We start from the raw sequence: 277,788 nt of genomic DNA on the forward strand, positions 1-277,788 counted from the left end.
GAGGAGCTCAGTGGTTAGATAAAGAAAGCGCTGGGCTGCAGTGTGGAAGGCAGCGGGTTTGAGGAGCTCAGTGGTTAGATAAAGAAAGCGCTGGGCTGCAGTGTGGAAGGCAGCGGGTTTGAGGAGTTCAGTGGTTAGATAAAGAAAGCGCTGGGCTGCAGTGTGGAAGGCAGGGGGTTTGAGGAGCTCAGTGGTTAGATAAAGAAAGCGCTGGGCTGCAGTGTGGAAGGCAGCGGGTTTGAGGAGCTCAGTGGTTAGAGTGCTGGGCTGCAGTGTGGAAGGCAGCGGGTTTGAGGAGCTCAGTGGTTAGATAAAGAAAGCACTGGGCTGCAGTGTGGAAGGCAGCGGGTTTGAGGAGCTCAGTGGTTAGATAAAGAAAGCGCTGGGCTGCAGTGTGGAAGGCAGTGGGTTTGAGGAGCTCAGTGGTTACAGTGCTGGGCTGCAGTGTGGAAGGCAGCGGGTTTGAGGAACTATTGATAACAATGCATGCCCCATGCTACTAAACCCTGGAAATGAGAGCCCAGCCTGCAAAGTCCCTGCCTGAAGCCCTCGGGGCATTACACTGTTATAAACAGATGCTGTTACCCAACTGGAGCATGTATAATACAGCAAATCAGAAACAGCATGACTTCTAGAGGATATGGGTAGGCTGTATTCTTTCATGGTAAAACAGAAATGGCTTTTGCATAACTGTAAACCTCACCCCAACCCCCGTAACCCTAACCTGAAGCCTTATCTGATACAATTGTGTCCCTACATATATCACGCACATGGATTTACTAAGTAACTGCTACGGGAATCGCACAGTAATTAGAGACACTTCATGGCAAGTGTTACCAGGGCCTGTACAATCACGCAGTGTGGTTTACACGACACGCTACAAGATGTTTAACTACAACACAGACATGTGGTGTGAAGTGCTTTGAGAGATTATATTGCGATCCATTACCGCCCATATAAACAGCTGTGTGTGACACAGGCTAACTCCCATTTGGTATGCAATAACAATCGACTGTATATATAATACAGCCCTCTGAAATGTCTTTATAATATACAGCACTAGACCCTGATATCGATGCGATCCAGCCCTCTGAAATGTCTTTATAATATACAGCACTAGACCCTGATATTGATGCGATCCAGCCCTCTGAAATGTCTTTATAATATACAGCACTAGACCCTGATATTGATGCGATCCAGCCCTCTGAAATGTCTTTATAATATACAGCACTAGACCCTGATATCGATGCGATCCAGCCCTCTGAAATGTCTTTATAATATACAGCACTAGACCCTGATATTGATGTGATCCAGCCCTCTGAAATGTCTTTATAATATATAGTGCTAGACCCTGATATTGATGCGATCCAGCCCTCTGAAATGTCTTTATAATATACAGCACTAGACCCTGATATCGATGCGATCCAGCCCTCTGAAATGTCTTTATAATATACAGCACTAGACCCTGATATTGATGTGATCCAGCCCTCTGAAATGTCTTTATAATATATAGCACTAGACCCTGATATTGATGCGATCCAGCCCTCTGAAATGTCTTTATAATATACAGCACTAGACCCTGATATTGATGTGATCCAGCCCTCTGAAATGTCTTTATAATATACAGCACTAGACCCTGATATTGATGTGATCCAGCCCTCTGAAATGTCTTTATAATATACAGCGCTAGACCCTGATACTGAATAGCATTATAATGACAAAAATGAACAAAAAAGCAATTTAAAAAAAATCTTAATTTTTTATTTATTTTTATTAAAAAGTAAATCATTTTTCTCTGAATAAAAACATTTGATTGTCATATATATATATATATTTTTACTGGAGCAGAAACTACCAAGCATTAAAAAACACACCCAACATACATTTGAAATATGAGCTCCAATGGCTGTCTAATGATAAATACACACACGCATGGGGTATCTATAGACTGGTTATTAACATATTGTTAACAAATAGTTAATTGTATATTAATTAAATACTTATTTATGACTCTCAAAAAAAGCATTATCTATTTTTTAATCAATACTTTACAAAAATGACATTCTGCATCAAAAAAAAAGAAGTATTAAAAACATGACTCTACATAGTACAAAACACATATATAAATCAACTGTCAACATGCCCTAACATAAAAATAACCTAATGCCTGAATTACATTTTGAATTAAAATGAGTACAGTAATATTCAACTGATATAAAAGTAACGTCAGAAAGTTTCCCACAGTGCAGTTTTCCCATGCCTTTACCATAGTTTACTATGGTTTGTTTTTTAATATGCTTTACCAGACCTCTCTGTGCTTTATAATGCTTCCCTATGCTTTACCACACCTCTCTGTGCTTTACAATGCTTCCCTATGCTTTACCAGACCTCTCTGTGCTTTACAAAGCTTCCCAATGCTTTACTATACCTCTCTGTGCTTTACAATGCTTCCCTATGCTTTACCAGACCTCGCTGTGCTTTACAATGCTTCCCTATGCTTTACCACACCTCTCTATGCTTTACAATGCTTCCCTATGCTTTACCACACCTCTCTGTGCTTTACAATGCTTCCTTATGCTTTACCACACCTCTCTGTGCTTTCCAATGCGTCCCTATGCTTTACCAGACCTCTCTGTGCTTTACAATGCTTCCCTATGCTTTACCAGACCTCTCTGTGCTTTACAATGCTTCCCTATGCTTTACCAGACCTCTCTGTACATTACAATGTTTCCCTATGCTTTACCAGACCTCTCTGTGCTTTACAATGCTTCCCTATGCTTTACCAGACCTCTCTGTGCTTTACAATGCTTCCCTATGCTTTACCAGACCTCTCTGTGCTTTACAATGCTTCCCTATGCTTTACCATACCTCTCTGTGCTTTACAATGCTTCCCTATGCTTTACCAGACCTCGCTGTGCTTTACAATGCTTCCCTATGCTTTACCACACCTCTCTGTGCTTTACATTGCTTCCCTATGCTCTACCATGCTTTCACTGTGCTTTACTACATTTTGCTATGCTTTTACTATGGGAAACTTGTAGAAGGGTACATTTAATGATCTTTTAATGAATGAATATTGGCAATGCCTGGCTCAGTGTGTTTGAAAAGCTGGGCCAATATTGCAGTGTGTTACAGTACCAAATAGTTCCAGAAATATAAATCCTAAATTATTATTCATGGGCGTTCATTTTCTTTGATTGCAATGATAGTAAGTTCTGAAATGGGTCAATTCATTTTTTTTATTCTAATTCCAAGTCCAATTCCAGGTCCTTTGAAGGAATTGAAATTGATATTTTAGAGAAGTCATAATTGCGATTGTTTCATTTGAAGCCAGTTTTAATGGACTTACATACAGCAACCTCAATTTCAGTCTTCTGTTGCCACTGTGAGAAGCTCATTTTAACAGAATACTGCAAATCGCCATTTTGATCAACAGTGTGTCGGAATTAATTAAAGGGGAATTGGAATTGAAACACAGGAATTGGCCACAGCCCTGGTTACTAGATTTACAATATGTGTCAGCAATATGTAACTAGGCACCCCACCCTTCCTCTAAATGTGTTGAAATCCTATCTTTAATATTAGGCTGGAATCTCCCTTCATTAGCTGACTAAAGCTCTGGCCATAGCTGCACGGTCAGTTGAGGTTAGTTCAAGTCCAGAAGATCCGGGAAGTCCAGTTGCTCAGTCACCCACCAAAACAGCAGAATTCCCAACGGGATGACCAGGAAAATCCGTAGGAACGTCAGCAAGGGGCTGGAACCCTGGAAGAACAGAAAACAGAATTAACTGAACCTAACAATATAATTCCCTGCACTGCGTAGGTCTCAGATCCATGTTACAGCAAACATTTCGTTTTGAAGATATCTGCTCCTACATTAGGTTAAACAGATCTCTGTTTCCAGACCGAGTCTCGCTTCCCCACCCCTTCAAGGGTCTATCAGTAACCAACCAGCTGCTTTCCCTAACGACTGACCTGCTTTACAGCCAGAAATATGCTTTGACACTGCTCAGGTGAGATGATGACGCAGGAAGAGATTTCATTGGACTGAGAACTGTACCTATTTAATCAATTGGCTAAGAGGGCGAACAACGAAACTCTGTGTAGCTGCTCACCTCAGCAAAGCATTTTCTGTTAATTCAATGAGAGGTATAGCTTGTATATTTCACAGAATACAGGGATTGCGTCTGACAAACACATTGATCAATCAATCAATCAATATTTATTTTATATAGCGCTTTTCATAGTGGACCACCATCACAAAGCGCTTTACAAGATGCAGTAACAACAAGAAAATCCATTATAATTCTTTAAGTACAGAAAATCAGGTGATAACCCATTCTAGTTTAGTGGTTAGAGCTGAGGGACTGGAAGGGAGGGAAGCAGTGTGGTCTAGTCTAGTGGTTAGAGCTGAGGGACTGGGAGGGAGGGAAGCAGTGTGGCCTAGTCTAGTGGTTAGAGCTGAGGGACTGGGAGGGAGGGAAGCAGTGTGGCCTAGTCTAGTGGTTAGAGCTGAGGGACTGGGAGAGAGGGAAGCAGTGTGGTCTAGTCTAGTGGTTAGAGCTGAGGGACTGGGAGGGAGGGAAGCAGTGTGGTCTAGTCTAGTGGTTATAACTGAGGGACTGGGAGGGAGGGAAGCAGTGTGGTCTAGTCTAGTGGTTAGAGCTGAGGGACTGGGAGGGAGGGGAGCAGTGTGGTCTAGTCTAGTGGTTAGAACTGAGGGACTGGGAGGGAAGCAGTGTGGCCTAGTCTAGTGGTTAGAGCTGAGGGACTGGGAGGGAGGGAAGCAGTGTGGCCTAGTCTAGTGGTAATAGCTGAGGGACTGGGAGGGAGGGAAGCAGTGTGGTCTAGTCTAGTGGTTAGATCTGAGGGACTGGGAGGGAGGGAAGCAGTGTGGTCTAGTCTAGTGGTTAGAACTGAGGGACTGGAAGGGAGGGAAGCAGTGTGGCCTAGTCTAGTGGTTAGAGCTGAGGGACTGGGAGGGAGGGAGGCAGTGTGGCCTAGTCTAATGGTTAAAGCTGAGGGTCTATTTGGTAGGAAAACTGTGATAACAGGACACTTAATTGTTCCTAACGGAAGATCCTGATCATGTTGGTGTTGCAGTCAGGAAACGAACAGTATGATTCATCAGGGGAGTGGTTCCTTTGTTCACATAGTGTGTTTTGTAACAGCAGCGCGAGCACAGCGCTGTTCTCGAACTCTCCTAGGAGCTGCTGGGCAGAAAGCCAGTGGTCAACAACTGCTAAAAAGTGCAGAGTGTGTCCAGAACAGGCAAGACCAGCAACACAAACAAACAAACAAACCGAGCCACTGAGATTACAGCTATGGCCAAAAGTTGTGTATCACCGAGTATTTTTGGATTGAGATATAATTAAATATATATATATGAACATAATTGAGATTGTTTGTTTAACATCAAAACTACAAAATGGTATTTTCTTTTACATTTTGACCACTTTTTTAAACTTTTAAATTGCATTCCCTGCCTGAAGATGGCTTCCCATGTACCCACATGGACCTCTCAGAACTACATTTCCCATCCTCCTCCTGCTCACATATGTAACTGAGATGGATTTACCAGTGAGCAGGAGCATGATGGGAAATGTAGTTCTGAGAGGTCCATGCGGGTACATGGGAAGCCATCTTGAGTCAGGGAATGCAATTTAAAAAAGTGGTCAAAATGTAAAAAAAATAAATAAAATAAAACAATACACACACCTCACGTAAACAGTTGTAGCAACACATGGGAACACGTAACACATAAATTAAAAAGGTCCTTATGTACCCTTTAAGTATATGGGAAAACTACAAAGCGGTGCTATGTAATTCAATATCTTAACGTAACATTATTCAGCAGGTTTCATTCGACTTTATGAAGCACAATTAGTTCATTCTATAGGGTGATGCAAAACTTTTGGCCAGAGCTGTATCACTCTACTCATTTTACACCAGTTTTCACAAAACTGTTACCACACACTCTTAGCCTCCTACAGATGCTTTGGGTTGCATTTGACTATAATGTGATGAACCCTGGATTTTACTGCATTGTGAATGTGGTTCTGTATTTCGTCAGGTTGGGCGTTTCCTAAAAACAGCTGCCCTCTCTCTCACTCACTCACTCTTTCTCAGCAGCTTCAACCCTATTTAGGAAGTTTCTTGTGGCTTTTTTTAAAGACAATGTTAACCTTAGTTTGACACTCCCCTGTAATGTGAAACGTCTCTGCTTTTGGCCTGCTCCCAATAAACAACCTCCCCTTTGAGAGACGGGCCTGTGTTCTGAAACAACCTCCCAGCGAGGGTCTGAAACAGTGACGTCGACACAAACCAGATCCCATTGTAGAAACCTCATAGTAGCATTCCTGGCATAGAGATCCGCTTACAAGCAACCGAGGTACTGGGAGGGAGGGAAGCAGTGTGGCTCTAGTCTAGTGGTTAGAGCTGAGGGACTGGGAGGGAGGGAAGCAGTGTGGCTCTAGTCTAGTGGTTAGAGCTGAGGGACTGGGAGGGAGGGAAGCAGTGTGGCCTAGTCTAGTGGTTAGAGCTGAGGGACTGGGAGGGAGGGAAGCAGTGTGGCTCTAGTCTAGTGGTTAGAGCTGAGGTACTGGGAGGGAGGGAAGCAGTGTGGTCTAGTCTAGTGGTTAGAGCTGAGGGACTGGGAGGGAGGGAAGCAGTGTGGTCTAGTCTAGTGGTTAGAGCTGAGATACTGGGAGGGAGGGAAGCAGTGTGGTCTAGTCTAGTGGTTAGAGCTGTGGGACTGGGAGGGAGGGAAGCAGTGTGGTTTAGTCTAGTGGTTAGTGCTGTGGGACTGGGAGGGAGGGAAGCAGTGTGGCCTAGTCTAGTGGTTAGAGCTGAGGGACTGGGAGGGAGGGAGGCAGTGTGGCCTAGTCTAGTGGTTAGAGCTGAGGGACTGGGAGGGAGGGAAGCAGTGTGGCTCTAGTCTAGTGGTTAGAGCTGAGGTACTGGGAGGGAGGGAAGCAGTGTGGTCTAGTCTAGTGGTTAGAGCTGAGGGACTGGGAGGGAGGGAGGCAGTGTGGCCTAGTCTAGTGGTTAGAGCTGAGGGACTGGGAGGGAGGGATGCAGTGTGGCCTAGTCTAGTGGTTAGAGCTGAGGGACTGGGAGAGTGGGAAGCAGTGGCCTAGTCTAGTGATAAACACATTGAACACATTTACAAAAATAAAACAGCCTTAAATCAATACATTTTGTCTGGACCCCAAAAAAAACCCACACATTACATTAGCTCTTGTATACAAACCAATGCTGCACTGGCTGTATTGAAGAGCATGGATTGTGAGCCCCTTGGTAGCTCATCTAGTTCAGAGAAGTGTTGCACCACACCCTGTTACTCTATAAAAGACAGCATCGCTGAGGCTGACAGCACTCTGAACCTCACCCAAAAAAGGCGACTGAGAGTTCTATTTTGAGGTTTTGCGGTTTCAGAAAATGAAGGTAAACATGCTGCATTCACAGCTAATATCAGTTATTATTAGCTGTGCCTCTTCATTTGACTGGGCCTGTATTATGAGCTTGTAAATTTGACCACACTCTTACAGCAAACGTGTGTTTTCCATTTTAAAACATCATATATTGGGACTACATTTCACAAGGAACTATGTTATCTCCTGGGTCATTTCACCTCAGCAGTGTTTTCTGGGTCCTGTTACTGGCTGAAAGCATGTCAATCAATAGGGGAAGCAGCTGATTGGTTAGGGACAGGAAAGAAGTCATTGAAGGGGTGGGGACGATTTCACCCTTCAGGTGAGCAAGCAGGTGCAACACGAAGTGAAAGCAGGGCTTGCAAACAGAGATTTCTTTAATCGAGTGTAGTACCAGAAATGTAAAATGGAAGATCTTCTGAAGCTTGGCAATTAACAGGTGTCATGATGTTTCAGTGAAGAACATAACAACACAATAAAAGTTACAAACTAGAGAAGGCCAGTCTGCCCATCTGAGCTCGTCCGGTTCTTATTAGCTGATTGATCTCAGAACTTTGTCAAGTCGGGTCTTAACGGATCTCAGTGATTCTGCCTCAACAACATGACTAGGTAACCCATTCCATCCCCTCACCACTCTGTGTGAAGAAGAGTCTCCTTCAACAACATGACTAGGTAACCCATTCCATCCCCTCACCACTCTCTGTGTGAAGAAGAGTCTCCTTCAACAACATGACTAGGTAACCCATTCCATCCCCTCACCACTCTCTGTGTGAAGAAGTGTCTCCTTCAACAACATGACTAGGTAACCCATTCTATCCCCTCACCACTCTCTGTGTGAAGAAGTGTCTCCTTCAACAACATGACTAGGTAACCCATTCTATCCCCTCACCACTCTCTGTGTGAAGAAGTGTCTCCTTCAACAACATGACTAGGTAACCCATTCTATCCCCTCACCACTCTCTGTGTGAAGAAGTGTCTCCTTCAACAACATGACTATGTAACCCATTCCATCCCCTCACCACTCTCTGTGTGAAGAAGTGTCTCCTTCAACAACATGACTAGGTAACCCATTCCATCCCCTCACCACTCTCTGTGTGAAGAAGTGTCTCATTCCCTCTGTCCTGAGTCTGTCTCCACTTAATTTCCAGCTGTGTGCCCTGTATTGGTTAGGGTTTACTTTGTCGACTCTTTGTAAGATATTAAAGATTTCAATAAAATAAATTTCTGATGGCAAGCCATGCATGTGTCTTGTACTTTCTAGGTCACCTGGATAGTGAAATTGTCCCCACCCCTTCATTGGCTTCTTTCCTGTGAGTAACCAATCAGCTGCTTCCACTTATTGACTGACATGCTTTCAGCCAGTAACATGACCCAGAAGACAAATGAAAACTGAAGTAAAGCAGTGACTGCCTGTCTCCACTTCCCCGTCTTGATCCCAGCTCAAATAAAAGGCAAGTGATTTATTACAGTATATCGGACTATAAAATTCTCAAGGTGTGTTAAAAAACAAACAGGGGAGGTGCATTTAACTTTCCAGTGGCAAGGAAACCCACTGTTTGTTTGTATAATAATGAACTTGTGATGTCATTTTGCTCTTAGCAGACGATGTAATAATACCCTCCCTCGTTGCAGTACTTAATCCGTCATACATCATGTTAGTCATGCATTAACAATCACACACGCCCTGTTGCTATTGCATCGAGATAACAATTCCCTAAATCTACTGTGACGCAACCATACATTATAAAAAATACGAGAAAATTGACAAACGAAAGATGGACTCTGCGCTCGTCCGGTTCCTAGTAGCTAATTGATCTCAGAGCTTTGTCAAGTCAGGTCTTAAAGGATCTCAGTGATTCTGTCTCAACAACATGACTAGGTAACCTGTTCCATCCCCTCACCACTCTCTGTGTGAAGAAGTGTCTCCTTCAACAACATGACTAGGTAACCCATTCCATCCCCTCACCACTCTCTGTGTGAAGAAGTGTCTCCTTCAACAACATGACTAGGTAACCCATTCCATCCCCTCACCACTCTCTGTGTGAAGAGGTGTCTCCTTCAACAACATGACTAGGTAACCCATTCCATCCCCTCACCACTCTCTGTGTGAAGAAGTGTCTCCTACCCTCTGTCCAAGTCTATCACCACTTAATTGCTCATAAAATAATCTTTTGCCAGAATCATTTTAAAAAAGAAATTGCCTAAACAGCCTAAACACACATTGTTCCACATTCAGTTTTAAGCCAGCATGACTTCAAAATTGACCCCTTAATAATACACTTTGGGACGGACACATCGGTGAATGCAGCCTGCAGCTTTCAAATGTTTTGTGAAGGATTGTTGTTTATCTGCATTGGCCATGTCATTCCTGAGGGGCTCCAGCGCTGTTTGAATCAGCCCTGAGTTTTGTCTAAGTCTTGAAATGCTGGAGGTCATGCCATTATTATCAGCTGTACACTGACTGCAAAGAAACAAACACAGTGACACACTCCATTCACCCACTCAGTTTGTGTGAATGAGCCTGCCTTGAACACGCTGAATTGAATTACTTTACATATTTATTTTAATTGTGGCGCCAGAGACAATTGCAAAGTATTTTTACTTGCAAGATTAAATTAATTTTCGCTAACAATAAAATCCATACATCTTACCTGTTCTCCTCACTGTTATACAGGTCTCAGATGTGCAGTTTGCTGTCTCGTAAACATTTTCATTTTAGAAGATCTGCTGTTACACCAGGTTAAACAAATCTTTAACTACAATAACTACACTAAGTTCCTAACCAATCAGCTGCTGCGCCCATTGATTGACATGCTTTCAGCCAGTAACACAACAGTAATATGGCCCAGAAGACCCAGATATCTGTTTTAAAGTGAAAATACATAAAAATGGAGTTGACATGGCTAACCTGAAGCAATACTTCAAGCGCAGCACAGAAACCAGGACCAGAGGACACCCAGTTGGAAATGAAGTGGAGATAGACTTAGGACAGAGGGAAGGAGACTCTTCTTCACACAGAGTGGGGAGGGGATGGAATGGGTTACCTAGTCATGTTGTTGAAGGAGACACTTCTTCACACAGAGAGTGGTGAGGGGATGGAATGGGTTACCTAGTCATGTTGCTGAAGGAGACACTTCTTCACACAGAGAGTGGTGAGGGGATGGAATGGGTTACCTAGTCATGTTGTTGCAGGAGACACTTCTTCACACAGAGAGTGGTGAGGGGATGGAATGGGTTACCTAGTCATGTTGTTGCAGGAGACACTTCTTCACACAGAGAGTGGTGAGGGGATGGAATGGGTTACCTAGTCATGTTGCTGAAGGAGACACTTCTTCACACAGAGAGTGGTGAGGGGATGGAATGGGTTACCTAGTGATGTTGTTGCAGGAGACACTTCTTCACACAGAGAGTGGTGAGGGGATGGAATGGGTTACCTAGTCATGTTGTTGCAGGAGACACTTCTTCACACAGAGAGTGGTGAGGGGATGGAATGGGTTACCTAGTGATGTTGTTGAAGGAGACACTTCTTCACACAGAGAGTGGTGAGGGGATGGAATGGGTTACCTAGTCATGTTGTTGCAGGAGACACTTCTTCACACAGAGAGTGGTGAGGGGATGGAATGGGTTACCTAGTGATGTTGTTGAAGGAGACACTTCTTCACACAGAGAGTGGTGAGGGGATGGAATGGGTTACCTAGTCATGTTGCTGAAGGAGACACTTCTTCACACAGAGAGTGGTGAGGGGATGGAATGGGTTACCTAGTCATGTTGTTGAAGGAGACACAGAGAGAGGAGGCTGTGCGGTCCAGTGGTTAAAGAAAAGGGCTTGTAACCAGGAGGTCCTCGGTTCAAATTCCACCTCAGCCACTGACTCATTGCATGACCCTGAGCAAGTCACTTCACCTCCTTGTGCTCCATCTTTCGGGTGAGACGTAGTTGTAAGTGACTCTGCAGCTGATGCATAGTTCACACACCCTAGTCTCTGTAAGCCACCTTGGATAAAGGCGTCTGCTAAATAAACTAATAATAATAATAATAATGTTGTTGAAGGAGACACTTCTTCACACAGAGAGTGGGGAGGGGATGGAATGGGTTACCTAGTGATGTTGTTGAAGGAGACTCTTCTTCACACAGAGAGTGGGGAGGGGATGGAATGGGTTACCTAGTGATGTTGTTGAAGGAGACTCTTCTTCACACAGAGAGTGGGGAGGGGATGGAATAGGTTACCTAGTCATGTTGCTGAAGGAGACACTTCTTCACACAGAGAGTGGTGAGGGGATGGAATGGGTTACCTAGTCATGTTGTTGAAGGAGACACAGAGAGAGGAGGCTGTGCGGTCCAGTGGTTAAAGAAAAGGGCTTGTAACCAGGAGGTCCTCGGTTCAAATTCCACCTCAGCCACTGACTCATTGCATGACCCTGAGCAAGTCACTTCACCTCCTTGTGCTCCATCTTTCGGGTGAGACGTAGTTGTAAGTGACTCTGCAGCTGATGCATAGTTCACACACCCTAGTCTCTGTAAGCCACCTTGGATAAAGGCGTCTGCTAAATAAACTAATAATAATAATAATAATGTTGTTGAAGGAGACACTTCTTCACACAGAGAGTGGGGAGGGGATGGAATGGGTTACCTAGTCAATGTTGTTGAAGGAGACACTTCTTCACACAGAGAGTGGTGAGGGGATGGAATGGGTTACCTAGCCATGTTGTTGATGCTGAATCACTGGGATCCTTTAAGACCAGACTTGACAAAGGTTTGAGATTAAACAGCTACTAGGAACCGGATAGGCCAAACAGCCTCCTCTCGTTCATATCTTTTCTTATGTTCTTAAATTGTAGTTTGAGCATTCCGCCTACGTCTCTCTGAAACTGCTTAGCTGCACTACGCCTGTTGATTTTGCAAGGGTCATGTTTGGAGTGTTACTATACATGGTGTTCTAGAAGCTGAGCTGTAATCCTCTTTATATTTTATGCTCGCAGTCCCTCAGGATATTTGTTTCAGAAAACAGCTGTTCCAGTTGAATAGCTTATTCCTGGCACACCACACAAATACCATCCAATGCTATCTCGGATACAAGCTAAAAATCCATTTAGATTTATCAGTGTCATGAAAAAGCAGATCACCACAACCCACATTTATACACAACGGACATGCTTAATTTAACCAGAAACAGACTCATAAATATTTACAGTATGTGGAATAACCTCCTGCAAGATATATATCTATGCAAAATAATGTTGGGTCTATTTTACCCCTGTTTTTTCTCCCTAATTTATAATTACATTCCCCACAACAGCTCAGGAGAACTGAAGGTCAGCGGGCGTCCTCCGATCCCCAAGCCAATCACCTCTTTATACCCAGGAGCTCCACAGCGGATGTGAGCTACTGCCCCCTGGAGGACAAGCCTGGCAGCCCTGCAGCCTTATGCCCGTCCAGAAGGGGCCGCTGTAGTGCGGTGAGGAGAAGCAATCTCTGCCGGTTTTGCCTCCCTAACCTGGTGCTCGAGCCAATGATCCCTGAGGAATCACCAGCTGGCAACATTGCACACCCAGTAGTCTGCACTCCCCTGACTGTATCACACTGCACGCCACACGGCCGTGCCTTTACCAGGGGAGACATATGAAAGAGAGGGGACCATTCTGCTTAAAGGATCACAGTGATTCAGCCTCATCAACATGGCTTGGTAACCCATTCCATCCCCTCCCCACTCTCTGTGTGAAGAAGTGTCTCCTTCAGCAACATGACTAGGTAACCCATTCCATCCCCTCACCACTCTCTGTGTGAAGAAGAGTCTCCTTCAGCAACATGACTAGGTAACCCATTCCATCTCCTCACCACTCTCTGTGTGAAGAAGTGTCTCCTTCAACAACATGACTAGGTAACCCATTCCATCCCCTCACCACTCTCTTTGTGAAGAAGTGTCTCCTTCAACAACATGACTAGGTAACCCATTCCATCCCCTCACCACTCTCTGTGTGAAGAAGAGTCTCCTTCAGCAACATGACTAGGTAACCCATTCCATCCCCTCACCACTCTCTTTGTGAAGAAGTGTCTCCTTCAACAACATGACTAGGTAACCCATTCCATCCCCTCACCAGTCTGTGTGAAGAAGTGTCTCCTTTCCTCTGTCCTAAGTCTCTCCACTTCATTTCCAACTGTGTCCATTGGTCCTGAGTCTTCTTTGTTCCAGGGTGAATAGATTCAGTTGTTTCAGCCTCTCTTCGTAGCTCATTCCTTTAAGCCCTGCTGGGATCAGTCTGGTTGCTCTTTGCTGGACTCTCTCCAGGGCCACACTGTCTCTTTTGTGCTGTGTTGACCAGAGCTGGACATGGTACTCTAAGTGCTGCCTCACCCGTGCATTATACAACCTCATCATAACCGCAATTGATTTGTACACTTTTGGCTATATACCCTAGCAGTCTGTTTGCCTTTGTGATTGCTTCCCCATACTGTCTGGTTGCTGACAGGGAGAATAATTTGTATTCAAGCTTAATTGAACTAGAACCTTGCTTTATTCAAGTAAACATATTAAATAAAATACACAAGAGAAATCCATATGCTCACTCTATGTTAATATATTTGTAGTTCAGTATAAAGCCCTCCTTTATTAATATCACTAGCTAGCAGCTTGTTACCTGTTTGGCTGTATTGGTTAGGGTCAATTTTTAAAAACTACAATCAAGTTCCCCCTTAATTCTGCTTTGCTTTTAGCTAAATGAATTAAATCTTTGCCAGAAGTTCTACAAATCACATAGCTGCAAGCTGGATCACTAGTGACTCACAAAGCTTCTAGTCTGTACTATTTGCTATTTGAATAATTTCTCTCCAGTTCATATCCTTGTGTGATGTAGGGCTGGGGAGTCACAGTGTTAACGTGCGGGCTTGCTTTAAAAGGTAAAGCCGAACAAATCATTCTTAAAAATGAATCATGGCTCTGGAATCTGGAACACAGTCTCTCTCTCTCTCTCTCTCTCTCTCTCTCTCTCTCTCTCTCTCTCTCTCTCTCTCTCTCTCTCTCTCTCTCTCTCTCTCTCTCTCTCTCATGTATGCCCTTATATATGTGATCAACATAATTTGTTACAAAGAAGCATGTAAAAATGTACCATATGAAATGCATAGCAAAGTGTAATAAAGCACAGTGAAAGCATGGTAAAGCATATTAAAACAAAATGCATAATATAACCACTGGAAAAGCACAGAAATATATATGCCTTATACATGTGATCATTTGTTGCAAAGGAACATGGAATGAATCCATGAACATGAATTAACAGGGGGCTGAATTCAAAACTAATGACTTCAGAACTCCGAGGAAATGCAGGAGAGATTCAAGGTGCTATTGCTGTGGGATTCAGACAGCAATCATTAGGAATTCGAGGCAATTATTTTAAAGTGTTTCCGAAACTAACCCTGCACCTAATCCTGGATTCCAGGAATCCAATAAGTATTTAAATTATTCAAAAAGATGAAATAAATGGACTTTTAGAAGACCTACAGTCTCCTGTGTGATTTATTCAATAACCAATTAAGGGATCCCAGTGTTTCAGCATCAGCAGCATGACTAGGTAACCCATTCCATCCCCTCCCCACTCTCTGTGTGAAGAAGAGTCTCCTTCAACAACATGACTAGGTAACCCATTCCATCCCCTCCCCACTCTCTGTGTGAAGAAGAGTCTCCTTCAACAACATGACTAGGTAACCCATTCCATCCCCTCCCCACCATCTGTGTGAAGAAGTGTCTCCTTCAGCAACATGACTAGGTAACCCATTCCATCCCCTCACCACTCTCTGTGTGAAGAAGAGTCTCCTTCAACAACATGACTAGGTAACCCATTCCATCCCCTCCCCACCATCTGTGTGAAGAAGTGTCTCCTTCCCTCTGTCCTGAGTCTTTTAATTTCCAACTTTCGTTCTGGTCTCTGTGCTGTGCTTAGGGTTAAAACAAATGTTAAGATCTTAAAGACTTCAATCAAGTCCAATCCTTAAGAGAATAAATACATTCTTCCAAACTCCCCTTCTTTGTCCCTCCTCTCTCCTAAGCTTGACGTAATATAAATCCAAACAAGATGTTTGTCTGCAAGAGTATGTGAAATATGAGTAACCTGCTACCTGGAGGTTCAGTCTATCGGCAACAGGATATGAAGTGACCTGTAGATCACGGGTTCGAGTCCAGCCTCAGGTCATTGTTAGTTATCTCTTCTCCCATGGGGAGGTTAACTATTTCCTTTAACACATGAACTGTGACACTTTATAAACGCCACATCGAGGGCTTAGAACCAGAGGGGCATACGTGACATTTTCATAATTTTACAAGAGAGCAAAAATATACGATTTTGATTATTTGTGTTCAATTGTCATTTATCGGTACAGGCACAGCATCAATATAATTTTGAAGAAAATTAAAACGTGTGAAATATTTTTTAATTTGAAACTTCAGAAAGTAAGCACCAGAAATTTTGCTTGAAAGTTAGATTTTCCATAATAACACACTGAAATGAATACCCATTGCAGATACACATGTGGTTTTCTTCACTAGTTCGATCCCAGACTTGTTTTTCTTCAATTTAATAACAATTAATAAATCAATATGTATCTTTAAAATATACAGTCATATTTCATAGATTACACTTAAAAAATACTACTGTAAAATATCATTTACAAGATTTTCTACAATTGACATGGTCTGGTTCTTATTCTATAGTGAATTAATTGCTTGAATCCTCAATTTAACTGAGTAAAATATCCACAAAAGTTAGATGCTGTTTTACACAAAACTCTATTTTACAGCTTTCTCACCCATTTTGACTCATCTGCTGTCACTCATCACAAACAACTTTATTATTATTATTTATTTCTTAGCTGACGCCCTTATCCAGGGCGACTTACAATTGTTACAAGATATCACATTATTTTGTACATACAATTTACATTATTTTTTACACATTATTTTTACATACAATTACCCATTTATACAGTTGGGTTTTTACTGGCGCAATCTAGGTAAAGTACCTTGCTCAAGGGTACAGCAGCAGTGTCCCCCACCAGGGATTGAACCCACGACCCTCCGGTCAAGAGTCCAGAGCCCTAACCACTACTCCACACTGCTGCCCTATGACTAGGTGACCCATTCCATCCCTTCACCACTCCTTCCTGTCTTAAAGCATTGGCTAAGGTATGTCATCCCCTTTTGAAGTTTTTAAAGACTACAAGCAAGTCCCTCATAATTGTTCTTTGTCCTAGGGGCTAAATAAATCTAGTTTCTTCAATCATATTACACAGTATTCTAAGTCTCACCTATACATTACACAACCTTATCATAACCTCCTTGAATGTGTACATTTTAGCTTATGTACCCAAGCATTATGTTTGTAGATATGGCTGCCTCCACATTGGAGAACACTCATTTAGCTTCATGGCTCCGACTTTTTCGAACTCTCTCGCAGCTTTGGTGCGTGATGCTCCCACCGTCGCTCGCTTTAAATCAGCTCTCAAGACCCACCAGTTCTCTCTTGCTTTCCATGCTCTTTAACCCTGATATCTGCTATTAGCTGCTGCTGCTACTATTTCATGTATTATGCATTTCTCTGTATTTAAAGTATTATGGATTTTCTTCTTGTTACTGCATCTTGCAAAGCACTTTGTGATGGTGGTCCACTATGAGAGGCGCTATATAAAATAAATATTGATTGATTGATTGATCCATGTCGCCTGTGGGGTTTAATGCAAGTTTCAGACAGACAATAGGTTCATAGCATTGAAATTGTACTGCACAGAAAAAGCAGGTTTCCCGCACTCCCCCCACAGCACACACAGACACCCTCATTTCAGATCCAACACTACCATTTAAGGCAAGCCAGCTCTTCCCCTGGAAACCAATTACAATTCTTTAAACAAATCCCAAACTTCTCTATCTGGCTGTCAGGTAGCCCCGTCTTTGAAACACCGAGGAGTTTAAAAGGTCAAGTAAACAGAAAGCCACGGGTCCTGTCTTGTCTGAAATGGGATTTCTCTTCAGGCATTATATTCGGACAGTCCAGCCCAGCTGGGGTCTTTAAACAGCTTCAAATACTACTAGAGATTTCTTAGATAGAGCAAGAAAAAAAGAAGCATTTTTTTTACCAAGAATACAGCTATTTACTCTCCCTGAAAGGAAAAAAAAACGTCCAGAACTCTTAAAGAAAAATGGACGTAAAGAACTTTCATAGAGTCGGATGCAAATGTATTTAGTGATTAGTGATTGTCTAATTTAATTGACTGCTTTAATAGACCACACATGCGATTCATTTAAAACAGTAAGAGAAAAGGAACACAGAGCCACAAATGGTAAAATGCAGGAGACTTTTTAGAAGTTGTTTACCTAATTAAAGCACAAAATGGTCTAATCTTTTCACACATGAGTGCCTGTTGTTTCTACATCACTGATTACTGACTGAAAATTGAAATTCTGACACCCAGAGGTTTTCAAGCAGGAAGGTATATAAAGGACATAAATGACAAACCTAATGCATTTGCACATTACTGTAAATTCAATGACAGACGTTTCCACTTTCTCAATGACTTCTTCCTTTAGGTATTTCTAAAGAAAACAAGATCAACTGCGATTCTAAAATGAATAAGAAACACATTTAGACTACGCACACACCTCTAAATTGAATTTAGTTTTCAGTAACTTTCTTGGGTGTGTTGTTTTGCTACCTGACCTAACAATGAGGCCAAGCTGTGTTGAAGCACGCCATTGAAAGTGCTGAAGAGACAAACTGGTTTGAACAATGGCTGCTGTTTCCCCAGCGCTTTTCAATCAATCCCACAATCCAACGTGACCTTTTAGCGCCGCGCTATGACCTTTGCTGCCTCGCTACTACTTCCTGGGTCAAGATTCCACTGCATGGAGAGCTTAGCAAGCTGTTTGCTTTCTGAAGATGTCAGGGGGGGGGTTCATTCCTAGACTATAAATGGTTAATGGATTCCAGGCTGCGTGATTTAGAGACTGTCTTGAAGGCTGAGCAGCCCGACTCACTCATTCCTGACCTGCTGGCATTCCATACACCAAATAAGGGCAAAACAGACAAATCTCAGGCCCCTGAGTCAGACAGGCTGCCAGGGACTAACTATTGTGTAATACTCTAGAGTGAGGCAAGCTCAGCAAATCAACGAACCATGAACACAGCACCCCCAGCAACTAAACAGCCGCAGGACAAGAATGTCAGCACAGCTGTGGCCAAATGTTTTTGCGTCACCTCGCATTTTACGACTGAGACATTTAGGATTTTGATCTGTTTATTTAACACTGTGTAATCAAAGAAACTAAATATCGCAAAAGTCTACCGGAAGTAGTACAGTATTTCATGTTCGTTTTCGAAATGTCACATTTTTCAAGGTAGTTAAGCATATGGAGAGCTACAAATTCAATATGTCAACGTAACATTATTCAGCAGGTTTCATTCGACTTTATGAAGCAAAATTTGTTCATTCTATAGGGGGCTGCAAAACAGACCCCAAGCCTTATTGATGTAATTTGATACATTCTAAAGGAATATTTCTTCACTGGGGGAGATTAAATCCTACATTTTTGCTACAATCTGTTGCATCCTATTTATAATCAAGAGCATGCAATCAAGCCAGTGAAATTTCTGGCTATGAAGCTCAACACACAGAAAATTGAGTTTTATGGAATTATTTAGTTTAGCTGCAATTCTGTGCTACAGTCATTTGAAATGTCTTTGTATCAGACAGATCGTCCTCTTGGGGTACTAATAAAACTGACCTTGCTGCTGCTCCTTCGCTGGTCCTTCAGATCCAGAGAGAAGACGTTTAGGGCCTCTCGTGTCACGTGTATTTGCTGGAGAAGTAGGGAGCATCTCTCTGGCAAATCATCCTTTTCAATCTCATCCTGAAAGTCAAAGGGTTAATTTCACAAACACACTATGTTTGGGTCCTTGTTTTTCTCATTATTATTATTTGTTTATTTAGCAGACGCCTTTATCCAAGGTGACTTACAGAGACTAGGGTGTGTGAACTATGCATCAGCTGTACACAATAGATACTGATCCATCTTACCCTGTCCTAGCAAGGTCGACAGAATGTGCGAGAGGGAGGTACATAAGAACAGAAGATTCACGAAGGAGAGGAGGCCATTCAGCCCATCAGAGCTCACCCGGTTCCTTGTATTATTATTATTATTATTTTTTTTTTTAGCAGACGCCTTTATCCAAGGCGACTTACAGAGACTAGGGTGTGTGAACTATGCATCAGCTGCAGAGTCACTTACAATTACGTCTCACCCGAAAGACGGAGCACAAGGAGGTTAAGTGACTTGCTCAGAGTCACACAATGAGTCAGTGGTTGAGGTGGGATTTGAACCGGGGACCTCCTGGTTACAAGCCCTTTTCTTTAACCACTGGACCACAAAGCACATCCATTTGGGATTTGGACCCTTCATTTTTTTTATCAGTTTATAATTTATTTCATTTCCCACGCTTTTGCTCTTTTTGCGGCTGGAAGTGTGTTAATTATTCCCCAATCGAAGTCTTTGATACTCATTTTAGGATTGAGACATCATTTTAAAAATAACATACATATATGAACAGAATTTAGATCTTTTATTTAACATCATGTAATCGAAAAAAAACTACAACATGATATCGCCGACCGGAAGCCATGTTAGTCGTACAACACTGTATTTCATGTTTTGAAATGTCAAATATTTTCGTTAAGAATATTTCAAACTACAAAGCGGTGTGTAATTCAATATGTTAACGTGACATTATTCTGCAGGTTTCATTCGACTTTATGAAGCAAAATTCTGTCGAGGAAGATCCGAGCGTACTGACTGACTGGCGGAACGTAATGACGGATTCAGATGTACGTCACAGCTCGGATGTCCCAGGGCAAATGGGTCTCTAACCGTCCCAATCAATTAATCTTACCTCGGACTCTTCCAGCTCCAGATTCTTCTCAGAATACATTTTTTCAGTCCGGAAATATTCCTGCTGTGTTTCGCTCGGATCTGGAACGCTGCTTTCAGAATCTGAGTCGCTGCTGATGGAAAAAAATCATTATTTAAAATGTTTCTTCTGTTATTGTACACAGCCCTGCAAGTGTGGTACATGAGAGGGAAATTACGTTAAAATGAGCTAATTTCATTCTTGTTATTTGTGTATCATAAAAGCTACCTCCCGGGTGCTGTGTGAGATACAAGATGATTTTACCTACTCGAGGTTGGCCAATGACTTCTCAACTGTGGAGGGGATATCAGCTTGTCTCTTACAGCAGCGATACACTATTATATACAATTCAATAAATCACTATTTAAAAAACCGATTCACCTTTACCGTAAAGTGTGCATTTTTCATATAGGAAAATGGGTTAGCGTTAAGGTTTGACCTACGAAATTATATGTATTAGGTGAGATTCACTGGAATTGTTTTGAAGCAGTGTAAAATTACCATCTATTGATCAGCAATAATAACTATAACCTCGAAGCCTTTGGCTTATCGCCTCTCTAAGAGAACCCCAATATCGCCCCCTACAGCTGAGAGAGAGAGTGACAGGCACTGGCGTCGTATATAGCCCATTGTCTGTAGTCTATGAGAGCCACAGTGCCCCCTAGTGTTGAGAGACAGAACCCCTACATCATGTTTTAGGTGTGTTACTGCATTGCATCTGGCCTGACTCAAACACAGCTGCTGTGAAACACAAAAGAGAAAAGTTGGTTTTGTTGGCAGGGAAAGAGCTCCGTTTTGGGTCTCAGTGTTTGTTTAGCCTCAACCAACTCTTAAAAAGAGCCTTTGGAATTTTTTTTTTTTCATAACTGTTTTGTCTTTAACCTGTGCAACCAGCTTTGAGAAAAAAATTAATAAATGCAGCATGTTTGACACTTGAGTCTTTCTTTCTTTTGATCTTTTGCTCTTTGTCTTTATATCTTTCTCTGTCTTTCTGTTCTTTCTTTCACAGTTTACCCAATAATAATAATAATAATAACAATAATAATAATAATCTTTATTTTTATATAGTTCCTTTCATAGTGGACCACCATCACAAACCGCTTTACAGAGGCAGTCTGTGAACTGTGCATTACATGCAGAGTCACTTCCAATAGGACATTGATTTAACATCTCATCTGCAGGATTATACTGTGATTCTTGAAATGTATTTTTGTTTACGACTGTAAGTCGTCCTGGATAAGGGCGTCTGCTAAGAAATAAATAATAATAAATAATAATGGAGCACAAGGAGGTTAAGTGACTTGCTCAGGGTCACACACAGCGAGTCAGTCAGTGGCAGAGGTGGGATATGAACCGGCAATCTTCTGGTTATAAGCCCTGGACTTTAACCACTGGACCACACTGCTTCAGATTTAAATAAACACTAGTCCTAACCCTAATCCTAATTAAGTGTAGGTTTAGGGTTATAATTTATTTCTGAGCAGACACCCTTATCCAGGGCAACTTACAATTGTTACAAGATATCACATTATTTTCACATACAATTACATTATTTTTTTTCCATACAATTACCCATTTATACAGTTGGATTTTAAAGTACCTTGCTCAAGGGTACAGCAGCAGTGTCCCCCACCTGGGATTGAACCCACGACCCTCCGGTCAAGAGTCCAGAGCCCTAACCACTACCCCATACTGGGCAATGACTCAAAGAGAATGTTTCCTGTGTTCAAAAGAATGCAGTGTAGTTTTACATTGGCCTGTGTCTACACAAGACAAAGAGTGTGGTTGCTACACCTATGCCCTTGAATGGGTGCAAGTGCTATGCAATAGGAGTCTTATTTCCTTCCTTGCAGAGAACACATACATGTATATGTGGGGTTATATGAAGTCACCTACCTGTGTGTCTCAGGCTGTATAATGACAGCATCCAAGCAAAAATGGACAGAATGCTTTTTATCATTGTAAGGACCTAGAAAAAAACAAGTGACAACATTGTTTAATATTGCAGAACAAACTTTATAACACAATAGATACTGATCCATCTTACCCTGTCCTAGCAAGGTCGACAGAATGTGCAAGAGGGAGGTACATAAGAACAGAAGATTCACGAAGGAGAGGAGGCCATTCAGCCCATCAGAGCTCACCCGGTTCCTTGTAGCTGATTGAGCTCAGAACTTTGCTATGCTTAAAGGATCATAGTGCAGTGGTGAATTTAGAAATACCAATACAAACGTTTCCACTAGAAGTCTTTCTCGGTGTCTTCAGAAACACTAAAAGAAACTTCATCAATTCAACGGCAAACGTTTCCACGAAAAGTCTTCAAAAAAAACATTTTCTTCTGATTAAGGTTGGGTGATAATAACATTATCAAATTGAAATTATGAACTAAAAATCACGATTATCATTAATCATGTTTTAACGTCCATTAATTACAACTTTCGCCCTGATCAGTAGTTCCGACCCTCTCACACACAGTTTTTCTTTGTCTGCTTTTTGCTTGTTGGCTTAATAAAATAAAGCCAGACCACTGTTCCCTCCCTCGAAAGAGACTGAATTCACGTTTAGTGGTACTCTTATGACAGTTTACCACAGTAGATCTGCACAGTAATTTAGCAGTTTTGCCATACCCTACCCACCTGTTGTACTATGCATTTAGCATAGTTTACCATGGTTTGCCATGTTCTCAATACCACTTTCATACCTCTCTAGGCTTTACAAGGCTTTCACTATGCTTTTTTTACACTATGCAATGCTTTTACTATGGGAAACTTTTCAAAGGGTTAGTTTACTCTCTGGGCTTTACAATGCTTCCCCATGCTTTACCAAGCTTTCACTATGTTTTGCTATGTTTTACTGTGGGAAACGTTTCTCGATGGTCTCTATGGTCCGGAAATCTACACATCTTGGCAGCAGTGAAGCGGATCCTTTTTAGCTAAACTATTTCAAATATTTGTAAACCAAGGTGTGCATGCAACAAGCACACTGATCTTATTTATAATCATGTTGCTGACTTTGGTATTTGTGTCACAGGAGCCAACTGCGATGATCTAACTAATGCAAGTTTGTACAGAGCAGTCAGGATCCAAGTGCAAATGAGTTTGAATGGACATGCCCAAAGACTTCCTCAATTCTAGTGCAAGAAACATGAGAAAACAAGAACGTTTACCAACGAGAGAAGGCTCATCAGGTTCCTAGCAGCTGATTGATCTCGGAACTGTCAAGTCGGGTCTTAAAGGATCCCAGTGATTCTGCCTCAACAACATGGCTAGGTAACCCATTCCATCCCCTCACCACTCTCTGTGTGAAGAAGTGTCTCCTTCAACAACATGACTAGGTAACCCATTCCATCCCCTCACCACTCTCTGTGTGAAGAAGTGTCTCCTTCAGCAACATGACTAGGTAACCCATTCCATCCCCTCACCGCTCTCTGTGTGAAGAAGAGTCTCCTTCAGTAACATGACTAGGTAACCCATTCCATCCCCTCACCACTCTCTGTGTGAAGAGTCTCCTTCAACAATATGACTAGGTAACCCATTCCATCCCCTCACCACTCTCTGTGTGAAGAAGAGTCTCCTTCAACAACATGACTAGGTAACCCATTCCATCCCCTCACTGCTCTCTGTGTGAAGAAGTGTCTCCTTCAACAACATGACTAGGTAACCCATTCCATCCCCTCACCACTCTCTGTGTGAAGAAGTGTCTCCTTCAGCAACATGACTAGGTAACCCATTCCATCCCCTCACCACTCTCTGTGTGAAGAGTCTCCTTCAACAATATGACTAGGTAACCCATTCCATCCCCTCACCACTCTCTGTGTGAAGAAGTGTCTCCTTCAACAACATGACTAGGTAACCCATTCCATCCCCTCACCACTCTCTGTGTGAAGAAGAGTCTCCTTCAACAACATGACTAGGTAACCCATTCCATCCCCTCCCCACTCTCTGTGTGAAGAAGAGTCTCCTTCAACAACATGACTAGGTAACCCATTCCATCCCCTCCCCACTCTCTGTGTGAAGAAGAGTCTCCTTCAACAACATGACTAGGTAACCCATTCCATCCCCTCCCCACTCTCTGTGTGAAGAAGAGTCTCCTTCAACAACATGACTAGGTAACCCATTCCATCCCCTCACCACTCTCTGTGTGAAGAAGAGTCTCCTTTCCTCTGTCCTAAGTACACTTAATTTCCAACTGTGTGTCCTCTGGTCCTGGTTTCTGTTCTTAAAGTATTGGTTAGGGTTAATCAAATCTTTTTAAGATTGTAAAGATTTTAATCAAGTCCCTCCTAATTCTTCTTTGTTACAGGCTAAATACTTTCTACATAACCAATTCCTTTAAACCCTGGGATTAGTCTGGTTGCTCTTTGCTGGACTCTCTCCAGGGCTATACTGTCTCTTTGGTGCCGTGGTGACCAGAATTCAGCACAGTATTCTAAGTGCGGTCTTCTTAGTGCATTATGCATCCTTCTATAGAGCTATTAGGTTTGTGTACACTTAATGTCAGTTGGGACGTTGTGTTAATGGCTTGTGGGTTTGCATTTACGTTTGTCTGTGGACAGGATGGGGGAGGGCTGGCTGAAGAAGGCTGTCTTTGTTGGGTAAGAGATTCTGGGATGTAGGAAGGAAACAGGCTGTCCCTGGATCTCCCAGCTCTGGAGTATCACAAAGAACAGACAACACCATGTGTTGCATACCCCTCACTATCACTGAGACACAGACAATGAGGGGGCTATTGAATCGAAACAGTGTTACATTTAAAATGCATATCGCTGACAAAAATAATTCCAGTAAATATTATCTAGAATGTATTACCAGCACTTTGTTGATCTCACATTTTCTTATACGAAAGAGGCACACAGTACAGTAAATGTGTATTTGTTTATTAATTATATTATTTTCACAGCATTTGTAAACAATAAAACTGGCAAACATCTATTGCACATTTACAGAGGGAAATTTGCACGGTATTTTGCATTCTTATCCACGGTAATACTAAGCATAGTTTACTCTGGTTTGCTGAGATTTTGATATGGTTACCAGACCTCTCTGTGCTTTACAATGCTTCCCTATGCTTTACCATACCTCTCTGTGCTTTACAATGCTTCCCTATGCTTTACCACACCTCTCTGTGCTTTACAATGCTTCCCTATGCTTTACCATCCCTCTCTGTGCTTTACAATGCTTCCCTATGCTTTACCAGACCTCTCTGTGCTTTACAATGCTTCCCTATGCTTTACCAGACCTCTCTGTGCTTAACAATGCTTCCCTATGCTTTACCAGACCTCTCTGTGCTTTACAATGCTTCCCTATGCTTTACCAGACCTCTCTGTGCTTAACAATGCTTCCCTATGCTTTACCAGACCTCTCTATGCTTTACAATGCTTCCCTATGCTTTACCAGACCTCTCTGTGCTTTACAATGCTTCCCTATGCTTTACCACACCTCTCTGTGCTTTACAATGCTTCCCTATGCTTTACCATGCTTTCACTGTGAAACTTTGCTAAGCTTTTACTATGGGAAACGTATATAAGGGTTTGCAATGGTTTGTTTTTTAATATACTTTCATGCTGTATTCAGCAAAGTTATTAAGGAGTCATAGAACATCCGCTAAAAATAGACCTGAGATAAATTAAATTATCTATTCTAAACATTGTCTGTAGTCTGTTTGTACTGGACAAGGACAACTGCAGAATTCTGTTCCAGTTTATAAGAGACAGTTTAGAAGAACAAAATAATATTTACGAAGGAGAGGAGGCCATTCGGCCCATCTATGCTTGCTCATTTCCTGACTCTTAATATGACATTACAGATAACAATTACATAAATCTGCTGTGTGCAACCATTTGTTATAAAAATGTGAGAAATTTCAGCCTATCTATGCTAGTCCGTTTCCTAGCAGCTAATTGATCTCAGAACTTTGTCAAGTGGGGCCTTAAAGGATCCCAGTGATTCAGCATCAACAACATGACTAGGTAACTCATTCCATCCCCTCATCGCTCTCTGTGTGAAGAAGAGTCTCCTTCAACAACATGACTAGGTAACCCATTCCATCCCCTCACCACTCTCTGTGTGAAGAAGAGTCTCCTTCAACAACATGACTAGGTAACCCATTCCATCCCCTCACCACTCTCTGTGTGAAGAAGAGTCTCCTTCAACAACATGACTAGGTAACCCATTCCATCCCCTCACCGCTCTCTGTGTGAAGAAGTGTCTCCTTCAGCAACATGACTAGGTAACCCATTCCATCCCCTCACCACTCTCTGTGTGAAGAAGAGTCTCCTTCAACAACATGACTAGGTAACCCATTCCACCCCCTCACCACTCTCTGTGTGAAGAAGTGTCTCCTTCCCTCTGTTACCTAAGCCTATCTCCACTTCATTCAAGTCTGGAGATGGTCAATCCATATCTGTAATGTTGCTTTTTTCTAGAAATTCCTTTGCAGACTTTGCTGAATGCTTAGGGTCATTATCCTGCTGGAATACAAGCTTCCATCCAATAAGCCATCCAGCACTGGGTAACAAATACTGCAACATTTATTGATATTTTGCAGCATTCATTGATCCTTCTACAATACAAAGGTCACCAGTGCCTGAGGAAGAAAAACAAGCCAATACCACCACACAGTCTCCACCATGTTTAACACTGGTTAAGCATGGTTAACTTTTCTATAAATTCTTCTCCTCTCTTCCTCCAAACATATTGTTGATTTCTGGAGGAAAAAAGTTATATTTTGGATTTGTCTCACCATAGAATTTGGTTGAAGAAATCATCAGGCTTGTTCAAGTATGCAATGGAAAACCAATCTTTTTCTTTTGTGTATTGTTTTTAGCAAACATTTGCATCTTGGTTTTCTCCCATGGACATCTTGTTAAGGTATCGTTGAATTGTTCTCTTGTGAATTTCTTGACCATCTTCTCTCAATTCTTGTGTCAAATCTTTTGCAGTAATCTGAGGATTTTGCCAGGCTGCTCGAATGATTCTTCCAGATTTTGCAGACATCTTTCTTGGTCTTCCACATCTGGAGCTAGTTGCAGTAGTTCCTGTTCTCCATAATAGCCCACACAGTGCCTTTCAGAGTCTTTCTGCTATTTTTCTGGTAGTTTCTCCTTTTTCATTTAGGTGTATCACTGCCATCTTGAGATCGTTGCTGTAGTCTTTAGCTGTAACCATTTTTGTTGCTTTTTTTAATCACAAATTTCCAATTTATTTTTCAGCACTTGATGATTATGTATTTATTTATTATATAATTATAATCAGGTGTTGGTTTTCAAACATAACTGTCAATAATTAGCAACAAAACCCATACGAAATATGTTGATTGCCCAAATACATAAATCACTTTCTTTTTGGTTGTCCACATTTTTGATTAACTGCCCAAATACTTTATATATATATATATATGCATATAACTCTTGAGCTGTGTAAGAAAAAAGGGGTCCCATATTAAATGAAATTTGTTGTATGGGCAGGGGAGTCCACAGTTCACTGCACACCAGCGACCCCTGTGGCCGATAAGGCACCTGCGGTTCACCAGTGGAGCCATTCAGATCTGTGTTGTCCTCTGGCACTATCTCTGGTGGCCTCACTGTGGATCCGCACTGCAAAAAATGACGGATTGGCAGGGAAACGTTTCGGAGGATGCGTGTTTCAGCCTCTGTTTCCTGTCGCCGGGGGGTTGCAGGGTTGGGCATTCCAAAAACCAGGAGAAAACCAGAGTAAAAAGACCATTGGTGACAACTAAAATTTGCTATGAGCCTCCCCACAGATGCTTGATCTGATTACAGTTCTTGTCCAACAAGGCCTTCTCCTCACATCTTAGCACTGTTTACATTTTTATGCAGCTTTTCTGGTTCACTTCCAGCGTGACTGTTGGCATTTCCTTCTGATCTGCAAACACTACGTCGCTATGGCAACCACGATAATTAGACACACACACACACACACACATTGCTTCTGAAAATCTGCTGGCAACATCCTCAGGTTATAAACCCCAAAACTGGAATCGGATGGTAGTGTACATTATTTTTATTGTTATCTCCGGAACAATTGGGTAACACTTTACATTAAGTGTCTCTCAGTAGTATATAGGCTGTAGTTTAATGACTAGCATCTCCAAATTGCAGATCAAAAAAAAAAGTGAGATAGCATTAACACACACAGCCACTGTGAAGACGGGGGTGTTTCATTAGAGTTACATGGATGACATCAGAATGATCTAATCCAGGCAAAACTTTACTGACAAGTGAAAACACGCTTTTCTTTCTAACCTAGCGAACTTCAAAGAGAGAGTTACTGTGGTCACAAAGAACAGCACAGATTGGGGTCTCCTTTGCTACAGACCCAAATTCACAGGCCTTCCTTGACAAGAGTTTCAGAATCACTGACTCATATTTCATAATCAGAATTCCATGTAGATGAATGAAACTTCCATGCATGGAACAAATGTGTATTTTGATTGCTCTGAATATGCTTTACCATACCCCTCTGTGCTTTACAATGCTTCCCTATGCTTTACCAGACCTCTCTGTGCTTTACAATGCTTCCCTATGCTTTACCATACCCCTCTGTGCTTTACAATGCTTCCCTATGCTTTACCAGACCTCTCTGTGCTTTACAATGCTTCCCTATGCTTTACCGTACCTCTCTGTGCTTTACAATGCTTCCCTATGCTTTACCATACCTCTCTGTGCTTTACAATGCTTCCCTATGCTTTACCAGACCTCTCTGTGCTTTACAATGCTTCCCTATGCTTTACCAGACCTCTCTGTGCTTTACAATGCTTCCCTATGCTTTACCAGACCTCTCTGTGCTTTACAGTACTTCCCTATGCTTTACCAGACCTCTCTGTGCTTTACAATGCTTCCCTATGCTTTACCACACCTCTCTGTGCTTTGCCATGCCTGCCCATGCTTTACCTTGCCTTCACTATGCTTTGGTATGAATTGTAAAGCACAGAGAGGGACGGCACAGCCTATTTCAACCATGGTAGACTATGGGAAATGCATTGCACTGTATAACCACAATAAAAGCCTGGGAAATTACTGTGCAAATGTACCTTATAATGAGGAGGGTGGAACTGTAAAGGTAGAACATTCTTACAACAAGCCCAAACACTATATATAAATATAATGAACAAACAGTTACACTCTGCTCTGCCAGGGAAGGTAGAGAAATGATAAACAAAGCTGGTTTCAGGTTTGCAAAGCATTTGCCTACAAAGCATGATGTATCACTGTTTTGCATGAATCCCTAAGCACTGAGTATTAAAACAAGCACACACATATTTGAACTAGTACGTGTGCTTAAACCCATGTGCAGTGTTATGCAAAATATCTTTCCTCATTTCATTGCAAGGGAAGAGTGTCATTTGAAAAGAAGATTTATTCATTCAGATTTCCAAATACTGAACAATTTAAACACCAACCCCCAATTGACAATGACATGTGCTTCGTTGTCCGACAACTTTATGTTATTAGTACAGTATCCTATAAAATGAGATCCCCTCTATTAACAGATGGACCTCATTCACACAGGCTGCTGCTGCCAACTGAACAGGACTGATGGAAACTGATCAATGCACATTTTATTAGGGGGTCTAAAACAGCTCTTAGGAGGACAGAATGGATTGCAGATTTTTTATTTTTTTTTAAAAGGAATTCATGCCAAAGCAAACCTGTTGGATTGCTTTGGCATGGGCTGAGAACTGCTTTTGGAATACTGTTTTGTAAATTGCCAAATACCGTATTATGGTGTTTTGTTTTGTAATCATTTCCACTGGTTTTCTTTCTATAGTGCAGGACAATACGGTTTTAGACACACTGATGTAGTTGACACTATGTAATACAGTATAACAACTCCCTCTGAGATACTATATCTATACATACCCGATGGACCCCAGCAACCAATTCAATCCGATATGATGAATCGAACCGCATCTTACTTATATTGTGACCAGTGACCATATTGCAATGTACAGCAAATAGATCATTTTATGCACCTTAAATGTAGTCTTCAAGAAATTTAAAAAGGTGCTTATTACTAATTCCTTAGATTGTTTATTTATTAAGACGTCAGTTTCATACCCTGTTAATGCAGCTGTATCCCAGATCACAAGTTCAGTGCTTACCTTTCTGGCTCCACATCTCTGCGTTGTCCTGCCTTGTCAACATTTCATCATACAACTGGTAAGACTCCAAAATTCCTGATCCTTCTAGATCTTCCTTCTTCTGACCCATGTTGTCCTCAGCCTGTGTGACCCTCTGAACATCTACTTGTAGCTTCAAAGGTCCCACCAACCCTTGAGGGATCACTGTGGAATTATGTGGATCTTCTGGGAAGTTCTCCAGAACTCCACCTGTGGATTCTGTCTGAAATGAATCCTCATCGTCCGAGTTCTCTGTGTTCTTCTGTGGTAGCTCAAGCTCCTTCTTGTCTCCTCCCTGTTCCTTATCTGTTGTCAACTCCAGGCTCTCAAATTCAGGACTTTCGGTTTCTTCATCGCTGCAGCCAGTGACTTGGATCTCCACCTTTGGACAGCACCTTGGGAGGACCTCTCTATACTCATCTTCAGAGTCTGGTCTCTTCTCTTCCTTAGCTAGACATTCAATGTACTTCTCCGGTATCTCTTGAGGCTCCTTGTAAAAAAGATCTTTTGATCCTTCCCTCAATGAAAACTCCACTCCTTTGAACAGCAGTTCATCAGCTATGAGGTTCAGCTCTTTGACCGCTGGGTCATCCAGACACAACTCTTCATTTCTGTACAGCTCTAGGTCAAGACAGCCTGGAGGTGGACTTTCATCCCCATCTTCCTGGATCTTACTCTCTGACTCCCTTATAGAAAGCTCCATTCCTGTTCTATCCCACTTTGACAAAGCCTCGGCATTAAAGGTTTCTTCTTCTTCTTGTCCGTGCTGCATTTCTTCTTGATCTGCTTCTACTTCTTGGTATGGCTCTTCAAGGACTTCCTCAGGTATCACCATCAGATCCTCATCTTTTAGGTGGGCTTCCATAATTTGTTGCCAGTCTACATACTCTTTAGCATCTAAGTCAGTCTCATGCTCTTCTTCTTCTTCTTCTTCTTCTTCTTCTTCTTCTTCTTCTTCTTCTTCTTCTTCTTCTTCTTCTTCTTCTGCTTCTTCTTCTGCTTCTTCTTCTGCTTCTTCTTCTTCATTTACTTGATATATCTCCTCTAGGTCTTTCAAAGAGCCTGGTTCAAGCTCTTCAGGTATGACCTGCAGGCAGTCATCTTCCAGGTGATAATTCACTAAGTCCTCTGTTCCTGTCCCTTCCCAGTTGGCAAAAAGCTGTTGTGTCACTTCTTGGTGAGTTTCTTCCAGGTCTTCCTCAGATCTGACTTGCAAGTGTTCTCCCTCTTCTAAGCGCACATCCAAAACGTCACCAACTAGATGTTCGTCTTCAACACCCAAGTCCTTATCGGTATCGACACCATCACTTTCACCTTGGACAACATTCAACACTTCCCCCATTTCTTTACTGTCCAGCAAATTAACATCCCAACCTCCTTCCATCTTCAAAAACTGGTCCCCAGAGTTTTGTTCCCACTGTTCCATCTCTTCTGGACTCCTTTCCTCATCTAGGCACACGCCTTGGTCTTCATCTGAGCTCTCCTCCAGTCTATCTGCTCCTAAATCTCCTTCAAAATGACCTTGATCTTCCTTGTCATTTCCACTGACTTCTAAGTCTTCCTCCTCTGATAAACTAGCTGGATTTTCTGCACCCTCTACTGCTCCTAAATCTCCCTCAGATTGTTCCTTGTAATCTTCTCCTAGTCCCCCTTCTTCTGAAAAATCAACTGGAGCGTCGCTATTCTTTTCCAGATGGTCCTTATCATAATCTTCTTCCAGGAGACCTGGACTGTCATTGTTCCACTGCTGATTGTTATTGACTAGGTCATCATCTCCACAACTCTCTCCTCCACTTTTTCCTTCAACCTCTGTGATTTCTGAATCCCTAAACGCCTCAGTCTCCAGGCGATTATTGTTGGCCGAATCGTCCATCTCCTCTTCCGTTTGACCCTCAGGCTCTGTAGGATCTGAATCGTTTCCGGTCTCCTTCACTTGCTCCGTAAACAATGGAAGTTTTAGGAAATCGTATTCCTCATCCAAGCTTGTTTCGTCATCCACATCGTCTGTGGCTGAAAATGCATCTGAAACAAAGCGAGATAAAAATGATTTTTTTTTACTTTTGTGCACAGGGTACTTGGTAGTGTTAAATCAGTCTGATAAACGTATTTGATTCAGAAACACTTTACATGAAGCGTCTCATATTACTGTGTGCCTATGCTTTACTGTGCTTTCACTGTGCTTTATAACACATTGCTAAGGGAAACTTTTTTTTTTCTTTGAAACAACTCCCAGAACCCAAGCGCGTTGGCGCGAGTACCAGGCACTGCTTTTCCGGTGACTGATGTGTTTTCAAATACGACTTTAAGAAGATGACCAAGCGTGCAGGGTTTAGATTTATTCATGGATGAATGTTAAAGTTATAATTTTGAGGATATGTGTGGATTGTAAGATTGCATGTCTGTTATTTAAAAAATGTAAAGAGAAAAAAGACTTTAATTAACTTTTAAATGAAGCCCTGATGGCAACAGAGGTATTTTAATTCCAGTCTCCAGTCCTAAAGCCTGTGTAGAGATCGGTATTTAATAAAACCAGATAGGTCTTTGATGCAGTATCCTATCACAACGTTTCATTGTCTCATCGCTCGACAGATGGTAAACAGTAACCACTGTGGGAGGAAACTGACAGGAAACTCACAAGCTGCAGGCTGTGTTTTCTTTAGCAACCATATCATCAGTCACCTCCTGGTTAGGTAGCGATCGCCACACCCTAGAGAGGTTTTCATGCATAAAGGATATCACTGACAGATCCTGAGTTGTTCTCATACATTTCTACACTACAGTATGTTGTTTAGTTCTTGGGTGATCTGCCTGCTTGTTACTGGTTTTGTGCTTTCGCCTTTTCAGTTTCGAGTGAAGGCCCTTTTCAGGTTCGTTGCAACAAAGCCACTGCAAGGATTTCATATTTAGAAAGACAGCGGTATAACCACAAGCGTGTCAAGACTGGAAACACAGGAAAGCACCGTGTTACATCAAAGATGCCTGCTACAGACGTACACAAGATCATCTCTTTCAATAATCCCAGATCAAGATGAATGGGATTAAACACTATATGATTTTTTTTTCTGGCCCTTTTGATATCTATTATTTCTATCATTCTGTTGTGGTTTCCACAGAGATTACTGTTTACCAGGTTTACTAATTGGTAAGAAATGATATCTGTATGTTTTTAGACCACCCTACTTCAGAAGGTAACTCTTTAAAATAATGACTGCAAATTCCTAATGAATCCCTGGTGAAACCTGCAGGAACAACACCTGAATATTTGATCCACTTCTGAAGTCACTTTTGAGTTCAGCCCCTGTTAATTCAGGTGTATTTAATTACCTGTATTCATTTCCTGTTCCCTTGCAGCGAATGATGTTGATCACATGTATAAGGCATGCATAACTCGCCCAACAGGGGATTGTGAGACATGCTCATTCATGCACAAATGCATGCCTTATACATGTGATCAATGCTGTGCTCAGGGCAAACAATGGTCCAACCCAAATTTGCATGCAGGAACTTAGTGGCCAGACAGTGTATATTGACAATACTGTAAGCGCAGCTCAGAAACCAGGAGCAGAGGACACAGTTGGAAAATGAAGTGGAGATTGTGACACAGGGAAAGAAATGCTTCTTCACACAGAGTGGTGAGGGGATGGAATGGGTTACCTAGTCATGTTGTTGAAGGAGACACTTCTTCATACAGAGAGTGGTGAGGGGATGGAATGGGTTACCTAGTCATGTTGTTGAAGGAGACACTTCTTCACACAGAGAGTGGTGAGGGGATGGAATGGGTTACCTAGTTATGTTGCTGAAGGAGACACTTCTTCACACAGAGAGTGGTGAGGGGATGGAATGGGTTACCTAGTCATGTTGTTGAAGGAGACACTTCTTCACACAGAGAGTGGTGAGGGGATGGAATGGGTTACCTAGTTATGTTGCTGAAGGAGACACTTCTTCACACAGAGAGTGATGAGGGGATGGAATGGGTTACCTAGTCATGTTGCTGAAGGAGACTCTTCTTCACACAGAGAGTGGGGAGGGGATGGAATGGGTTACCTAGTCATGTTGTTGAAGGAGACACTTCTTCACACAGAGAGTGGTGAGGGGATGGAATGGGTTACCTAGTCATGTTGTTGAAGGAGACACTTCTTCACACAGAGAGTGATGAGGGGATGGAATGGGTTACCTAGTCATGTTGCTGAAGGAGACTTCTTCATACAGAGAGTGGTGGGGGGATGGAATGGGTTACCTAGTCATGTTGCTGAAGGAGACTCTTCTTCACACTTCTTATACGAGTTGTAAGTAACACACTTCTGATACACAGAGTATAACATCTTGTCTGTGTTAGCGATAGTAAGCATAATGATTGTCAGAATTATGAGCTCATATATGTAATAAACCTTGTTATTTATATTGTTTGTTATGTATATAACAGGTTTACAAGGTTTTTAACGCTGTCTGAAATAACTACTTTACAAGTGACGGCCTTGATTGGTTTTATAGGTTTATAAATCCTTCCAGTCAGTAAACCTATTAAACTCTTATCTCATTGTTTTTACCATCGGCAGTCTACAACTGAACAGCTCCCTCCCTCCCTCACCCCCCTAAGAGAAAGGGTGCTCCCTCCAGTCCAGGGCAGGCTTGAGGCATTGGAGACTGAACTGCTCCCCCTCCCTCCCTCATCCCCCTAAGAGAAAGGGTGCTCACTCCAGTCCAGGGCAGGCTTGAGGCATGAAGATAAATGACCTTCCTTCTACTCCAGTGCAGCCAGTATATCACATTTTATGAGTACCATAACTAAATGACACATAGCAAACCCGCAGATAATAAGAAAGAATGATAATTACCAGTGGTAAATGCTTCTTTCAGAAAGTCTTCGAAATTTTTATCCATTCTTAAACCTATTGGATTAAAGAAATAATGAATTATTAGTGTATCACTAAAATGCTGTGAACTTTTATGACGACCATTTCAAATCAAAGCCTTACCCAAGCTTCTTTATCTAAATTACACATGACACTCCTCCGATGAGAATGTAAGTATTTCATCCATAACTTTAAAGGTCAGTCTTGGAGAGTAACATATTTACATGTAATCCACTACTGTAATTGGATTACTTTTTTTAGTAACTTGTGACTGTAATCAGATTACATTTTTCAGTAGCTAGTAACAAAATAAATAACATCTGAAATGGTTAAAATGGCCAAGAAAGAAAAAGGCTTAAATAAAAAGGCTAAACAAAGAACATTTAAAATCTCCACTGGCATTATATTATTTATTTTTGACAATCAGTAGTAAGGCCACCCCTTCTTAAGATGGTCTTAATATCAAGTTTTCACTGCAATTGAATACAAGTAGATACAGCACCTGTTTTGAGAGCTGTTCAAGATGGAGTTCCGAAAAGCACAACAAATCTGCAACAGGAAATCCAGATCAGGAGCGCTTGAAGAGAAGCAGGTAAAAAGACAAGCCTCTTTCAAACCAGTGGCGAAGTTGGTCGGAATGTCGTTTTCGGCAGAAAACGTCTCTAAAAAAAAACAGTTCTTGTTATTTTCTTGAATCTCCGAAACCCTCCAAACAATTACAGTGGCCCCTTTGCACCACCTGTTGCTAAGGCAGTGTTCTGTGGTTTATGCTAGTTTCCCCTCTCTCGTCTATACCGCGGTGGTCATGTGACCTGGGACGCCTGTGCTAAAATACTGATTGTGCTGTTTTGGAAGAAAGCAACTCTCTTAGTGAAATTTCCCATAGTAAAAGCATAGTAAAAAGGAAAGCGGTTTGAAAAAGCGAAGACACACAGATGAGCAGACAACCTCTCCATTCTTCCTTGCACTGCTACTAAAATAACCCAACCCTCAACTAACTTCTGAGGAACTGGTTCTAGTATTAACAGGTTGACATGGCCAAAGACTGGGTGCTCTACTGCTCTGGTCAAAAACTTAGCATTACTCTTTAGAATTAACAGATTTTGCTTCATAAATGACTAATCTGATAATGTAACGTTAACATATTGAATTACACACCGCTTTGGAGTTTTCTATATACTTAACAAAAAACTGCCAAAAATGGCATAATATATATATGATGTCTCAATCCTAAAATTCTAAGTGATTTGAACTTTTGACCAGAGCTGTAAGTTATTAAACTAATTGATTTCTGCAGAGCTGTAAGATGATAAGCTATTTCATTTCTGGTTGATTGTTTGTCTCTGATTGATGTAATTCTGTAACTTTGTGGCCTGCATAACTGAATCACTTCTTTATTCATCCAGCAGTTCAGTATTCAGTAAACTGCTTTGCTTTACCAGAGTTTTTATATATTGTTATTGCTTCATCTTTGTCATTCAGTTGAATTTTTTAAGTATTGAGTTTCCCAGTTAATTTGAGTCACTATACTTCTTTGGTCACTATATAAACATAATTTAGATCTTTTATTTAACATCAGGTAATCAAAGAAACTACAAAATGATATCGCAAAAGCCTACCGGAAGCCATAATAGTAGTCCAGCATTTCATGTTAGATTTCGAAATGTCACATGTTTCAATTGTCAGTTTTTCGTTAAGTATCTGGAAAACTACAAAGCACTGTGTGATTCAATATGTTAACAAGGGAACATTATTCAGCAGCTTTCATTGGACTCTATGAAGCTGAGGGAGTTCATTCTATATAGAGGGTGTGTGATTCAATATGTTAACAAGGGAACATTATTCAGCAGCTTTCATTGGACTCTATGAAGCTGAGGGAGTTCATTCTATATAGAGGGTGTGTAATTCAATATGTTAACAAGGGAACATTATTCAGCAGCTTTCATTGGACTCTATGAAGCTGAATGAGTTTATTCTATATAGAGGGGGTGGAATTCAATATGTTAACAAGGGAACATTATTCAGCAGCTTTCATTGGACTCTATGAAGCTGAGAGAGTTCATTCTATATAGAGGGTGTGTGATTCAATATGTTAACAAGGGAACATTATTCAGCAGCTTTCATTGGACTCTATGAAGCTGAGGGAGTTCATTCTATATAGAGGGTGTGTGATTCAATATGTTAACAAGGGAACATTATTCAGCAGCTTTCATTGGACTCTATGAAGCTGAGGGAGTTCATTCTATATAGAGGGGGTGGAATTCAATATGTTAACAAGGGAACATTATTCAGCAGCTTTCATTGGACTCTATGAAGCTGAGGGAGTTCATTCTATAGGGGGATGCAAAACTTTTGGCCAGTGCTGTACTGAAGAAGTTGTTTAAAGATGATGATCAGATTAAAAAATAAATGTGCACTAGATGGCGCTGGCTCTTTCCTCTACTTAGCAGATCTAGCCTGCATTACACATGTCTATGGCAGATGGCTAGAACTACAAATAACATAGTATTTGAGTAATTGAAATAAGTGTGATGCAAACATCATGCAGTAGTAACACAGCACCAAGGAAACGAAGACGTTATTTCAAGTGCCTTACTATTCTAAGTCAAAATCAACTGCTGTAAATATTTAGATCCTTCTAATACTTTGCTTTGTAAAACCAACCATGGGCTAAAAATATCCTTATTTAAACTCCTATTCCAGAAACCCAGATCTGGAAGGAATGCAAACTGGGCAGGAGCAGTGCTGTTAAACTGAGAACTGCCATCTGTTACCATACAGACCATACTGAAACTATCAGCTCAATACTTACCCTTATAAAAAATAAATATGAAGGTCGGGACACTATTACATTATTACATGAGTGATAATATTGATTATGAATTGAACTGAGAAATGATTATCTCCACTTCCCAGCGATGTCCTCTGCTCCTGGTTTCTGTCCTGTCTTTTTAAGATTTTAAAGACGTCAATCGAGTCACCCTTAATTGTTTGTTCCAGGCTGAATAGATTCAGTTGTTTCAGCCTCTCTTTGTAGCTCATTCCTTTAAGCCCTGCTGGGATTAGTCTGGTTGCTCTTTGCTGGACTCTCTCTTGCCTTTGTGATTGCTTCCCTATACTGTCTGGTTGCTGACAGGGAGAATAATTTGTATTCAAGCTTAATTGAGCTTTGGATAGACTAAAACCTTGCTTTATTCAAGTAAACATATTAAATAAAATACACAAGACAAATCCATATGCTCACTTTATGTTAATATAGTTATTATTATTTATTATTTAGCAGACGCCCTTATCCAGGGCGACTTACAATTGTTACAAGATATCACATTATTTTTACATACAATTACCCATTTATACAGTTGGGTTTTTACTGGAGCAATCTAGGTAAAGTACCTTGCTCAAGAGTACAGCAGCAGTGTCCCCCACAGGTATTGAACCCACAACCCTGTGGTCAAGAGTCCAGAGCCCTAACCACTAGTCCACACTGCTGCCCTACAATATATTTGTAGTTCAGTATAAAGCCCTCCCTTATTAATATCACTAGCTAGTAGCTAACAATTCCATTAATCTAACCTGTTTTTGTTCTTCTCTTAGCTAAATTGGTCTCGATAGTTTAAATAGACACATGCTATAGCACACATATAGTCTCGTTTTTAAACATATCTGGTACTACTGACGGATAAAGGAAGTTCTTAGTTTCTATGCCTTATTCTCTGGTTATCTGTTTGCACTTCCTGGGTGACCTCAGCAGTGTCTTCTGGGTCACATTATTGGCTAAAAGCATGTCAGTCAAAAGGGGAAGCAGCTGATTGGTTAAAGAAGTTTCTGAAGGGGCAGGGACAATGTTACCCTCCAGGTGTCCAAGCAAGTGCAACACTAACTGAAAGCAGGGCTTGCAAACAGAGATTTCTTTAACCAAGTGTAGGAGCTGATATCATGTGTTTCTTTCAAAACTCCACCTTCAAAACTTGCATTACGAATCGACGTAGACCACCTGTAAGAGTTACTTAGCTAGCTAGGATCGCTTTAAGGGATGTAAACTAACTGGATAGCCATCAAGGCCCGGTGTGGGTTGAAACAGTGGGTGCGTTAAGTAACTGAACGGCTCAGAGCGAGATTTTTTCCACTCTCATTCAGATCACCGATGAAACACCCAGAGCACGCACAAACTACAACAGAAGTGGCAGTGTCATTGCAGCTGCCAGGAAAGGAAATCCTGCTGCAGTTTTATCGTTTGAAAACCCACAATTACCAGCAAGATAGCTGCAGTATCTCTTGGGGCCAGCAGGCTCTATGGTCAGTAGATTCCCATCGGAAAGTCTATTGTTATTAATAGAATCTGTCATTCTAATACAAGCAGCTGCCTTTCAAGTAAAGCAACTGGAGGAAACATTTCTCAACTTTTACTCAGGAGCGTTCACCAAGAGAAAGAGGATTTCTCTTCTGAGTATCCAGATCATGCTCACCATTGCAATACTGCTGGGGTTTTTTTGTTCCCACAATACCCCACTCATTTCAGCTGTTCCTGGCAAACATTCTAGAATAAAAAGTAATTCCCTAGTTGATCGACCCATGATGTGTGAATAAAAGGATCGAAACAGCAAAAGTAAAGCCATGTGTTTCTTGTAAACACTACAGGGGGTGTTTTGGAACACTTTAAAAGTTAAAACAAAGGACTTGGCTGCTGCAGAACCTGGTGGGAGGTTTAATTACAGTCGAGAATGCTGGCCTTTGTCCCCTAAATCATAGCTTCCCAACCCTGGTCCAGGGGACCCCCAATGTCTTCTGGTTTTAATTCCAGCTGAGCACTGAATTACTTAACTAGACCCTTAATTGAATTGAAAATTTGCTTAATTAGACCTTTTTAATTGTTTTGAGCTCTTAAACACTTGCAGAGATCAAGTTGCTAAAAAATGTTATAGCTAACTTGAACTGTGCAACTGTTTAAGAGTTGAAAACAAGTAAAAAGGTCGAATTAAGACATCCACTCTCGAGTTCCTGGGTGTTTGCTCCAGATATAAAGTCCAGTTGCACAATATAGCATTCAGAAGAGTGCAAACTGAATTTACAGCTTGCCATTAGACGTGTGCTATTTTTTATGAAACACTCCCATCTGGTGGCCGTTGAAATGAATTGCAGGGAATCTGATTAAAATCACTTCTGCTTTTTATCATACAAGTAAATTGGAGTATTAAAATGTTTCAAATATAAAGCCGGTAGCGCAATAAAGCTCAAAGAAAACTAGAAACACAAATTGTAGTTTTCTTATGCGTTTAATTGTACAATATGTTGTATACTTAGAGTCCATTTTCCTCCAGGACAGGGTTTTTCAGGTCTAAAAAATTGCCAATGTCAAGTTCCTTATAAAATTGTATAGTTAACTTGAAATCTCCAACTATTTAAAAGCTGAAAACAATTATAAAGGTCTAAATGAGATAATGAATAGTTCAATTACGTAATTGAGAACTCAGTTGGAATGAAAACCAGATACTGGCGTTTTCAGGACCAGGATTGGAAACCCCTCTAGTGGAAAACACAGAAAACCAGGTATTTGTTAAAACATATCCACCTAGGGATGGAAATTAGGCTCATATTCCATAGCAGTTTGACCCATTCCAGGTTTTAATACATGCTTGTTTAGCCTCAGTGTATAGGGAACAAGCTCAGGAGTGTGGTATTAATCTGATAGTAAGACCAGGAATAGATCACACTGCTATGCAATGGAAGTCTTATTGCCATCTCTGTATTGTAACTGCAATTTCATATGGCTATATAATTCTAGTATAGTACTAGACTGTACTACAATTATATTTGAATTGCAGTTAGACTGTACTGGATTGGCCCCAGTGTATTAACCTCCTATGTTAGCGCAATGCTTTGTTAATATTAAGAGCTTTGAAAATACACGTCAGGAGTTTCGATTTGTCTGAGTTAACAAATCAGCACAGCTTTTAGTCTAAACCAGTCTCCAACCCTGGTCCTGGAGAGCTACTGGGGCTGCTGGTTTTCGCTTCAACCAGTCTCTCAGTTACTTAATTGAAACAATTATTGGTTAGTCAAGATTAACAGGTGTTTCAGATCTTTAGTCACTGGTGATGTAAAGACACTGATAAAACGTGCTGGATAAGGGCTCTTGAAGCATCACTGGACTAAATACCTTATTTACGGTCCTCTAGGTCTTAGGTATTTAGTCCAGTGATTCTAGAGTATAGGAGGGCAGAAAACTGATACGTTGTGTTCGTTGCAATTGAGAAAACCGTTAACGCTAACTGAAAGCTACCTGGAGTCGCTCAATTCGTGCAATTGAAACGGTCTGCAGTCTTTATCATCACTGCTGTCAGTTCGTTGCAATTCCTTCCATATTACAGAACTAAGGACCAAATAGTTAAGTTCAGGCTGACTCAATCGCTCTGATTGAGTCATTAGACTACAATTCCCAGATATCACCGGGACCGGATGAAGTCGTTAATTACCATCTTTTGGGGTTTTTTTTTTTAAAAAACGCAATATTTTCAATTATCGCCGGTAAAAATAAATGTTTAATTATAAACGTGTTCTGAAAAGCGACCAAGAATTTAAAAAACCGCGTACGAATCTAAACAGACGTATTCGCGCTGTCGTAGTAAGTGACGCAGCGACGTCGCTCCTCGCTCTCTTTCCTCCATTAGGTGAGTCGGGTTGGCAGCGCTTGGCTGGTCGCTCCCCAGAAAATAGCCGAATAGAGCGAATAAAAACTCATTTTAAGTTTCGGGAAAGTGGCATTTCGCCTTATTAAAGTGTCCTGTTTGTGTTTCGTTGCAGGTTGTAGCCATGGGCCGACGACCTGCTCGTTGGTGAGTGAAAATGTCCAGCGTTAGGCGGGTTTGAAGGGAAAAGCCGCCTTGAAAATGGCTGAACAAACCGCCATTTGCATGCATGCGGTGCGGCCTTTTTGAAACAGGAGTGCAGTTTTAGGGCAGCGGTTCCTTTTATTAAGGATTATTCTGTTTGAAGCACTTCACTTTTAACTAAAAAAGGTGTTGGGTTTGAGAAATAAATCTTCGTGAAAAGACGGGAGACTTTCTCTGGCAACTCGTGTCCTTTTCGTATATACCGCAATACCTGTATTCAAATTTATCAATATCTTTTACAAAGTCAGAAATTTCAACGTATATGTTTAGGTTGACGTTTAAATGTTGTGTGTACACACGTTAGAATGGAAAAATCGAAAGGTTAACAAAGTATTTATATATATATATATATATATATATATATATATATATATATATATATATATATATATATATATATGTGGGGTAGTATTAATAAACTCCTTCAAAAATTAATTTCCCTGTGTATTGACATACATTTTGTACATGTGAGAGAATTAATGCAATCTTATAATAACTTGGATAACCGGGTCCGATTGCACGCTGTAGCGTTGAATACGAAAGTTAGTTCCCGAATTTAAGCCATAGACTTGTAAAATAAATGGGTTTAGTAGCTGTACGTAAGAGGAAATCTGTACTAAATAAAATTAATTTGAAACACGTTTGTTTTATCCGCTGTTATTTAAAGGTGTAAAGTCTACTGCTTCCGGCTGTTCACGCACACAGTGTACACGTTGTTAAATTTATTCTTACTTCTCGTGTGTTAATGTAGTTGGCTTGAACCACATTAATTTATTTCAAAAACGGGACACAAGCTGTGTTTTGTGATCTGATACATTCCGTTTAGACTTTTGCGGTTAACAAAAGAATAATAGGTTATCATAATAGTTAAGACAATTAAAATAAGTTTTGTATGCCACTTAAAAGTGCTCCAAAATTTACAAAGTAGCCTGTCCTCAAATGAGGCTAACGACGGCTGATGTTCCATCTACCATTCGGTATAGAATTGTGTTCTTGTGGGGAAGTCTCTGAAATAATATTGACCCGTTTTTATCCTTGGTCGAGCTGGTGTTTACCCGTGTCAAAGCTCTGGGAGACAATGGGAGATCTCGCATTATCAAACGACACAAAACCTGATTTTAGGTTGGTTTATGCCGTTTCCCAAGTATGACTTGGTTTAAAACATGAGGTAATGTTGTTGAAGCTGACACCCTGGGATCCTTCAAGAAGCTGCTTGATGAGATTCTGGGATCAATAAGCTACTAACAACCAAACGAGCAAGATGGGTCGAATGGAGCCTCCTCTCGTTTGTAAACTTTATTATGTTCTTATGACTTTTTTTGTTTTCAGTTACAGATACTGTAAAAACAAGCCCTACCCGAAGTCTCGGTTCTGTAGGGGTGTACCTGGTAAGTTAGTTTTCTACCTTTGCAAACTTAATATAATTAGACAAATCTCTTTTTTTGCTAATTTCATATACAGCAGGCTTCACAGACCCTGATTTTTTTTAGTACGGATTTGGGATTACTTTTCTTAAAATAACATTAAAATTGTATCACTGTTTAAGAAGTTTGTCCCTGGACAAGCTTGATTCTAAAGCTGAGGTAACATGAAGGTGCTTTGTGGTTTGGAACTTGGTTTCAGGAGACTCGGTTTCAGGTCACTGCGCAGCACACCAGGGGAGACTTGAGGGGGGTTGATACAGCAACCTCAAAACGAGGTCTCCTGGAACCAGGTTTCAAGCCGCTGTTCCTGAAAAAGTGTCTTGGGGTTCCCTCAGCTGAAAGGGTCCGTGGCTATAGTCCAACCGATTACATAACTGCTTCAAGGTGACCTCCTTTCTGCCTCAAATGTTACATTCAACTTTGCAGCCAATTAAGCCGACCAGTCTCTGTGTCAGTCGAGTGCTGGTGTGCAATGGCTGCAGACAGTAACCTCTCTGGTTGTGTATGTTCCCAGCTGTACCGTGCTGGGCGCTCTAAGGGACCATTGAGACATTTGTTCAAAGCACCGAATAGATTCTATTTAATTTTCATCAAATTAATGACTGGCCATTTTTGCTGGAGACCTGAGAATCAAAGTGTGTGTCTTCAATTAGATTCTTGAAAGGAGTTGATGTAGTTAACCCTGATCAATTAAGCATAGCACAGAAACAAGGACCAGAGGAGACAGTTGGAGATGAAATAGGACAGAGGGTTACTACTTCACAAAGTGGGGAGGGTATGAAATTGGTTACCTAGTCATGTTCATCTTGACAAAGTTTTTAGTTCAGTCAGCGACTTGGAAGTAGGTGAGCACTGATTGGCTGAACGACCTCTCGTTGGTAAATTCTGTAATTAACCTTTTTTGATGATGGGAACATTTTAATAAAAAAAAGGACTCCTAGACTGCTGCGCCCTCACACTGCAGCTAAACTCTTTGCTTTTATTGATCAGTCACTAAATAGATGAAAATGTAAATTGAAATACTCATTTCCACGAAACATTCCATATATAATGCAGGGCAGTAAGTTGCAATAAAAAAAATGCTTTTCCAGTAACCCTGTGATTGCATGAAATGGCAGAAAAAAGAGTTTTGGACACATTCATTGAAATATTTCCATTGCTTTTTCTGTCACCGTGCATGAAAGGGTTAAATCCGATGCAGTTATTTTCAAGGTTGATTAACAGTAGGATAAAGATTTTTTCTTATTTTGAAGCTGCTTATCCTACAACGTGCTGAACGCTTTAAAATACAAAATGACATGATCTGTGAAATCCCCACAGACTCTTACGTCAAACAAGTGAAATGAACAGCAGATGAACTGACCCTGGGTTCCCCCTACCTGTGTTTCAGACCCCAAGATCCGGATCTTCGACCTGGGCAGGAAGAAGGCCAAGGTGGATGAGTTCCCCTTGTGCGGCCACATGGTCTCTGATGAGTGCGAGCAGCTCTCCTCTGAAGGTGAGACACTCTGTTTTAGTTTTTTTTTTTTTCTACTTTGATAAATCAAGTGGTCCAGTGGTTAAAGAAAAGGGCTTGTAACCAGGAGGTCCCCGGTTCAAATCCCACCTCAGCCACTGACTCATTGTGTGACCCTGAGCAAGTCACTTCACCTCCTTGTGCTCCGTCTTTCGGGTGAGACGTAGTTGTAAGTGACTCTGCAGCTGATGCATAGTTCACACACTCTAGTCTCTGTAAGTCGCCTTGGGTTAAGTTGTCTGCTAAATAAATAATATATTGGGGGTCCAAGGGCCAGGTTCGTTATGAAGCCTGTTATAGCGAGGGTGTACTATATTGTTACACCTTCGTACAAGCTCTCAAAGACTTGTCGTGTTCAATTTTACTTTTGTATATTTCTAATGTAACTCTTTTACATGCAGTATTTAGTTAGTGGTTTGAAACTGCCAATTTTGTATCTTGTACAAATGCAAAATCCACACTGTTCAGTTTAAACGTTTAGTCAAAATACTGAAATTTCCCATTTGCAGTTTTAAACATTGAAATCTATAGCCTTCAATCTAACCCTGTGTTCCTGCTAGTAGAATTCTAGAACTGATTTTTTTTTTTTTTTTTTTTTTTTTTTTTAAGCATCATGAAATGGTTCAGGGTTGCATCTTCTATGATGTTTTGCAGCCAATTAAGCCGACCAGTCTCTGTGTCAGTCGAGTGCTGGTGTGCAATGGCTGCAGACAGTAACCTCTCTGGTTGTGTATGTTCCCAGCTGTACTGTGCTGGGCGCTCTAAGGGACCATTGAGACATTTTCTTCACATTAAATAGCTGTCTTTAATAGATCACATTTTAAGGGTATGGTTGGCACAAAGATATGGACTTGGAGGTTTGAAAATAACACTTCCTGGTTTTACTATTAAGACGCACCTGAGCTTGCTATCTATACCTGCTAGCTAATCAAGATTCGTAGAGCCTGGAGTGGGTGAAACCGCTATGCAATAGGAGTCTTGCTGCCATCCCTGGACTTGCGTGTTGACGTACCCCTATTCTAGAGTTTCAGTACGAGGTGTGTGTTGCAGAGTTAGTAACTGCCGCTAATATCTCTTATTTCTTAGCCCTGGAAGCGGCTCGTATCTGTGCCAATAAGTACATGGTGAAGACCTGCGGCAAAGATGGATTCCACATCAGAGTCAGGCTGCATCCTTTCCACGTCATTCGCATCAACAAAATGTTGTCCTGTGCCGGAGCCGATAGGTGAGGCTGGAGCTTTTTCACAGTTATCGCAGATTTCACGATTTCCTACTGCCATGTAGTGTGTGCAGTTCCCAATGAAAATTCCAATTTCTGAAGTGTAAATTTCCTTAACCCTTTGCGGTCCATTGTCGGACTGGGTCCGACATTGCAATTATTCCTCACAGGTCCTTTGTCGGACTGGGTCCGACATCATTATAGCAACGCAATAAACGGGTGTTTAGTCGTTTTTTCTCCGGAAAAAGCCGAGAAAACCATTCAATTGCCGAGTGGTAGCGACAGGAGCCGAGACAAGTCGGGGGGGGGAAAAAAAAAAAAAAAAAAAAAGGCGTATTTCATGAATAGTCATACATGGTATCAGGTATCAGATAACGGGGCGTTCATAGTAAACAAGCTGGCTAAGTGCGTCAGCGCACTGAGACTATCATGGACATTTGCAGAGCTTTTTTCAGATGTTATAGTAATAAAATAATGACTTGGATCGCATTATTGAGGAGTTTGGTGATAAAACGAGTGATCCGGAGATGATCGATCGGTATGTACGACTATTATTATTATTATTATTATTATTATTTATTTCTTACACAGCTGAACGCTATAGCAAACAAAAGGCTGGGGCGGGGCTGGAGATGCCTAGTGTGTGCTTTGTTGATATGCAGGGCCATTTAAACGCGTTTGACTGTGAAAAAAAATACTTTTAAACAGCGCGTATAAAATTAACTGCGCGTGTGAAAATTAATTAGACCTGGCGTGCCTGACGCGCAGTTAATAAATGGACCGCAAAGGGTTAAAAAGAAAAAAAAAGTTTGCACTTCAAATGAAGCAAACGTTTAGATCAGAAATGTTTCCGCTTAAGATCGCTGTGGTCAGTACAAGGGGACGTATCGCGTGTCCTTATTTACTTTGTTTGCTAATTCGCTGATGGTTAAAGTAGAATGTCTTTAAAAAGATGAACAAAGCAATAATTCTGCAATTTCACTTTTTTTAAGTATTTAGGAACATTTCTATAATTTTATAGATAATTTTGAATGGCAGCTTCTTTTGTTTTAATGTTTAATCGTGATTTTATTTTTAGATCATGAAGTGCCATGACATTTTAAATAAATGCTGCCCTCCTGATGGGACATTCTGCAGCCAATTAAGCCGACCAGTCTCTGTGTCCAGTCGAGTGCTGGTGTGCAATGGCTGCAGACAGTAACCTCTCTGGTTGTGTATGTTCCCAGCTGTACTGTGCTGGGCGCTCTAAGGGACCATTGAGACATTTGTTCACAATATAATTTAATAACTTTTTGTTAGGATCTTCCAAAAAAAGTGGACTTCCCTTTGTTTGATCGACTTTTAAAACTGCTTCATACTAGCCTTTATATACAGAAGCTTGCATTTGGCTGAATCTGAAACTATACAATTATTAACTGTTCGGCTACTGTGCAATTCTCTGAGAACCTTCTGTAGGTGTTGTGTATAAAGTTATAATTATTGATAACGCTGTAACGTACACTATCTTCACACCTTGGTCTCAAACTTATTTTGAGAGGGGGAATACCCCCTAGTGTTAACTTTTTGAAACTTTTTAAAGGCATTCTGCTCTCCTGCAGATAAATTCCTTGCAGTACACCCCCCCTGCTTCTGTTTTGGGGGTGAAGGAATGAATTCAGACAAGCATGGGAGGGGGTGGCAGAAATGACAAAGTCCCCTGAACCGCATTGTACAAGCAGCCCATCCGGACCATCATCTGATGGTGATCCGTATCGTATTAGGGTTTCGTTCCACCCCGACTCGGTTTACTGTGTCTACATCGTCGTGCACGTCTTGAACAGTCCTGCTGCCCCTGAGAGGAGTGCACTGATTGCTGAGAGTCTCCCCTTGCAGGCTCCAGACGGGAATGCGAGGTGCGTTCGGGAAGCCCCTGGGCACCGTGGCCAGAGTCCGCATCGGTCAGGTGATCATGTCCGTCCGCACCAAGGCTCAGAACAAGGAGCACATCATCGAGGCTCTCCGGCGTGCCAAGTTCAAGTTCCCTGGGCGCCAGAAGGTGAGTTCGCTCAGCCCAGTACAAACACACGCACGCCACTGGAAACGCTGGTAAGCCGCCTTTTTGTACGTGGTGTAGCAGTTCACTGTGCGTCGATTGAATAAGTGATGTGTCGCAGTACAGGTATGTATACAGCAGGGGTCTCGGACCCAGGTTCTGGAGAGCCCCGATCCTGCAGGTTTTATCACTGGCTAATTTTAGTCTGGAACAAATGTTAATCTTGGCTTCAGCCAATCGGCTGACCTGAAAACAAGACCCTGTAGCTCTCCAGGACCAGGGCCGGAGACCTCTGCTATAAAGTGTCACAGTACAATGAAACATGCTGTCATTTTTAAATTGATACCAGGCCAAAAGCACAATATGGCTTGTTTGTAGTTCACTGAATGGTTCTTGAGTGAGGAATAAGTGTTTTGTAGTTTTAATGTGAATACATATTGGTTTAATTGTCATAAGTTTTAATAAATTATTTTGTAGGGCATTATACAAATAGCCCATCAGAAACACCATGTGTGTCCTGCATCGCCATAAGTATTGTTACACCCCTGCTATTGTTACACCCCTGCTTTTGTAAATTCCTATTTACGCCTTCATACATTATCTAAAGACACTTTGTAAAGTTGTCTTCATATTTTACTTTATTTCAAATGTTACTTTTTTATGCACTATTCATTCAGTGGTTTAAAACTGCTAATTTTGTATCTCGTACAAAAACAATGCAAAATCCACAAACTGTGTTTTTTCAGTTAAACGTTTAGTAAAATACTGAAATATTTTCCAATGCAGTTTTAAACTTTAAGTCTTTAGTTTTATATCTAGCCCTTCATGCAAGGTGTTCCACGCACAGTGCTGCTGGTAGATGTAATAGTTCAGGATTACATTTCTATGATGTTTTGCAGCCAATTAAGCCGACCAGTCTCTGTGTCAGTCGAGTGCTGGTGTGCAATGGCTGCAGACAGTAACCTCTCTGGTTGTGTATGTTCCCAGCTATACTGTGCTGGGCGCTCTAAGGGACCATTGAGACATTTTGTAGCATTAGTAAGTGGCCTCAAGTTGCCTTTTTTTTTATTACTATAAGATGTATCGTGTAAAAGCATCACAATTCATCAATACACAATGAAGCGTTGCACCCCAAGTGCCTGCGTTTCTTATTTCAAAAGTTACTTCATGCTGTAGTGAGGTTACAAGAAAGCTCTTTAACCTGTTTTTAAAGGTGCACGAAAGAAACAAGGTTAAAAATGTACGGACAGGTTGGATGTGCTCATCCAAATGACCAGTTTCCTCCTCGTGGCACAGGTTGCTCTCAAACTTTAAGAAGAAACCGTTTTGAACAACCGCTCAATTTCCTTGTGTGCCTTCAGCGGTTTAAGCGACCTGCCTCTCTCTCCTTCTCCTCCTCTCAGATCCACATCTCCAAGAAGTACGGCTTCACCAAATTCAACGTGGATGAGTTCGACGAGATGATGAAAGAGAAGCGGCTGATCTCCGATGGCTGTGGGGTGAAATACATCCCTAACCATGGACCCCTGTCCAGATGGCGCGCTCTCCACGCTGCATAAACACAGCAGCACACGCGAGACAGTTCGGTCCCGCAAACAGACCAATAAAAATACATACAACATGCACGCTTGCTTTTTTTTTTTGTTTTTTTTTGCGGTGTCCAGAACAAGTTCCAGATCTTCAGGATCAATCAACATGGGTTGGTTTTTATCCCATTCAGTACCAAATTAATTTACCTTTTGAAAAAAAGCTGTATGTGTTTTGATACATTCTTCTAAATCGGTTTCTTAAAAGAAAATTAAATGCATAGTTTTTGCTACAAACTATTGCGTCCTTGTTTTGAGGACAGTCAAGTTGTCTGTAATCAGACTGAATGAAGCTCAACTCATAATGGAGCTTTAACATCGTGGGGAGGAAAACGCCAAGAACTAACATTTTTAGGCTACAGTTTTGTTTATATTGAGGTGTCATAAAAAGCATCTGAAGGGCTCTATTTGCAGAACTAAGTTTAGACTTCACGTTTGTGTGGCTAACAAAATGTAAGTTAGTGTAACTATATAAAGAAAATTAAAATAACAAGTAGATGCCAGATAAAAATGCTCAAAAAAAAACAAACTGTGAAGTCGCCAGACCTCAGATTGTTGCAAGGTGTGCACTTCCATTTGCTAGAAGTCTCACATGTAGTTTTGAAAAACCTTGGATGTTGTTAACTTGTATATTTTAAAACATGACCTCTGGTTCTGTACTTGGTTGCTGAAATCTGAGTTTGTAAACCATGCTGTTGTCCCCTAGCTCTTTAATAGCTTCTATCCTGTCATTAACAAACCAGCTTCCTGTAAAAACAAGATTCCAAAAACCGTTCTTGCTGTGCTTTCATAGTCAGAGTAATAAACAAGAAAGCATGCACACAAACCCAAACTGGCTTGGAAGGTCAGCAACACAAACAGTTTAATCTTTAACAGTACAGTTAGATGAATCCCTTGTTTTATTGACTGTGGTTCAGCTGGACAGTTCAGTGACGGCATGTAAAAATCGAAACTGAATTTCCAAATGCAACATCTTGTCTGCAACTTCAGTCCTGGTACCTGCTGAATGTACTGTTTTAAACCCCCTAATAAATTGTGCATTGATCAGTTTCCATCAGTCCTGTTCAGTTGGTAGATGCAGCCTGTGTGAACGGGGTCCATCTGTTAATAGAGGGGATCCTACAGGATCGGATATGACAGGTTCTGCTTTACTTTTTTGTTGAAACTAACGTGTGGGACACAGCTATCAGACGCAGGCAGTTTCTCTAGTGTGGTAAGGCGGTTTCCCAGCTGTGGTGTGCCTTGCTCATGATTAGGTCTCGTGGGTTCATTACAGCTCACTGTGAAGAGGCTGTCTGGGGCTCGGTTTCAAATCCACCTCAACCGGGAAGTGGTCGCTCACCTCCAGAGCCTGAAACAGCAGAGAAATGCATACAAATTGTTCTCTATATTGTGTATGGTTAAGAAGACTTGCTGTTCCTTGCAGCTGATTTCTCTCAAAAAGTGACCCAGAACAGGGTTACGAACGAGAGGAGGCAGGTTGGCCCCTCTAAGCTCGTCCGGTTCCCAGTAGCCGACTGATCTCAGAACTTTCCATATCCTCAAAGTATGGATGTGGGAGAAATGTGAAGTGCATGTGACCACTTCCTCCCCATCATCGCATTGCATTTTACTCTTACTTCTTCCTCTGTGAGTCTGAATCTCTTCTTGAAGTTGAACGGTCTGGCAGAGTTGGGCACGATCCCTTCCAAAAACTCCTTTCCGTGAACCACAATCCTACAAATAAAAAAAACATCAAAACTAATGAAAAAAAGGACGGGTTCTTTATGCCTTTTTAAAATGTTTTAATGCTTTAAAAAATAATAATAAATAATAATACATTTCCCTTAATCTTTTTTGGTGTTTGCCATCTTGAGTGGTTCTGTGTTCTGCGGCTCCCATACAGTTTTGCTCTGAAGCTGAATGGCGTTGAGCTTGTCACAAAAGGGCAAGCCCATTCAAGCAAAAACACTACAACTAATTTCTAAATCATGGCAGTGCATGATTTAAGTCCTGCCCTACTGTCAAAGGTAAAACGTGGATTAATTCAGGTTCTTCGACTCGGTTTTAATGCCCACCTACCTACCAGGTAGAGCATGCCAGTGTGAAAGGGGCTATGGATTAATTCAGTTGTCATGGCCTTATCTCGCACCTACCTGTCGTAAGCACAGTGCGTTTTCTCGCTCACAGTCGTGTCCTCCCCATCACCAATCAGCCAGCTGAAATCTGGATTTTTACGCAGACGGATCGCGTCCCAGTCTTTTGCTGTGACGTAACCGCAGGCAGCGTTGAAGTCACCCAGAAACATGATATTCTGAACAGACGCCAAACAAGAACGCGTTAGAAACTTGACTGTTAGGATAACGACAGAGTTTCAATGCTCGTCCGGTTCTTACGGGCTGATTAATCTCAATTATCTTGGGGGGGGGGGGGGGGTCTTAAAGGATCCCCCAAGACCTTTTTTTTTAGTTTTAGGGTAGAGAAGTTCATTTCTGCAAAAAAGGTGACACAAAAAAGTGGCAAAATTCCCAACTTATAGACCTCATCCTGTAACTTGCTTGTTGAGGGCCACTTCAGATGTATACGAAAGTGTCTGACCTGTGTTCTCCAGCGCCCCCTTACTCCCTGGAAGACCCGGTACAGCTCGTCGATCTCGCGGACAGCCGCCTTTGGACAAGTGTGCTGGGCCACTAAGACAAAATCCTTCACTGCTGCAGTGAGACGAAGAGACAAGGAGCGCCGTCAGAAATGTAGAGGAGGTTATGAGGAGGTTCTACAGCTCTGGCCAAAAGTTTTGCATCACCTAGAAATTTAGGATTGAGACATAATTAAAAAATAACATATATATATATATATATGAACATAATTTAGATATTTAACATGTAATCAAATAAACTACAAAATGATATAATAGTACAGTATTTCAAGTTAGATTTCAAAATGTCACTCAATCCACTCTCTGTCCAATCCCAGCCCATCAATAACAACTGTGGTGAGTGAGGACCGGACACACACACACACACACACACACACACTCACTCCTCTAATCCACTCTCTGTCCAATCCCAGCCCATCAGCAACCTGGCTGTCGCTGCATCACAGACTGCTACCCCTATTATTATTATTATTATTATTATTTATTTCTTAGCAGACGCCCTTATCCAGGGTGACTTACAATTGATACAAGATATCACATTATTTTAACATACAATTACCCATTTATACAGTTGGGTTTTTACTGGAGCAATCTAGGTAAAGTACCTTGCTCAAGGGTACCGCAGCAGTGTCCCTCACCTGGGATTGAACCCACGACCCTCCGGTCAAGAGTCCAGAGCCCTAACCACTACTCCACACTGCTGCCTTAAGTATGTGGAAAACTACAAAGCGGTGTGCAATTCTATATGTTAACGTAACATTATTCAGCAGGTTTCATTCGACTTTGTGAAACAAAATGAGTTCATTGTAGAGGGTGATGCAAAGCTTTTGGCCACAGCTGTACAACACGCTGACGAGACCGCACTTGTCCAATTCTAGTCCCTGCACAGCCCTGTACAGGGCTTCTGCCCCTAATCCAATGTAAACCCTGACCTGTGTGTGGGGAGTGGAAACGCACAGCAAAGGGTTCTCTGGAAAAGGCCTCCGAGTCGCCTTGCTGAGAATCCGGATACTGGAATTGGTCTCGAACCCTCAGCACGTCATCCCTGCAGAGCGAAAGAGGCTCGTTATTTACTCTTTAAATCTGTCCATACCTCTGGAATCTCAGGAATAATGTCAGTAGCCTGTGTGACAGTCAAAGAGTGTATCAAAGGAGATGAGGATGAGGCTGTATAACACACTGTGAGACCACAGTTAGAAAAACTGTGTCCAATGCTGGTCCCAGCACTTACACAAAGGACACTGTGGCCAAAAACTCATCGCTGTCAGTAACTCGATTGGTAGAATACATTACCTGAACACAAAGACATACTGCTCCTTGTAGCTGGTTTTGCCCAGTCTTTTACTCTCCACCCATGAGTAGTTGTGTGATTTATCAAACCTGTTTAAAAATCACAGTATTATTTCAACAGCATTACGAAATAGCGTCTGAGATCCGGATCAAGTTGGTATTAAATTCAAATCAGGGTCTAGCGGGCTAGCAAAATACCTCCAGTGCATTTTCTCTATCGCTAGCACTTTGTAGATCTCACACTTTTTCTTATGTGTAAGATGCACACATTATGATAATTTGGCTTGTAATAGTGGTTTTTAATCGAGTGATGATTAATTGGTTAGTCTGGTTAGACAGTACTCTCATCTCCCGCACACCTGTCTGATTCAGTCACTAGTCCTCTTGATGCAATGAAATTCTGCAAACCATTTCTTTAAGGAGGCTAAAAATTCTGACGAAAATGACAGCACAGACAGCACATGGGGACACAAACACAAACGAAGCCCGACACACACAGACACGGAAATATAGCGAAGCATTTTGACACGATGGAGAAAAAAGGGAGTTCATGTAAAACGAATTCCTGTTCCGTGTATTTTAAGCAGTTTACTTGCTAAGTTCCTTCATGAGCATCGGGACAGCTTCACCCTTGGAGTCACGCACCTCTTGGATGAGACACACGTCACAGCGCGAGATGATCTGGGTGAGAACACAGTCAGAATTATTATGTCTTTATTTAGCAGACGCCTTTATCCAAGGCGACTTACAGAGAGACTAGGGTGTGTGAACTATGCATCAGCTGCAGAGTCACTTACAACAGAAAGACGGAGCACAAGGAGGTGAAGTGACTTGCTCAGGGTCTCACAATGAGTCAGTGGCTGAGCTGGGATTTGAACCGGGGACCTCCTTGTTAAAAGCCCTTTTCTTTAACCACACAGAATGCAATCAAATCAAGCACAGGGACTGGACTTTTAACAACAGCTTTTTCTCTGGCAAAAAGATGATCAATGCAAAGCACAGGGTACATTTGCATGATTAGCTTTTTCCACGGTTATACTATCGATTTACCACAGTTTACCATGGTTTGCAATATATTTTTTTTAAAATTTTAATTATGTCTCAATCCTAAAATTCAAGGTGCTGTAAAACCTTTGGCCTTTGAAAAAGCTAATTGTGCAAATTTACGGTAGTAAACTTTATCAGGGTATATGGTAGTTCCATTAAAGGAGAAACAGCTTCCACAATAACTAGTTCATTTTGGACCGCCACTTGAAGGCAAAATTCACATCTTATAGACCCCTGTGCTTTAGTTTTAAAAGGTGCTAAGCTGTTGTTGAGAGTGATCAGTCCCTGTCTGTCATTAGAGGCAAGACAAGCCACAAGCCGGTAAGGTGTTAGCATTATTTAATGGAACGCAATGCTAAGCACTTTGTTAAAACCGTTTCTAAGTTTTCCCTGTCCATTTTCAAAGACATACCTTCACTAACGTGGTCATAACTTGCTTGTTCCCAGCCTTGGTCTCTCCAAAACTTTGAATGTTGAAAGCGCAGATTTTAAAAGAGAGCCCAACGTTGCAGAGACACACGAACGAAAGCAACGCTGCAGGTTTCATTGTGCGATTTTGCTACAACCTGCAAATACAAATGTGGTTATTACTGAACCCCTTCGGGATGAATCACTTCGCTAGAGACCTTTTTTGTATGATCGGTGTACAAAACTAATAGAGTCTAAAGTATGACCCATTCCATCCCCTCACCGCTCTCTGTGTGAAGAAGAGTCTCCTTCAACAACATGACTAGGTAACCCATTCCATCCCCTCACCACTCTCTGTGTGAAGAAGAGTCTCCTTCAACAACATGACTAGGTAACCCATTCCATCCCCTCACCACTCTGTGTGAAGAAGAGTCTCCTTCAACAACATGACTAGGTAACCCATTCCATCCCCTCACCACTCTCTGTGTGAAGAAGAGTCTCCTTCAACAACATGACTAGGTAACCCATTCCATCCCCTCACCGCTCTCTGTGTGAAGAAGAGTCTCCTTCAACAACATGACTAGGTAACCCATTCCATCCCCTCACCACTCTGTGTGAAGAGTCTCCTTCAACAACATGACTAGGTAACCCATTCCATCCCCTCACCGCTCTCTGTGTGAAGAGTCTCCTTCAACAACATGACTAGGTAACCCATTCCATCCCCTCACCACTCTCTGTGTGAAGAAGTGTCTCCTTCAACAACATGACTAGGTAACCCATTCCATCCCCTCACCACTCTCTGTGTGAAGAGTCTCCTTCAACAACATGACTAGGTAACCCATTCCATCCCCTCACCACTCTCTGTGTGAAGAAGTGTCTCCTTCAACAACATGACTAGGTAACCCATTCCATCCCCTCACCACTCTCTGTGTGAAGAAGTGTCTCCTTCAACAACATGACTAGATAACCCATTCCATCCCCTCACCACTCTCTGTGTGAAGAAGAGTCTCCTTCAACAACATGACTAGGTAACCCATTCCATCCCCCCCACCACTCTCTGTGTGAAGAAGAGTCTCCTTCAACAACATGACTAGGTAACCCATTCCATCCCCTCACCACTCTCTGTGTGAAAAAGAGTCTCCTTCAACAACATGACTAGGTAACCCATTCCATCCCCCCCACCACTCTCTGTGTGAAGAAGAGTCTCCTTCAACAACATGACTAGGTAACCCATTCCATCCCCCCCACCACTCTCTGTGTGAAGAAGAGTCTCCTTCAACAACATGACTAGGTAACCCATTCCATCCCCCCCACCACTCTCTGTGTGAAAAAGAGTCTCCTTCAACAACATGACTAGGTAACCCATTCCATCCCCTCACCACTCTCTGTGTGAAAAAGAGTCTCCTTCAACAACATGACTAGGTAACCCATTCCATCCCCCCCACCACTCTCTGTGTGAAGAAGAGTCTCCTTCAACAACATGACTAGATAACCCATTCCATCCCCTCACCACTCTCTGTGTGAAGAAGAGTCTCCTTCAACAACATGACTAGGTAACCCATTCCATCCCCTCACCGCTCTCTGTGTGAAGAAGTGTCTCCTTCAACAACATGACTAGGTAACCCATTCCATCCCCTCACCGCTCTCTGTGTGAAGAAGTGTCTCCTTCAACAACATGACTAGGTAACCCATTCCATCCCCTCACCGCTCTCTGTGTGAAGAGTCTCCTTCAACAACATGACTAGGTAACCCATTCCATCCCCTCACCACTCTCTGTGTGAAGAAGAGTCTCCTTCAACAACATGACTAGGTAACCCATTCCATCCCCTCACCGCTCTCTGTGTGAAGAAGTGTCTCCTTCAACAACATGACTAGGTAACCCATTCCATCCCCTCACCACTCTGTGTGAAGAGTCTCCTTCAACAACATGACTAGGTAACCCATTCCATCCCCTCACCGCTCTCTGTGTGAAGAGTCTCCTTCAACAACATGACTAGGTAACCCATTCCATCCCCTCACCACTCTCTGTGTGAAGAAGTGTCTCCTTCAACAACATGACTAGGTAACCCATTCCATCCCCTCACCACTCTCTGTGTGAAGAGTCTCCTTCAACAACATGACTAGGTAACCCATTCCATCCCCTCACCACTCTCTGTGTGAAGAAGTGTCTCCTTCAACAACATGACTAGGTAACCCATTCCATCCCCTCACCACTCTCTGTGTGAAGAAGTGTCTCCTTCAACAACATGACTAGGTAACCCATTCCATCCCCTCACCACTCTCTGTGTGAAGAAGTGTCTCCTTCAACAACATGACTAGATAACCCATTCCATCCCCTCACCACTCTCTGTGTGAAGAAGAGTCTCCTTCAACAACATGACTAGGTAACCCATTCCATCCCCCCCACCACTCTCTGTGTGAAGAAGAGTCTCCTTCAACAACATGACTAGGTAACCCATTCCATCCCCTCACCACTCTCTGTGTGAAAAAGAGTCTCCTTCAACAACATGACTAGGTAACCCATTCCATCCCCCCCACCACTCTCTGTGTGAAGAAGAGTCTCCTTCAACAACATGACTAGGTAACCCATTCCATCCCCCCCACCACTCTCTGTGTGAAGAAGAGTCTCCTTCAACAACATGACTAGGTAACCCATTCCATCCCCCCCACCACTCTCTGTGTGAAAAAGAGTCTCCTTCAACAACATGACTAGGTAACCCATTCCATCCCCTCACCACTCTCTGTGTGAAAAAGAGTCTCCTTCAACAACATGACTAGGTAACCCATTCCATCCCCCCCACCACTCTCTGTGTGAAGAAGAGTCTCCTTCAACAACATGACTAGATAACCCATTCCATCCCCTCACCACTCTCTGTGTGAAGAAGAGTCTCCTTCAACAACATGACTAGGTAACCCATTCCATCCCCTCACCGCTCTCTGTGTGAAGAAGTGTCTCCTTCAACAACATGACTAGGTAACCCATTCCATCCCCTCACCGCTCTCTGTGTGAAGAAGTGTCTCCTTCAACAACATGACTAGGTAACCCATTCCATCCCCTCACCGCTCTCTGTGTGAAGAGTCTCCTTCAACAACATGACTAGGTAACCCATTCCATCCCCTCACCACTCTCTGTGTGAAGAAGAGTCTCCTTCAACAACATGACTAGGTAACCCATTCCATCCCCTCACCACTCTCTGTGTGAAGAAGTGTCTCCTTCAACAACATGACTAGGTAACCCATTCCATCCCCTCACCACTCTCTGTGTGAAGAAGTGTCTCCTTCAACAACATGACTAGGTAACCCATTCCATCCCCTCACCACTCTCTGTGTGAAGAAGTGTCTCCTTCAACAACATGACTGGGTAACCCATTCCATCCCCTCACCGCTCTCTGTGTGAAGAAGTGTCTCCTTCAACAACATGACTAGGTAACCCATTCCATCCCCTCACCACTCTCTGTGTGAAGAAGTGTCTCCTTCAACAACATGACTAGGTAACCCATTCCATCCCCTCACCACTCTGTGTGTGAAGAAGAGTCTCCTTCAACAACATGACTGGGTAACCCATTCCATCCCCTCACCGCTCTCTGTGTGAAGAAGAGTCTCCTTCAACAACATGACTAGGTAACCCATTCCATCCCCTCACCGCTCTCTGTGTGAAGAAGAGTCTCCTTCAACAACATGACTAGGTAACCCATTCCATCCCCTCACCACTCTCTGTGTGAAGAAGAGTCTCCTTCAGCAACATGACTAGGTAACCCATTCCATCCCCTCCCCACTCTCTGTGTGAAGAAGAGTCTCCTTCAACAACATGACTAGGTAACCCATTCCATCCCCTCACCACTCTCTGTGTGAAGAAGAGTCTCCTTCAACAACATGACTAGGTAACCCATTCCATCCCCTCACCGCTCTCTGTGTGAAGAAGAGTCTCCTTCAGCAACATGACTAGGTAACCCATTCCATCCCCTCCCCACTCTCTGTGTGAAGAAGAGTCTCCTTCAACAACATGACTAGGTAACCCATTCCATCCCCTCACCGCTCTCTGTGTGAAGAGTCTCCTTCAACAACATGACTAGGTAACCCATTCCATCCCCTCACCACTCTCTGTGTGAAGAAGTGTCTCCTTCAGCAACATGACTAGGTAACCCATTCCATCCCCTCACCACTCTCTGTGTGAAGAAGAGTCTCCTTCAACAACATGACTAGGTAACCCATTCCATCCCCTCACCGCTCTCTGTGTGAAGAAGAGTCTCCTTCAACAACATGACTAGGTAACCCATTCCATCCCCTCACCACTCTCTGTGTGAAGAAGAGTCTCCTTCAGCAACATGACTAGGTAACCCATTCCATCCCCTCCCCACTTTCTGTGTGAAGAAGAGTCTCCTTCAACAACATGACTAGGTAACCCATTCCATCCCCTCACCACTCTCTGTGTGAAGAAGAGTCTCCTTCAACAACATGACTAGGTAACCCATTCCATCCCCTCACCACTCTCTGTGTGAAGAAGAGTCTCCTTCAGCAACATGACTAGGTAACCCATTCCATCCCCTCCCCACTCTCTGTGTGAAGAAGAGTCTCCTTCAACAACATGACTAGGTAACCCATTCCATCCCCTCACCGCTCTCTGTGTGAAGAGTCTCCTTCAACAACATGACTAGGTAACCCATTCCATCCCCTCACCACTCTCTGTGTGAAGAAGTGTCTCCTTCAGCAACATGACTAGGTAACCCATTCCATCCCCTCACCCCTCTCTGTGTGAAGAAGTGTCTCCTTCAACAACATGACTAGGTAACCCATTCCATCCCCTCACCACTCTCTGTGTGAAGAGTCTCCTTCAACAACATGACTAGGTAACCCATTCCATCCCCTCACCACTCTCTGTGTGAAGAGTCTCCTTCAACAACATGACTAGGTAACCCATTCCATCCCCTCACCACTCTCTGTGTTAAGAAGAGTCTCCTTCAACAACATGACTAGGTAACCCATTCCATCCCCTCCCCACTCTCTGTGTGAAGAGTCTCCTTCAACAACATGACTAGGTAACCCATTCCATCCCCTCACCACCCTCTGTGTGAAGAAGTGTCTCCTTCAACAACATGACTAGGTAACCCATTCCATCCCCTCACCACTCGCTGTGTGAAGAAGAGTCTCCTTCAACAACATGACTAGGTAACCCATTCCATCCCCTCACCACTCTCTGTGTGAAGAAGTGTCTCCTTCAACAACATGACCAGGTAACCCATTCCATCCCCTCACCACTCTCTGTGTGAAGAAGAGTCTCCTTCAACAACATGACTAGGTAACCCATTCCATCCCCTCACTGCTCTCTGTGTGAAGAGTCTCCTTCAACAACATGACTAGGTAACCCATTCCATCCCCTCACCACTCTCTGTGTGAAGAAGAGTCTCCTTCAGCAACATGACTAGGTAACCCATTCCATCCCCTCACCACTCTCTGTGTGAAGAAGTGTCTCCTTCAACAACATGACTAGGTAACCCATTCCATCCCTTCACCACTCTCTGTGTGAAGAAGTGTCTCCTTCAACAACATGACTAGGTAACCCATTCCATCCCTTCACCACTCTCTGTGTGAAGAAGTGTCTCCTTCAACAACATGACTAGGTAACCCATTCCATCCCCTCACCCACTCTGTGTGAAGAAGTGTCTCCTTCAACAACATGACTAGGTAACCCATTCCATCCCCTCACCACTCTCTGTGTGAAGAGTCTCCTTCAACAACATGACTAGGTAACCCATTCCATCCCCTCACCACTCTCTGTGTGAAGAAGTGTCTCCTTCAACAACATGACTAGGTAACCCATTCCATCCCCTCACCCCTCTCTGTGTGAAGAAGTGTCTCCTTCAACAACATGACTAGGTAACCCATTCCATCCCCTCACCACTCTCTGTGTGAAGAGTCTCCTTCAACAACATGACTAGGTAACCCATTCCATCCCCTCACCACTCTCTGTGTGAAGAGTCTCCTTCAACAACATGACTAGGTAACCCATTCCATCCCCTCACCACTCTCTGTGTTAAGAAGAGTCTCCTTCAACAACATGACTAGGTAACCCATTCCATCCCCTCCCCACTCTCTGTGTGAAGAGTCTCCTTCAACAACATGACTAGGTAACCCATTCCATCCCCTCACCACCCTCTGTGTGAAGAAGTGTCTCCTTCAACAACATGACTAGGTAACCCATTCCATCCCCTCACCACTCGCTGTGTGAAGAACAGTCTCCTTCAACAACATGACTAGGTAACCCATTCCATCCCCTCACCACTCTCTGTGTGAAGAAGTGTCTCCTTCAACAACATGACCAGGTAACCCATTCCATCCCCTCACCACTCTCTGTGTGAAGAAGAGTCTCCTTCAACAACATGACTAGGTAACCCATTCCATCCCCTCACTGCTCTCTGTGTGAAGAGTCTCCTTCAACAACATGACTAGGTAACCCATTCCATCCCCTCACCACTCTCTGTGTGAAGAAGAGTCTCCTTCAGCAACATGACTAGGTAACCCATTCCATCCCCTCACCACTCTCTGTGTGAAGAAGTGTCTCCTTCAACAACATGACTAGGTAACCCATTCCATCCCTTCACCACTCTCTGTGTGAAGAAGTGTCTCCTTCAACAACATGACTAGGTAACCCATTCCATCCCTTCACCACTCTCTGTGTGAAGAAGTGTCTCCTTCAACAACATGACTAGGTAACCCATTCCATCCCCTCACCCACTCTGTGTGAAGAAGTGTCTCCTTCAACAACATGACTAGGTAACCCATTCCATCCCCTCACCACTCTCTGTGTGAAGAGTCTCCTTCAACAACATGACTAGGTAACCCATTCCATCCCCTCACCACTCTCTGTGTGAAGAGTCTCCTTCAACAACATGACTAGGTAACCCATTCCATCCCCTCACCACTCTCTGTGTGAAGAAGAGTCTCCTTCAACAACATGACTAGGTAACCCATTCCATCCCCTCCCCACTCTCTGTGTGAAGAGTCTCCTTCAACAACATGACTAGGTAACCCATTCCATCCCCTCACCACCCTCTGTGTGAAGAAGTGTCTCCTTCAACAACATGACTAGGTAACCCATTCCATCCCCTCACCACCCTCTGTGTGAAGAAGTGTCTCCTTCATCAACATGACTAGGTAACCCATTCCACTCCCTCACCACTCTGTGTGAAGAAGAGTCTCCTTCCCTCTGTCCTCTCTTAATATCCAACTGTGTCCTTTGGTCCTGGTTTTGAAGTCTGGTGAGATAAACTCAAATCACACTCAAAACTAATTTGGTTGTGAATAGTTATTCTACAACTAAATCTGAAGATCTTCGAATTTTGCATTCTGTTCACCACCCTTCTTATTCCAATGATTCAAATACTGGGTTTATTTTGTGATGTCTGTGTTTGCTTTTTACCTGGGTTTAGGATCTGCTCTAGATGTCTGGCACAGATATATGTAACACAGGCTAGATCAGCCATTTAGACAGGAAGCTTTCAAGTCTCAGAAAACACACCCAACATACCTATGAAATATGAGCTCCGATGGCTGTCTAATGCTAGATACACACATGCATGTGTGTATCTGTTAATTAGCATGGAAGTAAACTTCAGCAAATGGCCTCGTTCTTAAATGTTCTTATATTGAATATTTCGGTCAGTATTAGATGATGCACACAGGTAACTGATTTTTTAAAACAGATTTTTTAAAATTTGTATTTGTAATGCTCTACAGCTGTGACCAAAAGTTTGGCATCACCTAGCATTTTAGGATTGACACATAATTTAAAAAAAGCTATATGTAACATAATTTAGATCTTTTATTTAACATCATGTAATAAAGATGATATCTCAAAAGTCTACCGGAAGCCATAATAGCAGTACAGTAGTATTTCAAGTTAGATTTCGAAATTCATTCATTCATATTTTCTCTCTCTCTCTCTCTCTCTCTAAAAAACTAAAAAGCCCCCCAAAATAGCTCTTACTTGCAATGTTGAGGGGTGCCAATTCGCTCCGCACTCAGGAGCTTAACGCAGAAATCCTACCAGATCTTAAACCAGGAGTTGTGTCGATGTTTTGTTTAGACAGGAGTACTCTTTTTAAAAAAAAATTCTGCTGGGTCAGCCCATCGTCAGCACTGCGCGGTCTCTAGAATGCATTGTACCCAGTTTCACAATAGCGGCCGAGTCCATTCAGGTCCATTGATCATCATGTATTGTGTGATGGTCAGTGGACCTGTATCGATTCTGCAGAGTAATTTCATTGTTTGCTTATGCTGTACTACTATTGTTTTTATTTAGTCATTTAGCAGATGCTTTTATCCAAAGCGACTTCGGGGTGACAACAGGATCTTGGTTTTACATTTCATTATTATTATTATTATTATTATTATTATTATTATTAGCGACATTCTTACAAAATATCACATTACAGATAAGAGCAGTTATAAAATACAGTACAAATCAGTAGAAAGATCAGATTCAAATGAGAGAAAATAAATCCAGGAAAAAATTAGCTGAGCGAATTTGACTAACAGCAGTAAACTTACAGTAAATTTTTTCCTTATAAGAGTAAATCCCAGAAGAGCACGTAGTAAGTCTGATAAATGCATAAGAACGATAAAAAAAAACAGTGAATACAGATACCTGAGGTGCGAGCATCATTTTGTAGTTTCATAAAATGATGTTAAATAAAAAATATCACAATTCTGTTCGTGTAGTTTTTGTAATTCTGTCTCAATCCTAAAATTCGAGGTGATGCTAACGTTTTGACCACAGCTGTAGATTCTGTATGTCTTGGGGAGGCAGCTAGCACTGAAAACAGGGTTCAAGGATTTCTGCAGGGTTTACAGCCCAAAGTCACTTAAAAAATAGCCCAATTATTTGCTTAACTGAAAGCAAGCTTATTACTAAAACGTAGGCCTATGCGTAAAAGAAAACACACTCTCTTAAAAAAATCGTGCTTGACGCGCGTGAATTTAAACATGTTTCATGAACGCGGCCCTGACTGTGTCGGGCAGAACATACAAATGCCGTTCGGCAAAACAGAAAGGAAAAGACAACAGACACCAGCAGCACGCTTCAGTACAGACACCAAGGTTTATTACAGAATGACTTTACAGCAGAAATGTCTTAAATAGAGTAAATGCACGTGATTTCTTTAGTCCTATCTATCTATTTACCCCTCTCTCTCTCTCTATATATATATAACTGTATAATGGTTTACTCTGGTTCCCAGCACAGGCCATGCCAGTGTAAGACACTTGATTAAAACTTTCGCTCTTTATCTAGACACCATGTTGAGTAGATGCTGTAGTTCTGCACAGGGTTTTATATTAGTGTTATACAGAGCGGCCCCACCAGCAGTGCCCCCGTGTACAGCGAGGCTGTGCCAGTGTAAGATGCTAGATTACTTTATATAGACATGTTAGGTGGCTGCTGTCCTTCTACCAGTTTGTTGGTAGAGTTTTATATACTTTATCTCCAGTGTTCTCCTGCCCCTCACTTCTGCTCTCTGCTCCCCGCTCCACCCCCTCACTTCTGCCCCCTGCTCCCCGCTCCCCCCCCTCACTTCTGCTCCCTCCTCCACACGATCACCATGCCCTTGGCATCGCTGGATGCCAGCAGGCTCTCGTCGCAGTTGAAGCTCACGTCCAGTACTGGCGCACTGTGACCCTGCAGCTTGTTCACAATGGCTTTGGTGTTCCTCTCCACGTCCAGGAAGTACACACACATGTCCTCACTGCCCGTCACTGCGAGGAAGAGGGAGAGAGTGTGAGAGGGGAGAGAGGGAGAGAGGAAGAGTGTGAGGGAGAGAGTGTGAGAGGGGAGAGAGGGAGAGTGTGAGGGAGAGAGGGAGAGTGTGAGAGGGGAGAGAGGGAGAGAGGAAGAGTGTGAGGGAGAGAGTGTGAGAGGGGAGAGAGGGAGAGTGTGAGAGGGAGAATGCAGTGTCCAGTATGTGTTTCTGTGTATGCGTGTTTGTTTTCCTCTCATTGTGTGTGTCTTAGTGTGTGTGTGTGTGTGTGTTTCTCTCTCAGTATGCGTATGCGTGTGTGTTTTTCTCTCAGTGTGTGTGAATGTATGTGTTTGTGTGTTTCTCAGTGTGTGTTTGTGTGTTTCTCAGTGTGTGTGTGTGTGTTTCTCTCTCAGTATGTGTATGCATGTGTGTTTCTCTCTCAGTGTGTCAGCGCTGCCCTGTCTCTGGTCTCTCTTACCCACGCAGGCTCCCTGTCTGAAGGACATGAGGGGGCAGAAGATGCTGTGCAGGGGCTGGGAGCCGTGCTGGATCGGGTAACTCTGCTTCAACTGCAGGGTGCCCTCGTTATCAACCACCCTGCAACAACACAACACAAAATAACACAGCTGCACCACCACCACCCCTGAAACAACACAACACAAAATAACACGGCTGCACTACCACCCTGAAACTTCAGGACATTCACTGAACGCAGCGGAGTCTCTCCCCCTCTCTCCTCACCGGTACAGCAGCAGCTTGTTCACGCAGGCGTTGACGAGCAGGGAGGGGTCTCTGGCCTCTCTGCTGATCCAGGACCGGGCGGAGATGCTCGTCACAGGGCTGCCCTCGCTCACCACCAAGCGCTTGGCTTTCGTCAGCTTCCCTGAGAGAGGAGCGAGACACAGACAGCATGAAACAGAGAGACAGAAACACACACCACAAAGCAGACTCCCTCAGGAATGAGCAGATGCAGAATTCAGAAAAAAGAGACACTCACACAGACAGACAGACAGATAGACAGATAGACAGACAGACAGACAGGACACACACACACACACACACAGACAGACAGACAGACACACACAGACAGACAGGACACACACACACACACAGACAGGACACACACAGACAGACAGACACACACACACAGACACACAGACAGACAGACACACACAGACAGACAGGACACACACACACACACACACACACACAGACAGACAGACAGGACACACAGACACACACACAGGACACACACACACACAGACACACACAGACAGACACACACACACAGACAGGACACACACACACACACACACACACACACAGACAGAGACAGGACAGACACACACACACACACAGACAGACACACACACACAGACAGACAGGACACACACACACACAGACAGACACAGACAGACAGACAGACACACACACACACACACACACAGACAGACAGGACACACACACACACACACACACACACACACACACACACACACAGACAGACTCACCGGTCGCCATGTCGAAGAGGAAGGAGTAGATGCTGCCCCGGTCATCTCCGGCCCACAGGATCTTCCCTGGGGAGTCGAAGGAGAGCGACAGCACGCGGCCCGTCAGTTTGCTGGAGCCGCCCTTCACCTTCTTACCAGTGGAGATGTTCACCACGTGGAGGTTGTGCTTACCGTTACCAACCTGAGGAGAGAGGAGGGGTCACAAGCCTGGATACAGCATGACTGGGGGGTGGGACCCTCCGAATCCATCCCCCGGGTGCAGTGGCACCTGAAACATTATCAGTTTACTCCCAGTGGATTCCAAATCCTTGTTTAGCATTTTCTTAAAAAAAAAGAGGGGGCAGTGATGATGTCACTTCTACTTATAAGAGGTCAGAGAATGGATTTCAAAGCCTAGGGGTAAAAAAAAAAAAGGGCAGGAGTGTGGAGTAGTGGTTAGGGCTCTGGACTCTTGACCGGAGGGTCGTGGGTTCAATCCCAGGTGGGGAACACTGCTGCTGTACCCTTGACCAAGGTACTTTACCTAGATTGCTCCAGTAAAAACCCAACTGTATAAATGGGGAATTGTATGTAAAACTAATGTGATATCTTGTAACAATTGTAAGTCGCCCTGGATGAGGGCGTCTGCTAAGAAATAAATAATAATAATAATAATAATAATAATAGGGTTAGCAGTCTGTGACGCAGCGACAGCCAGGTTGCTGATGGGCTGGGATTGGACAGAGAGTGGATTAGAGGAGGGTGTGTGTGTGTGTGTGTGTGTGTGTGTGTGTGTGTGTGTGTGTGTGTGTCCGGTCCTCACTCACCACAGTCAGGTTGTTACTGATGGACTGGGATTGGACAGAGAGTGGATTAGTGGAGGGTGTGTGTGTGTGTGTGTGTGTGTGTGTGTGTGTGTGTCCAATCCTCACTCACCACAGTCAGGTTGTTATTGATGGGCTGGGATTGGACAGAGAGTGGATTAGAGGAGGGTGTGTGTGTGTGTGTGTGTGTGTGTGTGTGTCCGGTCCTCACTCACCACAGTCAGGTTGTTATTGATGGGCTGGAAGGTGCAGCACAGCAGCTCCGATCCGTCAGGATCCTCCACCTCCCGGATGCACCTCCCGTCGCCAGTGTTCCAGATCCGCAGGGTCCCGTCCAGCGAGGTGGACACTATGACGTCGTTGCTAAGCGACCAGGCGAAGTCGGTGACCGGGCCGGAGTGACCCGACAGGACGAGGCGCACAGACGGGGGCGAGGAGGAGAGGGAGAGCACAGAGAGGGTGCCGTCCAGAGAGCAGCACGCCAACAGCAGCCGGTCATCGTTGGCAAAGTGGAGCCGAGGAACTAGCGAGAGGGAGAGAGAGAGAGAGGGGGGGGTAAGAATAGAGGAGAGAGAAAAGAGAGACAGGGGTGAGGGATGAGAGAGAGGAGAGAGGAGCGAGGGGGATGAGAGGGGAGAGACAGAGAGAGAAAAGAGACAGGGATGAGAGAGAGGAGAGAGAGGAGTGAGGGGGATGAGAGGGGAGAGACAGGAGAGAGAAAAGAAAGACAGGGGTGAGGGATGAGAGAAGAGAGAGAGGAGCGAGGGGGATGAGTGGGGAGAGACAGAGGGGGTAGAGAGGGGAGGCAGTGGTGAGAGATGGTACAGAGGCTGCAGTAGAAGCTGCAGGTCGCTCTACCTGCTGACTCCACGTGCTGATCGAAGACGTGGTACATGCCCGCGAAGGCGTAGTTCTCACTCAGAGTCGTGTCTCCGGCCATCGCGCGGCTCGCCTCGGCCACCGATGTGGGAACCAAACTTCCCGGGGGTCTGCAAAGAGCGTGACACGCAGTCAGCCCCCACAGCACAAACACCCAGACCCTCGCAACACACAGGACGTCTCTTCTCTTAGCCCGTGTCTCTCAGTGTGTCAGCATCTGCTCCTCCCTTCTCCCCTCTCCCCTCTCCCCTCTCCCCTCTCCCCTCTCCCCTCTCCCCTCTCCCCCTGTACCTGCTCTCCTCGTATGCCACTCTGTTGATCTGGGCCTGCAGCTGGTAGGACCCCCGGCTGACGGAGCGCCTGTGACCCCGAGCCCCCTGAGAGCGGGGGTCATCCTCAAAATCCTGAGGGGCACGGAGAGCATGAGAATACAGAGACTCTCACACACACAGCACTATAACACAGGAGACACACAGCACTATAACACAGAGACGCAGACTCTCACACACACAGCACTATAACACAGGACACACACACACACACACACACACAGAGTCACCCTCCCTCACCTCCATGCGGTCCAGCGTGTTCCGGGAGCTGCGCACGCTGCTGGAATAGGCTGCTCTGAAGCTGCTCTGCTCGGACAGAGGCCCGTACCTCAGCGCTAGCAGCTGGCTCCTCACTCTCAGGTAGTGTTTGCGCAGTAGTGGCTCGTAGCCCACCTTGGCATTCTCCCTCAGGAGCTGACTGCGGCGCCGGATATACTGAGTCCGGAACTGAGGAGCGCTGGGGGTGCGATAAGCGTTGTACCTGCGGGGGTGGGGGGTGGGGATGACAACAGATTATAGGGGCAGCAGTGTGGAGTAGTGGTTAGGGCTCTGGACTCTTGACCGGAGGGTTGTGGGTTCAATTCCAGGTGGGGGACACTGCTGCTGTACCCTTGAGCAAGGAACTTTACCTAGATTGCTCCAGTAAAAAAACCCAACCGTATAAATGGGGAATTGTATGTAAAAATAATGTGATATCTTGTAACAATTGTAAGTCGCCCTGGATAAGGGCGTCGGCTAAGAAATAAATAATAATAATAATAATAATAATAATAATAATAATAATAATAATAATAATAATAATAATAGCTCCTCTTTAGGCCTCACATTGATCAAGCCTGCAAGGCGGTAATGTTATTTTTACAGGGGCTCATAACGCCAGTCTCTCACCTCGCATCCACTGCCAACACTTGCTGCCAAACTGCGGCCATCACAGACCCACTCAGGACGTCAGGCTGCCAGCCTAAAACACAGCAAAGACGACATTCACAGTTACAGTGGGCACTTTCATGCCAAACGGATACCATGTTCGGTTTACCCCATTAAGTGCCACGCGTCCTCATTTGAGGACAGGCTGCTTTGCAATTATGACGCCTCAATATAAAATAACCCTAAAAACGAGACAAGCTCCCTGAATCCTCTCCCGACGACAGATCATCTCCGGACCTGAGCTTTCTCCCAGAACAGTAGGTACCCAAAATCTGATCTCTGTTTCTAAGTAGGTGCTACATTGTTGTGTCTAATGATAAGCTGAAGCTATGTGTGTGTAACCTTCGAATACCAGAATCAGTAAGTGGAAACTTACTAACATAGCGGTGTGTATTTACAGACGTCAAATGAGTTTGCACCTCTTCTGTAGTGAATATTTCATTTCTGGATGTCAATTGTTGGGACAAATCCCGTCTCACACACCCTTGCGCTTTTCATTTATCTTAAAAAATTTTAATTCTTCTCTCATGTGAAGTGCGTGATGATGCATGAATGACAAATAAATTCTTAAATGAACCAAACAATTGATGAATGAATGAATGAACATAACTGTTTCTAAAAGCGTCTCTCTTCAGGCTCGGTCTTGGGGTTTGGCACCTCAAAGAAAGTTTTTGACCTGGTAAAAAAAAAATAATAATAAAATAAAATAATAATAAACAAAAATATATAAACAATAAACATAAAACTAGATATTAGTGTCTTGTTTTCAGAAAGAAAGGAGTAGAAGGATAATGCAGATAACCTGATCCCAGCTGCTTTCAATAATGCTGAGGAATGTCATAACCAAGTTTCATCACAATCCAATAAGGGTTTCTCAAGATCTGTATAAAATGTTTGAGTGTCGCACACGGTCGTACCTTAAGACTGACTGGCTGTCTCACACAATCACACAGGAAGTGGATCACATGATCCCACCGTACCTCATCGTAATACAGCCCTCATTCATCGGAACACCCCAATCACATGATCACACCGCAGCCCTCATTCATCGGAACACCCCAATCACATGATCACACCGCAGCCCTCATTCATCGGAACACCCCAATCACATGATCACACCACAGCCCTCATTCATCGGAACACCCCAATCACATGATCACACCGCAGCCCTCATTCATCGGAACACCCCAATCACATGATCCCACCGCAGCCCTCATTCATCTCAACACCCCAATCACATGATCCCACCGCAGCCCTCATTCATCGGAACACCCCAATCACATGATCCCACCGCAGCCCTCATTCATCTCAACACCCCAATCACATGATCACACCGCAGCCCTCATTCATCTCAACACCCCAATCACATGATCCCACCGCAGCCCTCATTCATCTGAACACCCCAATCACATGATCACACCGCAGCCCTCATTCATCTCAACACCCCAATCACATGATCACACCGCAGCCCTCATTCATCGGAACACCCCAATCACATGATCACACCGCAGCCCTCATCCATCTCAACACCCCAATCACATGATCACACCACAGCCCTCATTCATCGGAACACCCCAATCACATGATCCCACCGCAGCCCTCATTCATCTGAACACCCCAATCACATGATCACACCGCAGCCCTCATTCATCTCAACACCCCAATCACATGATCACGCTGTACCTTCTCGTAACACAGCCGATGGAAACTTCATAAGACCCCCATCAAACGACTGCTATTAATAACAACAATAAACGTAACTAAGCGAAAACGTCGGTTTTGCATAACATTATGTCTTTTTTTGTCTGATACCAACACACTCTTTGTTGGCTGTAAAATATTTCGTTGCAATTTAGTTTAAATCAGAACAATATAATTTTAAATGATGTCCTTTATTTTCCAAAGACTGTTTTTTTTACGGGCGTTGACGTGAAACACCTGTGTGTTTGATCTTTCGTTGATTTATTCATTATTAGGGGAGACCCTGTCTTGAGGAACATCTCTATGTGACTGGGTTCAGAAAACATTGATGAGGATTATTTCAATCAATGTGTAGGAGCTCCCCAGGTGCAGATCTTGAAAGAAAAAAAATAAACCATAATTATTTAATAGATTGTTTAAAAACATTATTATTTTTATTTAGCAGACGCCTTTATCCAAGGCGTCTTACAGAGACTAGGGTGTGTGAACTATGCATCAGCTGCAGAGTCACTTACAACTACGTCTCACCCGAAAGACGGAGCACAAGGAGGTTAAGTGACTTGCTCAGGGTCACACAATGAGTCAGTGGCTGAGGTGGGATTTGAACCGGGGACCTCCTGGTTACAAGACCTTTTCTTTAACCACTGGACCACACAGCTGCCTTATTACAGACATTTTGCAGACGAACAAACAAGATAATGAAACAACTGAATTCAAAGTGAAAAAAAAATGCACAGCATTTAGACCACTGTCTGTCTGTCTGTCTGTCTATAGCACCTCGCAGCTGATTGGATGAACGTCACACACTGTGCGGCTCTATTGAGCAACAGCTACGCCAATCACAAAAAGACGAAAGCCGATTGGTTCACTGCAAATAAAGGTCTTGCAGTCTTTTAGAACGTCAAGGGCGGGTCTACAAACAGCTGATTGGACAAAACGCAGAAAACTCCCGCCCTCCGTCAGGCAGACCGAGCATTGATTGGGTGATTTTTTTTTTTTCCGCCAATAACACTTCCTCCTGGCAACAGCGGCTGCCGCAGTCACAGGAAACAAATGTCCCTAAATACGTAAACAAACTGCGTTTGAAATGGGAATTAAATAAAATAAAATAAAATAAAATAAGTCTTTTTGACAGCCCCTCACCAAGATTAATAACTTACGCTGTGTCAATTACAACACGAAGGCGTCATTTATTTTTAGTCGAGTATAAATAATTAAAATTATACACAACGCCACCTGCCCTAGGAGAAAAAAAGACGGTGATACAGCAACCCACCTAAACAACATAACTGTTAATATATATATTTAAAAACGTACATTGTTTGTTTTTTTACGAATCCTGGCAATTGCAATTTGCTACAGCAGCGTTTTACTGTATGCCGACATAAAATCCTGCCACTAAAATAAATACAAAATAAACCGAAACGATAATACTAGTATACAGCAGCAAACAGCTATAACAACTACCTAGATTCAGCCTCGATTGTCGTACAGTATGTATTTCAAACACAAAATAATGACAGTATCTTTCTGGACTCACTCAATGCGTATAAAAAAAAAAGCACGCAGTCAGAAATCTCCTTACCATGTCTCCTGCACCGTCTCTCTGCCCCGCTGCTTGTGTTTAATAAACCGTGGATTTGGAAATAATATTCTTATTGCATTAAGAGTTACACAAATAACGACACGGACGTCGATGTTATATCTGTGTAGAGATTACCCTGCCTCCAGCTTCTCAGTCAAAAACCAGTACTTCCAGATCTGAGACTACCGTATATCCACAAAAAACAAGCGCACTCACATACCAGAGAAAACGCAGACCACGGTGCTGTAACATCAATCTATTAGTAGTCGTGTCCGATTATAATACACGACCTAATACTAGCCCTTGAGCCAGGTACGTCCATATTTTTAGTATAACCCCAACTCGCTACATAAACCTTGTGCGTCTACCTGAGTGTTTTTACGGTAAGGTGACCCTTTTTTTGCCGTTCGCCATCTTGTAGGCGTATTCCAAAGCATAGGAGAGTTACCGGCCACTCTGGTTCTGTGAGGTTTTTAATTAACTGTCAGGTTACCTATGCAATTAATTTTCAGTCTTTTGTGGTCTACTAAATACGTCAAATGCCGTTTTTTTGTTTTTTTTTAAACAACACATATTTACACAGAAAAGCATAGTCAGAATATATAAACATTATTATTATTTATTTCTTAGCAGACGCCCTTATCCAGGGCGACTTACAATTGTTACAAGATATCACATTATACATTATTTCACATTATACAGATATCACATTATTTTTACATACAATTCCCCGTTTATACAGTTGGGTTTTTACTGGAGCAATCTAGGTAAAGTACCTTGCTCAAGGGAACAGCAGCAGTGTCCCCCACCTGGGATTGAACCCACGACCCTCCGGTCAAGAGTCCAGAGCCCTAACCACTACTCCACACTGCTGCCCTAAACATGAAATAAGTGAAAGACCATCATACGTCCTTGTAAACACGTTTTATTTTACCAACCAGAAATAAACATCTTAGAAATGTGGGGATTATTGAGACAATACTGTACACCAGATACTGTGCGACTGTACAGCTGTGGCCAAAAGTGTTGCATCATCTAGAATTTTAGCATTTAAAAAAAAAAAAAAACTATATGAACATAATTTAGATCTTTTATTAACATCATGTAATCAAAGAAACTGACATTGCAAAAGCCTACCGGAAGCCATAATAGCAGTACAGTATTTCATGTCCGATTTCGAACATTTTTCAAACGTCAGTGTGTCTTTAAGTATATGGAGAACTACAAAGCGACAAATTATTCAGCAGGTTTCATTCGCCTTTAATGAAGCAAAATGAGTTCTTTCTATCGGGTAATGCAAAGCTTTTGGCCAGAAATACTGCATGCAATCAAATGGCCTGAACAGTAACGTTTTGACAACTCTCCCCCCCCCTCCCCCCTCCCCCCTCACCCCTCAGTGCCCTTCTCCTTCCTCCTGGTGTGCGTACGCTGGTGTCGATACAGATTCTCCACGCGTTTGAACCTGGCCCCACACTCCTGGCATCCGTAGGGGCTCTCCTCAGAGTGAACGCGCTGGTGTTTGATCAGGCTCCCAGACAGCTTGAATACCTGCCCGCAGACCTGGCACCGAAACGGGGCCGAGTCTTCATGCCGAGCCCTCTGGTGGTTCCTCAGGGTCCCCAGCTGGCTGAAGCTGCTCCCGCACTGAAGGCAGCGGTAAGGCAGCTCCCCGCTGTGGACTCTCCAGTGGGCTTTGAGGTTCTCCAGCCAGCTGAACTGCCGTCCGCACTCCGAGCAGGGGTACCTCGCCTCCCCGGTGTGGGTCCTGCGGTGCTTGGCTAGGTTCCCTGAGTTGCAGAAGGTTCTGTCGCAGTCGGGGCAGCGGAAGGGTTTCTCCCCCGTGTGGGTCCTCCGATGGGACAGCAGGTGGTCCTTGCGCCCGAACGCCCTCCCGCAGTCTGGGCAGGGGAACGGGAGCGTCCCCTGGTGGATGCGGAGGTGCTGTTTCAGGTTGTCAGGCCAGGCGAAGCTCTTGTCACATTCGGGGCAGTGGTACGGCATCTCGGGGCTATGCACGCGCTGGTGTTTCTTTAGGGCCGCGGGGCGGGCAAAGGTTTTTCCACAGTGGATGCAGCTGTACAAGGCTTGGGGTTTGACTGCTCGAGCCAATGCGGTTGAGTTGCTGTCGAAGGTTACGTTTGGGTCAGCTGCGGTGGAACTTGTGGCGTCAGCATCACAGCTGCTAGTCCCAGTGTTTGGTACGATTACTGCCACCCTGTTTTTTAGCGGAGGTTCTTCATGCCCCAGGGGCGTAGTTGAGGTGTGCTCCTGCAGGTGGCGTTGTTGTGGGTCTGGGTTGTGCCGTCGCCTGTCTTTCTTGTTGCAGTCTGAATCATTTCCTGGAGCTTTTTTGAGGGAAATAATTTTTTTTTTTTTTTTAATGAGATTTTTCACTTATAAGTTTGTAGCTAGAGATGTGCCCCTCTTCACTTCTCTGTCTGTCTTACACATCAACACACATGAAATACTGAAAACAGTGTGGATCAGTGAAGGGCTCTTGTACAGTAAAATATAGTGAACTAACTATAAACTGAATCAAATTAAATCATCAAATTTAATTAGGGGGACAATTAAAAAAATATGAACATCTGAAGTTATCCTAAAAACTCACCTTTCTCTTTGCTTCTTGAGTGGCAGGCCTCCAGGGATAAGGGCGTGGCTTTAAAGCAGGGGGTGGGGCTTTGTTGCAGCGGGAGGGGCTTCATCTCAGGAAACCTTAGAGACTGGATTAGAACTCAAAGCAGGTTGAATATCAGGTTCTACTGCTTTCTGATTGGAAGACCAAACACACTCCCACACTCTCAAAGGCAAGCAGACCCGTCTTCCTAAAAACGCTGGCAATATCACTTCCGGACACTTTTTCAAGCTCCAAGGTCGACGAAAAGACTTCTCGAGTGATCTTTCCACCCCGACTATAAAGAAAAAAACCCTCAAGTGCGTTTTCCACCAAGGTCTCAAAGGATCCCAGAAGTCGAAGCTCTGGAAGACCCCCAAGGGCACTCAGATGTGAACCCCAGCCTCTCTGGCAGTCAGGGCCAGCGTGTAGCTGAGATGGGGGTTACTGCCGTCAGAGAATACAGCCACCTGTATGGGGGGTCTTGAAGAGGCTGGTGAACCAGGATCGCCTGGCCTTCAGAGGAGACACAGAGGAAGAAGAATGGTAAACGCTCAAAAGCACAACCCCTTATAAACAACTAACTTAAAAATGATTGTCCGAATCACTGCTGAGGCCACTGCTGTATGATATATACAACTATGGAGATTAAAACTTAGGTAGGACTGTCCGAATCATTGCTGGTGCCACTGCTGCATAATATATCAAACTGCTCAGGATTTTCAGGTTCTCAATGACTTGACATGAAATCTCAGAGTGTTTTGGAGAGTGTTTTGGGAAAGCGAGGTCCCCACCTCCTGTAGAAGCTACAACCAATCCTTCCCTGGCTTGCCGTCTTTGAACGCGGCGATGACGTCCGATTGGCTGTAAGTCTTGCTTATCCCGGACCGTCGTGACCGCCGGGGGAACGTTTAGCAATGCCGCTGTGCTACCCGGGATAACGTGAGAACGCACAGAAAACGTACTGCAGAACGACCATTCAGCAATTCAACAGAATGATTCAAAATGTAAAGGTGCAAAGGAAGCTGATGCATAAAAGATGTGTGAAATAAAGAACACTAATTCTACTGTAGCAGGCTTTCTTTCTTTTGAATTGGTCGTTTTATGAGGTAGCGGGTTTATTTCTACTGTAATGAGGTATGAATTATACTTTGGTTTTCCAGCTGCGTTACAGAACTGTGGCTTGTGTGTCATCCCCATAAGAAGTCAGAGAGGCTACCAACACGTGGGCTGACCGGCCGACCTGACCTGCTCTTACACAGCGTAATCCTGCACCCCTCAATGCAAGTCTTTATAATACATAGATAAATAAGACTGATTAAACAGTGAAGCCAGTCTGGATGCAACATCGCTTCCATCTGCTACAAGAGCAGACTGCAGCCAGTTCGAAATGCTAAAACCAGTTCTTTCAGAGGCTGTGTGGTCCAGTGGTTAAAGAAAAGGGCTTGTAACCAGGAGGTCCCCGGTTCAAATCCCACCTCAGCCACTGACTCATTGTGTGACCCTGAGCAAGTCACTTCACCTCCTTGTGCTCCGTCTTTCGGGTGAGACGTAGTTGTAAGTGACTCTGCAGCTGATGCATAGTTCACACACCCTAGTCTCTGTGAGTCGCCTTGGATAAAGGTGTTTGCTAAATAAATAAATAAATAATAATAATAAATAATAATAATAAAGTTCAAAATGGGATATAAAAATCTGGGATATAAGTAAGACTCCTATTGTACAGCAATTGCACACCCATTCCAGGTTTTACTACCAGCTTGATTAGTCACAGTGTGTACAGGCAACAAGCTCAGGTGTGTCTTATTAAACTCATAGTAAAACCAGGAATGGATCAAACTGCTATGCAATGGGAGTCTTATTTCCATCGCTGGATTTTGTCATATTTCACACTGGTCAAATTATTATGCATATTACTATTATTTTTCTATGTATTTATTTCAATTTCGCCAATTAAAAATAAGCAGCGACAGCAGTATTTTGGGGAGGAGAATTTGAACTGATCGTAATAACAAAACCAAAGGATTATTATTATTATTTTCTGTCGAAACGAGCCGTTTTCATTAGAAGTGTAAAATACTTTCGTATTTTGAAGGCTTTCTCACACAAACAAGCACACAACGACGATTTTGTCTGACGCGTATTATATTACTTACCTTACCTCAATGACGTGCAGCTATAATTCATCTGCAGAAATAATTTCAGACAGTTTTTTGTGTGTGTGTGTGAATATTACAATATTTTAGCTGCGATGTTGTCCGTTTAAAAAAAATATATATATATATATATATATATATATATATATATATATATATATATTATACACGATAAAAAAAATTTTTAAATTTTTTTTTTAAAAAACGGACTCGTACCACTGCACTGGAAGGGGAAAAAATAACTTACTCCTTCCATAGTCGTGTTGTCTAGGCAACTAGCGCCATTTTGGCTCTTTCATAGAGTTAAACCCGTATACTAAACAGTGGTAATTAGAGCCGAAATGGCGGACATGGAATACAGTTTCTTCAACGTCGCATTCCGCTATCGCCACGCCCTCGTCAGTCTCTGACAAATGATAGTCCACTTCACCAACAGCAGATTGAGGATCCGGCCAATCAGATTTACCAGCTGGATCAAAGCAGCCAATCACGCGTGAGAATTATTCCCCACGCCCCCTAACACGTACTCGTTGCATGTATATGTTATTCTCATTAGCGATGCCTTTGTTGTTATGTTAAATTATCAACAACAATGTGTAACGTATATTTTCTATAAATATGTGTTGTTAGTTTTCGAAAGTGAAAACTGTTTACGATACCCGTGTCATCAATAATCTCTAAAACAGGACCCAATGTTTGGAAATAAATGATATATTTCTATTATTTTTTTTTTTTTTGAATAATACTATTGTTCAATCAAATCGGGATTTACAAAAATAATGCAAGAAAGTACGGCTCTCGTAAATATCTAAAACACAAAATCGTCTTTATTTCAGTATACAGCATTCGGGTAACATTTTGAGAGACATAAATAGGCATTTCATTAATTTGCACTTAAACCCTTTTCTGAAGTCAACAGACACGCCGTCTATTATCAGGCTGCCATGGGAGCTGATATTTCATAGGCATGTTGAGCATGTATTTGGAGACTTGGTAGTTTTTCCCGCCCTATTAAAATCTGGTACGTAACGTTACCCATATTATTGTACAAGCTATCCACACTACTTGGTTGCCCTTTCACAATACCGTTTTCAAATTGTGATGATCTTGCGAATAGGGTATTAATAGCTTTGCATACCAGTCTCTGATACCAATAACTTATGGTAAATAACGTTAACAGCAGGTGTCATCACAATTTAATAAACAGCTTTACAGATCTATAGAGAACACTGCTGGGACAAAGAGAAACTCAGCCAGCAAAAAACAAGGCTAAGCTCCACACACACACACACACACACACACACACACACACACACACACACACTCACACACACGTTTAGGTAAGATATACAAGACAGCGCTGTGTCCGCTGCCGTCTCAGAGATTAGGTCACTAATTGCTGCTTCATTTCTAGCTAGCGGCCACATTGTTGTCGGATGATCATTATATTCAAACCATTCAATACAGCAACTAACTTAACTGGCAGACTTCTAATGGTGATATTACTATTACGAACCAAAGTCTTGTTAGTAGTGACCCATTGTATTCTATCCAGGTCTGTTCAATGCTGTGCTAGCAAGCAGGGGATGAAAAGTAGCCATCTAGACCACAGTCACTTCATTTGTGCTGCTATAGTTAATCTGTGCTTTAACTAAAACCGTCTCCAACTCCACTCCAGGGGACCCTGTCGAATTTCTGGGGCTCCTACCCTCTTGTGCCACTTCACGGGGGCTCCTGGGAGCCCTTGAACCCAGTTGGGGGTAGGGGGGGAAGTCGAATTTGTCCAGGGGAGCGTGCTCAATGCGACAGAGGCTGTCCTCGCTGTCGCTGTGGTAACCAGGGTTAGAGGTCCCTGCCCAGGGCTCCTCTGAGATCTCCAGGCCCCTCGCCCTTGGCTCCGCCTCCTCCTCTGTTTGGACGCCCTCGTCCTTCTGCAGACCCATTGGCTGCTCCCCTCTTTCTTGGTGGGGCTCGACCTTACGAAAGCACTGTCGAGCGAAGAGGCCGATGCAAAACATCTCCACGGTTACTGAGTAGTGATAGATCACTGTGCAGAGAACAGAAAACAGGGTTACAATATGAACACAGTAATACCAACAGAAAATACTATTAACAGCCATTCTGTAGAATTCAGCATAGTTTCTGGGTTCTGACCAAATCCCTATTAAAATGAATGGGGTGATCCCTTCTACAGTCCGGAACCTGTCTATACCGTATAGTTGCAGCCTGTGTGAATGGGGGACTATCGGTTAATAGAGGGGATCCTACAGGATATCACAGGTTCTTCTGTACAGATGTGGCCAAAAGTGTCGCATCATCCTATATAATTAACTAATGTTGCTTCAAATGCCGAATGAACCCTGATCAATAATGTTATGTTAACATATGCAATTACCTACCGCTTTGTAGTTTTCCATATAATGAGAAAAGTTTCCTAATCTAACATGGAATACTGTACTTATAGCTCAGACTTCTGCGACATCATTTAGTAGTTTCTTTGATTCCATGACGTATATATTTGAAATGCTATGGGCAGCAGTGTGGAGTAGTGGTTAGGGCTCTGTACTTTTGACCGGAGGGTTGTGGGTTCAATCCCAGGTGGGGGACTCTGCTGCTGTACCCTTGAGCAAGGTACTTTACCTAGATTGCTCCAGTAAAAACCCAACTGTATAAATGGGGAATTGAATGTAAAAATAATGTGATATCTTGTAACAATTGTAAGTCGCCCTGGATAAGGGCGTCTGCTAAGAAATAAATAATAATAATAATAATAATAATAATAATAATAATAATAATAATAATAATAATAATAATCCTAAAAATCTAAGTGATGCCAAACTGTAGCTGTGACGTAATGGCTTTGCCGCTGTACCTACTTTGTGAACGCATGAGTCTGGAGAATGGAGGCGTACAGGGAATCACTTGAAAAGCCCCCATCGTCTCCAGTATTCCGCTTTGCAGCCCGCACAAGAACAAGATCATGACGATGCAGATAAACTTCCCTCGCAGACCGAAGCCACTGAGCGCACGGCGGGTAGCCTTGTAAAACAGCAGGTACCCGTAGAAGGAGAGGAAGGTCGATACCCCGATTAGAGCATTCACGTAGATGTTAGGGTTCTTGTAGCTAACCTGAGGAGAGAGAGAGAGAGTAAAAAAGTGTAAATACTAAAAGAAACCTCATAAATTCAATGACAATTCAAAAGGATAAAGGTACAGACACCCCATATAGATGTTGCTATATATTATTTTCTCAATTGGATAAACTTGTAGCGTCCACGGGGGGGACAGCAGCGGGGCTGGTAGGTGACGTAATCACTCATGAAGACACAAGCGCGATATACGCTCCTTGCAAAGGAGACGGCTCTTTTTCGCACAGCGGTATCGGCGCTATGCTATAGCGCGCCGCGAGAGGTCCCGAGTTCTCGCCCGCCCTCCGCCCGTGTGTGGATTTGCCTCGCCCTGCGTGATGCGCCTGCCTGCGTTAACCGAGATCGCTTACAAACTGTTTTAAAAAAAATGCATTTGAGACACACAGATGGAGAAATGTACGGACAGGCATGCAACCGCAAAATCTAATAGGATATGTCAATAAGTCTATTTTACTTTCGCTAAAATACATATTTTTATTATATATAAAGGGACCAATTTTATACTAGTTTCATATAGTCTCTTATCAATATATTTATATATGTTACCTATAGACTAGTCATTATATAAATATATTATAATATATTTTAAAATCGCCGTATGGGCTAATACAAAGTTTCAACGGGTACTCGAATTAACTCACGTCTCCATAGTCGTACTGCTCATCCGTCCACAGAACCAGGTTGACAAAGAACAGGATCGTTCGGACCACGGAGAGCTGAAAAACAGCGGCCGTCATCCACCGAACACTGGTCCTGCCGAGACAGAGAAGAGCCATTCTAAAAACCACCAGCAGGGGCCGCCACTGAGAGTATTTCAGGAGTTCCCAAATATATACAAAGACTAGCCTCAAATATATATAGATAGATAGATAGATAGATAGATAGATAGATAGATAATTCAGACGTTCTAAAATATGCCTTTATATTTTGAAATATATTGCAATGTGTTCCACAATGCATTCCATGAAGGAATATATATGTTTCTGAAGGTTCCAAACGTCCGCATAAGACGTAAGGTGTGTTTTGCATCTACAAAATAAACCACATGCGCTGTGACTTATTGTATTTTAACTTTCGTCTGTATTTGATTCCGTTTAGAAAAAGTATGAATATAGGCATATGTACTGGAATATATTACAGCCGCTCTGATGACCGTTTGGATTTACCGGTTTATGCTGATGAGGGGCAGGCAGCAACAGCAGCAGCAGGGAAAGGGGTTCGGAGAAACCTGCTCCCCTTTTAACTTCTGCAGCATCCGCGCTTTGCCGCCTAAGAAATCTGTGACGAGCCCCAGGAACTTCCACAGTGTGATGGAGTGGTAACTACAGAGAGAGAGAGAGAGAGAGAGAGAGAGAGAGAGAGAGAGAGAGAGAGAGAGAGAGAGAGAGAGAGAGAGAGAGAGAGAGAGAGAGTAATCGATTATCACAACGCTGTTTGATCATTTGCTTTACATGCATTATTTATTGCACAGGTACTGACCAATTGTTACAGCAGACCCTGCTATATCCGAACCTGTTAGATCCGATACTCGCTATTAACCGATGGACCCTATTCACACAGGCTGCTGCTGCCAACTGAACGCTACTGATGGAAACTGATCAATGCACATTTTATCAGTGGATAAAAAGGACGGTGCTTTTGGGAGTTCAGTTTAACTTTTTGCATGCTGTCTCTCTGGGTAACTACCCAATTTAACCATGCTCAATAAGACAAGAAAGCAAAGGATTTATATAATTACAGTAGCGTTAAAAAGCTGAAACAAGATTTTCTTTCGAGCGTGGGCGTTGGCTTGGAGACAAGCGTTTTTTGATCGAGCTAAGTTTGATTGACAGGGAAAGTCCTTTTTCACGGTGACTTTCTGACGTCACAAAAGGGCAATGCGACTTTTTTTTTCAGTATAAATCTGTACTTCCCGTGTAGTATATTGTAATAATAAGGTCAGATCACTCACAGAGAGGCGATGAAGTTGCAAAGGGAGGTGGACCGCGGAACAAACATGCCAATGAGAGAACTCAGACCAAATACCTGAAACACAGATAAGAGTTAATAGAGATTTCAGGGCAAAAACCTGCCTGCTCGACGTGTTCTGAGTGGAACAGTAAGTATGTGAATACTGAATAGAGGACTGGAAATGGAGGGTGGTGTAGGGAATAAGGGTCATTGGGTAGGGTATAGGGCAGGGGTGCACAATTCCGGTCCTGGAGATCCGGTGTCCCTCCTGGCTTTTGTTCCAACCTTGCCCTAAATTACTTAATTGGACCAATTATTACCAATTATTGGTCTAATTAAGTAATTTAGAACACAGTTGGAACAAAAGCCAGGAGGGACACCAGCCCTCCAGGACCGGAATTGTGCACCCCTGGTATAGGGGGTATCGAGTGAGGAGAGAAGGGAGAAATGTGTCAAAACGTATACTGAATTTTAATCTTGAAAAGTAGCCAAAATATATACAGAGCATCAAAGTAAACGTATCACTTATATTTGGATAAAATTCACTAGATCAAAAAATGACAAACTCTGTTTCAGAGCAGGTACAGTGACTTTTTATCGTGCTGATTAACCATTGACATCACGAGGATGCTGCGGAATGATCTGTGGATCTCGGGCAGGTGTTGTGACTCTTGGTCTCCCAGTTGGTGGCGCTGTCATTGACAGAGTGTGTCTGGTTATACCGTCTCGCCAGGTTTGAAATCGCTGGCTGTGAGCACCCAAGACGGCGAGCCACAGCACGCTGCCCTAGTCCAGCCTCCAACATGCCGATCGCACGAAGGCGCTGCTCTCTTGACAGACTTGGCATATTGGTGTTTTTTCTTTATTGTTTTTATTCAAGCTTGCAATTCAACAGCTGGAATCGCTCCGTATCCAGCGTCCAATCAGCTGTCTCACTGATTAGGTGATTAAGTGCATATGCTTCAGTCACAAGTCACTCAAGCGTGTCGTGGTCAAGGATGAATGATCGAGGGATGAAAAAGAAAATCATTTCGTCGAAAAGGGCAAATGGACAAAGCAGGGCACTGGAGTCTGAGGACGGGGGGGGGGCTGGGATAGGGTGTAAGGGATAGACTGTACGGAGTAGGGCGTAGGTTGGGTTAGGGTGTAGTGAGAAGGGTGCAGGGTAGTTTGTAGAGTGTATGGAGTAAGGAATAGGGTGTAGGGAATAGGGTGCAGGGAACACTGACCGGGTAGATGCCCAGGATCCACAGATACAGTATGCGCCGCTTGGAGGAGTGGATGTTCCTGAAAAAGAAACCCATCTCCTCGAGGAACACAGCAAGCAGGATTAGAATTAGAGCCACAGGAACCAGGAATAGCCACAGCTGCTGCTTGATCTCTACAATACAACCGCAACTCAACAGAACGCAATACAACTCAACACACTACAACTCAACTCAATACAACATAACAGTCGTTATCTTTTGAAATGGATTTAACACTATTACATACATGCATATACACAGGCAAAGTTGCATCGCGCGGTTTTGACATCAGATACTATCTTATATAATACAAATGGAATGCCATAGAGTTCTGAATATATTATCGTACGGCCCCTCCCACTTTGGAACCCCAACATTCCAATTCCATTCTAGGGTGTCCACTTACCTTGAAAGAACTCTGAAGACAGAGGGATCTCAGCTCCATGAAGGGAACAGTTGTTTTTCCTCGCCATCTCAGGTTTGCGAACTTAACCCTGCGTGCGCTGGATCCTCCTATAGTCACCCCCCCCTTCCACACAGAGAAAAAGAACAATGACTTTACTGATCTCCTGTACTTGCTGTCACCATTTCCCGGAAGGGATTTGATATATGAAAACCCACTTCTTTCTTTTAATAAATACATAAACAGTGTTGCATACCTGTGTCTTAATGAGTGATTTGTCTCAGAGAGAGATAGAGAGAGAGAGAGAGGGAGATTCAGAGAGTGACTGAAATTCTTTCCCTAAAACAATGGCCGTTCCTCTATTCTGTCTGTAGGACGTTACCTCCTCCAGCTCTTCTATAAATGATTCACTTTGTCTCCAGGTAAGATACATTTAACAAGGGCTAAGTCCAGTCTGTCAGCTTTGCTCTTAAAGGGACAGATTTTATTACTGCGGGATCACAAAGCCACTTTGTGGCTTGGAACTTGGTTTCAGGAGACTCGGTTTCAAGCCACTGTTCCTGAAAAAATGGCTTTGTGTTTCCTTGGCTTTAGTGACCTGAAATCTAGTCTCCTGAAACCAAGTTTCAAGCCACGATGTGGCTTCGTGTTCCCTCAGCTTAAAGGTTATAAGAGAGGGAGACTACTTGAATTATTAGTTAAAATATCTCTTCTGTCTCGAACAAATATGTGAAAGAAGACATTTAATTTGAGTTTATAAAACCCTAAATGGTGTGGTAATCCTAACCCGAACCCTAACCCTAACGCCAATCCAAGACACTACTTCAGATTCAGCAAAGAGAGTAGAACACATCAATTAAGTAGGTTTAGAACAGAAGATAGGAAGCACTTTTTTTTACACAGTTATAAATGCATGGGGTAGCCTACCAGGGGAATTTTCTAAAACACTGCATTTAAAAAACAATTCGATTCTGTCCCATTAAATTAGACCACACTAATTATGTGACAGGAATGGACAGATCTCGATAGGTCAAACATTCTCTTGTCATTCCCAAACGTATCTGACCTCGGACTGCTGATCCAATTATGATGAAACTTCAAAATGGTATATTTTCTTAGCACATTTTATTAAGACAACATGCTTATTATGTGGATAGGAGCACCCTCAGATGCATAAATATACAGCTAGACATATATGCAGCTTTCAGAATTTTGAATACTTACTCAAAACTTTATGACTATATTGACCATGTCACTGTATACTTTGTATTTAAATGTTAGTTTAAAATGTAAAATTAATAAATACGAATAAGAATAAATAAATAAAACATGTACCGGTGCATGGTCAGAAAGTGGTACCTCGTCAGAAAGTGGTACCTCATCAGAATGTGGTACGCGTACCCATTTAACACCAGAAAATGGTACGCTGCCAATCCTGTGATGGCTACTGCCCAAATCACTACGAACAAGACAAACAGTACCACAACCACAAAATCGTACATGTTTACAATTTTAGATAACCCAATTTGTTCTTAATCAAAGTCACATACATTTGCTGAATTGTAAAAATAAATATATCTTAAAAAGAACTTTAACAGCCAAACTTAGTACATGGTACCCTGTTCAGATGGGCGTTTCCTTGTTTTCTGAGCTCAAATCATATGTGAGTGCCCGGACAAGCGCAGGACACGGTGTACCACTTTTTAATGCGTACCACAAAATAACACCTCAATGGTAGTTTTTCAAATATTATAGATTTTTTAGTGGTTGGGTTACATTTCTAACAGAACATGTCCCTTCATGACAAAGGACTGTTAAAAACAACAAGCTGTGATCTTTTATTATTATTTAAAAAAAAAAAAAGTTCATAGTAGTAGTGTGCACCGTTGCATTTGCTTCAGTGAGGGCGGACAAAGGCTGGATTAGCCGGGGCTCAGTGTCTGTTGAGCGAGTTGTCTGTTGGACTCGCTGACTTAGCTCTTTGCTCACAATCGCGGTATTGTCCGCTGCTCGCTTCCAGAACGGGGCCCGTTTCCCAGCGCATTCATTAACCCCAGGCATAAATTCGGGGTGCTGCCTGCTGTCGGTTCTGCAGTTCCTAAAAAAAAAAAAGAGAGACGCAAGGACTTTGGAACACTGCCAGACAAGATGCCAGGAGCGAAAGGTACGAGGGAAGAGGGAGGGAGGGAGAGAGGAGGGAGGAGGGAGGGAGGGAGAGAGGAGGGAGGAGGGAGGGAGGGAGAGAGGAGGGAGGAGTGTGGGAGGGAGAGAGGGGAACGAGAGAGAGAAGCTATGGGTACTTTTGAGGATCAAAATCATCATCATCATCATCATCATCATATTATTATTATTATTATTATTATTATTATTATTATTATTATTATTATTATTATTATTATTAGTAGTAGTAGTAGTAGTAGTAGTAGTATTGTACTGCCCATTGTTTAGAACATAGCAGATTGGCGTTGCATTTTCAAATTACATAACTGCGGCTTGCGTTCGGATTTTTTTCAAAGAAAAATTCATTTGGAACTGAATGTAATAAGAGGAGTGCAGAATGATAAAACAAAGAGTGTTCTCTTTTTCTTAGGTAACAAATTGGATAAGAAACCCTCCACCAAGGTAAGCCTACAGCATCCTGGGGTTATACAGAATATCAGGGTCAATTTAAGTTCAAAACCTGATCTCCTGCCTCCCAGTCCCTCAGCTCCACCCGCAAAGCTACACCATTCAGACAGTTACCAAAGTTTCTATACTTTTTGTATTTACTGCTTGACCACTTTATTAGGACCTGTACCTAATATCAGGTTGGATCACCATTTGCCCTGATCAGAGCCTGGATACACTACCTTTCCAGACCTCTCTGTGCTTTACAATGCTTCCCTATGCTTTACCAGACCTCTCTGTGCTTTACAATGCTTCCCTATGCTTTACCATACCTCTCTGTGCTTTACAATGCTTCCCTATGCTTTACCAGACCTCTCTGTGCTTTGCAATGCTTCCCTATGCTTTACCAGACCTCTCTGTGCTTTACAATGCTTCACTATGCTTTACCATTTCTCTCTGTGCTTTACAATGCTTCCCTATGCTTTACCAGACCTCTCTGTGCTTTGCAATGCTTCCCTATGCTTTACCAGACCTCTCTGTGCTTTACAATGCTTCCCTATGCTTTACCAGACCTCTCTGTGCTTTACAATGCTTCCCTATGCTTTACCAGACCTCTCTGTGCTTTACAATGCTTTCCTATGCTTTACCAGATCTCTCTGTGCTTTACAATGCTTCCCTATGCTTTACCAGACCTCTCAGTGCTTTACAATGCTTCCTTATGCTTTACCATGCTTTCACTGTGCTCTATCACACTTTGCTATGCTTTTACTATAGGAAACTCTCATGAGGGTAAGCTGAGCATTCTCCCTAGGGGACGTTCTTTGCTGCTGCATGTTTTCTGATGCTGCTGTGTCCTGGGCTCACACCATTTTCTTTTTTACAGCAGCAACAGCAGCCAAGTCCCAAGGAACAGCCAAAAAAGGAAGATCAAAAAGCAGATGACAGTAAGAAGCAAGGAGGTAAATACCAGGATGGCACAGACAGCAGGAAAAACGGTAAACAAGAAAAGAATCCACTGGAAACATTATCACTGCAGCCCCTTTAAAGGGACGTTAACCAGTCTGATTTTTCAGATCACAGTAATATACAGGGTGATTAGGAAGAAAGTTTACATCATCAGTGATATTAATTATTTCTTAGTAGATACCCTTATCCAGGGCGACTTACAATTGTTACAAGATATCACATTATTTTTTACATACAATTACCCATTTATACAGTTGGGTTTTTACTGGAGCAATCTAGGTAAAGTACCTTGCTCAAGGGTACAGCAGCGGTGTCCCCCACCTGGGATTGAACCCACGACCCTCCGATCAAGAGTCCAGAGCTCTAACCACTACTCCACACTGCTGGGTGTGTTGATGTGGAAAAAAGTTTGCCACCACCCTTTAGAACTCAGTAATCCACCTTTTTTTCACTCATTCTCTGCTGTACGCTGTTATTCACTTAAACTGAGGGAACATGCAGCGGTTTTGTGGCTTGGAACTTGGTATCAGGAGATTTGGTTCCACTGCATGGCACACTTTGGGGTTTGATACAGCAAATTTGCCTCAAACTAGGTTTCAAGCCACTGCTCCTGAAAAAGTTTTTACAGAGCACAGTTCCTGAAAGTCATTAGTGTTTGTTCCCCCTCTTAGCAGGACAACAGAAGGGAGAGAAGCAGTAATTTCTAAGTCTTCCTCAAGATGGGGATGGAGACTTTGCTGGGGTCTTATGGACAGAAACACCCTGCCTGTCAAAGACCTACACCCGCCTGAACCTGTCAAGGATCGTTTTCTTTTTTCTCCACTGTCACACCTGTCAATAAACTTGTTTTCACAATTTAAAACAATATATATGCTGTGTTTGTCTTTGAGGAAAACTTTAAATTTTAACAAGTGCAAAGTGTTACACCCAGGTCACAAAAACGTGGGGTCCAAAGAAAGAAAGACCATTGACTGAACGCTGTCTGCAACCATACGGTGCGGGGAAGTAATCAAAAAGGGCAAAGATAATGGCGAAGTGATTTATATAGCGTGTGGACATAGCAACGATCAGATGAGCTACCTTCTCGTTTGTGAAGTTTCACAGATTTGTAAAATAACGATGACGTCAATCACGAGTTGCGCACGCAGCGTGAGTCTGCGTTTTGCCGCAATGGTGCCGCGTCTGTTTTAAAAATCATATTTGGTATAAAAAGTCATTTGTTTACGACAAACCCTGTCAGAAACTTAAAATGTTTGTTTAAACCACAAATATCTTATACTAGGTAAGCATAATACGCTTTTTTTTCTTTCCAGAAAGCTTATCTCGTCTTAAACATAGTCTTTTTTTATTTTTTATTTTTGTTTTTTATGGTTTCACTGTATAGTTACATATTAATGTAAACGTTTTAGCAATATCGGTCTTTTGGGTTTGCTAGATTAAATGCTTTAGTTTCGTGACTCGCTTTTTCCAAACTAACTTGTAAAAGTGTGGCTCTTTGTCGAATACGCGATATCGTCGTTTTTAATCCCCTGGGCTTTCGATTTATTTGCGTTTGTTTTTCTTTTCGAATACACACCAGTCCAAGATGAGTCGGTGAACGATCAAAAACACCTTGCTCTGAAATCAGTGTTCATATCGGTAAGGGACTGTGAGTCTATAATAATCGCGTCTGTGAAGCCAGAATATATACCAGGATGTTTACCCCCATGATTAATGTATTAAATTTAAATTCTAGCATATGATGCATATATAAATTAATCCGGGGTCGTTTCTGTTCTTGCTAATAATACATTACATTTATGGCTTATTAAAATCAGTTGACACCGGTGTTATTTGTTAAAAAATAAAACTGAAAAACTAAATTTTAGTAAATTCTCAAAGCTTCACTTCAACATTTTGAACCATTCAAAAGCAGTGGCTGTCTGTAAATGAGTTTATTTCCGCTGTAGCGTTTTCCACGCACAGCTCAGTTTAAATTGCTGTTATGTACCTGTTTCGGGTTTCAAAATCTGATACTACAACACAAACATATTCATGTCGTATCACTGTTATTTCTTTAACAGGTGAATAGTAAAAGGATCAATAAATAATGCTACTGGTCTGTAGTTCTCAGTCTTGACGTCAGTTTCGAAAGAGATATTCTTGTAACCAGGTATGCAGAAGAGATTTTTATTGAGTTAATAACGCAGCTCCCATTCCTGGTTAGAATCCAGCTTCTCCAGTCCGTACCAGCTTCTTAAATCAGCTCCAGTCTCACCCAGAACTTAAGGTCAGCATTCATTTATTTATTATTATTATTATTATTATTATTATTATTATTATTATTATTATTTGTTTATTTAGCAGACGCCTTTATCCAAGGCGACTTACAGAGACTAGGGTGTGTGAACTATGCATCAGCTGCAGAGTCACTTACAACTACGTCTCACCCGAAAGACGGAGCACAAGGAGGTGAAGTGACTTGCTCAGGGTCACACAATGAGTCAGTGGCTGAGGTGGGATTTTAACTGGGGACCTCCTGGTTACAAGCCCTTTTCTTTAACCACTGGACCACACAGCCTCCCTTATATTACTTATATACAGTTGTTTTTGTGGGGCACTTTATTATATTACACTGTTGAACCCCTAAAAAGTGCCCCTCTATAATTAAGCTGTGCTCCATGTGCTTTCCTCTAGAATCACCACTGCACGCGCCATGCTGTGTAAACACGATCGATGGCTTCTAATGATAGCTTTTCCAGACAGTATGTTGAACGTTTAAAGCTGAATTTGCAAATACCTTCTTTTTATTAACAGATGCATGTGAATTCTGTTTAAATAATATAATCCATAATTATATAGAAAGGCAATTGTGAAGCAGTGTAGCTCAGAGACCGTCTTGGAAAAGCTTCACTCAGATTCCGCAGTTAATGATGGCCTGTCTGTAGGTCACACTTGGGTTATTGTATGTATCTGAAAAACCTCTAACCAATTGTCATGAATTTGGTCTTAAAAGTATTTAAGATATTGCGTGTATCAGGTTGTGAGAATAGAGGGAGGCGTCTGTGTGTACATAAGAATAGTTTGGGAATGAAAAAAGTTCTTCCTACTTCTTGTTCTAAACTTTACCCAGCTTCCATTTCTGCCCCCTTGCTCTCTCTGTTGAATTTGAAGTTTTGTCTTCGGTTTAGACCATTTTTTTCATACTGACAGCTCTAATCTTGAATCGTGGCAATGGGGGTGGGGGTCATCAGATCAAACAGCAACATACTTCACACAAAACGTCATACGACAAGATTTTAATATAAAAAAAAACAGGTTCATGATAAAAACAAAAGTCATTATAAATATGCCTGAAAGATGTCACCAACACTAAACCGGCAGTCAGGATTGTCCAGTCAAAGCTCAAACTGAGCAGACTTGAACCCAGAACCGCACAGAATGATTACTAATACCACGACATGGTAAATTAGGTACTTACAAGTTGCTTCCTATCTACGCTGCAAAAGCAATCCATGTACAGATGCAGTGATGCAAAATTATGTGTTTCATGAGTGACCTTTAGTACTGAAGGGAAATTACATTTCTTCTGAAAAATGAATACTATATATTAGAAACCCAAATGAAAAACTAGAGAGAGAGAGAGAGAGAGAGAGAGAGAGAGAGACTGATTTCCAGCCTTGTCCTTCCCTATTTGATAGTATTGCTGAGTGTTCGGTGTGGTCCCTTCAGGATGGCGTTCTGGTCTCAGCGGATGAGCCGATAGAACACCCAGCAGCCGAAGGTCACCCAGTGACTGGCCCAGCTGAGCTCTGACCACTTGTGGATGGTGTAGGAAGCCACGTAGCTCTGCGGCGAGAAAAGAAAACATCGTCGAGAGAAAGCACAGCAACTCCGTCAAGAAAGAACAGAGAAGCTTCGCGCGCGCGTTATCTACAGCGGAGAGAGGAGGTTAGGATCCTGCTCCGAGTGCAAATCAAAAAGCCCTGTTTCTGTAAACAATTGGAACAGTGTCCAACTAAAGTGGAGCTGCTCTCTGCTCCCTGAATCTTTTGAGAACTGCTGGAGAACAGGGCCCCCTAGTGTTCAAACACAGGAAATGGACACACAAAGGCATATGCATGGGAACACTGAGGTATTGGGAGTTCCATGAAGAAAGAAAGAAAGCAAGCAAGCGCTGGGCTGCAGTGTGGAAGGCAGCGGGTTTGAGGAGCTCAGTGGTTAGATAAAGAAAGCACTGGGCTGCAGTGTGGAAGGCAGCGGGTTTGAGGAGCTCAGTGGTTAGATAAAGAAAGCGCTGGGCTGCAGTGTGGAAGGCAGCGTGTTTGAGGAGCTCAGTGGTTAGATAAAGAAAGCGCTGGGCTGCAGTGTGGAAGGCAGCGGGTTTGAGGAGCTCAGTGGTTAGATAAAGAAAGCGCTGGGCTGCAGTGTGGAAGGCAGTGGGTTTGAAGAGCTCAGTGGTTAGAGAAAGAAAGAAAGTGCTGGGCTGCAGACACAAATATATACAGCTATGGCCAAACGTTTTGCATCACCCTATAGAATTAACTGCAAAACATTTGGCCACAGCTGTACAGACAGACAGACAGACAGACAGTGTGTGGAGTTTCTCTCCTTACCTCCTCTGCCTCAGCGTAATCAACCTCAGCATCGAACAGCGAACCCAGATAGGCCAAGTGAAAGAGAGCCAGTACACTGAAACTGAGGTTACACCCCCACACCCACAGCCTCTGCACGGGAGAGAGCAGAGAGAGGGAGTCAGCAGGCACCGGGGCCCGGGGATGAGGCCTGTACAGATATTTAGATTTTCCCCCAAGTCATCCCCTTTAGATTTGTTAGATTTCAAAACTTCACATTTCTCAGGTTTTACGTTAAGTATACAGAAAACTACAAAGCGGTATGTAATTCAATATGTTAACGTAACATTATTCAGCAGGTTTCATTCGACTTTATGAAGCAAAATTAGTTCATTCTATAGGTAGATGCAAATACACCACAGGTAAGATTCATAGAATTATTTTGTTAGCTCGAAGCTCTTCAATATTGAATGTCATTTGCAACACTGAAAACTCTACAGCGGTACAGGAGACTTTAAAGATTTGATTTTGTGAAGCCGGCATCTCTTACATTCTTATTTCGGTGATTGCAGTTTGTTTGGCATCTTCTCGAGAGAATACAGGCACTGAAAATAACCGACAACCTTTTTCTTAAAACTGCAGAAAAAAGAAAAAAGACAAAATGTAAGCCTTGCAAAGCATAAATGAAAATAGTCACACATATTCTGTGCATCTGTGCAAAAGCATGCTGCTATCTGAGCAAAAGTCAAGGAAGGGATGTTTTATTGCCAGAGAAAGTGGCAGTAAACTGAGCGAACTTACCTGGGGCAAGCAACAGTGGTCTGGGCAAAATATTGCTGACACACAGAGATAAGCCAGCAACTGGTTTTGCGCGTGTGGGTGTGCAAAATACTTTATAAATCAGCAGGGACTTGAAAGCGCATTCGTGAAGTAGACCCGAGTCCTCGTCCGACGACTGACAGAAGATTAGGGAACTGATCATCGTTTGATGATCTGTTTATAACTTGGCTGCTACGTTATCATGTCTAATGATAACATTCAAGGTAACTTTTGAGTATTGGAATCAATAAAGGAGACTTACCAACGTTTCACAATTTGTATCATATTAGTTTCCTTACATAGAGAACTGTTTCGGCTAGTGCCTTCATCAGTGTTATTGACACTAGAAGAGACCGAGTCAAGCAGACTAGCGTTTGGGCTCTAGTGCCTTCATCAGTGTTATTGAAACTAGAAGAGACTGAGTCAAGCAGACCAGCGTTTGGGCTCTAGTGTCTTCATCAACCTTATTGAGACTAGAAGAGACCGAGTCAAGCAGACCAGCGTTTGGGCTCCAGTGCCTTCATCAGTGTAATTGAAACTAGAAGAGACCGAGTCAAGCAGACCAGCGTTTGGGCTCCAGTGCCTTCATCAGTGTTATTGAAACTAGAAGAGACTGAGTCAAGCAGACCAGCGTTTGGGCTCTAGTGTCTTCATCAACCTTATTGAGACTAGAAGAGACCGAGTCAAGCAGACCAACGTTTGGGCTCTAGTGCCTTCATCAACCTTATTGAGACTAGAAGAGACTGAGTCAAGCAGACCAGCGTTTGGGCTCTAGTGCCTTCATCAGTGTTATTGAGACTAGAAGAGACCGAGTCAAGCAGACCAGCGTCTGGGCTCCAGTGCCTTCATCAGTGTTATTGAATCTAAACTGAGTTAGGTTTTAGTAGGTAGTTCAAGTTCAGATGTTTTTGTTACAATTCTTACCATGTTCCACGTAGGTTATAAATCCGAGAGACAGCAACACAGCCCCCAGGTGAAAACTCAGCCCCTGAAAGGAGAGAGTCAATGCCTTTTACACACTGCAGGAATGGTTAGCTCATTTTCAAAGTACACTACAGTTCCAAGTTTGACATGAATTTTCATATCCAGTACATCCAACACACCTCGGTGCGAGTGAGAAAAGCCACCTGAATCCTCTCCTGATGACAGACCATCGCCGTGCGGGAGCGATCGCCCAGAACATTATCCGATTTCTGCTCATGACTAGGTGCTACACGGTTGTTGCAAATGATAATGTTTAAGCTAGATGTGTGTAACTTTTAAATACTGGAATCAATAAATGGAAACTTACTAACATAGCAATTGGTATTCTGCGCACACGTTTGCAGACATCAAATTCGTTTCTGCACAATGTGATGAAAAAGCAAACAAAACAAGAATTGGAAAGCAAATCTCATGAACGACAGGAAGGTAGGAAAGCGTGTGTGTGTTGTACTCACGTGCAGCAAGGCGCTGGCCGTGTAAGTGACCAGGATAGCAGGGAAGGTGCCCAGACGCAGCGCACTCTTAAACACGTCTGTAACACGCAACAGAACAACATGCATGTAAACGTTTCACTGTGGCCAACATAATTCCATAAATCTATCAGGGTTGCCCTTCTGTTACCTATGTAGGTCTGAGGGGTGCTCCTCTTAAAACATTCTCCCTTTTAAAACATATCTAATACAACTTTGGGTTAAAGAAAGTTCTCAGTTTCGATGCCTTAGTCTCGGGTCATTACACTTGCACTTCCTGGGTCGTTTCACCTCAACTAATCGACTAAACGCATGTAAGGGAAGTAGCTGTTGCTGGTGGGTTAATGACAGGAAAGAAGGTGTTGAAGGGGTGGGGACGATTTCACCCTGAAACAGATTTCTTTAACCTAATGTGTGAGTGTCTGTGTGTGTCTGGTTACGTACAGGTGTTGAGCCAGCGAGACATGGGCAGGTTCCAGCAGGTCACTACTTCCACCATGGAGCGAGGCAACTCCACTCCCAGCGGCTTCGAGACAGACATATCCCTGGAGAGAGAGAGAGAGAGAGAGAGAGAGAGAGAGAGAAAAAGAGAGAGAGGGGGGGATTTAGAAACAGAAAGACACAGAGACAGACAGGCAGGAGAGAGTGAGGGAGTGAAAGAGTGAGGAACAGAGACAGACAGAAAAGAGAGAGATGGATTTTGAAACAGAGAGAGAAACACAGACAGCCAGGAGATCGTGAGAGAGAAATGGAGGGGGAGAGGGATTTTGAAACAGATCGGGAAACAGAGACAGACAGGTAGGAGAGAGAGAGAGTGGGAGTGAAAGAGTGAGGAACACGGAGTGAGGAACAGACAGACAGAAAAGAGAGGAACACAGAAGAGAGTGGGAGTGAAAGGGAGTGACGAACAAACAGGAACAGAGAGGCAGGGAAGAGAGAGAGAGTGAGGAACACAGACCGACAGAGAAGAGAGAGTGTGGGAGTGAAAGGAAGTGAGGAACACAGAGAAAAGAGAGAGAGAGAGGAACATGCACACACACACAGAGACAGGAACACACGCTGACAGACAGACACAGCCTGGATGCGTACCACTTGATGTTGTCTTTCTCCTCGGTGAAGCCAGCTCCGCACAGCGTGGTCGTGGTCTCGCTCAGGTAGCCCACAAAGTAGTTACTGAAGTGGAAAGAGACTGCATTCTCGTAGGCCTGCAGCCACCTGCCACGACACACAAGGAAACCACTGAATCCCAACACATCCCTGCCTGGAGTCATTCAAGGAAAAGGGTGCTGTTGGGTTTGTAACAGGTACTGCTTTAGCTCTTGTGGCAGAAGGGTGTCGAGCGAGACTTTTCTAAGCAACACTTTGATCCCGAGATTCATAAAAACGCCAAAGCGGCCGCAGGGACCTCTCCACATCACAACAAATGAGAAGAGAACGATTCCGCCGAACGAGAGGAGGCCACTCAGCCCACTTCAACTCACCTGCCGAAAGCACCTCTGAACAGCAGCGAACAGAAAGGACAGGAAAAGAAGGGAAAGGAGACAATCAGTTCTTTGGGCCCAACCAGAAATACTTCCTATTCACATTTAAAATGCACGCAGTTTTTATATATATCTATATATATATATAAAATTTATTTGAAAAAATAAAAAAATTGCTGTGTACAAAAGGAGCAAAATTAAAAAGGAAAAAAAAGGTCACGTAGGTTCACAAAAATTGTAATAATTGGTAAAAAGAAATATATGTTCTGTCAGGACGTTTCAGACTTTCAAAAGAACAGTTCCGGAGGATGATGTCATGATGACTTCAGAATAGAATGTTCATTCCATGAGGTTCCAAAGTGTCTAATTTATATATATATATATATATATATATATATATATATATATATGAGATCAAATCCAGTCAAATGAACTCATGTTACGAGTAATACAAAAATAATCTTAGTGGTTCTTCATGCAATTGATCAAAAACTGTGTGTTGGTTTTGATATAAATCAGTTTCTAAGCGCTGAAAACAAAAAGCTAATTTTTCGATCGTGCCTTTCTACATACTGTCGTCATAAAAAGGTTGCTCGCTATAATGCTACGTATTCATCTGCTAATGACTGATCAAATCCAACTGTCAACATCAGTCAGGACCAGGGATGCAAATAAGACTCCCAGTCCTGGTTTTACTATGAGCTTGATTAGCCACAGTGTGACTTACTAAACTCGTAGTAAAACCAGGAACGGACCAAACTGCTAGTCTACAGGAGTCTTATTTCCATCCCTGGCAGAACTCGATTTAGCTTGGTAAAAATCTGCTGAGGGGAAAATATTATACTGTCATTAACAAACACTGTTAAAAACGACCAGTGATTGACAGGCCAAAGTTACCTGGCTTTTTGCTTCTGGTTGCTGAAAGAAAGAAAGAAAGAAAGAAAGAAAGAAAGAAAGAAAGAAAGAAAGAAAGAGATTTAAAAGCATTGCTCGGCACTCCCTTAAAAAGGGGACCAGTGATAATGCTGCTGGTTCCCAGTTTACACCCCTTACTCTCAGGAAGTCTAATGTTTCACTTCCTAGGTCAGCAGTGTCTTCAGCGTCACTGGCTGAAAGCATGTCAATCAACAGGGAAAGCAGCAGCTGGTTGGTTCGGGATGGAAATGAAGGCCTTGAATGGGGCGGGGCCAATTTCGCTGACCAAGGAAGTGGAACACTGTCTGAAACATGGCTTGCAAACAGGCAGTTCCTGAACCCAATATGGCAGAACCTCAGAGCTACGAACACTTTGGTGAATGCCCGGAACTCTGAGAAAGTTTTAATAAATGTGCGCGCCTGCTATCCACACCCTCGGTCTGGAGAATAATGCAAGGGTACAGCACAGCAATGCAATACTCACATTGTTGTGGTTCTAAAGTCTTTAAAACGGTGAGGTTCACAAGTTTGTTTCGTTTATCATCGATGCATCGGCTGTTCTGAGAAACGATCCATCAATTACTTTAAAAAGAGTCACCAAAACTACCAGCGATAATACATTTAGAGCTACTAAATTAATTTATTGAAATCTATTACATCAATTAAATTACAACATATTATGTATGACTCCTCTATAAAATGTCTTATTTTGTCTTGCTTGGTGCCAATTGGTGGTAAAAGCACTAAAAAAATCCATTGAAAAATTAAACACGTTTGGTTGATTTTTGGCAACAGTAAGAATTTAAATTTCCGGTCAGTAATCAGCGATATAGAAACAACAGGCACTTGTGTGTGAAAACGTCAGACCTGTGCTTTAATCAGGCCTCTTAAACAGCTTCTAAAAAGTCTCCTGCGTTTGATAATTTGTGGCTCTGTGTTCCTTTTCTCTTACTATTTTAAATGAATTGCATGTACGGTCTATTAAAAACCAAATGAAATTAGACGCTCACTAATTTGTATACTGTCCAAGATTTTCAGTTCCAGTGGTTTGATTTCATACTCTTGCTCTTATTGTATTACTTGTATTGTAACGCTTGAAATGTATTTGCTTACGATTGTAAGTCGCCCTGGATAAGGGTGTCTGCTAAGAAATAAATAATAATAATAATAATAATAATAATACACGCAACAAATCAAAACTACAGAAGCAACGGGGTGTTCTAATGAATTTGCACGCGATTGTATGCTTGAGGTACGATTTACAGAAGTGTTTTGTTAATCTTCAATCTTAGCGAAATCAGTTCACCAGACAGACAGACAGACAGACAGACAGATGGACAGACGGACAGACACTCACTTGCGTAGCCGCTGGTTTCCATAAAGTGGGATGAAGTATGGGAAGAGGTAAGGGGCAATACAATTTGAGACGACCAGGCAGATCTGAGACTTGAACCAACTTGCAGAAACTTTGAGAAGCCATGGAAAACTCTGCAATCAGATAGACACACAGACAACTTCAGAACCCATCAACACCACACAGCATGGATAGGAATAAAACTATCCTGGTTTTTCTATGAGTTTAATAATAACAGTAATATTTTTATATAGCGCCTTTCATATTGGACCACCATCACAAAGCGCTTTACAGAGGTAGGCTGTGAACTGTGCATTATATGCAGAGTCACTTACAATAGGACATTGATTTAACATCTCATCCACAGGATGGAGCACAAGGAGGTGACTTGCTCAGGGTCACACAGTGGCAGAGGTGGGATTTGAACCAGTGACCTTCTGGTTACAAGCCCTGGAGTTTAACCACTGGACCACACAGCCTCCAGTTAAAAGCGTGTTACCTATACACACTGTTACAATGTAATTCCAGTACAGTCTAGTCAAGCGATATGAAATTGCAGTTACAATACCGAGATGACAATAAGACTCCCATTGCATAGCAGTTTGATCCATTCCTGTTTTTACTATGAGTTTAATCACACCCCTGAACTTGTTATCTATTCACACTGCTGCTAATCAAGCTCTTAGTAAAACCTGGAATGTAATTCCAGTACAAAGAAACTGAAGCTACACTCCCTGCTGTGTATTTTACCAGGGGAGACGCTCTGGGTCGAAACGAATCCATCCTCACCATTGTTCTGCTTTCGATGGCTTGCACATAGCTGGTGTAGCTAATCCAGGGTCCGAAGATGACCGTTCCCACAAAGTAGACGTACCCCATAAACTCCAGAGGGGATGGGATGGAAGCGACCGTGCCTCTGTCAAGATCGAAGGCCAGCGAGATCGCCTTCATAGCCACCACCATCTGTGAGCCTGACAGAGAGAGAGACACGCGCGCACACGCTCACCTCACAAACACAGCACAGCTAGATCTTCTTCAACCATCGTGATAAACCTTGCAAAGGACCTTCTTCAGCACCAGTTACTGTGCTGGGGAGCAGACCTGGGTTCAGTTACAATTACAGTAGCATTGTTTGCTGCAGTTACAATTCTATTTAGTTCAATTACTCACTGTGAATGATTACTCTTGGAAAGGGATTGAATTGATCAATGATATGGTTTAATCACAATGACAATTACGCAGGTGTGTCACAGTTTAACAACAATTGCAGTGGATTTGATCCCCCAGTCTGGTTGGAATAGGGCTGTGCAGGTAGACAGATTTTGTGGGTAACGTTGTTAGGCAGGAATTCAAATGCTATAAAACCTGACGCGCCATCGCGATGCCCACGTCACTCACCTCTCATCTTGTGCCAGGTCGCCGTGTCCATCATGTGCAGCTCACTGGAAAGCACACAAAACAATCACTGCGGTGGAATGTGATAGAAATGACAATTCTCATAGATAGATGTCATCCCCGCGCTGGAGAAATGCGTCAAGGGTTTTCTGCTACAGTAGGAGACAGACACACGCAACGTCTTTAGAGTGATGTCACAGTGTGTCTGTCTCTGTGGAGAGGATGACATCGTACAGTGAAGAACTCCCTCCTGTCATCATTTCCCCTACTTCCCTCCCCCTCCCCCTCCCTTACCCCATGAGGAGGTATATGAGGATGGTGACAGACAGGAAGCAGCCCCTACTCCCAGAATGCCTGCACAGGAAGAGGACGAGGTAACAGAGCAGGCTGAGGAGAACCACCCAGATCATCTGCTGCTCAAAGAAGAGGAAGAGAGCGTAGAAACCAGCCAGGACTGTGACGACGTGCTTCAGGGAGGAGGGGAGCCCTGGGGAGGAGAGAGAGAGAGAGAGAGGGGTTAGAATCCAGCCAGGACTGTGACGACGTGCTTCAGGGAGGAGGGGAGCCCTGGGGAGGAGAGAGAGAGAGAGAGAGAGAGGGGTTAGAATCCAGCCAGGACTGTGACGACATGCTTCAGGGAGGAGAGAGAGAGAGAGAGAGAGAGAGAGAGAGAGAGAGAGAGAGAGAGAGACAGACAGACAGACTGACTGACTGTGTGTATTTGATCTCTGCATCACCCAGCGTGTGTGAGTTTGTCAGGATGTCTCTCTCAGTATGTGATCGCTGTGCGTTGCTGGCCTAGTCTGCACTCACTCAGTCTATGTGCAGAGTCTGCACACACACAGAGCAGCACAGAGCAGTGTGTCTCAGTGTGTGTGTGCAGCACGGCACCGCATCTCATCTTATCTCACTGTGAACTCACCCAGTCTCCACAACACTCTGCAGCCACCGCAGAGCAGCAGCAGCTGCCACACCTGCTCCAGACCTTGCTGAGCCGTGGGGATAACACAACCATCCCACAGCTCTCTGAAGAACTCCTGCCTGCTGAACCCAGACATCGCCCTGAGAGGGAGAGGGAGAGACGGAGTCAATACACACACACATACACACACACACACACACACACCTCCCCAAGAACTAGAAGAGAATGCCACTCAACACTGCAGAGCTGTCTAGAGGTCTATAAGAAAGAGATCTCAACACTGCAGAGCTGTATAGAAGTCTATAGGAAAGAGCTCTCAACACTACAGAGCTGTATAGAGCTCTATAGGAAAGAGATCTCAACACTGCAGAGAAGTCTATAGGAAAGAGAACTCAACACTGCAGAGCTGTATAGAGCTCTATAGGAAAGAGCTCTCAACACTGCAGAGCTGTATAGAGGTCTATAGGAAAGAGAACTCCCCTCTCAACACTGCAGAGCTGTATAGAGGTCTATAGGAAAGAGATCTCAACACTGCAGAGCTGTATAGAGGTCTATAGGAAAGAGAACTCCCCTCTCAACACTGCAGAGCTGTATAGAGGTATATAGGAAAGAGAACTCCCCTCTCAACACTGCAGAGCTGTCTAGGTATATAGGAAAGAGAACTCCCCTCTCAACACTGCAGAGCTGTCTAGAGGTCTATTATTATTTATTTCTTAGCAGACGCCCTTATCCAGGGCGACTTACAATCGTAAGCAAAAACATTTCAAGCGTTACAAGGATTAGAAACTAACAACTGTGGTACTAGTCCTTAGGACTGGGGTATTTTTTTTTTTTTTAACACAAGTCTGTGAACGGGAGAGCGTATCTATACACTACTGAGACAAAAACACCAACTAGTCCTCATCAGTTTTAATTTAAGTTTGTAGTCGTGGGTATGTAGGAACGACATGTCTATTGCTGGAACGAAAGAGCATCTCCTGAATACAGTCAGGTTCTCGAAGAACAAAAAAAAAAAATCTGTATTTTTATATATATTTAAATCTCAAATACCATTGATTGTCCTTAAAATAATCGCCTGAACACCGAGCTCTCCTTGTATTTTCTTCACTAAATACACTCACCATTAAAAATCGAATTCACCTCGTCACTTTTACCATTTCTTATTTTATTTTTTGCTAGATAATTATTTACCAGAGTCCATTTGTTAGCTTAATAAACAATAATAAAAAAAGAACACAGAACCGTTCGCGCTCGAAATCCTACCTGGTCGACACTTCTTCAAGTTGCTCAAAATCACCTTGCAACTCTTTCCAGGCACTGCGACTAATGCATACCGACTCTCCTACATCAGCACCCGCCTTAAAGTCTGCAGGAGCTCATGCAAATGAACACCTGCGTTTGAACAAAGGCGTCGATCAAATCTCGGATTCCACCGAAAACTGTCACACCGCTAACTACATAAAGAAAGCATTATCCTGGAGGCGACGTGGCATTAAGATCGAGCTATCGGAAAGCAAATAGTGTTTATCGAAACGACTGCTTTACAGCACGTGGAAACACTTCTGAAGATGTAAAAGTGTAATGTGCAGAGAGACACCCACATTTCCACACCGTCTGATCAGCAAAAGGCGGGTGTTTTGTGGGGGGGGGGTGATCCCGTGATCTGGTCCCCTAAAAAAACGCTAGATAACGCTGAGCTGTTATCATTACTGGATTTCACAGGTGCTGTATATGGAAAACGTGTAGTGTGGGATATTTACATTTGGAATTAACATGGAAAGGAAAACCGCAAATGTGTAAACGAGTCTCCAATTCCATCGCAGACTTTTAATCCATTCCTGGTTTAACTATGAGTTTACTAAGATACACCCGAGCCTGTGTACCTGTTTATTATACCTGTTCAGAGACCCACCTTGGGACGTTTTGCAACCCGCAGTTTTTGTCCAGGTCTGTATTTCAGCGATGAGCGCTTGATAGTTCAAAATCAAAAAGGACCGCATTCTGATAGTGTGTACTTTTTACTGTAAGCACCGTTTTTTTAAATGATTTAATCTGAAACTGTACTTATTTTGTGTCTATTTTAAATTTTAGCAGAATAATTAACTTGCAACGCCTGCGCGCAGCGCTCTGGACTACATCTCCCAGAATGCAGAGCGATTTGCAGTGTTCCTGTCGCTGTCTGACGCTTCGCAGACGGGAAAGACGCTGCATGCATTTATATTCTGCAACATTAATTGCCCGTTTCTCGTCCGGCAGTATGAACAAAATAAATCAAAGTCAATGAAAATATAATATGCATTTTTTTTCTAAGGGGAATGCCGCTGTATATATTGACACAGAATAGATTTTTTTTTTTTTTTTTTTTTTTTTTTTAAAAGACATTTAAATAAAGTAGTATTTTTGCACAGTTTGCTTGTAAGATATTTTTTTCCTGTTGCGATTTGTTGTAGCATGCTTGGCTTCTGTTTTGCTCCGCGTTGCTTAACTATCTCCGAAACTCCAGGTTAAACCCTTCGACCACAAATTCCAGAACACGAGAGAGGGTCTCCCCAAAACCGGTGACCGCATTACAACAATCGGGCCGCGGAGTCCCGGAGAGAAAGCACTCACCTGAAACTCTGCTTTCCTCGGATCGTGCAGCTATCGGTCTCGATTTCACACAGTCTTACACGTCTATTGCTATAATGATTATGATAATGTCTATTTAATCCCTAATCTTTGAGTCCCATTGTTGTGCCGCCGCTCGCTATCACAGGCTGCCCGGCCGATGCCATTGCACAACTGTGTCCACGGAAAATATCAAAGGCGGACGGGACATCCAATCAGAGTGAGCGCCTGGGAAAGAGTGGCCAATCACATAGAGGGAAAAACATATTGCAGCCAATTAACGATCAGGAGAGAGCGCGCAGGTCAATTGGAAACCAGGATAAGAAATGGGAAAGAGTATTTAATTAGATCCCCTTCGCAGGATCAAATGGTGCGCTAGAATGACCTAGATGTGCCAGAATTGCGAACAGGTTTTTAAGAAATGAACTGTAGGTACAAAGACCCATTAGAGAGAGAGAGAGAGAGAGAGAGAGAGAGAGAGAGAGAGAGAGAGAGAGAGAGAGAGAGAGAGAGAGAGAGAGAGAGAGAGAGAGAGAGAGAGAGAGAGAGACTGACTGACTGACTGACTGACTGACTGACTGACTGACTGACTGACTGACATCAGTCAGCTTCAGGACAGCACTGCAAAAACAATTCCAATTAGTGTAAACCAAATTACAAAACACCTGAAACACTCCTATCTGGACCATTGGGATACAAACACTAAAACACAAAACAAACTGGAGTGCTATCGGACCCTCAATAGAAATTACACCCTGGCAGATTACCTGGTAACTGTCAGAAACACAAAGCAGAGGCAGATCCTGACCAAATACCGGCTCAGTGACCACAACCTGGCCATTGAAAAAGGCCGACAGAGGCAAACCTGGCTGGCCAGGGAGAACAGGCGCTGTGGTCACTGTGAGACAGGAGAGGTCGAGACAGAGATTCACTTCCTGACACAGTGTGAAAAATATAAAAACATAAGGGACATTTTCTTCCCCAAATTCTGTGATTTAGTCCCAGAATTCCCAAAAATGTGTGATACCCAGAAGCTGTCAATCATGCTGGGGGAATACAAACACACAGCCAGACTGGCTGGTCAATACGTGGAGACCTGTCATAGCCTGAGGGACAGACCGTGAACACGTCACACTAGAGAGGGAAAAGAGAGAGAGAGGGAGGGAGGGAGGGATTCTGTTTAATAGAGGGAGGGGGATTCTGTTTAATAGAGGGAGGGAGGGGGATTCTGTTTAATATAGAGGGGGGAAGGGGGTACTGTTTAATATAGAGGGGGGAAGGGGGTACTGTTTAATATAGAGGGGGGAAGGGGGTACATTTATACAGCATAATGAGACACGTCATAGGTTTTAATCATATATGGGAGGGGGGGGGGGGGGGCTGGGGTCCGGCTCTTACCCCCACACGTAGTTCTTACGTTTCATATGGGTGTATGGGTCACATGCTGTGTGGTCCAGTGGTTAAAGAAAAGGGCTTGTAACAAAGAGGTCCCCGGTTCAAATCCCACCTCAGCCACTGACTCATTGTGTGACCCTGAGCAAGTCACTTCACCTCCTTGTGCTCCGTCTTTCGGGTGAGACGTAGTTGTAAGTGACTCTGCAGCTGATGCGTAGTTTGTTTAGACGTCTGCTAAACAAACAAATAATTGTAAATTACTTTTGTAATATTTTTTTTTCGGACAGTCGTTAGTTCATTTGTTTGGTATTGTATGTAAAATAATAATAATAATAATAATAATAATAATAATAATAATAATAATAATAATAATAATGTAATTGGTAGTGTACAACATTGTAAGACTGTGCGTTTTGTATTCTGTGAGAAGCGCCTATGCAGCCATGCAGCCAATTAACACACATATCAATGCAATGCAAAGACTAATTACAGTACCCTGATTACCAGGTGCACAGTTTGTAACCAGGCAACCGACCTTTGCAAGGACCACGCTTTGCAATGCAATCAATTTCATTCTCTTGTGAAAAGTATTTCTCATTTTGAGAATGATGCATCACAACTCGCTGTGATTTTTTTTTCATAGTAATATTGGTAAGACTTTATATCAAGTCTCTCTGTGTTAGTTAGTAACTAATTGCAATGTTGTTATGCATATGTACATTTTTGGCATGATATAACCCTATCCCAAACCCCTTACTCTTACTCGAAACTATAGCCCTTTTCTGACACAATTGCATATATCGTGCAAAAATATTTACACGTTACAGTGTGACATAATCACATTGGAATTCTGTGTAAGCACCCATGCATTTACTAACTACTACATAAATACACAGTAATTAAAGACATTTAATGTAAAGGGTTGCGCTTTTTTTCTTAGTAATATTTGTATTTGTTTTTTTTTAATAGATATTCTTGTTTTTGCAATTTCCTGAGACATTCGATAATCAACGGTTAGTAAGACGATTTACAATCATATATAATATAATATATACAACATGTTTAAGACTTTTGCACACGTGTGTGTGTGCGTCCATGCGTGCGTGCGTGCGTGTATATGTGACACGTACACGCACGCACAGACACACACATGCACGCACAAACATACACACGCACTGCCGAAATAGCTCAGTTGGGAGAGCGTTAGACTGAAGATCTAAAGGTCCCTGGTTCGATCCCGGGTTTCGGCAACAGGAAGGCTTTCAGTTTTATTTTCTATTGATTTTAATACAATAACACAGGCACGTGGCAGCCCACGTCTCCATGCATTGTATCCAATTAACAATATTGTATCTAATGATGTTTATTTTATGAATTGTAATTGATGTACGTTGCACAGTATAATATTTATCAATGAAGACTCGCTACCCAATCTTACAAGTGATATGTACAGTATAATTAAGTAGCGGGTTATTAGGGTTGTTTTAAACACACGGCTACAGTACATGAATATGTGATTTTGCAGTATCGCGGTAAGGATTCCTGGTTTTCAGGCAGGCGGCCCGGGTTCGACTCATTATACGCATTATAAATGTTATTAAAACCGATATAAAATAAAATTGCCGAAACCCGGGATCGAACCAGGGACCTTTAGATCTTCAGTCTAACGCTCTCCCAACTGAGCTATTTCGGCTTGGTAACGTTCTATATCAAACACATATTACTGCGGACCTCGTAATTAGTGCTAGTCGGTCGACGTACGCCCCCTAAAACAACGTCTAGAGAAAGGGGCTGGTTATATGAAGAATTATTATTATTATTATTATTATTATTATTATTATTATTATTATTATTATTATTATTATTATAGTTTGTTTGGGGGGGCTGCAAAATATTTAAATTGCTAATCTGTAATTAGTCCATATACACGTGGGATTTGTTTTGTTTAAAATGTAAAATATAAGTTATTAAAAGCAGTCAAAGAAAAAAATAAATATCGATGTGGGGGCGGCGATAATGCGACAACTTTATTTTACAGTAGAGATAGACAAAAACACAGCCCCCTTGCCGTGCGAGGATTTCTCCTGCCGTGACCCGGATTCGAACCGGGGTTGTTGCGGCCACAACGCAAAGTACTAACCACTATACGATCACGGCGAGCTACCGGGGAGCTGATGTTTTTACCGTCAGTAACGCACACAACCGACAAACAGCAAACACGTGTACAGCTGCTAATTCCCCACTAGATGTCACTGTACGCCGTATTATGGACGTGAACTTCAAGCAACGCTACGTGCCTTGTCAAACTACAGACTGGAATGTGTTTTTGGATTAAAGTAACAAAGCATTTGTCTGGTCTCGCCACGAAACACGTCGCTGTATTTCTTAGTTTCTTGTGCATTCTATTCCGCTATATTTTGTAAATGCGTTTATACCGCAAGAGTTGTATACATTGTAAATACGTGTTAACAAATTATCACGTAGATACGTCTTAACAAATTATCACGTAATGAGGTGTTAGGGAATCATCACGTAAATATGGGATAACAAATTATCACGTTATTACGCGATAGGGATCATTTATGGGGGCTTTTTTTACAACCATGTTGTTTGAGTAGATGCGCTGTAAGTAGGATACAGTAACTCTAATAAGCACATGAACTGCCCTGACTCACGAGTAAATCCTAAACGAGAGACCAGCGGCGGACATATGGGCGCGCAGAAATGGTAGGCAATTGAATAGCTGAAGTAGGCAAATTATATGTGGAGGTCCATGGGCTGCTTAGGCAAACACAATGGTGTATTGTTATGTATCAGGACAGAGATAAGGCAAGGTTAATTTTGTACATCCAGTCATATGTTAGCTGAGTCCATAATTGATCTATCAGTGGAAGAACTTGAAGGATTGGTGCTGGGGTTTGAGTAACGCTTTCATTGGCTCCTGCCAGGGATGGAAATAAGACTCCGGTTGCATAGCAGTTTGATCCATTCCTGGTTTCACGATGAGTTTTAAAATAGGACACGCCTGAGCTTGTTACCTGTACACACAACAAATGTTTAGTTTGGGTAGCGAGTCTTCATAGATAAATATTATACTGTGCATCGTACATCAAGTACAATTCATAAAATAAACAGAAAACAGATGCAATATTGTTAATTGGATACAATGCATGGAGACGTGGGCTGCCACGTGCCTGTGTTATTGTATTAAAATCAATAGAAAATAAAACGGAAAGCCTTCCTGTTGCCGAAACCCGGGATCGAACCAGGGACCTTTAGATCTTCAGTCTAACGCTCTCCCAACTGAGCTATTTCGACTTGTTAACGTTCAGCATCAAACACATATTACTGCGGACCTCGTAATCAGTGCTAGTTGGTTAAAAATGACGCACGCCGCGTAAAACAACGTCTAGAGAAAGGGGCTGGTTATATGAAGAATAAGTTTGTTTGGCGGGGCTGCAAAATATTAAATTGTAATTAGTCCATATACATTTTTGGATTTGTTTTATTTAAAATGTAAAATATAAGTTATTAAAACCGGTCAAAGAAAATATAAAATATCGATGTGTGGGGGACAACTTTCTTTACAGTGGAGAAAGACAAAACACAGCCCCCTCTGCCGTGCGAGGATTTCTCCTGCCGTGACCCGGATTCGAACCGGGGTTGTTGCGGCCACAACGCAAAGTACTAACCACTATACGATCACGGCGAGCTACCGGGGAGCTAATGTTTTTACCGTCAGTAACGCACACAACCGACAAACAGCAAACACGTGTACAGCTGCTAATCCCCCACTAAAGAAAGTTTACAAACGAGAGGAGGCCCCATTCAGCCCATCTTGCTCGTTTGGTTGTTAGTAGCTTATTGATCCCAGAATCTCATCAAGCAGCTTCTTGAAGGATCCCAGGGTGTCAGCTTCAACAACATTACTGGGGAGTTGGTTCCAGACCCTCACAATTCTCTGTGTAAAAAAGTGCCTCCTATTTTCTGTTCTGAATGCCCCTTTATCTAATCTCCATTTGTGACCCCTGGTCCTTATTTCTTTTTTCAGGTAAAAAAAAAAGTCCCCTGGGTCGACATTGTCAATACCTTTTAGGATTTTGAATGCTTGAATCTGATCGCCGCGTAGTCTTCTTTGTTCAAGACTGCATAGATTCAATTCTTTTAGCCTGTCTGCATATCACATGCCTTTTAAACCCGGGATAATTCTGGTCGCTCTTCTTTGCACTCTTTCTAGAGCAGCAATATCCTTTTTGTAACGAGGTGACCAGAACTGAACACAATATTCCAGGTGAGGTCTTACTAATGCATTGTAAAGTTTTAACATTACTTCCCCTGATTTAAATTCAACACTTCTCACAATATATCCGAGCATCTTGTTTTTTTTTTTTTTATTATTATTATTTATTTATTTATTTCTTAGCAGACGCCCTGGCAGGGCTCTGGACTCTTGACCGGAGGGTTGTGGGTTCAATCCCCAGTGGGGGACACTGCTGCTGTACACTTGAGCAAGGTACTTTACCTAGATTGCTCCAGTAAAAACCCAACTGTATAAATGGGGAATTGTATGTAAAAATAATGTGATATCTTGTAACAATTGTAAGTCGCCCTGGATAAGGGCGTCTGCTAAAAAAATTAATAATAATAATTAAATATTACAGTAAATGTTTATCAAGCCGTGTGTATCCAGACAGGATATCTGTATTTTGGTGTGCATGTGTAGTGACTACATCCTCCTCACAGTGAGAGGAAAGACACCAGTTTTCATTAAAGGAATGTAGAGCTACAAAATATCTGAGCTTGATTTAATCCAGCCTATGGTTAAACGATGCTAATTACAGCTTTACAGACAGGTAGAGAGAACAGAAATAAATCTAAAAATGTACGAACCCTACATTAATAAGTAACAGCTGCTAAACAGTAGCACGCTGCCTCTAAAACGGTAACTTTGATTCCCAATGCGTCTGCACAACGAAAGTACGAAAGCGGGACTTTCCCGATCAGCGTGGGTGTGTGTAATGAGTTTTCAAGTCTGATCTGTGTTACGAGACCACCACAATTTATAACGTATGAATATGCACTTTTCGAATAGAAAGCACAGTACAAGCAGGCTATGTGTTTAGTATGTCATTGCATTTTATTTATTCAACAACTGATTTGAAACGTAATTAATACTGTAACGGAACCTGTCCTGGCTAGGTTGTGCTCTAACTGGATTGAAACAGAGTGGCGTGTAGCTGCCACCGCCTTTGGTTAACCGAGACGGTCCGGATAAATAACCCCGGAAGCAGAATGTAATAGTTATGGTAGCTAGGGGACAGAGCGTAGCACCAGGAAACAGCTAAAATTAGAAAGGATATCTTTACTTTTAAAAGGAGTATAAAAATGATCTGGTTATACAATTTAGTACAGGTCCAAGTGGACAATGGTAGAAAAACAGTTACAGCAACCAACCAAAATGTTTGATCCAATCAGTTCTCATACAGCAAGTCAAATTACTATATATTATAGTTAGGCCTTCAGTTAAATGACCATACAGCAATAAACCAAACTTCAATATAAGCAATCAAGTATTACATTTAAAACCAATATGTGCGACTAAACAAATCAAATGAAACTATTTAGTGTTGGTACACAAACCAATATTCAAATCATGAGAAAAAACCCACACAATCAAGACACAACAACTTCAGTGCAAAACGATCACACCCACATTTCAATTATAACACAAATAAATTAGATTCATTGCTGTATGGATAATTGGCAAGACAATGGCAACTCAATCACTAGACACAATTGCTATCACCTAGCGGAGATTGGCGTTTAACATTCGTGTATCAAACAGACATTTTTTTTTCAAACACAGGAAGAGGAATCGTAAGTAATTTCTGTAACAAGGACTATGCAATTAGACTGTGTGTGTCAGTTTCTTTTAGAACAATTTTCAATTACGATTTTTCATTACTGTAAATAATTGAGACATTTACAATTATAATTAATATTGACTATACAGTACTGTAAACTCTTACTGTAATGTCAATCTGTTCTTTATATCAATCAGATTTTGATGGGCTTTATTACACTTTGCTGTTCTCTTACTATGGGAAACTTTTATAAGGGTTCACACAAGCTTAACCATTACTGACTGCAATCGAAAGAGATGGTTATCATTTCATGTTCTCATTATCATGTTTGTAATCTTACCCCTCCAAAAACAAGAGAGTCAAAACCACACTAAGTTCAGATCACAGTCAGCTTTACAAACAATTCTGTGTAGCCCATTTCAGAAATTCACTACATGAGATAAAGCACAATGCTTGCGGAATACAGCTGTGGCCAAACACCTGGAATTTTAGGACTGAAATTATATATATACAGTACTGTGCAAAAGTTTTAGGCAGGTGTGAAAAAATGCTGTAAAGTAAGAATGCTTTCAAAAATAGACATGTTAATAGTTTATATTTATCAATTAACAAAATGCAAAGTGAGTGAACAGAAGAAAAATCTACATCAAATCAATATTTGGTGTGACCACCCTTTGCCTTCAAAACAGCATCAATTCTTCTAGGTACACTTGCACACAGTTTTTGAAGGAACTCGGCAGGTAGGTTGGCCCAAACATCTTGGAGAACTAACCACAGTTCTTCTGTGGATTTAGGCAGCCTCAGTTGCTTCTCTCTCTTCATGTAATCCCAGACAGACTCGATGATGTTGAGGTCAGGGCTCTGTGGGGGCCATACCATCACTTCCAGGACTCCTTGTTCTTCTTTACGCTGAAGATAGTTCTTAATGACTTTCGCTGTATGTTTGGGGTCGTTGTCATGCTGCAGAATAAATTTGGGGCCAATCAGATGCCTCCCTGATGGTATTGCATGATGGATAAGTATCTGCCTGTACTTCTCAGCATTGAGGAGACCATTAATTCTGACCAAATCCCCAACTCCATTTGCAGAAATGCAGCCCCAAACTTGCAAGGAACCTCCACCATGCTTCACTGTTGCCTGCAGACACTCATTTGTGTACTGCTCTCCAGCCCTTCGGCGAACAAACTGCCTTCTGCTACAGCCAAATATTTCAAATTTTGACTCATCAGTCCAGAGCACCTGCTGCCATTTTTCTGCACCCCAGTTCCTGTGTTTTCGTGCATAGTTGAGTCGCTTGGCCTTGTTTCCACGTCGGAGGTATGGCTTTTTGGCCGCAAGTCTTCCATGAAGGCCACTTCTGACCAGACTTCTCCGGACAGTAGATGGGTGTACCAGGGTCCCACTGTTTTCTGCCAATTCTGAGCTGATGGCACTGCTGGACATCTTCCGATTGCAAAGGGAACTAAGCATGATGTGTCTTTCATCTGCTGCAATAAGTTTCCTTGGCCGACCACTGCGTCTACGGTCCTCAATGTTGCTCGTTTCTTTGTGCTTCTTCAAAAGAGCTTGGACAGCACATCTGGAAACCCCTGTCTGCCTTGAAATTTCTGCCTGGGAGAGACCTTGCTGATGCAGTATAACTACCTTGTGGCTTGTTGCTGTGCTCAGTCTTGCCATGGTGTATGACTTTTGACAGTAAACTGTCTTCAGCAACCTCACCTTGTTAGCTGAGTTTGGCTGTTCCTCACCCAGTTTTATTCCTCCTACACAGCTGTTTCTGTTTCAGTTAATGATTGTGTTTCAACCTACATATTGAATTGATGATCATTAGCACCTGTTTGGTATAATTGTTTAATCATACACCTGACTATATGCCTACAAAATCCCTGACTTTGTGCAAGTGTACCTAGAAGAATTGATGCTGTTTTGAAGGCAAAGGGTGGTCACACCAAATATGGATTTGATTTAGATTTTTCTTCTGTTCACTCACTTTGCATTTAGTTAATTGATAAATATAATCTATTAACATGTCTATTTTTGAAAGCATTCTTACTTTACAGCATTTTTTCACACCTGCCTAAAACTTTTGCACAGTACTGTATATATATATATATATATATATATATATATATATATATATATATATATATATATATATATATATAAACCTATAGAAACATCTTTTATTTTGCATCATGTAATCAAAGAAACTACAAAAACGATATCGTTGCTAACACTCACCCATGTGTGTGTATTTATTTATTAATTAATTTATTTTTAATTATCAGTGCATCCAATTAAAAAACATGTGTCTTAAATATTAACTTTCCTGTATCAAACAGACATTTTTTTTCAAACACAGAGCGATGAACCAAGTCATCTCTGTAAAAAGAATGTTGCAACTAGACTGTGGGTGAGTTTCTGATGTGTTGATGTGAAAATTTTGTTAAGCGTGCTTTCACACAGACGAGTTTCAGATGTTTACAAGTAAACATTACGCTTATGGATCACATTTTAAACACGTTTGAGTTATTTTATCACAATATACGGACCTACAAAACCAATATTACAATGTATAATAAATATGCACAATACAGTGTTTTTAATTTATGTTTAATTCCTAAACACTTGATCTACAGTGGAACAGTGGAAAGTGCATAATACATGAAATAGTAACACAGCAGCTAATAGCAGATATCAGGCTTAAAGAGCATGGAAAGCGAGAGAGAACTGGCGGGTCTTGCATTTTTGCAAAAAAAGAGAAAACATTTACATTTCTAGAATGATCACTCCTTTTGCTGGGGGGGGGCAGCTCTTACCCCCCCACGTAGGTCTTATGTTTCATACGGGTCTATGGATCACATGCAGCATTCTTTATACATTGCAAATTACTTTTGTAATGTTTTTTGTTTCGGACAGTCGTTAAGTATAGTTAATTTGTTTGGTATTGGATGTAAAATAATAATAATAATAATAATAATAATAATAATAATAATAATAATAATAATAATGTAATTGGTAGTGCAATCAGCCCTTGGTCGCTGTGATATTGTTGTTCATGGAATTTGAGCGTGCGTACCGGCAATGCATAGTAATATCATATCGTGATTAAAGTAAAATAAGCAATAATACACATGAACAATAATGATACAAATAAATCAATAATAAGGTGCTGAAGCACACCTGCAACACTTGCAGTCCTATGTTGTATATATTGTACAAGCAACAACTGTATTTACAGAACTATTTTGTCCAACCAATTTTATCTTCCCTTTTCTCTCTGTCATTTCTGTTTTTCGATGCTTCGAGTTCAGACTCCCCGTATTAATGCTAATCTGCAGAGCCTGCAAGAAAGACTGAGGTTCTATCTGCTTCCTCTTTTTCTTGCTCTACTCTTTACTTTGACATCAAGTTCCCTCAGAACAGTGCTGAAGTGTTCACCTAGCAGTCATACACCATTCTTTGGAACCTCCTGGTAACAAGTCCCTTTCTTTCACTGTCTCAAGTACGTTAGTTGATTCAGCAGACGACAGCAATGGCAGGTTACAGTAAAGATCTACTGACAGAACAGCTGGGTGATTTAGGACAGGTAGATTTTAAGAGATTCCGTTTAAAGCTAAAGGACTACAAGATGAAAAAGACGCGCATTCCGTGGAGCCGCCTGGAGAGAGCCGGCGTGGAGGAGACGGTGGAGCTGTTGATTCAGTATTTTGTGATCCAGGCTGTGCCGGTGGCTGTCGAGGTGCTGAAGAGATGCAACGTCAATAACGTGGCTCAGGAACTGCACTCCGAATGGGAGAAAGGTAAAAAGACATGTTTTAATAAGGAGATTACCGGAACCACCAGGTTGCATGTGTTGGTATAAAAGGTAAAGCATGAGGTTGAACTCGTATAATAACATGTTATTATAGCTTTTAACCAGGGATCAATGTTACAAATAAATACAAAAATAAATAAATTAAAGTACAGGACCTTTTATCATTGAGGAAGAGGGACAGGATTTCCAGTAGCTTCTGTGGGTCTCCTGCCTTGTTTGATGCTGGAAACTGCATGCCTAGCCGTGTTTTAATAATCTTCATCTTTATACCAGTGTCTGGACAACCACCTTGAAGTTACTTATTCCCGGTTCCTTATTCGCGGTGTAGCTGACAAAGCAGCGCGTCCTTTTTCTGTGTGTTAACTCAATTACACATCTTGTTCAATTAATATATTGCCACTATTTAAAAAATAAAAACGAAAATATTAATAACAAATCTGTATCAGCAGCATAGCGGTACCCTATATTACCCGCTTGTTTCGCCCCATTTAACCCACCTTAGATGGCTTGCTCACTAAATATCGAAGTATCGCTAGATAGGGTATAACCCTCTCTTTGCAAAAACACTAAAGATTTTAGTGAGCAAGCCGTACCCCACGATCAGCAGCACCCCAAAACGAAGGGGGGCCCTGATGAAGAGGGAACTTTATATATATATATATATATATATATATATATATATATATATATATATATATATATATATATATATATATATATAAATATTTTAAAACAACTAGTCCTGCACAAGACCCTTTGCGTTCCCACCACCACATTAAAAAGAAAAACTCCCGTCCTGCACACCGAGCCGATGTGCTTCTGTGGTGTAATGATTGTGTATCCAGGAGCTGTCAAACACTTCCTTTCACAAATTGATTTGAACTTTCGCATTTCATATTTTACTACACCAAAAAGCTGAAAAAAGGCATAGCAATTGTATGTATTTTTTAAAAGACTTTTTAAATACTTTTAAAAACTTTAATATATACCACAGTACAGGGACGGACTGGGACTGAAAAACCACTTGGCCCACCACAACAGGCCAGCGGATACCCCCCCTCCCCCCTCCCCCCTCCCGACCCTCTCCCCCCTCCCCCGAACCTTGACCCTCCCCCTCCCCCCCCCCCCTCCCCGACCCTGACCCTCTCCCCCGACCCTGACCCTCTCCCCCCTCCCCCTCCCCCGACCCTGACCCTGACCCTCTCCCCCCTCCCCCCCCCCGACCCTCACCCTCTCCCCCCTCCCCCCCCCTCCCCCTCCCCCGACCCTCTCCCCCCTCCCCCTCCCCCTCCCCCCCCTCCCCCTCCCCCTCCCCCTCCCCCTCCCCCTCCCCCTCCCCCTCCCGACCCACGCACGTTCACACACCAGCCCCTAACCACAATCCTGTAGCTGCATCACAGCTAATGCAGTACTATGCAGACACAGGAAACTAAAAAACACGTTTAGGTGATCTGTCTTTGGTCTTGAAATAATCAAAAGTTGGGCTGGCATCCTGGCTCTCCCTCACTCTCTCTTCCACTGCAGCTGAACTGGGCCTATCATCAACCTCAACCTGCATATTAATTCATTTAATTAGTTTATGCTAAAAACGTATGTTATTTGATAAGTAATCTTCCGATTAATAACTATTACAGTGGGACATACCAGTCCTTCCCCGGGGCCCATGATGGGTCTCGGCGGCTCTGACCTGCCATCGCATAGCGTTTTATTATAGCATAGTGGCTGTGTATTTGCATGTATAGCGACCCGGCCTGTGCGCTATAGGCAGCACCGGGACCTCAGCGACCGGTTTCCCCCGCCTGAAGTACTGTACTACTTCCTATCATCGATTTATATTGACAAAAGAAAATTAGAATTGCGTGAGAAACTGTGTACACATTCAAAGGAGATCTAGCATTCAGACGTGGGAACATCACATCATCATCATCATCATCGTTATTATTATTATTATTATTATTATTATTATTATTATTATTATTATTATTATTATTAGTAGTAGTAGTAGTAGTAGTAGTAGTAGTAGTAGTAGTAGTTTTATTATTTTTGTTGTTGTTAATAGCTTTGGTGAATACCTTGTCAAAGTACTATAGAGTCATACAAATACGACTACCACAGCCAGGGCCTGATTAACCTTTTGTGGGCCTGGCGCCAAACAGATTTGTGGGCCCCCATTTGTGGAACCATTGTGAAAGACAGGGGATCTACTCAGAAGTTATCTTTAACACATCACGTTTTTGAGCACCGCTTATATATTTTTTCATCATTTTCTTGGTCACTTGGTCCTTGATGTTTACTCTCCCGCTCTGAAACAGTGCATAAAAAACAAAAAATAAAAAATTGAACCACTTTCAAACTGTATAATTGTCGCCTGTGACAAAAAGGGTACCGGATCTGATGCGATCCGTCCAGTACAAACCAGCTCTGCTTAACCCGATAAGCTTTGTGCCTCCACGCTTCCTTTTGACACGCTCATTCTAGAATAACATGATGTACCCCCAAGTCAAGTGACATTATGGCTGTGCTGTATTTATTTATGCTACACTATTGTTACAGAACGCAAGAAAAGATTTGAAGAGGATGGACCGAAGTCCAGCAAATCAGAACCACATCCTTACGCGCATCTCACGAATCCAGCACCCGGAGTCTCCAGCGAAACCGGCCCCTCTGAGGCGTGTGCTCAGGATTCACCGATCCCAGAAGACAGCGAGCAGGATGAGACTGCGCTCTTCATGATGAGTCTACAGGCGAGGCTTAAACGACTGCCTCCCGTGAAGCGCTCCATTGCTATGATTGACATTCAGAAGATCCTCCACCAGCACGAGTTCAACTCATCCTAGGGGACTCACTGCGGCTGCGTGCAATATCTGTACTGAAGGAACGAACGCTCAGGGTTTTATAATTACGAAAGCTTTATTACTGTAAATCAATACGTTATCTTTTATTGATAAGCTGTGTTGTTTGCGCCATCTTTGCCATATTATTTTGTTACACGCTGTGAAAAAAAAAAAAAAACTACGGGAATTCATGTGCACTAATCGCCATTGTCAAGTGTTAAACAGTTTTATGTTTTACGGTTTAAAACAGTGAAGTTAATGATAAACTCCTGGAAAAGAACAAAAAAAAAACATGTACTGTAATATTTCAATGTAATTAACCGTTCCGTTTACAAAAAACTGTAAGACACCTTAAAATTGAATGTTCTGTTTTTAAATTAAGAGTTAATTACCGGTAAAATGTAATGTTTACATGTATTCTTTTTATGACAGTGTTCTACATTTCTGCCTTTGGAAGCACATTAAAAAACATTCAAGAAAGTTCATCTTAGTATCTCCAAATATCGACTTTTGATATCTCATAATTATGACTAATAGTGGTGTTAATCAAAGCAAACCTCCTGCATATATTATTATTATTATTATTATTATTATTATTATTATTATTATTATTATTATTGTAGCGATCTGGACTGTTTGTATTACGTGTTTTTTTGCTCATGGGCGGGGAAGTGGCTCTTGGCTTTCATAATAATAAAAACGCTTGAAGTAATTTCGATGTTGCCTGTCCTCTCGGGTAAACGCCAACAGCACTAGCCTCCTTTGTGAACGGCAACTTAAATGTACTAGGAGACGCACAAGCAATAAATACAATTTCAAGCGAACAGGTGCACCTACCACACTCTGCTGCCCCCTTGTGTTTATTATAAGAACACAGGAACATTTACGAGCGAGAGCTGGTCCGGTTCCTATTACCCGATTGATCTCAGAACTTTGTGAAGTCGGGTCTAAAAGGATCCAAGTGATTCTGACTCAACAACGTGGCTCGGTAACCTACTCCAGTTCTTTCAGCCTATCTTCACGTATTACCGTAACTGGCCACCGTCTCCCTTATAGCTCGGAGTTTTAAGAAGCTGTTCTGTTGAGCAGGAGAGCGGAACGTATACCACTCTTTGTGGTATAAACACATTTACAAAATATAGCGGTTGTTTCAGCTACTAACAACCAAACGAGCAAGATGGGCTGAATGGGGCCTCCTCTCGTTTGGAAACTTTATGATGCTTAGTGGATAATTAGCAGCTGTACACGTGTTTGCTGTTTGTCGGTTGTGTGCGTTACTGACGGTAAAACCATCAGCTCCCCGGAAGCTCGCCGTGATCGTATAGTGGTTAGTACTTTGCGTTGTGGCCGCAACAACCCCGGTTCGAATCCGGGTCACGGCAGAGGGGGCTGTGTTTTTGTCTTTCTCCACTGTAAAGAAAGTTGTCCCCCACACATCTATATTTTATATTTTCTTTGACCGGTTTTAATAACTTATATTTTACATTTTAAACAAAACAAATCCCAAATGTATATGGACTAATTACAGATTAGCAATTTAAATATTTTGCAGCCCCCCTCCCAAACAAACTTATTCTTCATATAACCAGCCCCTTTCTCTAGACGTTCTTTTACGCGGCGTACGTCATTTTTAACCAACTAGCATTGATTACGAGGTCCGCAGTAATATGTGTTTGATGTGGCACGTTAACAAGCCGAAATAGCTCAGTTGGGAGAGCGTTAGACTGAAGATCTAAAGGTCCCTGGTTCGATCCCGGGTTTCGGCAACTGGAAGGCTTTCCGTTTTATTTCCTATTGATTTTAATAAAATAACACAGGCACGTGGCAGCCCACGTCTCCATGCATTGTATCCAATTAACAATATTGTATCTGATGATCTTTATTTTATGAATTGTACTTGATGTCAAATGCACAGTATAATATTTATGAATGAAGACTCGCTACCCAAACCAAACATTTGTTGTGTGTACAGGTAACAAGCTCAGGTGTGTCCTATTTTTAAACTCATCGTGAAACCAGGAATGGATCAAACTGCTATGCAACCGGAGTCTTATTTCCATCCCTGGCAGGAGCCAATGAAAGCGTTACTCAAACCCCAGCACCAATCCTTCACGTTCTTCCACTGATAGATCAATTATGGACTCAGCTAACATATGGCTGGGTGTAGAAAATGAACACTGTCTTATCTCTGTCCTGATACATAACAATACACCATTGTGTTTGCCTAAGCAGCCCATGGACCCACACATATAATTTGCCTACTTCAGATATTCAATTGCCTACCATTTCTGCGCGCCCATATGTCCGCCGCTGGTCTCACGTTTAGGATTTACTCGTGAGTCAGGGCAGTTCATGTGCTTATTAGAGTTACTGTATCCTACTTACAGCGCATCTACTCAAACAACATGGTTGTAAAAAAGCCCCATAAATGATCCCTATCGCGTAATTACGTGATAATTTGTTATCCCATATTTACGTGATGATTCCCTCACACCTCATTCGTGATAATTTGTTAAGACGTATCTACGTGATAATTTGTTAATACGTATTTACAATGTATACAGTTCTTGCGGTATAAACGCATTTACAAAATATAGCGGAGTAGAATGCACAAGAAACTAAGAAATACAGCGACGTGTTTCATGGCGAGACCAGACAAATGCTTTGTTACTTTAATCCAAAAACACATTCCAGTCGGTTGTTTGAGAAGGCAGGCAGCGTTGCTTGAAGTTCACGTCCATAATACGGTGTACAGTGACATCTAGTGGGGGATTAGCAGCTGTACACGTGTTTGCTGTTTGTCGGTTGTGTGCGTTACTGACTGCGAGAACCTCAGCTCCCCAGTAGCTCGCCGTGATCGTATAGTGGTTAGTACTTTGCGTTGTGGCCGCAACAACCCCGGTTCGAATCCGGGTCACGGCAGGAGAAATCCTCGCACGGCAGAGGGGGCTGTGTTTTTGTCTTTCTCTCATATCTTTACTATAAAGAAAGTTGTCAAATTATCGCCCCCCACACATCGATAATTTATTTTTTCCTTGACGGCTTTTAATAACGTATATTTTAGATGTTAAACAAAACAAATCCCAAATATGGACTAATAACAGATTTGCAATTTAAATATTTTACAGCCCCTCAAACAAACTTAAAAAAAAAATCTTCATATAACCAGCACCTTTCTCTAGACGTTGTTGTCAATTTTAGAACTAGCATTCATTAAGAGTTCCGTGTAATATGTGTTTGATGTGAATCGTTACCAAGCCGAAATAGCTCAGTTGGGAGAGCGTTAGACTGGTTCGATCCCGGGTTTCGGCAACAGGAAGGCTTTCCGTTTTATTTCCTATTGATTGTAATACAGTAACACGGGCACGTGGCAGCCCACGTCTCCATGCATTGAATCCAATTAACAATATTGTATCTAATAATGATGTTTATTTTATGAATTGTACTTGATAGACGTTGCGCAATATAATATTTATGAATGAAGACTCGCTACCCAAACTAAACTTTTGTTGAAAGTGAATCATGATGCAGTGTAATTCATTTCCGTATTAGCAGTGTTATTTTAAACGTCACGGCTCCAATATATTAATATGTGGTAACGCACAGCCCTCCGTGTAAAGAAAACGCTTAATTGTCGCTTACACGGGAAGGCTGCGTTCCGAATAGGATTTCAGAACTTCTATTGGGTCGCGTTGCCTGAAGCTACATGGCACAGAAATAGTGTAAAATCAACACGTTTTCTAATGACAAAAACGAAGCGACTGACTTCGCTGTCAACTGCAAAAAACACAGCCCCCTCTGCCGTGCGAGGATTTCTCCTGCCGTGACCCGGATTCGAACCGGGGTTGTTGCGGCCACAACGCAAAGTACTAACCACTATACGATCACGGCGAGCTACCGGGGAGCTGTTGTCTTTTCTGTCAGTAACGCACACAACCGATAAACAGCAAACACGTGTACAGCTGCTAATTCCCCACTAGATGTCACTGTACACCGTATTGTACATTGTACTTCAGGCATAGCTTTACTAACTGTTTTGCTGTTCCATAGTATCAGGTTAAAATGCGTTCGGGTTTTCCTTGATACTTTTGTTTCGCCAACCTTCATGTTGTTCTGTTTTATTTGTTTCTTTTGACATGCACTGGTGTAAACAGTCGCCACCTCGTATGGGGATTGCACAACGAGATTTGCAGCATTTTAAATTAAATACCACCAAGGAGGAACCATCCCCGCGGATTTGAAGATCAAATTGGACTGGGAGAGATCCTTTTCTTGGATGTTTTTTTTTTCAGAGATTTTTTTCAGAGATTAAATTTTTTTTTTTTTTTGGAAGAATTCCTGAATTTGTTTTATTTTTCTTTTTTGAACTTTATTATTTTGTCATTAGTTCCTGCTATTTTAATGTAACTGAATTGATTCAGTATTTTGTATTCCCCGCTGTGTGATCTGCCCTTTGTATAAAAATTGCTATAGTGATTGCTGGCTACAGTTTATTGGACATTATTCTGTAGTATGGGATTTTAGAATATAGTAATTATTTATGTCTAAATTATGCTATTAGAGGGTTGCTTTGTAATTAATTTCGTTACATTAATCATATTATGATTATTATTGTTTCTATTAATTTGAATTCATTATGTTTGTTTGGGAGGGTTAGCTCGGGTTTGCAGTCTTTTCTGTAGTTCGGTTTGGGCTGTGCAATAAATACCATTTTTTTCATTCACCGGTTTGCAAATTTGTAACTGTTTTTCTTTATCACTGTATGGTTACTGTACCAAAGTTAAAGTGACTGTTACACGTCGTAATGCTGAAAGGTGAACTTCCGTCCCAGTTTCAGCTTTCTTGCAGAGGGCAGCAGGTTTTCCTCAAGGACTTCTCTGTACTTTGCTCCATTCATTTTCCCTTCTATCCTGACAAGTGCCCCAGTCCCTGCCGATGAGAAACATCCCCATAACATGATGCTGCCACCACCATGCTTCACAGTAAGGATGGTGTTCTTTGGGTGATGCGCTGTTTTGGGTTTGCACCAAACATAACACACTACATTTAGGTGAAAAAGTTACATTTTTAGTTTCGTCAGACCACAAATCTTTTTGCCACATGGCTACAGAATCTCCTGAGTGTTTTTTTTTGCATGCTTCAACCGAATTTAAGGTTGGCTTTCTTGAGTAATGGCTTCCTTCTTGCCACCCTACCGTACAGGCCAGAGTGCTTGGGATATTGTTGTCAAATGCACACTTTGACCAGTCTTGGCCATAAAAGCCTGTAGCTCTTGCAAAGTTGCCATTGGCCTCTTGGTAGCCTCTCTGATCAGTCTCCTTCTTGCTCGGTCATCCAGTTTGGAGGGACGGCCTTATCTAGGCAGGGTCTTGGTGGTGCCATACACCTTTCACTTCTTAATAATCATCTTGACCGTGCTCCAAGGGATATTCAAGGCCTTTGATCCCCTGATCTGTGCATTTCAACAACTTTGTCCCAGAGTTCTTTTGAAAGCTCCTTGGTGCTCATGGTTGAGTCTTTGCTTTGAAATGCACTACCCAGCAGAGGGAACCTACAGGAACTGCTGAATTTATCCTGAAATCAGGTGAATCACTACAATTTAACACAGGTGGAGGCCACTTAACCTGGTGTGCGATCGGTTACACCTGAGCTAATTTAGGATTGCTATTACAAGGGGGGTGGACACTTATCCAACCAAGCTATTTCAGTTTTTATTTAATTTTCTTTACAGATTTCTAGAATTTTTTTTTTCACTTGGAAGTTGTGGGGCAGGATGTGTAGATAAATGAAAAAAAACGATTTTAATTCCAGGCTATATAAGGCAACAAAGGGTGAACATTTTGAAAGGGGGTGTAGACTTTCTATAGGCACTCTACATAGTGTATTTGTGTGTTTACAGGACATTGTTTACAAAAGTGGTTTAGGCATTGAATTTCAGAATTGGGTAAATAAATAGATACCAATAAAGAATGCATTCTTGCCAGGAAAGTTTGAAAAGACTTATACCCGATGAGTACTGCAATGGGAATATCGAAATTACTTCAAGCTTGCTTTTATTATTACTAAAGCCAATGAGCGAAAAACCATGTAACACATAACACAAATAGTCCAGATCGCTATAATAATAATAATAATAATAATAATAATAATAATAATAATAATAATAATAATAATAATAATAATAATAATAATAAATAATAATAATAATAATAATAATAATAAGCAGGAGGTTTGCTTTGATTAACAGGCAGCAGTGTGGAGTAGTGGTTAGGGCTCTGGACTCTTGACCGGAGGGTTGTGGGTTCAATCCCAGGTGGGGGGACACTGCTGCTGTACTCTTGAGCAAGGTACTTTACCTAGATTGTTCCAGTAAAAACTCAACTGTATAAATGGGTAATTGTATGTAAAAATAATGTGATATCTTGTAACAATTGTAAGTCGCCCTGGATAAGGGTGTCTGCTAAGAAATAATTAATAATAATTAACACCACTGTTACAGTCAATTATGAGATATCAAAAGTCGATATTTTGAGATACTAAGATAAGATTTCATGTTTTTTTTAATGTGCTTCCATTGGCAGAAATGTAGAACACTGGCATAAAAAGAATACATGTAAACATTACATTTTACCGGTAATTAACACTTAATTTAAAAACAGAACATTCAGTTATAAGGTGTCTTACCGTTTTTTGTAAACGGAACAATTAATTACATTGAAATATTACAGTAAATGTATTTTTTTGTTGTTTTCCAGGTATTTATCATTAACTTCACTGTTTCTAACCGTGAAACATAAAACTGTTTTTAACACCTGAAAATTATTGCACATGAATTCCCGTAGTTTTTTTTTTACAGCGTGTAACATAATAACAACACAGCTTATAAATAAAATATAACATATTTTAAAGTGAAAAATTATAAAACCCTGAGCGTTCGTTCCTTCAGTACAGATATTGCACGCAGCCGCAGGGAGTCCCCTAGGATGAGTTGAACTCGTGCTGGTGGAGGATCGTCTGAATGTCAATCATAGCAATGGAGCGCTTCACGGGAGACAGTCGTTTAAGCCTCGCCTGTAGACTCATCATGAAGAGCGCAGTCTCATCCTGCTCGCTGTCTTCTGGGATCGGTGAATCCTGAGCACACGCCTCAGAGGGGCTGGTTTCGCTGGAGACTCCGGGTGCCGGCTTCGTGGGACGTGTGTAAAGGTGTGGTTCTGATTTGATGGACTTCACTTCATCCTCTTCAAATGTGATCAGTCCGCGTGTCCTTTTCTTGCGTTCTGTAACAATAGTGTAGTATAAATAAGCAAGCGATTGACTTTTTTTGTTGTTGCAAATAAAAGCTCTATACATAACATGTACAATAAAATACCGCGTGAATTCAAAAATAAAGCGTACCTGCAACGATATATTTTTAGGATGAGACGTCTATGTGTAGGAGAAATATTCGTTGTGTTTTTTTTTTACACCCCAAACAGCGAAAAGCCAAAAACCTAGCGCTTTTATCAACAGCACAGTCGTCCTTCATAAAGCTGAAGATTACTAAAACACGGCTAGGCATGCAGTTTCCAGCATCAAACAAGGCAGGAGACCCACAGAAGCTACTGAAAATCCTGTCCCTCTTCCTCAATGATAAAAGGTCCTGTACTTTAATTGATTTATTTTTGTATTTACTTATTTGTAACATTGACCCCTGGTTAAAAGCTATAATAACATGTTATTATACGAGTTCAACCTCATGCTTTACCTTTTATACCAACACATGCAACCTGGTGGTTCCGGTAATCTCCTTATTAAAACATGTCTTTTTACCTTTCTCCCATTCGGAGTGCAGTTCCTGAGCCACGTTATTGACGTTGCATCTCTTCAGCACCTTGACAGCCACCGGCACAGCCTGGATCACAAAATACTGAATCAACAGCTCCACCGTCTCGTCCACGCCGGCTCTCTCCAGGCGGCTCCACGGAATGCGCGTCTTTTTCATCTTGTAGTCCTTTAGCTTTAAATGGAATCTCTTAAAATCTTTCTTTTTTAAATCTTCCAGGTGTTTTATCAAGATATCTCCAAAGTAACGAGCCATTGCTGTCGTCTGCTAAAATAAATTAACACATGATATTAGTTATGGCATAGGTGCAGAAAGACGGGCCACGTTCTTTACCTGGTACAGAAAGACAGGCCACGTTCTTTACCTACTGCTTTCTTTCCGATGTAGTAGGGTCTTATTATTTTTTTTATAATTCACGTGTATTGTGTTTCTCATATTCATTTTTGATAAATGTGTATTGCGTGTATATATTATTATACACACGAGAGGAGGCCATTCAGCCCATCTTGCTCGTTTTGTTGTTAGTAGCTTATTGATCCCAGAATCTCATCAAGCAGCTTCTTGAAGGATCCCAGGGTGTCAGCTTCAACAACATTACTGGGGAGTTGGTTACAGACCCTCACAATTCTCTGTGTAAAAAAGTGCCTCCTATTTTCTGCTCTGAATGCCCCTTTTATCTAATCTCCATTTGTGACCCCTGGTCCTTGTTTCTTTTTTCAGGTCAAAAAAGTCCCCTTGGTCGACATTGTCAATACCTTTTAGGATTGTGAATGTTTGAATCAGAATCAGATTTAGCTCTTAAAGACCTGTTACACCAGCATCTGAATTTGTTAACGAGACCAAAACCACAACTAACATAATTCGGATCTGATTTAAATATTAAGCTTATGTGTCGATATGACAGTGGCTTAATTACTCACAAAACTCCTATTATACATGTCGGAGTGCATGATATATAACACTGAACTCTCACGTCTCACCGGGTCAGGCAGCAACTGGCTGCTGGCCTGCTAGAGAATGAGAGACAGAACAAATAAGGACAAAGCTCTCAGTCCAGGTCAGAACCAGGCGGCGTCTCTTAGCTGCTGGACGAACAAGGAGAATGAGAAGACAAACATAAAAGACACTCGATGAGAGACATAAAAGACAAAGGGATAGATCCGTCAGTAGTGTTAGACTTAGGATAAAGAGTCTCGGGTCACACACAGGCGGAGGGCGGGCGCAAACCCGGGTCCTCTCGCACTGAAGCATAGCGCCGATACCGCTGTACAAAAGAGCCGGCTCCTTTGCAAGGAGCGTATATCGGGCTCATGTCTCTGTGTGTGATTACGTCACCTACCAGCACTACTGCTGCCTTCCCCCGTGCACGCTACACTTGCATGACCCGTATATCGGGCTCATGTCTTCGTGAGTGATTACGTCACCTACCATACCAGTCCTAATGCTGCCTTCCCCCGTGCACGCTCACTATTATCAATCAATCGGTCTTTATTTTATACAGCGCCTTACCATGCGGACCACCATCACAAAGCGCTTTACAAGATGCAGTAACAGCAAGGAAATACATGATACTTTAAATACAGAGAAATGCATCATACATGATATACAGTAAAAATCAATGCATGATACATTAAATACAGTGGAACATGCATAACTAACATAATTCGGATCTGATTTAAATATTAAGCTTATGTGTCGATATGACAGTAACTTAATTACTCACAAAACTCCTATTATACATGTCGGAGTGCATGATGCGACTTTTATAGCAAATAATAAATATTTTATTTTAAAGTAGCTGATAATTTAAAAGAAACAGGTATAGGCTGTGTTTAAATGTGTGTGTGTATAATATATATATATATATATATATATATATATATATATATATATATATATATATATATATAATGCACCTTTGTCTATAGTTCACGTGTGCACGTTCAAAACGCATTACAACCCCAATAACAACGGTAACAAACGAGGCTTTAAACCCTTTGATTTAAAACAACTTATAAATGAAACATCCAATTCCCTCAAATGCAAAACTAGAACCGATTATTTTAAAAAAAAATAATAATAAAGAAAGAAACAGAAATCCTTACCGATTTAAAGATTCAAAATTGGAAATCCAAACTAAGGGAGCAAACAGCAGTCGATCTGGTGAGATCGTTGTATTAAATCCGAAGGCGTGGTTACAGCACTGTGACGTATGAAAAATGAAAATGAAAAAGGTGAGTCTAGGACGTGTGTCTGTAATTAAAATTGCAGTTCAGATTGATTTGTGTAGCTTGACCTGTGTCCAGGGGTCAGCTCTCAGATGGACGATGAATACAAGTGGGCGGGTGGTGGAGTACCCCAAAATCATGGTCACCTCGTCCCGGGACCCCAGCTCCAGACTCAAGATGTTTGCCAAGAGAAGGCGTCCTTAAGCTCTTCGGTGGCAGTGAGGAGAGAGCGCCAACAAAAACAAAGGGGGCGCGGTTTTCCGACCAGAGAGAGGCTGCGGCAGGTAGAGGGGGCGCGGTTTTCTGACCAGAGAGAGGCTGCGGCAGGTAGAGGGGGCGCGGTTTTCTGACCAGAGAGAGGCTGCGGCAGAGAAGGGTCGCGGTTTGCATGCCAGCTGCTAGGTCAGTGATAGGTTGGAACAATGAACGCCCGACCCCACTTAAAAAATGTTTAGTGCTAATTGGTTAAGGAGAAAAGTTACTGGTAACTCCCAGCAGCCCCACTTCCCGCGTCCTGCATGCATTAGAGGTGGATACTAAATTAATACATAGCGTATGGAAGGAGGGAAAAGGAAAATAAAAACATAAAATCTAATATATTCAGACTATTAGAAAAAGGTGATGGTTGCAGAGAACCTCATTTAACGCAGGCAAGCGCATCACACAGGGCGAGGCAATCCACACACAGGCGGACGGCGGGCGCGAACCCGGGACCTCTCGCATTAAAGCACCGATACCGCTGTACAAGAGCCGGCTCGCTTGCACGACCCGTATATCGGGCTCATGTCTTCGTGAGTGATTACGTCACCTACAAGTCCTGCTGCTGCCTTCCCCCGTGCACGCTCACTATTATCAATCAATCGGTCTTTATTTTATACAGCGCCTTTCATAGTGGACCACCATCACAAAGCGCTTTACAAGATGCAGTAACAGCAAGAAAATACATGATACTTTAAATACAGAGAAATGCATCATACATGATATACAGTAAAAATCAATGCATGATACATTAAATACAGTGGAACATGCATAATGCATGATAGTAGCATAATACATGAAATAGTAGCAACACAGCAGCTAATAGCAGATATCAGGCTTAAAGAGCATGGAAAGCAAGAGAGAACAGTTGGGTCTGGAAAAGAAAGCGACCCATTGCTAGCTGCTAACCCCACGTCCTTGGTGGCTAGCTAGCTTGTTTCTCAGCTAAATCATTATGAGTGTGTGTGCGTGTGAGAGAGAGAGAGGCTTTTAACAAACCTTTATTTAGACATTAAGGGTATCATTACAACTGAATAGTGCCCCTTCAATAGTGCAAACACGCAATAAATTAACATGAAAACCAGTAAACAGCGGCTGTAATCTAGGGCAGTAGCAACACCGGTGGAAAACAGTCTGTACAATACGGGACTAACATTTGCATCGTCCGATCAGGTGACAGATTTCCCTGCACTCTGACACCTAGGAACCGTCAGTCCTGTTAGGAGAGGGACAGCAGAACTAGTTGCCTGCCACAGCCTAAGAGATGACACAGACAACAGACACTCTGCACTGGGTTTAGTCATAATTCTTGTTCTTGTGTTACTGTAAATATGAGGGCTAAGATTATTTGTTTACTGATGAGTTGTGTTGACATTCGTTGTCAAAACTTTATTTATTTTGACATGCCAATAAAGCCTCTTTTGAATTGAGAGAGAGAGAGAGCGAGCTAATCAGCTAATCACTTCAATTTGGCTTTAGGTGACTAAAGCAGAATGGAAGCCAAAAAAAAGAAAGATGGACATAAAGGTGTTTCTTTTTTTTACAAAAAGTCAAAGTGTAAGTAGGAAGATGTAGTTAAAGTAATAAACACAATTGATAATGATTCTCATAGCAAATGTAAAAATAATGTACTAATGAAGTTAGCGGAGTCATACTTTCTCTCTAAACAGCATGCATCAATTTATCATTTTATCAGGCGAATGAAGCAGTGCAGCCTGGTAAAAGCAGTACAGAGGCAGGTGGAGCAACAGGGTCGCAGGTGAGGTCTGTAATATGATAGTAGACTAATGCAGTATAGTAATACTCAGCAAAATTGCATCAATTTATTATTTTATCAGGTGAATGAAGCAATGCAACCAGGTACGAGCAGCAGCACAGACACAGGAGAGGCAGGCAGAGCAATAGGGTTGCATGCTAGGCAGAGGCGGGTTTGTCAATTTTGTGGCCCCAATCAAAGCTCAGTTTAGGGGCCCCTCCTTCTCTACCTGTCATGACCATTTTAGCGTTACCACACACATCAGTGTCTGCCACAGTCCTATGTCATTATAAGGGTGGGCTACAGAACCGACAGTGCACTTGAACTAAGGTGTTCTCATGTAAGTTAAATAGGAGAGTGAAAGACATTTTCTTACCTTCTAGTAGCTCTTGCTGCAATCAGAATCTAACCATCCTGGCTTTGACTTCAGCAAAAGCTTTGATTATGTCCTCCATATTCAATGATCTCCGGACTCTCTGCTCAATAGAGATCATTGCTAAACCATTCAGTCTTTCCTGGGACATGGTTGACCGCAAGTACGTTTTAATCAGCTTCAAGGAGGAGAAACTCCTCTCACCTGAGGCGACAGTGACGGGCAAAGTCAAGAGTAAACGCAGAGCAATGCTCAAATTGCCATACAGCTCCAACAGATTCTCCTTGTAGATGTAATCCAGCATTTCTGCTGGAGAAGAAATGTGACCTGGAAAAGCAATGACAGCTGCCCTCACTTCAAGGACCAAGTCCTGGCTGTCAATATCCCCTAGTGTCTGCTCCAGGTTCCTGCATGACTCCTCCAGTGTGAATTCTTGAACGGCTTTCTTCATGTTATCTGCTGAATATAAAAATCCAAACAAAGAAAAAAATTGGTCCAGCTGTGTGAACCTCTCACTGACACTATTCAGTGCCATATCAACCAGGGGAAGGAAAAAATCTTGCTTAAAGCACTGTTCTGGTGTGAAATGAGTTTCCTCTGTGAATTGGCGAGTTGTTCTTCTCTGTCTCTCCACTGGGAATGTCATGTCTATCTGCATTTTCTCAGCTATTTCTCTTGCATCTATCTGGGTTGAGGCAAGTCCACCATCCCTGTATTCCTGGAGAAACTGTTTAACACCATCAGTCTCCCTCTTCACTGTCTCAATTGACACACTGGGGCATTGCAGGAGTTTGCTGACGCGGTTTACCTGATACAACACATTGTACCAGATCACAACACAGAGAATGAACCGCCATGTTGTCAGCTCCTTACACAGGCTCTGTGATGAAGACAATGTCTCCCCATCCTTCTTCTCTGTTGCTTGTTCACTGAGTGTAGTTAAAGCCTCCACCACTTCAGGCATTTGGTAGCGAAGTGCTTTCACACTGTCAACGCGGCACTCCCATCTTGTTGTTGACAGACTTTTCACTGTGAGCTTCACATGATTTTGTAGTATTGACCAGCGCTGTACTGAGGAGCTGAAGAGGTTGTAAAGGCGCTGAAGATTGCCGAAAAAACTCACAGAGAGTACAGATGACTTGGCTGCATCAGCCACAACAAGGTTTAGTGTGTGACTGCTGCAGGGAACACACATTGTCTTATTGTTCAGTTCCAGCACTCTTTTCTGGACCCCCTGCTTGTGTCCCATCATATTACTTCCATTATCGTAGGATTGCCCACGACAGTCTGCAATGTTCAATTTCAAGTGGTTCAGCTGCTCAAGGAGGGTATTGCACAAGCCTTTTCCTGTGGTGTCATCAACACTGATAAACCCAACAACGTGCTCTGAGATGAAGGCCCCCACAGCTGACTCGCAGTTCACAATGCGTAGCACCAGGGACAACTGTTCTGTGTGGCTGATGTCTGGGGTGCAGTCCATTATGACTGAAAAGTATTTGGCCTCTTTCACTTTCTGCACAATTGCATCACATGTTTTCTGTCCAACTAATGCAATTAACTCATTTTGGATGGTGTTACTCAAGTAATGATCCTTGATTTCCTTTTTGTCAGTCCTTCTAAGATGTTCGCTCATTATGGGATCAAACTGTGCCATCAGCTCTATCTGTCCAAGGAAGTTGCCATTATGGGGCTCAAAAAGTTTATCTGAGTGTCCTCTTAATGCCTGGTTGCGTTCTGCTAAATGGCAAACAATGGCAATTATTCTGCTTAACACAGCCCTCCAGTGCTGTACTTCCAGGGCCTGTAATTCCTGACTGGCACCATCAATGGTTTTGCCAGATTTCAGCCGTTCATCTAATTCCCGCCAGCTCTGCATAGTGGCACGGTGCGATTTGCCCTTTTCATGCTCTTTCAAGTGGCTATGAAGATTTATCCACGATCGAAATCCACTGCTGCTAAGAGCATATCTGATCCCTCTTTCAAACAGCTTGCAGCAGAAACAAAATACAGAATCACTGCTCACTGAGTAAACTAACCACTTTCGATGTATTTTCTCTCCGTTTTTCATTTTCTTTTGGTAATTCTCTTCAGTAAAACGACGTGGGACATTGTCATCGTTTTGTGGGAAGTCAAAATCCTTAATTTGAACTGGCCCCCTTATGATCAACTGACATTTATTTTGGTCGGTAAGCTTGTCTGGCCAAAGCGCTGGGTCGTCCGAGAGAATGACAGTTTCACTCACCACCGGGTCATGTTGTTGCGAGGATTCGGGCGAGGCCTCGGCAAGTTCTGCGGCAGATGGAGCTGCTTCCTCTGAGCTCGTCGCTATAACGTTATCCGGTAGGTCTGTGCTAACGGTGCTGCTGCAACAGGCTGAGGTGGTGGCATCACGAGGAGGACAAACATTTCCCACCTCCTCCTCGTCGGATGATTCCTTTGCAGTGTTACTCTTAAAGAAACTAGTGAGCTTCTGCAAACTTTCCTGTTGAGTTTTTGATTCTTTTATCTTTTTTCGTTTTTGAGCTCCGCTAGGATACGTGCGCTTCATTTTGCTTGATTTCACTGACACAAGCTGGCCTAGTTACGGTAGCTCAAATGTGTCATGACGTGCGCTGAATGAAATTACCTTTTGTAAATATATAGAAGTGCAGACAGGGTGTGTGTGGTCTATGAAATCAAATGTGTATATTATTTTACTTCAACTGAGAAAATAAGGATTTTGTTGCAATTCAGGCAGTAATGTAACACTGCTACTAGGCAGCAGGGGGCCCCCCAGCCCCGCGGGGCCACACGCAATTGCGTGGTTTGCGTGTTGGGAAACCACGCCCCTGATGCTAGGAAGGCTGTAGACAGCAACAGCGACAGTAGCAGCGACAGTGATCAGTGTAGCAGTGGAGATGTCAATGTTATGGACATTGTTGAAGGCAAGCCAAACCAACCTGCACATTAGGGGAAAAAAAATCAGACGCTGCTTTTTCCTCAAAGGGATTCAATAACTGGAAGAATGCTCTAGTTAGCTTTGATCATCATCAGTGTCATAAATCCCACCATCATGCCGTCACAGTTCACGCCCAAGAGGCAAGGCCAATAGATGCAGATTTGGGTAGCGAGACTTCATTCATAAATATTATACTGTGCATCGGACATCATCTACAATTCATAAAATAACCATCATTATTAGATACAATATTGTTAATTGGATACAATGCATGGAGACGTGGGCTGCCACGTGCCTGTGTTACTGTATTACAATCAATAGAAAATAAAATGGCAAGCCTTCCTGTTGCCGAAACCCGGGATCGAACCAGGGACCTTTAGATCTTCAGTCTAACGCTCTCCCAACTGAGCTATTTCGGCTTGCAGGTCTTCAGTAATCCAAGCTGTTCTACCCCGTTAGGAACGGAAGCTCCCTTCAATCGACACCTGCGGGTGGGCGCCACCGTGTGGACGCAGAGTGTAACTACTCCAAGATGAGCTGTATTTTTCTTTCCTTCACTTTAACCGCAATCAAGCTGCCGTGACCACGCTCTCACTTCGACATTTTATACTGACATTACCCTCATGACATCAACAGTACTTACACGTTTTGTTTTTTGTTGATAGGAATCGTTTAACTTCAAATGCTACGATATCTCGTTTTTGAACTTCTGAATAATGTGAATTTTCCATAATTCAACAACTATTACTAGAAAGTGGTATCCTATGCTTCTTTAAAAGGATGGAAAAAATTGTCATTCCCATACCGGGAGTCGAACCCGGGCCGCCTGGGTGAAAACCAGGAATCCTAACCGCTAGACCATATGGGAAGCTGATGTCTTATGATATTGGTAGAATCGTGTGCCTGTACACAGTAGGTATTCGACTGCGTATTTGTCTAACGGTACCTTTTTTTTAGCCAATGGGTGCGTTCGCGGAGATCATTACTAGATCAATGAACGCACCCATAAATTGGTCAGATTCTGCGCAGAATGATCTCGGTGAACGCACCCCTAGTCTACTGAAACCACGTGTCTGCCAAGCCGAGTTACGTCATTAGTTTGAACCAATTGCTCCACAGATTAACAATTAACATATTTTGCAGTCCCTCCAAACAATTTATGTTTTTATTATTATTTATTTTTCTAAACTATTTTTTCCTAACTTCTTCTATTACTAGTCCATAGCCCTTTTCTCTAGACGTTGTTTTAGGCGTGCGTCATTCTTAGACCAACTAGCATTGATTACGAGTTCCGCAGTAATATGTCTTTGATGCGGAACGTTACCAGGCCGAAATAGCTCAGTTGGGAGAGCGTTAGACTGAAGATCTAAAGGTCCCTGGTTCGATCCCGGGTTTCGGCAACAGGAAGGCTTTCCGTTTTATTTTCTATTGATTGTAATACAATAACACAGGCACGTGGCAGCCCACGTCTCCATGCATTGAATCCAATTAACAATATTGTATCTGATGATGTTTATTTTATGAATTGTACTTGATAGACGTTGCGCAATATAATATTTATGAATGAAGACTCGCTACCCAAACTAACCTTTTGTTGAAAGTGAATCATGATGCAGTGTAATTCATTTCGTATTAGCAGTGTTATTTTAAACGTCACGGCTCCAATATATTAATATGTGGTAATGCACAGCCCTCCGTGTAAAGAAAACGCTTAATTGTCGCTTACACGGGAAGGCTGCGTTCCGAATAGGATTTCAGAACTTCTAGTGGGTCGCGTTGCCTGAAGCTACATGGCACAGAAATAGTGTAAAATCAACGCGTTTTCTAATGACAAAAACGAAGCGACTGACTTCGCTGTCAACGACAAAAAACACAGCCCCCTCTGCCGTGCGAGGATTTCTCCTGCCGTGACCCGGATTCGAACCGGGGTTGTTGCGGCCACAACGCAAAGTACTAACCACTATACGATCACGGCGAGCTACTGAGGAGCTGCTGGGAGCGCTCGCAGCTGCGCTCCACATGCACAGGAAACATTACGTCATTAAAAAGTCGCATCGGTTTTCATCCTTAAAAATAGACGCGCGCAAAATATTTCTCATTTTAATACATGCGTGTTAAATGCAGCGTTGCACGTTGACGCGAGACCCATGACACTGCGATGCAATTCCTTTCTGAAACGCCAGGGGGGGGCACTTGCAAGACGCTCATACAGTTCTCTAATTTCTCAGTGTTGGACGCTATGATTTCCCATATGGTCTAGCGGTTAGGATTCCTGGTTTTCACCCAGGCGGCCCGGGTTCGACTCCCGGTATGGGAATGCTCCTTTTTCTATATATAAAAAAAAGTTTTCTTTTCATTATTTTGACCTCCTCTCCCCATAATAGTTTTAAATGTAACACGTCTACAATGGTATAGCACGCCGTCTCTCTGTTGTAGTCCGACTATAGTAAAACTCGTATATTAAACTGGAATTAATTTACAAGACTGCAGCTTATAAAAAAACAAAAAAAACAGGCCCATCATAATTTCTTAAATTCTGGGTCAGAGAATACTGCAGGATGTCCAGTACTAGTTACGTTGTTTTTGATTGGCTACGGCGAGTCGGGTACTGTCCAATTGAGAGGAGCGTAGTTGGGAGGCCAGCTGGGAAGTCCATGCTGGAATTAAAAAGTAAATGAAAATGGTGAGTCTGAGACGTGTGTCTGTAATTATAATTGCAGTTCGGATTGATTCATGTAGCTTAACCTGTTGACTCCGTGTTGATATTTAGAGGTGACCAGAACTGAACACAATATTCTAGGTGAGGTCTTACTAATGCATTGTAAAGTTTTAACATTACTTCCCTTGATTTAAATTCAACACTTTTCACAATATATCCGAGCATCCTGATGGCCTTTAGGTAATATTACTGCTGTGTAATGAATGTTACTGGTGTCTCGCAGTTTTCCATTCACCCAAAACACTCTTGTTTAATTTCACAAAGGGAAAGATAATTTCGTCAAGAATTTGCAGTTGTTCTCTTTGTCCACAAGAGGGCGGCAGATCGTTAGGACTGTTGGAGGGAGTGTCACAGGAGTTCGGCTGGTTTAAACGGATTAAAAAATGTAAAACGAGCCGAGTCTCACTGAAATACGCTTTGTAGTTTGTTTGTTTTTTGCTTAAAGTGGCTTCACATTTCGTTTTCTTCGGTTTTTTACCTCTTTATTTTCATCCTTTTAACTTGTTCTACTTGAATGCATTTTGCAGCCACAGTATTTGTTAAAGTTATGTTTTCGAATGAGGGTAGAAATCAAACTGTACAGCGGACCTAGCGTCAATTATAATTCTCATCGCAAGTACAAATACAAAAACTTTTTTTTTTTTTCAAACAAATCAGGGGGTTCACCAAAAGTGGTTGAAAATAGATGTAATCGATCAATTATAAGGTGTAATTGCAGTTAGGCAGGTGTGCCAATATACAATTGCATCGACTCCCAGGGCTGGCACAGGGGCTGGTTTCAGTGTCACTGATCGCTTTCAGAGCGTCCGTTCCTAACCGGGTAGAACAGCTTGGAATAATGAAGACCTGCAAGCCGAAATAGCTCAGTTGGGAGAGCGTTAGACTGAAGATCTAAAGGTCCCTGGTTCGATCCCGGGTTTCGGCAACAGGAAGGCTTTCCGTTTTATTTTCTATTGATTGTAATACAATAACACAGGCACGTGGCAGCCCACGTCTCCATGCATTGTATCCAATTAACAATATTGTATCTAATGATCTTTATTTTATGAATTGTACTTGATAGACGTTGCGCAATATAATATTTATGAATGAAGACTCGCTACCCAAACTAAACTTTTGTTGAAAGTGAATCATGATGCAGTGTAATTCATTTCGTATTAGTGGTGTTATTTTAAACGTCACGGCTCCAATATATTAATATGTGGTAATGCACAGCCCTCCGTGTAAAGAAAACGCTTAATTGTCGCTTACACGGGAAGGCTGCGTTCCGAATAGGATTTCAGAACTTCTATTGGGTCGCGTTGCCTGAAGCTACATGGCACAGAAATAGTGTAAAATCAACACGTTTTCTAATGACAAAAATGAAGCGACTGACTTCGCTGTCAACGGCAAAATATACTGCCCTCTTTGCCGTGCGAGGATTTCTCCTGCCGTGACCCGGATTCGAACCGGGGTTGTTGCGGCCACAACGCAAAGTACTAACCACTATACGATCACGGCGAGCTACTGAGGAGCTGCTGGGAGCGCTCGCAGCTGCGCTCCACATGCACAGAAAACATTACGTCATTAAAAAGTCGCATCGGTTTTCATCCTTAAAAATAGACGCGCGCAAAATATTTCTCATTTTAATACATGCGTGTTAAATGCAGCGTTGCACGTTGATGCGAGACCCATGACACTGCGATGCAATTCCTTTCTGAAACGCCAGGGGGGGCACTTGCAAGACGCTCATACAGTACTCTAATTTCTCACTGTTGAGTGCTATGACTTCCCATATGGTCTAGCGGTTAGGATTCCTGGTTTTCACCCAGGCGGCCCGGGTTCGACTCCCGGTATGGGAATGCTCCTTTTTCTATATATAAAAAAAAGTTTTCTTTTCATTATTTTGACCTCCTCTCCCCATAATAGTTTTAAATGTAACACGTCTACAATGGTATAGCACGCCGTCTCTCTGTTGTAGTCCGACTATAGTAAAACTCGTATGTTAAACTGCAATTAATTTACAAGACTGCAGCTTAAAAAAAAAAAAAAACAGGCCCATTATAATTTCTTAAATTCTGGGTCAGAGAATACTGCAGGATGTCCAGTACTAGTTACGTTGTTTTTGATTGGCTACGGCGAGTCGGGGACTGTCCAGTTGAGAGGAGCGTAGTTGGGAGGCCAGCTGGGAAGTCCATGCTTGAATTAAAAAGTAAATGAAAATGGTGAGTCTGAGACGTGTGTCTGTAATTAAAATTGCAGTTCGGATTGATTCATGTAGCTTAACCTGTCGACTCCGTGTTCATTTGTGTTGATATTAGAGGTGACCAGAACTGAACACAATATTCTAGGTGAGGTCTTACTAATGCATTGTAAAGTTTTAACATTACTTCCCTTGATTTAAATTCAACACTTTTCACAATATATCCGAGCATCCTGTTGGCCTTTAGGTAATATTACTGCTGTGTAATGAATGTTACTGGTGTCTCGCAGTTTTCCATTCACCCAAAACACTCCGTTTAACTTCACAAAGGGAAAGATAATTTCGTCAAGAATTTGCAGTTGTTCACTTTGTCCACAAGAGGGCGGCAGATCGTTAGGACTGTTGGAGGGAGTGTCACAGGAGTTCGGCTGGTTTAAACGGATTAAAAAATGTAAAACGAGCCGAGTCTCACTGAAATACGCTTTGTAGTTTGTTTGTTTTTTGCTTAAAGTGGCTTCACATTTCGTTTTCTTCGTTTTTTTTACCTCTTTATTTTCATCCTTTTAACTTGTTCTACTTGAATGCATTTTGCAGCCACAGTATTTGTTAAAGTTATGTTTTCGAATGAGGGTAGAAATCAAACTGTACAGCGGACCTAGCGTCAATTATAATTCTCATCGCAAGTACAAATACAAAAACTTAAAAAAACAAAACAAAAAAAAACAAATAAGGTGGTTCACCAAAAGTGATTGAAAATAGATGTAATCGATCAATTATTAGGTGTAATTGCAGTTAGGCAGGTGTTCCAATATACAATTGCATCGACTCCCAGGGCTGGCACAGGGGCTGGTTTCAGTGTCACTCATTGCTTTCAGAGCGTCCGTTCCTAACCGGGTAGAACAGCTTGGATTAACGAAGACCTGCAAGCCGAAATAGCTCAGTTGGGAGAGCGTTAGACTGAAGATCTAAAGGTCCCTGGTTCGATCCCGGGTTTCGGCAACAGGAAGGCTTTCCGTTTTATTTTCTATTGATTGTAATACAGTAACACAGGCACGTGGCAGCCCACGTCTCCATGCATTGTATCCAATTAACAATATTGTATCTGATGATGTTTATTTTATGAATTGTACTTCATAGACGTTGCGCAATATAATATTTATGAATGAAGACTCGCTACCCAAACTAAACTTTTGTTGAAAGTGAAACATGATGCAGTGTAATTCATTTCCGTATTAGTAGTGTTATTTTAAACGTCACGGCTACAATATATTAATATGTGGTAATGCACAGCCCTCCGTGTAAAGAAAACGCTTAATTGTCGCTTACACGGGAAGGCTGCGTTCCGAATAGGATTTCAGAACTTCTATTGGGTCGCGTTGCCTGAAGCTACATGGCACAGAAATAGTGTAAAATCAACACGTTTTCTAATGACAAAAACGAAGCGACTGACTTCGCTGTCAACGACAAAAAACACAGCCCCCCTCTGCCGTGCGAGGATTTCTCCTGCCGTGACCCGGATTCGAACCGGGGTTGTTGCGGCCACAACGCAAAGTACTAACCACTATACGATCACGGCGAGCTACTGAGGAGCTGCTGGGAGCGCTCGCAGCTGCGGTCCACATGCACAGGAAACATTACGTCATTAAAAAGTCGCATCGGTTTTCATCCTTAAAAATAGACGCGCGCAAAATATTTCTCATTTTAATACATGCGTGTTAAATGCAGCGCTGCACGTTGACGCGAGACCCATGGCACTGCGATGCAATTCCTTTCTGAAACGCCAGGGGGTGCACTTGCAAGACGCTCATACAGTACTCTAATTTCTCAGCGTTGAATGCTATGACTTCCCATATGGTCTAGCGGTTAGGATTCCTGGTTTTCACCCAGGCGGCCCGGGTTCGACTCCCGGTATGGGAATGCTCCTTTTTATATATATAAAAAAAGTTTTCTTTTCATTATTTTGACCCCCCCAGTCCCCATAATAGTTTTAAATGTAACACGTCTACAATGGTATAGCACGCCGTCTCTCTGTTGTAGTCAGACTATAGTAAAACTCGTATATTAAACGGGAATTAATTTACAAGACTTTTTTTTTCAAACAAATAAGGGGGTTCACCAAAAGTGGTTGAAAATAGATGTAATCGACCAATTATTAGGTGTAATTGCAGTTAGGCAGGTGTGCCAGTATACAATTGCATCGACTCCCAGGTCTGGCACAGGGGCTGGTTTCAGAAACTGTCAAATCCTGATCGCTTTCAGAGGTACAGTCTGTAGTTTTGATTTGTTGCACGTATGAAATCCAACCACCGGAACTGAAAATCTTGGACAATTGTCAGAACAGACAAGTTAGCGATTGTGTAATTTAATTGTTGGCTTGAATAGGTCACACCTGTCAATCATTTCAAGTAGTAAGAGAAACGGAACACACAGCTGCAAATGGTGAGACTTTTTAGTTTTTTGAGATGCTTAACTAAAACACAAAGTGGTCTAACGTTTTCAGACATTAGCGGCTATTTCTGTATCACGGATTGCTGACTGGAAATTGAAATTCTCACACCCAGAGGTGTTTTCATGCAGGCAGGTATATAAAGGATAGAAATGATTCAGGCCTTCTTCCACGTTTGCACACGACTGTATGTAGAAAGATTGTTTGTGTTTAAAGGTTACGCTGTTTAAAGTATTGCAGTGTCACAAATAAACCTCTTTTCTGTGTCCCTGCTTGTGTCCAGGGGTCAGCTCTCAGATGGACGATGAATACAAGTGGGCGGGTGGTGGAGGACCCTAAAATCATGGTCACCTCGTCCCGGGACCCCAGCTCCAGACTCAAGATGTTTGCCAAGGGAAGGCGTCTTTAAGCTCTTCGGTGCCAGTTGTGTGCCAGTGAGGAGAGAGAGTCATCAATGAATTGTTAAACATAAAGATTGCAACAGGATGTCGTCTACAAGAAAACGAGCAGGGTGTGTTTTTAAAAAAAAAAAAAGTTTTTTCTGGCCACTTTTGGGGAAAAGTTGAAATCTTGTGAGATGTCATAGCCAACCATGTTTAAAGCAGGTTTGAAATTTCACCCGTTCCTGGTTTTACTACAAGCTTGATTAGCCAGTGTGTATCAGGTAACAAGCTCAAGTGTGTCTTATTGAACTCATAGTAAAACCAGGATCAAACTGCTATGCAATGGGAGTCTTATTTCCATCCCTGATGTTATGGCTGAGGTTCAGTTGAAAGCACAGAACTGAATGCCTTCTCTTTTCTCCTCTACGTGTGTATATATATATATATATATATATATATATATATATCCTAAAATTCTAGGTGATGCTAAACTTTTGGCCATAGCTGGTATCACTTCAGTTTCTGCATTGTCATACCGTTACCAGAATAGCCTGCCCAAGAGGCATTGTCCTTTGTGATGGTGCCAGTTTGAAACCTGTCATGTAATAGCCTGTTAATGCGAGAGATAAAGCAGTACTCAGCATTGCTCAGGGAAACTGACGGATTACTGCTGCATACAGATGCAATTCATTGATTTAAAAGGACAGAAGAACCCTAAAGTCAAATGACATTTTTTTTAAGCCCATTTCCGTATAATTGAATCCTTCAGATGTTAAGAAATATGGAACCATGCTATTGATTTACTGATGTGAAATTTATAAACAGGGTTTTCTGGAATTCAGTAAAAAAAAAAAAAATGTGTAAAAGTAATAATCATTGAGGAATGGCTTATGGAACCTTCCATAAATGTTAAACACCAATTTAAAAGTAGAAATTGGGCTGTATCAGGTAAAACTCTTAAAACTAGAGAACGGTTGGGGGGCAATTTCCAATTCCCTTTTAGTCAATGCCAACACATCATTGATCACAATTGCAATCAGTATTCAGTTCAAATGAGCTTCTCACAACAGTGGCAACAAATGACTTCAATTGAAGTCAGTTTGTTAGTCAGTTAAATTGGCTTCATATGAAAGCAGTTGACAATCACAATTGTGTCTCGAAAATATAAATTCCAGTTACTTCGAAGGACCCCATCCCTGACTAGTTATTATCCATGTTGTTTCTCAGGTATTTTTTTTTGGGGGGGGGGTGGGATTTGTGTCTTATAGATTATGTGAAGAGGACCTCTGCCAGAAATGTTGAACTGGCATACAAGTTTGCAGCTGGAGTAGCATGATCTGTATAAACAAGACTCCCTGCAGAGTATTAACTAAACCGACCCATCTGTTTCAGTGTACATGATCAAGCTGGGCACTCTGGAGAACGAAAGCATCGTGGGAGTGGAGTGGCGTCTCCACCCCTACTCTCACACTGCAAAGAAAACACCTGAGTGGAGTGAACGCAGGAGAAGCAGAGACCCGCCAGACTGAAACACAAGGACATCTCCCAACAATTGTTAGCCCACACAGTGGGGGAAATGATACATAGAAAAACTGGAAAATTAAGCATTTTTTTTTACATTTAAAGCAGCTGATTTCACCATGTAAGTGCAGTGGAACCCCTCTCTTCTGATCTTTGTGTTCAGTTATGGGGCAGTGTATATGTACCTGCTATTGGGTGGATAATTCCTCTGATACAAGGATTCTACTGTATTGCACTTTGACAACTATATTCTGCTATGCAGAATAACTATTGAATTTGTATTTTGCAGATTTTATAAAACATCTGAGCAAGATACATCCTTGTGTCCCTCCTTATTGTTGTTCAAGCTCCCCTCCCCATTACCCAAACACCAAGATTGTAGTTCTTAACCCAGTCCAGCGGCTTTCATTTCTAAAAAGAAAAGTGGATTTGGTATGAACAAACAGATCCTGTTTGAATACATGCCACTGTTCATTTTAATTGTGAGGTTAACTGCAAGGTAAGCCACATTTGTTCCACCGGCTGTAGATTACCAGAGCAAAGAAGTGCACATAGTTAAAAAAGAAACACGAAATTAATAAAATTAGAACGCTTTTATTTGGAACATGAACATCAGAAACAGCAAAAGGCTCTCTCCCAAAACAGTACGAGTCCGGTTTGTTATGGACTATTTCCTCTCTCAGTACTCCTCTCCCTCCTCAGCTTCTCCCTCCACAGAGTCGACTCCCACCTCTTCATAATCCTTCTCCAGAGCTGCCAGATCCTCCCGGGCCTCGGAGAACTCTCCCTCCTCCATCCCCTCCCCCACGTACCAGTGTACGAAGGCCCGCTTGGCGTACATCAGGTCGAACTTGTGGTCCAGGCGGGCCCAGGCCTCGGCGATCGCGGTGGTGTTGCTCAGCATGCACACAGCGCGCTGCACCTTGGCAAGATCACCCCCGGGCACCACTGTGGGAGGCTGGTAGTTAATGCCAACCTGGAAGGGAAGTGAAAACATGATTCAGCTACATCTCCTTTGCAATTAACTTGACATCCTGTAGTGACAGCCAGGCTTGTGATGCTTAAACTACAGTACAAACTCAGCAGTTACTTGGTGAATCCCATTAAACATTTTGCCTCACTGAAACAAAAGACTGATGGACTTTCTCAAGGTTCAAAAGAACGACTTGCAGCAGTGAATTGTTTAAAGAAACTGTTATGAAAACAAAAAAAAAAACACTTCCGTTGGTACGTATTTTGTTGAAATGTAACAAAACTTAATTGCACACCTTGTTTGTTTATTTAGTTTTAAAGTAAAAAAATCTAAATAGAATTTTTTTGTTTGAAATCCCAGAAAAATAGCAACACTTGGCTTTAATATTAATGTGTGGAATAAATTTGCGATAATACCTTGTGATATTTCTAGCTGTGAGAGACATGACTTAGTTTATAAGAAAATTGTGAGCTCTGATGGGCTGAATAGCTTATTCCTGTCATAAAATGTCTTGTAGTTTTGTAGTATTTTTATGTATTTATTATTTATTTTGTTAACAGAGAAAGCTAACAGGGTTGGAGGTGTATCGCATTTTGATTTTCCTAGGAGTAACACTATCAAAGTAAACTAATTTTAAAAGATTCTTCTGTCTTTGTAATATATTGTATTGCATGCATCTCTAGTAAATTTCGTTTACATCACTAGTTTCTGTATTTTATTCATGCATTCTACTTACATGCAATAACACATTTATCCACGGACCTATGCACCCCCCAAGCACACGAATAATCAGAATTACATTGTATTTACATACGGTACATTTTTTGTTTTCTATTAAATGTATTTGAAAATAGTTATCCTTAAACAAGACTCACTGACCTAGTAGTCCCTGTTTGATTGCTTTGGGCTTGCACTAACCTTGAAGCCGGTGGGGCACCAGTCCACAAACTGAATGGTCCTCTTGGTTTTGATGGTGGCAATGGCTGCGTTGACGTCTTTGGGCACCACGTCGCCGCGGTACAGCATGCAGCAGGCCATGTACTTGCCGTGGCGCGGGTCGCACTTCACCATCTGGTTGGCTGGCTCGAAGCAGGCGTTGGTGATCTCGGCTACGGAGAGCTGCTCGTGGTAGGCCTTCTCCGCGGAGATGACTGGGGCGTAGGTGACCAGGGGGAAGTGGATGCGGGGGTAGGGCACCAGGTTGGTCTGGAACTCGGTGAGATCCACGTTGAGGGCCCCGTCGAAGCGCAGGGAGGCGGTGATGGAGGAGACGATCTGCCCGATGAGCCGGTTCAGGTTGGTGTAGGTCGGCCGCTCGATATCCAGGTTGCGTCGGCAGATGTCGTAGATGGCCTCGTTGTCCACCATGAAGGCGCAGTCCGAGTGCTCCAGGGTGGTGTGAGTGGTCAGGATGGAGTTGTAGGGCTCCACCACTGCTGTGGAAACCTGACCGAGGGAGGGGATTTCAATTAGAGGCACAGCAACAGAATTGTACAAATGAACACAACATTGGAAATAGAGCTTCAGGTTACAGGAAATGACTTGAAGAGCAGATGCCGGGGCTGTTAAAGCTTCTGCATAACATTTCATTTACATGAATCTTTTAAATTGTATGTTCATACTACTAAATGCTAGTTCCATTTTTGAAGTCTGAGAACGACCTGTGAGAAGCGGTGATATTCCTGTGGTTTACCTGCGGAGCCGGGTAGATTGCAAACTCCAGCTTGGACTTCTTGCCGTAGTCCACAGAGAGCCTTTCCATGAGCAGGGAGGCAAATCCGGAGCCGGTCCCACCGCCAAAGCTGTGGAAGATCAGGAAGCCCTGCAGTCCTGTGCACTGGTCAGACTGGGGAGGAGAGAGAGAGAGAGAGACACAGGTAACATCACCAGTTACTGCACGGTTATCTTTAAAGGATATTTTCATAACCTTCCCATATCCACAAAGTAAAAATTGGCAAGGGTAAAGAATGATACTGATGTAAATTGAGGGTAGAAAAATATCGTACCGCAATCCAGCAACTGATTTCTTTTTCTTATTAGAACACATGCTCAGCCTTGAGGGTGCATGCGTGTAAAATGTAGTGTCTAACATATTATATATACACATTTTAATTCTTACATTAGAATTGTTTTCAACCCTTTTAATCAGCTCACCAGTTTGCGGATGCGGTCTAGCACCAGGTCTACAATCTCCTTGCCGATGGTGTAGTGCCCACGGGCGTAGTTGTTGGCAGCGTCCTCCTTGCCAGTGATGAGCTGCTCCGGGTGGAAGAGCTGTCGGTATGTCCCCGTGCGCACCTCATCTGAGAGAGAGAGCGAGAGAAGAGCACTCAGCACTGTGCAATAGAGAGAGGCTGTGCAACCAAACCAGCATGGATTCACATTAAAACAGGCTTGAAATTCATATTCCTAGAGCATTCTTAGAAATAAGCAAGTTTGAAAAAAGGGAAAATGTTTGTTGTAAAATCTTCACGTGCGCATCAGAGGTGATGTTTTATAAGTGAATAACTGAATGTTATGTCATGAAACAGTTCATGGTTTAGAAAATCGATCAATAACTGAAACCTGAGTTTACAATGGCTAGGACAAGAGCACCACTTATTCACACAGCAAAAACATTTTAATGATGGGAAAACCGCATTCTGATGATGGGTTTACTCTTACAGAGCTCCTGAACCCTGATGCAGGACTGTATTTTCACTCACCGACCACAGTGGGCTCCAGGTCCACAAACACAGCTCTGGGGACATGCTTGCCGGCTCCAGTCTCGCTGAAGAAGGTGTTGAAGGAGTCATCTCCTCCTCCGATGGTCTTATCGCTGGGCATCTGTCCGTCCGGCTGGATCCCGTGCTCCAGGCAGTACAGCTCCCAGCAGGCATTGCCGATCTGGACCCCAGCCTGGCCAACGTGGATGGAAATGCACTCACGCTGGGAAGTGAATTCACAGGTTTAGTATCACTAGGGAAGAAACCACCATGTTTATTTCAGCCAGAGAAAATGTGGACTATATATAGCCTGTACACCCTGCCTTTGGATTTGAAGTTTACTTGTTTTTGGGTATTGTTTTAATTTTCAAAACCCTAATAACAGTTTCCAATATTGATGATGCTAATAACCAACTGTAAGCAGTGTGGAGTAGTGGTTAGGGCTTTGGACTCTTGACCAGAGGGTCGTGGGTTCAATCCCAGGTGGGGGACACTTTGAGCAAGGTACTTTACCTAGATTGCTCCAGTAAAAAACCCAACTGTATAAATGGGTAATTATATGTAAAAAAAAAAAAAATGTGTAAAAAATAATGTAATTGTATGTAAAAATAACGTGGTATCTTGTAACAATTGTAAGTCGCCCTGGATAAGGGCGTCTGCTAAGAAATTAATAATAATAATAATAATATTTTGGTTTGTGGTGTTCTCTTGTAGATATGGTGTTTAAGTACTTGTCAAGTTACATAAAGAAAGTTAATTTGCATCTATTGATGCCGACCTTGCCGCGAAAATCTCATTAAGTGTAAGTTTCAGCTTCTAGAGTGAATTAATGACAGGGATTTTTTTTAAATATCAATCAAACTTTACTTTATATAGCGCCTTTCATAGTGGACCACCATCACAAACCGCTTAACAAGATAACGACTTTGACGATTGTTAACTCAAAGCAATACTACAAATAAAACAATAGAAAAAAATACACACAAAACATTTATTTCAATAGCTTTCTTTTTTATTACGCTTCAATATTGTAAAACCTTAAAAAAAATCTTGTTCCACGTTCATTTTGTGCTCGCAATCTAAGCTTTCATATACAAACTTGTTTTATGTAAAATTTAGATTTTTATTTCTTAAACAAACAAGAACAGTATTATAATATATTACTGCAATACCGTATCATTTATTCCAAAACTATCACTGGCTCTATTGTTTAATTACCAAAAATAGCCGTTCATAAATTAGCATATATTTGGCGTTTCTTTAAAATAAAACTAACCGTTTAACATATCAAAGAAAAAAACTGCCACTTCAATTTGAATATTTTTAAACAAAACAAGCTGTACAAAATAGTTTTGCAGTAACCGCCTTGTTTTGGGTGGGAATCACATTTTTGTTTTTACTGTACCACGTGTAATTATTTTTATATATTATTTTTTCCTTACATGGCTTTTAAAATTAGTTTCACTTGTTTTAATAAACTAAGTTACCTCAGATCATAACGACAGTTTGACATTCCAAGGCAAATACCGTTTTTCTTTTTTCAGAAAATAGCATTAAAACGGTATTTGTGTTAAAAAAACATAAATGCGAAAGTCTCGTAGAACATATCTTACCATGTTTCTAGACGAGTGGTGCAAATATTATCGACAATTTTGAAATTTAACGATTTTGTTCTGTCTTCTGTAACCTTATAATACTCAACAGTTCTTTATCGTCAATAACTGACTTGCTTCAACCGTCGTCACACGCGTATTTATATCACCCACTGCAGTCTTGACCCGCCCACTGTCAACGCTTATTGGATAATGACAACTCGCTTCTATTTTATTAAATAGTCCTGCTGTCAATTTTAACAATCGAACCATCTATTGGATACATTGACGTCAATTAAACGTAGTTGTGTCGAATCTGCTTTCGAGTTTATAAATGGGCGGGACGGTCGGAAAAGCTTCGTGAATGGTCAGTTTGAATTTGATTTGAAAGATACAGAGGCGCGAAGATGTGACTTGTTTTCAATTCACTGACGCCTTAGCAACCAAAGCTGTTAAAATAACGCTCCTAATTTCAATTTTGGTGTATTTATTACAGAACAACGCAATGCTTTTGAATGTGAATACAATAGCAAAACGAGAGTGTTTTTAACAATGGTACTGTTTCTGACTGGGACAACAAATTAAGTCTGAAAACTGTAACAATTTTCCTGGGATTACTGGTAACCCTACTTCATACAGTCATTGTATGAAAAAAAAATGTAAACAGATTCAAAGTTTCAACAAATTACAGATTTGTGCATTTATGGAGCACAAGTAAAAATTAGAATTGTTTTTTTTTTTTTTGTATTTCAGATTTATGTATTGAAAAGTGAACTGTGAAAAAAAACTGCCTGTAAAGTATCTTACTAATAAACAAATATGAGAAAAAGATACGCAGTATACATAGTTATTTGGGTAGGGGTGGCAAATGACACGTCGGGTTATATAAAAGCAACCGGTGGTTTTATTTTACTTTATTTGTCCAGCTATAGTAAATCCAGCTTTTAAAGCCACCTTTTAAAATCACGGACCACAAAACGTATGGGGTAATTAGTCAAACTAATGTAACCCTTTTGTGTGTGTGTGTGTATACAGTATATATATATATATATATATATATATATATATATATATATATATATATATATATATATATATATATATATATATATAATAGGGACCTATGGAAGTTGCAAATGCATGAGGATGTCATCTCTCCCACATAAAGCAATAAAAAATATATTTATGATGTGTTCAGGTATTTTCAATATTTAATGCGCGCAAGTGTTAATGTGGCCTTATCATTCTATATATATATATATATATATATATATATATATATATATATATATATATATATATATATAATAATAATTACACCGATAATGTATTGCAGGTTTTTCGTCGCGGTGTTATCTAAAGAAGTTAAGAAAGTTGAAGTCGGAAATTTAAAGCCGTGTCATTTTCCGTGAATCTAAACTTCCTTTTCTCTGGTAACACTGTAATCAGCACTGAGTAATCGATATATATATATTTTTTGGTCGTTATCACTTCCAGTATATATATTATATCTCTGATATAAAACACTGACTCTTTCAACCTCAAGGGAAAAGTATTCAGGCACGGTTTTGGTCTGCACAAAGGTGAGTGACATGTGCTCTCGTCCAATCGCCACCGACGCTGGGCGGCACAGGCCAATGGCATCGCAGCAGGAGGGGGGGCGTGTCATCGCCAAAGCAGGTTCCTTGCCGCCTTCTTTTTAGACTCACTGAATTCAAGATGGCTGTTCCAGGTAGGTGGCATTTTTTGTAAATATGTTCAAGGTGTTTAGAGGGCAGGGGAAACCTCGGCAGCTCCGCAAGCTCGTTTGAGACTGTGTTTGGAGACCCCAAGCCTCTCCTGGATTTTAAACAGGCTTGTGTTTTCGAAAAAAAAAAACGACACTTTTAAAAAAAAAAAAAAAAAAAATACGGACCTCAATACTAATCCGCACACAGTGCTCTGAAATAAAGAGACAATTCTGCAAACTAAGTGTTTTCAGTGAGTTCCAAATGAGTTTTGTCCGTTAGGCACGAAAGGCTAAATAAAGGGGTTTATTTAATAACGTCGTTATGCTTTTAGAGGTTTGCTAACTGCACGTCACGGTAAACTCGCCTGACTGAGAAAACTCCAACATACATGTTCGGGACATTTTTTTTATGTCCCCTCTTGTTCGACGTGAGAGTGGACCTGCTAAACTGATTAAACATCGTTTAAAGTTCAGGAAACTATGAAAAAAAAAGAACCACCTCTAGTTAAAGTTATTGAGATACCTCTTCCTACTCAAAACTTTACGCTGATCATAAAACTTCGAGTGTTGAGTTTATGTTACTTTTTACACTAGATACTGTGATTCGAGCCACAAATTAGATCATACACACAACATTAATATTACAGCAATTATATATTTTTGGTACATTTTAGTGTTTTTGCGTATGTCGACAGGCAGAAGTTTATTGCACCATACCGTTTCAAAAACATTACGCACTCTATTTAAAGATATAATACCTTCACTTATGTGAGGTGAAACGGATTCCTTAGTCAGTCATGTTTTGTGGCAAAAATCACTTATCATTTCAGTTAAATCTTGGGATTGTGAGAGGGTACCACAAGAGTATACAAGAGTTGGTATAATGTGCTTTTCTGGGGGTGTAAATGACAATTCATTAATTGATTATCACTAACAGTTGTATCAGCTGTATTGCGAGTGGATATTTCAAGGGAACCATTCCATTTCCCAAATGTAGGAAACACTTTATTCTGGAGACTGGGAGACCTGGTTTGAGGTTGCTGTATCAAAACCCAAGCGCCCTCTCTGGTGTGCCATGAAGTGCCCTAAAGCCTAGTCTCCTGAAAGCTCCAAGCTACAAAATGTCATCCTGTTCCCTCAACTTCAGTGACCTGGCTATAGCTGTACAGCACAACATCGCATATCCGAACCCCTGTGGACTGGAGTATAGGCGCATATGTGAAAAAGTCGGATTTGCGAACATCTATAGAACAATTATTTTCACATCCATAAATAGGTTAGTGAACAAAAACAACAAGCAAACTGCTTAAAACACGGGGACATTTTTTTTTGCTTTAAAAGTAAGCAGACGTAAACGAGATTAATTAGACTACAAGTACACAGCGTTGCTATGCGGTTTGCTGTAAGCCATCTCCACGCAAGGCTTAAAAAAAAAAAATACAAAACAAACGGTAAATGTACAGTAACCTGCATTTGATGGCTTCTTTCTTAACTCTAGAAGTCCCTGCCTCCCTGGTTCTGCTTTCTTAATATCTCTGTCACAGTACTATGCGCTCTTTCTTGATATTGCCAACAGCTGATAAGCAGCTCGATTTGAATATTGCTTCGGCTATTTTAAACAAACGGCCAGTAAGCATTGCGTTTATGAAGCTTGCTTTGTTTAATTCATTTAAAAGCTACGACAACACACTGCCAATATCTGCAGGCGTGCGCTCCATTATATAAACACATTGCACAAAAAAAAAAAGCTTTCTCGACTGGTGTATTGAAACGTCTCTGCTACATGCAGCTGACTGACACACGCACACAGCCTGCCTCTCTCAAAGAGGAACGCACCAAAATGTACAGATTTTCTTTCTGCCATTACTTTTCTTGTACAAAAACACTTTTGTCCCTGAATGTTTTGATTCATCGTAACTAATCGTTGCTTTTGCTGTGACTGGTGTGCTTTCAAAGACACAGCATTGCTTCATATAGACACTCGGGGTAGGATAGTTCAGACACAAACTTAACACGCAAGTGCTGGACTGAAATCTACAGCTCTGGCCAAAAGTTTTGCATCATCTAAAATTTTAGAATTTAGATATCATCAAATTCTTACCCAGGGTGACTTACAGTTGTATACAAAATAAAACACATATCAAGAATTACAGTACAGTTAAGAGCAAGATACAAAATACAATGACTGCAATAAGAGTGAATACAAAACACATCACGATTTGATATCGGGGCAGCTCAAGAGCAGATAACAGTGTTGATAGTTACATCAGGGTTAGACATGAGTGGAAGTGAAATACAAGATACTACAGATTGTGTTTTAGTGCTTAAATACAGTAAAATAGGGAGCAGATAAGTGCAGGTTAACGTGCATTAAAGCCTTCCAGAAGGGAAGAGTTGCAAAATAATTAACAATAAAACAACGTGTTTTAAAAACACCAAACCATACATTTAAATAATAATACAAAATAAACTAAATACACACAGAGACGAGGTGTACTCCGTCACAGGATCTATTCAGTCTAAAACAGCAGTCACCAACACTGTGCCAAGTTTGTGCTCGTATATATAATCTGAAATACTGCGATACTATTGTATTGGGAATGGAACTCAATTCATTATAGCCTACTTCCTTCATTTTAATGTCAATTAATATTAGATTTTGCGATGCCTAGTTAGTTAAACGTCACAACGTAAATGTGATCTTGAGTCCAAATCTAGGGAAAATACGAAGAAAAGAAAAAAACCGCAGACATTTTAAGTAGATATCTGCGGAGTGTTTTGCGAAGAATCTTGGGTGTTTAGTATTTGCATTAAATGGCTTATAAAAAATGGAAATCAAGTAAGAATAACCCATATCAAACAATTTATGGGTTCCGAACTTCTGATTTTAATGTGTATCAAGCGTTTTTTTTTAGAAACTTGTCAAACAAAAACATTACATCACATGAGACTTCTTTAGTGGGCCACATTTTCATAGCCTTAACTCCAGCCTACTACTTTTTTGAAGGCGACAAAACGTCTGTTAATTTAACAAAACTAGAACCGAACCAATAAGTTTTATGTTTCAGTACCCTTTAGCATAATTATGATGACGATGTAGCTGCAGATTCTGCAGATTTGCCACAGACTGCTAGGCTTGTGTTCTGAAGGTTCATTCGCGAGCCAGGAATTCGAAAGTAATTCTAAACCTTCGAAGGTCCGCCAGCTGGAGTTCACCAACTAGGGGTACCAATAGAGGTTGTAATGTTTCAGTAAAATATATACCAAATACCTAGTGTACAAGACATTGTAAGATAAGTGCTGTGGTAGCATGAGTATGAAACATTAACGCTAATAATAAATTTAATTTTGAAAACGGAATTATCAGTGTTAATGTTTCATACTCATGCTATCATAGATCTTCTCTTACAGTGTCGTGCAGCACAACGCTTGCAGTATTTTTAAAACATAAACATGCTGACTTAATTGCAACCACTCATCAGAGTGTGGCAACAAAACAAGTACAGACATTGGTATCACTTTAGTGTTTTAACAAGTTGTTGTATTTTAAGCAGAATATTGGTGGCAACTAACTTGCTCCTGAAGTGGCACCCCAGCAATTAGACTGGCAACCAATTTCTTTTGGACTGGAGCCATTGGTTCCTAGGCAAAAACTGTGTCTAGACCCCTGATTTGTATTTGACCAAAAGTGCTTTAGCGGTGTTCTTGTAAACACCTGCACAAGCAAATGAGACCGTTGTGTGTTTATGTTTCATGCTTCATTTACTGTATTGTATCTTGACAACACTGCTGATACCCAGCCCTAACCAGGACCCAGAACTGGACAGCAGTGTGGAGTAGTGGTTAGGGCTCTGGAGTCTTGACCGGAGGGTCGTGGGTTCAATCCCAGGTGGGGGACACTGCTACTGTACCCTTGAGCAAGGTGCTTTACCTAGATTGCTCCAGTGAAAAACCCAACTGTATAAATGGGTAATTGTATGTAAAAATAATGTGATATCTTGTAACAATTGTAAGTCGCCCTGGATAAGGGCGTCTGCTAAGAAATAAATAATAATAATAATAATAATAATAATTGTAACTTCCTTGCCTTCACATCTGTTTCTAAAGCCAGTAATGTTTAAATTATTAGCCATGTAGCCAGCTAAATGTTAGGCAGGTAATCTGATGGTGCATGTTTTAAACTTGGGCAGGGCGTCTCTAACCAGCCTAACTGGTCCGTCAGGAGAGAAGAGCAAGAGAAAAACTTGGCATTAGTAGGAATTCAATGACAAATAATTCGCTTGAATAACACCGAGGGGAAAAAAAGGGATGGCATTCAGTGAAAATGATTTGCTCTACCTATTTTTAAAAAACTGGTTTAATCAGGTTTCAAGCAGGGTGAAAATCGCAAATCGCGCTAGTAACATTTGCCACACCAGAAGCTTTATAAGTTAATAGGTTGTGCATAGGCTTTTATCCTATAAAGGTTGAGGGAACTGTATGTAGCCAAGAGGACTGAGAGTGGATGTGAAGACTTCAAGCACAGCACAGAAACCAGGACCAGAGGACACCCAGTTGGAAATTAAGTGGAGATAGACTTAGGACAGAGGGAAGGAGACACTTCTTCACACAGAGAGTGGTGAGGGGATGGAATGGGTTACCTAGTCATGTTGTTGAGGCTGAATCACTGAGATCTTTTAAGTCCAGACTTGATAAAATTTTGAGATCAACAAGCTGCTAGGAACCGGACAAGCACTGATGGGCCGAATGGCCTCCTTTCGAAATTTCAATGCAGTTTGAGTGAAAGGTTCTGGGTTGGTTTGAGAAATTATCTGTAACAGTGATTTATTTCTTAAATTATGTATAGTTGAATATATGTTCATCTATGGCACTTTAATTACTTGCTTTGACAAAAAGAATAATGGTTTAAGAAAGTGTTTTAGGTGTATAACATTACTGACAGGATCTGTCTTAAGGTCTCAATTTTGTGACACCATTTTCATGTAAAGTTGGGCGAGAGATGCAGCAATCAATCAAAAAGTTAGAATTTGAAACATTTTTTTGCTTGCTTTTTTATCAGTACATATAGTATATTATTATTTATAATAAAATGCACAATTCAGACTTGGGGTCCATTATAATTACAGCAGAATTGTTGGCTGAAATGGCCATTTCAATTACAAGGCTGTTTTTGTCAATTACAATAATGCTGCTGTAATTACAATTTTAATTAGACTAAAAAGTAACATATTAACTCTGTTTATTGTAAATAACCAAACAGTGATTATGGGTACAACTCCAGAAACATACTATATGCCGTGTTTACTCAGATGAAAAAAACACAGCAATTAACGGTTAAATTAATTTTTAATTTCTAGGTGCCAGCAGGGAACACTGCATTACTGTACATGAAAGCATCGGAGTACGTCACCAACTGTATTACAAATGCAAAGTACAGTACTTTCAGTATTGAGCGACAGTCAGTGCAGTTTATGGTAGCTGGGAAAGGGTAAATTACCTTGAACTTTATTTCAATCTGCTTTATTGTCCTCGTTTGTTTAATTTGGCCAACGTGACTCTTGTCACGTTTGCAAGCAAAATGAGTGCAAGACAGAAATGCGTAGATCATTTTAAGTTTGGACTTTGGAGTTTACACTAGTGGGGTTCCCGTAGTTAAACACAGACCATAATAACAGTGAGTAAGTTAATCAGAGAGCGATGGAGAATCCGTCATTAACCAGTACATACCTCCGTGTTCCTGTTTCTAGTGCTCCTCCAGATAGAGAAAGAAAGGTAGATAAATAAATGATTGTTCATTTTGAAGCCGGACCCGCATTGATCATTTCAACAAGTACTATACTGGTAATATTACACTACTGCATAGCCTATCCATTGCATTTCCATCTTCTCACACAACTCGGATGCCACGGTTTCTCTTCAGCAAACTAAACTTTTCTTTTAAAAGCTGTATTAAAGAAAAATGTTCATGAAGTTCGCTGTGCAGCCATTTTAATATACCAGTACTGCGCCGAGAGTAATATCTATAGGGGGCGGTAGTGTGTACAGCTGGTCTTGTTCAAGCACACCAGAATAATTGACAAAAGTAGTTGAAAATACAAAAATAATGATCGAATGACGCATAAATGCGTAATTGAACTGTAATCGATCAATTACATGGTGTTATTACAATTAGGCAGGTGTGCCAAGCTTCAGTTACTGTTACAATGCAATTGCAGTTAATTACGAACTGCACAATTGCAAGCAGTCGGTTGTTGAACCAGCTGCCGTTCACGCAGTCTTAAAAAACACAGCTATCGATTCTGCAGTGAGAAACACAGCAAGCAGCACGATGGACCTGGGTGGGTTAAATTAAATAACCGAGTCTGGATTTAATTAATAACGCCTTGTTTATTCTGTGTTGCCCACATTTTACAACCTTTTACAAAGGTTGGATGAAAATACATGGGAAACTCCAGCCATAACACTGTTATGATTCAGCAATACACAGTGAACCATTACACCCCTAGTCCAGCCCCTGTATATCACACAGGTATGCACACACACACACAGAGATCTATATTTGTGACTAGAAAGCTCTAGAAGTCTTTTTTTTAAATATATTTTTATATAGCGCCTTTCATAGTGAACCACCATCACAAAGCGCTTTACTGAGGTAGGCTGTGAACTGTGCGTTAAATGCAGAGTCACTTAAATAGGACATTTTGTCAGCTGTGAAAGCGGAACGCTCTGAGACGAACGCAGACCTCTAGAGCAGGGAGTCCCAACCCCAGTTTTGGGGACCCCCTGTGTCTGCTGGTTTTCATTCCAACTGAGCTCTCAATTACTGAACTAAACCCTTCATTGAACTAATACTTTGCTTAATTAGACCTTTACTTGTTTTCAGCTCTTAAACAGTTGCAGATTTGAAGTTAGATGGGCTGAATGGCCTCCTCTCGTTTGTAAACTTTCTTATGTTCCTATGTTATTAGTTGGGCTCTTGTTCTTTGGTCTTTCTGTCCTGGAGCGTTTAGGTTGCCTGTTAGACTGATATGCATGCATGCAGTTGGTGGTTTGGTAATTTCAAAACTCTGTAAAACTAAACAGTCTGATGTAGCGTATTTTATCATACTTCCTGCATTTATAGGTTGCTTATATATATATTCAGTCGTCAGTCGCTTATCCGATTGCAGTGGGACCAGAGTAAGGGAGGATATGTAACAAGTCAGATAAATTAAACCTGTTTTAAATACCATTATACACAGCTGTAACAATTACTATATTCACACAAAGATTGTTTTGAGGTTCAGCTTTTATTAGGGAGCTCCCCTAAATCCCTGGTTTCGAAAGATCCAGGGTATTAATGCTTGTGACAGAGTAGCTGTGTGCCGTGTGGGTGCGTGCATTCACGGCTGAGTGACGGGCAGGAGATCGAGACGGGGGTTAAAGATGATATGCCCCCTGCAGGAAAACAGGATTTATTTACATATCAACACACTGAACAGACAACACACTGGTGAGATCTACAATCTCTGAACTAATCTGTGTTCAATAATAAACTAAAGAGATTGATCATGGTGGATAAACGGTTAGGGCAGATTGCTGTGTGTGTATATAATATATATATATATATATATATACAGCTCTGGAAAAAATTAAGAGACCACTGCAAAATTATCAGTTTCTCTGGTTTTACTATTTATAGGTATGTGTTTGGGTAAAATGAACATTTTTGTTTTATTCTATAAACTACTGACAACATTTCTCCCAAATTCCAAATAAAAATATTGTCATTTAGAGCTGTGCTTGAAAATCAGGGTTATTCCACCAAATATTGATTTCTGAACTCTTCCTAAGTTAAAACATTAGTATTGTGTTGTTTAAAAATGAATATGAACTTATTTTCTTTGCATTATTCGAGGTCTGACAACACTGCATCTTTTTTGTTATTTTGAACAGTTGTCATTTTCTGCAAATAAATGCTCTAAATGACAATATTTTTATTTGGAATTTGGGAGAAATGTTGTCAGTAGTTTATAGAATAAAACAAAAATGTTCATTTTACCCAAACACATACCTAGAAATAGTAAATCCAGAGAAACTGATAATTTTGCAGTGGTCTCTTAATTTTTTCCAGAGGTGTGTGTGTGTACTTCAGTTTTTTGTACAGTATATGGAAAACTACAAGAAGGTATGTAATTCCAAATGTTTATGTAACATTATTCACCAGGTTTCAATCGACTTTATGAAGCGAAATTACTTGGCCTTAGCTGTGTATTAATACATGAGATTTGCTGGAATTACTTTGTTAGCTATATGTACTTTAAGTAGTGGGGTAAAAGGGGCAAAAAGGCTTCCCTACTCACTTTGCATTTATCCATCTGTTCCGGTATTGTACTCTGTGCTTTTTAAAGAGGATATAAAGTGTCTGGCAGCACAGCCTTCGATTTTCAGGGCACCTTTGCAGTGGTGGTTCATGTGTTTGTAACTCAGGGTTTGTTAGGCAATACAGTATAATACAGTCGTGGTTTAATCTAAACCACTGCAGCTGGGGGGATGATTAATACAGAGCAGGGACCTCCCTCCCTCCTTCCCTCCTTCCCTACCTCCCTCCCTCCTTCCCTACCTCTTTCCCGGATGGGTAACCGTGGTTTAGAGAGGATTTGAGGGCAGGCAAGCACAGTCCAATATCGTTTTAGCGCGGCCAAAGATGTCCGTGTGCGTGTGAGCCATGCGATGGTCCCGATGGGCTTCTTCTGTGATGCCTAACAAGGTTGGACTATTTTGTTAAGAGACCAAAACAGTATAGTGGGACAGGTTTGTATTCATCTGTAAAACACGCTTGTTCTTCATTCAGCCTCTGTAAGTCACCTTGTATGAAGGCGTCTGCTAAATAAACAAATAATAATAATAATTCAAGAACATTTTACTGAACTACAATGAGCTATACTGTTTCTGGTCTTACAATACAAATGTTCACTTTAGCGATACTCAGTTGATGGATTCACCCCTAGTCCAACCCCTGTGTATCGCACGCACGCGCACACACACACACACACATGATTTCCATTACACGAGAGTAGATGTTAAAACTTCATGCTGGAAAGCTAACTGTAGATAATTCGACCGTCCAGGTTGGTGTCTATAATCAGTTGTTCTTTCTGTATCAATTGGTGTCTATAATCAATTGTTCTTTCCAGGTTTCAGGTGAGAGAGAGAGCCAGTGAGCAAGAGCGCCCCCTAGCCCCTGTCCAGTGAATGAAGCCTGCGCTGTGCAACGGTTCAGTGAGCCTGACTCCTCCAGCCAGCAGGGAGCTCCGTCGCAGCCGCGGGGGCCAGGCGAACACCAGCATGTCCACCTCCTCTTCCTCCTCAGAGGAGGCCTGCCCAGGGGATACCCCCCGCGGGGGAGGAACCATCCGAGTCTACCTCCCCAACAAGCAGCGCACAGTGGTACGATCCAGCTAGGGCCAGGGCTTTTATTGTCAGGGCCTAAATCGCCCTGATTGCCCTATCAACGTCGATAATAAGGGGGCTGTATTGATGTTAGAGAATGGTAAACAGTGCCTTTTATTGTTAAGAATTTTCAGGGATGAAAATTAGACTCCCATCGCACAGCGGTTGGATCCATTCCTGTTTTTACTACGATTGTAATAACACACCTTAGCTTGTTACCTATACACCGGGGCTAATCAAGCTCGTATTAAATGGGTCAGACTGCTATACAGTAAGTGTCTTATTTCCATTCCTGATTTGAAATGTTGAATTCTCAAATAACTTTTTTTTTACGTGGACAGTTTTAGTTATTTATTTATTTTTTTATTTTAAAAGAGGCCACGATTGTTGTTATTTTTTTTCGGAGGTTGCACACCCTGCGTTTCAGTGTAAGTGTAACAGGTCTCCTGAGAATACGTCATAGAAACTGAGAACTTTCTTTAAGCTAGCATAGCACCAGATGTCGTGATTTAACATGAAAATTGTATTTGCTGTGACAAGACCGCACATTTTAGACCTGTGGCGCTTCTAGAAACACAGGTCTGAGTCATGAAATTACCAAACAGTTTAAAGTGAGCAGGAGCCCTCGTTGTGCTTGTATTAACGGTAACTCTCCGTGTGGATGGGCAGGTGACTGTGCGTCCAGGGCAGACGGTTTATGACAGCCTGGATAAAGCTCTGAAGGTGAGAGGACTGAACCAGGACTGCTGTGCTGTCTACAGACTGCTCAAAGGGTAAGCCATGGGACACGGGCTCACAATGGGTGTGATTCGGGCTTAAAGGAATGAGCTGTGAAGATGGGTGGAAGGATCTGAATCCCTGAACCCGAGAATAAGGAAAGGATTATGATGGGGCAGGGCTTGATTAGTCTGAAGAGTTACCAATTTAAGTACAGCACAGAAACCAAGACTAGAGGACAGTGGAGACAGACTCAGGACAGAGGGAAGGAGACACTTCTTCACACACAGAGAGTGGTGAGGGGATGGAATGGGTTACCTAGTCATGTGGTCGGAGGAGACACTTCTTCACACAGAGAGTGGTGAGGGAATGGAATGGGTTACCTAGTCATGTTGTTGAAGGAGACTCTTCTTCACAGAGAGAGTGGAGAGGGATGGAATGGGTTACCTAGTCATGTTGTTGAAGGAGACACTTCTTCACACAGAGAGTGGTGAGGGGATGGAATGGGTTACCTAGTCATGTTGCTGAAGGAGACTCTTCTTCACACAGAGAGTGGTGAGGGGATGGAATGGGTTACCTAGTCATGTTGTTGAAGGAGACTCTTCTTCACACAGAGAGTGGTGAGGGGATGGAATGGGTTACCTAGTCATGTTGTTGAAGGAGACTCTTCTTCACACAGAGAGTGGTGAGGGGTTGGAATGGGTTACCTAGTCATGTTGTTGAAGGAGACACTTCTTCACACAGAGAGTGGTGAGGGGATGGAATGGGTTACCTAGTCATGTTGTTGAAGGAGACTCTTCTTCACACAGAGAGTGGTGAGGGGATGGAATGGGTTGCCTAGTCATGTTGTTGAAGGAGACACTTCTTCACACAGAGAGTGGTGAGGGGATGGAATGGGTTACCTAATCATGTTGTTGAAGGAGACACTTCTTCACACAGAGAGTGGTGAGGGGATGGAATGGGTTACCTAGTCATGTTGTTGAAGGAGACACTTCTTCACACAGAGAGTGGTGAGGGGATGGAATGGGTTGCCTAGTCATGTTGTTGAAGGAGACTCTTCTTCACACAGAGAGTGGTGAGGGGATGGAATGGGTTACCTAGTCATGTTGTTGAAGGAGACACTTCTTCACACAGAGAGTGGTGAGGGGATGGAATGGGTTGCCTAGTCATGTTGTTGAAGGAGACTCTTCTTCACACAGAGAGTGGTGAGGGGATGGAATGGGTTACCTAGTCATGTTGCTGAAGGAGACTCTTCTTCACACAGAGAGTGGTGAGGGGATGGAATGGGTTACCTAGTCATGTTGTTGAAGGAGACTCTTCTTCACACAGAGTGGTGAGGGAGTGGAATGGGTTACCTAGTCATGTTGTTGAAGGAGACTCTTCTTCACACACAGAGTGGTGAGGGGATGGAATGGGTTACCTAGTCATGTTGCTGAAGGAGACTCTTCTTCACACAGAGAGTGGTGAGGGGATGGAATGGGTTACCTAGTCATGTTGCTGAAGGAGACACTTCTTCACACAGAGAGTGGTGAGGGGGATGGAATGGGCTGTCTAGTCATGTTGTTGAAGGAGACTCTTCTTCACACAGAGAGTGGTGAGGGGATGGAATGGGTTGCCTAGTCATGTTGTTGAAGGAGACTCTTCTTCACACAGAGAGTGGTGAGGGGATGGAATGGGTTTACCTAGTCATGTTGTTGAAGGAGACACTTCTTCACACAGAGAGTGGTGAGGGGATGGAATGGGTTGCCTAGTCATGTTGTTGAAGGAGACTCTTCTTCACACAGAGAGTGGTGAGGGGATGGAATGGGTTACCTAGTCATGTTGCTGAAGGAGACTCTTCTTCACACAGAGAGTGGTGAGGGGATGGAATGGGTTACCTAGTCATGTTGTTGAAGGAGACTCTTCTTCACACAGAGAGTGGTGAGGGGATGGAATGGGTTACCTAGTCATGTTGCTGAAGGAGTCTCTTCTTCACACAGAGAGTGGTGAGGGGATGGAATGGGTTACCTAGTCATGTTGCTGAAGGAGTCTCTTCTTCACACAGAGAGTGGTGAGGGGATGGAATGGGTTACCTAGTCATGTTGCTGAAGGAGTCTCTTCTTCACACAGAGAGTGGTGAGGGGATGGAATGGGTTACCTAGTCATGTTGTTGAAGGAGACTCTTCTTCACACAGAGAGTGGTGAGGGGATGGAATGGGTTACCTAGTCATGTTGTTGAAGGAGACTCTTCTTCACACAGAGAGTGGTGAGGGGATGGAATGGGTTACCTAGTCATGTTGCTGAAGGAGACTCTTCTTCACACAGAGAGTGGTGAGGGGATGGAATGGGTTACCTAGTCATGTTGTTGAAGGAGACTCTTCTTCACACAGAGAGTGGTGAGGGGATGGAATGGGTTACCTAATCATGTTGTTGAAGGAGACACTTCTTCACACACAGAGAGTGGTGAGGGGATGGAATGGGTTACCTAGTCATGTTGTTGAAGGAGACACTTCTTCACACAGAGAGCGGTGAGGGGATGGAATGGGTTACCTAGTCATGTTGCTGATGCTGAATCACTGGGATCCTTTAAAACCCGGCTTTACAAAGTATTGAGATCAGTTAAATGATGTCTGGTTGTTTCTATTGTTTCTCAGTCGAAAGCAGCTGACGGATTGGAGCACTGACATCACCCCTCTGGAGGGGGAGGAGCTTCTAGTGGAGGTGCTGGACGACGTGCCACTCACCATGCACAACTTTGTAAGTGCCACAGCGCCACCCCACTGTCTGGGGGAGGTATTACATTAAAAAAAAAAAAAAAAACTGGAAAATGGGGAAGTGACAAAACACTAATGTCACGATACCAGGTCGATATTCAAGTGTGTTAGGGATTCAAGTGGGATTCTATATTTTGTTATTAATTTTACTTTTAAGTTTCTAATGGAATGTGAATCCGTCATGTGTCTACAGTATATTGTATCTGAACAAAACCTTATCTCTCTTTAAAAAAGTATATATATATATATAAATCATTATTTACAGATTTATAAACGGGATTTGAGCGATCGCTGAGTGTGGCCGTGCCTCTTTTTCGTTGCTCAGGTGCGGAAGACCTTCTTCAAGCTGGCCTACTGTGATTTCTGCCACAAGTTCCTGTTCCACGGGTTCCGCTGCCAGACGTGTGGCTACAAGTTCCACCAGCACTGCAGCAGCAAGGTGCCCACGGTGTGTGTGGACATGGACACCATGTCCAAACTGTGAGTGGACAGCACAGCTCCCATTCTACACTTACACTGGTGCAAACCAACGTTTTAGATGCCTCACTTATATCCACAATGTGGTAATCATTGATGTGGTAAACTTACTTTCTAATTACCCAATATATATATATATATATATATATTTTTCTAGTTTTGAACATTGATTACGTTGGAGGTTTTTGGAGGTGCATACGTTTAGTCTTTTTCATGCAGCATTCTTCTTGCATACAATTACAGTAATCTCAAAATTATAATTAATTTTTTTTACTAGATTCGCACTCTGCTAAGCTTTCTACATTTCGACGCACACACCCCCGTTCACAGTAACAAGTCAGTTTTCATTGTGATGTTTCTTCCTCTTGCAGGTGTTTATCGAATCTTGATTACTCACCCATCCCCTTCCTCATGATTCCAGACTCTTCCATGGAAATGCCTCGGTCCGAGCCCCCTTACACCCCAGAGTCTCCCGGGTGAGTTTCACACACACACACACAGACACAAGCGCACGGACACACAGAAACACAGACGCCCACACACACACACAGACAGATACTCCCACACATGCACAAACACTCACACAGACAGACACGCACACACTTGCAGACAGACAGACAGACACACACACAGAGCTGGGACCTATAGACGTATAGACCCTGCTCTGATAGAACAGGATTCCAGGGCCATTAAAAAGTTTAGACCTGCATCAATCGATTATTCAGCTTGAGCTCTGCACAGAAATCAGGTGCTGAAAGTCAAGGTCATTGGTGTTGATCGGGCTGATTTACCATTCTAACTGAAACAAGTGAAGAAACAGCTGCTTGAATCTGTGTGGGTTGCTTTTCTCTGCTGTCTAAGAAAAGCAGCCATCATCACAAACTGATTTGAGATCAGTGGTGATTATTCAAACGTCATTGTGATAAAATGTACCTTGGCTTCCTTTTGACTGTAAGAAGAAAGTTGGTTCTCATATAGAAACGTGGAAATGGTCCACACTATCTTTACTGTTTTATGACTGTAAGGTCCACAGCACACACATGCAAACGCATTGAGGAGGCTGTGTGGTCCAGTGTTTAAAGAAAAGGGCTTGTAACCAGGAGGTCCCCGCTTCAAATCCCACCTCAGCCACTGACTCACTGTGTGACCCTGAGCAAGTCACTTAACCTCCTTGTGCTCCGTCTTTCGGGTGAGACGTAATTGTAAGTGATTCTGCAGCTGATGCATAGTTCACACACCCTAGTCTCTGTAAGTCGCCTTGGATAAAGACGTCTGCTAAATAAACAAATAATAATAATAATATTCCTGAACCCACATGCTATGGATCTTCATTCTAGAACCGTTTAGTGAACTACAGTGATCTGTGTTGTGCTTTATTAATGATGGGGCTATTTTGTTAAGAGATGTAAATGAAATCGGATAGGGAGAGTATGTATTCAGCTATAAAACACATCTACTCTTTATTCAGGAACTTTTTTTTTTACTACAGCTATAGCCAAAAGTTTTGCATCATCCAGAATTTTAGGATTGAGTCATAATTTAAAAAACAGCAACTATATGTTAGATATTTTATTTAACATCATGTCATCAAAGAAACTACAAAACGATCTCGCAAAAGTCTACCGGATGCCATAATAGTATTTCATGTTAGATTTTTGAAATGTCACATTTTTCAGTTTTTGTCAGTTTTTCGTTAAGTATATGGGAAAACTACAAAGCGGTAAGTAATTCAGTATGTTAACGTAACATTATTCAGCAGGTTTCATTCGACTTTATGGAGCAAAATGTGTTAATTCTATAGGGTGATGCAAAACTTTTGGCCAGAGCTGTACAATGAGCTGCGCTGTGGTTTTGAACTTGTGTTACAAACGATACGCCCCTCTGTTTCGCTAATATGTGTCGTGTAAAGAAAGCTTCATGATTCATCGGTGGGCAATGTGTCGTTACACCCTGTGACTGCCCTGCCTGGAAACAGTGTTTTGTTTGGCTGTATGTATAGATCTAATCCATGTGTAGAATATGGCCATTCCTAGATTGGATAATTATTTGCTAATTAGCCACATGTATAGAAAGGGAACTAAGTACTTTGGAGAGAGGAGTTGGAAAAGAGAGTAAGCAAGTAGGCCAGCCTCAAGTAAGCAAGTAAGACTCACTGTGATAGCAGTGTTCGGGTGTTTGATTGGTCTTTTGATGTGTTTTGATCCTTGTACCCTGTTTATTTGTTCATGTTTTTGGAAGTAAACGTGCCCCCCACCCCCGCCCCCCACCCCACAACCCCCCGCGCTTTAACTGCAGCTCTGTATCTCTGAGTCTCCCTCCCGCCGGTACCCAGCCTTGCTAGCGATGCTTCCCTTTCACACCCCCCCAGAAGATTGTCTCGGCCCTTGATGAATCTAACCCTGCTGTCTTTGCCTTCAGGATGCAGAACACGCTGCTGTCTCCAGCCTCGATGAATCTAACCCTGCTGTCTTTGTCTTCAGGATGCAGAACACGCTGCTGTCTCCAGCCTCGATGAATCTAACCCTGCTGTCTTTGTCTTCAGGATGCAGAACACGCTGCTGTCTCCAGCCTCGATGAATCTAACCCTGCTGTCTTTGTCTTCAGGATGCAGAACACGCTGCTGTCTCCAGCCTCGATGAATCTGAACCTGCTGTCTTTGTCTTCAGGATGCGAAACGCGCTGCTGTCTCCAGCCTCGATGAATCTAACCCTGCTGTCTTTGTCTTCAGGATGCGGAACGCGCTGCTGTTTCCAGCCTTGATGAATCTAACCCTGCTGTCTTTGTCTTCAGGACGCGGAACGCGCTGCTGTTTCCAGCCTCGATGAATCTAACCCTGCTGTCTTTGTCTTCAGGACGCGGAACACGCTGCTGTCTCCAGCCTCGATGAATCTAACCCTGCTGTCTTTGCCTTCAGGATGCAGAACACGTTGCTGTCTCCAGCCTCGATGAATCTAACCCTGCTGTCTTTGTCTTCAGGACGCGGAACGCGCTGCTGTCTCCAGGCTCTGCCTTTCAGTTCCCTCTGGCCGGAGGAGAGGGTCAGTCCTTGCAGAGACATCGCTCCACATCCACTCCCAACGTGCACATGATCAGCACTGTGGGGTCAGCAGGAGTGGGGATCATAGAGGTGAGGGGGGGTGGGGGACGACAGCAATTTCCCTTTTAAATTTCCCTTTAACAGAATTTTAACTTCACTTGGACTTCTTGAAATACAGTACTAGATGTTGCATTGATTACAATTCAGTAATAAAATGTATTTTCAATATACGGTCTTCTACACTGTATATAAACAACACATTGTAAGCCCCCAAATACTTCACGTTTTTTTTTAATGTTACTAACCAAAAACAAAACCTTTGTTGTATTTTAGGTTTACGTATTGAAAAGTGTACCGCGAGAAACCTGTATTTTGTAATACATGTGCATGCATTTTTATTTTTTAATTCTCCTAATAGTGGTTGTAAATCCTGTTTGTTAGTGGTTGCAAAATTCGGTGTGTTTCTAGATTCTGTTGCCCTAGCGTTAGGCTTTCATATATTTTATTTATCGTATTTTTCTCTACCTGGCTTGGAGCATCCTCATTCCATTCAAATCATGTGACAATGTGATCTTTTTTCCCTGCCAGCCCCACCTACTGTAACATCTATATAGACAGAGAGTAGGCGGGGCTGGCAGAGTTGAAAGGTCACACTGTCACATGATTTGAATGGACTGAGAGAGGCTGGGTAGTACCTGGCACTTAGGATTCCCCAGACAAGCTCAAAGCCAAGGTAAAGGCAGATTTAGAGAAAAATATTACAGGAACAGAACCCAGAGCCACTTTCCCCTTTCCAATTTGTAATAACATAGTTAATTCTGAATTACTGATAAATTATTATTTATTTCTCACATTTATTGTTTTAATGTGAGAGATTTCTTTAGAAAAGCACAAGACATCAGGTTAATAAGCGAATCAGATCGTAACACAGGCTGGTCACTAATCGTAGTCTTTCATGTTCTTAATTTTCAGGAGGCATTAAAAATGAACCACATCATTGGTGAGTATATTTAAACAGATTTATGCAGTGGAGAACCAGCCGCACATATAGACTATTTCAAAGTACTGCTACATCAAACTAAATCACATACTCACACAGGCACACTACAACTCTGGCCAACAGTATTGCCAAGTGCATTTTGCACCCTATACAATTACTAAGTTTGCTTTGTATAGTCGAATGAAACCTGCTGAATGATGTGACGTTAACATATTGAATTACATACTGCTTTGTAGTACACTTACACTTGTCGAAAAACTTTGTGACACTTCGAAATCTAACATGAAATACTGTACTGCTGTTGCGGCTACCAGTAGACTTTTGCGATAGCATTTTGTAGTTTCTTTGATTACATGATGTTAAATATCTAAGTGATGTCCATATAGTTTTTTTATTTTATTTTTGTTAAGCTTTTGGTCATAACTATACTCTACAGAGGACTATAAGTTAAACATTTATCATTGAATTTCTTATGGGTTTTTTTTTTTATTATTTTATTAACATGAACCTCCACTGACTGGAATTTGGAAATTCGTAAAAATCAGGGATGGAAATAAGACTCCCATTGCATAGCTATTTGATCCACAGTGGTGTGATGCTTTTCTGATTCTAATAATAAGGAAGATTTTAGTGCCTTGGTTTAAAACCTTTTAAATATCTGCGACAGCCAATTTGTCACACCCTCCTTTCCTATTGCAGGTGTGGAGCCTTCCCCCAAACCCTCGACCAGCCCCCCCTCTATGGGTTCCCCAGGGAGAAGACCTCTCCCCCCAAAATCCCCCTCGGAACACCCCAAAGAACGCAAGCAGTCTTCCTCCGACGACAAGAAGAAAGTGGTGAGTCAGATTTTCGGTTTCTCTTGTCTGGCCAGCATACAGTCCACCCAAGGAATACAAGTGCAAATAATTGATGTTGAAAAGCAGCATTAAAAATGAAAAATAAACATTTCCAGTGGTATCCAGCAATCAGTTTCTGTGCTTGCTTAAGGAACAAAAAAATAAAATGACATGCATTTAGTGCAATACACATTCGCCAGCACCATCGACTGATGAAGTGCTCCGTCTCCTAATGATACATCACCGGTTTAGAAAATATCCTTGATTTTTAATAGCTGCAAACTTCAACGTTAGGAACTACATTTTTTAGTGACACCGTATTCTGTAATCAAACTGTGATAGAATTGCAATTACAGATGCGCAGGTTTGCCATGGTTCAATTACAATTTCAATTACAATTACAGTTCATTCCAAGATGCGTGCTTTTTGTAATTGAGCCCAGGTGTGCTGCTGAGCGGTGACCCTGTGTGTGTGTGTGTGTTTCAGCACCGTGGCGGGTACAGGGACTCCAGCTATTACTGGGAGGTGCACGAGCGAGAGGTGACCATGCTGAAGAGAATCGGGGCTGGCTCATTCGGGACGGTCTACAAGGGCAAGTGGCACGGAGACGTGGCTGTCAAGATCCTCAAAGTGACAGACCCGACCCCAGAGCAGCTGCTCGCTTTCAAGAACGAGATGCAGGTGCTCAGGTGAGCTCAAAGCCAGCCGGAGTTCAAATAAGAACATGAAAGGCTTGTGCCTTGTTAGCACACCATTCTCCCCTACTGGGGGGAACTAATTAAAGCAGTGAATCTCGTCTTTTTTTTTAATGTTCCCAGTGTTTTAGATCCTACTACTTCACATGGTAGGCAACTCCATGCATTTATAACTGTGCTTCCTGCCTTCTGTTCTAAACTCTACCCAGCTTCCATTTCTGCCCTTCCATTTCTGCCCTTGTGCTAAATTTTATAACTGTACCCTGGACCTGTGGTCTAACGTAGCCACGTTTCTTTGTATTATTATTATTATTATTATTATTATTATTATTATTATTATTATTGTTATTATTATTAGTTTATTTGGCAGACGCCTTTATCCAAGGCAACTTACAGGTGTTGCAGGGCAATACAAGGTTACAGTGCAAAAACAATATTTAAATAGAGCATCCAGTAACAGGGTGGTTAGGTCAGGCAGGTCCAGGGGTGGGTATTGTGGGGATCGCATCCAAATCCTCCTTGTCCATACGGTGCCGAAATTTGAGGGTCACGGAAATAGTGAAAATCGGGAATTTGAAAGAAAGTCATCTTGGAAATCTTGCAAATGGAAATATAAACACTTTTGATTAGGCGCTTCCTTTGAGCAGAATTTCATGCACTTGAAAATACAAATCTGCGAGGATCTGTTTGGTGTGTGCACGCAGCAGTTACGTGTAGCTAGTATAGGTCAGCGAATGAGATAGCTGAGCGAGCAAGCATGTGAATGGGTGACTGCTAAAATGCCAAAAAAATTGTGAGCTTTATTCTGTAAAGACAGAAGAACAAATGCACCAGAGAACAGAAGTTTACCAGCTTAGATGCTTTCTTTATAACACGCTGTTTGTTTCAGAATCTTGGACAACCATTAAAGCCTGGTTCATACAGCACTTCTGTTGCACATGAATGCGATATGTCAGGAGCAGACAGCTAGCTGTGCAGCTCCGCTATTTGCTGAACGGGATGCATCGTGTTGCAGCCTTTTTTTTAATTTTTTTTATTTAGGGGTCGCCAATTGATTTTTGGGATTGCTTTGGGATCCTTGTGAGGATGAGGTGCTATAGAAGGGTGAATTTGTGTTGAATTAACAAAATTAGTGAATTATGTGGAAATATCAGGGGACCACTGTATAAAAAAAAGGTGGATATTTAAGTCAGCCAACGTTTAAAATGCTCCCCCCCCCCCACACAGGAAGACGCGTCACGTGAACATCCTGCTGTTCATGGGCTTCATGACGAAGCCAAACTTTGCCATCATCACGCAGTGGTGTGAGGGCAGCAGTCTGTACCACCACCTGCACGTCATAGAGACCAAGTTCGAGACGATGAGGAGGATCGATGTGGCTCGGCAGACTGCGCAGGGCATCGAGTAAGTTCATCTGTACTTCATGTATTTCCAAAACCTCCTACACTGTGCAAACTACAGCTGTGGCCAAAAGTTTAGCATCACCTAGAATTTTAGGATTGAGATCGAAATGTCACATTTTTCAGTTTGTCAGTTTTTCGTTAAGTCTATGGAAAACTCCAAAGCGGTGTGTAATTCAGTATGTTAAGGTAACATTATTCAGCAGGTTTCATTCGACTTTATGAAGCAAAATTAGTTTGTTCTATAAGGGGAGTGATGCAGAATGTTTGGCCACATCCGCAGGACCAGAGTTTGAGTTTCATAGATTATTCAAGTGCATTTGTCAAAATATATCTCCTGAAACCAATAACTGCATGGAAGCTTTTCTCTATCGATTCAAACGACTCCCTGTTCTAACAAACTCCTTTTAACCCTTTGCAGTCCATTTATTAATCGCGCGTCAGGCACGCCAGGTCTAATTAATTTTCACACGCGCAGTTAATTTTATACGCGCTGTTTAAAAGTATTTTTTTTCACAGTCAAACGGGTTTAAATGGCCCTGCATATCAACAAAGCACACACTAGGCATCTCCAACCCCGCCCCACCCTTTCGTTTGCTATAGCGTTCAGCTATGAAAGAAATAAATAATAATAATAATAATAGTCGTACATACCGATCGATCATCTCCGGATCACTCGTTTTATCACCAAACTCCTCAATAATGCGATCCAAGTCATTATTTTATTACTATAACATCTGAAAAAAGCTCTGCAAATGTCCATGATAGTCTCTGTGCGCTGACGCACTCAGCCAGCTTGTTTACTATGAACGCCCCATTATCTGATACCTGATACCATGTATGACTATTCATGAAATACGCCTTTTTTTTTTTTTTTTTTTTTTTTTTCCCTGACTTGTCTTGGCTCCTGTCGCTCCCACTCGGCAATAGAATGGTTTTCTCGGCTTTTTCCGGAGAAAAAACGACTAAACACCCGTTTATTGCGTTGCTATTATGATGTCGGACCCAGTCCGACAAAGGACCTGTGAGGAATAATTGCAATGTCGGACCCAGTCCGACAATGGACTGCAAAGGGTTAATCAGGCTCCTCATGCAATGTTACATGTTCTGAAGTTACTGCAAACATTTCTAAGTTCTCAGAATAACTCTGCAGTTACATTAACAGCGTATCGCTCATAGCTGTGTCGTGAATTGCACTCGGAGCTGGTTAAATAGCAACACTTGCTAAATGCGTTTGATAGATTATTCAGATGCATTTGTCAAATTGAAAGGATATTTAAAACCAACCACTCTTTGTCAAATAATCAAGTTGCTCCATTTGTGCGCTTGCCAGTACAAACGTCTAAGCAAAGAAAGCCACATGTTTCAGCCTGTCGCTCTACAGCATTGCTGGTTTCCTAATTTCTAATGTTTTGATTTTTTGTTTTTTCAGTTACCTCCATGCCAAGAATATCATTCACAGGGACCTGAAATCAAACAGTATCTTTTCAGTCTGGCGCGTTGCCTAATACGGATTTAGCAGTAACATTTTTCAACATGTTTGATTTTGTTTGAAGTAATCTGTTGCTCCAAAGTGGAGTTTTTTTTTCATAATTTCTATCTGATTTTCCATGTTGTAGTACCAGCAGTGAACAGCCTTCCTCAGTACATTTGAATGGAATGTGGAAGACTGGTCAGTGCAGGCATTTCGGATTCCCCTGACACATAAGGATTTAATGGGACATGTTTAGCCCAAGGGGCATACAGCTAAAAGTTTTGCATCACCAAGAATTTTAGAATTGAGACATAAAAATAAAAACTATATGAACATAATGTAGATATTTTTTTTAACATTATGTAATCAAAGAAACTACAAAATGATTTTGCAAGAGTCTACCGGAAGCCATAATAGCTGTACAGTATTTCATGTTACTTTAAAGTTTTTTTTCAATGAGTATATGGGGAAAACTACAAAGCGGTGTGCAATTCAATATGTTAACGTGACATTATTCAGCAGGTTTCACTCGACTTTATGAAGCACAGTTACTTAATTCTATAGGGCGAGGCAAAACGTTTGGGCACAGCTGTAGGGCTCTAGTATATTAGGGTCTGTGTTTCTGGCACGTTCCTCGACTCCGTTGTCAGATATCTTTCTGCACGAGGGCTGGACGGTGAAGATCGGTGATTTCGGATTGGCCACTGTCAAATCCCGGTGGACTGGATCAGATCAGGTGGAACAGCCCAGCGGCTCAATCCTCTGGATGGTAAGACAGGCCAGTCTGCCCTTCTGAAGAGATTTCATTCATATAACCTGCCTTTATAGCTCATGAAGTCCTGGGATCAGCCTAGTTGCTCTGTACCTTATGGAGTACAGTGATGTGTTTTCTGTAGTGTTTTCTGTCCTTAAATTTTACCCAGCTTCGATTACATTTTGGTGAATGGATGCATTGAATTAGTACCCAGTTTTAAGTCTCCTGTTGTCGGTTTAAAACCTTGAGTGTGAGTAAGCTGCTTCTTGCGCAAGTATTTGCTTACGATTGTAAGTCGCCCTGGATAAGGGCGTCTGCTAAGAAATAAATAATAATAATAATAATAATAATAATAATAATAATTATAATAAAAGTACGGTAGATTAGCGAGTTGCTAGGATACATACTTCAAACCTATTTGTAAAGTACAGTAAAAAAAAAAAAATGATGGGAAAATAGTACTGTTAATGATAAAATAAATAAATAATAATCAAAGAAAATAAATAATGATATGTAATCTCTCTCTCTCTCTCTGCCTCTCTCTCTCTCTCTCTCTCTGTCTCTCTCTCTCACTCTCTCTCTCTCTCTCCCTCTCCCCCTCTCTCTCTGTCTTTGTCTCTCTGCCCCCCTCTCTCTCTCTCTCTCTCTCTCTCTCTCTCTCTCTCTCTGCCTCTCTCTCTCTCTCTCTCTCTCGCTCTCTCTCTCTCTCTCTGTCTCTCTCTCTCTCACTCTCTCTCTCTCTCTCCCTCTCCCCCTCTCTCTCTGTCTTTGTCTCTCTGCCCCCCTCTCTCTCTCTCTCTCTCTCTCTCTCTCTCTCTCTCCCCCTCTCTCTGTCTTTGTCTCTCTCTCTCTCTCTCTCTCTCTCTCTCTCTCTCTCTCTCTCTCTCTCTCTCTCTTCCCAGGCTCCAGAGGTTATCCGGATGCAGGACAGCAATCCTTACAGCTTCCAGTCTGACGTGTACGGATACGGAGTGGTCCTGTATGAGGTCATGTCTGGAACGCTGCCTTACTCCAATATAAACAATAGAGACCAGGTGAGCTCTATAACAATATAATCCATGCAGTCCTCTTGACTCTCTTCCTATAAACATTCACTTTTTTTTTTACAGTAGCGTCTTGCTAAGTGTCCTTTTTTTTCAGAACACTCTGAGGAACATTATAAAGTACTTCAGAAACCATGCAAACTTTTTGCTTTTTTTTTTAACACAATATTTATTTATTTTAAAAGTATTTTTTATTATGTATTCTGCTTAGAGATACATGTAAAAAATGTGTTATTCTATGACCCAAGAGACCTTACTATACCTGAAAGTTTTTGTTGAAAAAATGTTGATGTTTGGGCAGATTACAAGACATTGTTTCACCTGAGTGACATAAACCACGTTTATTCACAGCGTCTTTATAAGCAATAATGGACAGTATATCATATCGTAACAGAGGTATGACCAAAAGCACAACATCACAGCTCGTTGTAGTTCGCTAAGCGGTTCTTGAATGAAGTGTTTTTACCCTCCCCATTTCATTACATTTTTGTGATTTTAAATGTTTTTTTGATATCGCATCGTGGAAGTAAGTTGAACATGTTCTGTGTAACCTCTTAAAGTGGTGATGAGAAAAGATGGACTTAATAACCACGACTCTGTGTTTCAGATAATCTTCATGGTGGGTCGGGGGTACCTGTCTCCTGACCTCACTAAGGTCTACAGTAACTGCCCCAAAGCCATGAAGAGACTCATAATAGACTGTCTGAAATTCAACAAAGACGAGAGGCCACTATTTCCACAGGTAACATGGTGGCGGACGGTCTTGAGTGACGGATGGTCTTGATTCATGGTTGCAAACAGTACCATCGTGGACATTAAAAAAGAAACGTCTGTCATTGAATTTCTTCGGTTTCTTTTAATATTTCAAAAAAGCCAAAGGGTTTTTTTTTTTAGGCGGTTTCTTCTCCTCCTTCCTGTAATTTGCTCTCTGACTTGCTTGTTTTTCATTGTGACAGATCCTGGTTGCGATGGAACAAGTTCAAGAATCGTTGCCCAAGATCGAGCGGAGTGCGTCGGAGCCGTCTCTCCACCGCGCGGTACACTCCGAGGATCTCAACCCCCTGCTGCTGAACACCACACGCCTGCTGCCACTATGAGAGACCATCACCCTGCAACACAGCACAACCAGACAGAAGCCACTATGAGAGACCATCACCCTGCAACACAGCACAACCAGACAGAAGCCACTGTGAGAGACCATCACCCTGCAACACAGCACAACCAGACAGAAGCCACTATGAGAGACCATCACCCTGCAACACAGCACAACCAGACAGAAGCCACTATGAGAGACCATCTCCCTGCAACACAGCACAACCAGACAGAAGCCACTATGAGAGACCATCACCCTGCAACACAGCACAACCAGACAGAAGCCACTATGAGAGACCATCTCCCCGCAACCCAGCACAGACAGCAGCCACTATGAGAGACCATCTCCCTGCAACACAGCACAACCAGACAGCAGCCACTATGAGAGACCATCACCCTGCAACACAGCACAACCAGACAGAAGCCACTATGAGAGACCATCACCCTGCAACACAGCACAACCAGACAGCAGCCGCTATGAGAGACCATCTCCCTGCAACCCAGCACAGACAGCAGCCACTATGAGAGACCATCTCCCCCAACACAGCACAGACAGCAGCCACTATGAGAGACCATCTCCCCGCAACCCAGCACAGACAGCAGCCACTATGAGAGACCATCTCCCCGCAACCCAGCACAGACAGCAGCCACTATGAGAGACCATCTCCCCCAACACAGCACAGACAGCAGCCACTATGAGAGACCATCTCCCTGCAACACAGCACAACCAGACAGAAGCCACTATGAGAGACCATCTCCCCGCAACCCAGCACAGACAGCAGCTGCTATGAAAGACTGGGTCCAACCACAACCAGAGCCAAGAAAGAAAAATAAAAAACAACATCTTGGTTATTTCTTGCTAGTATAATCTTAAGAAGAAATAGATGCCTTTTTGCTTTTGCACATAATGCAGAAGGACCCCGTATCTCCTCAACTTCAAGGGCTTTTACCGCTAAGAACGATCAGACGTTGCCCTGAATCAAGTGGCGATTTATTTTGAACAATCGAGGAAGACAAGTATGTGGTTTGCCGGTTTTGAACCTTGGTGTCAAAAAAAAAAAAAATAGCAATCGATTAATTGGGCACACAAAATATAGTCGTCCAAAAAATACCACCGCCCACAGAAATTTTCAAAGAGGTTTAACAGTTCATTTTGAAACTCCAAAGAAGTGCAAACTATATACAGTCAGTTTTCTTCAGTGAGCAGAATTTATTTTCATGTTGTTTGCCAGGAATTACAAGCTTGTCGGATCCAAGGCTGCTTGCTTTTTGTTTACAAATCGAATACACAGAGGGGGCGTGTCCTTACAAAACTGATTCGCTGGTGGTCAGGATGAGACCAGCGAATCAGATGCTACTTCACACTTAAGCTGGAAACACTGGTTGTCTGACAGAAATACTGTAACAGCAAGGCAGGGCCGTTCATTGCAGTTTCGTTGATCAACTTAAATAATGTCATTAACTGTGCGCGTTACAAAACTGTAATTATGTAATCGATTGTCCAGTATTCACCTCAATGTATACAATGAGGAATGGAATTGATTGAAAAATCGATTTTCAATTGAATCGTAGCAGCCCTAATCCCTGGGTTTGTTGAATTCATTCTTAATTAATGGCAGTATTTCCTGAGCATAACCACCCTCAAGTTTTTGCAGAACAATCATTTTGAGATCACCTATTTTACCCATCTCATGTTTGAGTTGTTTCTTTAACCAAAGTGTTCCGGTCCTTATTGATTTTAAGGTGTTACGGGCAGCTGGAATCCTGAAGCGACTGTGTTTTATTTTTCCTTTCTTGATGCAAATTACTCGCTGAAGTTACAAAACTTTGGCTGAATAGAGTCATAGGGAGATTTGCTTTACTTTTTTAAAAGATTAAAAAGTCCTAGGCTGACTGATTTAGAGTAAGAACTCAAATGCTGAATTTAATGTGGAGTTCTAGCGAGTGTTCTTGTCGCTCCAGTATTCAGATTTCATCATGTTCTCTCTATAGTTCTGATAGCAGCTAACTGGCAATTGTCTGTCTAGTATAACACAGCCTCAAAGACAACGAGGATAGGCAGTTTGACAGTCCTTCTTTATTCAAAAGCAACAAATTTAGACTCTTGAGCCTTCAAATACTGAACGGAGAACATGCATGTGCTTGTAATATAATATACACAAGGTGATTAGGAATAGTGAATGTTTAATAAACGTCAATCAATGATCAATTACTTGTATTTCATCTTTTCTGATTGTATCTCAAACCAGGGAAAGGTTTACATGGCATTTTAATTAATTTTAATAGCATACCAGTAGTTATTGATCCGTTAAACTCAAACAAAACTGATTATTTCAAAATAAATACAATTGATGCCCCTTTTAAAAGTTTACCCTCCATAGTAAAATGATATAAATCACAGTGAAAGAATGTTTTTGTCTGGGGTCAAAGTCCGCTTTGTTAGGTGGACAGAATGCTGTGGAAATAAGATTGGTATATTATTATGGAGAGACTTCAGAGTAGGACGCATTACCGTGTGCCACCACACGGGGTCACTGTTGTGTAAAGCAAGGCTCTAGTTAAATGCAATCAGGTGGAATACACTGTAAAGGCCTGAAGGGTATTGTGTTATGCATTATATCAAGTACAAAAGCAGAATAAGCCTGATTATACAAATCTGCATTTTTAACATTTATTTTTTATTAATTTCTGACTCTTTTAAGACTAAATTATGCCACCTCCATTCAGTCAAGTGCCCTTTATACAGTTATTATGTTTTTATTTAGCAGACGCCTTTATCCAAGGCGACTTACAGAGACTAGGGTGTGTGAACTATGCATCAGCTGCAGAGTCACTTACAATTACGTCTCACCCGAAAGACGGAGCACAAGGAGGTGAAGTGACTTGCTCAGAGTCACACAAGGAGTCAGTGGCTGAGGTGGGATTTGAACCGGGGACCTCCTGGTCCACACAGCCTCCCACTCAAATTATGTAAAACCTGCTTATCCTATACACAGGGGGTTAGGACAAAGTATTAGAAACGCGGGCAGTAAAAATACATAAATAAAAGCCAATAGGGTGCAGCCAGGCAGCGTTGAGTCAATTGCAAGAATAACCACTTTGAATTCCTTCAGGAAAAGCTGCATTGCGACATTTGCCACAAAGTACGTTCTCTGGAATATATGTAATAAATAACGAACCGGTAATTGACACAAAAGTGTTAGCTACATATTGTGAGTGTTTCAAACTTTGTATCCAGCCTTTGTATATACTATAGTATATCCTGTCTGAAAAGAGGGGGGTGTTGCTGTATTAGTTTAGCACAGTGGATGAATAAACACACAGCCTGGACGGTTTATTAGGACGTGTATCTAGTATCTGGCATACAGCTCTGGTCAAAGGTTTTGCATCTCCTTATAGAATGAACACTTTTTGCTTCGAATGAAACCTGCTGAATAATGTCACGCTAACATATTGAATCACACACCGCTTTGACAAAATTGAAAAATGTGACATTTTGAAATCTAACATGATAATACTACTGTACTGCTATTATGGCTTCCGGTAGCCTTTTTTTTTTTGCGATATAGATTTGTAGTTTCTTGGATTACATGACGTTAAATAAAAGATCAAAATTATGTTCATATATATATATTTTTTTTATATATATAATTGGATCAATCTTAATTCTAGGGGATGTAAAACTTTTCCAGAGCCATGCCAAACCCAATGGGGGGTAGATAGGTGCTGATAATGGGGCCAGGCATATTTGGGAACAAGTGAGACAGTAAATTTGAATTGTATTTTACTTTACTGCATAGGGGCTCTGGATATCCTTTTTTATTTTTGTCGGTTAGCGTAATATAATGACTGAGTACTGTATTTGAATAGAAAGTGTTACATTTCTTTTGATGAGTACAGTGAATCTTTTTTTTTATTATTGTTATTATTATTATTGGGCAGGTTTTGGGGGTCTTAAGATGTAAGCAATAATCGTGTACAGTTCCTTCTTTTTAATGTTATAAATTTTACTTTTCTCTTGTTTTTCTATTTTTGTGTGATGGTTTTAAAAAAAAAAAAAAACTGTAAAGAAAATATATATATAAAAATAGGAGGTTCTTTGTTTTGTTTTTTTAGCTTGTCTTGTAAAATACGGAGATACTGGATTTTATTATTAAATAATAATAAAAAAAATTTAAAAAGTGGATTATTCACGGGAATCGTCTTGTGTGCTTTTTTTAATAACAGGACTGCAAACCCAAGTTTTTGTTTTTTTTTTAAATTAATTTTCTAGCCCAGCTGAAATAGTGACATACTTGAAATAGAATCGAAGTACACAAAGGAAAAGGGCACGGTTCTAACACGGCTATTGCTAATATGAGATAGGAAAAAATAATAATTTAAAAACCTTGTTTAGCCCTCATTTAAAAGAGGAGAGTGATATTATTACTAGGGTTAATCAGAGATAAAAAATATATATATTAATTTCAAACCAAAACACTAAGCTATATGATACACAACCCTTAGTGTTTACATCACAGATACAGCTATGGCCCAAAGTTTTGCATCACCCTATAGAATCAATTAATTTTGCTTCATAAAGCTGAATAATGTTCCCTTGTTAACATATTGAATTCCACCCCCTCTATATAGAATGAACTCCCTCAGCTTCATAGAGTCCAATGAACGCTGCTGAATAATGTTCCCTTGTTAACATATTGAATCACACACCCGCTATATAGAATGAACTCCCTCAGCTTCATAGAGTCCAATGAAAGCTGCTGAATAATGTTCTCTTGTTAACATATTGAATCACACACCCTCTATATAGAATGAACTCCCTCAGCTTCATAGAGTCCAATGAAAGCTGCTGAATAATGTTCCCTTGTTAACATATTGAATCACACACCCTCTATATAGAATGAACTCCCTCAGCTTCATAGAGTCCAATGAACGCTGCTGAATAATGTTCCCTTGTTAACATATTGAATCACACACCCTCTATATAGAATGAACTCCCTCAGCTTCATAGAGTCCAATGAACGCTGCTGAATAATGTTCCCTTGTTAACATATTGAATCACACACCCTCTATATAGAATGAACTCCCTCAGCTTCATAGAGTCCAATGAAAGCTGCTGAATAATGTTCTCTTGTTAACATATTGAATCACACACCCTCTATATAGAATGAACTCCCTCAGCTTCATAGAGTCCAATGAAAGCTGCTGAATAATGTTCCCTTGTTAACATATTGAATCACACACCCTCTATATAGAATGAACTCCCTCAGCTTCATAGAGTCCAATGAAAGCTGCTGAATAATGTTCCCTTGTTAACATATTGAATCACACACCCTCTATATAGAATGAACTCACTCAGCTTCATAGAGTCCAATGAAAGCTGCTGAATAATGTTCCCTTGTTAACATATTGAATCACACACCCTCTATATAGAATGAACTCCCTCAGCTTCATAGAGTCCAATGAAAGCTGCTGAATAATGTTCCCTTGTTAACATATTGAATCACACACCCTCTATATAGAATGAACTCCCTCAGCTTCATAGAGTCCAATGAAAGCTGCTGAATAATGTTCCCTTGTTAACATATTGAATCACACACCCTCTATATAGAATGAACTCCCTCAGCTTCATAGAGTCCAATGAAAGCTGCTGAATAATGTTCCCTTGTTAACATATTGAATTCCACCCCCTCTATATAGAATGAACTCCCTCAGCTTGGAATATTGGAATGTTGGTCCCAGCATTCTTCTCAGTCTGATTTGAGGGACTCCTGCTGGAGTTCAAAACGAGGCAACGTGACAGATCGGTCGCCAACTCGCTCTATTAAATGAGTGGAATTTTGGAACTATGCATATTAAATGAGTGGAATTTTGGAACTATGCATATTAAATGAGTGGAATTTTGGAACTATGCAAGAAGCGCTAGCTTCTTTATAGAGCGTCATCATAGCTCCCTGCCACTGACGCCCTTCCTCGTTTTGAACGCCGTGGTAATAATATAAATATATATATATATAATCTTGACTCGAGTTCCAGACTCTGCTGGAGTTGTGTCGTTGATTAAGAAGCGACTCTGTTAAGATGAATAATATACTTTATTAAATATTTTTTTTTGTATTATTTGTTAATTTGACAGCACGATAATTTAATATATTCCCATATTTATTGTCACACCTACAATCACATCGAAGATACATGTTTGTACACATATTTATTTCTTACACAACTTGGTCACGGCAACACAATTTACTCGTTTAACAGTACAACTGGCATCAGACAATAAAAACACAATAATCCAACTTATGGATATCATATTGCACAACGTAGTTTATACATTCAGTCCAGAAAGAAAACCAATAAATAAATAAACGGTATAAAAAAAATAAACGTGATCGGGTCTGGAATATTCCCAGTACCGTATTATGTCAAATAAATAGTTTGATATCAGACCAGAGTTAATACTGATATTAAAAACCACACAATGTCTGAAATGGACTGTAAACGATATATTTAAGATATATACTGTATTTTTAATGATGTGTTATTAACGCTTCAGACCACCGGCGCCCTCTGCTGGTTGACAAAAAAAGAGTTAAACGCGTTTCAGGGAACTGTTTGGAAATGCTAAAAGAAACGTCATAGAGGTATTACTATGTGCACAAGACATCCCGCCTTGTTCAAAATGGTTTATTTTAACCAGAGACGGTTCCTAATAATTCATATTACAAAACATGCTCAAGAAACTCTTGTGACCTCGACATAGATACAGTTCATATACAAGCATGCATTAAACTTGTAACTGGTTTCCACGGCTTTGAAATCTATCTCTCTATCTATCTATCTATCCCCATCTTTACACATACACTACAGAATAGCTTTGTACATAATGTCCTTGTATAGTTTGAACCAGAAACGCACAATGAATGAATTACGTCATTTTTCATGTTGATAACTTTTGTCTGATACCAGGCAAACAATAAGGGAATTGGCGCCCTCTAGTGTTTCGACCCGTCCGCTACATGCACATTTATTCAATTTCAAGTGAGTTGCAGGCCAGCTCACTGGCTCCCTCTTGTGGCCATTGTTTAGAATACATTCCCAATCACCCCAAAAAAACACAAACCCTTATTGGTGTGTTTTCGATTAGCGGTAAGACTTGCATCATTTAAAATTCAGTATTGTATGCTGTGTAGCAGAGCACAGAAATGATAAAGCTAATTATACAAATGTTTCAATAGGGTTTTCGGCAAAGTGTAAAAGCCAACAAATAAAATAAATAATATAAATTAAATTAAAAAAGAGAAATATTGCAAACCATTCATCCATACCACACACAAACACCGAACACAGGCACATAAAATTGCAAGAGAACAGATAGATTATCACAAGTTCATCATAATATTGATCACTAACTGTACAGTACTTCAGTTTGATTTTACAGTAAACGCTACAACTTTTACACATTTTGCACTTATCACAAGTTTTCACATCGGATGCACAGGAGAGCAGTCTGGGGGGAGGGAGGTGGTCAGAATTCATTCAACACAGGCGCAGTGCAATTTTAGACAGTTAGATAGCAGTGCAAAGAAAATGTCGTTTTCTCAAAGGAGGGAATCAATTTAAAATACTATGATTCATATGGAGTTTACAATTTACGAGTGAGAGGAGCCCTTTCGACCCATCTACCCATGTCTGGTTCACTAAAAATAGCCTCATGATTATTATTTATTACTAGTATTTACATTTCCAAACTGCCTGTTGGTGTTCTTTCTTTGCCGAACCAAATAACTTTTCTATTTTCTCAGTTCTATAATAATTTTGTTAGAACCTCCAAAAAACCTCACTGTGGTTGACAGGAATTTCTGTGACGCATTATGGCAGGTTCGAGGGTAGGTGGTGGGGGGAGGGAGGGAGACTGTACAGGATAGGCACGTTTCACAAAGGGCAAAGGGGTAGTCGTAAATTACTTGGCATAGATAACGGCAAGTCCTAAAGTTGGTGCAGTAGGCAGTCCGAAAGTCTCCTTGGCCAGTCAGAAAATGCATAGTACTGGACTGAGTGACTAATTAAAATGAGGAGATGTCTTTGTATGGCCAATGGTCAGTTTGAAGAGTTTCTACTGTATTAAGACGGGCAGTGGCTGCCCTCACAGTGGGCATCCCTGAGACCACACACACACTCTAGAAATGGGGCAGCGTTAGGACTTGGATTACAGAGAGAGAGAGAGAGGGGGGAGGAAAGAAGGAGGGAAGCAGCAACATTATATAAATATCAAATCTACTGACAACAGCAATATAGGTGTGAGATGACAAGGTTTGCGCTCAAGAATGTAAAAGTGTGTCCCTGGATAATGACACACGGCGATGGTTTAACGCAATCAGGCCAGTGACAAAGGGCCGATGAAATCTTTATAGAATTCATTACAAATGGGCAATTTCTTCTGAAGGCGATTGGAGTAATCTGTAGTCATTCGAGACAGTTCTAGGTTTATAAATGATAAAGTAGCTTCATGGATCTCCTGCATAACTGGCGGAGCCAACAGAGTTGAAAGGTCAGGTGTTGTCATTACCTGATCGGTCCACAATGAGAATGGAAGATATTTGGGGTGAGGGTACGCTTTTTTTTTCCACAACAGAAATGAACAAAAACATGCTTGTATTGTATTGAACAGATATGCGTGTTAAATAGCTCACTATTTTTTTTTTTTTTTTGATGCTAGCGCCATCTGGTGATCTGCCATCTTAGAACTGGTTGTTTTTACTGGCAATACATGGTCTGTGCACTAGATGGCACTTACTAACGTAAAGCCAGGAGCCAATCTAGCCTACATTGTGTCTATGACAGGCAGCTAGGACAGAAAACCCGCTTCTGAACAAAGTCCTCGTTGCAAACATCGTAAAAAGATAAGGAGCATTACAAAAAATAATAATAATAATTAAGAAAACAAGATCAAATGCTACTTGGAATAAATAGGATGCACATCATTCAAAAATTCTCTCACGTGGTTTTCCAATTCCGGTTAGTTTTTTCACCACATCCTTTGAACCTTATTTTGTATTACGTTCAGGAGAGCTCACAGCAACGTCTACCGAAGACCATCACAAGAAGCTTCTAGTTAGTTTTGGCATCAATGCGAGACTAAAGGTAGAAGCAAGAATTTGATTTCTCAGCTGCCTATGGCATTGGTCTGTGAGTTAATTGCAGCTGAAAATGAGATGCAAGATTATTTTTTTTCATTAGAGGGAAGCCCAGGTGTTTACGGTGAAACCATTAAAGTTGTCTCCCTGTCTGACCTTGTGACATGGATGAGTTTATTGTGCAGAACTAAATAGATCTTGGAATGGTTTATGGCAGAGCACAAATTGCATAAGAACTTGACATCTCAGCCCATTGAGATGCTAAACTCCCAGTTCAAAGTTTGAAAGGATGAGCTCCACAGTTCAGAGGCTTATTCTGATGTCAGTATTAGTGACTCATCAGCCGCTAGGAGGAGATTGGTTTCATTCTAACTTTTTTTTTAAAAATAAGTATTAGTGTGGTGTTTACAAGAAACAGATTGCTTTAAAATTGCTTTTTATTCACACATCACAACTAGGGAATTACTTTTTTTCAATTTTTACTTGGGGAAAGGTCTCCAGAAGAAAGAGAATTTTTACGGTGTATCCAGTTCACGCTCCCTCCCGCAACAATGCTTTGCGGAACAGAAAACCGACAGTCGTTGCAGTGGGGAGTGTGATCTGGATACACTGCGATCCTCAGAAGGGAAGTTCTCTTTCTCCTGGCTAACGCTCCCGAGTAAATGTTGAGAAATGTACCCCCAGTTGATTTATATCCCAAAATGTGTGATTACAAATGTAAGGGTTCAAAAAATACAGACAACATGGGACACCAGCTAAAGCAAAAGCAACGCTTCAAGGCAACTTGAGATCGGAGAAAGCTGAACTGAGTAGTTGCAAGAAGTTGTCTAAAAAACCAGGAGGGACGAGGAGGGTCTCCGTCCCGAGTCATATCAGGAATGTTGGCACAGTCAAATCTTTGAAATCAATTTTAAAAACAGATTTGTTTTTTGGGTTTTTTTTTTTTATATAAATTTAGTCATTGCCAATTATTTTTATTATTTTCTCCCAATTTGGAATGGCCAATTATTTTTAGGCTCAGCTCATCGCTACCACCCCCGTGCTGACTCGGGAGAGGCGAAGACGAACACACGCTGTCCTCCGAAGCGTGTGCCGTCAGCCGACCGCTTCTTTACGCGTCTCAGAGCTACAGCGTCGGAGGACAACGCAGCTCTGGGCAGCTTACAGGCGAGCCCGCAGGCGCCCGGCCAGACCACAGGGGGCGCTGGTGTGCGGTGAGCCGAGGACACCCTGGTAGACCTAACCCTCCCTCCCCCCGGGCGACGCTCGGCCAATTGAGCGCCGCCCCCTGGGAGCTCCCGTCCTCGGTCGGCAAAGGAATAGCCTGGACTCGAACTCGCGACGTAAAAAACAGATTTGTTTGAGATAACCGGACACAAACGAGGATCTCAAGAGCAAATGTCTCCAGCTGACTTGTATTGTTTTGTATTGTTTTATTTTGTATTGTGTCTTGCTAACACGGCAGGGGTTTCTGCAACGCTTTAAGGATGCCAAGAACTGAAAATGAAACGGGTGAGAGAGCTACTGAATTCTGTACACCTTAACCCAGGGGTGTTACTCCAGTCCTCGAGGGCCTTCTGGTTTTCATTCCAACTCAAGCTCTCGATTAATTAGAGCAATTAAGTAATTGAGCGCTCGGGGTGGAACGAAAGCCCGAAGACACTTCGGCTCTTCAAGGGGCCGAGTTTGACACCCGTGCCCTGTCAACAAACAATTTTCTCAGAGCGGTGTGGTGTCGGCAGGGGTTCTGTGTGCGCTTCGAGGGGCTGGAGGGTCGCTCAGTCGGAGAAGGTGTTTTGGGGGTCACTCCTTTGAGAAGAGGCTCACGAAGGACTTGTGGAGGCTGCGGGTGGTCTCTCAGTCGGAGGGGTGGGGGTTAGTTTGTGTTTGGGGGTCACTCCGTTGAGAAGAGGCTCACGAAGGACTTGCGCAGGTTTCGGATGGTCTCCGCTTTCTCCTCGTCCTGGCTAAGGATTGAACGGGGAGCCGCCGAAGGTTCTGGAATGTTGAAGGCATTGGTAAGAGACTGGGATTTGCTATAAAAAAGAGGGAAGAGCAGTAATAGGAGAAAATAACTATTAAAGTCATGCACACTCCCTGGGGAGGGAAAGTGAAAAAGAGGGTCCACTTACCTATCCACCCAAAAAAAAAAAAAAAAAAACTTCATCCCATAAATCTTCCTTTAATTAAATCAAGGGCGTCCACTGTTCCGCTCCTGGTCTTTGTTCCAACCCTGTTCTAAATGGTTACATCGATCCAATCAAACCTCCATACAGACCCTAAAGTAGTTCACCATCTCACCTGTGAAACCTGGAGTGGAACTGATTGGACACCTCTGCATTCACTACACTAAGTCTGAAATGTGCCGTTTATAAAGAAAACACACATTCTAGCAAATTTTCATTTGAAATCTGACTTCTGGTACTACACAAAGTTCTCTGTTTGCTTGCCTTGACTTCCCGGAAGTCTATCACTGCTTTGGTCAACCCAGCAGGGTCTCCTGGGTCATGTTACTGGCTGGAAGCATGTCAGTCAACAGGGCAAGCAGCTGATTGGTTAAAGAGGGGAAAAACCAGTAAAGAGGTGGGGACTCCATGGAAGTGGAAGACAGTATAGTTTAGATATAGAGATCCTGTTTTAAAATGAAAATACAGGCTTGGTTCTTTTAGACCATTTGAGACCAGTGTCGTGAATGGATGTGCATGTTGCAGAACATTTAAGGGACTATTTTGTTAACTACAATTACTTCAATGATTAAATAGCCGTACAGCTGTGGCCAAAAGTTTTGCATCACCTAGAATTTTAGGATTGAGATAATTAAATAAAACTATATGAATTTAATTTAGAGACCTTTCATTTAGCATCATGTAATCAAAGAAACTACAATATGATCTTGGCAGTCTACCAGAAGCCATAATAGCAGTACAGTAGTATTTCAAAATGTCACATTTTTACATTTGTCAGTTTTTTGTTAAGCGTATAGGGAGAAAACTACAAAGCGGTGTGCAAGCCATTATGTTAACGTTATCCAGCAGGTTTCATTCGACTTTATGAAGCAAAATTAGTTCATCCTATAGGGGGATTCAAAACCTTTGGCCACAGCTGTACTTGTTAAAATAGTTTGATGAATTACATAAATCTATTTTTTGGTATAATGGAACGTTGTTTCCTGTATACCACGCTATTTAAATTAGGATGTCAAGACACACTTCTGATTTTGCGATATGATATTTATCGCAATATGATATGTATCACGATTCTGATGCGATAGATCAAGAAAATACACAATTAATCCTTCCACTCCTTGTTAGAGAGGATTGATTGATTGATTTAATTAATTAATTAGTAATAATCAATAGGGCTTTAACCTTTTTCATTCTTATAGTAATCAGTAGTAATTTGAAATGGAAGCAATCAAGTGTCTTAGTTTTAGATTTCCAATTTAGAAAATGGTCAATTCAAATGTTTTTTTTTACATGGACTATTTTTCTGTTTTTTGCAATCGAAGGCAGATTTAGAGAAATGATGAAAACTCAGAATAAAAACAAGCAACATACAACAGTCATGCAATCTCTAACGCTGTCACCATTATTCACTGCGTTGAAGATCTTTTGGTTTTTGGCTCGTTGATTAATTTCAAATACCAGGAAACCAAAGAAAATGACAGAATGGGCATTTCTTATAAAACCTTCATGAAAATATCTTGCCGTAGAAGTAGGGTGAAGCCTGCATTTCCTCAGTCCCAAAAACGGACCAAATATTTAGAAGAAATTTAGAATATTAATTGCGTTTCTCTTTCTATTGTGGGAGAGAACAGCGATTCAACAATTGAGTGACAAACTGAAAGTCGACTTTGAATCAAATTCAAATTTATTTTCGTATTTCTCAAGTCCATTGTTTAATAAGCGGAGTGAAAATGGAAGCAGAATCCAACCTAATGCCTTCTTCCACCTCCTACAATTAACAGAGAAAACTAGCAGGCTTTCCCCTGTTTCCACTGTCAAATTCCTTACTTGAGCTGGGGGTGCTGCTGCTGCTGCTGGGACGGCACTCCCATGCTCTGATCCTGGCTGGGTTTCAGGGGAGGCTGAGGCTTCTGCTGCACGGGCGGCCGACCCCCTACTCCCCCCTGCGGGCCCCCCTGTGCGGATGGCCTGGGCTGCTGGGTGGTGGGGGGCAGGGGCCTGCCTTGTGGAGCAGGGCCCTGGGAGGCTGGCCGTTGCTGCTGGGAAGGGGGCTGCGGGGCTCCTTGACCAGGCAACCTCTGCTGCGGGGGCCTCTGCTGTGGAGGCCTCTGCTGCTGGGAGGCTGCAGGCTTGGGCATGGGGCCGGGTCTTTGTTGGGGCTGCTGCTGCTGCTGCTGCTGCTGAGGGTGTCTCTGCATCTGCGGGGAGCTGCTGAGACTGCGCTGGGGGGAGCTCTGAGCTGACGGGGGCCTCTGCTGGGGCTGCTGGGCCCCGGGCCCTGGCTGTCGTTGCTGGGTTGCTGTCTGGTGCCCCCCTGCCGGCCCCCCAGGGCTGGGCTGCCTCTGTTGCTGGGGTGGGAGTTGAGAGGGTGGGAGCTGGGAGCTGGGGCTGGGGGCTCGGTGTTGCTGCTGGGAGGGGGGCTGGTTCAAAGCTGCCGGGCTCACACCCTGGATCGGTTGGCCTTGAGGGGGGGGTCTTTGCTGGGAGGGGGGCCCCTGGCGTGCTCCTTGAGTGCCAAAGGGAGGCTGTTGGGGGCCACCTATGGACGAGATGAGAGTTTTGCCTTATAAAAGTGTCCCACAGTAAAAGCTAAGCAAAGTGTAATAAAGTGAAAGCATGCTAAAGCACATTAAAGCAATATATATATAAGTATTGGGAATATTTTTGTGAACAATATATAATAAAGCTGCTTGGAATTACGTGACGTGCGATTGGTCAGCTACCAGTTTCTTTATGATGACCCAAACCTTACAGTTATGAGGCACTTGTACTAGGAGGCTTCCACTGTATATGAAACCAAAACATGAACTAATTTTCCCAGAAAACACACTGTGCTCAAGTGCGTGACATTACTGTACGATTATTTTTTTCCCAGCAGTGTGGTTGTAGTGACTCACCTTGCGGAGAGGGGCGCTGTTGAGCTGGGGGTCCTTGCTGAGACCCTGGGACTGGCCGAGTCTGTGCCTGAGAGGGCTGGGGGGAAGCTGCCTGCTGTACTGGGGACTGGCGCTAAAATAATGAACCGAGGAAGACTGTTAGAGAAACAGGATCACGAGCAGGTGGCGACACTTTCTATAAACAAGGTAGTAACATACAGCAAAAACAAACAAGATTAAAAATAGATGACCAGTATATACATGGTGAGGTACATGGGTAAATCAGTAAAGGCCTGCTGGGAAAAAAGGTGCTGAATTTTAATGCAATGCAATGTTTGCCCTGAGGGGGGCGCTGTCTGCCAGTCTGTCTCTAATCACACCCCCCTCCAGTGTTGAGGAAGCTACTTTTAAAAAAAGAATCCATTGGAGTTACAAGTTACTTGAACAGAACTGTAACTACCTGATTACTTAAAAAAAAAAAAAATCTAGTTAGTTACAAATAATTATTTCTCAGGCATGGTTTACATTTTACAAAGAAATTGCCGAACCCGCTGTCTGGGAAATGAACCATCACAGTTATAAATTACTCAAAAATGTAATCAGATTACTTTAAAAAGTAACTTCCCGGGCTGCCGCGTGGCGCATCCAGTAAAGGCGCTCCGCGTGGAGTGCAGGATGCGTCCCATAGCCTGGAGATCACAGGTTCGAATCCAGGCTATGTCATTGCCGACCGGGTGTTCCCAGAGGGAGGCACACAATTTGCTAAATCATTCATTGTAAAATAAGTTACTGAGAAACAACTTTGTGGACCGTCTTCTTGTAATGTTGAATCATTCTCTGTCAGAGTGAATTCATTAACTAATCGCCAATTAACTAGATAAAACATGTTTTGTTTGAATACACACTGAGGAAGGCATCTAGCTTCTGTGCTGGCGTGTTTTAAAAAAAGAATTTCAAATGAAGAAATAAATAGCCCTTTTTTTAAAGAGGCTTTGCTCTTGCTAAGGTTAGGGTGAGTCACATTACTTGTCCCTTTCTAGGGATCTATGCTCAGTGGGAAGAAATGAGTGGAATTATTAAGAGGAGATCTTATCGGATCAAAGATCTATCCCACACCATGTGGAGGTGTGTGCTATCGTGGTACTTCAGGGTTGGGGTTAGGGTTAGCAGTGGCAGGCAGGCAGGGAATAGACTCAGTACCTGAGCTGGCTGGACTGGGGAGGGGAGGGAGGTCCTGGGCAGGGTCTGGTTCATCTTGCTCAGCACCAGCTCTGTGATGAGGGTCCGATCTTCATCCTGGTGCTCTCCGATGAGAGGCATGGAGCAACCGACCACCTGCAGCAGACAGGGCCCAAGACAGATGTCGTTGATCATCTAAAGCTAAAACTTACTAGGATTTAAACATGGTTTAAAATCATGGAAAATGCCATTGATATCCATTTCTATAGCGCTGTCACGACCTCTCACCTCGATGATGTAATCTTTGCCATCCTTGCCATGGAGGGCCTCCACTGCACACATATCAAGGCCCCCAAACACGTCTGCGCAGGCGTCTACCCACTGCCTGTATCTAATGAGAGAAAAGAGGCAGGCATTAGGACCCTGACACTCCCACACTGTAGATTCACACTTTGTTTTAAATATATATATATATCTCAATCAAAAAATTAACTGAACATCTGCGTTGTTTCTTACTTATCAGACATGGCGACTTGCTCCAGCATTGCTGACCCTGTGTTGGTTTTCCAATTCCCAGACATTGAAGTTCTCCTGTCGAAAAAAAAAAAAACCAACATGTCAGTTTATTGCATTTTCCCATGGCTTAGCCTTCTGTGCTTCGGTTATTATTATTATTATTAATTTCTTAGCAGACGCCCTTATCCAGGGCGACTTACAGTCGTAAACAAATACATTTCAAGAATCACAGTACAAGTAATAATACAATTAAGAGCAAGATAAATACAATGACTTTGGTTCAAGCAAGTACAAGTATGACAAAATACGATTCAATAACGGAGCAGATAAAAGTGTCAGTGATAGTTACATCAGGATATAATTTAATACAAAATACTACAGATTTTGTAGTATTGTTTGATTCTCACCCATCAGTTCCATTTCCTGTTGCCTGCCATAAACACACTGTATATCTTCATACATTCTAATGTGAAGCAAGTTTTCAAAATGTCACAGACTGCCCTTTAAAAAAAAATGCATTAACCTGCAATACAGATGTCTCCTAAACAGCACGATAACGTGGCATATGATTCAGAAGATATCTGATTACTCACATGTGTCTCATAACTTAACTACACCCTCGCCCCCATCTATTTTCCTTATTTCAGTAAGTGTTCATTACTTAAGGCCAGATTTCATCTCACAACTGGCGGGCGAGAATCAAACAGTTTATAGACTGTATGGAAAAATAATTAAACACTTTACATTGTCTCTAATTACTGTGTATTTACATAGTAATTACTTAGTAAATACATGTGTATTTACATAGTAATTACTTAGTAAATACATGTGTATTTACCCATCTTTACAGTGTTATTAGGCATACAATGTACCGAATGTGTAAATCTGTTTTTCAAGATATATGCACGCAGTTGTATGAGAAAAGGGTTAGGGTTATTATTATTATTATTATTATTATTATTATTATTATTATTATTTATTTCTTAGCAGACGCCCTTATCCAGGGCGACTTACAATTGTTACAAGATATCACATTATACATTATTTCACATTACATACAATTACCCATTTATACAGTTGGGTGTTTACTGGAGCAATCTAGGTAAAGTACCTTGCTCAAGGGTACAACAGCAGTGTCCACCAATGGGGATTGAACCTACAACCCTCCGGTCCAGAGTCCAGAGCCCTAACCACTACTCCACACACTGGGTTATGTCATGCAAAAATATCTAGTAGCTACTATGTAAATACAAAGTAATTTGAGACAATGTAAAATGTTATAACGTGTTATAAAAAAAAATCCACAAATTAAATCAGAAAAGTATATTGTAAGGATATATTTTAGGATGCGTCATTTATGAGTAGAAAATTACACTGAACTGTAAAATGTTTTTTAAAACCCCCCTCTTTCCCATCTTTCGTCTATGCAAAACAGATTTTATTAAATCTGTCCTCATAGCTCACGTCATTAAGTCCTGGGATCAGCCTAGTTCCCTGTACCTTCGAGTACTTTTTTATAATGAGGTGCCCAAAACTGCACACAGTGTTCTAGATGGTGGTCTAACTAGAACATTATCCAGGCTTAAACTTCCCTAGATTTGGTTGCACTTCACATTTTTAGCAATGCAACCTGTCGTTCTGTTTGAACTTTTTAATTGCCTTTTTAATAACACCTGACACACAGGAAATGAACAATCATGGTTTGGTTTGCCGGTCTGTAATTAAGGAATAGTTATAAGATGTGTCAGGTGTACAGAGATTGCAGTATTCCGGGCAATAAGATCTGAGACAAAGCTCTACTGGAGAGGATGATTTCCTACATTCAATGCATCCTCTAGGACAGTGCTGCCCAAACAAGGTCCTGGAGAGCCCCTATTGTAGGTCACCCTAAATCGCTAATTTCTAAAGACTAGGAACACATGGAAGTTATTGCTCAATTAAGCAAATTACTTGTTCAATTTAGGGGACTCTGATCATTGGGTCAGTTTACATGCTGGGAAAATGTCATGACTTGTTTACTGTCATGACTTATTTAAGGTGGTACGGTCTGGATTACAATTTTAGTTTGTTTTGGTTTATGTTTAGTTTATGTTTGAATACAAATGTAATACATTATACAAAAATCAAATTCAATATGAAGTTTCAAAGCAGGAATTGTTAAATTAAACAAACCAAAACGATCTAAAATTATAATTCAACCATACCACCTTAAATTAGTCGTGACAGTAGACAAAGAAGTAATGACATTTTCCCCAGCATGTAATCCAGGCCATTGAGGGCTGAAAAGGGTAGTTCATTTTTTGTTCCAAATGATCTCTAAATTGCTTCATTTAATAAATCACCTGCTTAATTGATCACAATGACATTTTTCCAGGTGTTAAGAAATTAATGATCAAAGGTTACTTGTAAAACCTGCTGGGTAGGGGCGCTCCAGGACCGGGTTTGGGCAGCACTGTTCTAGTAGTTACATTAATTCAATGTAATGTGTCGCTGTGCTGTCAATGAGAACCTTTGTGACGTCTGTCTATCCAAAATGTGTCACACAGGATTTGCAGTCTTTAATAATTCCTGATATGTAGGGTGTGATTTTTTTAGAGAACTGCTAAGCGCTCTAGGAAAGCGTCAGGTATGACTGAGATACATTTACAGTGATTTTCCTTAGATTGGGCACATGAGCACTGAATGCATTTGGTCAGCTGTTGGTTGGATGCAAATAATTAAAAGAAAGCTTTGGAATCGGCAATGGCATAACCTGGTCTCAAACCAGCGATCTCCAGGCTACAGGGCGCATTCCTGCACTCCAAGCGGAGCCTTTACTGGATGAGCCCCACGGGAGCCCCCTGTGATGTTTCATTAAAGATGGTGAGTCAGGAATAAATGCATCCGCTAAGGTGAGCGATTTATTACGGTATTTTGTGAGCCTGGTTAAAATCAGGAGAGCAGGACAATATGAAAATCATATGAGCTGCTTGTGTTTGTGCCAGCTCTCGCTATTACAACTGCTGTGCATTGCAACAGATTCCATTGTGTTTATGAGCACGGTGTCTGCTTTGAGTTTGGCAGAGAGTTTCACAGGCTAATTCACACTGTTTGTAATTTCCCATATAGGGTCTGTAATCGCAGTCGGTGTCTGGATGATGCATCAAAGGCTTTCTTCACTCTCCTTTTCTCTCAGCGAGTTTGGAGAGCTGTGAGTCATAGTTTATCTTGACGGATTCCATTTCACTCTCTTTTTCTGCAGTCACTGACGTCATTGAGTTAAGTTATTGCAAAAAAAAAGACCCCACTCAGTTAACTCTTTCAATACAGCATACACAGCTAGGGAATAATAATAATAATAATAATAATAATAATAATAATAATAATAATAATAATAATAATAATAATAATAATTTATTTCACTTATAAAGTGCTTTTCAAAGAATAACAATGTATAATGTAAAAACAAGCACTTATAATAGATAAATAAATAACACAACATAATCAAAAGTATGTTTTTAGAAGAGATTTAAACACATCAACAGAAGGAGCCTCTCTCCTTGACTCCACTCAACACTGTGGCAAAAGATCTAATTCAGGACTGAATGGGATAATATACTTTCCCAAGATGCTAACATCTTATTTATCTAAATGACACCCAGGTCTTTAATACCAAAAATTGTTCATGAAACTGTTCATTGCATTTACATAGTTCTTATTCTGTGCTGATCTGTAATATCATTGTCAACTTTTTATTTTTTATTTTTTTTGTCATACTGCTTGCTCAAATTCCCAGATGTGAAAATCCTGACTTCCAACAAAGAAAAACAATTTAAATAAAAACATAACAGGCAGATGACAAAGCCAACAGCTGGGTACTAGTCATGGCTGGAAGACACTAGTTTATTCAATTTGATTTCAAAATTGTTTAAAGTCTAAGCTCCAGGGATATTTAAGACACAAGAAAAAGTCAGAATCTGGCCAGTATTCTGCATTGAACTAACACACTCATAGTTTTTGTAATTCCCTGTACAATTGCTTTACTGGAACAGTAACATGGGCGCGTCCATTTCTATCATCGTTTTTAATCTAAAATACATTTCTTCAGGCAAATTCATCCAAATTACGCCTCGTTGTTATTTGATGTTTATCGTGTAATTCCGGTCTAATTTTTACTGTTTTTTACGGGAAAAATTTCTGGGATTTACAAAAGCTAAAGGTCTCGTATTTACTGATTTTCACCCAAAATTTGTTCAACTCAATCCTAAGAAAATCCATAATTTTACATTCAGTAGATACATTGATATCGAAACTCACCTCTCTCTTTACAAAGAAGTGCCTCCTAACTTGTGTCCTAAAACGGTGTCCTCTGGTCCTGGTTTCTGTACTGTACTTCAAAGTATTGGCCAGGGTGGACAGGGTGCAGATTTGACACGATGGCGCTAGATTCTACCACCAGGAAACCTCGTGTAGGGTCAACTACATTTCCAGACCATAAGCAGCCAATAAACGTCCACCCAGCTTCCAGCTGTTTGCAATCTGTTACTGGTCATTTTCATGTAACAGGCTAGTGCTACAGTATTGTCTAACCCTGCTTTAGTGAGTTCCTATTTCAATGAAATATGAAATCGTTTATGGTTTATACATCATGAACAAATGCCCTTTATAAATATCCACAATGGTGACCATTTAGTTCAATATAGGGCAGCGGTGTGGAGTAGTGGTTAGGTTGTATTTTGATCTTTTAGTTCATTTACTGTCTAGGTTTGTGCTTTTAGGAGCAGATCACAGCCCAGGATGATGTACTGACCCGGCTGCTGCTGCTGCTGCTGCGTTTATCTGCCAGACATCTTGAGGAGATCACAGAGCAAGAAGATGAAAAAACGAACCCTGCTTAAGAAGACTCACATGTACGCCTTGTAGTTGCTGCCGATCTTCTGGATGCGAACGTCGTACTTGGCATCGATGAAGGGTTCCGAAGTGGCGTAGGTCTTTGTGAGGGCGACCACGCTGGCGATGTCCTGGAAATCATACTGATTGTCCACCTTCACCTGAGGGAGAGGAGAGGAGAGGAGAGCGCAGCTAATGAAAGCCAAAGCACTGTTATACAACGGAACTGTCCGCTATACCAGTTTATTTTAGTAAAAGGATAGCATTGGAAAACACAGAGAGGTATGGTAAGAGAGGTATGTGCAGCAGTGTGGAGTAGTGGTTAGGGATCTGGACTCTTGACCGGAGGGTCGTGGGTTCAATCCCAGGTGGGGGACACTGCTGCTGTACCCTTGAGCAAGGTACTTTACCTAGATTGCTCCAGTAAAAAACCCAACTGTATAAATGGGGAATTGTATGTAAAAATAATGTGATATCTTGTAACAATTGTAAGTCGCCCTGGATAAGGGCGTCTGCTAAGAAATAAATAATAATATTAAGAAACACGGCAAACCATGTATATGCATATGTATGTGTATGTATGTGTGTACATATGCGTATGTGTATTATTTCTGAATGTATGTTTATTTGGCCTCTTACCTTTCCCATTCCAGAGTGAGCGTGGCCCATCTTTACCACAACTGGAAACTTTGGGGTAGTGATCTGCAAAAGAAACAAAAGTGTACATTGTATTGTAACTGAAACATCTGGACTGCATTCATGGAAACGCCTACAAAGCTAGAACAAGAGCTTGACTGTAAAATGAATTTCTACAGATAATCTAACAGGTGCTACCCCACTACCCTTATAAAAGTGTCCCGTAGTAAAAGCATTGCAAAGCACAGAGAGGTCTGGTAAAGCATAGGGAAGCATTGTAAAGCACAGAGAGGTCTGGTAAAGCATAGGGAAGCATTGTAAAGCACAGAGAGGTCTGGTAAAGCATAGGGAAGCATTGTAAAGCACAGAGAGGTCTGGTAAAGCATAGGGGAGCATTGTAAAGCACAGAGAGGTCTGGTAAAGCATAGGGAAGCATTGTAAAGCACAGAGAGGTCTGGTAAAGCATAGGGAAGCATTGTAAAGCACAGAGAGGTCTGGTAAAGCATAGGGGAGCATTGTAAAGCACAGAGAGGTCTGGTAAAGCATAGGGAAGCATTGTAAAGCACAGAGAGGTGTGGTAAAACACAGGGAAGCATTGTAAAGCACAGAGAGGTGTGGTAAAGAATATTGAAAAACATGGTAAACTATGGTAAATGCGTAGTTTAAGCATGGAAAACACTTGGGAGAAACTGCAAAATGACTGTGTGCATTTAGTGTGATGAACTTTTATCAGGGGATCGATATAAAGAACAAAAAACAACCCTGATGTAAAAAGGCAAAGCACGGTCTGTTCCTTGGGTTTAATGCATCTTGATAAGAGTGTCTGTAGGCATTACACGAGATCATCATTTTTCTGGAGGCATTTCGTGAGCGTGTCATTATAAATTCCCATCAGTTCACAGGGGAGGGAGAAACAGGGCTGGTGAGTCAGAGCCTTTTCAAATCACCATACTGGCCCCATTTCCTCAGTCCAGACCTTCACAGGAGGTTGTTACATTTCAATATTACTGACAGCAGTTACTAGCAATCAGTGTATGGTGCAACACTTTCCATCTGTTTTAATGGGATGTTGTTGAACTTCCAGAAGGGAAGCATCACTCAGTGTGTTATACAGAGTTTACAGTTAAAGCCTTTAACTATATATATATCTAAGCAAATTTATATCTAAGCAAGCTATAATAAGCATGTAAAATATCTGAAATAAATGCTTTTGTAAATTTATCATGTTTGAAGCTTCTGTTAATAATAAACTAATAACAGATTATGTGCTTTACAATGCTTCCCTATGCTTTACCAGACCTCTCTGTGCTTTACAATGCTTCCCTATGCTTTACCAGACCTCTCTGTGCTTTACAATGCTTCCCTATGCTTTACCAGACCTCTCTGTGCTTTACAATGCTTCCCTATGCTTTACCAGACCTCTCTGTGCTTTACAATGCTTCCCTATGCTTTACCAGACCTCTCTGTGCTTTACAATGCTTCCCTATGCTTTACCAGACCTCTCTGTGCTTTACAATGCTTCCCTATGCTTTACCAGACCTCTCTGTGCTTTACAATGCTTCCCTATGCTTTACCAGAACTCTCTGTGCTTTACAATGCTTCCCTATGCTTTACCAGACCTCTCTGTGCTTTACATTGTTTCCCTATACAGTAATCGGGAAATGCAAAAAGAAAATGAGATGGTACATATTTTTTGCTGTTAGCCATGTAGCTTTTCTTTATTATCACTAGGGTGCCAGGCCCATTTATCATGCAGTTCCTTTACTGTAACACAGAAAGTTTCACTTTCTTTATCTAACCACTGAGCTCCTCAAACCCGCTGCCTTCCACACTGCAGCCCAGCGCTTTCTTTATCTAACCACTGAGCTCCTCAAACCCGCTGCCTTCCACACTGCAGCCCAGCGCTTTCTTTATCTAACCACTGAGCTCCTCAAACCCGCTGCCTTCCACACTGCAGCCCAGCGCTTTCTTTATCTAACCACTGAGCTCCTCAAACCCACTGCCTTCCACACTGCAGCCCAGCGCTTTCTTTATCTAACCACTGAGCTCCTCAAACCCGCTGCCTTCCACACTGCAGCCCAGCGCTTTCTTTATCTAACCACTGAGCTCCTCAAACCCGCTGCCTTCCACACTGCAGCCCAGCGCTTTCTTTATCTAACCACTGAGCTCCTCAAACCCACTGCCTTCCACACTGCAGCCCAGCGCTTTCTTTATCTAACCACTGAGCTCCTCAAACCCGCTGCCTTCCACACTGCAGCCCAGCGCTTTCTTTATCTAACCACTGAGCTCCTCAAACCCGCTGCCTTCCACACTGCAGCCCAGCGCTTTCTTTATCTAACCACTGAGCTCCTCAAACCCGCTGCCTTCCACACTGCAGCCCAGCGCTTTCTTTATCTAACCACTGAGCTCCCCAAACCCGCTGCCTTCCACACTGCAGCCCAGCGCTTTCTTTATCTAACCACTGAGCTCCTCAAACCCACTGCCTTCCACACTGCAGCCCAGCGCTTTCTTTATCTAACCACTGAGCTCCTCAAACCCGCTGCCTTCCACACTGCAGCCCAGCGCTTTCTTTATCTTACCACTGAGCTCCTCAAACCCGCTGCCTTCCACACTGCAGCCCAGCGCTTTCTTTATCTAACCACTGAGCTCCTCAAACCCGCTGCCTTCCACACTGCAGCCCAGCGCTTTCTTTCTTTCTTTCTTTCTTTCTTTCTTTCTTTCTTTCTTTCTTTGATCCAGTAATGTTGAATACACAGTAGGCTAAACTCTGGAACAATTATGGAAACATCCCGGAATGCATTCCAAAGATCCCTTGTATGATACATACCCAAAACCAAAATAAAGCACTCCTATTACTGATGAGGGAACTGAGACTTTGATAATTTCCCATAAAAACTCTTAACACAACACAAACAGCATTGTAGCATGTCATGAGTGATTTCACAAGCCTTCCTGGGTTCACTTGACCCCACAGACGGAGTTTGGACTGTCCAAACAACCCCATACACAGACAGTCGTCATTTCTAGAAACTGAGTCTCTCTTACATAAACCCTCGAAATGACCGCACAAAATCTCACAGGACTAAAGCAGCTCAAAGTACAAGAGTCTGTAACAAAGGTGGCCAACTCTGGTCCTGGAGAGCCACAATCCTGCATTTTTTTAGGGCATCTTTATTTATTTTTTATTTATTTATTCTTTTTAATTTAGTCGTTGGCAATTTTTATTTTTATTTTTTTTTAAATTATTCTCTCCCAATTTGATATGTCCAATTATTTTTAGGCTCAGCTCACCGCTACCACCCCTGCGCTGACTCGGGAGGGGTAAAGATGAACACACGCTGTCCTCCGAAGCGTGTGCCGTCAGCCGACCGCTTCTTTACACGCTGCAGACTCACCGTGCAGCCGCCTCAGAGCTACAGCGTCGGAGGACAACGCAGCTCTGGGCAGCTTACAGGCAAGCCCGCAGGCACCCGGCCAGACTACAGGGGTCGCTGGTGCGCTGTGAGCCGAGGACACCCTGGCCGAACTAAACCCTTTTTTTTTTACATTTTGACCACTTTTTAAAACTTTCAAATTGCATTCCTTGCCTGAAGATGGCTTCCCATGTACCCGCATGGACCTCTCAGAACTACATTTCCCATCCTCCTCCTGCTCACTGGTAAATCCATCTCAGTTACATATGTGAGCAGGAGGAGGATGGGAAATGTAGTTCTGAAAGGTCCATGCGGGTACATGGGAAGCCATTTTGAGGCAGGGAATCAAAAAGTGGTCAAAATGTAAAAAAAGATTCAATATTCGCTTATGAAATAGCGAGGGAACTTGGCCTTCTTTAGCACAAGTAGTATCACTCACACAAGAGTCTGTGTCTGTCTGTGCATCTGTATATCATACATTTGTCCATGGTAGGTCTATTTTTCAATAATTCAGGGGTGTCCAATCACAATCCTGGAGGTCCATTATTCCACTCCAGGTTTAACAGGTAAAATGATATAATGAACTACTTCAGAGTCTGGATGGAGGTTTAATTGATTCAATTAGACAATTTAGTACAGGGTTGGAGCAAAGACTAGGAGTGGAAGGATCAAATTTGGACATCCTTGATGTTATTCACATATGTCAATTACATACTTCTTTCTTAAGTAAAACAGGAGTTTTTTTAATGACATTTTTACAAGTGCAAGTCATTTTTTTACCTTAAAATATGGGTGTTTACTGGAATGGCGTGCAAATGGGTTATGTGTGTGACACACACGCAACGGTGCGTCACTGAAGTTTTACCAGAAACCCCAAAATGTATGCCCCTAGATTTTAAAGTTTCAAACTGGGCGTACAATTGTGGTCACTTGATCTTCAGCCTGAAACCAGACTTGTCTATTGTGGTGCAGTTCTGGGCTCTTAAAAAATAGCCAGACGTGTACGCCAAGGCTATGACTTCACTGTTTCTACTTCCGTTGAAAAAAGTTAGGTTAGTTACTTAAGACGTGGTATTTTTTCCACCAGAAGTATCTTCCATAAGGAATCTTTCAAATATGCTATACAACAGAATACCCCTTTGCTTTTATAGTTTTGGTTCGGTGTGCAAACGAAATCAAACCACTGTAACTGAAAATTTGAAAATGCTCAAAGTAGGCAAGACTAATTTATTTGATGATAGTCAAGTTAAGTCACATGACTCCCATCTCCCGCACGCCTGTCTGATTCACTCGATAGTCCTCTTGATGCAATGAAAAGAGAATTAGGAACGTCTTCTATTTCTTTAAGAAGGCTGAAAATGCTGACAAAGACGACAGCAACAGACAGCGCATCGACAAGGACTGTGGACACAAACACCAACGAAGCCACTGTCACACACACAGACACGGAAATATAGCGTTCTGGCAAGGTGGAGAAAGACACTTTGAGGAAATTAGATAAACCTAATTATACTAGAAGTTCAGTATAAAAATACATTTGTATAATAATAATAATAATAACGGCACTTGATCAAGGTTATGAAAAATGATATATTCTTGTTGTTTAGAGTGGTGGCACACTGTGTCCCCTGTAACACTGTAAGAGATACAGCAGTAAGAAAAACACAATTGTTGTGCTATTTCTACACCCACTTCATTGTAATAAAGCGCAGTGAAAGCATGGCAAAGCATAGAGAGGTTATGGCAAACTATGGTAAATGCAGAAGGGGGGTAATTTGTGCAGGGGCTCAGCCACGCCCCTGCCACCTCTAGACTTAGCAGTTTATAGACCCGACACCTCTTGGCTCGCTGCAATCTAGTTATTAAAGTAAATCAATCCATTTGTTTTTTTTTTCAACACGGTATCCATTCTGAAAGTCATTTCGTGCACGAAAGATGCAAGCAGCCGCAACGCAGCCATCGACGCGCACGTCACATGACTGCTAGCGCGCCTTGACATTATATATATATATATATATATATATATATATATATATATATATATATATAAACATCTCTGACTGTATTAAAATTGCCACAATCAGTAAACAAATAAATACATACATAAATAAATAAATAAAGTTCAAAGTTATAAGTTAACAAATTAAAATTTTAATCTTTGCTTGCGCCCCGGCACCTCTTTCATTACAAATTAAGGACTGGCCAGATCGTAGATCCGGTATCTGTTTGTCTGACAGGCGAGAATTATACAGTGATGATAAATGATGAACCATGTGAAAAAAAAAAAAAAAAAAAAAAAAAAAGATAACTTATAAGATAAAGAAATGTACTGATTTTATGCAGACAGCTATTGCTTAAGTTTACTGTCCAAATACTGAATCACAAGAAAAAACCAAAATAAATCTACAAGTATGGAATTAGAAGAATCTTCACTGAAGGTCATTCGGTTCTAGAACCCTAGAACGGAAGCTGATTCGCTGCTTCTTTTTTTGCTGTTAGGCAATGGTTGTTCCGGAAGGGGGCGTGTCTTTTTTTTTTACAATAAATACTGGCTCCTGGTCGCTTTAGGTTCTCAAAAACTTCAGCTGACTCTAATCTACAGACTGACTGAATAGAGGTAAGACGAATTCTTACACCAGGAATGCATTCTTTAAAATGTTTAGCATTTAAAAACAGTTGCGTGTGCACTGGTTTTAATTTTCTCTTAGACTTGTATTCAGTTATATTAGAAGCATTAGGGACTAATCCCCAGGATATTCATTTTAATTGATAGTTTGTTGAATTTATTTGTATTGCTGGTGATTTTAAACAGCTCTTCTGAGTTTTTCACACTCAGATATTGTTGTCAGATTGAACTGAATATTCTTTCAAAATGTATCAGACTATACTTTCATTTTAAATTAGCTGGGGAAAACTATAATATACAGCAGTGTCCAAATCTATCAGAACATCTTCTTTATAATGGATGTCCTTTTATATCAGTAACTTGACTCTAAATTACTTAATTGGACCAGTTAAGCTTCTAAAGTCATTTACAGTACATTTGGAACAAAATGTTAGATTGCTTTGTGCTTTAATCCGGTAAACAACTTCTGCAAAGTATCATGCATTTGTGACTTACTATTCTCTTACAGCAACATGTTTTGACTGATCTCTAACTCTGAGCTGCTGCTGTTTTCATAATGTGATGACTGGTGCTAGCCAATTAAAGCACTGCAGATTCAGACAGTAACAAAGCCAGCCTCTCCGAAGACCAAGCCAGCAGACAGAAACCCTTTTTAACTGAAGCTGTGGCTGGCAATTAGACAGGAAGCACTTCCGATAAACACTTGTATTAAGAATTAAAGCTGATCAGATTGTGCAGGTCTTATAATTAGAGATAAACATTCCGATTTCAGTAAGGAATGTGTGTTCATATTGGTTATTGAAACAAATGGTGTCTTCTGCAATGCAGAACATGTCAATGCTGGAATATGCTTTAATTAATTAGGCATCTTAAACAACTCAAGTTTGATGCATGTGTGGCTCTGTGTTCCTTTTCTCTTCCTAGTTTAAATGAATGGCCTATTAAAGTCTCAATTAAATTAGACAATCGCTAATTTGTGTGTTTTGACAATTTTCCAAGATTCAGTTCCAGTGGTTTGTCCCTCTACTGCATGTAATGTCGTTTTTATAAAATTAGCCAATTCTACCTTTTCTCTTTTTACAGTATTGGATTTTACAGTAACTCTGTAGACCCACACACAGTATAATATGGCTTGATTTTTCCAGTCCCAAGCTTACCTCAAAATGCTCGTGGGTAGATGACTTTGCGAACGAACCATAATCGCTGCCTGGTTTTGAAAGACGCCCATTACATAGCAAAGGCAAACGGCAATAATGATTTGCAGAGACTTGTTCTTCTGATAAAGGGGAGTGTCGTTTTCTAACTCCCTGCTTTGTAATTCAAATTTCACACCACACAGGTTTAAAACATGCCTTTGAAATTCGCCTTTTATGAAGGACAATGTGTTAATTCTGTAGGGTGATGCAAAACCATTGGCCAGAGCTGTATGCTCTACCATGCTTTTGCTATGCTCTACAATGGGAAAGCATTGCTGATGGTGGTTTTATGTAGCAGCTCTGAGATCCCAGTCCAGCCTCCTCGTGCGGTCTTGTGTGGTGGTTGGTGTGCTGCTTGGAAGTATAGGACTATTCCTCTCTGGGCGTGTCTGGTTCAACACAGCTTGTTTTTTTTAATAGGGCTGATTCATGCATAGTACACAGTTTACACACTCGTTTAAGTCTCTTCAAATGTATTTGATGTCTGCCGTCATTCCAAGTGCTTCTTACTGTAATTACTCGAGCGCTGTGGTGGTTTTTATAAAAGTCTGCTCTACAGTTCTAGTTGCTTGTTATAGACATAATGTAGATCAGCCCAATGTCTGTTAGTAAGCACCAGCACCACCTAGTGCACAGCAGTGTATTGCAAGCGAAACAAACCTTGACCCCAAAATCACTAGGTGGCACTGCTTCCAATGGTAGATCATTTGGGGAGGGCATATTAGGACACTGTGGTCCCGTTCTACCAATGGCAGCCTCATCCCATTGTAGTGTGCCTGCAAACCTATAAAGTCTAATATTTAAACCACATGTTCTCTGTCCTTGCTGCAGGTGGACGCCTGTAACAGACAGAATGAGTTTCCAGTGGTGCGTGCTTTTCTCCAGTGTGCTTGTAGCGCTGTTTGGGGGGCTGACTGAAGCCTGCAGCTGTGGACCCCAACACCCCCAGACTGCTTTCTGTAACGCTGATGTGGGTGAGTACCAAGCACCATCGCTGTAGTTAAACAACACTCTGGGTCGTTTTAGCCGATCTGAGTAGTTTTATACAGAACAGCACAAGTTCAACGCTCAACCTAGGCTTGCTCCAATTATTATTATTATTATTATTATTATTATTATTATTATTATTATTTATTAAGCAGATGCCTTTATCCAAGGCGACTTACAGAGACTAGGGTGTGTGAACTATGCATCCGCTGCAGAGTCTCTTACAACTACGTCTCACCCGAAAGACGGAGCACAAGGAGGTTAAGTGACTTCCTCAGGCTCACACAATGAGCCAGTGGCTGAGGTGGGATTTGAACCGGAGACCTCCTGGTTACAAGCCCTTTTCTTTAACCACTGGACCACACAGCCTCCTTGAGATTGATGTTGAGAATTCAACATCAATGAAGGTGAAACAAATATTGTCTCAACGCCGCTGTAAAGAACGCATTTGTGGGAGGATGTTTTCCAACCCAGGACTCGCAGAAACAAGGAGTTGATAAAGTGGGGGGTACATTTGACCTTGTGTGTGTTCTGTGTCTAGAACAACATTATAACACACGCCAATAACTTGATAGTGCTTGGATATTATGGGGAAAACCAAGGTTAAGCAGAGTTCAAAGATCAGCTTCACACACACGCAGGTAGGGAAGATATGACAGGACCTTGTCTAAATGTAATGTTACTATTTCTATGTGTAGTAAGACGTCATACAACCTTTTTTCTGTTTTGTTTTTGTACTGACTAATGCAGCAAAAAAATAAGCAAACCACTTCAACTGAGCATTGATATGACTCGACTGAGAGCAGGAATATTATGCAACTGAACGGTTCTCTGTGTAAACTGTAATTAAGTTTTTCCTGGGTTTTGAAATCGAGGACACTGTCTGCCTGTAACTAGCTGGCCACATCTCCAATAGCTCAAACAGTAATTGCTCCCTCTCTCCACCCCCGTCCTCTGGGTCCGAACACAACAAAGGCTGCTGTTATTACGCACCCCCCTCTAATTCTTTCCATTACTTTTCAAGCCTCTGCAGCCAGGATGTGAGACAGACTGTGTGGACTGAAATGTTCGACTCACTTTTATAATCTGAAAAGATACTGTATACAGTCAAATGTCACGTATCCAAAAAAAAATTGATTATAAGCTGGCTTTATCAGGATTTTTATCAGGCTGGATAAGCTTTAAAAACCCGAAATATGCCTGTTCTGTTGCAGAACTGGAAATACTAGATATTGCATTGATCGCAACTGTGTTAGCTTTAGAATTACTGTCCTTCGAACAAGATTAGCAATTGTCATTTGTGCGATTCTCTCAGCCATTTGTTGTGTTTGAATGTATTTAGAAAATTCAGCGACAAACGTTTCGGACATTGAGAAAGGTATTTGTAAATTCGTCACTGTTGAATGTTCACAATTAAGGGTTTGAATGAATGCCAGATTCCACAATGTGATCCATTCGATAGGCAGCGCTGAATACGAAAAACTCAACACCTGTTGTCCATGTCTACTCCCCCTCTGTATTCAGTCAGAGATTATATTCCCTGCTGATCTGTGTTTATTTCCCTTGGCAGTGATCCGAGGAAAAATCGTCGGTTCTGAGGAGGTGAATTTGGAGAACCGTACAGACGGGACAGGACTGTGGCTGCGCTATGAGATTAAACAAACCAAGGTACTTTTCAACTTCCCATTGCTTCCCATCCCAGTCAGGGATAAATAAGTGACAGTTTTATCAAATGTCTGCTAGATTACAATGCAGTGTAAATGGAGATGCAGTACTGAGTGCCCTGTTGATATGCAGGGCCTTTTAAACCTGTTTTACTGTGAAAAACTTTTAAACAGTGACTCTAAAATAAACTGCGTGTGTGAAAATAAATTGGACCTGATGCGCTGAATAAATGGACCGTTAAGGGTTAAGCAATAGAGTGGGGGGGGCACAGTGGAAAGCTCATTGTCACATGATTTGAGGCTTTCCAGGCATTTAGGGTTCTCCAGGCAAGCTCAAAAATAGTAACAGAATCACTCGACTCAATCAAGAGTGAAAAAAGCTACATTTGAACTGCTGGGGGAAACAAGAGCCTTAACTATACATTGCATAACTTGCTATAAATTAACTGTAAGCAATTTTGAGGTATAAACAAAGGCTAAGACTTGAAAATCCACAAAACATGTCTTGTTTGCGTACACAGCTGCTTTTTCAGGTTTCTAAAGTGTGGTTTCAGTAATGGTAGCCTTTCTTCTAAAAATAAAGCTGCCAATTTGTGGTGGTTTATTTTATTCCAAATATATTTTGACCCTGTAACCTTTAATTACAAACTTGGCCACAGTAGCCAAAGATGGTTTGCATCGTAATCGCTGATGTCACATTTCCGTCGTAATTAACATGATTGCTGCTGTGCTACAGTAAAATAAATATCGGCTTATTTTGAAATTGTAGTGGGTGTTTTTGTTTTTTATACTTTACTAACTAAACAGAAAGACTGCCTTGGGATCAATTCCTGTTTTTTTCAATTCCTTTTTAAAATCAATTCCAGTTCATTCGAAGGAATGGAGATTACTATTTTAATAAGGAATGGAATTCATCTCAATCCTGTTTGAAAGTTCCTGACTGTGTTTCTCTCTTTTTGTCCTTTTTTTCACAGATGTACAAAGGCTTTGAGAGCGTGTCAGATGTGCAGTACATCTACACCCCTCACGACGGAGGCCTGTGCGGGTTTGTGCCCAGCGATGCTACCAAGCAGACAGAGTTTCTCTTCTCTGGCATGACCGCTGGGGGCAGGCTGACCGTGACTGTGTGCAGCTTCATCCAGCCCTGGAACAAACTCAGCCCTGCCCAGAAGAAAGGGCTCATGCACACCTACAAGCACAACTGCGACTGCAGGGTGAGTGCGAAACTCTACTCCCAGGCTCGGCTGGGGCCTAGTGCTAAATACGGTCTCTGAAACCAACGTCAACGCTGACATGAAAGCGTTGTGTTGAAAAGGTATAAGGCACATGGGACCTCGTTTTCAAAGTGTTTCCTCCATTCTTTTGCTCCTTACTGTTGCAAAATGAGAAACTTTGAGAGTAGGTGGTGTAGTCGGAAATCGCATACTCGGCAAGCCGAGTCACATGACTCCCATCTCCCGCACGCCTGTCTGATTCAGTCGCTAGTCCTCTTGATGCAATGAAAAAAGCATTAGGAACGTCTTCTATTGCAAACTACTTTTTGAAGAAGGCAAAAAAATTAGAACACAAGCTATATTTATGCAATTTGATACATTGCATTTAGCCTTTAACTTTAACAAAGAGAGGAAGTTACCGTAACAAATATAGTTAAAGAGCAAATTGAAATAACAACAGGTAGACAATGCCAGTTAAAAATGCTCCAAAAAATGATAAAGTAGCCTATCCTGAAGTGAGGGCAGTGACACTTTTTTTTTTTAGTGGGTTAGCTGTGATCTTTTTTTTTTAATGGGGGGGCCATTCCTTTTAATGTCTGTCTGGCTCTAACAGTTGTCCCCCTGTCTGTCCCCCACAGATCACGGCCTGTAACTCTGTCCCCTGCACGCTGTCCACTGAAGCGGAGTGCCTGTGGACTGACGGCCTGTTCTCTCGCGACTGGGACCACGTGCAGGCCCGGCAGTACGCCTGCGTTCACCAGGGAGACGCTACCTGCAGCTGGGCAGTGCAGAAAACCGCGCGGCAGGCCTAGGGCCTGCATGGGGCTTCCAACCAGTAACAGCGACTACAATACTGATGAATAGCTTTACTGTTTGGGGAGGGCAGAGCCTTTTAAACCTCTAGAAAACTGATTTGGGATTGAAAGTTTTTGTTGTATTCAAAGCCTAATAATAAAATAAACATTTACTAATATAATTCAGTGCTATTTTTAAATCGGTTTACTGTTGTATGATGTTTGCAATCATTCTGAGTGGTTCTGGGTTCTCCAGTGTTAAGTTATTTTGTTATTGTAAGGTTTTTTTTTCTAAATTTACTTGGCTTGTTTTGAGTTGGCCTGGAGATATAGAGAAATGATAAGAACTTAATATTGGAGCAAGAGATCCCAGAACCACTCGGAATTCTTGCCAACACTATCAAGGAAACGTACACAACCAAAAAAATAATAATTTTAAGATTGCTGCTATTTAAAAAAAAAAAAAGTTATTGGGTTAGGGGTGTCATAATTAAAAATGAATCCTATGCTGAAAGGAAAACCCAAGTATAAGTAAATATTTATTTAGTTACTTCTGTGTCTTTTTTTTTTAACCTATTAAATAACAATTGATTACAAATGTGTTCATTAGATCCTGCTTACAATCAAAGTTTACCAGTTGCAGACTGTTGTCTGAATAATTTAGGACCAACTTATTTCTTTGCACTGAATGCAGTTCTATTTCAACTAAATTCTATCTTCTGAATGCATGATCAGCAGTAGATTTGAATTCTTATTTTTTTTTCTATAGTTTTTAAATAGATTATTTGTATTTCTGCATAAACTGTTTGTTTTTTTTCACAATAAAAATTTGTATCAAACCTAACTGTTCAAGCCTGGTAAAACATTTAAAGAAGTCATGTGACCTCCTTCTAGCTCTCCTGCTCTAACCAGAGTGTAACCATTAACCTGCCCCCCTGCAACACATCATCAGAAATAAAGTACCCACACAAATTCTAGAAACTAATGATTTACAGCACTAGGGGGTAGGGAGTGTAATAGCCGTTTTTTTCCATACTCAGACCCCTTACTTGCTAAATATCCAGGTATTTCTGAACAGATAATAGTCTCATCTAAATATTTTAATAAACAAGACAAAAGATCAGGGATTATGATCTCCTCAATAACTCTATAAACAATACTGTCAGTAACTTTCATGAGGCGTGGGGTAGATTCATGAATAAATGTGTGACACACAGACAGACAGCCTCCACACACCCTCAAATTCCTATAGATTTATTAGCTAAAGAACATCCAAGTTTCATCGCAATGGAGGAGATCGCATGAAGTATAAGAAACATCGGATAACTCTGTCACAAAGATATTGAACATGAAAAAGCTGGGGTACTGCAGCTTCCAAAATAGGTGCCTGTCACTTTAAATGGGAAGATCTCACACACACACACACACCAGAATTAATTAAGCAATTAGCAAGGAAAAGAGGCATGAGTAGACTGAGAGAGGAAAACTAACAGTGAGTCTGTGTGTCTGGATTTTGTTTGCTTTCTGAAGATCTTTGTCCTGTAAATTGAGGAGAATCTGAAACTCAGGAAGGCTGCATATTTTGTAATTTGCAGGGATGGAAATAAGACTCCTATTGCATAGCAGTTTCACCCATTCCAGGTTTTAATAAGAGCTTGATTAGTCACAGTGTATTTGGTAACAAGGTCAGGCGTGTGGGGTTAAACTCATAAAACCAGGAGTGGTTCAAAGTGCTATGCAATATTTGTTTCTGTACTGATGAGATTCCAAGATGATTACAATGTTAGGGAGAGTGAATGACTCACTGCAGTAACACTGGTCTGTCTGTATTGGAGTGAAGGCGTTGGTTTGGTGTTATGCCAGATACTGTCTCCTGGCAAATCCTGTCAACAGGCAGTATGTCTCACTTGTACAGGACAAACACTGCCCCCTTGCTAAACTGTGTCTCCTTGCAAGTGATACCAGCCCTAGAATTATGGCTTGATCATAGTCTGAGCTGTAGCTCCACAGTTATAAGTTAGCTCTATAGTGGAGGCAGGCTTAGGTGAATCTTTTGCATATGTCTAATTTATTATTATTATTTATTTCTTAGCAGACGCCCTTATCCAGGGCGACTTACAATTGTTACAAGGTATCGAATTATTTTTACATAAAATTACCCATTTATACAGTTGGGTTTTTACTGGAGCAATCTAGGTAAAGTACCTTGCTCAAGGGTACAGCAGCAGTGTCCCCCACCTGGGATTGAACCCACGACCCTCCGGTCAAGAGTCCAGAGCCCTAACCACTACACCACACTGCTGCCCTAATTGTATTGGAAAAGCCACATGAGCTGTAAATAGCTCGTTTAGAAAGGCGAACCACTTATCCAAATGTCACAACCTTCTTTAGCATGAGTTATACAGTATAATTCTGTCATAATCTTTTTGCACAGATTATATATTGTATCATGATGTAGGGAGGCTGTCTGTCTGTCCGACTCTCTTTTGATATGTATTTCAGGGATTTGCATATATGTACATTTGGAATCATTACAAGTGGCTGTACCAAACAGGCGCGCGATATTAAATTAGCTACAATCACAGTATCAGTAGATGCTGGCTTGGTTAATTTTGTTCTGCCTTTGGAATCTGCTGTGTGACCTTGCTGATAGCTGATTCTCCACCTTGCCATCTGTTCTTGAAACAGTGAAATGAACTCTGTAAGTTTCTCACTATTGCTGCAACACCACACACTGTGTCAAGCAGCGTTTAATAGGTTTAATATTATTTTGAGTAAAATTAGATCAAATTATCATACTTGACCTTCATAATGTCTATTAAAATCTTCAGCGCAGTGGAAGTATAGTTTGTAACTGCACGAGGAGACCTGGGTATCTTGTTTTTACAATGTTATTTCTTAATTATTTTGATTCTAATAATTGAAAGTATTATTTTGTTGATGCTTTAAATATTTCATGTAATCATTAATGTAGTTTCTTATGGATGTATGCATGTTCTATGTAGATTTTATTTTACGTAAAGCGCTCTGAGACGCCTCTATTGAAAGACATGCGCTTAATAAAGATTGAAATTGAAAATGATCAAGCAGAATAAAGTATATATATTTTTTACATTCAGAGAAATGCTGTTTAAGAACATAAGAAAATTCACAAGAAGAATGAAGGTTTAAATCGATAGGAAAAGTAGATAATTCCATTATTAACCAAAGAGGGCGAGTCTGAGATCGTTGGGTGGTTTTTTCATGAAAACAGCTGAAAGTTGTCCAGGACTGTGGCAGTCTGGCTCGCTGTGGTGAGGTTGATGACGTCACGGACCAGGAAGCAACTCAAACCAAAACAGTGGATGGGCGGGTGAAACTGAATGCAATGGCATTCAGCGTGGATTTATTAATAAACAAACAAAACAGAAACCAAAGGGCACGAGGGCCAAACGAATAAACAGACAAACAAGTTAGTGTCGTGCTGGCTAATCCAGCACGTTTTAGCAATTGTTAATTCTGTAGTATTATTCTCCTCGCACTCTCCTCTCTACACTCAACCCCGAGTGCAGAGAGCTGCAGGTTTATATACTCTGGCCGAGGGATTAAATAGTTGTTAATTATCTTATTATCCCTCGGCCAGAGTCTGCACGCGTTTGGTAAGGATGCATGACTGTCAGCTAGTTAAATAATCAGTAGCTGATCAGCCACGCATCCTCACGGGGTTTTTAAATATAATAATCAAAGACGCGGCAAACAAAAATACAAATAATAATACATAGGGGCGGGACACTCCGCCACAAGGACCTGAAAGGGTTAATAGATTTTAAATAGAAAGAAGTGAGTGTAGTTACCATGGCAACCCCAGCAGGGTACCTCCAATGTTTGTTTTCAAACACACTCCCTTGACAGAGGTATGATAAATACCACGAGATGTTGGGAAGTCTTTTTGAGCAAAACAAATTTCACATTAATGCAGCTCTGATTTGATTTGAAATCTGCAGCAGGCAAAACTAGGCCCCCTGAGAACACATTAAGACAAGCTCCTATGAAACAGACTGATGCATGTGCAGTCTAACCCTGGCAGGTGTCTGTTAACTCATCAGCCACTAGGAGGCGATCTATTACATACTATAGAGTTTTTCTCTGTGCTGTGACCAGCTCTCAGGCTTACCATCTCCTTGTGGTTGGGGTAGTAGATTTGCTCAATCAACGGGAACTCCTCATGACCAAACTTCTTGTACAGTCTTGTCATCTGAGAAAACTGCAACACACACACACACACGCTGCTGTTAGGGATAGCCGTGCAAGAGAAAGTTCTCAGTTTGCAAGACCTGGTTTTCTCATTATGATTCTAATCAGTATTAGACGTATTGCCTGCTTTTCCCCAGGTATAGCTGAGCTGGCCGGTCTGGGTGAGGTGTAGCTAAAGATGGCTGATTGGGTTCCAGTGGAATTTTGACCCCAGGAAGTAGTAGTGAGGCGGTAAAAGGTCACGGTGGATTGTGGGATTGATTGACAGGCGAACGAGGGAAGATGGACGAAGTTGAACAAACATTTGTGGCTATTTTTATTTTGGGTTTTGCACAGCTGTCAGCCGTCTTAAAGAGGTTTCATCACAAAGCAGTAAGAGAAAAGCGCTGGGAAACAGCAGCAATGGTTCAAACCAGTTCAGCACTTTAAATGGCGTGCTTCAACACACCATGGCCTCATTGAGTATGAGATACAAAACTGTGCTGCCTGAGCCACACCTCACTCAGACTCAGCTAGACCTGGGGTCAGGCAGTGGAAAGGAGATGTTATAGTTATTAATTACAACTGGAATGAAGCCCTGGTAAGTTATTAATTGAAAGTCTCACCACCCAAGGCTTGTCACAGAAGTTATAGACAGAGTGCAGTGAGTTGACTCCAGGCAGCCCAGCGTACTGCAGCCCTATGACGATGTTCCTGAAGTCTCCGTTCTTTGCCATGCTGAAAGCGTGCTGCCTGACGAGCACAAAGTCCGGCCGGAATGACCTACAGACAGGAAATAAAAATATTGCCCATATTAATGACACAGGCCGCTGCTAAGTGAATTGACAAGAGGTTGTAAGTTAAGTACAGCTGAGTCTTCTAGAAAGCGTTTTCCCACTTACACCATAAGAGACAGTAATTTAGCCTAATGTAACATATTCGAGATCATTTTACAATATATCATCTGTGCTAAAGATGATCCTTATAAAGTTTGGTAAACCAGTTTTCTAGATAAATCTAAAATGCATGCAGAAAGTCAAACTGCCTCCATATACCTTTGAGATTGTAATACACGTGCAAGTGATAGATTATAGCTCTGGGAGATGAATGTTACAACCGTACTTTACAGAATTTCATATATCGAACAACAGACAGCAAGACTGAATTTTCAGGTATTCTGTTTGAAGTGAAACTGATCGTCTTTTTAAATGTATTAAATTAACTGCTGTAAATTGAAGTGAGTGTCATTCATTTGACATGTTCAATTAGATTGCGCCTAAATTAAATTAATTTGAATCAACACAATGAAGCTCACTTATCTTGAGCAGCTGATTCTAGATTATGCACTGATGTGTGAAATGGATTGGACAAAAAATGGTCCCTCCCGCTGTCCGTCTTAAGACTTGGGACTTGGTTAACTAAAGATGGAAGTCAACACTTTGAAACTGTGGCCCGCGTTAGTGCTGCACCAGCTGATCATTCGATTACTCAGGTGAGGGTCATTGCTATTGGTCGGGCTGACTTACCATTCAGAGTGTAACTCAAAGGAACAGCTGCTTGGTGTGGATCGGTCTTCTCCAGAGTCTAAGAAAAGCAGCGATCATCACAAACCCAAGCAGCTGTTTCATCGCTCGTACCACTTGAACAAAGAAGACTACGCGGCGATCTGATTCAAGCATTCAAAATCCTAAAAGGTATTGACAATGTCGACCCAAGGGACTTTTCAACGTGAAAAAAGAAACCAGGGGTCACAAGTGGAGATTAGATAAAGGGGCATTCAGAACAGAAAATAGGAGGCACTTTTTTTACACAGAGATATCTGGAACCAACTCCCCAGTAATGTTGTTGAAGCTGACACCCTGGGATCCTTCAAGAAGCTGCTTGATGAGATTTTGGGATCAAAAAGATACTAACAAACAAATGAGCAAGATGGGCCAAATGGCATCCTCTCGTTTGTAAACTTTCTCATGTTCTTATGAAACAGTAAATTCTGTGGAGAGCTCAATTCGAATAATCGACTCTTGCAGCACTAGCTCGTCATCTCTTACTGATTAATAAAGTACAAGGCACTTACTTGGTAATTTTGGTCCCATTTCTTATGGCTTCAATGTCCACACTATAGCTTCCAGTAGCATGGGCTACCAAGTTAATTTCAGAAAACTCAGCCTGTGAGGAGAGAGAATTAAGGTGCCAGAGATTAGAGCTGAACTGATCAGATACACTGGAATCAAGACAAAAGGATGATCACGTTTTCATATTCCTCCACAATGTGTGCCCATCATGGGTTAATATCATTTCAAATTGTCCAACCAACTTCACCTATCTAAAGCTAAATTGGCCAGAATTGACCTGAGATTGGATCCAAACAGTTGACTGATGCTCGTTCATAAAGTATATACTAGTCCTTCCCCACATTGGGACAAGTTCTGTATTTGAGACTGCCCAGATTTTTAAGAGTTTTTTGGGGCGACACTTGACAATGTTACCCTGGATGAGATTCTATTAATTTGTCCGTTCCTAGCATTTCATTTGATCTTCTGATCTTACCTGCTCCACTTTGATATCGAATTCCCCATGGACTTTCTTTCCTTTGAAGAATTTGGCCCTGGAAGAAATCAACAGAGAATTTAGAAATCGTCTGATGAAATATTCAAGTGGAGCAAAATCTTACAAGCCACCATACAAACCTGACACCAGTGTTTACGTTCGGCTTTTTCGTGCTAAGGTTTTGAGATGCCAACTTTGTAATTGTTATCTTCTACATCAGGGGTTGTCAACCAGGGGTACAAATACCCCAGGGGTATTTCTAAGGGTCGTAGGGGGTACACAGGACGACTCAGAAATGTACAAATAAAAATGCTGACAAACCAGCAGTTTGTCAATCCCAAACTGCTGTGACATAAATTTCATATTGAATGGCAAATAAAGAAATTTGTTCACCGGAATACTCTGCCTTTTATTGCAGCCGTGGTACCATTCAGTCGAGTGAAAATTGTAAAGGGTACTTGAGCTGAAAACTCCAGACAGAAGGGGCACAGATTCAAAAAGAGGTTGAAACATAGTCAAACAATTACAGGATGCACTATAAGCTGTCTGCTAGACCTGTGTGAGAGCTGTGTGCAACTATTCAGCAACAATCATGGGAAAGCAGAAGGATCTTCACAAGTGGTTACCCTTAAGTGTGCATTTACCAGACCTCTCTGTGCTTTACAATGCTTCCCTATGCTTTACCAGACCTCTCTGTGCTTTACAATGCTTCCCTATGCTTTACCAGACCTCTCTGTGCTTTACAATGCTTCCCTATGCTTTACCAGACCTCTGTGCTTTACAATGCTTCCCTGTGCTTTACCAGACCTCTCTGTGCTTTACAATGCTTCCCTATGCTTTACCAGACCTCTGTGCTTTACAATGCTTCTCTATGCTTTACCAGACCTCTCTGTGCTTTACAATGCTTCCCTGTGCTTTACCAGACCTCTCTGTGCTTTACAATGCTTCCCTATGCTTTACCATACCTCTCGTACAGCACCTACATGTACAGCAAAGGAAATGTGAGATGACAGTAATAATATTAGCCAGATAAGATCTACTAAAATGATATGGTTTGCTATGTACGATAAGCCATCTTATAAAACCAGACTTGCTGCATCACTTGAGAATTTGTCTGTGCTGACGTAAACCAAAAATACATTTCCTTTCACAGAATCCTTTTAAAAAATCATAAAAGAATAATGTACCTTGGTCAACGTTGCATGAAAAAAAAATGCAATTTTTTTTTTCCCTTTGCTGCCTTTTTGGAAGCTGTCAACAGTGGTTTCCATAGCAACCGAAACCCACTAACTGAAACGCAAGGGGTGATGCGTTGAGGCCTGGCGCGCCCTCAGGATTGCTGTGTACAGCACCTGTCACTGAAACCTCACTGCTAACAATAGAAAGCACTCCGATTTAGAATCGGTTACCACCCTTGAGACTCGAGCTAGGACTAATTGCTTGGCTGCCAACACTGCAGCACAGACATTGTGTACAATACCAGAAAAGGTGTAGGAGGAAGGATGAGAGAGTGAGGGAGGAGGGAGACAGCCAGCCAGAACTCCAGACAAGGTTTTGGGTCTGGGAATAACTTACCCTCTAATTTTAACACCGAGACAGTAAAATGTATTTTCAGGGGGTAAAACGCGACATTACGTTGAAGCCATGATCCTGATAAATACTGTACAATCATTATGGGCCTTCCATTTTAACTGCAATGTTACTTTGAACTACAGTACAACCACGCGTGTGATGGTTCTACAGTAGTCAGAAAATAGGAGGCACTTTTTTACACAGAGAATTGTGAGGGTCTGGAACCAACTCCCCAGTAATGTTGTTGAAGCTGACACCCTGGGATCCTTCAAGAAGCTGCTTGATGAGATTCTGGGATCAATAAGCTACTAACAACCAAACGAGCAAGATGGGCCGAATGGCCTCCTCTCGTTTGTAAACGTTCTTATGTTCTTAAGGTTCTTTATCGGCTCAGCACATTTTTTCGAGGTATCACACTGACTTAATTACATTACTTATATCTTAACATTAAACCCAGTGAACATGTTAAAACTTCAATATAAAGCCATACAGATGCATCAAATAAGGAAAACATTAATACCTTATAAAACAGTTTCATATTATAGGCACTTTTTTTTAGCGCTTGCCTCTGACAATGGTTCCATTTGGATTTGTAGCTGGACACTTCAACCTGTGTAGCTTCGAATTGTTATTCTTACTGTGATTGGCTGTAAAGACAGCAGGGCTAGCCAGTGATTGGGTAATGCTGGTGGGGTTGGTTTTTCTTGTGTACAGTTTCCTAGTAAACAAAGACATTGCATTCTGGGAGATGTATTTAGTGGAAGTTTTAGGGGAGGCAGACAAGCTATGAAGCAAAATTGTGATGCGTATTTTTAAGCATTACATTTAAATTTAGTGCGTATTTTGAAAATTTGAATGTGTAAAAACAGGTACACAGCTTATCTGGAGGCGTTACACTAACTAGACAATACATCGAACATAATTTGTGCAGCACTATTATTAAAGGGTCTAGAATTTTTATTTTAATTTCATATTTTTTTTAATAATATATGGCACCCCCTACTTTTTCAAGGTCTGTATGGGAAGCAGTTTTTTTTTGTGTGTGTGTGTGTTTTGTTTTCTAATGACTCTCTGGCTTCTAGTGGGAATTTCAGTGCTTGGAAATTTAAAAACGACAGTCAGCATTTTAAAAGGCATATAGAGATGTCCAAGAAAAATTAGTTGGGGGGTCACCATATGATTCATTCAGACTATTGTGAGATCCTATATAAAAAGGACAGAGTTGCAGCAGTGAGATTCAGATTGAGGGCTAAAGAGCGGACTGAACTCATCTCTCGAGAGACAGCGCTGCCCTTTTCCGAAGTGAATTGTCTTGCTGTGCAGAATATAAGATCTAATAAGTACCCTGCTGTAATGACATTACTCTGTGAAAGATTCGGTGTAACATCTATCAGATCCCAGCCAGGCAGCCATTAAGGAAGGGAATTTTGTTTCCCGCTGGGATTATTTCCGTGGCGCGCATGGTTGCCCTCATCTGACCTAGAGTCAATTCCAATTGTAATTGTGTCATTCATAATTAACTGTAATTGTAGTTGAACTTGGCACCCAAGTTATGTTCTTATATTGTGCCAAAAGACTGACACTTTAAGCATTGTACTCCTCTGGGCTTCACAATGCCTTACACGCTACCATGCTTTCACCATGTAATGATAGTCTAATCTCACGACATGATACGTGTCGCGATATGCAGGTCATGTCACAGGCATCAGCTTTGTCATGATTGATTGTTCTGATTTTTTTTTATAATTTAGTCGTTGCCAATTAGTTTTTATTATTTTCTCCCCAATTTAGTAGTGTCCAATTATTTTTAGGCTCAGCTCACCGCTACCACCCCTGCGCTGACTCGGGAGGGGCGAAGATGGACACACGCTGTCCTCTGAAGCGTGTGCCGTCAGCCGCCCGCTTCTTTACACACTGCGAACTCACCGTGCAGCCGCCTCAGAGCTACAGCGTCGGAGGACAACGCAGCTCTGGGCAGCTTACAGGCAAGCCCGCAGGTGCCCGGCCAGACTACAGGGGTCGCTGGTGCGCGGTGAGCCGAGGACACCCTGGCCGACCTAACCCTCCCTCCCCCCGGGCGACGCTCGGCCAATTGAGCGCCGCCCCCTGGGAGCTCCCGTCCTCGGTCGGCTGTGGAATAGCCTGGACTCGAACCGGCGACATCCAGGCTATAGAGCGCATCCTGCACTCTAATGAGTGCTTTTACTGGATGCGCCACTCGGGAGCCCTTTGTTCTGATTTTTTAACTTGCAGCCGCGGTAAATTCTGGATCACGTCGCTAATATCTATTTTGTGGTTGGAGCCGCGCCAACACTTTCCCCAGTTCGACCCAGGCAGATCAAATCCCTTTGTGAAACATGCCGCAGAACAGCTTGCTGCTGAGCCAAGAGACGGGCTGTGATCCTCCTAATCTAGACAACTCATTGAGATTCAGCCTGCCTCTGCGTCGTCTGTGTTTTCGGCTGTGCTGCAATTCACTCGCAACCCCAGAGGCCAGCTGAACTCTCCTAACCTCTGGTATTAACAACCTTTAGCGTTTATGTCTCCAGAGTTGACCAGCAACTTCCAGAGTGATTCTTGCAGTAACAAAATAATGGCATTCCTACATGAATGAACACTTCTCACAATCCTCTGGATGGTGACTAATTCATGCCTATACATGCATACTGTGATTGTAGGTCATGTTAGCTCAGATTTGGTCATTTTAATCACAGTGTTGGATTATCAATCAGATTGATGGACTACCCCACAGTAAAAGTTGTACAGACATCCCCAAATTAAATATGACTTTTAATATTGAATATTTCTCTCCAGCATTAAATATAGATAAAAAGGATCCACTTCATTAATCCCTTATGACACTTGTGTATTTATCAAACACAGGGTTAGTGCAGACAGCAGCAAATTAGAGCTCTCAACACCTCATTAAAACCCTTGCCTCTTGTTATAAAACGTTTTTTTTTTTTTTTTTTTGTAAATTGATAGTAAAATAGTAACCATGGGTACTTGCGATTTAATTTTTTTCTGTTGAAGATCATTTGGAAAACGTGGGCCAGTGATCATGTTAATAAAGCTGATAAGAGGTAAGAGAATAGATTTTAAAGATGGTCAGCGCTCCTTTAAAGGGAGGGGCCTGTGATCATGTTAATAAAGCTAATAAGAGGTAAGAGAATGGATTTTAAAGATGGTCAGCGTGCCTTTAAAGGTGGGACAGTGATCATGGTAATAAAGCTAATAAGAGGTAAGATAATGGAATTTAAAGATGGTCAGCGCTCCTTTAAAGGGAGGGGCCAGTGATCCTGTTAATAAAGCTAATAAGAGGTAAGAGAATAGATTTTAAAGATGGTCAGCGTGCCTTTAAAGGGAGGGGCCGGTGATCATGTTAATAAAGCTAATAAGAGGTAAGAGAATAGATTTTAAAGATGGTCAGCGCTCCTTTAAAGGGAGGGGCCGGTGATCCTGTTAATAAAGCTAATAAGAGGTAAGAGAATAGATTTTAAAGATGGTCAGCGCTCCTTTAAAGGGAGGGGCCGGTGATCCTGTTAATAAAGCTAATAAGAGGTAAGAGAATAGATTTTAAAGACGGTCAGCACTCCTTTAAAGGGAGGGGCCGGTGATCATTTTAATAAAGCTAATAAGAGGTAAGATAATGGATTTTAAAGATGGTCAGCGCTCCTTTAAAGGGAGGGGCCGGTGATCCTGTTAATAAAGCTAATAAGAGGTAAGAGAATAGATTTTAAAGATGGTCAGCGCTCCTTTAAAGGGAGGGGCCAGTGATCCTGTTAATAAAGCTAATAAGAGGTAAGAGAATAGATTTTAAAGACGGTCAGCGCTCCTTTAAAGGGAGGGGCCAGTGATCCTGTTAATAAAGCTAATAAGAGGTGAGAGAATGGATTTTAAAGATGGTCAGCGCTCCTTTAAAGGGAGGGGCCGGTGATCATGTTAATAAAGCTAATAAGAGGTAAGAATCCTATCTTACAGATCATTGTCTTTTGGTTTGGCTATAATAGTTAATAAAGAGGTTGCTTAAAGGATAAACTGCTTTTGGTTCTGGGTTGATTTCATTTTCCCTGAGGGTAAGCAGTGAATAAGGAGTGGGTGAGATTGCTTTGACCCTAGGGAGCAGAGAATGACAATGAATCAGGTCTATACACAGTGACATTTTGACTGCAAATAAAATAAGAGTGTTTGTGCTCTTTCTGGTAAATGTACTTTAAATGAGTAATTCTATCAGAAAAGGGTTAGGTTTAGAGCTGGGGTTAGGCAAGAAGATATAGACGGACAGACAGACAGACAGACAGACAGACAGACAGACAGACAGCTCCCTATATTCTCAGAATCTAAGTACCCAAGTTTTATCACACTGTTTTCCAGATGTATGAAAAAATGAAAAGTGTATCCCTTTCTCAGGGGGGATAAAAACATAACTGAATTAGAGCTTTATAATTTCTAGTTCCCCTGTATGCCTTTCTATTGATTTGTCCCTAAGATTGACGCGATGGTTGAATATATCTGTGTCTCGCTGTAGTATGGATCTGTTCTTTAATAGGTTTTGCATGTTGGAGGGACGAAGGATTTAATCTTGTTATTGACTCGCTTCAGCAATGCTATTGAATGCGATTACATCAATGAAGGGATGTTTGGCCGAAATAAGACTTCTAGGGAAAAAAAGCCCTTGTCACCTTTATCAACTGGAATGTGTTTGTATGTGTGTATGTATGCAGAATGTATATATGTTTGTGTGTGTGTGTGTGTGCGTGTGTGTGTGTGTGTGTGTGTGTGTGTGTTATTATTTTATTTAGTTACTTGGCACACGCCTTTCTCCAAGGCAGCTTCCAGATGCTACAGGGCAGCACAGGGTTACAATGCAACATTTGCATTTAAATACACTGTAGTTTACAGTAAGTGCAAATAATACTACTGCCACCTTAAGAGTCGGCTGGATGGCGAAATCCTTCAATTCCACCTTAAGAGCTTCCCCAAGCCCCCACCGGGAGCCAAAAAGAGGCTCACAGCTCGGCAACTGTGTCCATGGCAACGTGGTGATAGATGGAGGGGAAGGGCTAAGCTGCAGGAGAGTGAGAGAGAGCCATTTGCAAAATATACAGCAGTGGTGAGGAATGTTACATGCTGTATGGTCAAGCTGAAATTTTACATTGAAATGCAATCCTTATCCTTGATGTCTGATTTTGTACATAATATATATATACAGACACAAGCATGCCACCCCCCTTGTGTCTAACATCTAGTACTTTTAATCATTTTAAGAATAATTTAATTGACGCTGGGAACTGAACAAGAGGGGATCTCTCTTCTCTCTCTCTCTCTCTCTCTCTCTCTCTCTCTCTCTCTCTCTCTCTCTCAAGCGATCTGCTTCTGCACTGTACAAAAATGTACAATGGAAGCTGTTTCATCCTTAATGGAACTACCCTAGGGTATATATGCACAATTACCTTGTTTTTTTAAATTTTTTTCATGTGTATAAAATCCTATGCAGGCCCACTTCTGCGGTGTTGCTCATTTTAACCCATCAAGTACCAAATGCATTTCTCTTTGAAATAACCCCACACAAGCTGCCTGCATGAACGTGTTTTTATACATTATAAATCGATGTGCTACCTGTCAAAAAGTTGTCCTTTCAGAAGTGTAAAATGACAGGTGTAGCTAGATGTGTTCCTGTAATCAGAGCAGTGAAATGTCACGCTGGCTATGAAGCTCAACACATAGAAAATGGAGCCAATTTATCATCACTGTGGGGAGGAAAACACCAAGACATGGATCATTTTTAGGCTTCAGTTTCTTATTTTATATTGAGGCATCTAAAGGGATGTATTTGCAGAATAAACAGCTACATTTAGATCCCTTGATGTATTGTGTTTGTCTATTAAGTAGCCTCACCGCATTGGCAAGATAGTTCTAAGTCCACCTAAGATGTCTGATGCACTTCTAGTTCCTTGCTGAAATGCAATATGATTTTGCAGAAGTTTAATTACATTTTATAAGGTAATAAAAGTCAACTGTGTATTTTTTCAATCAATGCAGTGACTGTTATTCAGAAGTCCATGCAATACAAGGAAATAAAAATGAAATGTGCTTTTAAGTCTGGCAAAGCAGAGAGTCTGGGAGAGGTCCAAGCCAGCTGGTTTAAATCAAAGTCACTTCCAAATGGTATTACGCGTGTAAGTACAGCCCAGAGCAAGATATTTTCTGTTGCTGGCGATCTATCTTTTCATCTTGGTAAAATAAAAGCCGTAAATACCATGAGCTGAGAGATTTTAATGGTCTTGCACGCAGCCCTTTATAATGAGGTCTGTGCTACCCTCATCCACAGTTAATTGGGTCACATTGTCCCTTGTTAAGAAATCATTTTTAGAAAAATATGTTTTGTAATATTTTCCTTTTGTGTTCAGTGTGTTGCGATGTTAGTCTGTGCATTTTCTTTACCTTCTGTTTGAATTGTGTGAGTTCTCAATGTAAAGACAAGCTTGTGGAAGTTATGGATATTTGGGTATGCCATATGGAGGGTGTCTTTGTAGTGATAGATCTTATTAAGAAGAGAAGAAAAATTTGGGAACGAGAAAAGGCCATCTGGCCCATCAAGGCTCATCCCTTGTTAGCGCACCATTCTCCCCTACTGGGGGGATAATTTAAAAGCACAGAATCTCTTTTTTAAATGCTCCCAGTGTTTTAGATCCGACTACTTCACCTGGTCGGCTATTCCATGCATTTAGAACTCTCTGTGTAAAAAAAAGTGCTTCCTACTTCCTGTTCTAAACTCTACCCAGCTTCCATTTCTGCCCTCCTGTTCTCTCTGTTGAATTTGAAGTCGTGTCTTGGGTTATCTAGACCATTTATGATTTGAAAGACTTCCCCCTCTTTCACGTCTTTATAAACAACAGAAGAACATTCACGAACAGGAGGAGGTCATTCAGCCCATCAGAGCTCATCTGGTTCCTAGTAGCTGATTGGTCTAAAAAAATGTGAGTCAGGTCTTTATAGGATCCCAGTGATTCTGTCTCAACAACATGACTAGATAACCCATTCTATCCCCTCCCCCACAGCTTCCCTCGGTCCTAAATCCATCTCCACTTAATTTCCAGCTGTGTGTCCTCTGGTCCTGGTTTCTGTGCTGCACTTAAAGATATTAAACTGAATAGATTCAGTTGTTTCAGCCTCTCTTCGTAGCTCATTCCTTTAAGCCCTGCTGGGATTAGTCTGGTTGCTCTTTGCTGGACTCTCTCCAGGGCCACACTGTCTCTTTGGTGCCGTGGTGACCAGAGCTGGACACAGTATTCTAAGTGTGGTCTCACCCATGCATTACACAACCTCATCATAACCGCAATTGATTTGAAACTATGGTCCAGTCCAACAGTAGAGATGAATAATATATTCTTTACATTTCCAATGAACCAGTCTAAGGATTTAAAGGAATGAGTTGTGGGGATTGAGGTTATTAATTGTATCCTGCTTAGATCAAAGAATTGGACTTCATTGAAGTCTTTTTAAAATCATAAATTGACACAGTTGGAAATTAAGTGGAGACAGACTTAGGAGTGGTGAGGGGATGGAATGGGTTACCTAGTCATGTTGTTTGAAGGAGACTCTTCTTCACACAAAGAGTGGTGAGGGGATGGAATGGGTTACCTAGTCATGTTGTTAAAGGAGACACTTCTTCACACAGAGAGTGGTGAGGGGATGGAATGGGTTACCTAGTCATGTTGTTGAAGGAGACTCTTCTTCACACAGAGAGTGGTGAGGGGATGGAATGGGTTACCTAGTCATGTTGCTGAAGGAGACACTTCTTCACACAGAGAGTGGTGAGGGGATGGAATGGGTTACCTGGTCATGTTGTTGAAGGAGACACTTCTTCACACAGAGAGTGGTGAGGGGATGGAATGGGTTACCTAGTCATGTTGTTGAAGGAGACTCTTCTTCACACAGAGAGTGGTGAGGGGATGGAATGGGTTATCTAGTCATGTTGTTGAAGGAGACTCTTCTTCACACAGAGAGTGGTGAGGGGATGGAATGGGTTACCTAGTCATGTTGCTGAAGGAGACTCTTCTTCACACAGAGAGTGGGGAGGGGATGGAATGGGTTACCTAGTCATGTTGTTGAAGGAGACTCTTCTTCACACAGAGAGTGGTGAGGGGATGGAATGGGTTACCTAGTCATGTTGCTGAAGGAGACACTTCTTCACACAGAGAGTGGTGAGGGGATGGAATGGGTTACCTAGTCATGTTGTTGAAGGAGACACTTCTTCACACAGAGAGTGGGGAGGGGATGGAATGGGTTACCTAGTCATGTTGTTGAAGGAGACACTTCTTCACACAGAGAGTGGTGAGGGGATGGAATGGGTTACCTAGTCATGTTGCTGATGCTGAATCACTGGGATCCTTTAAGATCCGACTTGACAAAGCTCTGGGATCAGTTGGCTCCTGATGGCCTGAATGGCCTCTTCTTACACTCTTAACCTGGCTTCTGCAAATGCATTAAATTACCTTGTGCAGCACTATGGAATAATGTTTCTGATTTTCATAGTTGTGGATTGAGTTTTCGATTTACTGTCTACTCCCCAACCCCCTCTCCCCCCGCCGTTGGTTTTGCCCTTATTCTGAATTGCTTGCTTGCTGACTGCAGCACTTTTTCTAATTGATAATGGGGGGGGGGGGAGAGATTTCTCTCCTTTGTAAAGTGCTTTAAGGCTTTTGGGACAAGCGGTTTGAAGAAGCGACTGTCACTATTACTTTAATTAGTATTAATACTGTTCCAGCACAAGTGAAGGGCTCAGTACCAATGGTAATTAGTAACTTGAATATAAAAAGCTGCTATCTTGATTTCATTGTCTCACTTACTATGAAATATATAAATCTGGCATTTGATCATTTTTTGAATATTGTTATTTATTTCTTAGCGGACATTACATTATTTTTTACATACAATTACCCATTTATACAGTTGGGTTTTTACTGGAGCAATCTAGGTAAAGTACCTTGCTCAAAGGTACAGCAGCAGTGTCCCCCCCACCTGGGATTGAACCCACGACCCTCCGGTCAAGAGTCCAGAGCCCTAACCACTACTCCACACTGCTGTCCTAATATATACCTACTAATGCATTCTAAAATACTTTGTTTTCTTTATGTTAAGTCTACCTACCTGCTAGAGACTTCTGTAATGTAGGCTAGACAAGCCAAAATATCTTTATATTGGTACGCACCAGCGCCATCTAGTGTGCAGCTAGTGTATTGCCAGCAAAAATAAAGGAAGATTGTTTGCAAAGTGGCAAATCACTGGTTTCTTATAAAGGTGCCTGATCTTGCTTGGGTTTCCTTAGTAAAAGCATTGCAAAACGTAATAAAGCACAGTGAAACCATGGTAAAGCATAGCTAAGCATTGAGAATCCCAGAGAGGTATGGTAAAGCATATTAAAATCTAACCATGATAAACTAACCCTCATAAAACATTGCCATAGTTAAACCACAGCAGAGTGTAATAAAGCTCAGGCCAGCATTATGCATTTTTTGGTCAATCCTACATGTACAAAACAAACTAATCTGATGCGTCATAGGCTTCACATTGTTGATGGACTCGAAGACAATTTCATTTTAAATTGAAACTAAATTATATCAGCATATTTGTACCCCCAGCAAGCTCCTTCAGCTGTTGTCAATAGAATAAACACCTTGTGCAACTTCACATCTTTTGCCACCCACAATTTCTATTGTTAATTAGAGTTTTTCTGACCGGTATTTTTGCTTCTAATTCGTTAGTAAATCGTGACACTACGGGAAATGCCACGCGCAGCCATCTCAATCTAACTCCTGCAATTCTGCCCAAATTTAGCAAATGTGGTCCTAAACTGTTGAAATCCTGGTTTTATAAGAATCTAATCTGCACGCACCAAATGGATGTTTCACATAAATATTCATGATGGCTGCATTTCACCACTCCCTGTGCTATTTTTCAACCTTGATTGCCTGCTACTGTGTTACAATGTGTCTGTGCCTGCAGCAATCGTTCGTGACATAGAGGGGGGTGAAGGGAGAGAGGAGGCGCAGTGAGAGAGTGGTTTGGTCACGTTCTATTCCAGCATTGCCTGGCTCTCTGAATCCCTTCTGCAACGCGGTAGTCAGGGCAAAACTTTGCTTTTTTTTTTTTTAAACGGCTTCAGATCACTTGCCAAGTGGCACCACAAAAGGATGCAAAGCAATGGCATGACCAGCAACCAGTTTTCCAATGGACTATCGGACAGAAGCTGAGATGCTGATCATGGACTAAATCTAAGAGTTTCTCTCCCATGCTACAGTATGTAAGCTGAATTGTCCTTCTTTAAAACATAGTGCACTTTATAATCACTATTATTTATTTAGCAAACGCCTTTATCCATGGCGACTTACAGAGACTAGGGTGTGTGAACTATGCATCAGCTGCAGAGTCACTTACAATTACGTCTCACCTGAAAGACGGAGCACAAGGAGGTTAAGTGACTTGCTCAAGGTCACACAGTAAGTGAGCCGGGATTTGAACCCGGGACCTCCTGGTTACAAGCCTGTTTCTTTATCCACTGGACCACACAGCCTCCTATATAAGTAGTGCTTTGTTGCTGCAACTGTTGAGTTCTCTGAATCTGCCTTTACCTGGATTTGAGCTTGGAACACTCCACGTTCCGTTCAGATCACGTGACACTGTGACCTTTCAACTCTGCCACGCCTACCTACTCTCTGTTTAAATAGAGTTGAAAGGCTAAAATGTCACATGATTTGAATGGAATGTGGAATGCTGATCAGTCCCGGCACTTAGGATTCTTCAGACAAACTCAAAGCCAGGTCTAAGCAGATTGCATTCAAAGCTGGCTATAGTGAGTTTGCAGAAATAAGTCCAATCAGTATTCAGCCTGCTTCCTCGGCTGGATCAACAATCGCTGATGTGTAGGGGCTTTTAGTGAGGCTCTAGCAGACTGCATTTATTCAGTGGCCTTATCAACAGCTGTGCCATTGACAGTGATTGTGAGACAGTGTCTGGACCGTACTGTACACATCCTTCACATAATAATACACATGTATAACCTTGACAGGAGGGAGCCCCCTTTCTCTTAGGGGGGTGAGGGATGGAGGGAGGGAGCAGTTCAGTCTCCGTGCCTCAAGCCTGCCATGGACTGGAGGGAGCATCCTTTCTCTTAGGGGGGTGAGGGAGGGAGGGAGGGAGTAGTTCAGTCTCCATGCCTCAAGCCTGCCCTGGGCTGGAGGGAGCACCCTTTCTCTTAGGGGGGTGAGGGAGGGAGCAGTTCAGTCTCCATGCCTCAAGCCTGCCATGGGCTGGAGGGAGCACCCTTTCAGCTTAGAGCTCGTAATATACAGTGGCATATTTTTTTTATTTAGAAAAAGATAGGTTGCCACTTCTAATAAAAAGAAGGAAAGATTTTCATCTTCGTATCACACTGCAAGCAGTTTTCTTGTTCAGTACATTATTAATTCATGCGTTTTATGTCCACTCTGATTCTGGGAATCCTGGCTGAATAAAAACAAATGACCTTCAAATAATTTTACTGGGATTTGATTAATTTTTTTTTTTTCATCCCTTAATCCCCCAAAAAATTCAGTTTTACTACTTGTAACTATATATATAAAGATGCTGCTGAATGATCTGTGGATCTCGGCCAGGTGTTGTGACTCTTGGTCTCCCAGTTCATGGCTCTGTCATTGACAGAGTGTGTCTGGTTATACCGTCTCTCCAGGTTTGAAATCGCTGGCTGTGAGCACCCAAGACGGCGAGCCACAGCACGCTGCCCTAGTCCAGCCTCCAACATGCCGATCGCACGAAGGCGCTGCTCTCTGGACAGACGTGGCATGTTGTTTTTTTTCTGTGATTTTCTTTATTGCTTTGATTCAAGCTTGCAATTCAACAGCTGAAATCACTCCACATCCAGCGTCCAATCAGCTGTCTCACTGATTAGGTGATTAAGTGCATATGCTTCAGTCACAAGTCACTCAAGACCTCTCAGAAAGACCTCTGTTGACGGTCCAGTTTGTTTGGCCTCCCCCACAGTATTTTATTGCTCAGGGGCGTTCCCCCCTCCCCCCTCCCACTCTCTCCTTGAAATCAGCTCGTGTGAGATTAATCTACAAGCTCCAGTCGGGCTGTTACTGGTAACGGAAGTATAGTGCAGGTTATGAAATGCTGTATTTGAGCTTTGACATTATGCAAAACATGGACTAACGGGTACCTGTATCAAATAGCATACAGCCACGACTGTTTAGACAAAATGAGACCCCAGTGCAGTTCAGTACATAGTAATACGATTTTGATTAATTTCAGACAAGCCGCCCAAGATATAGTTTTCAATAGGTGTCGACAGAGACCTGTGGACGGCTCCACTATAACCCCCGTTAACCGGGGAGGGGGGAGGGGATAATGGCATATATATATATATATATTTCAAATGCCGTAACATTAATACAGAAAACGCATAGAGCGTTTCGACTTTATAAATCGCTAGTTTTATTTTATTTATGCAACAAACAAACAACGTACCGACCCCCCCCCCCCCCCCCCCCCCCCCCAAAAAAAAATGACAGGGCTTTAATTTTTAATTGGTTATAATACACACCGTGCCCGTATGTAATGGGGTGGTCTTAAATTAAGATTTTTTTTAATATATAATAAGCTCTTACCAGTCGGTCTGTTGGTCATCGATGGCTAGCAGTATCTTGCTGCGGGCTGGACCGGTGCCACCGATAGTGGCTTCGCTCAGCGTTGCCGCTGCCGCCGCGGTTGTCTGCTTGACAGCGTTGGAGATCGAAGAAAAGAAACCGGCACCGGCGGACTGACTGGTGGACTGGCGGCGCTCCGGGGGTCCGGGCGACACTGCCGGGCTGGGCTGCGGAGGGTCCGGCCGCTGCAAGTCACTCATGTAACCGTTGGGCAAGTTGGACATGAAGCTGCTGTCCGAGAGCCGTCGACGGAGGTAATTCATTTTTGAGGTCGGACGGGAAAAGAGTTGTATAGAGACTGAAAAATGAGAATGCAAGATGCAATAATTTCTAGCTTGCCGGGGCGCGTATAAGGAATCGAGCAGCTAGCTTGCTTGAAGTAAAATAGCAAGAGACAGAGAAGCTGTCTAGTATTATTAGCTGTTTATACTATACATATACAAGCATCTCCGCTCCCTTTTCAAAACGCATCCTTCACCAACAAACGTCAGTTATTCCGCCACAATTTATTTTCCTTTTCTAGTCCTTTTTCCTGTTTTCTATCTGTCCTTTCTACCTTTCCTCCTCCTTTTTTTTTAGAAAAAAAAGAAACCTTCCAATTTTTTAAAAATAATAATATGTATATATTTTTCAATATTTGTAATATGTCCCTATTTTTTCAAAGTGCATATGTATATTTCTTCCTTGGCTAAAAAAAAAAAAAAAAAAAAATGTGCCAGCAAAAGTTTGGGAGGAAATTTTAAAAGAAAGGCAACGAACCGTATATTTTAATACAGGCTAGTCCGGTTCAACCTCACTATCTGCATACGTTGCTGGTTAGTTGCAAATGGTTTGTGGTACTGAGAGAAAGCACGAAGATATAGAGAGAGAGAGGGAGAGAGGGAGAGAGGGAGAGAGGGAGGGTGCGTTTATTCCATGGGAATCCTTCAATAAAATTCAGTACCCCATCATCAATTTTCTCCTACTCCCCCTATTTTCTGCACTATCTATAATGGAACGACCCAAAGCTCTGGGGGACTGAATCATCACAAAGGCAAGACGCACGGGAGGGTCCAATTTAATCAGCTCAGGGGGTCGGGGGGGTCGGGGGGAGTTTCGCTGTCTATAGATAAATAAATAAATAAATAGAAAAAAATGCTTTGCATTGATTTTTTTTTTCCTCTATCCCTTCTTTGCCTGTCTTCCTTTTCTCCTGCACAGACTGATACAGATGCATCTGGAGGTTAGGCTTTCAGAAGATCCTCTCCGATATCAAATTGTACTGTGTTTTGTATTCGCTCTTATTAGGACTGAAGGCATTGTATTTTGTACCTTGCTCTTAACTGTACCTTAATTCCTGAAATGTATTTTATTGTGTATACGGGTAACGGGTAGAGGGGCGTATGCTAATAAATAAATATTAATTCTGTATCAGAGGTTTGCATCGCTATGAGTTCATAAAATAATTAATTAAAAAAATAAATTAAAATAAAAATTAATTAATTAAAAATAAAATAAATATTAATAAACCCTGTACCGCATCAAATGATCTATTAAAAAAAGGAGAGAAGCACGTGTTTTTATTTGTAAATTAGATTGTGTGTTTTTTTATTTTACTTTATTTTATTTAAGACATAATTTATGAATTGTTTTCCTTTTTATACTGTTATTTATACATGTTATAGGAATGAATATGAACCTGGACGTTTTTTGCCACCGAATACATTTCAAATGCTTTTGTTTGAATAACACTACACCGGTATTTTTAAAGCGTTCTGGCAATTTCTGTCTGTCTGCGTGGTGGCTAAACGTTTTATTATTTTTAAAACCCAAACTGCAGTCTTTTAAATAAAGCTTAAAACGTCCAAGAAACGGACTTTGCGTTTCATAATATAATACATGCTTTACAATATAAAGAAAAAAACATTCTCCTTAGACAAAAATTCACCTTCCATGCTGTCACTGCTTCAAATGTATGCACTGACAAAACATGCAACAGAAAATATAAATGATTACAAAAAAGCCAAAATAATGCATTAATGACCAATAAAAAAGATCCATAGTCCTACTATACAGAGATGGGAGTACGACTCCTACTGCATAGCAGTTTCATCCAGTCCGGATTTTAATCTGAGTTTAATTAGCCACAGTGTTTTGGTAGCAAGCGTAGGAGTTTCTTATTAAACTCTTAGTAAAACCAGGAAAGGATCAAACCGCTATGCAATGGGAGTCGTATTTCTACCCCATGCTGTACAGAAGAATGTTTATCTCTTGTATTTAGTAGCTGTGTTGTGTTATGCTGCAAATCTTCTTTGTTTTTTTGTACTCAGCTGCAAAGTGACATTTCTGTTCTGGCTGTACTGTGGCATTCTAAAAACGGATCAGATTTAATAGCAGCACAGATGGGATTCACAGTGCGTGATGCACCACAAACAAACAACAAAAATAAATCTGCTGTGTTATTTCTGTAAGGACTGAAGAAAGATTAGCATTGACTTCCCGTTAACTCTCGTCTGAAATGACTGTGAATATATCAGAAAATTAGAAATCCTGTCATAGAATCCAAGTGGTATTTCTCCCCTCCCCTTCCCCCTCTGTCTGGATATTTTACAAGCAGCTGAGCGCTCTTGTGTTTTAATGCAGGGTAATAGTCACCAACGCGTTCTGAAGGTCAAACCGGGCCACAGAAACTCAAATAAAATGTCGAGCAAGAGCAGCCCATCTGTGCTCACCCGGTTCCTTGTAGCTGATTGATCTCAAAGCTTTGTGAAGAGTTAATGAAAAAAATATTCTAAGTACGAAAGTGTGATTCCGAGCCCAGCTGTGCACAGTTATCTGGCTGCTATCAGGGAATGTTTAAATGTCTGAGAAAGTGTCCATAAAACTCACCTGACCTGGTGCAAGCAGGAGTCAAACTCTTGCTGACACACAGAGATAAGCCAGCAACTAAGCTTGGCAGGCACAGGGGTGTCGAGACTCTATAAAAACAGCAGCACTTGGAGGTGCATTCAAGAAGACCCTCCATGAGCACACACCAGCACTGTGTCTGATTCTTCTTGCTTCTGTTAATAACTAGTGGCCTTGTTATTGTGTCTAATGATAATGATTAAGATGTAAAAGTGTGACTGATTGATTATTGGAATCAATAAAGGAAACTTGTTAAATACAGCTGAAATCCTTTCTCACATAGAGAATTGCAGACATAAATAATTTCATTTCCTTACAAAGTCTTAAAGGATCCCAGTGATTCAGCCTCAACAACATGACTAGGTAACCCATTCCATCCCCTCACCACTCTCTGTGTGAAGAATTGTCTCCTTCAACAACATGACTAGGTAACCCATTCCATCCCCTCACCATTCTGTGTGAAGAAGAGTCTCCTTCAACAACATGACTAGGTAACCCATTCAGTCCCCTCACAGCTCTCTGTGTGAAGAAGTGTCTCCTTCAGCAACATGACTAGGTAACCCATTCCATCCCCTCACCACTCTCTGTGTGAAGAAGAGTCTCCTTCAACAACATGACTAGGTAACCCATTCCATCCCCTCACCGTTCTCTGTGTGAAGAAGTGTCTCCTTCAACAACATGACTAGGTAACCCATTCCATCCCCTCACCGTTCTCTGTGTGAAGAAGAGTCTCCTTCAGCAACATGACTAGGTAACCCATTCCATCCCCTCCCCACTCTCTGTGTGAAGAAGAGTCTCCTTCAACAACATGACTAGGTAACCCATTCCATCCCCTCACCACTCTCTGTGTGAAGAAGAGTCTCCTTCAACAACATGACTAGGTAACCCATTCCATCCCCTCACCACTCTCTGTGTGAAGAAGTGTCTCCTTCAACAACATGACTAGGTAACCCATTCCATCCCCTCACCACTCTCTGTGTGAAGAAGAGTCTCCTTCAACAACATGACTAGGTAACCCATTCCATCCAGCAACATGACTATCGTTTTGTAGTTTCTTTGATGACACATGTTAAATAAAATATCTTCATATAGTCTCAATCATAAAATTCAAGGTGACTTTTGGCCACAGCTGTACAGCTTGTTCCAATACGAATAAAGGAAAGCATTTTTTTTTGTATTGAATTTTGTTGAATTGATTTACAAAGAAGCTTTATTGGCAGGCCAAAGTTGTCAAGCCTTGCCAAAACCATTAACACGTGTAAACTTGAACACAACCCTCACAATATTTACAATGTACTCAAATCAATGTTAAAATATAGTGCAGAGACTAATATTAATGATCCCATCCATCACAGCTTGAATGACCATGTTCATATATAAGGATGAATAGAGCACTTTCTTCTGTCCTTAAGAATATTTTTTGACCTGAAAAAAGAAACAAGGACCAGGTGTGACAAATGGAGATTAGATAAAGGGGCATTCGGAACAGAAAATAGGAGGCACTTTTTTACACAGAGAATTGTGAGGGTCTGGAACCAACTCCCCAGTAATGTTGTTGAAGCTGACACCCTGGGATCCTTCAAGAAGCTGCTTGATGAGATTCTGGGATCAATAAGCTACTAACAACCAAACGAACAAGATGGGCCGAATGGCCTCCTCTCGTTTGTAAACTTTCTTATGTTCTTATGTTCTTATGCATTTCCTGTCTTAAGTTTTTGCTCAAAAGAGTCAACTTCACAATGTTTCGGTATGTTTAACACACCTCTGTCAAGTGGAGTGGAGGTACAGCCTTTTGATGTCATGGTAACCACAGTCGCTTATTTCTATTTAAATCTAATGATGTGTTTGTGATGTAATTTACTGCATAGTTAATGATGTAATGATCTGCTATTCCTTTCTATTTAAACCTTCAGGCATCGCGGTATTGAGTCTATTTATCCATTTCTTTTAATGTTATTTTTTCTGTACTGCACATTATCTAATTTTATTTCTTCTAAAACTACAAATTGTAGGTCAATTATGTTACTGTTGGTTCATTTATTTATTTTTTTTCTCATGTTTCGATAGGTGATTCAGTACTGGTTTATATAATGCTGTATCTGTCTTGTATACATTATTTTGTAACTTTTTTTTTGAATATACCAGACTGAATATTGATCTTTTCTCTTTCCGATTTCACTTTTGTCTTTACAATAATATGTTCTTCTTTCTTTTTAAACTTTTAATGTCCCTACTTCTGCATTCTTTAAACGATATCGCCTTTGAATGTGTAAAAAAAATAATGTAATTGTATATAAAAATAATGTGATATCTTGTAACAATTGTAAGTCGCCCTGGATAAGGGCGTCTGCTAAGAAATAAATAATAATAATAATAATAATAATAATAATAATAATAATAATAATAATATATATGACGTTTCATACTGCTGAACAGAATGCTGTAGACTGAATTACAATGAGCATAAATACAGAAGTGGGCTGCATAGTATTCTATACACATGTAAAAAAAGAAAATTAAGTAATTATACCCCCGATGGTAGCTCCCTTAAATGCGAATCAGCTTCCATAGTGAATCTTTTATTTGTGGCTGTCAATTATAGGCTGCATTCCCCCTGCATGGGACTGTTTCTCCTCATCGCGCTACAGCGAACCCTGCTGGCCAGGAGCACGGTGAGCTCGGAGCAGACACCTGCAGGGTTTGTCCTCTAGAGGGCGGTAGCTCGCTGAACTCCGCTCTCGAGTTAATCTTGCAATGCTAATCGCTCTGCAGTTTTGAAGGAACCCAGTTTCGCAATGTTTATTAATGTGCTTTACTGTCATGTGCTGGTTTTAACATGTGCTTTACCGTGCTTTCGCTAGGCTTTACTAGCGAGACATCGTGATAGCAAGCCCTGTAGACTGTGTCCAAGTCATCACTGCAGAATCTAACCCCTAATACAGGAATGATCTAAGACTATTATGCAGTGCTGTACCTGAAAGTGAAACAACGACTCCATCTACTGGCCATTGCTGGTATCACAGCTGAAAGTTGAATGCTATTTTATAAATCCATTCTCCGAGCAGCTGTCCGAATAGTTTTATATCAGCTGCACTTTCCTAATATTCAATTTCCCACCCGTTTTTAATATCCTATTATGTATGTCATTCGTCTTCTATACTATCCTGTGCATTTTGTAGATAAACGTCATGGCCATCAACAGGTCGTTATATTGTGACTTCCATTGATTTCAATATTCATACATCCATGTTCATATACTTGTGGAAGGTGGTGAAACGTCATCTAGTGGCGGCACCCTGTAACTACACCCACTCTCAAGTCTGTACAGCTCTGGCCAAAAGTTTTGCATCCACTAATTTTGTTTCATAAAGTCGAATGTTACGTTAACATATTGAATTACACACCGCTTTGTAGCCATATAAAACTGATACATTGAGAAATGTGACATTTCGAAATCTAACACAAAATACTGCTGTACTACTATTAATGGCTTCCGGTAGACTTTTGCGATATCATTTTGTAGTTTCTTTGATTTACATGATATTAAATTAAAGATCAAAATGATGTTCATATAGTACAGCCACACACTGGTCTTTAGCATGAAAACCAAGGAAGGTTTAAACTAACCTAAAATCTGGTACTAGGTACGGGTGTTTTAAAATAACAGAGGATGCTGTGTGGTCCAGTGGTTAAAGAAAAGGGCTTGTAACCAGGAGGTCCCCGGTTCAAATCCCACCTCAGCCACTGACTCATTGTGTGACCCTGAGCAAGTCACTTCACCTCCTTGTGCTCCGTCTTTCGGGTGAGACGTAGTTGTAAGAGACTCTGCAGCTGATGCATAGTTCACACACCCTAGTCTCTGTAAGTCGCCTTGGATAAAGGCGTCTGCTAAATAAACAAATAATAATAATAATAATTAGATATTCTCATCAATTCATGCTAAATAATATTAATATAAAGTTTCATAAACAATTGTATAAACCGTCAAGCCCGGATTATAGGCTATTTCCAATAGTCCTTATTAACAGAAATTCACTTCAATGTACCGCGCATTTAAACTAGTTTTAACAATGATCTCCTGTTAGATTGGGACAGGTTCAGAGTGGAATGCAGAGAGAGCTGAGGTCTTGTAGGGGGGGGGGGGGGGGGGGGGTCTACAATCAAGTGCTGTCTCATTAACAAGTCTATAGACTTCTTTAAGAGGGAGGGAGAATTCTTTCACATTCCATACATCATTCATAGAAGCATTCCCCGCCTCGCCTCAAGCCCTTCGCTTCAAGGTAAATGCGTTTACTTGTTCTGACTTATATTTGTTGATCCCCTATTGACCGACGTGCTTTCAGCCATAACCTGGAAGGAACTGCTGAGGTCAAGTGACCGAGGAAGGGTTGCAGAATTTCCTGCAAGCAAGGCACAGAATGGTAGCAAGTGTGAAATGGTACACTGAAGTCTCTATGAGATATGCATCACGATATGCCGGTCGCGATCCCATATGTGTCAACGTGTGAGGGTTCTATTTGTACGATGCATAGGAAGCTCAAATGATCTTTTAATGACGCATCGTTTTTTTTAAAGGGTGCAAATTAAATAAGAATTGACAATATGTATTCCTGCCAATTGTAAAACACCCTTATTCCTTATTCAAGAACGCTTTTCATATATCGTGCAAAAAAGATTGACCCCTTAAGTACATTGTCACTATGCAGAATAGCGCTGTGATGATGTGTACACGTGTATGTACTAAGTAACGACTATATAAACTCAGAGTAATGAGAGACGCTTTATCTAAGTGTGTCTGCAGACTTTGCAACGTGCATCAACAGGTCATTTAAATAGAAACGGATTCTTTCCAACTATCCTAACGACTGCATTCCACAGCACACCTTTTTTTATTTTACCGGGGAAAATACATTTGCTTATGTTTTATTTTCCTTTTTGTATTCTTGTTTCCCCATCCTGATTTGTCTTGACCTGATATGGCTATGACTTTATACTTCACCTTGTGTGTGTGTGTGTGTGAGTGTGTGTGTGTGTGTGTGTGTGAGTCTCACAAACCTGTTTTCTGACTGTCTTTATCAATGCTTGATAGACCTGCATAGATCTGCATGCTTAACAATGTTTCTGAGAAGCTTTTGGTGGTATTTCAAGACTTGCCTAGCAGTTCATGTGTTTTGCCATACCAGGTCTGGAACAACGATTGTGAAATTGTTGCTAATGTGCTTAGTCTTGAGAATTTATTGCACTGAAAATATGATCGATAAGAACAGAAGAAAGGAGTCCGTTTGGCCCATCTGGGCTGGTCTGGTTCCTAGCAGCTGATTGAACTCAAGACTTTGTCAAGTCAGGTCTTAAAGGAACACAGTGTGCTAACTATACCCTTCCCAAATTATTATTATTATTATTATTATTATTATTATTATTATTATTATTATTATTATTATTATTATTATTATTATTATGTCATTTAGCTCAAACTTTTATCCCAAGTGACTTACAGAGACTAGGGGGTGAACTATGCATCATCAACAACTGCTGCTGCTGCTGCTGCAGAGTCACTTCCAATAGGACTTTAGTAACCACAGGACCACCAAGCCTCCAAGTATAGGGCAGCTATAATGGAGTGAGGCTGCCATTGGTAGAATGGGACCCACATTTTTGCTAACAATTGCCTTAGGATATTAGAGTAATTTCAAATGCAAGTTTCATTGCTTTTGTTATTTTATTATCCCTGCTGGTGATGAAGCCCACTGTGGAGGTGATATAGAGTGGAGGCGATCGTACCTATGCATGTCACAATTCACGCATTTCTGCAAATGACTTGAGAACCACCTATCCACCCAGCTGTCACCAAGCTTAGTATTTGCATTATTTAGTTCAAGTTATTAACAATATCTGATTCAGAGGATGATTAAGCATTGAACTGCTCATTCTTATTCTATTCTGTACATGTCGTGGTCATTAACTGTTTCCATACTGGTGGCTTTCATTTTTAATTTACAGCCATGGCTGCCCTTGTAAAAGTTCCCCATAGTAAAAATATAGCAAAGAGTAATAAAGCACAGTGAAAGCATGGTAAAGCATAGGGAAGCATTGTGAAGCACAGAGAGGTCTGGTAAAGCATAGAGAAGCATTGTAAAGCACAGAGAGGTGTGGTAAAGCATAGAGAAGCGTTGTAAAGCACAGAGAGGTCTGGTAAAGCATAGGGAAGCATTGTAAAGCACAGAGAGGTCTGGTAAAGCATATGGAAGCATTGTAAAGCACAGAGAGGTCTGGTAAAGCATAGAGAAGCATTGTAAAGCACAGAGAGGTCTGGTTAAGCCTAGGGAAGCATTGTAAAGCACAGAGAGGTCTGGTAAAGCATACAGAAGCATTGTAAAGCACAGAGAGGTCTGGTTAAGCCTAGGGAAGCATTGTGAAGCACAGAGAGGTCTGGTAAAGCATAGGGAGGCATTGTAAAGCACAGAGAGGTCTGGTAAAGCATAGGGAGGCATTGTAAAGCACAGAGAGGTCTGGTAAAGCATAGGGAAGCATTGTAAAGCACAGAGAGGTCTGGTAAAGCATACAGAAGCATTGTAAAGCACAGAGAGGTCTGGTAAAGCATAGGGAAGCATTGTAAAGCACAGAGAGGTCTGGTAAAGCATAGGGAAGCATTGTAAAGCACAGAGAGGTCTGGTAAAGCATAGGGAAGCATTGTAAAGCACAGAGAGGTCTGGTAAAGCATAGGGAAGCATTGTAAAGCACAAAGAGGTATAAAGCAGATCATAAAACGAACCATGGTAAACTAACCGTTATAAAGGTTTTCCATAGTAACAGCATAGCATAGCCAAGTGTAATAAAGCACAATGAAAGAATGGGAAAGCACAGGCACGAATTGTAAAGAACAACAAGGTATGGTAAAGCATATTAATAAAGCGATTGCAATTGTAGTTGAATCTTTTACGACATTAAAAACGGACGTGTTGGAGTTAAAATCGCCTTTTCATTTAATTGTACTCTCTATCAGCGTTGTGACCTATGAAATTACAGCACTGAAAGATGTGTCTGTAAAAGGCAGTATTACAGGACCATTACGGTTTTAATTCCCCAGCATTTATTTTTGACTTTTTTTTTGCTATTATAGATATTAAGAGCTAAAATCTAGATCTATAATCCCCCTTTATTTTCTTATTTAAAAAAAAATCATACCCCATTGGCCGATAATGTTGTTTTTTTGTTTTTTTTGCATCACCCTGTAGAATTAACGAAAAAAGTAAACCCTAACATATCGAATTGCATACCGCTTGTAGTCTTTCATATACATTTATGTTTAAATACGTCTGTTTTTATATCTCTATCTTAAAATTCTAGATGCATCTTTTAATGTGTTGAAGTTTTGCAGTGTAGTCTACTGTCGATCTCCTACAGCTCACATCCATGCCCCTTCCTTCATTGTGTAGCTCGCATTCCTGCGGTTCACCGTATTCAATGGTGTAGACTTCTCTGACATGAAATCTGACATCATGTATGAAGTATGGGATTGCATCGAGGGTGGGTGAGATACTGAGATGGCTACTGGCTAAATGCCAGCGCAGATTCTTAGAATTTCATCGCCTGGGGTTATTTTTTCAAAGACTTAGGTGGAGCTGTTATGGGAACATGTTTAAACGCGTAGTCGCCTTAATGATTTGCCAGCGAACTGATTCCGAGAAAAAATATTTTTTTTCCGCGCCGCTGTTTCTATGGAAAATCGGATCTCACCCTTATGATGTCCTTGTGCCAGCTGGAATACAACAGATATGACTGTGTTTTTAATTGCGATTTAAGGACTCGACCCCACCTAGAATATTGTATAGGTTTGGTCACCTCGCTACAAAAATAAATGGCGTGGACTATGAAGGCAAGTTAAAATCTTCAGCCTAGAAAAAAGACGAGATTCTGTGCTTTTAAATTAGTTCCCCCCAGTAAGGGATTAGTACAGCAGTATTTTCAATGAGGTGTACTTAAACAGAAGACAAAGCGAGTTTAAATGAAAATCTTTCTTCATTTCAAAGTATTCGGCTCCTCCTAACGTGTATAAGGCATGCATTCCTTGTGAATGCATATCATTTGTGATAAATATCATTTATTACAAAAGAACATGGCGCACGTCAATTAACAAGGGGCTGAATTCACAATGAATGACGTCAGAACTCGCAGGAAGCGCAGAATATAGTCGTGCATTATTCCTGTGAGATTCAGCCGGTATTCATGCTCAATTCGAGGGCTATTTTTTTAAAACCGTTACGGTAACAACTTTAAAACAAGCGGCTGTCAGTGATTATTTCATGTGTATTAAAATGTGCTGACGTCATGAAAAGTACGTCACGAACTCATGCTTGTGACTTCAATTCGATAGGACTTCCAATTGAAATCAGGAGGAAACCACGTGTTCGTTACATTGGAATTACATAAACTTATTTGAAAGTGTTACCTTTCAAACATGCATGGATATTTATTAATTGCTTGTTTTTTGTAAAGTAACATCATTAGAACACCTTGAGAAAGGAGGTGGTTTCTAATTCCGAAATGTCTTCTGTAACTCTAAATATGAGTTTTCTGCGGTTTTAATAAATGCGCACACCTGCTATCTACACCCTCAATCTATGACGAATAATACAAGGCTATAACAATATAATACTCCTATTGTTATGATCTGTCAGGCATTAAAACGCTACTATACAAATGTAACTTTACCAGAAACGTCCAGCAAAATATGGGTTAACATAATTACAAACTGCAAGCCTACAGCTTGCCATTCAGCCTCCATCTGGCTTGAATACAACAGTGCTTTGTTTAAAACTCAAATGTACCTAGTAAAAAGGCCTGTACTTGCTTTGGAATCTGCCTCACCTCTGTCTGGATTCATTTGTGGGTACAGAAATGTTGCCTTGGCCGTGACCTGCACGCCTGCTTATAGGAGCGCCTATCCGGTTGCATTGCACGCACGGTTGATTGCACACTTCCGGCTCAACGTGTCCGGTAGAGCGGTCAGTTCGTATGTGTGGTGTTCGTAACTCGGGGGTTCTACAGCTATGACCTAGAACGTTAGGACTGAGACATTAATTTAGATCTTTTTGAAATGTCCAGTTTTTTCATTTGTGTTAGTTTTCTTTTAATATATGGAAAAACTCCAAAGCGGTGTGTAACTCAATATGTTAACGTGACATTATCATTATTCAGCAGGATTCATTCGACTTCATGAAGCACAATGAGTTCATTCTATAGGGTGGTGCAAAAATTTGGCCAGAGCTATATTGTAGTAAACTGGCTGAATAGATCAGTGCGGTCCACAAGGCAAACACAAGCTTCCACGTCCACTTAAATCCTGCTAAACCAGTTTCGAGCCACTTCTTGCTGGAAGGCATGGAAACACAAATGAACAAAGCATTGCACTAAAGCCCATCTGCTATCAGCAGTCATCGCTATCTGCATGTTTGCCTATGAAGATGCCCGGAGCCAGCAGGTGTGTGTGTGCTGGAGTTGCCTGAGGACTCATTCATCGAACTGCGGCACACTTTGACAAAACACAGCCCGCAGCTGTGTGTGTGTGTGTGTGTGTGTGTGTGTGTGTGTGTGTGTGTGTGTGTGTTTGCACAGTACTGTACAAAAGCGCTGGCCAAAAAGCTTTGCAGCACCCTATAGAATTAACTAATTTAGCTTCATAAAGTCGAATGAAACCTGCCGGAAAACGTCACGTTAACATATCGCATTTCATATTGTAGTTTTCCTTATACTTAACGAAAAAGTGTCAAAAACTGGAAAATGTCACATTTCAAAATCTAACATGAAAGTACTGTATTACTGGGAAGGATGGCGGTAGACAGTTTGTAGTTTATTTGATTAGGTGACGTTAAATAAAATATCTAAATTATGTTCGTATGTATGCATTTTTTTAATTAGGTATCAATTCTAAAAAAATAAATAAAAAATTGTAGCATTTTAACTCGCATCGTCTGCATGATATTTACAGTTTCTCTTTAACCTCATTGTTATGATAACTTACTTTTGTTAAAACCACAAAGGTTAAGTCTAAATTTGGTATTTAATGGTTTTACTTAGTGGGTGTAATAGTACAAACGTGTAATAAATCAAACGAGGAACCCACTTTGACAAAATAGGTTACAAATAATTACTTGTCACACTGAATTAAAAGCAAGATTTTACAACCAAATAAAAGTAATCAATGCAAAACCAAGTACTAAATTTCATATTCATCTGCAAAACAGGCATTTGTATGATATCAGTGTTTCCATGGTGTTTCTGGTCTAGTTATCATTTGAATTTCATTGCTTCTTTTAGAATGTCTAAATTGAGCACAGCCGAGTGTTTAATCGCTCTGAATGACAACCTACATGAACTGGTTTATAATAATGGCAAGGAAATAGATTTTAAGCTATTTTTTTCTGTGTTTCAAAGGAATTCAGTCACACACAGACACCCACCCGCAAACAAGAACGTAGAATATCCATATGCAAATCATAATAAACTAACAGTAACATCACTAGACACTGATAGATATCCTTTCGTAACAGGATTCAACGCTGAATTGGGTGCGCTCACTTTACAAGTGACATGTATGGGCTAGCATTGCAGAATCAATAACTCATACTGACTCAAACAGAGATGCGCCTTTTGCTAACGCTTTATGAAGTGTCTCTAATTACTGTGCATTTACATACCTGCTGTGGCAGGGTGCCCCGCCACCGTGCGTATTGTGGGTTATGTTGTCTATTAATATTAGTGGTGCACAGAGTGTGGGTTGTGTAGCACAGGTGATGTGAAATGTATATTTGTATTTAGGCACGGGGATTGCACAATCACTTCACGTGCAGATTAAAATGGGTATTTTTTTGTGCGTGATTTGTTTTTGTCAAACCTTTTTTTATTTTATTTAATAAAAGCGCCGAATAATCACCCGCAGTACAGTACTTGTGTGACGTCACCACCACGCGCTATCCGTGACGCTTGCCTACACACAATTACAATGTTATCATGCACAGTTACAATGCACTTAATGTCTAAATCTTTTTGCACGATTATATGGAAGTGCACAATTGAATCAGAAAAGGGTTAGGGTTATATCATGCAAAAATATTTACACATTAAGTACAATGTAACGATGCATAATAACATTTTAATTATGTGTAAGTATTTACATGTATTTTAGGGCTCTGGACTCTTGACCGGAGGGTTGTGGGTTCAATCCCTGGTGGGGTGACACTGCTGCTGTACCCTTGAGCAAGGTACTTTACCTAGATTGCTCCAGTAAAAACCCAACTGTATAAATGGGGAATTGTATGTAAAAATAATGTGATATCTTGTAACAATTGTAAGTCGCCCTGGATAAGGGCGTCTGCTAAGAAATAAATAATAATGAAAATAATAAAAACAATTGAAGAAAACAGGAAATTAATAAGAATTATAAAAACAGGAAAAATACCACAATAAGCAAATAAAATAGATTTTTAAAAAATGGTATTAGAGGCAATGATATCACTGGAGTTGATGACCGTTGGAGCCCTAATGCCTTGTATATCTCTACCTTGATTTGAGTCTATTGTTGTGCATTTAGCACCTGCTTACAGTACCTTTTGTATTTGCAGTGGTTTGCTACACAATTAAAAACTAGCTGAGCCAGTAGCCCCATTGTTTCATGTTTTATGTTGTAAAATTCCTTGGCCTCAGGCAAGCGGCAGGTGCTGTCTGGAAATACCTGCTAAAGAGTGGCACACTTTGCATGTCTTTAGTGTGAATGGAGACCGAAATCTCCGTCCGTTTTTACTCCCCCCCCCCCCAAATACAGAAAGACAATCGCTTCAAAAACATAAGAAAATAGGAACATCAAAGCATTTTAATTGTGACACACACAACTTTAAACCAGGTTTAAAATGAATACAAGGTTAAACATTTCTTAACCCAATATTAAATATATATTCCAGGATTAACTAATCCTAGTTTAACACTAAACTGTTTTGTGTTTTTTTTAAATACAGGTTGGCGCAGTTCTTTTTCTAAATTATAATCCACATTCATTTATTCCCATGTACCCGCATGGACCTTTCAGAACTACATTTCTCATCATCCTCCTGCTCACTGGTAAATCCGTCTCGGTTACATATGTGAGCAGGAGGATGATGGGAAATGAAGTTCTGAGAGGTCCATGCGGGTACATGGGAAGCCAACTTGAGGCGGGGAATGCAATTTAAAAGTTAAAGTGGTCAATTTAAAAATAAAAATTAAAACAATGCACACCAGTTGTAGCAACACATGGGAACATGTAACACAATCAAATAGAAAGGTCCTTATGTACCCTTTTTTGAGAGTTTGTTATAAATGTTATAGGACACAATCAAAGGTCTTCTTGAGTTCTTTAAACCTCAAACAAGCTATAATTCAGTCTGATCTTATATGTAAGACCACTGTTTGGGTGATGTAAATAAAAACTGTTTGTCATTATCAACATACGATTGTATGTAAAGCTGTGGTCAAAAGTTTTGCATCACCTTATAGAATTAACTCGAATGAAACCTGCTGAATAATGTAACGTTAACATATTGAATTACACACCGCTTTGGAGTTTTCCACACAAACTGACACAACATTTTCGAAATCTAACATAAAATACTATATTATTATTATGGCTTCCGGTAGACTTTTGCAATATCATTTTGCAATATACTTTATTACATGATGTTAAATAAAATAAATAAATTATGTTCCTATAGTGTTTTGTTTTTTTAATTATGTCTCAATACTAAACTGTTAGGTGATGCAAAACATTTGGCCAGAGTTGTACATTCCATTCATTAATAGGTGCTTAATTCAAGTTGCAAATGATGTCATTTTAAATCAACTAATATTTATTTGATTGATTTTAAATGCAATTTAGGTGAGATTAATCATTGTCCAAAATTTTCTTGAGGAATGGGGATACCTAGACCCAATCCTCACTCCCCCACCCCACCCCCTCTGCAGTTTATCCAAAAATAGTGGCACATCTTTACAGACAACAAGAGAGCAGGCCTGGTCTATATTGTATCACCACTATCTTCTCTCTGGGCTGGGAAGCCATTGGAGAGATCCCTGCAGGACTGGGTGTGGTGATTTGGGACTTCCAGCAGCTGCTTGCTGTTGAAGGCTAGGGTGGCACACTTAGAGCTCTGGGCTAGGTAAAGCTGTAGTGGGGTGGGGGGGGGGGTACCCAGGGGGCACCCAGGGGGCTTAACCACCCTGCTCCCAACCCCCCAGCTAGGCTGATCCCAGGACTTCATGACAGGAGCTATGAGGAAAGGTTAGGATAATTAAACCTCTAGAAAAAAAAGAAGGGAAAAAAAGAGAAGCTGTCTGAAGTCTATAAAATCACAAATGATATGGAATCTTGATTTTACAGACTTCAGTCAAGTCCCCTCTATTACAGACATTATTTCAAGCTTAGCACAGAGAGAAGAACACAAGAACAGAAATGGAAGCTGGGTAGAGTTTAGAACAGAAGGCAGGACGCACTTTCTTTACACAGTCTTTTTCAGTGTCTTCTAATTCAGCACTATTGAGGGCTTAGACTTCCACAAACAAGTTTCGCATCCTCACCCTGTAGAATAAACTCATTTTGACTCACAGATATATATTTTTTTAATGATGTCTCAATCCTAAAATTCTAGGTGATGCTAAATGTTTGGCCAGAGCTGTAGTTTTTGCAAACAAGGGTGGCCCTTATCCATGAATCTAAGAAAACGAGGAGGAACAAAATAAGTTATGCAAGCATAAGAATTGCATACCAACAGCCCATCTGTCCCTAGGGCTGTCTTTTCAGCTCTGATATCTCTGGCCAGGAATTTGAGACTGGAGGCAGCTGTTCAAGCAGGTATCCACCAGGCATGCTGTCGAAGGTGCTGCCTGCTGTCAATACCCCCTCTCCCCCCTCCCCTCTCCCCTCGGGGGATGAATCCTCCTTTACACCACCCCCCCCTCCTCCATTATGCCCCCTTCCCTGATCTCTTATCCCCAGGCTTTTTAAATGGAGCCCACATGAAACAAAACTGCTCCTTAGAGGCGTGTGAGATTTTGGAATTGCAAAATGGCTTTGTGTGTGTGTGTGTGTGTGTGTGTGTTTTTTTTTTTTTTTAAAGAACATAAGAATTTATCAATGGCAGCCATTGGGTCTATCAGTGTTTGTAGTAACTGATTGATCTCAGAACTTTGTCAAGTCGGGTTTTAAAGGATCCCAGTGATTCAGCCTCAACAACATGACTAGGTAACTCATTCCATCCCCTCACCACTCTCTGTGTGAAGAAGAGTCTCCTTCAAAAACATGACTAGGTAACCCATTCCATCCCCTCACCACTCTCTGTGTGAAGAAGAGTCTCCTTCAAAAACATGACTAGGTAACCCATTCCATCCCCTCACCACTCTCTGTGTGAAGAAGTGTCTCCTTCCCTCTGTCCTGTTTCCATTTAATTTCCAACTGATTCAGAATCAATGAGTTCCGAATTCCATTTTCTTTGAGAATCTCATTTGAACAGAATCCTGCTGATTGGAATTTTGGTTCAGTCAATGATGGAATGGATTAAAAGGGAATTGATTTTAAAAAGGAATTAGGGTTGAAAACTATTTATCGGTACATGCACAGTATCAATATCATTTTGAAGAAAATTAAAAAGAGTATTTTTGAATTTGAAACTTTGAAAATTTTGCTTGAAAGTTAGATTTTCCATAATAACACACTGAAATGAATACCCATTGCAGATACACGTGTGGTTTTCTTCACTAGTTCGAGCCCAGGCTTGTTTTTCTTCAATTTAATAACAATTAATAAATCAATATGTATCTTTAAAATATACAGTCATATTTCATAGATTACACTTAAAAAATACAACTGTAAAATATCATTTACAAGATTTTCTACAATTGACATGGTCTGGTTCTTATGCTGTAGTGAATTCATTGCTTGAATCCTCAATTTAACTGAGTAAAATATCCACAAAAGTTAGATGCTGTTTTACACAAAACTCTATTTTACAGCTTTTTCACCCATTTTGACTCATCTGCTGTCACTCAGCCATCCCACAATGCAACACTCCGTGCCAGGTGTGCGGAAGTGTGCTAGATTTTGCAGTTGTGTTTTTTTTACTTTCTCACTTTATTCAATGCAGTTTGTGGTTTCAGTGAGGTCCTTTTGGCACTAGATAGAGCTCATCAAGGGCTTTAATTTGATATATAATAAGCTATTTTGACAAAAATGTCACTTACGCCCCTCTGGTTCTGAGCCCTCGCAATGATGTAATGTTTTAATATATATTGTTATCCCTAAAATAAAAAATTACAAAAACTGAAATATATTGTCCATCCAAAACCTGATTTTTTTTCTTTTTCTTTTTTCTTGACTTCTTGCAATGCGGTGCATGAAAAAAAAAAAAAAAAAAGGTTTTCAAATTTGTTGACAGCTTGGATCTGGTCCTCATAAATGATCCGTTTCCTCCTCTTGAGTGATGCTTGAGTCCCTCTCAAATGTGAACACAAGCTCCTTGTGTGTCATCATGGGTTCATTTGCATTGCTAATGCAAACACCACTTCTGCAATTGTTTGCCTTGTCTGTCAAATATAGTCAATACCTGCCTTCCCTAATCTAAGATCTGGTCGGACTGCATTTTCCACATCTTTTGGGAGAGGTTAGGAGTCAGTTTGGATTTCCTGACTTGTATGAACAAGCTAGCAGATGATTTGCAGAGTGCCATCTCTCCTTTCACTGAGTTCAATTGAGCCTGCAGAATGCATTGTTCCACGAGGACAAAGAAAGCATTAAACGAAGGCACTGGGATGAAACATACTTCTCCTATTGCATCTGCCTATGCAAGTTACTGCATCACCGTGAAATTGTGATATCAGATGCAGTTATATAATGAATATGTGCAGTTTGCTATCATTCAGCCTCCTTTGACTTGAAAAAGAACAGTGCTTTTGTTTAAAACTTCAAATGTTTCTAGTAAAATTGCCTGTAACCTTTTTTGAAATCTGCCTCAGCTCTGTCTGGATACATTTGTTGGTGCAGTAATTTTGCAGTAAAGACTATTGGATTATAGTCTGCAATGTGATCTTCTATGGGCTTTTGCTGAGGAAAGCCAAGCTACTGAACCATTATCAGACTGCAGCATTACCAGCTATGCAAACTCAATGGAACTAATGTTCCACATTCTAGCTATGGTAATGTCTGGTAGGGATAGGACCATGTCAATGCCTATTTCGTTTGTTGAAGCTGACCCCCTGGGATCCTTCAAGAAGCTGCTTGATGAGATTCTGGGATCAATAAGCTACTAACAACCAAACGAGCAAGATGGGCCGAATGGGGCCTCCTCTCGTTTGTAAACTTTCTTATGTTCTTATGTTGAGTCGCCTGTGTTCGCTACCCCCAGTGTTTTCCTTACATTAAACAGAAGCCTGTTTGCTTTGTCATTCCTGTGTGGGTCTGCTTTAGAGAGATTTCCAAACACCACACAAGCTGCTGGGAAATGGTTTGAAGTCACCAAAGGCAAAACTGTCATTGATAAAAAAAAAAAAGCAATCGCCTCTTTACGCATACAGTGGTGAATTATGATACGTTCCTGTAAGACACCTCTGGGCAAGGTTAGGCTAAACGAGTTTTAAATTCCCACGTTTTGGGTATGACTGAGATAGTGGGAAAGGTTAATACAAGGGTGCTGACTGTGAGGAGCTTAAAAGAACTGGGGTGGATTAAATTCCTTTAAACAGATGCCATTTCGTTCTGAGTAGTCTACCCTTCTGGGTGTGACGCGGTGTGGCCTAAACTCTGTTCCAAGCGCATTTGCCTTGCATTTAATTTTGATGTGAAAATGTTTACAGCTGAACCTGTCTGTTGAGGTAGCTACTGTAGCTCTCGCTAATATCAACGACACACAAGCAAGAGATCTTCAAGAAAGTTCTTACCAGGGTTACCAGAATACATACAGTCATTTCTGAAGGTGACTTTTAATCACGGTCATTATTATAGTTTTATTTTACTTGACATTTTCTGGGCACGTATCAATGTTTAGTAAGAAAATAAATACAATTCAGTTAAATAATTTATATAACAGTTTTCCAGGTAAATATCAGGGGTAATACAGCAGCAGTGTGGAGTAGTGGTCAGGGCTCTGGACTCTTGACCGGAGGGTCGTGGGTTCAATCCCAGGTGGGGGGACACTGCTGCTGTACCCTTGAGCAAGGTACTTTACCTAGATTGCTCCAGTTAAAAACCCAACTGTATAAATGGGTAAATGTTTGTAAAAAATAATGTGATATCTTGTAACAATTGTAAGTCGCCCTGGATAAGGGCGTCTGCTTAGAAATAAAAAATACTCTGTTAAGAATATGGAAAATTACAAAACAGTATATAGTTCAATATGTTAACATTATTCAGCATTTTGAATCACATATTGTACCATAGATTTCTATAGGGGAAAAATACTATATTCTTGTGATAAGCACAAACAGCATTTTTCCCCAGGTTTTAACAGATACATAGTTATACTGTTTTATACTGTGCTGCAGGAAAAGTTAGGGGAGCAAGCATATATACATTTTTTGCTTGGGGCTAGAATTAGCAGCATTATCAGTGTAGGACAATGGCTACCTGTACTCCATATGCTTTATCAGTAGGTTCGCTTATACCAAAGCAAAAAACAGAGAACAAAGAGAGGCAGGGCTTGCTCCCATTGGCCGTAGGGAGCGCCAATCAGCCAAGCTCAGGCTTTATAATGCGCTGTGCTGGAGAAAACAAACCAGTCTGAAATGATAGTGAAGAAGTAGGATCTGCAGAAAAAGAGAGATAGAGAGAGAGTGAGAGAGTGAGAAAAAAAATTCAACCTGCTTTTTGTGTTCATTAGCTGTCACGAATTTACCAGGGCTGAATTTTCACAGATTAGTATTATTATTATTTTTTTTAATTCCACCTCCTCCCAGGATATTTAAAGAGTGTTTTAAAAGTTTTTTTTTTTTAAGAAAGATATATTTTCAGATAGGATTTGAACATGGCTGTAGCAAACTTCCATTACATTACCCGAATGAACAGTGGATTCAAAGTCTATATCTTGGAAGGTAAGGTCAATTCACTTTTTTATAATGAATTCTGCATTGCAACCAGTCTTGATTTTGAATTTTATTAATTCTGACTGTAAGAACCAAACATCCTGCATGTAGTAAAATATTCATGCATGTGTAAAAAAAAAAGTTATATTATGCCATTAGTCACTGGACCAATGTGCTAATCAAATATCACAGGGATGGAAATAAGACTCCTATTGCATAGCCCTCTCACCCATTCCAGGTTTTACTACAAGCTTGTTTAGCCACAGTGTGTCTAGGTAGCAAGCTCAGGTGTGCCTTATTATTAAACTCCTAGTAAAACCAGGAATGGATCAAACCTCTATGTAATGGGAGTCTTATTTCCATCCCTGTGTCATATATGTGTAAATGAAATGAGTGCAGAAAAATCCACCCTTTTTTAAGGTGTTTTTTTTAACCTTGTGTATGAAGAGAAATGCTTATATAACATTGTTATATTGAGCCAAACTGTGTAGTAATATGTATATGTGTCTGTGTGTGTATATCGAGAGATAATTCTTATTATGATTACATTTCTTAGCAGACGCCCTTATCCAGGGCGACTTACAATTGTTACAAGATATCACATTATTTTTTACATACAATTACCCATTTATACAGCTGGATTTTTTACTGGAGAAATCTAGGTAAAGTACCTTGCTCAAGGGTACAGCAGCAGTGTCCCCCACCTGGGATTGAACCCACAACCCTCCGGTCAAGAGTCCAGAGCCCTAACCACTACTCCACACTGCTGCCCCAGATAGATAGATAGATAGATAGATAGATAGATAGATAGATAGATAGATAGATAGATAGATAGATAGATAGATAGATAGATAGATAGATAGATAGATAGATAGATAGATAGATAGATAGATAGATAGATAGATGGATGGATGGATGGATGGATGGATGGATGGATGGATGGTTGACCATGTTTTTACTCAGTTCAGATAAATATCTCCGATCCTCTAACTTCAGGCTATGTAAATTGAGTTCAGCTCCCACCTCCTATCTCTGACCTCAGTCACAGCGAGCTAGGCTCTCCGGATGTGAATAATCAAGCCTCAAGGCTGAGGGACCATCGCGTTCTGACTTGCACAAGCAACAATACCCGAAGTGGGAATTCTCAGAATTCCAGTAATTCCACTTCGGAATGTTGTTACTTGATATTGCAAATTCAGAAGCATGCAGGAGATGAGGGGATCCGGTTACTTAAGCTTAAAAGACAAAACAACAGTTGTTACTGGTTATGTTCAGTACTTAAAATGGGTTGATTTTTTTTTTTACTTTATGAAAAAAATGGTGTTGAAGTCCCTTGACACTAATGATCGATTTTATATTATATTAAATTTTAAAATGATCAGAAGTAGCATTTTATTGATAGAAGTATGAAGCTGCCTATAGCTGAGATTGTATTATTATTATTATTATTATTATTATTATTATTATTATTATTATTATAGCTTTACTTTGTTTTATACATTAAAAACATTTTAAAGGGAGAAATGATTTGTATCTTCAATTTTAAAGGGGGAAACGGTTTTAATTTTGTGTGCGTTTTATTTTATGAGCAATAAACACATTTTAATTTGTATTCATTTCAAAAAAATGTCAGATTTACTCAACATTGTCTTGCTCAGCCTAACCTATATTTTTATTTTCATAGGACAACCTAGCATGAGAGCTGAAGACAGGTACAGGCAACTGTCCAATCACAGGACAGGACATCCACCCGTCTACCCAATCAAACGCAAGTACAGCCCGGACCGCAGCCAATCTGTGGAAGAGAGGCCGGTGAAAGTGAAGCAATCGCCTATGGCGCTGATAACGTAAGTTTGAATCTCTCAGTCCTTCAATTGTAACTGCGTAGCCATACTGCTTCCCTCCCAGTCCCTCAGCGCTATACAAAGCTTATAACATACATTTCTATCCTTGCAATTCTTTCCTCCAGAAGAGAGAGGGCGCTGTTCGGCGACGCCACTCGCAGCTTCCAGAGGGAGTCCAGCCGCAGCCCCCCAGAGCGCCAGGCCCCGCCCCCGATGGGCGTCACCGCGGCAATGAGAAGGACCAATCCCGTCCACAGGCTGCCAAGCCCCGCCTATGCAAGCCCACCAATGGACGAGCCCCTAGCGTTGATCAAGAAACCTGGCTACTGCTCCCCGAGTGAAGGCTCCACAGCTACCGGAACACTGCCAAGCCCTGGTGCAAGGAGTCCCACTGCCAGAGCACAGCAGGTAAAGATCACTAAAGAACGATTAGAGGAAGCCACTCTGTAGCATCTTTACTCAATCAATCCAGCCAGTCTGTGAGCCAATGTGAGAAAATAGAAACACATTGTATTCAAAATTGGGATCCCATTACAGCAGAAATGCCGTTGCATTACCAGCACAAATCGGGCATGCTGTCGAATCTCAGTTGTCATTGAAGATCATTTGGGATGGGTATAGTTGGCATGCTGAGGTCCCACTCAACCAATGGCAGCCTCATCCCATTGCAGCTGCCCCTGAGTTATCGTTGGTAGGCCCATTGGGTGCCTCTGCCTGCTGCCGTTGACAGCAACATCGTTCTTTGAAAGGACAATTTTGTTTTATTATGGGCGAGGTCTCCAGACAAGTGAAAACAGGTTAGCGATTAGTTATGATGAAACACGCCTCAGGTAGCCATGAAGCTGGGAGTCAGCAGCTGTTAAAAGCAGGTGAGGCTTTCCATGCCGTTCCCTAACTGTCTCTCAGTCCCTTAACCATCGCTCTCCTCTCTTCCCATAGATGCGCCCTTCTGTGATCACCTGTGTCTCTTCGGCTCAGCGGTCCAGCAGCAAATCACCTGACCTGCCCTCAAGCTGTTGCCCTTCTGGTAAGTTTATTAACTGATACCTTTTAATGCATTGGATTCAATAGAAAGCTGACGCCCTTTACAATGGTGCCCCGTAGTAAAAGCACTGCAAAGTGTAATGAAGCACAGTGAAAGCATGGTAAAGCATAGGCAAGCATTGTAAAGCACAGAGGTCTGGTAAAGCATAGGGAAGCATTGTAAAGCACAGAGAGGTCTGGTAAAGCATAGGGAAGCATTGTAAAGCACAGAGAGGTGTGGTAAAGCATAGGGAAGCATTGTAAAGCACAGAGGTCTGGTAAAGCATAGGGAAGCATTGTAAAGCACAGAGAGGTCTGGTAAAGCACAGGGAAGCATTGTAAAGCACAGAGAGGTCTGGTAAAGCACAGGGAAGCATTGTAAAGCACAGAGAGGTCTGGTAAAGCATAGGGAAGCATTGTAAAGCACAGAGAGGTCTGGTAAAGCATAGGGAAGCATTGTAAAGCACAGAGAGGTCTGGTAAAGCAGATTTCAAAAACATGGTAAATTAACTACTGTATTATTCAACGAAAGTTTGGATCTTGCTAATCTTTTCCCCCCTCTCTCTCTGTCTCTCTCAAGCAGTTGCAGCGCCCCCTACTTGTGACCCAGTGGTGGAGGAGCATTTCAGAAGGAGCTTGGGTAAAAATTACAGCGAGGCCAATACCAGCTCGGCTTCGATTCACATCTCGGTGGACGACCATTTCGCGAAGGCGCTGGGGGAGAAGTGGCTGCAGATCAAAGCTACCTCCCCTCCTAACAGCCCCAGCTGTGCTTCCTCCCCAGCCAGGGCAAACAGCCCCCACAGCCCAGTCGGAGCCTCCCGGAGCAGGCAGCAGACTGCACTCTCCCCCTAAGCAGGACTAGCGACTTTTGGTGGTCTTCACAAGTTGAATAGAGATTCACAGACTAATGCCGCTACCGGTATTGACATTGAGGGTCTTCAAGGGTCTGAAGAATAGACTTACAGCACTGAAAGCAGCAGTGATAACGCTAATAAGTGTTTTATGACAGGGTAACCTTCATTACTCTATCTTAAAATCTTCAGTTGCCACCAAAGAGTAGAACTTTGCCTAGGGCTGAGCTAAAGGAACACATCAAGCTTATATCAGAAGAGAATCTTCATGTGTTCGCTGCCCAGTTACCATAGGTGATGTTCTATAAGTAACACAGGATGCCTAGGTATGAGACTAGTCTTCCACTTTCAATCGAAGAAACAGTGAAAACTGGTGTAAAGATTTCTAGAAAAGGTGGGGGAGATTGTTGCCTTCCAGAACGTACCAGATCAAAGATGTTAAGAATTCTGGATAGTTAAGTATATATATAAAAAAGAAAAAAAACGTCTTGATTCTTTACTGCTTGGTTAACATTTTGGTCTGTTTTTTTTTCTAGAGCACTCCTAGAACGTTCTAGAACTGTTAATTTATTGCGGGGTTCTTTTCCACTTTCTTCTGGAATCTTACAGGCTACAAAGTATTCCAGGATGCATTTTCTAGAACTTTTTCAAGGTTTTTTTTTTTTTTCTAAATGGGTGTCCTTCTAGCAAGCTCTAGAAGTAGTTTTGTGTGTTTTTATTTTGTATAGGTGGTCTTTTTTATGTTTTTATATTATTTATTATGTGGTATTCTGCCTAATGAATGTCTTACTTGTTGAATTATGTTGGTAAAATGGAAAATACATTTTTTAATAAAATATTTTTTAATTATACATTTTATGGTCGTTGTTTCTTTTTTATGTCAAATTTTCCGCACACATCACCTGTTTAAAATGGGAGCCTTATCTTTAAACAGCTTCAGTATGGTTCACCATTATGTGATGCATCCTATGGCTATGGACAACTGAAAAGTAGGTACTCTCTCCAGCAGTGTGGAGTAGTGGTTAGGGCTCTGGACTCTTGATCAGAGGGTCGTGGGTTCAATCCCAGGTGGGGGACACTGCTGCTGTACCGTTGAGCAAGGTACTTTACCTAGATTGCTCCAGTAAAAACCCAACTGTATAAATGGGGAATTGTATGTAAAAATAATGTGCTATCTTGTCACAATTGTAAGTCTCCCTGGATAAGGGCGTCTGCTAAGAAATAAATAATAATAATAAATGGAAGAGTAAGTCTAATTTCACCACAGTTGAGTAAACTTGAGTTAAATCTGGGTACAGGCTGGTTTAACAGTGCAGAAAAAGACTTTCTTTAACTTAGTATTTTTGAGTATTCATTGGATTTTGAACCAATATTTGTTTTTGAAGACAGAACAAGACCTGGTAGAGTATTTAGAGATCAGGCTATTGTTTCCAGGTGGCGTTGACATTAACAAATGGAGGCACTGGAGGACGCCTTGAAATGAGATAATTGTACAAGAGAGCCTATATGGGGTTCAATACACATGGAATCAATAAGACACTAGACAAGTCTTGCAAATATATGGTTCCATTAAAGGTGAATCAACTTCTATAGCAAATATCATTTTTGTAAAATTCCCACAATTGCTTTTAAAAACAGTTAAAAGAAACCTATCAAATTAAATTGCATTCAATAACACTGAACTGACCTATAGTAGGTGTGCAATACAAATATTTACATTGAAGACTGTGAACAATACCAGTCGAAACTTTGTATGCTGCATGTATTAGTATTTTTTTCTAAAGCTGAGGGAACACAAAGCCACTGTGGCTTGGAACTTGGTTTCAGGAGACTAGGTTTCAGGTCCCTGCATGGCACACCAGGGGAGACTTGGGGTTTGATACAGCAAAGCTGCCTCAAACTAGGTCTCCCAGTTTCCAGGAACCAGATTTCAACCAGAAGGTGCATATAGTTTTGCATATAAAACCTCCTTCCAAGGACATTCTTTAGTCCTACAGTACGACCTGTATCTTTATTATTATTATTAGTTTATTGAGCAGACACCTTTAACCAAGGCGACTTACAGAGACTAGGGTGTGTGAACTATGCATCAGCTGCAGAGTCACTTACAACTACGCCTCACCCGAAAGACGGAGCACAAGGAGGTTAAGTGACTTGCTCAGAGTCACACAATGAGTCAGTGGCTGAGGTGGGATTTGAACCGGGGACCTCCTGGTTACAAGCCCTTTTCTTTAACCACTGGACCACACAGCTTCCGTGGTCCAGTGGTTAAAGAAAAGGGCTTGTAACCAGAAGGTCTAGTGAAACACTTGTCCAGATGTTTAACTTGTTAAGGATCTTTTTAGCAAAAGTTAGTTGTTGAACGTTTGATTTATGCATTGTGCTGTGGTAACCGATTTAAACTAAAGTATGTACTACGTATTGTAATTAATTATGTCGTCTCTTAATTCCAACACATTGATAACAAATTGATAAGGAGAACATTCTGCTTATGTAATGTTACATTATATGTATTCAACATTTTTCATTGAGTTGCGAATTGAAATGCTAGCACCTGTATTCAGCAGCTCCCATATAAATACTTTTTAATTTATTCATTCATTTATTTATGTATTTTTTATAAATTGCTGGTGCTGCCTGCTGTTGTCGGTGCGACGTTACGACCAAGCAGGATCCCAGTTCATTGTGTGCAGTTTGATAGGAGGGCGCTCGTTTCACGCTTACAGTCGCTCGACAATTTTATGTGTGTGTTTGTTTTGCTTCGTTTATATCTTGCAAAATATTACTAATAATCCATTTGCACCGTATTGGAACGACGTTTTAGTGAAACGTCCTGTTGGACGCGGTGCAGTGTAAGTAACGAGTGGTTATTTGGAGTCAGAGAAAACAGAAAAATAAGTAATTAAAGACAGGTATGTAGCTTTTTAAAATGTTTTTTTTTTTGTCTTGTAAAAGTTTTGCAGTAGTGGTTAGTGTTGTTATACACGCGTTTGCTTTATTTGTTCTGAATGTCCTCCACATGTGTCCATTTAACGGGTTATGTACATTGTGTTAACAAAGGGTTTAAAAATCTGTTTGTTTACGTATTTAAGACGTTGTTTCCGGTCATTTGGTAATAGAAAAATACATATATTTCCCTTTTTACATTTTAGTTCTTATCTTCGATTAAGCAGAGTGCACAAATGTGAGTAGCAGACTACTACTTTTATTTAAATGAAAAATCATTTTGGGGCCTTGCAGTTAAAAGTGAATAAAGTTTGGGTATCGGAAGTTAGTTTAAACGTTTAGTGAAAGGATGCACGTTTAGACGAAGTAAACTAACACTAACCTTGGACTACTTTGCCAGACATACTCGGTACACTTGAATGAACCAAGTGACGTGTTTGACGAACCGTATTTTAAAGACCAAAGACAATTCTAAACATCGCACCCAGATCATGCTCCCCCCCTGCAACAATGCTGGTTTTCTGTACCCACAATACTAATTTCAATCGCCAGCATTGTTGTAGGAGGGAACATAATCTGGATGCAATGCTTATAAATTAATTTTTCTCCTGGCAAACTAAATTTGAGGCATGCATCCCCCCCTGGTTGATTTATGACTCATAACGAGAAAATGCAAAATAAGTAAATAAAAGGTATATCGCTAACGATAACATACAGCAAAGCTAAGGTAATGCCTTTATCATTAACACTGTGAAACTTGAAGCCACTGTGCATCAGCCAGTGGCAATATTTTCAGACTAAAAGATTAACAGTAATAATGACACACGGTGATATGATTGTCTGGATTCAGTTAGCGACTGTGTGTACTTAACGTCATGCAAGCTTTGTAGTTTTGTCAGTTCACACCTAGTTACCCTGAGATCATTTAAGGGATTCACTTTCATTTAAATGTTGTTTTTGCCAAATCATTTTCACTGTGCAAGTCCGAGCAAGGTAGGAGCGTCAAATATTTTCCGAGCTAACCGGCTGAACAGAAATGTGAGCGATGAGGGCAGGTATTCATTCGACATGCTGATACACAGACCATCTCCCCGGACCCAAAACTGACTGCATCGCATTCTTTCCCAGGGCTGGGAGGTCCTGTTTACTGTTCGTTTGTCTTTGCAATACCCTGCGGTTTATATAGCGAATGTGTGTCACACTTCAAAGCTGTCTGACTTTATTTTAAAGAGCTTTTGTTTCTGTCAGTTTGTTTCAAATTGTAATTTGCAATGTTTGATAAGGCTGTGTTACTGTCCTTTCATAAATCATTTTCGCATGATACTAACATCTCATTATCCAGTTATCGTTAAACTATGCTTTGCCATTTCTTTTCCTCATGCATACTGTTGATATATGTCACAGTCAACAACTCTATCTGTCACACTGACGGTTCGGATTTAAGAGTCCAGTTAAGTAATTGTGAACTCAGTGTTGTTGCAGCTGAATTTATTAAAATCACTGGACAAAATTTTGGGTTGCTCCAGTCCTCCTTATCTGGGATCACACTTTAGTGTCGTGGTAAATTTCCCATATTAACAAGAACAGACAGGAGTAGTTAATGCAAAGTCCTTAACTAGTTGAATACCATCCTTAATCTCTGCGGTTTGGGTAGTTTTCTATGCATGCAAATTCTAGCCTGCGTTTTCTTGCTTAGACAAGAGATGAAAGAGGGATTTCAATAAAACAACTCTGCTGAGCTAAATTAAGGACTATGTCAATATACTGGGCCATTTAGCAAGTTGTAAAAACAGCTCAGGTAGGACTGTTATTAATTTAGCATTTTAATTTGCTTAATTAGACCTTTTTAATTGTTTTCATCTCCTAAACAGTTGCAGATTTCAAATGAGCTATAACATTTTATAGTAACATGAACTCTGCAACTGTTTAAAGGTGAACATGATGAAAAAAGAGTTAATTAAGCAAATGGTCAGTTCCACGTTTATTGTGTAGAGCAGCACTTCCATTGAAATTAGTTTTACTGTAACTCTGGTTTTAGGATTGCATGTTTAACATTTTCAGTTGCAGTTTTAAAATCTATGTTCTGATCATTTTATAAGCACTCGTAATATCATTTCACTACCCCTCTTATCCCAGTGATGGAACAAGGCTCCCATTGCATAGCAGTTCTGAGTTTTAACACACCTCAGCTTGTTACCTATACATTGTGGCTGATCAAGCTCCTAGTAAAACCTGTAATGACGCTGCTACGCAATAGAAGTTTTATACAAACATAACCCTCAATCTTCCCCTGGATGAAAGAGGAGGCCATGCAAAGTGTGGTTGCACTGGCTCCTGCGTGGTCTGAATGCATAAAGAAACACACACACACACAAACTTTTTTCTTTATATATTAAGATATTTCAGTTTGGTGAATTACCAAAGAACCAGGAAGCAGACCTCTATCTATCGGTTTGAAATATTTGCATATCCTGAATCGCCTTAAAAAAACCCAAGAAGTCAAACATTGTTAGTAATAATAAAGCAAATGAGAGGAATGAACAACATGGATTTCAGTTGGCTGCATGAATTTACCAGCTAAATATAGGGACTAGACCAGACCGGGAATCAATTCTAATCACAGCAGAATTGTTGGCTGAAATTGAAGTTGCAAATACAATTATATGTGCAATTACAATTACACTAAAAAGTAACAAATAGCTACAGTAAGCATTCATCACAGGTACAGATACATTATATGCAGAGTCACTTACAATAGGACATTGATTAAACAAGGAGATGTGTGTTGTATAGTTGGTTTGAATATCTCTATCTAATTGTGTGTCCTTTTTATGATCCTTTTAACTTGTGCGTCATGCAGGTGTATCGCGACCTGTGTTGAAAGGTTACGTGGAAATGTTTTTCGTTGCCCTGCATGAGTTTTTAAACTTCGTATAAAAGAGTTTGGCAGGACTGTTCGTGCAATTTATGCCTAATTAACAATATCTCTGCGGGCATTCAGAAAATAAAAAACTCTCGCTCTCGCACAGACGGTTTCTCCCAGTGCATTTTTTCGATACATAAACCAGAAAACAAAAGGGCTTTATTTTCCCCGGTGGGCAAATCGCAAACAAATTGCCCCCCTCCATAGTAAATGTATTGGCAAACAGGCAATTTTGCGGACTGGTAACCATGCCCATCATCGTCAAAACAGCAAACTTCGCTTTGCTGAAAAAAAAAAATCTCAAAAAAAGAGAGCTGTGTATCTTTCTACAGCCCCACATCGTGCCCGTTTAATAAAGTTTGCAATCGTAAAAGCACAGCAAAGTGTAATAAAGTATGGTAAAGCATAGGGAAGCATTGTAAAGCACAGAGAGGTCTGGTAAAGCATAGGGAAGCATTGTAAAGCACAGAGAGGCATGGTAAAGCATAGGGAAGCATTGTAAAGCACAGAGAGGTATGGTAAAGCATAGGAAAGCATTGTAAAGCACAGAGAGGTCTGGTAAAGCATAGGGAAGCCTTGTAAAGCACAGAGAGGTCTGGTAAAGCATAGGGAAGCATTGTAAAGCACAGAGAGGTCTGGTAAAGCATAGGGAAGCATTGTAAAGCACAGAGAGGTCTGGTAAAGCATAGGGAAGCACTGTAAAGCACAGAGAGGTCTGGTAAAGCATAGGGAAGCATTGTAAAGCACAGAGAGGTCTGGTAAAGCATAGGGAAGCATTGTAAAGCACAGAGAGGTCTGGTAAAGCATTGGGAAGCATTGTAAAGCACAGAGAGGCACGGTAACCATGGGAAAAGCATGGGAAACTGCAAAATGACAATGTAGTTCAGCTTTCTCAAACTTTGGGTTGGGGACCTTGACAAATAACATTGATAACATTTGAAAAAAACATTTTCCCAAATCAGAAAAGCCTAAACAGGAAGTGCTGAAGCCCTGAGAACCGTTGCATTGACTCGTGACGCGTTCCCATGTGTCCGGGCTTGTCTAGTACATTCCAGTCCCCGTTACTCACATTTCTGCACAAAGCCGGCTGGGTTGAATACCTGGGACCTGCCCGGACCTGCTTCGAAACCCCTTCAGGTACAGAAGGCACGCTCCCAAATGCTGGGAACCAACATGCCAGCAAGGGGAATGAGGTGTCGAATCCTGGAAGTCACGTTGTCATCGCTGACCAATCCGAGACCCTGCTCTGTCTATACAGTGTGCTGTCGATTGTGACACGAGATTAGCATCCGTTTGCAGAAACAACAGAGAGACGTTTCAGTGATGAACCTCTATCTGATCAAAGCAAAAACTTTAAATCCTTATAAAAGTTTACCATGGTTTGAATATGCTTTACCATCCCCCTATGTGCTTTACAATGCTTCCTTATGCTTTACCAGACCTCTCTGTGCTTTACAATGCTTCCCTATGCTTTACCAGACCTCTCTGTGCTTTACAATGCTTCCTTATGCTTTACCAGGCCCCTCTGTGCTTTACAATGATCTCTATGCTTTACCAGACCTCTCTGTGCTTTACAATGCTTACCTATGCTTTACCAGACCTCTCTGTGCTTTACAATGCTTCTCTATGCTTTACCACACCTCTCTGTGCTTTACAATGCTTGCCTATGCTTTACCAGACCTCTCTGTGCTTTACAATGCTTCCCCCATACTCTCCCATGCTTTCACTGTGCTTTATTATACTTTGCTGTGACTTTGCTATGTGAAGCTCAATGGTCCAGCATGCCGAGTTCCTGTGCTATATAGAAGAGTTTGGCTGGACTGTTAGAACGGAGGTCACGCTGATATACAGCCCCCCAGGTTGGGTTGATTGGGTACCAGGAGTCCTCTGAACAGCCCTCGCCTGCTTTCCCAAGCACAGAACTCAAAGTATATTGTGCCAAACATTGCTGTCATTTTGTAATGTCTGAAAAATTCCCATGCACTGAAGCTACACAGTTGAACTCCACACTGAAAAGGCTGCGTGTGAAATCCACACCAGAGCTAATTAAGAAAACAGACAAAGGGTTTTAAACATGCGGTAACTGCATCTTTTAACTGTCAATCAGGTGTGTTTAAGTGAAAGAAACTAGTAATTGATGGCATTCATACAAACCATTGCCCCGAAGCCCAGAGAGGAGTGACAGAGGGGTATTGTTTAGTGTTGGTCATCTTTTCTTACCCTGTGGGCAATAGTTTTCTCTGGGTTGTTCAGTCCAGCAGATGTTCAGATTCTCAGTGTAAGACCCATCAAAGAAAGAGCCTTATAACTTCCAGGAGACCCTAGCCACTACCGGACACTGAGAGATATCACAACATACCACAAGGAGAACAAAGGGATTGCTTTGAACCCCCTGCAGTGTTTACTAGACCGTCCTCTACTTTTGCTGTAGCAGTGTGAGTTATCTTTATAAATGTAAATGCAGTTATGCATAGCGATTGTAACAGAGTGTATCCAGCATAAAATACTAACAGTTTTTCCTTATAGCTTTAATAAAAGATTATTCACATGTTGCAATCTCGTTTGTACGTTCTGTTTGTAAATGAAGACCTGGCCAATTTAAAAGCCCATTTATTTTGTTTCAAGAAAAACGTCGATGAAATCAATGTTGCTGTTAACACATTTCTCAGTTGTGATTGAGATACACGAATGAATCAATTCTTAAAGGGGAATGGAGAAGTTGGGTTAAAACACTGAAAATCAGAAGCCCTGAATATATAAGTAACTCGCGTTTGTCTCATGTATATTGATCAACGAGAAGGGCAACAAAAAAGACTGCAAAAGACATTTGTCAATTTTTTTTTTATTTTTATTATCAACTAATGCAATGAAAATACATTTTTAAAATACACTTAACATAATGTGTGCGTTGTTCATATAGGAAAATTCGAGAAACAGGAGCTTTGGAAAGTAATACATACGAGAGAAGATACACTGGAGCTTACTTTAACCACATGCCATGTATAGTAGACACAAAAAAAAAAGAACATTTTGTACCGACCCATCTGTGAGGTGACCCAGACATAATGAATCATCTTCAAAGTTTTTTCAAGAGCTTTTCTGCCCCAATATAGACGGTATCAGTTGACCCACGGGGTTATAGCGACCACCCGTTTGTCCACTTGAACTGAAGTTACCCATGTAGGGGCGCGAAACCAAACAAACAGAAAGAACAGCGTTCCGTTTACCAAAGCATCAGATGGGTTGGGAGTGTCTGGGTGAGGTCAGAGTCTGATTCTGGCAGAGTCTGGCAGGTGTGTGTTTGAGTTTGCCGAACCCTCGGGGACTGTGTTTGATCACAGGGTTGAGTTACTCCCTCCTGCTCCCCGTTGCACCTGCACCTGCTACCTTCATCTCAGCTTTGATCGGCTGCCGAGAAGCCAGAAGAATGTCACTCCAGGGGCGGGGACTGAGAGAGCTCTCTGTGTCTGTGAGGTGCTGTGCAAAAGTCTTAGACATGTTGCATTTTTCTATTCTGATGCATTACGAGCATCAACAATTTACTCAAAGCCTCCACTAGAGTTTTCTACTATTATAACAACCTTGACTCGCATAAAGAAGGAAAAACACTGAGTGAAATAGCTCGCATCTCTCGATTATCAAGGTGTGGTATCTGAAGCATAATCAACAAGTACAGAGAAACATCATCTGTAATTCACAAACCCAGGACTGGAAGACCCAAAAAGCTGTCTAACAAGGATGAGCGATGCTTGAAGATAATATCCTTAAGGAATAGAAAGAAGACAAGCGTTGAATTGACAACAGAACTGGCAGAAGGGACAGGTGTTGTTGTCCATCCATCAACAGTCCAAAGCATCTTTGACCATTGTTCCACAGTCCAATTTGTGTGTTCTTGTGCATATTTTAGCCTTTTAGTTTTGCTCCCATTTCTTAACAGAGGTATTCTTACTGCAACACATCCTTCAAATCCTGATTTCAAGAGTGACCTTCGTACTGTTGATGGATGGACAATGACACCTGTGCCTTCTGCTAGTTGTCAATTCAACGGGGAGACCGTGCTAATTTGGAGTGCAATGTTACACTAATGTCACATTATACATGTTGCAATATGCATGTCACGATATTATTATTATTATTATTATTTATTTCTTAGCAGACGCCCTTATCCAGGGCGACTTACAATCGTAAGCAAAAACATTTCAAGCGTTACAATACAAGTAATACAATAAGAGCAAGAAATACAATAACTTTTGTTCAAGTAAAGTACAAGTTTGACAAACCACAATTCAATAATACAGCAGGTAATAGTGATAGTTACATCAGGATATGATTAAATAGTGATAGTTACATCAGGATGTGATTAAATACAAAGTACTACAGGTTAAAAACTTGGCAGATTACAGTATTCTGAAGTACAGGATTAAATGCAGTAAAATAGGGGCTGATAAGAGCAAAATAAAGCACATTTACATGAAGGGTGATAGTGTCCCAGGATACAAACAGAGGAGTTCTACAGGTGCTCTTTGAAGAGGTGAGTCTTAAGGAGGCGCCGGAATGTGGTCAGGGACTGGGCAGTCCTGACATCTGTAGGAAGGTCATTCCACCACTGCGGAGCAAGGGTGGAGAAGGAGCGGGCATTGGAGGCAGGGGAGCGTAGCGGTGGTAGAGCTAGTCTTCTAGTGCAGGCGGAGCGGAGAGGTCGAGTGGGGGTGTAGGGAGAGATGAGGGTCTGGAGGTAGCTGGGTGCAGACTGGTCAAGGCATCTGTAGGCTAGTACAATACATGCGATTGGCTACTTGTATGATGCTGAATAAGATCAGATGATCATTTAATGACAGACTGCTTTATTAAACAAGCTAGGGAGAGTATGGATTCACACCAACTTCAAGAACCATTTGGTGAACTGCAATGAGCTGTGATGTGCTTTTGGTTGTGTATGGCCATAGATAGGTATCTCTGTTAAGATATGATATAGCATATAAAGAAAGTATCATGGTTCATCAAAACGCAGTGAACTCCTACAGTCCTAGTATTTAATCTTGCAAAACAAAACAGCAAACCTTGCTTCGTCAAAGTGCAACTGAGTGTTTTGGCTCCAGACAAAACCAGAGAACAACCCCCCCCCCCCAAAAAAAAAGGTATGCTTCAGGTTTGTGTGTGCAAACGCGGTCTCTCTTATCTCGTGCACCTTGAAGTTGTTTTAATAACTGGGTGGGTAAAAACAAGAAAGCGTTCAGTAACTCAACAACAAGATCCGTCTTGATCAAGCAGACAAAGGAGTGAAAAAAAGGGGAGATGGAAAAGGGGGGCTGTGTAGAACAGAGCTTTGGAAAAACCGGGCCAACCAGGTTCGGGAGAAAATGTACGTCCTAGGGGGGGGTTAAGACTTGTTTTGAAGCACAGAAGGTAACCGGAGAGCGGTGACTGCCACAGAGGAATTTTGTGCCCCACGGCTACACAGAAACGCTGCGCCGCCATTGTATCCCATCGAAACGTTACACCAATCTACTCCCTTGAAGAAACCCTATACAGTGTTAGGGTTAGTTACTCTGTACAAAGAAAGCCTTTTTTTTCTTCTTCTCCTTTCCAGTCCATATTATCCAGCTTTTGTTCTCATTCGTATCTTAGGAAGTAATTAACGAGGTCGGCGAGGTACAAAACGCAGCTGCGTGTGTGGGTGGCGGTGTTGTAAGAAGCATATTATTTAATCCCTTTCAGTTTTTATTTTAGCACCGTATGTTAACATATATAACGTTTGAAATCACGTTGGAGCCTCACCGGACTGCTAGGTCCCAGTCCAGTGTATAATAAATATATGTAAAAAAAAAATATTCTCGTGTACAGCTTTGCGTCACCTTGAATTTTAGGATTGACCACATTAAAAAAACAAACCAAAAAAAAAAAACTATATTAAAATATTTCTAGGTATTTAATTTTGCATTGTGTAAAGAAACAACAAGATGATATCGTGAAAAGTCTAGCGGAAGCCATCATAGTAGTACAGTAGTATTTCATGTTAGATTTCGAAATGTCACATTTTTCAATTTGTGAGTTTTTTTTTTTTTTTTTGAAAAATGCAGAGCGGTGCGTATACTAACGTAACATTATTCAGTAGGTTTCATTCGACTTTACGAAGCAAAATTGAGTTCATTCTAAGGGTGATGCAAAACTTTTGGCCAGAGCTCTGTGTGTGTGTGTGTGTATATATATAATCTCTCCTTACCTTTCTTTATGATGTTAACAATCTTAGTTGTTATTACATTTACTCCAATGATTGAGTTTTTGTATTGATTCATTTTTAAAGTCAAGGTAATTCGGCTATGACATCCCATAGTAAAAGCCCCTCAACGTGTAACACACCACAGTGAAGTATAGGTAAACATTGTAAAACCCAGGGAGGCATGGTAAAGCATATTAAAAAAAAAAAAAAAGTGGGGCCTGTGTGGTCGTTCTGTTTGTAAAGAGGGATTTCGGCTATTCAATTAACCTAGTTTTAAGAGGACTTCCATTGTCTTGGAGTTACAAAGCAAACGGTCACAGGGCGCCATCTGCTGGTGGACTGATCTACTTCACACTTGGCGCAGTTACGAGCAACGCCACAGTTGGAACCGTCTTTATATTAGCTCCTGTTGTCCGACATTTTTTAGACTTCAATAGTGACTTGCATGGTTTTCAAAATGTTTTTTCCTTATTTTAAAGAAGTTTTTTTTTTAAAGCTTCCTGGAAAATAACTGAGCAATTATGCTGTCCTCTGTATTTAATTTGATATCTTGATTCATGTCATTTAAAAGCATGCCTTTGTATCGTCACAATATGCCCCTCCTCCCCCCCGTCAGAATTTGCTACCGGTAGCAAAATCTGACAGCTATAGATGTCACAATTTGCCTCCCCATCAGAAATTGTTACACACCCTAGTCTCTGTAAGTCGCCTTGGTTTTAAAGAGTCTGCTAAATAAACTAATAATAATAATAATTGACCCCATGGTCGGGATCAGTTGTAACAGGTGGTGGGGTCAGATGTAACATTCTGTGAAGAATAATGAAATGAACAACACTTGCTGATAAAGAGTGCACAGAGAACTAAACTCTGCGGAGAAATGTGGTAAGCCGACACCCAGAATTTCTATTTAAGAAGTTTAGCAGGGAGACTACTATATGTTCATTACCTTAAGTACCTTGTGAAAAAAAAAATATGTATATTCCCCCAAGATCAACTTTAACGTCAATGGGGTCTTTTATTGTCAGGAAGCCCTGGATCAAGTTTGGGAGTTTGTTCTGTTGCCTAGTGTCCCATCAACCTGACAGGGAACACAATGTGTTGGATGAACTAAAGATCTCCTGTTGTTCTGAGCACTGATCTTTAGGGGAAATTGCACACTGGCTTGAAAAAACAGTGGGATTCAATAAGTCTTTTACAGCTGCTGAGTTTAAACGTTGCATGTAGGAGGTCTGCCCCTCAGGGGAGGAAGCAGTTATATGTATGTGTTTTTTATTTATTTATTTTGCATTAAAAAATGCATACCTAATTGTCTTGAAACTGGATATGAATATTATTTAGTGTAAGCTGTTGAGAATTATTATATCCTGGTAATAGAAATAAGGGAGCGTCCTTCTGTATGTCAGACTTCTTGGGAACACAAGATTTTTTCACATACAGTAATTCAGTCATTTTAATATAGCATTCATATGCGTTTACATTTGTTCTATGCTGTAATGTACATGTTGATATACATCTTGGTCATCAACTTTTTGAATTGACAGTAATATACGGTATAAGACATACTTTGTATAAAAAAATGTGCGAGAGGACTACTAAGCAAAGCTGCTGAAACTATGCAAAATTATCCATTTATAATACTAGTAGTCGCCAATTATTTTATTATTTTTTCCCAATTTGGAATGTCCAATTATTTTTAGGCTCAGCTCACCGCTACCACCCCAGCGCTGACTCGGTGAAGACAAACACACGCTGTCCTCCGAAGCCTGTGCCGTCAGCCGCCCACTTCTTTACACACTGTAGACTCACCGTGCAGCCGCCTCAGAGCTACAGTGTCGGAGGACAACGCAGCTCTGGGCAGCTTACAGGCAAGCCCGCAGGTGCCCGGCCAGACTACAGGGGTCGCTGGTGCGCGGTGAGCCGAGGACACCCTGGCCGACCTTCGTTAGCCAGTTTAATTGGGCATCAAATGAAATTGAACAATTGCAACAATTATGTCGTCTAAAATATCAATTCCAATTTCTTTGAAGGACATGGGATTGGGAATTGATTTTAAAAATATAATTGGAATTGGAATTGAGAGAAACAGGAATTCACCTCAAGCCCACACAGTTGAAATCCCCCTGTAATGTATACAAAGCTGTAGTTAAATCCCACATGCTTTCAAATGTAATTGCTTTAGACGCCAGCAACCTCCTCCTGAGCTCATAGGCCAGTCCTATAACAGAAAGTTTCATAGAACATTATTGTCTGTTGCACCAAGGTTGATAATCTCTGTTTTAAGCTTTAGAAAGTCACTGTGACTTGAAGTGATGGCACACTGATGAGAGAAACGAAACAAGACCAAGAACATATTAGTTAAGATAGCCGTGCCAAATCACCATTTAAAAACAGTGCAGTGAAACCAGCTAGCGCTGTTGTCTGAAGATGTGTCTGAACGTCTTTCTGAAGGTGGTGTTACTGAACGGGTAGATGAATGGATTGAGGGTGGAGTTCAGGTACCCCAGCCAGATTGTGACCATGTGGGTGTGAGTGCTGATGCAAGAGTCGCACAGAGCAGTGATGGTGAAGGAGACAAAATAGGGGGTCCAGCAAACCATGAACACAGCTACGATCACGCCCAGCTGCCTCGCGGCTTTCCAGTCCTTATTCATCCGAGAGTGGCGTCTGGGAAAGCTTCTCCACCTCCAAGGCTCCCGTCGGACAGACTTCCCTTCCCCTTTCTCGGGGAACATTTTTCGGATTTTCAAAATGTCGTTCCACTCTGGAATTCCAAATCCTTTTCCTGAAACAGTGACTCTTAATCATTACGCGTCATTGTCCTCATTTGAGCATAGACTCCTTAATTTTTTTTGGAGCGTTTTCTATCTGTGATTTTAATTTTCTCTTTAACTGTATGGTTATGATAACTTATTTTGTTAACCACAAAAGTGAAGTCTAAATGTAACTGTCAATTCTGCAAATACAGCCCTTTAGATGCTTTTATGATGCTTCACTATAAAATAAGAAACTCAAGCCTAAAAATGATCCATGTCTTGGTGTTTTCCTCCCCACAGTGATGATAAATTGGCTCCATTTTCTATGTGTTGAGTTTCATAGCCGGCGTGACATTTAACTGCTCTGATTACAGACAACCTTGACTGTCCTCCAAAACGGACGCTGTCAATATATGTTGTAAACATACCTGTCATTTTTACACTTCTAAAAGATTGAAAACTTTTAGAATGACAGCATATTGATTTTAGAAACTATCGGATTACATAAATACAGCTTGTGTTTATGTTTTTCCGACAATTCATTTGGTTTTTTAGGATAAAAAACAAGTTTCTTAAATTTCCTGCAGCAAGTTCAAGTTACTTATAAAATGTTACAGCTAACTTGAAATCTGAAACTGTTAAGAGCTGAAAATAATTTAAAAGGTTTAATTAAGCAAACGATCAATTCGGATAAGGGTTTAGTTAATTAATTGAGAGCGCAGTTGGAACGAAAACCAGCAGACTACAGTGATGGAGCAAATATGCAAATGACTGATTGTATTCGTCTCTATACAGTAAAATCATTTATAAACCACTGTATCAAAAACATATGATGCAAACTAAAACCAAGTCTGAAATAAATCTGTGCATGTTTCTCTCCTTTCTTTTAACAGGTCATTGGACCCAGATTTATATTATTGTAATGCGACGTTATAGTTCTGTTTTATAGCTAATTCAAAATGACAGAATATTGAAATAATCCTTTAACTTTTTTTTTTTTAAAAAAGAAGAATATTTGAACATAAAAAAGAGATCCCAGCACAATAAAACTGACTTAAAACCAGACGTCAATTTAAAAAAAAAAAAATACAAATCTGTATGAAATTGCTTACCTTATAAAAGCAGCACTAGCTGAATCGGTCCTGTATTCTCCCCCCAAAGCACAGTTCTGAAGTTCATATTTTTTTTTTTTTGCAAAACAGAGATGAACTCTAGAAAGACAAGCCTCTCCCATTCAGTCTCCCATCACTGGTGATGCTGTGCTTGCTAAATGAGTTCTGAATACCAACAGTAACTCAGCTACATCCTTTCCTAATTTATATCCTTTCATTTGGCAGTGTTCTGCATCCTCTGAATCACCCTGTATATTAAAATGCAGTAGCTGATTGATCGCCAAAAAAAGAATTGTCAAGTCTTGAAGGATTCCAGTGATTTCATCATCAACAACATGACTAGGTAACCCATTCCATCCCCTCACCACTCTCTGTGTGAAGAAGAGTCTCCTTCAACAACATGACTAGGTAACCCATTCCATCCCCTCACCACTCTCTGTGTGAAGAAGAGTCTCCTTCAACAACATGACTAGGTAACCCATTCCATCCCCTCACCACTCTCTGTGTGAAGAAGTGTCTCCTTCAACAACATGACTAGGTAACCCATTCCATCCCCTCCCCACTCTCTGTGTGAAGAAGAGTCTCCTTCAACAACATGACTAGGTAACCCATTCCATCCCCTCACCACTCTCTGTGTGAAGAAGAGTCTCCTTCAACAACATGACTAGGTAACCCATTCCATCCCCTCACCACTCTCTGTGAAGAAGTCTCCTTCAACAACATGACTAGGTAACCCATTCCATCCCCTCCCCACTCTCTGTGTGAAGAAGAGTCTCCTTCAACAACATGACTAGGTAACCCATTCCATCCCCTCACCACTCTCTGTGTGAAGAAGAGTCTCCTTCAACAACATGACTAGGTAACCCATTCCATCCCCTCCCCACTCTCTGTGTGAAGAAGAGTCTCCTTCAACAACATGACTAGGTAACCCATTCCATCCCCTCACCACTCTGTGTGAAGAAGAGTCTCCTTCAGCAACATGACTAGGTAACTCATTCCATCCCCTCACCACTCTCTGTGTGAAGAAGAGTCTCCTTCAACAACATGACTAGGTAACCCATTCCATCCCCTCACCACTCTCTGTGTGAAGAAGAGTATCCTTCAACAACATGACTAGGTAACCCATTCCATCCCCTCACCACTCTCTGTGTGAAGAAGAGTCTCCTTCAGCAACATGACTAGGTAACCCATTCCATCCCCTCCTCACTCTCTGTGTGAAGAAGAGTCTCCTTCAACAACATGACTAGGTAACCCATTCCATCCCCTCACCACTCTCTGTGTGAAGAAGTGTCTCCTTCAACAACATGACTAGGTAACCCATTCCATCCCCTCACCACTCTGTGTGAAGAAGAGTCTCCTTCAACAACATGACTAGGTAACTCATTCCATCCCCTCACCACTCTCTGTGTGAAGAAGAGTCTCCTTCAACAACATGACCAGGTAACCCATTCCATCCCCTCACCACTCTCTGTGTGAAGAAGAGTCTCCTTCAACAACATGACTAGGTAACCCATTCCATCCCCTCCCCACTCTCTGTGTGAAGAAGAGTCTCCTTCAACAACATGACTAGGTAACCCATTCCATCCCCTCACCACTCTCTGTGTGAAGAAGAGTCTCCTTCAACAACATGACTAGGTAACCCATTCCATCCCCTCACCACTCTCTGTGTGAAGAAGAGTCTCCTTCAACAACATGACTAGGTAACCCATTCCATCCCCTCACCACTCTCTGTGTGAAGAAGTGTCTCCTTCAGCAACATGACTAGGTAACCCATTCCATCCCCTCACCACTCTCTGTGTGAAGAAGAGCCTCCTTCAACAACATGACTAGGTAACCCATTCCATCCCCTCATCACTCTCTGTGTGAAGAAGTGTCTCCTTCAATAACATGACTAGGTAACCCATTCCATCCCCTCACCACTCTCTGTGTGAAGAAGTGTCTCCTTCAACCACATGACTAGGTAACCCATTCCATCCCCTCACCACTCTCTGTGTGAAGAAGAGACTCCTTCAGCAACATGACTAGGTAACCCATTCCATCCCCTCCCCACTCTCTGTGTGAAGAAGTGTCTCCTTCAACAACATGACTAGGTAACCCATTCCAACCCCTCACCACTCTCTGTGTGAAGAAGAGTCTCCTTCAACAACATGACTAGGCAACCCATTCCATCCCCTCCCCACTCTCTGTGTGAAGAAGAGCCTCCTTCAACAACATGACTAGGTAACCCATTCCATCCCCTCATCACTCTCTGTGTGAAGAAGTGTCTCCTTCAATAACATGACTAGGTAACCCATTCCATCCCCTCACCACTCTCTGTGTGAAGAAGTGTCTCCTTCAACAACATGACTAGGTAACCCATTCCATCCCCTCACCACTCTCTGTGTGAAGAAGAGTCTCCTTCAGCAACATGACTAGGTAACCCATTCCATCCCCTCACCACTCTCTGTGTGAAGAAGTGTCTCCTTCAATAACATGACTAGGTAACCCATTCCATCCCCTCACCACTCTCTGTGTGAAGAAGAGTCTCCTTCCCTCTGTCCTAAATCCACATGGATTATTATAATATATGTGAACTGCATCAGCACTGATGAGCATTTACAGAGACACTAATTTCATTACTGTAGTGCTAATGTAGGTGTCTGACTATTGTCTTCCTAATGTTTTAGAAAAGTGATTGTAGCACACACAATAATACTATATCAATCTTACCTGTTCTGCAATTCAGTTAGATGCATGGATCTCCAACAAATGTTACCGCATATACGTTCATTTTAACCATATCTGGTACTACATTAGGTTAAAGAAAGTTCTCAATTTGCACACCTTATTCTCGGGTTATCTGTTTGCATTTCCTGGGTCATTAAACTTCCGCTGTGTCTTCTGGGTCATGTTACTGGCTGAAAGAATGTCAGTCAATAGGCAAAGCAGCTGATTGGCTATTGACAGGAAAGAAGCCGGTGAAAGGGCGGGGACAATTTCACCTTCCGGGTGACCCGAGAAACTGCGGCGCTATTTGAAAGCAGGGCTCGCAAACAGAGATTGATTTAACCAAGTGTAGTACCACATAATCATGTTTTTAAAATAAAAATACATTTTTATTCTAGTATGTGTTTTTTTTTTCAAAACCTGCAACTTTGAGACGTGCGTAAGTACACCTGAAATTACTAAATACACAGTTTAGACACTTAATGGAAAGTATTACTGATATTTTAACAAGGAGGGAACGTTTGCAGGGTTGAACTAAGCTGTTCAGATGAGAGACGTGCCGCCCTTGTAGCTGAACTGAGAGAGGATGGAAGTTTTCACCAGGACTGGAAGGAGTGAGTAACAAGCTTTCTTTTTACGGGGCTTGTAGACAGTGTACTTAACAAATAAATTAGCATCAAGTGTTGCTAAGTAATGTATTAACCCTTTCATGCATGGTGACCTCATATGACGATGGAAGCCTCCCTGTGTGGTCTTCTCAATAAATACATTAATGCCTCTACTATAATGACATCTAACCACTCTGCAGACAAAACCCAGACAGACATCTGGTGGTTTTTAATGCACATTATTATGATACATGGTATTGTATTGGTGCTGATGGATTGAAGCCCAATGGCTGGGATTAGCACAAGCAGGCAGTGGGTCAATGAATCCTTATTAGCTGTTCCAACAAGTCGGTTTCATCCGTACAAACAGCCTGCTAAACAAATCGCTCAAAGCTGTTGTGCTACAGCCTCATACACAAGTGGTTTTAGATCACAAAATAATTCTATAAAATCTACCACCACGTGCAGTTTTGAATGAAACACGTTACACAAAAGCAAAATTGAACAAAAATGATATCTGAAATCACAGCAACTGCTAGAAAAAAATCTTAGTTTGCATGCCTAAAGCTGAGGGAACATTTAGCCACTTTTCACTTAGGCTACTGCACGGCACACCAGGGGAGACTTGGGGTTTGATACAGCGAACTTGTCTCAAACTAGATCTCCCGGTGGTCTCCTGGGATCAGTTTTCAAGCTGCTGTTCCTGACAAAGTGGCTTCATGTTCCCTAGATTTACTTTCACCTGGAGATTGAAATTGTCCCCACCCCTTCAACGCCTTCTTTCCTGTCATTAACCAACCAGCTGCTTCCCCTAATGACTGACAAGCTTTTCAGCCAGTGACATTCTTTAAAAAGACTTCTAAGGTGAAACAGTAACACACGACCTGAAAATAAGGCATGCAAATGGAGAACTGTTACCAGTTATCCTTTCAGAAAATGAAAATACACATTCGCTGCTTGCTTTTTTGCAAATTCACGTAAGTTGAGATCTGCAGCGATGCCCAGAAGTTATTGCTTTATAAACTATCACATTACAGAATATCATTATACAGATAAGAGCAGCTATGAACAAGAAGATCAAATTCTAGTAAGAGCAAAATAAAGAATTACAGTCAATTATAAAATTGAGTTTGACTAAGAGCAGTTAAATATTTGCTTATATGAGTAAAGTCCAGTAAGAACACATAGTAAGCATGATAAATGGATGAGAAGGAGTTGCAGTAGTCAAAGCGGGACAGCACCAGGACCTGAGCTAAGAGCCGAGTGGAGTAGGCTGTGAGGAAGGGGCGAATTCTGAGTATGTTGCTGAGGAAGAAGCGACAGGAGCGTGCCAGACTAGAGATGTGGTGAGAGTAGGAGAGGGAGGGGTCGAGGGTGGTGGATTCAAGAGGAATTGAGAGAGAGAGAGATAAGGGGGGGGGGGGAGAAAAGGAGATCAGATTTTGAGAGACTGAGTTTGAGAGAGTAGAGAGTTTGTGACGGAGAGAAGTTTCAGTTGAGTGTGCCGGGCGAAAACCAGATTGGAGAGGGTCAAGCAGAGAATGTGTTGACAGGAAAGCAGAGCTGGCCATTGTACTGCTTGCTCAAGGGCTTTATAGAGAAACAGGAGAAGGGAGACAGGGTGGTAGTTCTGGAGGGATGAGATATATATATATATATATATATATATATATATATATATATATATATATATATATATATATATATAACATAAACACATACATCATTATCATATATAGACTTACAACTATGGCCAAAAGTTTTGTATCACCTACAATTAAGATTTAAAAAAAAAAAAAAAACACACACACTATATAAAAATATATTTTTTTATCTTTTATTAAACATCATGTAATCAAAGAAATGACAAAAAATGATATGGCAAAAGTCTACCGGAAGCCATACTAGTAGTACAGTATTTCATGTTAGGTTTTGAAATGTCACATTTTTCATTCAGTATATGGAAAACTACTCAGCAATTCAATATATTAGCATAACATTATTCAGCAGGTTTCATTCGACTTTATGAAGCAAAATTAGTTCATTCCATAGGGGGATGCAACCAGCTACAGCCTAATTATTTAGTAACCATTTATTAGTGTTATTGTAGTTCTGCAGGTCAAGGTGTTTTGTTTGCTCGCAGTTTAACGCAAATCTTCCTTAATACCTAAGAAAGGAAAAAAAAGAAAGTTTTATAAGCTACTGGATAAAGGCAGGTAGATGGAAAGCAATTGTAGCAAACAAAATCATTCTGTAAATCCTACCTTTATGGTAAGTTTCAAGAGAAACACATGTTATAGCAAGCATGTATTTTCATTGATATCTGGTACTGCTTAAAGGGTACATAAGGACCTTTTTATTGTGTTACGTGTTCCCATGTGTTGCTACAACTGTTTACTTAAGGTGTGTGTATTGTTTTAATTAATTTATTTTTTTTACATTTTGACCACTTTTTAAAAACTTTTTAAATTGCATTCCCTGCCTCAAGATGGCTTCCCGTGTACCCACATGGACCTCTCAGAACTACATTTCCCATAATCCTCTTGCTCACTGGGAAAGCCATCTGTTGCGTATGTGAGCAGGAGGATGATGGGAAATGTAGTTCTGTGAGGTCCATGCAAGGTACTTTACCTAGATTGCTCCAGTAAAAACTTAATTGTATAAATGGGGAATTGTATGTAAAAAAATAATGTGATATCTTGTAATAATTGTAAGTCGCCCTGGATAAGGGCGTCTGCTAAGAAGTAAATAATAGCTGGACCACCAAGCCTAGAAATTTCGCACAGGAGTTAAACCATGACATTGCTGAGCTAGCTGATGCAAGCTGTACCTTTACGTGACTCCTCAAATAGTTTTGTAGCCACATCATTCACGTTGATCTCCTTTAGGATATCTACAGCAACTCCCACAGCGTTGTTGTTAAAGCACTGGACCATGAGCTTTGCTGTGTCTAGGACATCAGCATTCTCCAGCTTACCCCAGCCAATCGCTTGGTGACTTTCGTGCAGTCTGAACTTAAATTTCTTGAAGTTTGTTGCATCTAAATTTGCCAAATGCTTTTCTAGCAGTGACCATGTATTATTAGCCATGCTGACTGAAAAGGAAACAGAGGTGTAGAAATGTCATTTAAAAACTCAACCTAGCCACCAAGTTGCCTCTACAGCTCTGACCAAATGTTTTGCTTCACCTAGAATTTTAGGATTGAGACTTTAATAAAAATGTAAACTAAAACTATATGAACATAATTTAGATCTTTTACTTATCATGTAATCAAAGAAACTACAAAATGATATTGCAAAAGTCTACCGGAAGCCATATAGAATTAACTAACAAAGAATTAACAGGGCAGCAGTGTGGAGTAGTGGTTAGGGCTCTGGACTCTTGACCGGAGGGTCGTGGGTTCAATCCCAGGTGGGGGACACTGCTGCTGTACCCTTGAGCAAGGTAATTTACCTAGATTGCTCCAGTAAAAAAAAACAACTGTATAAATGGGTAATTGTATGTAAAAATAGTGTAAAAAATAATGTAATTGTATGTAAAAATAATGTGATATCTTGTAACAATTGTAAGTCGCCCTGGATAAGGCCATCTGCTAAGAAATAAATAATAATAACTAAGGAAGCCATATAGAATTAACTAAGTCCAATGAAACTTGCTGAATAATGTTATGTTAACATATTGAATTACACACTGCTTTGTAGTTTTCCAGATACTTAAAGCAAAACTGGCAAACAACTGAACAATGTGACATTTCGAAATCTAACATGAAATACTACTGTACTACTATTATGGCTTCCGGTAGACGTTTTGCGATATCATTTTGCAGTTTCTTTGATTACATAATGTTGAATAAAATATCTAAATTATGTTAATATAGTTTTAAGTCTCAATCCTAAAATTCTAATGCAAAACTTTTGGCCACAGCTGTCTGCTTACATTACAATGCATACCTTGCAAGTTTAGTTGCATTTTAAAAAGTCAACCAATTACTTTAATCTTTTATTTGTATGGTTCATTTATTTTACTGCTTTTAATATAGAAACTTCTAACAAAACATCCATTTCCTCTTTCTTTTGCAGCACCAACGAACTCTGCAGAATGATTAACCAGGATAAAACGGATTCAGGATAAAACTTTTAAAATAAAGCACTGGAGAAATACAATACAAAAGTGTTACAATAATTTTTCAAGTAACATTTATAAGGCTCACCTTGAAGTGCGTTCCTTGAAAGAGCTGTCTGATTTTTATTTATTTATTTTTTTTGGCAAGGAATGGTACGGATTGCTCTCGGCGTTGTGTTTTAGGGTTGGATGCCAACAATTAAATCTCGCTTGTTGTTGAGTTCACTTCTTTATTCCTGCATGAAACCGAAAAGACACACAGAGCTCAGTCCCAGCTATACCCCCTGTGCTCCGTGGTTGACAGACCTGAGCGAAACCAGAACTAAACTCCTACGCAATAATGTAAACAACAAAAAATAAATATATACATTGCCATTACTGATTAACTTTATATATATAGTAATAATAAATAAATCAAGACTAAATCATAAACATACATACACGTAGATTAATCATAATACAAATACCTGCATAAACCAGAAAGGCCCAGCTATACACCTCTGTTTCGTGGGTTGACCAAAGACCGATTTAAAATGGCGTGCTTAATTTGCTACTTTGGACGATACCATGTAGTGTAACTATACAGGTGGGGCAATGATGCAGAGGAAATGAATTCACACCAGTCCGTTGTCTTTATAGTAAGGAAGAGCTTTAATCACAAGCTCGGGAGGTTACACAGGTGATTAAGACACACAGTAAGCTCCCCGATCCACAGGTTACAACTCCTTTTATACCTCATTACAGTTACAAATTAAGACCCGACCCCCTTCCCGTTATTAGATAAGTTTTACCGCGTAGTTATGCAGATCTAGTTGTCATCTGTTGACTGGTAGTAGGGCTGGTCTTCACTGGTCGCAGGGCCGAGCTGTTCTGGAAGATTCTTCTATCTCTGAAGTTAACTTGATGTCTCTCTGTGTCAGTGCAGTTTGTCAAATGGACAGTTTGTGGTTTAACTAAGGCATCCTGTTCTGCTCTATGCAGACAACCTGTGGTTAAGCTAGGCTTTCTGTTAGTGCTAAACTATATCTGTTAACACAAAAGCTGTGTAAATACTTATGCATTCTCAAGTGTACATTAACATTTGGCTGACCTGAAATCCTACTTCAGGCAATGTTCTATTTCTAGACTTCGAAATGTTCATATCTTCCCCCTATCGATACTCATAACAATATTAACCATTAGCGATTTACCATTCTGACACCAGGATGAAGCGTCTGTGTAGCATAGGGGAACTACACTCATGACGTTAATGTGAATCTAGCGAAATCATAAATAAACCTGCCGGTCTACTTACCTCCACCCCCTCTAAGAAAATGGGGGCTCCCTCCAGTCCAGGGCAGGCTTGAGGCATGGAGACTGAACTGCTCCCTCCCTCCCTCACCCCCCTAAGAGAAAGGGGGCTCCCTCCTGTCCAGGGCAGGCTTGAGGCATGGAGACTGAACTACTCCCTCCCTCCCTCCCTCCCTCACCCCCCTAAGAGAAAGGGGGCTCCCTCCAGTCCAGGGCAGGCTTGAGGCATGGAGACTGAACTGCTCCCTCCCTCCCTCCCTCACCCCCCTAAGAGAAAGGGGGCTCCCTCCAGTCCAGGGCAGGCTTGAGGCACGGAGACTGAACTGCTCCCTCCCTCCCTCACCCCCC

At 41.4% G+C, this 277,788-nt stretch overlaps 11 protein-coding genes, 1 long non-coding RNA gene and 24 other non-coding genes across 48 annotated transcripts; 19 read left to right on the plus strand and 17 right to left on the minus strand.

Moving 5' to 3' along the window:
- Positions 1-1,798: 1,798 nt before the first annotated feature.
- LOC117404213 (probable serine/threonine-protein kinase kinX) lies at positions 1,799-36,120 on the minus strand. 2 transcript variants are annotated; one of them, XM_059017434.1, is made up of 7 exons: positions 35,873-36,120; positions 35,353-35,406; positions 30,500-32,539; positions 22,274-22,346; positions 20,360-20,468; positions 19,198-19,323; positions 1,799-3,763 (listed from the first exon to the last, which is right to left on the minus strand). In XM_059017434.1, exons 2-7 carry the CDS (start codon positions 35,396-35,398, stop codon positions 3,647-3,649), a joined length of 2,511 nt encoding a protein of 836 aa, XP_058873417.1. In that variant the 5' UTR covers positions 35,399-35,406; positions 35,873-36,120; the 3' UTR covers positions 1,799-3,646. The 2 variants fall into 2 exon arrangements, with proteins under 2 accessions (XP_058873417.1, XP_058873416.1); XM_059017433.1 differs by having other exon boundaries at positions 20,360-20,471.
- A 5,926-nt stretch (positions 36,121-42,046) lies between these two features.
- On the plus strand, positions 42,047-50,074 carry LOC117404330 (large ribosomal subunit protein uL16). The gene is made up of 6 exons (XM_034007176.3): positions 42,047-42,203; positions 43,590-43,648; positions 45,075-45,182; positions 46,287-46,425; positions 48,292-48,454; positions 49,855-50,074. Exons 1-6 carry the CDS (start codon positions 42,181-42,183, stop codon positions 50,008-50,010), a joined length of 648 nt encoding a protein of 215 aa, XP_033863067.1. The 5' UTR covers positions 42,047-42,180; the 3' UTR covers positions 50,011-50,074.
- LOC117404392 (small nucleolar RNA SNORA70) lies at positions 44,105-44,239 on the plus strand. Its single transcript, XR_004544649.1, has one exon. It is a non-coding gene; the product is annotated as a small nucleolar RNA SNORA70 (small nucleolar RNA).
- On the plus strand, positions 45,849-45,983 carry LOC117404395 (small nucleolar RNA SNORA70). The gene has a single exon (XR_004544652.1). It is a non-coding gene; the product is annotated as a small nucleolar RNA SNORA70 (small nucleolar RNA).
- Positions 47,551-47,686, plus strand: LOC117404394 (small nucleolar RNA SNORA70). The gene has a single exon (XR_004544651.2). It is a non-coding gene; the product is annotated as a small nucleolar RNA SNORA70 (small nucleolar RNA).
- On the plus strand, positions 49,345-49,479 carry LOC117404391 (small nucleolar RNA SNORA70). Its single transcript, XR_004544648.1, has one exon. It is a non-coding gene; the product is annotated as a small nucleolar RNA SNORA70 (small nucleolar RNA).
- Positions 50,075-50,918: 844 nt separating the features above from the next.
- On the minus strand, positions 50,919-63,722 carry LOC117404329 (deoxyribonuclease gamma). Of its 3 annotated transcripts, XM_059017491.1 has the most exons (10): positions 63,402-63,722; positions 62,592-62,670; positions 55,422-55,575; positions 54,555-54,643; positions 53,966-54,052; positions 53,605-53,717; positions 52,615-52,727; positions 52,173-52,330; positions 51,657-51,753; positions 50,919-51,388 (listed from the first exon to the last, which is right to left on the minus strand). In XM_059017491.1, the coding sequence occupies exons 3-10, from the start codon at positions 55,554-55,556 to the stop codon at positions 51,308-51,310; spliced, it is 873 nt and encodes a 290-aa protein (XP_058873474.1). In that variant the 5' UTR covers positions 55,557-55,575; positions 62,592-62,670; positions 63,402-63,722; the 3' UTR covers positions 50,919-51,307. The 3 variants fall into 3 exon arrangements, with proteins under 3 accessions (XP_058873474.1, XP_034770868.2, XP_033863066.3); XM_034914977.2 differs by lacking the exon at positions 62,592-62,670; XM_034007175.3 differs by lacking the exons at positions 53,966-54,052; positions 62,592-62,670 and having other exon boundaries at positions 63,402-63,721.
- A 773-nt stretch (positions 63,723-64,495) lies between these two features.
- wdr13 (WD repeat domain 13) lies at positions 64,496-75,976 on the minus strand. Of its 4 annotated transcripts, XM_059017493.1 has the most exons (11): positions 72,887-73,216; positions 70,211-70,276; positions 69,562-69,634; positions 68,914-69,154; positions 68,636-68,748; positions 68,324-68,454; positions 67,681-67,988; positions 66,663-66,843; positions 65,893-66,034; positions 65,630-65,748; positions 64,496-65,167 (listed from the first exon to the last, which is right to left on the minus strand). In XM_059017493.1, exons 3-11 carry the CDS (start codon positions 69,600-69,602, stop codon positions 64,983-64,985), a joined length of 1,461 nt encoding a protein of 486 aa, XP_058873476.1. In that variant the 5' UTR covers positions 69,603-69,634; positions 70,211-70,276; positions 72,887-73,216; the 3' UTR covers positions 64,496-64,982. The 4 variants fall into 4 exon arrangements, with proteins under 4 accessions (XP_058873476.1, XP_058873475.1, XP_058873477.1 ...); XM_059017492.1 differs by lacking the exons at positions 70,211-70,276; positions 72,887-73,216 and adding an exon at positions 75,498-75,976; XM_059017494.1 differs by lacking the exon at positions 70,211-70,276.
- Positions 75,977-78,463: 2,487 nt separating this feature from the next.
- Positions 78,464-84,868, minus strand: si:dkey-16n15.6 (organic solute transporter subunit alpha). Its single transcript, XM_034914934.2, has 7 exons — positions 84,409-84,868; positions 83,985-84,136; positions 82,757-82,830; positions 81,972-82,127; positions 81,447-81,558; positions 80,533-80,785; positions 78,464-79,703 (listed from the first exon to the last, which is right to left on the minus strand). The coding sequence occupies exons 1-7, from the start codon at positions 84,473-84,475 to the stop codon at positions 79,258-79,260; spliced, it is 1,260 nt and encodes a 419-aa protein (XP_034770825.2). The 5' UTR covers positions 84,476-84,868; the 3' UTR covers positions 78,464-79,257.
- Positions 84,869-91,241: 6,373 nt separating this feature from the next.
- LOC117404205 (protein-serine O-palmitoleoyltransferase porcupine-like) lies at positions 91,242-103,714 on the minus strand. Of its 3 annotated transcripts, none has more exons than XM_034007003.3 (15): positions 103,482-103,714; positions 100,872-101,011; positions 100,244-100,436; positions 99,953-99,996; positions 99,344-99,525; positions 98,558-98,688; positions 97,183-97,203; positions 96,286-96,300; positions 95,894-96,019; positions 95,249-95,349; positions 94,790-94,866; positions 94,275-94,338; positions 93,082-93,167; positions 92,574-92,684; positions 91,242-91,806 (listed from the first exon to the last, which is right to left on the minus strand). In XM_034007003.3, exons 2-15 carry the CDS (start codon positions 101,005-101,007, stop codon positions 91,705-91,707), a joined length of 1,389 nt encoding a protein of 462 aa, XP_033862894.1. In that variant the 5' UTR covers positions 101,008-101,011; positions 103,482-103,714; the 3' UTR covers positions 91,242-91,704. The 3 variants fall into 3 exon arrangements, with proteins under 3 accessions (XP_033862894.1, XP_058873373.1, XP_033862895.1); XM_059017390.1 differs by lacking the exon at positions 103,482-103,714 and adding an exon at positions 102,135-102,454; XM_034007004.3 differs by lacking the exons at positions 96,286-96,300; positions 97,183-97,203 and having other exon boundaries at positions 103,482-103,711.
- A 2,336-nt stretch (positions 103,715-106,050) lies between these two features.
- Positions 106,051-106,123, plus strand: trnaf-gaa (transfer RNA phenylalanine (anticodon GAA)). Its single transcript has one exon. It is a non-coding gene; the product is annotated as a tRNA-Phe (tRNA).
- A 370-nt stretch (positions 106,124-106,493) lies between these two features.
- Positions 106,494-106,566, minus strand: trnaf-gaa (transfer RNA phenylalanine (anticodon GAA)). Its single transcript has one exon. It is a non-coding gene; the product is annotated as a tRNA-Phe (tRNA).
- A 392-nt stretch (positions 106,567-106,958) lies between these two features.
- trnah-gug (transfer RNA histidin (anticodon GUG)) lies at positions 106,959-107,030 on the minus strand. The gene has a single exon. It is a non-coding gene; the product is annotated as a tRNA-His (tRNA).
- Positions 107,031-108,118: 1,088 nt separating this feature from the next.
- Positions 108,119-108,191, minus strand: trnaf-gaa (transfer RNA phenylalanine (anticodon GAA)). Its single transcript has one exon. It is a non-coding gene; the product is annotated as a tRNA-Phe (tRNA).
- A 319-nt stretch (positions 108,192-108,510) lies between these two features.
- On the minus strand, positions 108,511-108,582 carry trnah-gug (transfer RNA histidin (anticodon GUG)). Its single transcript has one exon. It is a non-coding gene; the product is annotated as a tRNA-His (tRNA).
- A 10,116-nt stretch (positions 108,583-118,698) lies between these two features.
- trnah-gug (transfer RNA histidin (anticodon GUG)) lies at positions 118,699-118,770 on the plus strand. Its single transcript has one exon. It is a non-coding gene; the product is annotated as a tRNA-His (tRNA).
- Positions 118,771-119,081: 311 nt separating this feature from the next.
- trnaf-gaa (transfer RNA phenylalanine (anticodon GAA)) lies at positions 119,082-119,154 on the plus strand. Its single transcript has one exon. It is a non-coding gene; the product is annotated as a tRNA-Phe (tRNA).
- Positions 119,155-120,238: 1,084 nt separating this feature from the next.
- Positions 120,239-120,310, plus strand: trnah-gug (transfer RNA histidin (anticodon GUG)). The gene has a single exon. It is a non-coding gene; the product is annotated as a tRNA-His (tRNA).
- Positions 120,311-121,207: 897 nt separating this feature from the next.
- Positions 121,208-121,279, minus strand: trnah-gug (transfer RNA histidin (anticodon GUG)). The gene has a single exon. It is a non-coding gene; the product is annotated as a tRNA-His (tRNA).
- Positions 121,280-133,112: 11,833 nt separating this feature from the next.
- trnaf-gaa (transfer RNA phenylalanine (anticodon GAA)) lies at positions 133,113-133,185 on the minus strand. Its single transcript has one exon. It is a non-coding gene; the product is annotated as a tRNA-Phe (tRNA).
- Positions 133,186-133,562: 377 nt separating this feature from the next.
- trnae-uuc (transfer RNA glutamic acid (anticodon UUC)) lies at positions 133,563-133,634 on the minus strand. The gene has a single exon. It is a non-coding gene; the product is annotated as a tRNA-Glu (tRNA).
- A 459-nt stretch (positions 133,635-134,093) lies between these two features.
- On the plus strand, positions 134,094-134,166 carry trnaf-gaa (transfer RNA phenylalanine (anticodon GAA)). Its single transcript has one exon. It is a non-coding gene; the product is annotated as a tRNA-Phe (tRNA).
- A 503-nt stretch (positions 134,167-134,669) lies between these two features.
- On the minus strand, positions 134,670-134,741 carry trnah-gug (transfer RNA histidin (anticodon GUG)). The gene has a single exon. It is a non-coding gene; the product is annotated as a tRNA-His (tRNA).
- Positions 134,742-135,011: 270 nt separating this feature from the next.
- Positions 135,012-135,083, plus strand: trnae-uuc (transfer RNA glutamic acid (anticodon UUC)). The gene has a single exon. It is a non-coding gene; the product is annotated as a tRNA-Glu (tRNA).
- Positions 135,084-136,337: 1,254 nt separating this feature from the next.
- trnaf-gaa (transfer RNA phenylalanine (anticodon GAA)) lies at positions 136,338-136,410 on the plus strand. Its single transcript has one exon. It is a non-coding gene; the product is annotated as a tRNA-Phe (tRNA).
- Positions 136,411-136,913: 503 nt separating this feature from the next.
- Positions 136,914-136,985, minus strand: trnah-gug (transfer RNA histidin (anticodon GUG)). The gene has a single exon. It is a non-coding gene; the product is annotated as a tRNA-His (tRNA).
- Positions 136,986-137,254: 269 nt separating this feature from the next.
- trnae-uuc (transfer RNA glutamic acid (anticodon UUC)) lies at positions 137,255-137,326 on the plus strand. Its single transcript has one exon. It is a non-coding gene; the product is annotated as a tRNA-Glu (tRNA).
- A 1,267-nt stretch (positions 137,327-138,593) lies between these two features.
- Positions 138,594-138,666, plus strand: trnaf-gaa (transfer RNA phenylalanine (anticodon GAA)). Its single transcript has one exon. It is a non-coding gene; the product is annotated as a tRNA-Phe (tRNA).
- A 505-nt stretch (positions 138,667-139,171) lies between these two features.
- On the minus strand, positions 139,172-139,243 carry trnah-gug (transfer RNA histidin (anticodon GUG)). Its single transcript has one exon. It is a non-coding gene; the product is annotated as a tRNA-His (tRNA).
- Positions 139,244-139,512: 269 nt separating this feature from the next.
- On the plus strand, positions 139,513-139,584 carry trnae-uuc (transfer RNA glutamic acid (anticodon UUC)). Its single transcript has one exon. It is a non-coding gene; the product is annotated as a tRNA-Glu (tRNA).
- A 224-nt stretch (positions 139,585-139,808) lies between these two features.
- LOC131724737 (uncharacterized) lies at positions 139,809-142,472 on the plus strand. Of its 2 annotated transcripts, none has more exons than XR_009320309.1 (3): positions 139,809-140,106; positions 140,397-140,624; positions 141,889-142,472. It is a non-coding gene; the product is annotated as an uncharacterized LOC131724737 (long non-coding RNA). The 2 variants fall into 2 exon arrangements; XR_009320308.1 differs by lacking the exon at positions 139,809-140,106 and adding an exon at positions 140,117-140,248.
- Positions 142,473-142,595: 123 nt separating this feature from the next.
- On the minus strand, positions 142,596-147,397 carry LOC117404226 (tubulin alpha chain, testis-specific). The gene is made up of 6 exons (XM_059017438.1): positions 147,309-147,397; positions 145,696-145,918; positions 145,145-145,293; positions 144,684-144,836; positions 143,909-144,436; positions 142,596-142,993 (listed from the first exon to the last, which is right to left on the minus strand). Exons 1-6 carry the CDS (start codon positions 147,309-147,311, stop codon positions 142,697-142,699), a joined length of 1,353 nt encoding a protein of 450 aa, XP_058873421.1. The 5' UTR covers positions 147,312-147,397; the 3' UTR covers positions 142,596-142,696.
- Positions 147,398-148,943: 1,546 nt separating this feature from the next.
- Positions 148,944-177,919, plus strand: LOC117967710 (serine/threonine-protein kinase A-Raf-like). 2 transcript variants are annotated; one of them, XM_059017329.1, is made up of 16 exons: positions 148,944-149,019; positions 158,193-158,445; positions 159,118-159,221; positions 161,799-161,901; positions 162,244-162,398; positions 162,767-162,871; positions 165,372-165,522; positions 166,405-166,432; positions 167,132-167,268; positions 167,755-167,957; positions 169,191-169,367; positions 170,796-170,842; positions 171,488-171,606; positions 172,494-172,625; positions 173,242-173,376; positions 173,591-177,919. In XM_059017329.1, exons 2-16 carry the CDS (start codon positions 158,251-158,253, stop codon positions 173,729-173,731), a joined length of 1,932 nt encoding a protein of 643 aa, XP_058873312.1. In that variant the 5' UTR covers positions 148,944-149,019; positions 158,193-158,250; the 3' UTR covers positions 173,732-177,919. The 2 variants fall into 2 exon arrangements, with proteins under 2 accessions (XP_058873312.1, XP_058873313.1); XM_059017330.1 differs by lacking the exon at positions 148,944-149,019 and adding an exon at positions 153,403-153,634.
- Positions 177,920-179,802: 1,883 nt separating this feature from the next.
- On the minus strand, positions 179,803-228,915 carry LOC117404165 (synapsin-1-like). Of its 2 annotated transcripts, none has more exons than XM_034006934.3 (13): positions 228,019-228,915; positions 213,779-213,836; positions 213,306-213,397; positions 211,858-212,014; positions 211,173-211,262; positions 195,129-195,191; positions 194,508-194,650; positions 189,621-189,695; positions 189,393-189,495; positions 189,126-189,260; positions 187,947-188,058; positions 186,877-187,588; positions 179,803-184,899 (listed from the first exon to the last, which is right to left on the minus strand). In XM_034006934.3, exons 1-13 carry the CDS (start codon positions 228,318-228,320, stop codon positions 184,758-184,760), a joined length of 2,184 nt encoding a protein of 727 aa, XP_033862825.1. In that variant the 5' UTR covers positions 228,321-228,915; the 3' UTR covers positions 179,803-184,757. The 2 variants fall into 2 exon arrangements, with proteins under 2 accessions (XP_033862825.1, XP_033862826.1); XM_034006935.3 differs by having other exon boundaries at positions 179,803-184,861; positions 228,019-228,914.
- LOC117404166 (metalloproteinase inhibitor 4-like) lies at positions 201,073-207,863 on the plus strand. Its single transcript, XM_034006936.3, has 5 exons — positions 201,073-201,155; positions 203,192-203,334; positions 204,918-205,015; positions 205,986-206,225; positions 206,864-207,863. Exons 2-5 carry the CDS (start codon positions 203,214-203,216, stop codon positions 207,035-207,037), a joined length of 633 nt encoding a protein of 210 aa, XP_033862827.1. The 5' UTR covers positions 201,073-201,155; positions 203,192-203,213; the 3' UTR covers positions 207,038-207,863.
- Positions 228,916-248,743: 19,828 nt separating the features above from the next.
- LOC117404291 (transcription cofactor vestigial-like protein 4) lies at positions 248,744-253,611 on the plus strand. Of its 2 annotated transcripts, none has more exons than XM_034007120.3 (5): positions 248,744-249,048; positions 250,724-250,886; positions 251,009-251,291; positions 251,823-251,910; positions 252,487-253,611. In XM_034007120.3, exons 1-5 carry the CDS (start codon positions 248,982-248,984, stop codon positions 252,759-252,761), a joined length of 876 nt encoding a protein of 291 aa, XP_033863011.1. In that variant the 5' UTR covers positions 248,744-248,981; the 3' UTR covers positions 252,762-253,611. The 2 variants fall into 2 exon arrangements, with proteins under 2 accessions (XP_033863011.1, XP_033863013.1); XM_034007122.3 differs by having other exon boundaries at positions 252,490-253,611.
- Positions 253,612-277,788: the final 24,177 nt, after the last annotated feature.

This window comes from Acipenser ruthenus, chromosome 56 (assembly GCF_902713425.1).
Source record: "Acipenser ruthenus chromosome 56, fAciRut3.2 maternal haplotype, whole genome shotgun sequence".
Classification (NCBI taxonomy): Eukaryota; Metazoa; Chordata; class Actinopteri; order Acipenseriformes; family Acipenseridae; genus Acipenser; species Acipenser ruthenus.

Coding starts and splice junctions, on each gene's coding strand:
- LOC117404213 (XM_059017433.1), bottom strand. CDS start 35,398: ATGGATAAAAATTTCGAAGACTTTCTGAAAGAAGCATTTACCACTG. Junction 32,540..35,352: donor GAAAGAAGCATTTACCACTG/GTAATTATCATT, acceptor GCTTTGTTTCAG/ATGCATTTTCAGCCACAGAC. Junction 3,764..19,197: donor AGCGAAGGAGCAGCAGCAAG/GTCAGTTTTATT, acceptor CTGTTCTTCCAG/GGTTCCAGCCCCTTGCTGAC.
- LOC117404330 (XM_034007176.3), top strand. CDS start 42,181: ATGGGCCGACGACCTGCTCGTTG. Junction 42,204..43,589: donor GGCCGACGACCTGCTCGTTG/GTGAGTGAAAAT, acceptor TTTTGTTTTCAG/TTACAGATACTGTAAAAACA. Junction 43,649..45,074: donor GTTCTGTAGGGGTGTACCTG/GTAAGTTAGTTT, acceptor CCTGTGTTTCAG/ACCCCAAGATCCGGATCTTC.
- LOC117404329 (XM_034914977.2), bottom strand. CDS start 55,556: ATGAAACCTGCAGCGTTGCTTTCGTTCGTGTGTCTCTGCAACGTTGGG. Junction 53,718..53,965: donor CAGTATGTCTTTGTGTTCAG/GTAATGTATTCT, acceptor TTCGCTCTGCAG/GGATGACGTGCTGAGGGTTC. Junction 52,331..52,614: donor GGGGGCGCTGGAGAACACAG/GTCAGACACTTT, acceptor GCGTCTGTTCAG/AATATCATGTTTCTGGGTGA.
- wdr13 (XM_059017492.1), bottom strand. CDS start 75,591: ATGAAGCCCCTCCCGCTGCAACAAAGCCCCACCCCCTGCTTTAAAGCC. Junction 68,749..68,913: donor ACACGCTGGACCGCATGGAG/GTGAGGGAGGGT, acceptor CGTGCCCCTCAG/GATTTTGAGGATGACCCCCG. Junction 67,989..68,323: donor TCAGCACGTGGAGTCAGCAG/GTAGAGCGACCT, acceptor CCCTCTCGCTAG/TTCCTCGGCTCCACTTTGCC.
- si:dkey-16n15.6 (XM_034914934.2), bottom strand. CDS start 84,475: ATGGCGAGGAAAAACAACTGTTCCCTTCATGGAGCTGAGATCCCTCTG. Junction 84,137..84,408: donor GTCTTCAGAGTTCTTTCAAG/GTAAGTGGACAC, acceptor GTTGTATTGTAG/AGATCAAGCAGCAGCTGTGG. Junction 80,786..81,446: donor AGCAGTACGACTATGGAGAC/GTGAGTTAATTC, acceptor CTCTCTCCTCAG/GTTAGCTACAAGAACCCTAA.
- LOC117404205 (XM_034007003.3), bottom strand. CDS start 101,007: ATGTCTGGGTTCAGCAGGCAGGAGTTCTTCAGAGAGCTGTGGGATGGT. Junction 99,997..100,243: donor CTCATATACCTCCTCATGGG/GTAAGGGAGGGG, acceptor TGTGCTTTCCAG/TGAGCTGCACATGATGGACA. Junction 95,350..95,893: donor GAGAAAGACAACATCAAGTG/GTACGCATCCAG, acceptor CTCTCTCTCCAG/GGATATGTCTGTCTCGAAGC.
- LOC117404226 (XM_059017438.1), bottom strand. Junction 145,294..145,695: donor CCTGGAGCCCACTGTGGTCG/GTGAGTGAAAAT, acceptor TCTCTCTCTCAG/ATGAGGTGCGCACGGGGACA. Junction 142,994..143,908: donor GGTGCCCCACCGGCTTCAAG/GTTAGTGCAAGC, acceptor CTTCCCTTCCAG/GTTGGCATTAACTACCAGCC.
- LOC117967710 (XM_059017329.1), top strand. CDS start 158,251: ATGAAGCCTGCGCTGTGCAACGGTTCAGTGAGCCTGACTCCTCCAGCC. Junction 167,958..169,190: donor AACGAGATGCAGGTGCTCAG/GTGAGCTCAAAG, acceptor CCCCCCACACAG/GAAGACGCGTCACGTGAACA. Junction 169,368..170,795: donor CAGACTGCGCAGGGCATCGA/GTAAGTTCATCT, acceptor TTGTTTTTTCAG/TTACCTCCATGCCAAGAATA.
- LOC117404166 (XM_034006936.3), top strand. CDS start 203,214: ATGAGTTTCCAGTGGTGCGTGCTTTTCTCCAGTGTGCTTGTAGCGCTG. Junction 205,016..205,985: donor ATGAGATTAAACAAACCAAG/GTACTTTTCAAC, acceptor TTTTTTTCACAG/ATGTACAAAGGCTTTGAGAG. Junction 206,226..206,863: donor AGCACAACTGCGACTGCAGG/GTGAGTGCGAAA, acceptor TGTCCCCCACAG/ATCACGGCCTGTAACTCTGT.
- LOC117404165 (XM_034006934.3), bottom strand. CDS start 228,320: ATGAATTACCTCCGTCGACGGCTCTCGGACAGCAGCTTCATGTCCAAC. Junction 212,015..213,305: donor AATGGGACCAAAATTACCAA/GTAAGTGCCTTG, acceptor TCCTGTCTGTAG/GTCATTCCGGCCGGACTTTG. Junction 211,263..211,857: donor TCTGTGACAAGCCTTGGGTG/GTGAGACTTTCA, acceptor TGTGTGTTGCAG/TTTTCTCAGATGACAAGACT.
- LOC117404291 (XM_034007120.3), top strand. CDS start 248,982: ATGGCTGTAGCAAACTTCCATTACATTACCCGAATGAACAGTGGATTC. Junction 249,049..250,723: donor CAAAGTCTATATCTTGGAAG/GTAAGGTCAATT, acceptor TTATTTTCATAG/GACAACCTAGCATGAGAGCT. Junction 251,911..252,486: donor CTCAAGCTGTTGCCCTTCTG/GTAAGTTTATTA, acceptor GTCTCTCTCAAG/CAGTTGCAGCGCCCCCTACT.